At 41.0% G+C, this 223,099-nt stretch overlaps 18 protein-coding genes across 28 annotated transcripts; 5 read left to right on the forward strand and 13 right to left on the reverse strand.

Annotated features, from left to right (window-relative positions):
• Positions 1 to 10,151: 10,151 nt before the first annotated feature.
• On the reverse strand, positions 10,152 to 20,502 carry nrarpa (NOTCH regulated ankyrin repeat protein a). 2 transcript variants are annotated; one of them, XM_086053177.1, is made up of 4 exons: positions 15,823 to 20,502; positions 15,468 to 15,537; positions 13,886 to 14,030; positions 10,152 to 13,746 (listed from the first exon to the last, which is right to left on the reverse strand). In XM_086053177.1, the coding sequence occupies exon 4, from the start codon at positions 13,455 to 13,457 to the stop codon at positions 13,119 to 13,121; it is 339 nt and encodes a 112-aa protein (XP_085909303.1). In that variant the 5' UTR covers positions 13,458 to 13,746; positions 13,886 to 14,030; positions 15,468 to 15,537; positions 15,823 to 20,502; the 3' UTR covers positions 10,152 to 13,118. The 2 variants fall into 2 exon arrangements, with proteins under 2 accessions (XP_085909303.1, XP_085909304.1); XM_086053178.1 differs by lacking the exon at positions 15,468 to 15,537.
• A 79-nt stretch (positions 20,503 to 20,581) lies between these two features.
• exd3 (exonuclease 3'-5' domain containing 3) lies at positions 20,582 to 61,175 on the reverse strand. Of its 5 annotated transcripts, none has more exons than XM_086053170.1 (21): positions 61,081 to 61,175; positions 58,841 to 58,900; positions 56,269 to 56,333; positions 55,245 to 55,406; positions 54,792 to 54,977; positions 54,632 to 54,685; positions 53,424 to 53,566; positions 53,246 to 53,352; positions 53,088 to 53,161; positions 52,084 to 52,122; positions 51,822 to 51,988; positions 50,832 to 50,979; positions 50,561 to 50,759; positions 50,369 to 50,478; positions 49,487 to 49,670; positions 49,200 to 49,372; positions 47,916 to 48,140; positions 47,670 to 47,723; positions 47,458 to 47,589; positions 21,498 to 21,564; positions 20,582 to 21,374 (listed from the first exon to the last, which is right to left on the reverse strand). In XM_086053170.1, exons 2-21 carry the CDS (start codon positions 58,866 to 58,868, stop codon positions 21,070 to 21,072), a joined length of 2,622 nt encoding a protein of 873 aa, XP_085909296.1. In that variant the 5' UTR covers positions 58,869 to 58,900; positions 61,081 to 61,175; the 3' UTR covers positions 20,582 to 21,069. The 5 variants fall into 5 exon arrangements, with proteins under 5 accessions (XP_085909296.1, XP_085909298.1, XP_085909295.1 ...); XM_086053172.1 differs by having other exon boundaries at positions 56,269 to 56,390; positions 61,081 to 61,164; XM_086053169.1 differs by lacking the exon at positions 61,081 to 61,175 and adding an exon at positions 60,849 to 61,016.
• A 421-nt stretch (positions 61,176 to 61,596) lies between these two features.
• Positions 61,597 to 70,893, forward strand: cdc37l1 (cell division cycle 37-like 1). 2 transcript variants are annotated; one of them, XM_086053176.1, is made up of 7 exons: positions 61,597 to 61,938; positions 63,422 to 63,721; positions 64,214 to 64,301; positions 65,054 to 65,169; positions 65,790 to 65,912; positions 66,112 to 66,288; positions 67,705 to 69,238. In XM_086053176.1, exons 1-7 carry the CDS (start codon positions 61,861 to 61,863, stop codon positions 67,783 to 67,785), a joined length of 963 nt encoding a protein of 320 aa, XP_085909302.1. In that variant the 5' UTR covers positions 61,597 to 61,860; the 3' UTR covers positions 67,786 to 69,238. The 2 variants fall into 2 exon arrangements, with proteins under 2 accessions (XP_085909302.1, XP_085909300.1); XM_086053174.1 differs by lacking the exon at positions 67,705 to 69,238 and adding an exon at positions 69,250 to 70,893 and having other exon boundaries at positions 61,599 to 61,938.
• A 559-nt stretch (positions 70,894 to 71,452) lies between these two features.
• Positions 71,453 to 81,309, reverse strand: ak3 (adenylate kinase 3). Its single transcript, XM_086053016.1, has 5 exons — positions 81,063 to 81,309; positions 78,707 to 78,826; positions 76,832 to 77,004; positions 76,021 to 76,139; positions 71,453 to 72,433 (listed from the first exon to the last, which is right to left on the reverse strand). Exons 1-5 carry the CDS (start codon positions 81,208 to 81,210, stop codon positions 72,322 to 72,324), a joined length of 672 nt encoding a protein of 223 aa, XP_085909142.1. The 5' UTR covers positions 81,211 to 81,309; the 3' UTR covers positions 71,453 to 72,321.
• A 435-nt stretch (positions 81,310 to 81,744) lies between these two features.
• rcl1 (RNA terminal phosphate cyclase-like 1) lies at positions 81,745 to 94,798 on the forward strand. The gene is made up of 9 exons (XM_086053017.1): positions 81,745 to 81,951; positions 82,336 to 82,407; positions 83,350 to 83,525; positions 84,895 to 84,969; positions 85,049 to 85,173; positions 85,923 to 86,048; positions 86,925 to 87,081; positions 91,798 to 91,901; positions 94,628 to 94,798. The coding sequence occupies exons 1-9, from the start codon at positions 81,822 to 81,824 to the stop codon at positions 94,779 to 94,781; spliced, it is 1,119 nt and encodes a 372-aa protein (XP_085909143.1). The 5' UTR covers positions 81,745 to 81,821; the 3' UTR covers positions 94,782 to 94,798.
• Positions 94,799 to 102,169, reverse strand: anxa3b (annexin A3b). Its single transcript, XM_086053015.1, has 14 exons — positions 102,061 to 102,169; positions 101,758 to 101,804; positions 101,634 to 101,681; positions 100,861 to 100,948; positions 100,668 to 100,762; positions 100,490 to 100,603; positions 99,123 to 99,213; positions 98,955 to 99,034; positions 98,790 to 98,846; positions 97,091 to 97,184; positions 96,664 to 96,759; positions 95,572 to 95,630; positions 95,181 to 95,303; positions 94,799 to 95,088 (listed from the first exon to the last, which is right to left on the reverse strand). The coding sequence occupies exons 2-14, from the start codon at positions 101,767 to 101,769 to the stop codon at positions 95,032 to 95,034; spliced, it is 1,014 nt and encodes a 337-aa protein (XP_085909141.1). The 5' UTR covers positions 101,770 to 101,804; positions 102,061 to 102,169; the 3' UTR covers positions 94,799 to 95,031.
• Positions 102,170 to 105,217: 3,048 nt separating this feature from the next.
• Positions 105,218 to 125,453, forward strand: LOC147135423 (AF4/FMR2 family member 1-like). Its single transcript, XM_086054147.1, has 19 exons — positions 105,218 to 105,445; positions 109,676 to 109,796; positions 111,142 to 111,906; positions 112,746 to 112,787; positions 112,924 to 112,995; positions 113,215 to 113,251; positions 114,511 to 114,571; positions 115,753 to 115,888; positions 116,637 to 117,416; positions 117,986 to 118,077; positions 119,230 to 119,416; positions 120,188 to 120,258; positions 120,332 to 120,395; positions 121,577 to 121,713; positions 122,112 to 122,183; positions 122,509 to 122,602; positions 122,677 to 122,711; positions 122,782 to 122,963; positions 123,424 to 125,453. The coding sequence occupies exons 1-19, from the start codon at positions 105,429 to 105,431 to the stop codon at positions 123,558 to 123,560; spliced, it is 3,102 nt and encodes a 1,033-aa protein (XP_085910273.1). The 5' UTR covers positions 105,218 to 105,428; the 3' UTR covers positions 123,561 to 125,453.
• A 1,909-nt stretch (positions 125,454 to 127,362) lies between these two features.
• klhl8 (kelch-like family member 8) lies at positions 127,363 to 135,703 on the reverse strand. Of its 2 annotated transcripts, XM_086054197.1 has the most exons (12): positions 135,594 to 135,701; positions 134,349 to 134,581; positions 133,181 to 133,242; positions 132,929 to 133,094; positions 131,574 to 131,894; positions 131,256 to 131,442; positions 131,036 to 131,179; positions 130,218 to 130,329; positions 129,375 to 129,543; positions 129,139 to 129,298; positions 128,717 to 128,918; positions 127,363 to 128,638 (listed from the first exon to the last, which is right to left on the reverse strand). In XM_086054197.1, exons 1-12 carry the CDS (start codon positions 135,661 to 135,663, stop codon positions 128,515 to 128,517), a joined length of 1,950 nt encoding a protein of 649 aa, XP_085910323.1. In that variant the 5' UTR covers positions 135,664 to 135,701; the 3' UTR covers positions 127,363 to 128,514. The 2 variants fall into 2 exon arrangements, with proteins under 2 accessions (XP_085910323.1, XP_085910324.1); XM_086054198.1 differs by lacking the exon at positions 133,181 to 133,242 and having other exon boundaries at positions 135,594 to 135,703.
• A 1,695-nt stretch (positions 135,704 to 137,398) lies between these two features.
• sdad1 (SDA1 domain containing 1) lies at positions 137,399 to 146,318 on the reverse strand. The gene is made up of 22 exons (XM_086053950.1): positions 146,084 to 146,318; positions 145,878 to 145,982; positions 145,696 to 145,794; positions 144,878 to 144,988; positions 144,713 to 144,784; positions 144,526 to 144,626; positions 144,192 to 144,249; positions 144,040 to 144,111; positions 143,340 to 143,441; positions 143,061 to 143,130; positions 142,893 to 142,996; positions 142,758 to 142,815; positions 142,115 to 142,173; positions 141,969 to 142,045; positions 141,791 to 141,888; positions 141,646 to 141,722; positions 140,402 to 140,525; positions 139,202 to 139,293; positions 138,942 to 139,126; positions 138,717 to 138,801; positions 138,479 to 138,640; positions 137,399 to 138,394 (listed from the first exon to the last, which is right to left on the reverse strand). Exons 1-22 carry the CDS (start codon positions 146,171 to 146,173, stop codon positions 138,347 to 138,349), a joined length of 2,049 nt encoding a protein of 682 aa, XP_085910076.1. The 5' UTR covers positions 146,174 to 146,318; the 3' UTR covers positions 137,399 to 138,346.
• Positions 146,319 to 148,008: 1,690 nt separating this feature from the next.
• Positions 148,009 to 149,786, forward strand: LOC147135426 (histone H2A-like). Its single transcript, XM_086053409.1, has one exon. It carries the CDS (start codon positions 148,022 to 148,024, stop codon positions 148,406 to 148,408), a length of 387 nt encoding a protein of 128 aa, XP_085909535.1. The 5' UTR covers positions 148,009 to 148,021; the 3' UTR covers positions 148,409 to 149,786.
• A 666-nt stretch (positions 149,787 to 150,452) lies between these two features.
• On the reverse strand, positions 150,453 to 151,460 carry LOC147135427 (histone H2B-like). Its single transcript, XM_086053410.1, has one exon. The coding sequence runs from the start codon at positions 151,392 to 151,394 to the stop codon at positions 151,017 to 151,019; it is 378 nt and encodes a 125-aa protein (XP_085909536.1). The 5' UTR covers positions 151,395 to 151,460; the 3' UTR covers positions 150,453 to 151,016.
• Positions 151,461 to 153,313: 1,853 nt separating this feature from the next.
• LOC147135428 (histone H2A-like) lies at positions 153,314 to 155,948 on the reverse strand. Its single transcript, XM_086054361.1, has 2 exons — positions 154,732 to 155,948; positions 153,314 to 153,419 (listed from the first exon to the last, which is right to left on the reverse strand). The coding sequence occupies exon 1, from the start codon at positions 155,843 to 155,845 to the stop codon at positions 155,462 to 155,464; it is 384 nt and encodes a 127-aa protein (XP_085910487.1). The 5' UTR covers positions 155,846 to 155,948; the 3' UTR covers positions 153,314 to 153,419; positions 154,732 to 155,461.
• A 490-nt stretch (positions 155,949 to 156,438) lies between these two features.
• On the reverse strand, positions 156,439 to 157,440 carry LOC147135429 (histone H3-like). Its single transcript, XM_086054360.1, has one exon. It carries the CDS (start codon positions 157,433 to 157,435, stop codon positions 157,025 to 157,027), a length of 411 nt encoding a protein of 136 aa, XP_085910486.1. The 5' UTR covers positions 157,436 to 157,440; the 3' UTR covers positions 156,439 to 157,024.
• Positions 157,441 to 158,687: 1,247 nt separating this feature from the next.
• On the reverse strand, positions 158,688 to 160,175 carry LOC147135430 (histone H1-like). Its single transcript, XM_086054359.1, has one exon. It carries the CDS (start codon positions 159,871 to 159,873, stop codon positions 159,265 to 159,267), a length of 609 nt encoding a protein of 202 aa, XP_085910485.1. The 5' UTR covers positions 159,874 to 160,175; the 3' UTR covers positions 158,688 to 159,264.
• A 102-nt stretch (positions 160,176 to 160,277) lies between these two features.
• Positions 160,278 to 161,263, reverse strand: LOC147135431 (histone H2B-like). Its single transcript, XM_086054362.1, has one exon. The coding sequence runs from the start codon at positions 161,246 to 161,248 to the stop codon at positions 160,871 to 160,873; it is 378 nt and encodes a 125-aa protein (XP_085910488.1). The 5' UTR covers positions 161,249 to 161,263; the 3' UTR covers positions 160,278 to 160,870.
• A 937-nt stretch (positions 161,264 to 162,200) lies between these two features.
• Positions 162,201 to 165,941, reverse strand: LOC147135432 (uncharacterized). 2 transcript variants are annotated; one of them, XR_015089921.1, is made up of 4 exons: positions 165,846 to 165,941; positions 165,154 to 165,236; positions 163,345 to 164,371; positions 162,201 to 162,706 (listed from the first exon to the last, which is right to left on the reverse strand). XR_015089921.1 is itself a non-coding variant. In XM_086054358.1 (3 exons), exons 2-3 carry the CDS (start codon positions 165,206 to 165,208, stop codon positions 163,638 to 163,640), a joined length of 789 nt encoding a protein of 262 aa, XP_085910484.1. In that variant the 5' UTR covers positions 165,209 to 165,236; positions 165,846 to 165,941; the 3' UTR covers positions 162,204 to 163,637. The 2 variants fall into 2 exon arrangements, 1 of the variants encoding a protein (XP_085910484.1); XM_086054358.1 differs by having other exon boundaries at positions 162,204 to 164,371.
• Positions 165,107 to 177,179, forward strand: LOC147135433 (3-hydroxy-3-methylglutaryl-coenzyme A reductase-like). Of its 3 annotated transcripts, XM_086054356.1 has the most exons (21): positions 165,107 to 165,121; positions 166,060 to 166,271; positions 167,361 to 167,530; positions 167,604 to 167,715; positions 167,800 to 167,887; positions 168,547 to 168,631; positions 168,730 to 168,835; positions 168,913 to 169,019; positions 170,657 to 170,776; positions 170,848 to 170,981; positions 171,346 to 171,578; positions 172,560 to 172,657; positions 172,735 to 172,929; positions 173,015 to 173,173; positions 173,421 to 173,578; positions 173,662 to 173,767; positions 174,117 to 174,287; positions 175,172 to 175,312; positions 175,891 to 176,049; positions 176,324 to 176,478; positions 176,814 to 177,179. In XM_086054356.1, exons 3-21 carry the CDS (start codon positions 167,366 to 167,368, stop codon positions 176,863 to 176,865), a joined length of 2,544 nt encoding a protein of 847 aa, XP_085910482.1. In that variant the 5' UTR covers positions 165,107 to 165,121; positions 166,060 to 166,271; positions 167,361 to 167,365; the 3' UTR covers positions 176,866 to 177,179. The 3 variants fall into 3 exon arrangements, with proteins under 3 accessions (XP_085910482.1, XP_085910483.1, XP_085910481.1); XM_086054357.1 differs by lacking the exon at positions 165,107 to 165,121 and having other exon boundaries at positions 165,707 to 166,271; positions 172,563 to 172,657; XM_086054355.1 differs by lacking the exon at positions 165,107 to 165,121 and having other exon boundaries at positions 165,710 to 166,271.
• A 6,042-nt stretch (positions 177,180 to 183,221) lies between these two features.
• lhx5 (LIM homeobox 5) lies at positions 183,222 to 198,495 on the reverse strand. The gene is made up of 5 exons (XM_086054301.1): positions 197,713 to 198,495; positions 194,924 to 195,147; positions 193,751 to 194,031; positions 189,414 to 189,579; positions 183,222 to 186,588 (listed from the first exon to the last, which is right to left on the reverse strand). Exons 1-5 carry the CDS (start codon positions 197,883 to 197,885, stop codon positions 186,248 to 186,250), a joined length of 1,185 nt encoding a protein of 394 aa, XP_085910427.1. The 5' UTR covers positions 197,886 to 198,495; the 3' UTR covers positions 183,222 to 186,247.
• Positions 198,496 to 223,099: the final 24,604 nt, after the last annotated feature.

Consider the following 223,099-nt stretch of genomic DNA (forward strand, 5'->3'; position numbering starts at 1 on the left):
CTTTCATTCTAGCTTGTAAATTTTCCATTGGCTTATTGTGAAGTGTCCAGTTTGACTATTTTTTGTTTCCTATGTGCAGTAGTGCTATAAAAGCACACTTTTTAAGCAATGTCATGAAAATTGTCGATTTTCTCCCTTTTTTTTCATTTAAAGTTTGCAAAAATGAAATTACACAAATGTATTCTTTCATTAACTTTAATTTAACCTTTAATTTAAGCAAACAAACAAACAAACAAACAAACAAAGGCCTGTAAAGTGATGTCCTCTGTTATAGTCTTTCAGCGTTTAATGACAGTGTGAAGTTTCACTTTTAGTTTCATTATAAAGTGGCTATGAAGGTTAAATTGTGACTTAATAGGTGTAGAGACAATAAAGGTTTGATGATGGTGACAGTTTGAGCCAATGACGAATGCGAGCACTTCAATACAAAGCCCCGTGGGCCACGTTGTCTTCGCCACCCACCAATGGGCGCAACAGATGTGCATCAATGTGTTAACAACCTAATTCACGGTAAGCCCCTTTGGACAGGAGGTATTATGGTAAGCAGGTTACCAGACGATGGCTGCGTGGGACGCGCCATCACCGGCAGGTTTGTCACTATCACATCGGGCCATGTAAAGTCGTTAGCCTACATCCTGCTCCATTGTACTTACTCAAACACTGAATCATTGTGTCATGGCGTAATCCATACGGGGGTCATTGGTGCAGCCCATCATGCTACATGTCAGGACGTTAAGGTGTGCAGCAGCAGGACGATTAACAAATTAATTGTATAAAAAAAAAAAAATCCTTAATTCAAAATAATGCGCAAACCAAAACATCCATCCATCCATCCATTATCTATACCGCTTGTCCTCACAAGGGTCGCGGGAGTGCTGGAGCCTATCCTAGCTGTCTTTGGGCAGTAGGTGGGGGACACCCTGAATTGGTTGCCAGCCAATCGCAGGGCACACAGAAACAAACAAACATCTGCACTCACAATCACACCTAGGGGCAATTTACAGTGTCCAATTAACCTAACAAGCATGTTTTTTGGAATGTGGGAGGAAACCGGAGTACCCGGAGAAAACCCACGCAAGCAAGGGGAGAACATGCAAATTCCATACAGGGAGGCCGGAGCCGGGATCGAACCCACGACCTCTGAACTGTGAGGCGGACGTGCTAACCAGCATTGTGTTGTATCATTTTCTTTCCAGACACTTATTGCCTGGTATTTAACTGTTAAAAGAGGAAAATACTCCGTTTTAACGTGTTTCCAGTGAGACCTTTGTGATGTGTACTCAGTCATCCAAGCACTGAATTCGGTCTTTCACGATCAATAACATTCCGTCATTACTCCTCATAACCCTGCCATGGGAATGATACTTGCTAGAAGTGTATCTTATTAAAGCGTAATGGAGACTGTGATTAATGACGTAGGAGCGAAATTGCAACGCGGTTACGAGTTGTAATAGCCAACCGAAGTTCATTGCTAGCTGCTGCTGCCTAAGTAGTCAAGTAGCTCCGATCTCGCCGACCTACAGAGTAGACTACCCACACGCCCGTCTCCGCCGTTCAATTATCGGAAAATTAAAAACATGTGATTCTCAGTTATGCTATATTTTTGTGTTTTGATGTAGCACAAAATGCTAACCTAGACTGCTATGCGAAACGGTTTATTTCAGGCCTTGTGCAATTTGAATTAGTACCCAGCATGCCTTGCCTGCTATCGTTCTCACTATTTGTAATTATATAAGTAAGTACTGTTAGTGACAATGCAGGTGAAAAATGACCATAGGCACAACAGTACAAAAGTGACATGACAGACACTTTCCGATTGTCTTTGCGATATGCTACGCATAACGTCATATCGCCCAGCTCTACATATGGCTGCGTATTAGTTCGTACATGTGGAGGTAAACAGTCATGGCGAAACTTAGACGCAATTCAGTTTTGCAGCGAGGAGGAAACTGGCAGTGTTATTACTGTGTTCCGTGACATGGATATAATTTGACAGTTTTATTGGCAGTCGAAAGTAACAAGCGGAAAATACATGTATTTGCATCACGGCGCCCGTGCATTTCCGTTTAAATCGGGTTATTCAAATGCTGTTGATCAAGGGTTATACCGAATGTTTCAGAAATCGGAATTTTGACCTTAACCGGAATATTGACTGCATGTAACGTGTGTAATCAATGTCTCCAAATCTATACCCCTGCCCAATTCGAGCGACCCCCCCCCCCCCCCCCGGCTTGCTTGCGGTAGTCCTGTGTGCTGGAATGGCATGACATGCAAAGACAAAGGGAGCAAGCAGCAGGAGATGTGCACGTGTGTGTTTGCGTGTGCGCGTGTGTGTGTGTGTTTGTGTGTGTGTGTACATGTCAGTGTTGGGGGTGAGAGGGGTTTAAGTTCCATATGGGCAACCCCACCCTCCCTCCCCTAACAAACAGGCAGATGTCAAATGGGACATGGCTCCCCCGATGGGGCACAGGGTCACACTGCACAGGCTAAATAACAGAAGAGGAGAAGAGTGAGAGAGGGATGCTTTCCTGCCAACAGACCCTCCTCTAACTGCCCCCTCGCCCATTTAAAGCCCTCTAAAAGAGATGTACAAACATGGCTGACACAACACAACATGCTAACACACGCTGTGACATGATCCACGTTCATTGATTTAAAAATCTCATACAATACAGTCACATTTCATTTCATTGTATTCGATTATTTTTCCGCTTAATAGCACCGCACTAATACGCTAAGAATTAATATGTGTACAGTAGTTGTTGATATTGTTGACTTCCAGTGTTTGCATGGGGTAATCAGTGTTTAGATATCATATGTAGACATAGACACTGGCGAACCAAATTTTTGTTGAGTTAGGTATGACTGCTGTTTATAACAAATTTTGTCACGGAGATAAGTCTCCATTTTATTTTGATATCTACTTAATAGACCTGGTTTGTTGTCGTATTGTTTTATTTATTGCATCACTCATGGCTTTAGACTTTTAAGAAGGCCTTTTGTGAAGATGCTGTAGGGGCGGACGTTGGTTGTTGTGACATTTTCAATGGCTTTTTGCACGATGGGTGTTTACATGTTGACAGACTTTGATGTACACTACTGCCGCCGGCTTCGTGTTTGTACCATCTTAATGAATGCCAGCATTAAATTAGCTATTGAATGTAGTTTTTGAGGTAACAGTATTATGTTGACGTGAATATGGAATAGCAATATAAGGTATAACACAACTTGAACAAAGCAATACCAAGGAACTAAATAAGTTTGCGTCTTTTTTTACCTCTGTAAGGTTACAATATTGACACTACGAGGATTATATGACGGAAGTTCCGTCACCAGTGACGAAAGTTCCCGAAGTTCCGTCACTCCCGTCACCGGTGACGGAACTTCCGCCACTTCCGTCACTGGCGACGGAAGTTCGGGGACTTCCGTCACCGGTGACGGAACTTCCGCCACTTCCGTCACCGGTGACGGAACTCCCGCCACTTCCGTCATCGGTGACGGAACTTCCGCCACTCCCGTCACCGGTGACGGAACTTCCGCCACTTCCGTCACCAGTGACCACTCGCGGGGTTTCCAACAGTCCATACATGTAACGAAAGTAGCTGCTTTGATTGGACATGAATGACGTTGGCCATGACCACTCCCAAAGCAGTGCAGCCGTCCTTTTCCCGGAACTGCTGGGATCAGGTCTAACCCGCCTCAGCACAGAGATACAACACTTGCCACACAGGATTCATTCATGCCGGTCATAAAAAAGAGCCCTAGGACTTTTTTTTTTTTATCACATGACAACTTTATTGTCAGAACATACTGTAGCAAGTTTTGTCTTATAATAGTCCGACTATTAAGTCTAGTCTGACGTAATTGTATTTATGTCTTGATTCTTTTAACACTAAAACTTTGTCACTCATAATCCTAAGACTTTATTGTCACAATAATAAAACATTATTCTAGCACTGACTTTTTTTTCTCATCCAAATCTGACTTTATTCTCATGATATAACTTTGGTCTTGCAATAATGAAACATTTTCATCTAACTTTACAATGTCTTGCTTGTGACATTATGACTATTCTAGTAATTGTATTTATGACTTTACTCTTTTAACTATTTCGTATTATCAGATTATTATTATCGAACTTTGTTCTCATGACTGGAATTTTCAACGGCATTCAAATCGGCTCTAATACTGATTTGCATGTTGTATCTGAATACCTGCACATGTAAGCACGTTGCACTATAAGCGGGCAGATGCAAGTGAACTCAAGGACAGGTGTGTGCGTGTGTAGGTATGGGGCACAGTCCAAAACAAAGAAAGGGAATGGTTGCGCAAACACACACCGTTGAATGGCTGCGCCTGCGGGGCAGGAGTAGGGTTACTTTACATACTGCACTTACAGCTGCCTTTACCACTGGGGTATAAAATGGATTTGAATGAGAAAGAGGGGGAACAGAGGGGGCGGAGGGTTGAATGGGAGATGTTGTGGGGGGGGCTCCCTTTGTGTAACAGGAGGTCTACTGCTGTTCTGGCATGGCTATGGAGATGGAGGGAGCGGGGTCACTCTCTCTGCCCCCCATCTCCCCCGCTTTACTATAGGCTGGCTACTCGGACACCCGCCCCATCTGCCCCCCCCCCCCCCACTCCCCACACCCATTGCACACCCCACCCTCCTCATCGTCCCTCCAGCCGGGGCCTTCCTCCCTATTAGCATAGCAGCTGCCTGATGCAAGCTTGCAGGGTGGGGACTGGCCAGGTTGCTGTGTGCATATGTGTGTGAGGGGATGGGGGCAGAGGGGGTCTGGGGAGAAGGGGGTGGGGAGGTGTCCAGTCAATGGCAGTCCGTCTGGCTGGTGAATAGCAGCGAAAGCAGGCCCCCACGAACGAGACAATGGAGCTACCAGGGAGGGGAACGGGGTCGGGGTGCACAGGGAGGGGAGAAGGGGTACTGGGGGTGTAAGAATGAGGCCGTGAATGGAGCGCCTTGTCACCAGCGCCGTGGAGAGGAGCACAGAATGAAGTGCGAGAATGAAAGAAGAGTTCAAAAAGGAGCGTAGGGGCGAGGGAGAGACCGTCCTGACCACCTGTCTCTCTCTCTTTATGTTTTTTACTCCCAGTCTTACACCCGAGCAGACCGTGGCCGGGATGCTGGTAGTTGGGGTCGGGGACCACAGACGTTTTTGCACCATCGGCAAGTTCATAGCGATGGCCGCCATCATCTGTGTGCTAAATAAAACCGCTGATGTTGAAACAGTTGAGTTTCAATTGTGATGTATTTGAGCGTATTACAAAGGTGATTCACTTTGTGCTTCTGGCTAAACATTATGATTGACGGACAAGTAAAAAGAAACTAACCACTATAAACCGTTAACCAAAACAATGACTACGTTTACATGCATTCCCCCCCCCCCCCCCCCAACTTACCATGCATGTTTTTGGAATGTGGGAGGAAACCGGAGTACCCGGAGAAAACCCACGCAGGCACGGGGAGAACATGCAAAACCCACACAGGGAGGCCGGAGCCGGGATCAAACCCACGACCTCTGAACTGTGAGGCGGACGTGCTAACCAGTCACCCACCGTGCCGCGCGAGCAGGAATGGCTGAACTTCCACCGCACTGATACGTAACAATGGGAATTTATATAACAACCATCCCCACACTGAGTTTTCCTTGACATGATCAACGATTAGAGCTTTGCTACATCATCTGAAACATCCACACATCTCGCGGGTCCCCTGCTTTCATTTCAAAACCAAAAGGTAAGCAGAGCTACATTGAGTTTTGTTGGACGCGCAAATTAGCATTAGCTAACAGCATTAGTTTATGATTAGAGACACAAACTGCACTTGGTTGCTCATTAAGTAGTTGATACAGTGATTGTTATTTGGATGTTTGTGTTTGGTGTGAGTGAAAATACTTTTATTGAATTTCTGGGAACTCACTCTGCTCCCATAAATCAACGTCATTCTATTCCAATGCCAGGCTCCCATCTCCATGGCAGGTCTCGCCATTGGCTCAACAGTACAGTCCATCCGGAAATAATTCACTGTGTTTGCTTTACCCAAATTTAGCTTTTTTACAGCCTTATTCTTCAAAAAAAAAAAAAAAACAATAAAAAAAAATAAAATTCCCCCTCAAAATTCTACACACAACACCCCATTATACGCCATTATGACAATGCAAAAAAAAAAATCTTGATCCTTGGGGTATTTTGGTAAACGCATGTCACATATATGTTACTGGGAAGTGTGTGAAAACATGTGCAATGTGCTTCAATTAAATCAAAACCACGCATTATTATCTTTGTAAAAGCAGAATTGTTGGCGCAGCTCTCATTAGATTGCGCAGTGGCACCAAATGACCTGGTGATGTGTAACTGAAACTATGAGAAAGACATTCTTAGAGTTCCTCTTTGCGGCTTTTCGCCAAACTCTCACACTACTTCACAAACCACACATACGCGCTGTCGTACAAACCGTCGGTGACTTTGAGGAAGTGGCGTGAAGGATCGCGCAATCAGAGCCGGGACTGAGGTTGAACAAAGTTGAACAGGCGCCGTTAGAAAATGAGGAATTGAGTGTTCATTTGCATGTTACACTTATCATGTGAGACGCTTCGAGCACGGCTATGAATATTTTATGAGGGGGCCCAACAATGACACTGAAGATTATCACACACTTGTTTGCAGCTGCTGCAGCATCATCCCTCTCCCGAGTGGCGGGACGCCAGGGCCGGCAAGGAATTGTATTTGTTTATTCCCAACAGTCCATTCTCTTTATTTCGTTACGTTTCTCTTGGCTCTAGTACTTCCAGTGGTGTAGGTGGGTGTCCATTTTTTTTTTTTTCCGTCCAATCAGATTTTAGCCTTTCTGCGGTGCCACGTGAATCTAATCTGCCCAGGGCCTTCATAATCAGTCACGTGCTCAATGGGACTGTTTCTCTAGCCCATCACATTTCAAATTTGCCTCACCAGCTATCTGCATGGTCCGCAACAGCGTCAGCATTTTTCATCCTCTGACTGGCTGGTTAGCCAGTGACTACCAAAGCACATTTAAATATCAGCATCTCTGGTGAGGATGATGTATTTTATTTACACGGTTAATATTTGTAATCACGTCATTAGATACAGCAAATGTTGAATCTTTACTGCTCCAGATTATGTACCGGGCCTTATATTGTGTTTTTGTATACTAACTGATGGTTTCTACGATTGTCACGTGATAGTGATGGTATGAAGAGGTGGATTAAATTGGGCAAAGCCCATGTCCCAAAACAGAGCCCACCACGTAACTTCATCTAAGACGGTACAAGCATTTTTCACCGCCGATCTGTTTTACTTTCAGCTGGTTCTTCTCTCCGAAGATGCTTTGCATTGTCTGTCCGGCTCATGCAGCAGGGGGGGCCTATCGGAACCAGCAGCCAGCAGCAGCAACAAGCAGCCGTGGGAGGCCAGCCAGCCAAGTCTCTGTTTAAACAATGGGAGCCCAGCTCAACAAAAACATCCTGCACAAGTGAGAGGAAGAGAGAGAGAGAGAGAGAGAGAGAGAGAGAGAGAGAGAGAGGGAGAGAGAACAGCAGGCTGCCATGTCAAGACACATCAACTTTCCTGCATTTGTGTACCTGTAGCACAGCGAGATGTAGGAGAGATGCAGGGTGCAGGTTTAAGGTTCAACTGCAGGTCAAGCAGGTTTAAAATAACTCAGGATGTCCTGCGATGCCCATGTAACACTTTTTTTTTTAGCCATTTCATGTATTTTTAAGTCATCTGGTGGGGGCGGCTCGTGAATTTCAGATGATTATTAAGGGAGTAGCACAATTACAAATGCAAGCTCTGGCCTTCCCGGTTGGATTTTTTCATTTTCTTGCCGCGCTTATATTCTGGCTTCCTCCCACATTGCACAAACTTGCATGTTAGGGTCGTTGATAACTCGGAATTGTCCTCAGGTGTGAATGTGAGTGTGAATGGTGTGTGAATGAATTTGTTTTAATGTTCCCTGCGTTTGGCGGGCATCCTGCCTTACCCACAAGCTTAATGAGGACAAGCACTATGGAAAACAAATGTTTTCAACATTTTCTAATGCAGTTTCTCTGTGGTTTTATTCATTTTTAGTATTGCCCGGCGGCCCAGATAAAACTCCGACTGTAAATTAATTTACTGTAAACGATGTCAAACAAAAAGTTGTCAGGCCACAAAGTCGCTTTGGAGAGGCTCTAGACGTAACGTTTGTATTTAACCGTCAGTCAACGCCCACTCCATTTTACACCACTAACAGGTTCGACGTGTAGATGGAAGCTTTGTCATATTGTCTTTTTTTTTTTCCCATGGCCCTCCCCTTGTCACATGATTTTCAACACTGGGGTTTCATAGGAAATAGATTAGCGCTACACTTCACACCCTCGGCTAAGTAGTTTATATTTTCACGTCTTAAAGGGAAAGTCAATCCCAAAAAATTCTTTACAATAATATGTTCTATACAGCCCCACAAAAGTCTAAACACAGCATTCTGATTGATATTGTGTTTGTTGAATATGAGTTAAATAATGAGTTGGTAAAATCCACCCATTTTTTTTTTTTTTTTTTTGCTTAACTCATATTCCACAATATTCATCAGAATGGCTTGTTTCAACTAGTGAGCCTGAAATACAATACATATATTCTAGAAAAAAATATATTTGGGTTGACCTCATCTTTAACGAATACAATAGATTCGGAGAAGCAAGATAGTATTTGCAGAGCTGGGCATTCCGCCTATGTGACAGTCCGGTCCGTCTATCCGTCACTGAGGGATGCCCGTGTTCCTGACGATTGACGAATGATGGAAACAAATTGTAAAACAGACTGACTAAGCATAGACGGAAGCCATTTTATTTGGTCTGTCATGTCATTGCGTCTGTGGGACAGCAAGATACACAACATTTGTTTTATTGTTTTTCCTTACTCGGCCGCGGGTCAGGATTGATTACGACACCTGCGTGTGACGTGGTACAGGTAAAGTCTGTTCTCGACGTCGTTTGGCTGACTCGGACCGAGTGGGACCACGTGCGTCTACTAAATATTCAGACGGGAAATAGGCGATGCCTTGATCTGATATTGACTAACTCTGGTGCTGTGCGTTAGCCCTGGACACTGCAGTGATATATTGCTATTCTTCTCAGTTTTCCATTTCAAAGTGGTACAACGGATATCTGCGAAAACCACTCCGCACGAGTTGAAGTCGGCCGAATTTTTGCGCTGAAAAATGTGTTTAAAACAACAAAGCTGGTTGGAGCCCAAGACCTTCGCACAAGACTATATATGATACACATTCGCACAAAGATTTTTCACAAATCTTGCTGAATCTATTCAGGAGCACTTCTCCTTAGGCGAGATGTTAAGTTAGCGATTAGTTAATGTAATTATTGCACCGACGTGCCTAAGGCTGCCCACAATAAAAGGCCATTGTAAAATGTGAAGTTTTACTGTGATGGACGGACGTTGTCAATGGAGTCAGAGAAACAATCAGCATCTGGTGTGACCGGCATTTGCCTCCAGCAGTGCAACACATCCCCTTCAATAGAGTTGATCAGGTTGTTGATTGTGGCCTTTGGAATGTTGGTCCATTCCACATCACTGGCTTATGGCCACGCCTCAGTGATAAATTGTATCTCTCTGACCACCACACTGAAAGATTTCTGGCTACGCCCCTGCTCCAAATCAATTATTTCATAACAAGCAGCAAATCCTAATAATTCAATCACTGGAAGGCTTAGTTCCGAACACAACTTTGATGGAGAGCAAAAGGGATATACGTGTGCGGTAACATAAAACCAACTCTCCGAAAACACACACAAATGAGGGGAAGTCTACTTTAAGCGGAGCCTACCCACAATGCATCGGGCCCTTTTATGCTGGCAGTGAAAGGATGAGGCCAGATGAATGACAAAAGAGAGAGAATGGTGATCTGGGCTGGACCGGCTTGGTTGGAAGACAAGGAGTGAGAAGAGCGAAAGATGTGTGTGTGTGTAGGGGTGTGTGTGTGCGTGTGTAGGGGTGTGCATGCGTGTGTGTGTGTGTGTGCGTACGTGTGTGTCAAGGGGAGGTTCGGCAATTTTCTATGGGAAATGTAGACTGTATATATACATTTGTACATGCATGACAATAGGAAAATTGCATACTCTGAAAGTTTGGAGTTTAATGTTTTCTTTACTGGCTTGTACACAAATGTACAAAAATAATACAGCACTCATCTCCACGTGACATCATGTCATCATCACAGTGTTACAAACATTCAAAATAAAATTGAGAAAGAGGTAAATCAGCTGTTTCCTCTTGCTTGAAATTAAGCAAAAAATCAGAAACACAACTTGCTCTCCCCTGCAAAAAAACAAACTCAGCACTTTTTTTCTTCACAAAAAAGAACACACTCATCTCATGTACACTCCGACGGCTAGCTCGTTACGTCATAAATGTTATGACTTTGAGAAGCCTGATAACCACACAACCGTGCAATTTTTAATCATGTTACAATGATCTTACCATCAAATGTATTATTCCCCTTTCATAAAAAAACAGGAAGACTGCACTTCAGAAAAGAAAGTGCCCCATGTTTTATCATCATCACCAGCATTTATACATATATACATATATATATATATATACATATGCATACATATATACATACACACACATATATACATACATATATAACTATGTATACATATACACATATATACATATATATACATACATACATATACACATATATACATACATATACACATATATACATACACATATGTACATACATATATATACATATATATATACATACACATATATATACATACATATATACACATACATATACATATATACACATACATATATATATATATATATATACATATACATACATATATATACATATATATACACACACACACATACATATATATATACATATATACATACATATATATATATACATATACATATATATATACATATACATATATATATATACATATAAATATATATATACATATACATATACATATATACATATACATATACATATACACATATACATATACATATACATATACATATATATATATATATATATATATATATATATATATATATATGCATGCACACACAAACACACACACAGGCATATATTTGCTGGAAAAACAGGTTTCCACAAAGTAACATGCACATTTATCACCTGGAGCATATACTTATACAATAGTATTTTGCTGTTTGATTTTTTTTTTTCTATCCAGAAAAAAAAGCTAAATGTTGGCAACATAAAAAGCCAACCTCAACAGCAGTCATCAGTGCAATATTGGAACAAAAAAATAAAAACAAAAGAAACATCAAGTTTAAGACAAGTGATGCATATTTCATGTGTTGCCTGATACCAATCAAATCGCTTCAGTTTACAGGTGCTTGTGTATTTTGTGTGTGCATGTGTGTGTGTTTTTGGGCCTCATGAGAAACATACACTTTCAAAGAGCACACACTCTTTCCACGAAGCTGCTGTGAAGCCTTTGAAAAGAAAAAAAAAATAATTATGACAAAATACAAGCAGCATTGATTCAAATGTTAGGGTGCGATGACTTTTTTTGTGTTCTTTTTTTTAATGCAGCAGGCAACTTTAAGGATTTTCTTTGTGAGTCCCGCAATTGCCACATGTTGCGATTTTTAACGTGTGTGTGTTTGCTCAAAAAGTCAGTAGTAGTAACTCTTCCATCCAAAGCCAAGAGGCGCTCAAGGCTCTGTGCATTTGTGCAATTCAAACTCCCTGCATTTAGAAGCCATTCCACTTGTTGCCTTGACTGAAAAAAAAAACACCCCCCAGGACCCCCAAAAGGAGAGATTGCAGAAAGGCACACTGATGCTTAGCTTGTCTGAACTGGTTTGGTTGTAGTGTGAAACAAACTGTCCCAAATGAGGATGCTGGATCTTTTTTGGGGAGTGGAAGGGGGCAAAAACACACAACATACTGGCATAAGCACAACATGAGAATACTTTAAAAGTCGAGGTAGCTGGCAAAAGGCAACCAATCCTGATGGGAGGAATGGGAGGGGAGGGGGGCACACACAGAGGAGATACCTCCACATGGGACATTTTTTTTTTTTTTAACTGAAGCAGCTTGAGTCACCCTCTAACATTTAAAGATCATTTGTTCTCTTATTTTTCAATCAAAATGTACCTTCATAAATACAACAAAAACAAAAAAAAACAGCCTGCTTTCACAGTAAGGATGTTAATAGAATACTGAAATGAGTTTATAAAGTGATTCCAATTTTTCATTTTCATTTTTATTTTTTTTTTTAAAAAGCAGCTGTTTTTCCTTTCTTTTTTTTCTTCTTCTTTAAAGTAACATCACAATGACCATTGGCAGACTGGCTTGAAAAGGTTGGACGCCAGCATGGATGATGGCGAGTTGAAAGTTTTGTATCTCTCTTCAAACAATGACAGAAACAAAGTAAAGCTATGGTGTACAGTACTTCACAACGACAATGAAGCCATTTGTTGTTATAGCATGACGGTTAAACAAACAAAAAAAAGCATATCAGATAGCCATAATGCCGCTCTTTGAGTTCAAAACAATACAATAGATCTGCCTTCTCTTGCTTTGCGTGTCTTCCCTTTCCAATATTCCAGCATCAAGTGCCCTAATTCACTTTAATAAGTTAATATGGTTGTTTTACTGGACAATGATGAGCATTATTGAAGATGGGGTGATATAAACAATAGGTGGAACGCACCATCTATAGTAAGACACATTCAAGAGGAAAGCTTTTAGGACAGGGGTGGGCAACCGACAGCTTGCGGACCCTTTAGCGGCTAGCCAAGAGCATTTGAAGAATATCTAATAATCATGAATTTCTCATGGCGCCATGAGGACTGATAAGAAAAATGTCCCCCACCCCTGCTTCAGTACCAACAAACCAAGTGTGTGTTATTGAAAGATTCCAATGCTGCCCAATTGATGTTTGGCACATGTACGAGAGAATTATAGAGTGGACATTTTTGTTGTTGCCATTACATTTTTTTTTTCTTTTTCTTTTTTTTTTTTTTACCTGACACACAGCAGAGAGAGAGGAGGAAGGGAGGTTGGGAGTGAGCGATCACCGGGCCCCAGAGGAGTACTTGGCCTTGGTGATGAGGTATAGCACAATGTCCTGGTGACCCCCGAAAGCGGCGATGTGCAGGGCGCTCCAGCCCTCCCGGTTGGCGAGCCGGATGTCCGCGCCGAATTTGACCAGCAGTTTGACCAGCTCCAGGTTGCCGTCGATGACAGACTGGTGCAGCGCCGTCTGGCCCTCGGGTCCGAACGAGTTGACGTTGAACTCGCAGTTCGTCATGTTCTGCAACAGCGAGTGCAGCTCCTTGGTGTTGCCTTTCTTCACCGCCTCCTGGAAGACCCTCTGCGGGGCCGAGCATGTGGAAACGTCCGCCTGGCTCATGGCTGCGTCGGAGGACAAGGGAGGGGATAGGGGAGGGGGGGCACCCAGTAATCCCGTCTAAAAAAAGCTCTCGCGCTTGGCCGCACTTGTTTGTATATCCCCAAAATGGAGTGAAAACACACAGATCCTCAAGGAAGTTGCTCCCGTGTGTTGCGTGGAGTGGCGGTGATGGTGTGGGGGTCTGTACAGTTTCCTAGCTGTGGCAGATGATGTTATACAGGGACACCTCGGACCTCTCTCCCTCTTTGGTTGCCCCAAGTCCACGTCCGCCGTGCATGCGAGATTCTGCCTGTAAAAGCGGCACACACACGCGCGCACAAAGTCCAAACTAGATCAGACACGGGACGGCATTCCAACACATCCAAACGCGTGCGCAATCATCTTTTACGCACTGACACTTTGGGATCCGAATGGTTCTTTCGGCTTACCTGTGAGACGGACGGGTCTGGAACGCTGAATAAAAGAAAAAAACAAACAAAAACAAACAAACAAACAAAAAAATATACAAATCCACCAGCGTGTGGTCCGCTCGGCTGGGTCCTCCGTGCGCTCTGGCTGGCTGGTGGCTGCGCTCTGGGGGAATATTTTACGCGTCCTTTATTTGCATGACAATACAAGGGAGGGGGTGGCGGTGTGTGGGGGGGGGGGAAATAAATGTGGAGGAATGGGTGGAAACCCGGCGAGGTTATAGGCTGATGCCGGCTCACGAAGTGGTGAGGCGGGAGGGAGAGGCGTGGTCTCTCCCCCCCTCTCCCATACACACATAGGCACTCATGTTTATCTATCTATCTATCTATCTATCTATCTATCTATCTATCTATCTATCTATCTATCTATCTATCTATCTATCACGGTAGTTGTAAGTGCTTTAAAAATGTCTAATGCACTTCACTACTGGGAATATAGAATATCTACATCATCTACATCTACCAAGCAACAGCCACAATAATAATAATAATAGTAACAATAATGATAATAATAATAAATAATAATAATGACAACAAATAGTCACTATGATTACTTTTCACAACACCCTATGTCAAAAAGAGAGAAAATACTACATTTAAAATGAAACATCTACCGTTAATCTAGTCACCCTGATTTTCCCCCCCATAAAACCCAATGTCAAAAATCCTGATAAAATAATCTTACTGGATATTAATAAAAACATCTAACCAGGTGTAATAATTATAATAATGCCAGTCAACACTAATGATTACTTTGCATGAAACACTGTTTCAATACAAATTAACAGACAATAAGAATTCCAAATAAAAATTAGGCATTTAATGAGATGGGAGTCTAAATGTGAATAAGTATGACTCGAATCGTTAAACAGGGTGCTGATATGCAAGCATTTTCCCACGACAGATGAGGCGTTTAGGTGCCGTTGTATTCCGGTAATTTTGTCATTTTGTAATTAAGTTCTAAGAAAACATAGAATTCTTTAGCTATTTACTTACTTATTTTTACTATAATATCGAGGTCTTTAAATATGAAGGGGGTATGGTCCAGTGTACACGAAACCGTGTGTCGCGAGAAAAAAGGGAAGCAAATGGCACCACAAATGCCCCCCAAACGCAACCCGGAAGTCTGTCCCCTCATTTAGAACAACTGCCGAGCAGGAGATTAGAGTCGGCTTCTTAAATCATAAACTGCGGATATATTGCAGTTGTTTTGAAATGACTAGACTGTGTGGGACTTGACATAACAAAAGGGGCCGCTCTACTTCCTCCTTTTTTTTTTGAGTGAAAAGAGGTGACGCTGTGCGCAGATTGACACGCCGCTCGGCCGCCCCCACCACCGTGGGAACCGGGTGCTTTCGTGTGTGTGCATGTGTGTGTGCGCGTGAGTGCGTGTGTGTGTGCGTGTGACTGACGCCTAGAGTAAGAGGTGGTGAGAGAATACTGTTGAAGTGTAACAAACGTATGGATGGCGGAAATGACTGCAAACCGCACAAGGTGTATGTGGGCCGTTTGCTCCGTTTGTTTTGTGTTTCCCACACTCAACTGTACGTTTGGTGCACATTTGCGGCTGCAGGTTTCAACCTCATCTGCTTGCTTAAAAAAAAAAAAGGAACCTGCAAAACATACGGAAATCGAATTTAATTACTTAGCACCATTGATGAGAGAAAAACAGTGTTGAACATTTTAATGGTCTGTGCTCACTTGTTAAAATGAGTACCTTACTCACGCCACACTGAAAAGAAAACGAGACTAAAAATCGTAGTCTAACAAGATTATCCATTGATCCCATTTACATTTCCTGCTATATATTTTCTAGATTTAAAATGGTATCTTTTCAAGATGAATTCCTATTATTATGAGAACAGAGTCATATTTTTGAGAAAAAAAAAAGTTGGTACCTTGCTTTGCTGAGTTCTGCCTTAAGTTGCGAGCAATGACCTAAGTTGTGTATTTCGGGCTTCCCACAGCTCAGTGATGTGAAAAAAATGGAACAATTAAGGTGGAACCTTATTTCAGCGACAAATCAATTTCTCACAAATTTTGATAATATTGCAGGGTAGGTTCACAAAATTGCTTCCTGATATTCACACTCACTTTTGCTTGGCATGTCACATACTTCAGGTACATTTGTTTTTTGAGTGACCCTCCAACATGAAACCAATCACATGGCTGTGTTTTGAGCTAGAGCCCAAAAAGCTTTGACAGTAAATATACATTTTTGATTTGCGAGTGAAACACCAGAAAAATAAGCAAAGACCACAACCCAGTTGTAATTTACGGAAATTTCTGACCTTAATGCTTTGAAAAAAAAATGTTTTTCTTGAGAGGGTGCAGAGACAAATATATTACCAAATTTCCACAATGTATACATGTATGAAATGTAAATGTAATGTCCTTTGAGAAAATGTAATGTTTTTTTGACAAAGGGAATAAAGTGTGGTCATGTTGAAAGGAAGAGGTTCCAATGCTACGAGAAGTCATGGACTGTAGAGGAAAAGTCCCTTTGACCAGAATTAGGTCTTATTGTGTATGTATGGTAACATGATGGCTTTTATCTGTAATATTACAATTGAAGCTATCCTGATACTTTTTTAAGGGGGCGGGGGGCGGCGGGGCTTTTAGAGCTCGCACTCTCTTAGGAAGACTTTGTACAAGACGCATGTCTGTGGGATTTTTGTGTCAATCCATCCAAAAGAATATTTGTGAATTTTCTGTTCCAGTTCATCCCAAAGGTATTCTGATGGGGCTGAAGTCAGTCAGAACTTATCCAAGCATGCCTTTAAGGCATGGCCTCTGCGCTAAAATTGGCATTCCAATTTTCGTAGGTATGAAACCTGGATGTGATTCATCAGTGCATTTTTGTAGGTGCGTCTGCAGGTGTTGGTGAGCTTCCTAATTGTTTGTTCCCATAGCTGCAAATGTTCAAAAGCAAAGCTCTAACTCACTCCAATCAATGTGGTGAGAATTTTACTCAGATCTTTTTATGTCGTACTCAGAAACAGATGTGTATTCTTTTCTGCCGCCGTCGATGACCTGCAAGAGTACGCGCGTATTGGTCTTCAAAAGTGGAATGCCGCTTATGGTTTTTCTGTGTCAATGGGATTTGGATCTACATGTGTTTTGCTTGTTTATGTGAGTGTTTTTCTCCCTCTCTCCTTGACTTGGTGAATGAAGGAGAACTTGCGGAAAATCAGGAACATCTGTCCACCATCAGAACTTTGGCTTCAGTGCGTCTGGACACTTGGAAAACATTTGCGCAGACCGCAGCAGCAGAATGTTTCAGCGTTTCTTCCGTTTAATTCTTAGGAATAATTCTCTGGGAAGCGGCCAAAACCAGATAAACAATACTTTGGGAAGTAACAAAAGAATGATTGGATTCAAACAGTTATGATCACATTATTGGGACTACTAAATCATCCATGATGGATTAAACTTTTAGAATGATCACAGAGGTCAGTTGCGGTTCTATTATTGGAGCCCTATCTCCATTCCATCTCAATGTGTTGATAAACAAGGCGTGCATTTTCCAGCGTGAAGACAAAAGAGCCCTGGAGCCGAGGTGGCACGTTGTAAACGCACGGGCCGGACGGAGCGGGGCAACTCGCCGCGCAAGGCCGAGGTTTGGCGCCGAGACGCGCGGAGAAAGACAGGAGGGGGGTCCCGGGAGAGGGTGGAGACGGTATGCATGCATGCCGCCGAAAATGAGGAGACAGGAAAAGTCGGAGAGGAAATGCATGTAAAAGTGTCACGTAAAAATGTCAGTTTAAAAAAAAAAAAAAAAAAATCACATTGGTAACTGTGACATTCTTGCTGAAAAGCTTGATGAACCCGCTAAGTGTGTGTGTGTGTAGAGCGAGAGCGAGCGAGAGAGAGAAAGAGGTGACGTGGTAGTGTGGAGGGAGGGCCTTCTGCATCCAATTCATTCCGGACACCACGTGTCCTCGGAGCGTGGGAAAGAGGCGAGCTTTTCTTCCCAGCAAAGAAAGAGCAAGGATCAAATAACATGGCGCTGCAGCCGAGATGGTGCTCAGCGGACAGGCAGGAGTTCACTATAAAGGCAGAGCTTCTGTCGAGAGAAAGTGGCAAGTTCTGCTGAGAGTCGAGGCTAAATGAGAGAGGCTGTGTGGTTTAGTTTAAAGGCAGAAGAGCTGAGCACAAAGACATATGGAGCTGCGACCACCTGGACTAGGCACAGAGGGCGTCATTTTGGAGTTATACAGTGTCCACTCTATGCATTATAATCATTTCAGATTAGCTTGATCATTGTTTTACACAGTTTGAAAAGGGTGGAGGTGAATGCAAAAAGACAGCAGGTGTCTTTGTTCAGTCATATTTATTTGAAAAAAATAACACTGCCGACAGTTATGTCAAGCCCCCTATTATTTGCAGAGATGGGAAAAGTACTGACATTCAATACTTGAGTAAAAGTACAATTACTTGTAGAAAAAAATGACTGGTAAAAGTAAAAGTACTCATGCAATTAATTACTCTAGTAAAAGTAAAAAATAAGTAGAGGCTCTGAAATGTACTTAGTGAGTAGAAGAAAAAAGTACTTTTATCGGATGTTTCCTCCTCATGTCATATCATGTGAAGGCTATTAAATTTGAAAGGTTGTCACTTAACACCCTTTAAACTGACAGGATTGGTTTTTTTTTTTTTAGTTCTCAAATTTCAAAATTTCAAGGTCTTCTTGAGAGCCAACAAATGGAACCAAATAGCGGAGCTGGGCATTCCGTCTAGGACCGGTCTGTCTATCAGTCACTGACGGACGCCCGTTTTGCTGACGGTTGCCGAATGACGGGAATTAAAAAAAAAATAAAATAGACGGATTAAGCATAGAAGGAAACCCCTTTATTTAGTCCGCCATTCGTCTGCAGTCAGTCATTTGTCTATTTTTCGAGGCGAGGTTTCGATGGCCGCGGTGAGGAAAATAGTGAGTCGTTATTGCTTGGGAGACAGATTTGAGTGAGGGACCAAGCTGTGAACAGGCATTCAAAGCGCAGTGAGTCACTATTTCGGTTCAAATATAGACAAGCGCAGAGAGGGGCGCGAGTGAAAGTTTAGTTGGACTCGCCGACGTACGGCCGTTTAAAATTAGAGGCAGACTGGCTTACAGACGGGTACTATTTTTTCCCCCTGGAAAAAAAGACGAATGACGGAAGGATACACGCTGCAGACGGATGATGAATTTTTAGTCAAATGCCCAGCTCTGCCAAATGGTCTCATGGTCTTGAGGTTTAAGTGTCCCAAGACATTTGTTCAACTTCTGAAACAACTTCAGTTTTTGGTCCACGTTTTAATGAACCCACCCCCAAACAATTAACCAATGAATCAATCAATCCAGACTCAAGAATGTGTCAACCAAGTTCCAAAACTACTGCCCAAAAAGAGACCAAAGTTAGTTGTCAAAATCGAGCAAATCCAAGGTTCTTCGTTCCAGAAAAAGAAAGAATGAAAAATAAAAAAGGGAAAAAAAGTTTCAAGTCATTTGATCCAAGTCTCAAGGACCCAAAAAATTCTAAAAAAGAAAAAGAAAATAATCTGCCCCTAAACTCTGAAATTATCCAAAATTAATTGGTGAAGACTCAGGGCAAGTTGTAATTGTGTCATTGCTGCAAACTACTCATGAATTATGACTACCGGTAGAATTTTTTAGGTCCCAGAAACTTGGCATCAATTACAATCAGTCAAGTCATTTGGACAAAGCCTTAGACAAATGTTTTGCTTTGTGTAAGTACTTGGTCCAGTCCAGTTTTAAAGTAATCCTTGTGTTCAGTTATCCAAAGTATATATTTTAGCAGTCTTTATTTTAGCATCCCTCCAGACAGACCAGTAGCACCTAACAAGATATCAAGATAACAAGATATCAAGTCTAGAAAACCAAACCCACAATAAAGCATTTCAAGAACAGTTCTTGAGTATAATCGTGTAAAAACAATCCAGGATATTATTGTTATCATAATGGTAATAATAGCATGCCAGATTTAGAAATCGTCTCTTTTGTCCTCAGCAGTTTCTTGTTAAATTCAATGTACAATTCCCCACACAGAAGAAGCGGGTCTAATTCCACAACACCCACAATGAACAGATCCCCTCTATTATCCTTCAAAAGACACAATACTTTACAAAGCCCCTACAGATAACTGTATTGTACATGGTGTAATATTACTATCACTGACAAAGGCTCAATCTGCGGTAGCGAATCCCTTCAAGTTCTGTAATTAGCAGCATGGCATTCGGTGACATTCAAGAGGAGTTCCTAAACTGTCAGTCCCACAAACTGAATGGAAAGTATGGGGACTGACATGAGCCAAGGATGTGTGATTGAACAAAAAAAAAACATATTTACCTCAATGAGTCCCAACACAGCATGCCTTGGGAATTCACTGAGGATTTTTTTTTTTTTTTTTTTAATGCGAGCTAACAATAAAGTAAAGTGGACATCTGCCAAGTGTTAAGGATAGTTGGATTTTACGAGTGAACGAAACGCATGTGGATCCCTTAAAACATTCAAGGGCAAACACATAAAGTCAATGAAGGATTTAGGAAGAGAAGAAAAGAAGTTAAGAGATTAAATGTGAAGAAATTCTCACCGCATGTGTTGGCTCTCTCAGGGCAGAATACACCCAGCCTGCCCCATCCCCCAAGCTGTTCATGTTACACCTGTGCAGCGTCAACATTTTTTTTTTTTTTAAAGGAAACATCAGCAGCATCTACATACTCACAATGCTGCAAAATTCTCTTTCAAAGAAACACAACATTTTATTAACAAATATGTCATGTACAGTTATACGATTCTTCAAACAAGAGGACCTACATTTTAAAAAGCACAAAAAAAGTCCTGCTTTTGCACAGTTTCTTAAATAAATACAATTTAAAAAAATAATCATTACAAAAAAAACGTTTGAATTAAAAGATACACAGAAACAAGCTATTGTTTTCAAGGTTTAGATTTAAATTACATCACGGCAGATATGATAAATGTCTTTACATTTTAATCCAGGTAAGATAAAAAAACAATCCTTAGCAATTTAAAAAAAAGAAATTAGAAATCAGTTGCTTTTTTTGTGTCTTGCTTTAGACAACTTCCTATTAGACTATCCCTTGCAATAACGTTTGGTGTTTCTGCGGTGCCGTTAAACAGTTTATTCTGTACCTTCATCTGTGATGTTCATGACCTCCTTAAACATGGTGAGAACACGTCCAAAGTGAGATCCCTCCCAGAACACCTTTCCACACTGGGTACAGACAAAGTAGTGCGCTACCCTGGGCACCAGGGTCGGCGGTACTGTGTGCAGCTGTATGGGTGCCCCCCCAGGAAAGCTCAAGGTCACGGGGTCCAGATCTGACAGGGAGGCCCAGTTACACTGGGGACCATACCTGGGGAGTTCAAGATAAAGAGGCTCCTGTGCTGGTGGCGTCAGTGACGTATGGGTCGCTTGCAGAAATCCTGCAGACACCCAAGAAGCAAAAGCTGAAAACAAGCTCTATGTGCTCTAGTGATACATAAACACACATACATTCTCATAATATTATGATTAATTTGCATGGGATTTTGTGGTGCTCGACGAACCTTTTTGTTTTAGCATCCTGATCATGTCTTGTCTGGACAGTGCCACATACTGGTCACTGTTACATGCCTGCATAAAGAATACAAAAAGGAAAGAAGAACCCTCAATAAGGACAGTCAAGAGAAGAAAATGTGAGAAGTAGAAAAAATATACACCAGAGAGAGAGAATTCATTTTGTTATATAAAAGAAAAAACAACATGTACCAATGTTTGTAATTAACTTTTGACTGCTGCCATTTGTCTCTGTGTCATTCATGACATGAAAGGTGTTGCTACTGTTGCAGTCAAGTTTAATGGACTTGTGGTGAAGTTTAATGGGACTGTATCATGTGGGACAATGCTTTCAATACACATACCCAAAGATCATCTCCGCTTTTGTTTTGAATAAATTTGCAATGGAACAGTCTAACAACTTGCATTGTCAAAGTGTCCAAGAAGCAGACATTTTTTCCCCATCTTGTTGCTTTGGTGCGAAAGGAGCAACACACAGATCAGATCTATGGGAGCGTGTGCGCAGGAGAGCGTTTACGCCTCTGTAACATTCACACGTCCGTGCCGTGCGATCCTCGACGGTGGAGGACACCCATCCTCCCCAGCAGGACATTATTGAGCACGTTTGCCGGCCCCCGACGTTGGCGAGCACACACACACACACACACACACACAAGTATTCACACACACACACAGTCACACACTTGTCTGTGAGCCATCCTGACAGCATGTGAGTGCTAAAAGCCTTGTCAACACACCTGAGCTCCACCCAGCAAACAACATTCCACTTAAAGGGACACTTGGGTGAGCTTAACATTGGCACTTATATAATAGGTTTGCATGTAAAAATGACATCAGTACTAAAGTGCCCCCCCGAAAAAGACTCTGTCGTGATTTAAGGGCTTTTTTCGTGATTAGATTTACGACAAATTGTGTGCCCCTTATGTTATGTTTTCGGTATACCTCGGAATACCTCAACAGGGAGGCATCGAGGAGGCGTTCTAAACAGATGCCCGGGACACCTCATCTGGCTCCTGTCAACGTGGAGGAGCAGTGGCTCGACTCCAAGTCCCTCCCGAATGACCGAGCTTTTCAATCCATCTCCAAGTAAGAACCCAGATACCCCTGCGGAGGAAACTTATTTCGGCTGCTTCTTCTTGTTCTTTCGGGACTTTCACGACCCACAGCTGGAGACCATACGTGAGGGTAGAAACGAAGATCAACCGGTAAATTGAGAGCTTCACCTTTTGGCTCAGCTCCTTCCTCACTACGACAGACTGATACAAAGTCTGCATCCTTGCATCGATCCACCTCCGTTCTCTCCTCACTCATGAACAAGCCCCAAAGATAAGTGAACTCCACTTGGGGCGGGATCTCATCACCGACCCAAGAGGGCACCCCGCCCTTTTCCGATTGAGGAACATAATCTCAGATTTGGAGGTGCTGATTTTCACCCAACCAGTTTCACACTTGGCTGCGATCCGCTCCAGTGAGAGTTGAAGACTGCATTTGGAAGAAGCCAACAGTACCACATCATCCGCAAAAAAGCAGAGATGCAATTCTCATCGTTCGGACCTGGGTCAGAACATTATAATTTCCTGATCACTTTCCAACGCCCACTCAAACCCCAATTCCATTCATAGATTCATGCGCGGCCCTACTAAATTCAGGTAAAAATAGGATGAACAATAGAATACATGTATATGATGAGCATTTGCGGGTGGCAGGCCAGATGAAATACTCTCACTTGCCCTCAGGTGCCGTAGCTTCCCCCGTCACTGGCCTAAAGGCGAGCTGTGTTTACCTATGTGGTGACTGAGGTCAAGACATGGGGAGAGTGGCTAGACGGTGAAGGTGTGGGAAGAGGCTGAGGTGTCAGCTCCTGTCTTGTCTGTGGGAATGAGACTCATCCCTCCCGTTATTCCGCCTTCACACTCACACACGCACACACACACAGAAAACATGCATTTGCGCACACACCAGAAAAATTCCACCGGCACAGACAAAACACTCGCAGTGCGTGCAAAACCGCATGCATCCAAACGGCCGCGCACATGGCTCACACATACGAGCTAGAAGGCAGCCAGAAAAACAGAGGGCTATTTGCTCAGCTCAAAAGTTTCCCAGAGCGGAGCAAGCCAGAACCTGCAATGAACTCTCAAGGCTAAGCCACGCACAGGCAGGCACACACGCAACCTGCATGGAAATCATTCCGTGATTCATCGGAACACAGCGACAAGTGCAGGTATGCTGTGAAAGCGGACGAGAGGGCGCACATAGTGGTATGAACCAATTTGTGGAGTGCTTTAAATGTATTCATGGATGGAAATAAAGCACAAAATGAATTCAGTCAAAGTGGGTGGTTTGTGTTTAAATAAATACAGATGGCAAAGCTTACATCTCTCTGCCTAAGACCGGATAATTTTTCTAAAACCTTTTTTTTTTTTTTTGGCTGCTTTTGGCTAGCCAAAGCACACGAAGAACTAGACTTTCCACATCAATATATTTAACTGCTGGACTTTTTTATGTTTTTCATAAAGGGCAGAAGTAATGCCAATAATGTGCAGCGGTGACAGCACAAAGATCATTACATTCATGTTTTACTGATACAAATCTGTCACGTCTACACAGGTAAAAAAAACAAAACAAAACGAAACAAAAAACTCAAAACATTTCCTTAGATCACCCGAAAGTAATGTAGCTGTTTTCACACCCATTCATGACTGTGATTCATTTTAAAATGTTTCTTCATTGTTTGTCCTATTGGGTCTAATTTGAGGCGGTCTTTTGAATTCTGTCGTTGACGTGTGGGATCATGACTTTTGGAAGTAATGCAACTCAGTAAATATGCACATGAAGCATAAAAGCAACAACAGCAATGTGGTTGTTTATTGCCATACAGTGAACACTTAACACACTGGTACAGGTTTTCTGTCTAAATTTCGAGCTAGAGTCCTGAGTCAGACGACTCACTTTTTGGGGCTTTCAAGTGTGATTGAGCGTTGTACTGTGTCGAGAAGAAGCAATGAAAAATTGGCAAGAAAAATTGACTGATAAAAGTTTGGTGTCAGAAATCTGGTTTTCTCTTTCCGAGGTGGAGTTATGGCTGCATTTCCAAATATCCAAACTTTTCCCCCCTTTATTGCAACTACACAAAGCAGATTAACAATATATACAAATGATTATGTTATGAATGTTGCAACAACAGAGATTTGTTGGTAGGAGTGTATTTAAAATTAAACGTCCAAGTCCACAAAAAAGCGGGAACACATTCCTCTTCTTGTTTTCAGAGGTTGGCAAAAATTTGGAATAAGGTGCAGGACAGAAGTGAGAGAGCAACAACACTAAGGGGGAAATCAACCCAAATACATTTTTTTCAAGAATATGTTCCCAGCAGGCCCACTAGTTGAAACGCGGCATTCTGATTAATATTGCGTTTGTGAAATATGAGTTAAGCAGCAAAATCCACCCCTTTTTAGTCATCTCAGGTGACGGCCATTTTGTCACTTCTGTCGACTGAAAATGACGTCACAACTGCTGAGGGCTCAGGTAGCTTTAAAAACCAGGTCAGCCCCCAGAGATGGTTAAAAACAGGTGGCTTAACTCTTATTCCACAAACGCAAAATTAATTAGAATGCCGTGTTTCCACTAGTGGGCTTACATAGAACATATTTTTGATAAAAATATGTTTGGGTTGACTTCCCCTTTAAGTGTGAGAAATCAAGTCGTGACTTTCAGTCGCTGCGTACCGTGTGAGCACTTCAATCGTTAGCTTTGACTTTCTGTCGCTACTTATTTATTCCTTATTTAAAAACCAACACTTCTGAAATGGTACACTGAATGCCCAGCTTGAGCCACATGGGGTGATGTTTTGGTTTGAGCCACAATGCTTTAGCTCATTTTAAATAGGAGGCATAAAAATGACAGACTTGACAAGATCAAAAAGACGGCAAACATTCAAACAGAACTTTTCTTTTAATTGAACTTTTCTAATTTTGGACACTTGCGACACATCGGCTCCTTCTTTTGTTCCTTCAGTGTTTTCCAGGGAACCTTCGGGCATTCTCACACTCTGTGTGGCCATGCCAGAGAAAGAATGCTCCTTGCTGTGACAACAAAGGCCATCTAAAGTGTGATACTGTGTTTCAAAGGATGGGACGTGGTGGTTAAAAAAAAAAAAAAAAAAAAAAAAAAGGGCCAGAAAGGGGGATATTGGGGAGGCGGTGGGGGGTATTAGCTCCCCCCCGCCCCATCCCCGGACGCGCTCACACACCCGGCGCTGACTCCGTAGGCAGCTCCCATGGGAAAATCCTACACCAATCTAAAAAGGCGGCGCTTTAAAGGGCCGATGTAGGTCACATGGTCTGGGCAGCCAATTGCGTGCCGATGATTTGATTCAAACTGTGGCACGTCAGGTAAGGGGCAGCGTGGGAACCGGGAGAGAAGACGGGTAAGTGGGAAGCAAGACATGCACCATCGTTTCCCTTTGAAAATGTTGTTTTTTCATTCTTATTGTGACTTTGGAGTCCAGGGAAAGGTTAAGAATACTTAACTCCACCGTCCAAGATTGCTGCGGTCTGACGCTTATGTACAATATTTACAAAAAGCACATCCTTTCTCGAAAAAAAGAAAAAAAAAAATTCACAGACTCATTGTTTCTTTTCCATTGTCCCATGTCGACAGAATTTTGACGTCTTTGGTTCCCTGTCATTCTGGTCGGCAGTTTTAATGCCACATGGAAATGGTGTGTGACATGTTCTGCATTTATACACTCTCCCTGGGTTACGCAAAGTGCATTATAAAAGATCTAGCATAAGACATAAGCTATTCAAGAAAATTTGCAAAGTAGTCTTTTACATCCATAAATCAAAAACAAAACATTCATACTCTCCTTCTACATGTGAATATATGGTGCACTACATAAAAGACTTATAGCTTTCATATTTTCATACTTCAAAACCCACACCCGTGGTAAACCCGAACTAATTTTAGCATTTATCATTAAATACCTTCATAAATCAGTCAGCACACGCTGCGTACAATATGAGGTGTTTTGCAGCCAGAGAGTTCTAGGAACTCGCGAGGGTTCGTTTAAGAGGAACTACCCGCTGTGGCGGAGGTTCCTCAAGAAAAACACAAGCCTTCGAGGGCTTATTTCTATTTGCCTTCACACCGCCAGGAATGTTCAACTGACATAAGCCAGCGGTTGGCATAAAAGGGATTCAATGATGTCACTTTCCCACCGGGATAAGCCACCCTGGGGGACTGAGGAGGAAACGGACACAAGCAGAAGTCAAGGAAATTGCTTGAATAAAAGGTAACTAACTGAACAAACCAGTGTTCCAAGGCATGGGTACTGACGTGTGGTCAATTATGGATGAGTGCATGAAATCAATTTCAAAGATAATGTATGAAGAAAAGACTATTTCCCTCCCCGTTGAGCGGTGAATTAATGGCCTATCTTCTGAAGACCATAATAAATTATGTTTCCATTAAGAGTGGGCCAGAAGAAATTTATATTCAATATCATGGAACCTATTAGGAAGACCACAATCTGTTCCAGAATGCTATAATTTGATCATAATTCAAAACAAAATTTCCAACTGGAAATAGTGGAATCGGCAACGTCTGGGACCATCCAAAACAAGAGTAATTTGCAGCGCACATTAAGTCTTTCGTCTTTTATTGTTATTGTCGTCTTAGCCTTCTTGTACTGAGCAGCATGGACAGAGATGCCTTTGCGGCTGCAATAAGTTCTTTAACTGTCATCACATTTTCTGTTTTTGCCCACCATTGGCAACCTTCTTTCGTGGCATCACAAAAAGAACAAACATAAAAGTTCATACCTCACCATCACAGAGCAGATGTCTCAAGATTTTATGCCGAGCTCAAACTACTTGACTTTTTGTGTTGTTGTTCATGACGGTCACTAAGTCAGATTAGTAGAAGCATTTGTTTCATGTTTTGGACTGGGCGAGTGGTCACGCTACAAGTCTGACACTGACCAGATCCTGCCCGATCATCGCGTGCTGTCTCCAAGAGCACGGTTTGATGGCGCAGGTCTTCTGGGAGGCGGGACGAAAAGAAAAGAGTCTAGGCAGGAGGGAAGCAGTTTGTGGGCATGCAGGACCGTGGGACACAAGTGCGGGTCCGTGCCGGAGCTTGTCTCCACAGGAACAACGAGCGAGTGCCAATGCCAGGAGTGAGTGCCTGATATTTCAGGCAGAAACGAGAGCTGGAGCGCGCTGGTCAGAGAATAACGGGCGTATCACTCCATCACATTGTTGGTCAGGAACAAATCGTGGGGCCACGTAGGACGTGTCATGCAAACAAACAAAAATATATCTGCTGTGCCAGACCTTCTGTGTTGTGGTTGTGAGGAGTTTTAGACGCCAGATCGTCAGTCTTTGATGATGTCACACAAAACGGGGTACGACGCTTCAAGACAACTTATAATCGGCCACGAAAGGGACCGTTTGTCTGCGTCGTCTCTATCGGGTCCAAATCGAGCTACAATTGTGTAGTCTGAGCTCAGCATTAGGTTTTTCACAAGATATTACTGCAGAAATATAAAATGGTTGACCTTCAAATTGTACGACTTCAGGGAGACTCAACATTCGAGGTCCGTCTGTTTTGTTTGTTTACTTTACTACGAAAAGAACATTTAACTGAATATTGGATTGCAAGCCAGTGAATTCTTCACACATTAAGAAAAGTACTCAACAAGCAAGCATAAAACTTCATTTAACCTCTTTGACTAGAAGTCTGTTGGCCCTTTTTAAAGTCAGGTCGCATCTCTTTACAAATGACACTTGTCTTCAGAGGCATTTAAGAGCTTCATGACCACATGTTGAAGTGACCCACATCCGATCTGGAAAAGATCAGATTCAGTGTGGTTTGTGCTTCTGACATTGCCAAGAAAAAGTCACATCTGAAAGGGGGGTTGGGATGTAAAGACCTGGGACTGATTTTTACTTCAGTGTGAAGGTAGCGCCAAAAACATGATGGAGGGTGCCAGGATCTTAGCCTGTGTTCCTGAAAAATTGAGGCGCTTTAAAGTTGTTTGAACTAAGAAAAAAATACTCTGTGGCTTGGAAGTGGCCATAATCAACACCAGACTTCAACTGGAACCAAACATGTCTGTAAAGCAGTAAACAGAAATATATTTCTTTTATTGGATCCCATCAGGAAAACCAAACACACACACTCACTTCATAGTCTTTTTTTTGGCGTGCTGTAACAGTTTTTTGTTCTAATAAATCATGCTAACATTTGGTTTCTCTCTTCCTTCAACGTTAATGAAGTTAGGGTCACTTTTACCTATAACATTTAATGTCATTCAAGTCATTGTAACCGTTATTGAACACATTGACAAAGACACATACAGTATAATCTTGGACGATGCCTGAAGCGAAACACTGTAGTCATCTGCGGTTTGTGCACTGTATGGTGTAGATAAAAGCACTATATAAATGGACAGAACTAACCACTTACCATAAGAAGAAATACTACTTTTACTCCATTAAACTGAGCCAAATTCCACACACTACTTTAATTGTTATCTATGGATAATGGATGGATGGATCCTATTGCTTGCACAACATATTTTTTTTGGTTCGTCAGCCAGACCTCTTCAAGTGCTGTCACGTGACTGTTTCACCAAACCAATGTATACACTATGACCTTTGACTCAATTTCACCAATCAAATAGAGCCAGTCAGTCACATGACCCAACAAAACATCTCCGTGGCCTCAAAAAGAAGTTTTCAAAGTGAATCATTCATGTGAAGGATTGTAGAAATAACGGTGTTGACTCACAGTAAGAAGAGATACGACACCCGGGGTCTCATTCAAGATATCCATCCAGCCAGCCATCCATTTTCCAGAACCACTAATCCTCACTAGGATTGATGTTGATCATAATTAAAGATTATGAAAAAAACAGTAAACAGTTAAAAAAGTTATGCATCGTCATCTCTGTGTGCCTGAAAATGTAGATATTTCAACTTACAAGAGCTCCACTTTGAATTTGTGCTCTTTTGTGAGTGTAAATGCAGAAAGTTGACTTAATTTAAGACCATTGTGATTAACTTGCCTTAGTTAAAGTCAAAGTCATATTGTTGGGCAATAGATACATTTGATAATTCTTAATATTTTTGCCTATTTGACTTTCATGAAGTGATTAACAAAAATAATTCAGAAGTTACACCAATTACTCAACGCAGACATTTGGCAGTTTAGGATAAGCACAGACTGTAAATTCTCTGGGTTGAAATATCGGGAAAAAAACACTCCAGTAAAACTAGAGGGAAGCTGAGGGAAGACATACTGTGGTCACGTTTCCCACAGGATCCTGAGGGGATCTGGGCAGTGTCTCAGAACCCCGAGTCTGACGTAATTAGCAGCTCTGCTAACTAACCACTACCACCTGACGGCACCCTGAACTTGGACCACAGCAGAGCTTGTCTGGACTTGACATCACACACTCCTCCTTCTGACTCAATTCACTTGCACACAAAACCCCCAGACAGGTCGCTGCATACACTGCACAGATGTAACAATAAACATAACAACCTTCCCCAGCACACACTGACTCCATAAAAGTCTACCAGAATTGCATGCATACTATACATAGTAATTTATATTTTTAAAGGTCTTAGTGAACATTTTTCTGTGAAAACTTTCTAATGAAAACAAGTCGGTTTATACCTGGCTGCCATCTGGTTAACACAGCCTCTTTCACTCTTACCAAACTTGTTTCACATTTTCAATGGTTTTCTCATAGAAGAGACGATTTCTTCCTGGTCTTCCTTCTCCCTGGGCCCTTTTTATTGGAGCTCAAGGTGTACTTAAGAAGATAACAGTCCGTCGTAGAGAAGATAATCTACCCGTCACACAAATAGCACTAATGCTTTCCCTCAGCTTGGCATAGTCAGTTAATTCTGTTTTCTCCCCACTCAACCTTCAACCCCAACCTCTTTCTCTCTCTCTCTCCAATTGGACCTATGTTGTCTCTCTTGCTCTATGTCTTTGCTTAGAGCTTCATCTACCCCCTTCCAGGGTTCCCTTCAATCTCCCTCGCCACTTCTCTCTGGTTGTCTCTCACCTCTAACCTCCTTCTTTCTCTGCTTCTCTGAGCACTCTTTCTTCCCTCTTCAGACGCCAGATAGCTGAGGCCAGTCCTAAGACAAGCAGCTCAGGAAAAACAGTGCGCTGAAAAGGTCCATTGACAATGCTGTTCGCTCAGCAATGTGTTTTGAGGAGGGATAAAAAATGCATAAAAAGCTGGATTAGACAACCACCCAGCCTCTATTGATGGGTAGGCTTTTGGCATTATGGGTGAAAATGAAAAACAACTAGATCAAACTTAAGGCTGGCACTGCAATGCGTAGCCGATGACATGCAACACTTGGCACGTTGGTGTTTTACAAGCGGAGTAAACTCATTCCCGTGCTAACATAAGGTTGTTGATGGTGCTCTGGTGGCTGGCTTATAAACAGCTTGTTAATGCCTTTTTAAATCACGCTAATTTAAAGATACACACGATAGACAAGCTATAATTAAACTGTTTGTTGTTCAGCTCACTATAGCAAAAGCTAAAAAGCCATTTAAACTCCGCTTGTACCCTGGGATGGAATAGTTCACCAACTGCTTTGGTGAGAAGACAAATGTGTTTCGTGTTTCTCTGTCGGGCATGCAATGAAGACAAATGGAGAGGGACTGGGTGCATAAATTTCAGCATTGGGATGACAATGCGCAAATTGAAGCAGGTGTTGTTACGACATCCACTGCTTCCCATGACATGCGCCAACAGCTCTAAAACTGTCATTACAACCACACTCTAAACTGTCAACCTGAAGCAAGCAACGTGAACTTAATTTGCATACACGTATACAGAAACACGAGGCTCGTCATGGGAGAGCCACTGGTAGAATCCTTTGCTCAGCCTGTAGCGCGCCTCACTTTTGCTTTGTTCTCATCTGTTCCTGATGCAGAGGCACGCAGGGAATGTTATTGTAATGTAGAGTGACTCATCCAACACTGTAAATATTGACAATAGTGGCGGCCGCACGCAGGGCCGCTCTGTCTTGAGGACATGGAAGGTCACCATAAAACGAGACCGGAGACATGCCGTTTGGCGATTGCCCACTATTTGTAAGTGTGAATGCAACAGTAAAAGCAGTCAAGGTAGGCAGTACAAAGCTTTGGAATACAAGGGTTATTTTGTTATTCAAAACCCTTCAGGCTATGTTCACTCTTGCAGTGGTAATACTCTGATCCAAACCGTAACGTTCATAGTGGCTTAAAAATACATAAATTCTGTGACAACAGACTCAAACTTCACCATGTTTGAAACCTCAACGTTCACCATTCTAAAATGTACCAAACTGTACTGTTTGGTACATGTGACTTAGAACTTGAGTTATTAGCTATATTAACACAAAACATTAATAGAGCAGTCTCAATACTGTTCTTGTAGAAAATTTCTCGACCCCAACACACATTAATAACAATGTGAGGGACTATGGTCTATGGTTCATTGTCTCAAATCAGGGATGGTTGTGAAGTTAATGAAAGGAAAGCTGATGAATATTACCTACTATTTGTAATTAGTTAAAACTGAACTTGAAATGTGAAAACTACTAAGAAATGCATTTCTGTAGGATTATAAAATATTTATCAAAGCAGACCAATCTTGATATACTCTTATTCCAGATGATAAACAGTTAACTTTTTATATACAGTACTGCTAAACTGTATATTCTAGGCTGTATTCTAGGCTGCCTTATTTTTTATTATTATTCATAATACCTTGATTCACGCAAGGGGGGGGGGGGCAAAACTGATAGGGATTGCTTTCAAGGTCCGACCCCCCTCACATGCCGATTGTCTTGTTGACATCAAATATGTTATCAGGATGAAAGCAAAGGTGCACTGGCTATGGAAAGGCGAGATAAAGGCACATAAAAGAGGGAGGGACACGGGGTTAAGTGGCAATAATGGTGCGGGATTAGACATCAGTGGGTCTGTGTGTGCATGTGAGTTAAAACTCACATCAAAGTGTCTCAGGGAGCCTTGCCCATGTCAACAAGAGACACAGGAGTGGGACACGGTATTAGGCGGGAGGCAAAGAGGAGGTTAAAAAGGGAGTACATATGGGGTTGAAGACGGGTGGCAGTACACGATCATGAACAAAGACTGCAGGGTGACGACAGAACTGGAGGAGTGAAAGGAGGGTTATGGAGAACTGGGTCGGAGGTGAGAGATTGGGCTAAGCGGGTAAAATCAGAGCGATTGGGGCTTCCAATGAAATAAATCAGCTCGAGGGTGAGTGCAGAGAGGTAAAACCAAGACAGCGAGGATGGAGAGAGTTTGTGTGTTATGCTCACACTAGTATTCCTTCCTTCCCTCCGACGCTTCTCCCTCTTCGCAACCGGCCCCGGCGAATTCCCTAGGGCCAGGGGCAGTCCCCTTTCAGTCTCCAGTGACACAGTAATTAGAAGTGTGGGAACTGAATCCAACCCTCTTTCTGAGCCTCACACCCCTCCCCTCGCCTCTCCTCGCTCCCAATGCGGGCTTGCTCCCATCCTTTCACTCTTCCCTGCCCTGCAAGGAGCTTCAGGCAGCTTACCCTTTCTCTCAACTTCCTGTGCCACCTTTGTCACCTCACCTTCGTTCTTAAGCCCAAGAGACTAACATGTAGCCGGGGAAACTTTCATGTTTTTACATCAGGGTTAAGTATCATCTGAAGCTCCCCACTTCCTCAAATGTTTTGTGTATTGCCATAACGGCGGCATGTGAAGTGACTGTAAACAAACCAATGATAAAGAATATGGAGTACATTCATTCGATGATCAACAAGATACACATTTGCCGACGCGATGAAAAATAACCAGAGACCCAATTTTCCCTTCCGACCATAAATTGTTATTTTGAAAATAGCAAGTGGTCAAATTAATATTTTTATTTCTGAAAAAATATATACTTACCATTGCATGTCAAGTTTATTTATCAAACAAGAGTCTCAAAGGGCTGCACAAGCCCAAAGTTTACAGAGATTGACAACATCCCCTGGTCTAAACCCCCCCATCCGGGCAAGGGAAAACTCCCAGGAAATCCATTTGGGAAAACGGAAGAAACCTTAAGAAGGGATCACAGATGGAGGAATCCTTCTTTCAGGCTGACAGGGCCGCAATGGATGGCAAGTTGGGAAGCATGAAGTGGTGGAAAGAATTCCCCAAAATGTTTTGAGAGTGCAAGTTTGCTTTTTATCATCACTGCCAGGTGGAAGCATCATATTTCGAAACTTGTTTAATTTCAGGTTTTTACAAATGTATTTTTTTACAACTTATTAACCAGTCCGTTATTAATTATTCGTCATTATGAATCAGTCTAACTGTGTGCTCTGTTCAGTGATACAGTGTTTGTTCAATGATACAGTGTTTGTTCAATGATACAGTGTTTGTTACTTTTTAAGTTGCTCAAAAAAAAAATCATTTTGGGGAGCCAAAGGTTTCTTCTCAACATTAACATTATGTAATGTACTTCAAGTGTATTGTGAGTAGGTTAGTATGATGAAATGCAGAATTGAGAGTTAAGGGTAAGGACACCTAAATCAATACATGTGATAATCTGCCTATGTTTTAAGTTTTTCAATGACACCAAGTTGAATGTCAATATTTCATATGTCAATGTTAATATCTTCTTGGGAAGAATGCTCATGACAGAGTTGTGTAAACCCAGTCAGTCTGAATAACAGCCATTCGTGAAAATTTCAGAATTTGTTCAACCAGACTCCAAAATGTTCAACTAAATGGCTTCAAAAAGTCTGTAACCTGAACAGTGTGAATAAATGGTAAGATTAATTTTGACCATATATGGTAATTTAATGATGAAGTGTACTATCATCCATATCTAATATGATTGATGCCAATTTCATGGATGGTACTGAAAAGCACATCCACCACCAACTGGTAATTCAATTAAAAACATTGTATCGCAGGGATCCAGAATCCCCGTGGGCCACCTGTGATGTTCATGGGAGCTACATATCACACACACTCACACACACACACTGAACCCCTGAGCCTCCATTCACCCCCACCGTAGTGCCCCCCCCACCCCAACTCCCCACTCCAAGCCACAGAGTCCCCGATCCCTTGGAACAGAGCAACGCTGTCTCTACCGCTCTCCATCAAGCCCAGCGCCGCCGCCCCAACCCCCCCATTCGCTATCTCCGCGGCGATAACCATGGGAACAGCAGCACTGTGGGAACGGGCCACCAGTTGACCAAAATAGACAGCAGGAAAATGGAGGGAAAGAAAGAACGAAAGATAGAAAAGCCTCCCAGGATCCGGGGAGACTGCATGTAACAAGTCCATGGGATCATCGTGACAGACAGGTACTCAGGCACTGCAGCCACCTCTGGTTTACGCCGGCAACAGAAGGGGATACCGAGTTGCTTGAAGTCCAGCATTAATTCTCATCTCAACAGCGGTGGGATGTGCCGCAGGATCTGGCTCTCACACACATTTCTTTCGGTTAACAAGATAGTAGCAACGTGCCACTCTAGACCACAAAGACCCCCACCCGAAGCACACACTGATGCAACCGAAACACACACCCAGAAACACCCGCAACCACACGAGCGAACTTGAGGCAAGTCTGAAAGGTGACCTAAGTTCAGAGTAGACATGACTGGAATAGTTGGCATTGGCAATGCGAAACTTGTGTCCTAATAGCGATATCTTTTTGTGGAAATCAAGCCATATTGGTGTTTATTTGTGTTTGGTCCATAGGCAATGCTACTGGTCTCCAGAGAGCAGACACAAAAATACTCGCATGCAAACACACTTTAATGACGCAAGATAAAATACCGGAATTAAGTTCCTATGAGAAACATAGACACTAGGCTTCCTTGGTCTGAAAGGGGAGGAGGAGGAAATGGGAAAAGATGCAAATGCATCGTCATAGTTTCTTTCCGTTTTTTTAACTGCTGCAAATCTAATTTTCCATTCCATTTACAGTACAGTATATCCTCCCTATTACAACATGGAAGCTCAAGAAATCTACTCTTGCAAAGGTCTCTGCATCGGAATAATCCACATTGCGATCTTCCCTATGCATGCAGTTAATCTGTATTATTGTTTTCTGTTTGGCTTTAATAACCTTTTTGTTTTATCACGCTAAAGGATGGCACAGCATCCCAAATGTAATTGAGCGTCACATCCCATCTTTACCCATGATTTATCTTTCATTTAACTCATTTCTATCTCCATATCAGTTCTTTTTAATTCAGCATACTTATCCTCTCCATCTATCCCACAAAGCCACCCCACCCTCTTGTGCTCGTCTAGGCCTTTCCCAGGCCAAGGAAGCCTGACCTCCCTAGACTTCTACCTCTCAGATCCCTGGGGGTGAGGGGTATCCGCCTGTGGCTATTCCCACCCGACAAGCGCACTCACTTTAATCCGACTATATGTAACAGAGGAGGAAACGAGAAGGAAACTAAGAGGTACCCACGAAGGCCATGCAGAAGTCTTTGTAAACCTTGTCACCCTGATTTCAAGGTTATATTTTAAGACCCTTCCTCATCTGTCTTCGCTATTTTCACAATAGGTCAAGAATGCTAATCCTAATGGTCATTTGAGCCCATCGCTTTTCTAGTCAAACAAAACTGATCTGATCACAAGTTAAGCCCTGAAACTGAATCAATTCTTCAAAAGTCGACACATTTTCATCACCAAAAATATTGAATAATCATAATTCACCGCAACACGTAGGCAAGCAGTAGCTGACCTGTTTCATCAAATGAACCATTAAATAAACCACAAAATTAGCAAAAATCTGAGAAAAAAAAAGTCATGCTCAGTAACTTTACAGCATGCTGCTGTCTTGACATGCAGATTTATTTATTGTATTGTTTGTAAAGTGCTTTGTTAGAGCTCCAGCTGTTATGAAACTGTTATGAAAATTTGCAAAAATCTGCAGACAAACAGTGTCACTAGAGTCTTGAGAATGAAAAAAAAAAGAGTTTTGAAAGATGGAGAAAAGGTGTATTTGGACGAGACAACTGCGTCTGTCGTGAACACATGATTGGTATGGTAAGCGTATCACAACCTATGGGATTATTGCTTTTCATCTTGCTGCCATATGGCTAGTAGCAAACAAAGAACATTTTAGGGACTGTTGAGAAGCCTAACCTTCTGACCTCTGCAACATGTAATTCAAAATGCTAATTGACTATAATATCTTAAAATTGTATGCAACCCTGTTGACCATAGATAGTCATTAATGAAGTTGAAGGACGATAAAAGTGGACAAAAACTCTGAGAATGAAAAAAAGAATAAGTGAAGTACCAGAAAATAAGCAGTAGTTTGGAAACCATCACTACAGAATACCGACTTCAGGCAAGCTTGTAATGTTGTTTGCCTCCACCGAAATTGATGTATCCCTCAATTCTCTTAAACTTCAAACCTATAATCTGGGTATTCTCTCCTAGAAGTCACATCAAAAACACAACAAACCACCTCAAAAAATGGGTTCCTGACAACTTTTTGTCAAGTCAAAAGCATGAGCAAACAAGACATGAAACGCATGATTACATGTAGGGAAGACACGCCAAGGTATAAAAGCAAACCAGTGTGCCACAGAGTCAAGATAATAATAAACTAAACAACCAAGTTCCCTGCTGAGAAGGGCGGGAAGAGTTCCTCATCATGCAAGCTGTGTGCGGCACAGGCAGAATGAGCTGCGAAAGAGCTTTGCTATGCTGCACTGCCACTTGAGTGTGGGAGAATGCGCCATGCTTCACTAAGCTGCAAAGGCCCAGGATCACATTTCACTATCGCAAGGGAAACCATTATACCATGACCACAGACACAGCAGCAGTATTTGAAGAGGCAAATACATGGCTGCTGGGACTCGTCCTCACAACAGTTTTTTTTTCACTTACATTTTAGCCAGAGAATTTGTGACAAAATTTAAAATTTGGAAAATTTAACTAGCATCATATTTTTGCAATCACAACTTTTGCAATCGAGACTAATAAATTGCATAAAGTTTCTAAAAGGACGCCATTGGCGGAGGGGCCCCGACAACAGCATTTTGGAGACTAACCGTATCCTCGTGTTTCAGTGACTTTCATGAAAACTAGGAACGATGATTGGACAAATTTAGACTGTAGAAAAATCAACAATCAATTGATTGATTAATACCGTATTTTCTGGACTATAAGCCGCTACTTTTTTCCTAGGTTTTGAACCATTCTCCTTATATAAAGGTGCAGCTATTCTGTGGATTGTTCTTCTACCGCTAGCGGCGCTCTAACTGGAATAAGAATCAAAACTAAGGAAAAAAAATCGATCAAATCCTAGCACTTACACCATGAAACCCACACGAAGAAATTCGTATGATGCAAGTTTTAAGTTGAAGGCCATCGATCTTGCTATCCAGAAAGGAAACCACGCTGCTGCACGCAAGCTTAGTGTCAATGTATCCATGGTGAGACATTGGAGGCGGCAGCGGGAAGTGAAATGAAGATGAGATGAAAATGAAGTATTGCTTATTTTCTTTTGTTCTGTTCCGTTTTAACCAGCTAAGTTGCGGCCGTGTTAAAAGCCACTGCTAGGAAAGAACTTGTTCAGGTACATACATGTCCATTTACAGTTCAAAATCGTTCTGTGAATGCACTAAATATCTAATTTTTCAACATAGGTGTGGCTTATCACCCGGTGCGGCTTATATATCGTTTTTTCATTATTATTATTTTAAATAGAGTGGATGCGGCTTATATAAATGTGCGGTTTATGGTCCAGAAAATACGGTCTATCTCTAATGGGATGGGAGAATCATCTTCTGGATGTTCTGAACTCGGGATCTGATACTAGTGTTGCATTGCGAAGAATAATGCTGCAGAGCAGTGACTATATTTTCGCAGGCTGTAGATCATTTCGACATTATTGTCTGTGCATGAAACTTTTTTATTATTATTATTATTATTTTTTTTTTTAATCAAAAGAAAACATGTTGTCTGTTTTCTGTGTGGTATTGTTGGCATTACTTGAGCCCAGCTTTGTTATTATGCAGCATAGAAGTGTCCCTCCCTTAGGAGACTAGGAGGGCAATCACTCACAGCAGCAGTCAGGCCATGCAGCTACTGTGCTCTGCAAAACATGAGAAACTTCCTCTTTCTGTGAGGACGTTCGAGGGGAAAGCATCAGTAAGTGGTTCCCTTTCCCCAAGCTGCGGGGGAAAGTAGACCCTCTCGAGTGCCTCCCGGCTTCCCCTACCTCCCCCGTGAGCCAACAGCATCGTCGGACAGAGACACACACACACATATGCACAGTGTGGTTTCTCCTCAGGAGGGGAACATAAACAGGGCTGTCTGTCTGCGAGCGCACAGCTAGTTCTCATGACATCACCGCCCGTCAGGAATGCACCACTCTGCCCTGTCAAAACCCCTCCACCGGCCAGGAACTCGCACGCACCAACACACACATGCACAAAAGCACATGTCGAATGATTAATGCACCGCCACCATTTTTTTTCAGGGAAATGTATAGTGTACACAGCACGCACGCAAAAGGCATTTGAGTTATTTTCTGCCCTTGCATTCCTTTTCCTCAACGATCGTTTTTAATTCATCACGTTCTCCCCCCCCCCTGCATCTTCGTCCCTTATCATTTAGCCCCATCATTCCTCACCACTTACATGTGTGTCGCAAGACCACCCACACACACGGACTCATCAAGAATGGCAAAGGCGTAGACCTCCACCTATATCTTAAACATGTCTTTGGGTGTTGACTGCCACACACAGCAAGCTTTTTTCAAAGAAGCGCCCATCTGAGTCATCGCTTAAGGGGCTAAATTTGAACTGAAAGACACACAACACATTGTGACAGCCAATTGGCGTCGAGAGTGTACTTACTGTACTACGTCAAAAATATGTCACAGACAAAGCACGCGCACACGGAGCCCTGTGCAGGTAACAATGTTGAACAAAATAATCATTGCAGTCTGTGGGCATCAGAAGCTATATAACACACCCAGTTTCCAATACCGAGACGGAGCCGAATAGGTGCAGGTTTGGAGAATGGTGAGCAAGGAAGCTGGCATATCTTCTAAGTGTACTTCAAGTCCTTGTTAACAGCGGATGAACTTGTGACCCAGTAGCATTTAGCATTAGCCAAAGTTTTAGCAAAGTTTTAGCACAACTAGTGATTGACCAGCAATGTTCATAAATGTCTTTTTCTGTCAGAGGTGAACGGTGAGCCCCGCCTCTTCTCTGTTGTCGCATGGCACGAGTGAAGCAGCTATGGTTCGTTGTATCTCGCGACGAAATGTGAGGCGAAGCGTCGTTTCACCTTTGGTGTTGACGTAACATAAAAGTAAAAAGTTCGTCTATCCTTGTACTTATCCAGGCCTGCATCAAATTGTAATGGCTCCTCCCTTTGCACATGGTGTTGTGGAATTCCAGTATTTTTTTCCTGCCTAATCACCTGTTAACTGAAGCCATGTTATTACCAAGTGCTACTGTTCAGGTGGTTTGCCAGGTAAACGCTTATGTTTCTGTGGTTGTGTAGGCGGGATAACAATAGCGCCGTAAGCAATGTGAGAAGCATTACAACAGACCACACCAGCAAGACGGTCTCATTGATTAATTCGGAAATAAGACACGGCGTGGTGCAGTGTGCTTAAAGAACTTGTAAAAAAAAACAACGACAGCTTTAAACGTAACCTTTGGTCATAATCCACTTTTTTTTTGTTTTTTAGTGGCGGTGAGTGTTTTCTTTTCATTAAATTTTCACACAAAAGTGGACAATTCTCTGTCAGCTTTCACAGTACTAATGTCTAGCACCGTTTTGACTTTCATTTGGTGGTTGCCGAATACTTGTGGTGCAACACCGCCAGTGGCCCGAAGGTGGTGGTAATGCACCAAAAGCACCTGCCAACCGCCTAGAAGAAGAACAAGAAATGGAAGAGGAAGTAGAAAAATAAGAAGAGGAAGAGGAAGAAGAAATGGAACAAGAAGCACAAATGAAAGAAGAAGAAAAAGCAGGGGAAGAAAAAGAAGTCATGAATTACTGCCAGTGGCCAACTTTTTTATAACATGCTAAAGAAGGTGGCGGTATTGCACCAAAAGTATTTGCCAACCGCCAAACGTAAAAAGAAGAAATGGAAGCAGAAGAAGCAGCAGTAGTCATGGCAATGGATGGCTAAATAACCGAACGGCACATTTGAACAACACTCTGAGTTTTCCAATGGTCGGAATGAACCAGTGTGTGCTTGGAGAATATTTCCAAACGCACCCAAGAGCAGAGAATGGGGACCAGCGGAGAAAGTCTGATCTTCACTCGATTTTTGTAAAATGAATTTCCCTCAAAAATACGACTCTGGAGCGACATATATGTTTTTTGTCTTCTTCATGATGCATTTTTCGACTGGTGCGTCTTTTACTCCAGAGCGACTTATAGTCCGAAAAACAGGGTAAGTAACTAACCAAACAACAAACATTCAAAAGTTAGCCTCTATGTTTTCAACCTTGATAAAGCGAACTCTGAGTTGCAAAACCCAGCATAGATCGCGACTGAATCCGAATGGATTTATGTAAATGGCTGAGCAGCTAACTAAATATGCAGTTACGATGGACAAACCACTATGGAACACTGGAAGGTTGCATTAAAAAATAGAGTGTATCCACGCGCACTGAACAATCTGCTTTGTTATACCATTTATGCTGGAATAATTTCTATTGCATTCTTCGCCTGGCTCTAGGTGCAGTTTTTTTTTTTTTTTTTTTTAACAGAAAATTGAGGCACAACAGTGGCTGCGCAAAAGGTACTTTTGTGTGCATCAGTATGTGTGTGTGGAAAACAAGGGAAATTACGCATTACTTCCTTGTATTGGCGCTTAGAGGAAAAGCCTTCTGTTGAGGCTCTCTCCTCCATTCTCACCTCTCTTCCTCCCTTTCCAACTCCCTCCTCCCTTTTATGTCTCTTCCATCACCATCCTCCTTCATCTTTCTCCTCTTACTCAGCTCCAATTATCTCCCAGTGGTAATTCCCCCTTCATATTCCGTCTTGCATCCCAACCTCCAGCTCACCTTGTCATTGCCATGGACACTTGCTTCCTTCTCCCTCCCTGCCTCCTTAAGCCCACTCTGATTCTCTCAGGCTCGGTGACAGGAAGCAGCTTGGCTCTCAGACAATGGAACACATCAAAACCCGCCACCAGCCTCGCCAACTTCACGCACGCACACACACACACACACATGTACACAAACAGAGCAAGACAAACAGGACATTCCAGCTGCCGGCTGCACCGGATTCCTCGCCTTTGCTAAACTGAAACGGAGAGTGAGACTGAGGGTGGGAGTGGAGAAGTGAGGCAGGGGCAAGGAGCAGATGGGGAGACGGTGTCAGACAGCGAGAAATAAAGTTAATCTCAGGCACTCGAAGGGAAAAGTAGATTGAATGTCAGGGAGCAAATGATATGGTCTAATTTTGTACAATGAGCCATTAACAGAAAGGCTTTCACATCAGTCCACATCAGTGAAGCGGAAGACAACATGCAACCTGAATTTGTATGTAGCATAGTGCCGGAGCCTATCAGGAACTTAAACTTATAATCACAGTAGCTATTTGTATGAAAAAAATCAAACATAAAATGAAAAGAAATAAGTAAATCGGTAAATGAAACACTTCACCATCAGAAAAATTATTGCACGCATGAATTTTCATGTATGTAAAAGACATAATTGATATCGAAAAATGCTGTTCATAACCAAAATTGGTACCTCAATATTAAGAGTAGGAAAGATACTATCAGAATACCAGCATTCCGCTCATCTTTCAGACAAATTATTACTGAATGTTTCAGCTCTTGTTCTACTTAATAAATGATTTCCACATCACATGATAGTTCCTGAACAGCAACGTGAAAGCTACATATTAGTAGTCCACTCATGTTTGCACAGTGGGATTTTGTCCTGGTTTGGCTCCAGTCAGACATACAGACGCAGCAGGTTTCCCTCCACACACACACACACACACACACACACACACACACACACAAATACAAAAAGACAAATATTTAGGCTCTCCATCTTAATGACAGCATCTACCTGAAATAATGTACAGTATCTGTCAGATGTAGAATTGGACCACCCTTGTGTGTGCACACTTTAGCACTTTCTCAAGCTCTCTGAGAGTACGTGTGTGTGCGTGTGTGTATAACCGGAGACGTGAAGCGCTCGCCACACACAGTGGGAAATATTTGGGATGGTTTCCCTCGGAATGTTTTGGCATGCCTATGGAATGTAACCCCCCCCCCCTCACCTCCTCCCCTTTTAACCGTCTCTAACTCCCTTTTCTTGCTGTTGCTCCCTGTCACCTCCTGAGAGCAGTCGCAGTGGGAAACCGGTAAAACGCATTTAAGTAACCTTGCATATCGCTGTCATCGGGAAGAATCCTTGTACCTCCAAATTCAGTAGTTTTCAGGAGACCCCAAAAATGACAAGTTTGTTCAAGAAGTGGGACCCGAGGTGAAAATTCATCTACTCGAAAAACTATTAAAGACCCCTTTCGCCAGCATAACTCCTTATGATAAGAAGTCCAAACAGCACCGACAAATCACGGATGCAATGTGTTTTACAGACCGTTTTAGTTATTGTTATATTTTTGTAAACAACTCAGGCGCTAGTACACCTGCTTTTTAATTTTCTTTATATTTTATAGTTTAGTTTAAAGGTGTTTATAACTCTGCTGCTGCTTTAGAGGTTTTTTATTTTCTTCTATTTTTTCTAAATAACTCAAGCGTCTAGTGCACATGCTCTTTTTATTTTTTGGTTTAAAATATGTTTAATATTTTGCTGCTGTTTACATTGAAGTGTGAAATGCAATGTTAAATAATCTATTATGTTACAGAGACATGACCTATGTGATCCCTTTTATGTACAGCAATCATCATTCACAGATGAACCCCCTTAGTAATGATATTATATGAATACAATGATGTCATGGTGAGTTAACCAAATTATTCCCAAACAAATCTATTCAAGTCATCTGGTGAAAATTCTATTTTTAACATCGCAGTATTTATCGCAACCCCCCCCAAAAATCGCAATGTCATTTTTTTCCAACATCGTGCAGCCCTAATTGCACGTTTGATAAAAAATTTGTGTAGAAAAAAAAAAAAAGTTGCCCAGTGTTCTCGGTTTCTGATGTAGCGGTGTCAGAAGGTCAACGTTCATCTGTATTCACTGTTCGTTCTCAGGCTTGTGCTTCACATGAGATTTATATGGACCTTTTAAACAATACTGTGGTTTGCAGATGGTGAAATCCTTGAATTCTTTGCAATGCCTAATTGTTTGAAATTACAGTTGCGTGAGCATATTTGTGGTGGTTTGGGGGAAAAAAAAAACAACTGACGAGCATGAGTAAGAGCTGGCCAATTCACATGAGCTCTCATATATCAGCGCGACACAGAGTATCTTACAACATGTCGAAACCTTTCACATTCCTTCCGATTGTCTGCCCACGGCGCTTTGCAGATCAAAGCACAGTAAGGTTGCCTCATTGTCATCCAGCCTCCTCTTCCTTGAGTGGCATCTCCCTCATGCACCCTCTAATAGCCTCCAAACAGTCTTTGTCATAGCTAATCAGGGCTATTTTGGTCTTTCTTTATCTCTTAATTCTTATTTACTTTCACTGGTTCTCTTTTGCTTTTTCCCCTCCCTGTCATCACCTCTGTTCTCACTTCTCACCCTGCCCTCCCCTTTTCCTCTCGCTAACCCCACCGTAGGTCTGACCCCTCCTTCGCGTGGTGTGGCGGTTCCTGTTGCTCTTGTTTTCACTTCCCCAGCAGTCTGGTGCGTGGGAACCAACATCGCTGCAGCAGCAGCAGCAGCAGCAGCAGCAATGTCTATGACTGACTCTCAATTCCTGTGTGCGTGTGTGCGTGCGTGTATAATAGGTACTGAGGTGTGTGTGCGTGATACTGCCAGGAAGTGTTTGTGAGTTTGGGATTTTGTGTGTGAATCTCACGCTATTAGCAATATGTGTTTGCTAGCTCAACGTCTATCTCACAAGCAATCTGTGCAATCTCAACATGTCTATAAAAGGCAAGCGCGGGACATCTGATGGCACTGAGCATCTGAACGGAAGTTTTTGTGTGTGCGTGTGCGGCAGGAAAGTATATTTGTGCACATGTGGCACATTAGTGGTAAGGATAGGATGTACAGTAGCTGAATAAGTGGAGTGTAATGATGCATAATGCACTGCCAACTCCACCCAGGGACCAAACCCTTTGCAAAAAGTTGAAAAGGATGAAATTCATGGACAAAGGACAACACCATGGTCTGATCTTTGTGGAAATTACAAACAGTGTTTTCACGACAATGGCTACGCACATGGACGTTTATTTGGATTAAATGCCTGATCGGCATAAAAATGCTTCATGTACACACCCCGTTTGGAATATTTTAACCCGATCAAGCCCATTACGATCAAGATTTTATGACGAACGAGAAAGGTGGTTTATGTCAATTGTCAATCCGATCGGCGCATCCAATCATAATTTTAATCCGAACTCTGATCGGATTAAAGCAATGTTGTCCATGTACTGTAAATGACATCTCATGCTTACAAATTGACAATCTGTTGATCATACGAACTTATTTCACTTGATAATATTTCACTAACTTCAAGTTAGGACCCAAAATTTGTCAAGGGTCAGTTTTATAATATTAACATTTTATTGATCATCAAGCAAGATAATAACTGTACCGTATATGTCAATTTTACGGCAATGCTGGCAATTTTACAATTATAACTTCCAGTTAGGATGTTAATAATGTTTGAAAAAACCTGGTCAATGATGATGAGGATACTCTGAGGTTGTTGGGGTATACTGCATGTAATTAAGGGTGAATTTCCCCCATGTCTTAGAAAATGAAACTAGATTGCAATTCATTGGCAATCCAATGCATAAAAAGTCCAGTATTCCATAGCCTTTGTGATGATAAAGAAATAACACACCTTTATGTGTGCAGAGGCACTGAGATTCTTTTTTTGCTGTATCGTTCACACATTTTATGTGTCGCAAAATAAAATTAGTGTGACAATGTGATGGGAGCGCACGTTTCGTCCAGTGCGCACAGAAATGACCGTTGTTGCTACAGTATGTGCGTTTTAAATGACACAAAGAGAGAGATATTTCCATATTCATTTGGTGATAGTGGGAGAGCCCTCCACACTCGCCACCTAATCTCAAATAAAAGGGACATTGATAGTCGGCGCAGTTGTATGCATTGTATCGTCTTTGTAACTACTTCTTTGTATACAGGGTCCTTGTACCGCTCTCGCTCCCTCTTGGGGATCTCTACGGTTCCTATGCCTTCAAAATCTGTGTGGCCTATTGATGCACACAAACAAACAATAACCCTTTCCTAGGCACAAACTCTCAAAACTCCTTTTCTGTCTTTTCTTGCTTCTCCTTCCACATGACATTCAAGCAGTGATGTGTGTTCATGACTGGAGAAGCCCAGAGAAACAAAAGGCTAAGGAATAAACCGATCCAGTGCTTTTCAATCAGATAACAAGGGAGCTAACTTTGCCTGGGTGGGCTGTAGCGAAGCCCCAGAGGCCTGGTCTCTCTATTAAACTTTGATTATTTTAGCATCATATTTACTATTCCCAATTGTGCTTTAACACACTTATCAAACTGCTGTTGGTAGGTTTTTACATTTAGAATAAAGAGAGGGAATTTCTGATGCTATTGCTGATGTTATTTTCATACATCTTTAATTACACGGCCTGGTGGGACACACCATGACAGTTTGTACTATATAAACTGGGGTTGTGTAAAATGCTAAATTATTATACAAGTTACATTTGGCTCCCCTGTGGCCATAATATATCAAAGTGACTTCCCTTTGACCAATAAACACTTGAGCAAGAGACCATTTGGTCGGTTGTTGAGCTAATTTTTGCTTGGAGTGTTTCGTGGCATCCTCCAAACCTCCAGACAGGGGGTGGTCCAGATTGGTCTTCATATTGGGGGCCTGACAAAACAGCACCAAGTGGTGTATCTTGACACTTTTTTGAGGGGGGGGGGGAGCAAGGTAGCAGACTAGAACACCCAAGTTTAGGAACAGCTCTGGAAAGATACGCGCTCCCAGTCATCAGCACACATGGCAAAAACAGCAAACACAGTTCTCAAAACAGCCACCCACAAAGATATCGACAGGTCATAGCCATACATCAACTCGAAACGCACGGTGCCCAACGACCACACAGTATCTTCCCCGGTAATTGTTCAATTGTTTAACTTCAGACAATTTCTGTATCACAAAAGTTGATCAACCAAATAATTCTAATCAAATTGCTGACATGAATGGGAAAATGAGTTAAAAATAATTTTTAGACTATTAGACAGGCTCAGTGTTTCCTCTTAATCTATTTACCTGTGGCAGGCCATCACAAATCATTTTGGCCGCTACAAAAAGATTTCGGCGCTAGCCGTCATTATGTAACTGATGTAATAACTTTCATTTGTACAGAAAGCCGCTCTGCTGCTTGTGTGTGTGTGTGTGTGTGTGTCTGCTAGTCAATACCAGTACCGACTTCCTTTGTGGTATGACAGTGCTTCAAATGCCTGACGCATCAAACACATCGATTTTTAAAATTTGGGAATCAATCTTACTGTTCAAACAGTATCGATCCCCCTCGTCACTCCAGCAAACTTAATGGCCGTCTCGTCACTGTCACGGCATAGTGAGTTCTGATTTTGTCTTTGTATTTCTTTTCACTAGGAAACACCAATACATGTCGGGCAAAGCCTATGCATAGTCGTCAGGGTCTTCTCAATGTTGGACTATACTGCAAAAAGACGTTTACCGGAAGCGAACCGAGCATGAGAACAGTGTGTTACAAACACTTAAAGGAACACCTTCAAGAGTCTTCCTACCTGGCAGCGACTGAATATATCACAAGGAGTTGGCCGTACATTGAAGTGTCTAAGCACTCGGACAGCTTGGTCTCTGGCCTTTTCCGAGCAGTCCAGGGACAGACAGCGGCCCTCGCCCACCTGAGACCTCAACTATGATGATACAAACACAGATACGAATGAATCCAAATCAACTGAACATTTGCAAATAGAATTTAGAATGTGTTCCTTACAGTCTGGTATGGTTGTCCACATGTGAGTATAACACGGTATTCAGCTTGTGCTAACTGGAGAAAAAAAAAAAGAACACGTGATCAGAAAAAGCTTTTCCGAACAATTATATTTACAAATTATTTGGCTGCATTTTTTTATTTGTTTATTTGCCTCAAGAACACTAATCCAGCCGAGCATAATTATTTCATTATTCAATCTTAATCTTTTAGATACATGTGCAATTGCTACATTTTTAACTAACGTACCTTTGCCGCTAGTCTGTGGTCATCATTATTCTCCAAAATGACCACATCAACTCCCAAACAGCGCAAGTACCTCCCGAGGCCTTGCAGCATGTTGTCACACACCACCCGCAACTGCTGGGGGGCCAGAGGAGCAGAAGGGGAGTCTTCAGGGGGCTCCTTGCCACACAGGAGGCCTTTCTCAGTGTCAGAGCAAGGGGGACTGACCCATTGAGCCCCCTGACATTCCTAAATGGACAGAGACAATAATGCGATACTTAAGTGATCCCCACAGGGGGATTTTCTTTTCACTTGCAGAAGAGAGCTGGGAGGTCAAAGCACAGGGTGAGCTATACAACCACCACCCCCGGCGCTGCTGGAGTGTCTTGGTCAAACACACATTGTTCCCACCCGCAGGTTTGATGCCCCAACCCAGATTCTTTACTTGGGATCTTTCCATTTTGTGTCACTCACTAGCTCAAAGAAGTAGTAGTAGTACAAGTACTGGGACATTATTTATTACCCCTGCAAAGGAGATCGTCTTCATCTATGTAGCTCTGTGTACTGGTACTGTTTATTTGTTTGTGTCCAAATTCCTGGGCACATTTTTACAATAGAAACCTGGATTGAATATTAGTGTCAATCGAAACAAGACCATTAAGGCATTACTTTGAAAATTGGGGCAAGATTTTAGGTGAAAACATCACATCCATCCTTTGGTTGTCCTCATTAGGGTCACGAAGGAAGTGCAACTCATTCCAGTTGACTTTGGGTGTGATGTGGGGTACACTCTAAACTGGTTGCTAGTCAAGCTAATTGTGCTGGGGGTCACAATGTTGTAGCTGGTCTGTGTGTGCGTGTGCGTGTGCGGGAGCCGCAGAAGAGACCAGTTGAGAAACCAGTCATTGGCGTCTTTTGAATGTTCTCATACACTAATAATGAGTGAATGAATGCAGTAAGATTTACATTAAGAAGGAGTTGCTCTACTTATTGTTGGGGAGGTGTTAAAGAAATTGTCATGTGTCATCTTCCAAACCGCTTATCCTGTACAGGGTCGCGGGGAGGTGCTGGAGCCTATCCCGGCTGACAATGGGCGAAAGGCAGACAACACCCTAAACTGGTCGCCAGCCAATCGCAGGGCACACACAGACACCGTCACTGAGCGGGAACCGATCCCACGCTGCCCGCACACAACTCAGGCCTGTGTACCACTACACCATCAGTGACTTTTTAAAGAAATTGTACTTGTGAGAAAAAAAAAAAAAAAAAGAAGAAATTGTAAGAAACATATTTCAGTCGAGCCCTAACCTCTTTGTTACTGGGGTGATTCGCCTTCTTGTTTTTTTTATCCTTCTGCTTTGCATCTCCATTCTTCTCTTGTTGTGTTGAAGAGATGGAGCGCAAATCACTTGGAAGTCCAAAGTTGGTGGGGTTAACGGAGAGCACAGAATACACATCCAACAAACAGTAAGCATCCGTCACTGAAATGGAGTGAGAGAAGAGGTGACTCCAACAGCAAGCCCTTATTTCGGGAATACGCTGATAATCGGTCATAATCGAGTGTGAGAATTGGGTGTTATTATTGAGTGACTCACCTGCATATCTGATTTGGCTGATGCGCAGCGGCCGCCTTTCCCAGTTGGACATTTGCTCAGTCTTGTCGAGGGCCTTTCCCAGGACCTGTTGCACTAGCAGACTGAGGCCTTTCTCAGCAGAGTCCTCTCCCACCAGCACCTCCTTAGGGCCACACTGAGCGCTGTTCACCTTGCCACACTGGATCTAAACAAGGCATTGTTAAAATGCAGTGACTATGACATTATTGTACTACATTTTGAATTTGCAAAGTGCAACTGCACCCTCAGTTTTTAGCGGGATGACAAAATCATGGGAAAGTGCAGACAACCCTAAGCCGCGTTTCCCCCGAGCTAACCCCATCATTTTAAATAGTTATGCATCTTATTTGCACACGTTGCCAATCATCACATTCTTGTTCTTCGCACCAGCGAATCATATTTACTGGAGATTATTTTTTTGTTGAAATGTTTATGCTTCACTTTATATAAAAAATAAATAAATAAATAAAAATCAAATTTATACATACATTTAAGCATTCAGTCCAGTATTCAGACGTCCTTTGTTGAAGTCTCATCATGCTATAAACGCAGCATAAAATATAGGGCACTATCCTAGGATTATGTACATTATTTTTGTTGTGCATATTTTGCTGTGGCACTATCAGTATTTTTGCTTCTTTCCCACAAGACAGACTGGCATTTTTTTGTCTTTGCATTTGTAATTTGTGCAACAATGCTATTTCATATTCTGAGGGTGAATTTTAATTTTAACTCGTTTATTTTGCAGCCATCAAATGTATAAACCTTGTTGGAGGTGTCTGCACGCTTTGAGCTTGCTTGCTCCACTTGAAATTGATTTCAATTGTACTGTAAGAAATAATTTAAACACCACGATAACACTACCTTTCGGTGTACGTGAAGAAGATCGAGTAGCCCCTCTATTTTCAATGGCTCCTCCACAAATTGAGGCCAAGTGGACTTAAGACACTTGAGATCTCCGGCCATGCCATAAGCTGAAGACGACACATAGTTTTAGGAATATCTGCATAAACGCCTCAAATGAAACCATTTCCATTGTCCAAGTCTGTTGCTTACCCACTTTAAGGACATTTTGTTCAGAGAAAAGACTTCTAATGAATACAATGGTCTCAGGATGCCGACAAAATCCATTTGCACAGAGGTCCAATAGGAAAACGGTGTCAAAAGTAGCAAGTTGTATCAGGGCTACTTGCTCAGGTGAACTGCAGCCAAACGTAGGCTGCCACTCCATATCTACTCCTACTACACTGCCCTTCTGAAAAAAGAAAAGGTAAATCATTTCATGACAATTATTCTATATTTTCACTCCATGTTTTTCTGTCTTCACCTTGAGTAGAGTGTCGCTACAACTTTGAAGGGCTTTCAAGTTGTCCACGTGCTGAACCTTCTCTTTGGAGAGTGGTACCTGGTAGAACCTCTGACAATGAGCTTCAGATGGCGTCCAATCCTCACTGTGAGCTGAATCGCTTGCATGTCTGAACAGATGTGATAGATGTGCATCTTTATGAGTGTGTTAATTAGAAATAACATATATTCATATTGCCATTGCAGTTTGTTCCACACTGTTCACGTGCTAAAAAACATACTTCAATTCCCTAACATGGTTTGTAGAGAATCAAAAAAAGACCCATTGTAAATCCTCGAAGATGGGTGTGTCGATACATTTCTCCATGTTGTGTAACTCATCTAAAAGAAAGTTGAATCATTCGGATTGTGAGAAAATGGGGATGTGGTCAACCAAACTCCGAGTGAAACTATTCATCTTTTTACAAAATTGGTTCCGTATGTGCTCACCACAATTTGCATAACAGATACAGTGAAACCTCCCAAAACAAACGTTCCCATCGAGATTGATCACATTTGGAAGTATTTGTTCCAAACATCATCAAATCTTAACTAACAGTACCGGCAATGTTTCATACAAAGTCATACAAAGCATCGTTTTTAACAGTAACTGTCACGTCACAGGTATAAAATGAAATCAATCACCAATAGAATTTAAAGTGTAGCACACATAGAACACTACCTCGTGATCACAAGTGACAAGTATACAATACACGTGAGTCTACATGATCTCTCAGTGCTCCTTCTCATGAAACAGCGCCAACAGATGGATGCAAACGCACAACCGCAGCCACATAAGATCCAATTCAAAGTTGTTGGTTCACAAAAGACGGTCAGCACCGGCTCGAGGTGTAATTCATATCTAGGGCTTGACGGATGCAACACTTGACTACAGGCGACCATCATTTTTCTCAGTTTTAGGCAGTTGACTTTGGAGGTTCCGCTGCAATTACAGACATTTTGGCTGACTCACTGTGGCTCGGGTGATAAACTTTGCTGCGTGTTCCAAACCACAAAGGGTAGTCTGTGCCTGGGAAGGTTATATCTCAGCGACCACTGAGCAGCTTTTTGAAGTTCACAGTACTTGAGCAACATCTCCACCAACTGGATCTGGAGCTCAAGGTCGTCTGCCACTACGGTCTGTATGACACACACAAAACAGTCTGTTGCGGAAAGAATACCGATACACATTGTTTCTTTCCGCATAGAATCAGAATTTTAAAGATGGCATCTACCTGCACATGGTCACTCCAATTCTCCTCCGTCATGCTTTTCTAAACAAGAGAACAGCAGGGAAAGCAGTTTTTGATTGACAGGTTGCAGAAATGAAATGAATCCCATCAAAATGACAGCCAAACTAAATGTGTCCTTTGTTTTCCCAACAGAAATTTACAGCAAATTGAAATTAACCCATAAAGGACGGGAGGGCATTACCCGCGTTTCTACCACTAGAGCCCGGAGCTCTGTTGTGTCTTACCCTTACAGCCGGGAGAGCGTAGAAGTCATTTTCTATTTATTATTTAATTCTCAGTCTCTTAACTAATGCATCAGAATAGACATGTGATGGTGTCGCGAGTGGTCGGAGGATGTTCCGGAATTCTTTCGAGTGATAACGGCGGACGCCGTGGTCGCGGGAGCTCTTAAATGAGTAACGGCAGTGATATAGATGGCGCGATTGCGGACTTGAACCAGTAGAACCTGTCGAACGTGATATACGGTTAAGATATATGTTCGTAGACAATGATAATATCGGTGTCTTTGTAACAGAAAAGAGGATGGTAATTACAACTCGATTTTTTGGAAATTAAAGTAGTGCTTCTCTTGCACTGACACTTTATTTTTACCTCTTCGATTGAAACAGTAGATTAGTAAGAATAATAAACTCGGGTCTGTGCGAAAGCCACATGTCTAAGCTCTGAAATTCTTTTGGAATTCTGTTTCTGTCTGCTACAGGGGCTGAGATATTAATTATTTTGTAGGTGTTGAATTTCTGGGAAAACTTCAGGTTTTCAAGGGTAATTCCAAAGACGACCTTAGGTTTTGGGTGGGTGTTGAACCAGGCGCTTTAGTTCTTAATGGGTTAAAGTCTCTTTACTAAAACCTGTTATGGTAAAGAAAGAAAGTGGGCGGGGGGGAAAGGTTTTGTGACTGAGCTGCTACCACCATCCTCCTATGGTGATAAGTGAATTCAAAATATGTTTATGTAAACAGCGCTACAAGTGATTACAATTTCACTTACATTTACAAATCTCTTGGACATGAGGAACCGAAGTGTATCCTGTCTCCTCTTGTGCAGGGCATTAGGACACAGCCCTGCGTCATTGAGAACAATATTGTCTGGTGAGTACATAGAGAACAGTCTGGGCCAGACTGACCGACACGAGCACAGTCACTCACCATGATCAACGTTAAATTTATCCGCAAGTCGAAAGACATGCTTTGTAAGCATTTTGGGCTGGATCTGAGCGCGGCTGTGTTTGGACGAGGAGAGGTGAGGAAACCGCCTGAGCAAAAACACAAATGGTGAACTTTTGTCCAGATTTGGTCCTTTTGGACTTTCAAATGTGCACCGTACTTGCTCATCATTTCTTTCACTGAGAAGTTGGGGTGGCACCAGGAGTCAAGCAGAGAGACCAGTTGCTGTTCCAGATGAACATGTCCTGTAACGAAGGTCGCTGCTAAGGACAACTTGTCCTGAAAGATGAGTGGTATGCATACCTGCAGAGGACATTTGGACAACACTCAGTAAGTTAAACATCAAATATAAAGGGAACGTATAGAAATGTTGGCCCTTTATATTTTTTTAAATATGTCAGAGAGAGAGCGACACTAATTAATTGGCACTTGTTTACAATATACATAATAACTGCCCTAGCACACCAAGTTTCTTTGCCCTTGAAACAACCAATTGGGGTGTGTGTGTGTGTGTGTGTGTGTGTGTGTGTGTGTGGGTGGGTGGGGGTGTGTGGGTGTGTGTGTCCAAGCGACACAGAACAGGAGAAGGCCAAACACTGGCTGGAAACTTCAAACACACTTAGCGTCAAGATCCAGCCTTACACATACACTAGCCGCCGAGATCATGAGAAGCTACATGAATAAGCCTCACTTTGTCTCAAAGCTCAGGCTCCGCCCTAAGTCATCATGGCAATGAAAGCCTGACTTGTCATTGGTCCAGCAGCATACGGTGCGGGAAGAGGACCTGTATTTGCTTGAGACAGAGCCAGCCAGCCATGAAAAGCAGGCTGATTTCAGGCAAGACCTAAAAGTGGACTGTGTTACGTAGGGATAGACTGATTATCGGCCGGGCCGATTATCGGCGCCGATATTCTGCATCTTGAATATTGGCATCGGCCTTTTTAAAATGTCTAATGGCTGATAATCAATCAATTTAAAACTGTGTTGGAATCAAAACAAAGATATATGAAAGTTGAATTTTCTGTCATTTTGAAATTTCTGAGAACTTCATTTATTGTCCAAAACTGTGTTTTCATTTCACTTTTTAAGACATGCTGACGACCCTGGGTGCTCCCTGAACTTTCTTTTACAATTTGGTAACAAAGATGTATATTGTCAAAAATTTTGAGTAATAATACTCCAAATATCGGTTATCAGTATTAATAATCGGTATCGTCCCTAAAAAAACATATCGGTCTATCTCTAGTGTTAAGTTATGATAAGTGATCCTTGAGGTATTTTAACAAAAGCCTGTCACAGAAATGCAGTTTTTATAGGATCTTTTCAAGACCACCTCAGTCAAATATAATAATACAATGTGCAACTCACCTCTTCCATATTTAGTTCATCCTGCAAATTCAGCTTTATGCCGAGCACCGCTGCCTGAAAGGAGACAGAAGAGCTCATTTGGTTTATCGTTGAACACGCTTATTTTGAATTAGTATTGCTTAAAACCGTCAGACAAACGTTGGCATGCTGCAACACTCGCCTCTTTGTAGCATTTGAGGGCCAGCAGCTTCATGACGTGCAGCCGCAAGCTAGCTCGATCCAAAGTGGTTAGCTGGTAGATATTTATGAGACCTTCAACAAAGCTGGTCTGCGCGTCAGTGAGAAGGACAAGAGCCCGATGCTTGAGGACTGTCGCTTGTTGCTCTGGAAGTGAGGTCAATGAAACCTGTGACGATAATGCACAAAAAAATTCAAGAAACATATTCAATGAGGTTAATTTGGAAGTAAATGTATGTTGCAGGGCAAGTTGTCAGTAGAAACAGGCTTGCTACCTATTACTTTAATGAGAAAAAAAAAATAAAATGAAGAGAAATTTACTGACTGGAGGTTTCAAAGTGTGCTAATGCATTTTATTTAAAAAAAAAAAAAAAAAAAAAAAGGAAGAAGAAGATCAATTATTTAAGAGGCACAATGTAATTAGAATCCTTTTGACCTGGGGATGTTCCTTTAGCCAGCTCTGGAATTCCTTGAAGATGTGGGCTCCCAAGGTGTGGCCCCGAGCCTTCTCTTTGGACGGAGTGCACTCTAAGATTGTTAGGAAGGCCTCCAGGGGATCGTTCAGCTCTGAAAATCCCTCCTGGGCTGCCAAATGGAGCTGTGTGAGGAAAACACCAAGGCAAGGAAGGGGGAGATCAGATGCCAGATACGAGAGAAGCGAAAATGAAGGAGACATTTCAGATTTAAAGACTGGAGCGTAATTTTACTTCGGCTGTTATTTTGTTGTTTCCTATGATGCCACAACAAAAGGGTACTCAGTGATATCAAAGACAAGAAAATGTCTGTTGATTCAAGAATGTATTTTGTTTTATTTTTCAATATACTGTTGCATCTGTCTGACAGGTACACAAATTAACATGCTACGTAAAACATTGTCTGGACAGTAATAGAAGTTTTATGATGGGTTATATACAAAGTTAAGTTGCGATTCATTCAATTTGCATTATTATAAAATAACTGTTCGACTTCAGCTACCACTGTACTTTTCAGCAATTATTCACCATAATGGAACTTCCACTTAAATGGCAAGCCATGGTTCAAGAACAAGTATATACACGCACAAGCCAGGGGACATACATATATGGGGTCCCTACTTAAGCATGCAAACTTTGGCTTTAGAAATTTCCTTCAGGAGAAAATAATATCTGTGTGAGAATGTCTGGCGCTGCCTCCTAATTTGCCCAACAGATGTCATTCACTCAATATCCTCCTCACACAGATCTCAAGTTCATTCAGTGCAAATTCCTTCCTTCCTACTGATAGCCACTCTGGTTTCCTCATTAACACGCACACACACATACATACACACACTGGTGAGTTTCATTTAGGCCCAAGTTCTTCATCACTCTATTGACTGTGCCTTCCTCTTCAATGGCTCCTTGTAGACAACAAAAAAGGCCTCCATATTTTCACCCCTGTTAATGTTTCACGTGTGGAGCTAATACGCAGTGACCTCTCACCATCTGCTGATTGTTGCTGTGCCATAGTTGGAAGAGCTGCTCTCTCAGCACGGCTGGGTCAAGACCTGCGGGGATAACACACGTGAGGTGGGGTCTCACTCTGACCCTTGACCTCCTTCAACCTGTCAAGGAGCGAAAACAAAATGGAGCTAGAGTTGATATTCCTGCCTTCCATTTCAACCGGAAATGTTTTAGAAAAAAATATGCCTTGAATGTCAAACAAAACGTGGAGTTCAAATCATCATTGGTTGTAACATCATGTCATCATTTCAGATCTGCATTTTAAAACAATTTGGAAGTCAAACAGCATGACCGAATAAAAAATATTGTATCACACCTTCTTACTTTTTACTGTGGCCACGATCCAGCTTGTAATGTGATATATGTTTTTTTTGGCAAAACAGGCATAGCAAAGAAGCTGTAAGATCAAATATTACTTGTCACAGGCAAATCACCATAACACTGGAATAACAGCTGAGGTAGTTGGGCAGTAAAGGAACTCCACATCAACTCTGCCTTCCAAACGTACAGTATGTGCGGCTTGATAGGACATTTTTTAGGAATCCGCAAAAGAAATATAAACGAGGGAAGATTTGTCTGCGCTATTACATACTGAGTGATTTCTGTCTTTCAGTTGCCGCTCTTTTTCTGTCACTTCACCACCATACCTGCTCCCCCTACCTCCCTTCCTCCTTCCCAGGGCTCGATTTCCTCTCCTCCGCGCCCTCCCCACAGCAGCCTCTCTCGATTTTGTCTCGGATTTCCCCAGGAAAGGGCTATGCGCTAGTCATGGTGTAAAAAATAAAAGCCTTCCTGATGCACAGCCTGGGAACGTAGACTCTAGAAGACCTCTCCCTCCTATCCATTCTTGCCTCTTTCTTTCACCGCATGTGCCTGCCTTGCGCAGCCCTCAAATTGTTATTAAACTTGATGGCTTATTCAGCTGTATTTTCTATTTTGAGATCGCATCCAATTAATCATCATCGATGTGCAGCCTCTGTTTGAGAGCCCTTGTCAGAGGAAGTGCTGCTACTAATATTTAATCAACTGCGCAATTAAAGCAGCCGACAAGATTAAACTCAAAAGAAAGCTACACTCAAAATGGATCGTTTTTATATGGTCCAAAGTTATCATGACACGACATTTGTTTCGTCAAGGGAAATGCTGTCAAATTTCCCTCAGAGATCTGTTATGACTGAAAACCATATATATACCGGTAACTGTATAATCCTTGGATAGTGCGCAATTTAAGAGGTTCACTACATTTCCAAGAGACTTCTAAGGAGTCGGTCATTTAAAAAGAATTACTCATGGACATGAACATAGATTTCAACGTGCTAAATGCACAATATCCACCACGATGGTATCTGGAGGAGAATAATGTGATGTGTGTAGATATGTTGAAATATTAACTGGTGGATTATGATCAGGAGATGGAGGCTCCCTGTGCACAACGTATTGAACGGGTCAATGCACTTTGGTCAACTCTGGTGCTATAAAATGTGCTCTATGAATAAAGTTGGGTTGGGTTGGATTAGATTGCATACAAATACAACAAATGTAAGGGAAGGACATTACCTATATACACTCACTTGTTTAAAACCTTTAGAGCAGGGATGGGAAACATGGTTCACGGCATGAAGAAAGTCATAAAACCATACAAAAGATATTCAATAATCTGAAGCAATGATCAAACAGTGGTGTATTATAAGCATTTGGAAGTTAAATGTTTTACAGGCTATTTATAAAAGTTCCTCTGAGGTTTTTTGTTTTAGAATTCCAAAATGCCCTCATAGACCGGATAGAGCCCACGGGCATTGCTCAATGTTAGACGGTGTTTTTGTCATCTAGAACAACACAAAAACAGCTAAACAATCAACACATCCGTAATTCCGATGGCTTTGACCAAAATGACTCACAAACAATAAAAGTCACACTTCCATCTCTATGAAATTCAATGCACGAGCTGCTCTGCCTGCCTGTTGCCAAGGAGCTGCCAAAATAAAGGCAACACAAAGATCAAGTGTGTAAATGGGGCGTTTGGTGTCACTTCAGCCACCAGAACAGCTTCAGTGTGACTTGGCAGAGAGCTTTCGCGAGTGGTTGAGCCCCACTGGAAAGATGCCATGACATTCCTTAACGAGCACTTTTGTATTTGGTGGATGTGCTGGATAAACCTTTCAACAGGTGCCATTGTAAAGCATCAAGGAGAAGATTAAGAGTACTTGCTGAATCCGAACCTTTAAACAACAACGTTTGCATATGAATCACTCTGGTTTTGAGCTTCAAGAGCATGATTTTTGAGCCTATGCATAAATAACTCATGTACATATGTACTTCAATGATTAGCGACACATCTCACATTACAATACTTCAACAGGGAGCCTGACAAATTCAGCTGACACAAAAAGCAACATTTTTTTTTTCATAATTACAGTTCTGTTAAGAATTGGATGAAAAGGCACTCTTCTAGCTTGATAAATTTAAAATAATCAAACGTAAACCAGCAAGTAGAGAGTCGTGCACTATTCATAACCTCCAAATGTCTTATTTACAAAACTGTGATACAAACCCTTTGAAACTGGAGTTGAATGGTTCATTTCTGTCCACCAACTGGTGAGTTAATGTCAATCTGGGGAGAAGTGAAAAGAAAATGCGCTCATTAGACAGCAATGTCTCTATTAATAGTTCTCACATTTACGGAGGAGGTGGCTCTGACTCAAAAACCTGCAATTAACACTTAAATATTTGTTAAGAAAGGGTTGACATATGTTTGAGGGTGTTTTGAGGCCTTTTCTGCATTGCCCTGACTCAAGGAAGAAGATTGAGGAATGAATCGTCAAAGTCAGAGACGTATTGGATGTGGCAAATAGCTATGAGTCAAGATGTTTCATTCATTGGCTGTTCGAAGATGTAGCAACCGTTTAAGACTCACAGCCAGATCTCATGGACTGAACAATTACTTTAGATTCTGTCTGGACAATTTGCTAATATAATGTGTTGACTTTGTACCGTATAGGCATAAATCATCTTCCATTCTTGCTATGAAAGCAGCCTCAAAACAAAAGAAGTATTACCAATTAAACATAATTGCCCCAAAGTAACTACTCCCATTGTTAGTTGCTTAGCTACCTCATACTATAGGCTTTCCAAAGACAAAGGGCTGGGAAAGCAGTGTGACACAGCCGTCAGAAGGAAAAGATTGTCTGACAGTTTATCGCCCGTGATTGATATATATCATCGAATAACAAACTAATTAATCAAAATCCGGTAAATATCAGCATTAGTACTTTTATTCATGTCACATCGACATTGCAGGATCTCGTTGCCGGTATAATACATACCGATTAAATTTTTGATATGTCTCATCATAGTAACAGTTTACATACTATGTACCTACATACATTGGTAGCTATAAACAGAGCTGGGCATTTTACTACAAATTGAGCGTCCGTCATTCGTCATCCGTCAGCAGCGTGGGTGCCCTTCCGTCGTCCACATTCACCTTTTATTCAGGGGGAAAAAATAGTACCCGTCTATAGGCCGGTCCACCTCTAATTTTAAATGGGGTTCTGGCAATGATTCTAACGAAACTTTCTAGATTATCGCTGCTGTCAGGCCAAAACCTTGTACCTCCAATACATTATAGGGTTTCAGGAAACCCCCAAAATGGCCAGTTTGTTCAACAATTAGCATTGCATCATGAAAGAGAGTAAGCCATTTTCAACACTTAAGATTGGTTAATAGTGTGTAAAAATAAGACCCACATGCGCGAACTGGCCAATAGTATAGATTTTTGAAAAAAAAAAAAAATTAAAATTCACCAAAATGTGACTAATGAGGTTTTGGCCCGACGCCAGCGACATAGTAGTGGGTGTATAATATGTTTAAGATTAGGCATGGGCCGGTTACTGGTTTGAGAGTGGTTTCAAGTGAGTTTAGAAAGAGACAATTAAAAATTGGGGGTCATCAAAGTAGCAGTGTGCAGCTGACGTTATTATGAATCCCACCTGAGTTCACCTTGCTGCAATTATTGGCTGCTAAATCCACACTAAAGCGATATGCACTTAATATGTTGGCACATTAGTGAAGTTTAGTCCAATTACTAGCCTGAGTACACCGGCAGATCTACCACATAAAATATGGCGGATTCGCTTACGGAACACAGCAAGGGCCCAACCAGTTATTGGGGGAGGTCTATATATGCCTATGGGTTGGCACATCACCTGCAATTTTAATTTATCCTCTACCGCCACCTACTGTTTAAACTACTGTACCCATTTCCATGACGGAATCCTATTCACGAAAACGTTTTTGTTTTGTTTTTCAAAAAAAAAACATCATATGAAACATTGACTCCGAGGACAGTCGTAACACTCAGTAAATTTCGTGTTAATTCAACTATTAGCATTGTAAAACAAATATTATATCAATGGTTTTGTCACGTCTGCCATGCCAAATTTTAGCCAGCTCAAACCTAGTGCTAATTCGTGATAACACTCTCTCTGGAACCCTTGAGTACATCTGTCGTCCAAAACTAACATTTATCCGTTTTGTTGTTATACGAACGTAAAACTCACCACATGGGAAATTTTCTCGCTGCTAGATGAAGCTATTTCTACTTTGCTTGCAGTATAAAAAGACAATAATTTAGCCCTCAATTTTTTTTAAGGCAACTCGTCATCGCAAAATTGATACCACTCTTTCATCGGATTGTGAAGCATATACAACAAATAAGGCACATTATTTCGTAAACAGTATATACATTCAGGAAAAATCGAGAAATGCGATGCTTTAGTCGGAGTTCTTTACCTGCAATCCAAGTCCGGGGTAAAATTTTAAATGTTTTGTACTTCCTGGTTTTGAAACCATAGTCCAAGCGTTCACCATCGCTGTCTGATTGGGTCACGTGAAAAAGGTTTAAAAATAGATTAATCACCAGAGAAATGTGAATTGTATTTTATATAAAGTTGATTATTATTTATTTATTTATTTATTATTCCAACAGAACCCACACTATAGCTAATATTCACTGTAAATGAATAACGTCCGTTATCCTGAATATTTTTGTTTTGTTGACACTTATTCCGTGCAAATTAATTGAAGAATCAATTTGATATAATGTATTTTAATCCCAGTAGTTCAACACCTCACGAAAGACTGCGACATGCTTTTGAAGCATATTTTCTGAAGGTAGAACTACGATGTGCATTTGTTTTTAACGACGTATTTTAATTACATTTTAATAATAAAAGTTTTATCGTCCTGACAAATTACAAAACATTCTTTTATCATATTTTATATTTTATCTAAAATAAGACTACTAAAAGTTCCTCCTGTATCACGTGGTTGTTGCGTCGTTGTTCAGTTTAATTGCAGTAGCTCGGAGTAGCAGTGCCAGTGAGTTTGGGTTGTTGACCCTGATGTGGTTGTTTACTGCAGCAGTTGCTTTATCCAATTTCCACTGACAACTCCGCCGTGGGGATGTAGTGTGTCAAATTGCCGATTAGATTAACCTCCCTCTTAGTTGATTGATATTAATCCCACGGCGGCACACTGTTTGCTAGCTGGCTAGCTACTAGTTTAGCAGCGATGGAGTGGCGATGCAACAACGACGGGCTGTCCGACAGCGAGTCCCCTGAAACGGTCACATGCTGTCCCCACCAGAAGGTAAGTAGCTCCAGCAAGCAGCCCGAAAACACCAACCACTTTTAACTCAAGGGAGCTATTAGTTCTTTTAGCCCGACATCTGACAGTCAAAAGAAAGTTAAAAGTGGGTGGCATGACAACTAGCCACATACTCGTGTTTTGGATTGGCGTTTGCTAACCCTCGCTATAAAGTGACATAAACGGATCGTTATTAGATAACTAATCCATGTATGTATCTAATATACCCATCTATGTAGCGTAACTTGGAAAATTTGTATTGTGCTGTCTGTGTCTGAGATGATCCATTTTCCACTTGCAATCCTCTTTAATTCCCTCAGGGCCCCCCACATTTCCCGACACTAACATCAGACTGTTAAATAAGATTAAGTATTTTTAGTCCTCCCCTTCCAAATAAAGCATGGATGGGAGTGATCATGAAAAGACCAAAAGCTTTTATGTCCCGAAATATTTTTGTGATGAGGCAGAGCACTTGTGTCAAACTGAAAACCTGCGGGCGAAATCTGGTCCTCCACATCAGTTTATGTGGCCTGCTGATACGTACTGTTTACATTGAAGACGTGGCGCTGAATAGAAAGGAGCTAAGGAGACACCAGCATTTCTCAAAATGAAGAACGCAGAGTACGGTCTTCCTAAGGACATACGCGAGACGTTCTTCCTGAGAACGTGAGTCTCTTTGTAAATTGGGATGGCTTTGTGCTTGTTATTCGATTAGATTGAATTCACAGTTTTCTTCAAATGAAACTTCACTGCAGTATTCACGATGCACTGTACATTTACAAACATGACAGAACATTACATCATACCATCAAAATATTAAAAGCTGTTACTAATATTGCAAAGACACTAATGTGACCGTGTGAGGGAATCCGTCCTTTTTCAAGGTTTTTGAAATGGTTCAATAAAGCAAGACCTACTATTTGCCGTCATGTATAAATATGCAATTATGTGTAATGGTGAATGTAAAATATTTTTTAACCATAAATGTTTTACATTTTCTACTAGTGTACATGTTCTTTGTACATAAATCTAAGATTAGATGTACATATTTTTCACAAAACCTTGACCTCTTTATAAGCACCTCATCATGGCTGATGTCAACCATAACCGATGTCCAGTTTTCAAGCATGTCTATGTATGTCTACTGTGAACTCTAGTGTGATCTGTCCACGATTAGCAAGCGCTTTCTGATTGGTGAGCTTGGGGGATAAGAGCGCTTTAAAAGAAATGAAAAACACAGCTTTGACAATCATGAAACCGTGTTGCCTGAGATCACGATTTCAATCCCAAAACGATAGATCATTCAGCCCTATTCACTGTTACAATAATAGTACTTAAAAATAACCACCATGTGGACCTCAGTGAAATGAAGTTTGACACTCCTGATTCAGAGGGTCAGCTGTTCTCTCCTAGCAGAGAGAAGTGCATGTTTAGTAACTATGTTCGCTCAACCAGTCAATAATTATGTTTCTTTTGCTTTCATCAGACATCAACGCAGCTCTGTAGTTGTGCCGGGGCATCTCTGTGCCAGGACCAGCAACAGGGTTGCTCGACGACATCTATGGTGTCCAGCTGGATGTTGGCGGAAGCCCAGGACCGCCTGTGTGCGTTAAGGTTCCACGGCTCCGAGTCCCTGGAGCAGGAACACGCTCGGACTCAGACGAGCCCCACGGAGCTCACGCACACCGAGGAGGAGTGGCTCCGCAAGGAGCGCATGCTCGGAGGTCAGGAGCCAAGTCGAGGACCTGTGCTTGGTGCTGACGGAAGTTGGGATGTTTTTGATAAAGTGAGTGTGGAGAAAGAATGAACAATAACCTTGCTCCCCTCGTATTGTGCTTGTTCATTTATTGTACAAGAGTACAAAATCAGCATGGACAGTCTTCATCGCACCCGTGACCCTAATGGGGGTAAGCGCTATAGAAAATGGGTGCATATGTTTATATATATATATAATTGTAAAGCATTTTTCCCCTTTTGGACAAGGTTATGGCCTGATTAAATGAAACTCATTTCCTTACCTGGTGCCAAAGCAATATTTTTTATATTCAACAGAGCTGTAGTCTTAATCCCAAAACAGGAAATAGGGGAGTTTTTCAGCGAATAAAGGTGAGTCGGATGCCCCCAACCCCTAAACCTCCCCCCCAAAAAATAAGCCAATGTGTGTATGCCGAACCACAACTATGCAGGGGTGCACAGTAGTTGCATTTTGTCATCTGGTTTCTTTTCAATGTTATCTTGGCTGCCTGTCAACAGCATCAACGTCTTCTGTCCCCACCAGAGTATCATCAACATCCAAAATGAACCAATAGAAGCAGAGCAGTCCAAAGCATCTCTCCAGAAGTCTGAGCAAGACCTCAGGCACTTTGGTAAGCAACACACAGAATCAGGAATGAAAATGAAGAACCTTTTCAACCTCATTTTCATGTTAATGTTGCATTGTTGATGCCATGTCAGTATATTAGAAAGTTCTGTATTTTTTAAAAATGACAGTTTCCTCAACATTAGGTATCTGTCTGTCTGTTTCTGTCTATTCTACAGTAGATTAAAACAGCCCTTTTCAAATGTTACATGTATGTATATGTATATATGTGTATATGTATATGTATGTATATATGTATATGTATATATATATGTATATGTAAAATAAACAACTGAGCTAATGTGGTTGCACACTTATGCACACCTTCTTATAACTGGGGATGCAGTCATGTTTGGATTCAACAAATCACATTCAAGGTCATGTTAAAGTTCAGATGTTCTAGTGGGCTTTTGTTGATTATTTTATAGTCAAATCTCACAGCAAAGGCCATGGTCTGCAGGGAGTGTCCACACTATTAGAGGGATTTCATTGTTAAAAGGTATGTCAGGAAAAGGGTACCAAAAATTTTCAAGGCATTCAATATGCAATGGAACACAGAGAACACAATGGAGAAAATACGGCATAACAATTGTGCAAAGACAGAAGAAAACTGGTCAGGGAGGCTGCTGAGACATCAACAGCAACATTGAACGATCTGCAGAAAATTTCTGTCTGTTTAATACATGTGACAAAAGTTTTCTTCCCATGTCTGTTTATCTCTCAATCTAGCCAGTCTATTGCTTTGTGTGCTTTGCTCAGGTATGTTGCGGCGATGGGATGACAGTCAGCGATTCCTCGCAGAGAAGCCTCAGCTCATCTGCGACGAAACGGCCAACTATTTGTATTTGTGGTGCATCACACTCCAGCAAGAAGGGGTAATTTTTAAATGATGAGCTGGATGCATGTTTTACGTTTTTATTTTGAACGATCTGTCAAGAACACTGCTAGAGAGCCGAATACCATGATCAACCGTCCACCATCCTACTCACCTTTCCAAATTACAAATATGAATTTCCTTTGTTGTTGTCATGTCGATGAAGTCTATTTCAGTTGTTGTCTTGTATGGTTTATGCGCATGACTTTTTTTTCCCCAAGAAGTGTGGCTTTTGTTTGAGTCAATTTCTGGTTAGACTACACTGTTCTTCTTTGCTCTCACTGGTCCGCATTTGTGATGGTATAGCTAAAAACACCAAAGAAACAAAAAAAAAAAGTGAGGGCCACTGTCCTGCATGTTTTAGATGTTTCCTTCCTCCAACACACCTGATTCAAATGATCAGCTCGTCAGCGAGCCCTGCAAAAGCCTGATCATGAACCTTGGTCATTTGAATCAGGTGTGTTGAAGGAGGGAAACCTCTACATGCAGGATAGCATCCCTCGAGGACCGGTGTTGCTCATACATCAACTAATGAGATGATGAAATACTGAAATTCCAGCTGCCAGTTTGTGGGAGCAGCAGTGAATCATGATGTCCCCCTTTTTTTTTTGTTTACTGCAGAAGGAAGCGCTAATGGAACAGGTAGCTCACCAAGCTGTAGCCATGCAGTTCATCCTGGAGATGGCATCAAACTCACGGCAGGACCCCAGAGGCTGCTTTAGGCACTTCTTCCAAAAAGCCAAAGTAAGGCACCCCCATTTCATGACCCACCACCCTTTCTATAAAATATATATGTAAAAAATGTAAAATACATTTCAAATTGTCTCCAGATCTTGTTTGTTGAAACGTTTGCCTACAGTTTCAAGTTATTTTGCAGCCCCTTTATGCAGCACACTAGTCGAACTATTGTTCAAATTTAGTGATTCCTTCTGTTGCGGTGCAGGAAGGACAAGACGTCTATTTGGAAGTCTTCCACGCCGAGCTCGAGGCCTTCAAATACCAAGTGAGAGAACATGTGGTCAGGTGTAAAACCATCACGTCCAACAACTCAACCCAACGGCCGAGTAACGGCACAAACTGCAGACTCGATCCGAAAGAATCTCAGAGCTCTTTAACACAAGTGAGTGGTTTTTTTTTTTTGTCTTTTTTTTTTTTTTTTCAGTGTGGTATGAGTTTCACTTTGTGGTTATGTCTTGCTTATAGAAACGCCACCCAAATATTTCGCTGTGAGCGTTTCCCAAACTGGGGGTCGGGGTCCAAAATGTGTTGTGTGTTAAGCGTTCTGATGGTTTTCCACAAAGGATCAATCCTGAAATGTTTAATGTCCACTTCAAATCATGCCGTTTTGCGTTGAGGTTCCATTCCAGGCAAATGCTGAGTGTTGCTTTTGTTCCCATGACGACTTTGGCAGAGCGAGGGCATGAAATGAAGCGAGCAGTTACTCTGTGTTGCCAATTTGTCAATGTTGTCGCTATATTTAGCGACTTTTACAACCCCCTGCTGACTATTACTGGTTGTTTAATATGACTCTTGATTGCTGTTTAATATGACTCTTGATTGCCCTGTATAGACCAGGCACTATACAGGGACCAAACTGTTCCTTTTCAGGACAAGTAACGGTAATTTAAAAAGTAATTTGTGTGCGTGTGTGTGTTTGTATTCATTCACTTTAAACTCTTTACATGTCATTTAGCAAAGGCGTTGTTAATTGTCATTGGTTTGTTAAAGTTTAACATTTCAATGTTCTTTATCATTAGTTTATATACATGAATGTAATTTTGTAAGCTTGCACCCCAGCCGCATTTCAGATGTGAGAACCTAACATGGTTTGGGAAACCTGCACACAGAAATAGACAGATAAGTGCTGTACCCGGCCTTAAAAGTAAGGTGGCGCCATTGTATCATAGTAAGAAAAGGAGTTGTCATTCCGTTTGGCAATACTATAAAATTTAAATTGTACAATAGGCATGTCGTTTTTGATAACATTCTACATTTGGAGGCATCCTCATTTGGTAGTTGTAAGAAATACAAATACACGCTCGACTATATAAGAAACTGTATACAGTAAATAATCACTATTATCTAAATTATCACTATTATTATTTTGTATTTGTATTTTTGTCTCCTCGATCCACTGGGAAACATAGTATAGGTCAAGCATTGCGCATATGAAACATGTTCAGTAGTTACTGTTGCAAGTCCTTATGAGTGGTCAACACAGCAGTCAGGAAATCCACAGATTGTATTTGGAACGTGAAAAGCGACAAATAGAGGAGCAACCATTTGTGTATTACGACAGACATCTGGTTTATGGGTGGAGACCCTTGATTGTCGGTGGAGAATATGCATGACTATTGTTTGTTTCATGTCGTGTGTGGCTTCGGTCACATTTTCAAAATCTGTTAAAAATCAGTACGTGTAGACTTGTCTGGAGTTACTTGTTTTGGAAACTTCTAATTAGAAGTGGTTTCCTATTGTCAGCCAAACTCCAAACTCCAAACTCCGGCTGCTTTGTAGCACAAGCCTGTGTAAAAAGCTTCCTCCTCCCCCTTTGTTGGCCCCTCGGCTTGGAAGAAAACTTGCTGCGGAGGAATGCAACCCAGCCTGTTGGAACTGAAGCTGGAATCTCCTGGCCCTGTCTCCTTGTCCTAGTGTCATTCTCTGTTTTCACATCCCTCTCAGCATCAGAGGAGTGCTTGTCGAAATCCCATTGGTAGGCACATGAACTTTAAAGAGGCAGAGGGCAGTTACATAAACATTGGTAATAATCCTCTAACAAGGCAACTGCTGCTTAATCTACCCACGGCCTTTCCTCTCCCTTGTCTATCTATTTGATATTCATCTGCATGGTGCTGGCCCAGCGGAAGGTGTACTGGGGCCACACAGACAAATAACAGCACACTTAAAGAATAAAGTGGTCATCTTATGTCAGTAAGTTTGGAATTTTGTTGTTAACCTTTCGGCTTATCCCCTCAGGGGTCGCCACAGAATATTATGAGGAAATGGCTATCTTCTCTTTTTCTTGAACTTGATAACTAACAGTTATTCTCGAGTGACCCAGCATATATAAGTAAAGCGTAATGCAAAATATTTGTTTAAAAGTGCTTGTCAATGATGATTGATTGCACAACAAAAGAGGTGACCTCCGTGCATGTTGTTTGCATGTTTATGCTCATGATGATGTATCAACTAAAATTACAAGTTACAGATTTCTTGCAATATTACGACTTTATTTTCATTAAATAGTCAATTTTCTGTGTCATATTTTGACTTTATTTTTCTTAATTGTCTCGTTTTCATCATAATTCTATAACTTTATTTTTATACATAATCTAGCAACTTTTCCTGTAAAATTACAACTTGTTCTTATATATTTGGACATTTCCTTTAAAGTGATGGATTTTTTTTCTGGTAAAATCTTGCATTTTTTTCCCCCTAGTAAAATTGAAACAGATTTTCTGGTAAAATCATGACTCCTCAGTAGTTGTAGTTGTAATGTTTTCTCATAAAATTATGACTTTACTGCAACTTTTTCCCCCTCGCTATGTAATGACTTAATTCTGATGAAATTACAAATATTTTTTTAATTTTTTGGGCACATTTTTTGGGATAATTTAATAGTGTATTTTGACTTATGTATATTGCCTTTTTTCTTAATTCTTTAATATTATAACTATTTGTTGCATTGTTATGACTGTAAAATTACATGTTCTTCTTTAAATCACGACTCAACTATTTTCTCATAAGTTACAACTCTTTATTCTCATGAAAGTGTGATTATTTTACCAATTGCAACTTAAGTCTTGTAATTCTGACTATAGTTGTATAACTTTCTCTTAATTTGACTTATTCTTGTCAAATTACAACATTATTCTCATATTTTCTATTTCAGTGAAATTCTGACAATCATGAGAAATATATATTTTGGCATATTTCACCTTTCATAATTACCACCTTATTTTCGTATTGCAATGATTTTATTCTTGTAATTGTGCTTCATTTTATTTGTTTTGGGTGTGGCTCCAAAACCAACCAAGAGCCACTGATGTCACTAAAGTCCCCATGTTTTAATCTCCACCAGGGGGCGGAGCACCCCTCCAAGCGCTGCTTAGAAGCTGGACTGTTGATAAACACAGGGAGATGGACAAAGGACGATGCCACGGAAAGTGACGATATACGCATGATGGAGACCTCATAGGAAACATGGTTGCCTTTCTTCCATCTTCACCTTCTCCCCATTTCGGAACACCTTGACTTTTTAAGCCCTTCTTAATGACACCCGAGCACAACAGGAATAAAGACCAGCATGATTAGCCATTAGTCAGGTCTCGAATGGCCTCTATGCCACCATTCATTGTCAGAAAAATAAGAGGTGAATGTTGTGCTGCAGTAGTTACCTTGGTCCGCTTTAAAGCCTTTTTAGTCTTCTCAAAGTGACAGTCCTTCCAAAAGTCAGCTGGAGACAACACGCAGAACTAAACTGCTGTTCGTGTTTACGTGGTACAAGTGGTCAGCTGTTCCTAACGTGCTCCATCCGATTTCATAGACGCGGCACATTGAGTCGAGCAACGAAGATTTTCCTCTTCTGTTTGAATGTGTAGCGGCGCCGGTAGATGCCAAGACATGCCAATGAATGTATGTGTTGAACACAGACAGAACTCGTCTGGCTCATTTTGGTGTGCAGCAAAGTTTGCAGATAATGTTAGTGCGGATGCTAACGCAACATGAAAAGTGTCCATGTTGGAAGTCCCATGTTGTAGAGTAGACCATTGTTTCAAACCCGTTCATTGGCCAATGTGGACATATTTTCCATCACACAAATATCCCGGCATAGCACCAGATTGAAATGTCACAAGAAGTACTGTATATTTATGGATAACGATGATCTTGTCTCAATTTATTCACAAATGTACTTGGTGTGAAATGTAGGTCTGTTTAATTGGACACAAAGCCATTATTCTGTTGCATGATTTGGAACAGATGGATAATGGTTAATTATAACTACTGCCGCCTAATGAAAGAGCATTTACTTGTTCTGCCTGTGGATGAATGTCACTGTCATAAAGAGACGCACAAATATACATTATTTGTAGTAAATAAATAACCGCTTTTGGAATAATGAAAGGAAAGTTTATCAATTTCCACAGCACACTGGTTGGGAATCACTGGAGTAGACGATACAAAATCCATTGTAACATTGCCAAGTTTGACACCATTATTGTAATGCTGCTTTAATTCTCTCAAGTTTTTAGCAATGTAAGATTTTAGTTAACAATTTTATTTCTACATCTCCAGTTGACTTTTGACATCATTATGGGAAAAGGTGCAGAGATCTAAAGGGGTCAGGTTTTCTACGAGTGTATGTTTTTCTGTAGAAGGGAGCTCATTGCATCCGAATGTGTACTGCACTTTAGATTTGACTCTTTTTTTTTTCCAAAATCACCCTTTTGTTGAAGCCCCAATCATTTCGTATTCTGCACTTTGTTTTTACAAACAAGGTTGTGATAAGCTTTGCATTTGAACTGTGCGAAGGTTTTTTTTTATTGTTTTTGGGTTGCCGTTTTCACATTTGAATGACTAATTTTGGTCACTGTGAGAGTTTTCTCAGGCTTCCAGCTACCTATCTGCTCAATGTAATAAATACAAGAATATAAATATCAAGTGTTTTCTGCAGAGTGGAATGAAATAGACCAGATGGTGCATTAAATTATATTATAATGAAAAAGCCCTGCATTGTGGATTTTTATCCTTATACCTTTGAGAAAGGATGGTGATGTAAAAAAAAAAAAAAAAAAATTTTTTTCTTCGAGCGCTTGTTCACATTAGAGCCTTTCCCTGCTCACAGAGAGTGAGATGGCAGGTTACACCCTGATCTGGTTGCTTGTCAATTTCAGGACACTAAGACAAACAAAACCAGTCATTCACGTCTACCGACAATTTAGCATCTTCAATGAACCATACATCAAGCATACTATGCTTTTGAAACATATAAGAAATCTGGGGTACCCAGAGAGAACCCCTACAAACACGCACACACTTTACAAAGGAGGACTGGAGCAGAGATACAAACCCAGATCCTCAGACCTGTGTGACAGATGTGTTTTACAAAAGTATGCATCTCCATCTATAGCTACACATGTGTAATTAGACATAACTTTCCAGTGAAAAGCAAGTATTTCCAGTTCATAAAAAAAAAAAAAAAAAGTTTTTTCATTGGACATTTTAGATACTGTACAGTACACATAGTGTTTGTGTGGTGGGTAAACATTTATTTTTTTAGGGCATACCAAATGTAAAAAATATTTTATTATAAAACAAATTTTTCCCCCTGTTAGGTTTGAAATATGAAGAATTTGACATTTTTAATTGTGTTTGATAGCGCAACATGAACCCCAAATCTCCTTATGTTAACAAACTTACATTAAAAAAATGTACGGTAATGTTCCATTCATCCACAAGTTATAGTATCTTCACTCTTAGTTATATTTTGTATCGTAGTTATATCACACTTTTATGGGAGTGGGGTGAAAAAAAATGTCTGGTAGCCACACTACGCTTGTTGCACTCACTCGTTAACTAGGCTTAGCATCACACATTTTTTGTTCATATTTTATTCATTCACATTATTACACGAGGCACATTTTCCATTGGAAGGCAGCGCTTAACAAAACGGCACACTGGTCACAGCACAAGACAATGGCCCTATATTGTGCTTGTCTAAACAATGTACAATTTAAGAAAAAAAAAAATGTTCTCACGCTGATTTTAAATAATCAAGGGCTCATAAAGTTAACTAAAGTTAACTACAGTCAAAGGCACTGGAGTGAAAATGTGAATTTACTGGATCACTAAGGTAGGCCATTGCACTTTCCCTTTTTAACTTCATACTGCATGAGAAACGGTCCTCATGCTAAAGTTTTAGTTTAGGAAGCTTTATTTGTACTCTATGGTACTATAATCTAGGAGTGTTGGCTGAATCAGATTAATTTTAGAAAACAAAAAATCTCTATTGTGTCTATTGGTCGAAGGCACAATGTGGAATGACGAGAGCAAATTTCAACCATTTAAAAATGTCCCATGATTGACATGGTCCTGAATGGTCTGAGTATTAATCAATACAATTGTGCTGGTAAATGTACAGTCTTCTCTTCTACTATGCAACTCTTTGATTGAGCAAAGAGAGTTTTTTGTGAAGGAAGTTCTCAACGTGGGGCCAGATCTTGTTTGTTTCTGTGCCAGCGAATGTCTCAAGCACACCTTTACTCCTGCAACATAAACAGAAGAAATATGTCAAACATTTTTTTAAAATTTTATTTAACCAGGAAAAATACCATTGAGATCCGCAGATTTCTTTCTCACGAGAGTCCGAGCCAAGAGGCAACACCACAACTCCAAATTTTCAATACAAATTTACAATAAAACACAAACAGAACAATAAAAGTCAAAAATAGAAATTTTGAAACAGCAGCGGATGGATTTATCCAATTCCAGGTCCTTCGGAATGGAGTCAAACTGAGATAAAGTTACAAGATTTGACAGTTTTATTGTGCTTTCTAAAGAGTCCCAGTCTGTAGGCGCACGATACTGAAAAGCCATATTTCCTTTCTCTGTCCTGACACTAGGGGACTTTGTGTGTACACATTCTGGGAATGTAGAGCATAATTGACTTTTGAAAAGGACAGATGGACCAGATCATTTGTAGATAAGAGAAACATGAAAGTAGTTTAAATGTATATGGATTATTATTTATTATTTATTTATTATTTCATCTAATTATAGTCAACTAATTTAATACAAAATTTAAATTGATTTGAAATGGTTTATTTTACTAATATTTTTTATTACAGTAATTCAATTAACTATTGAAAATTAAAAGTTCAATCTACGGTACATGTTTCAGGGAAAAAAACTGCTGAATTAATGGCAACAGACTCTTAATAATGTACATGGGCCAGATTCAAGAATGGAGACAGCTGTATATAGCGCACGTACCTAATCTTTTTTTTTTTTTTTGTGATGCCACCCCAGAAGGGTACCAGTGTGATGATAACCGTAGAACCAAGAATGGACTTCACTTTGACAAAGGAATGGCACGGCGGCACAGTGCACTATGGCTAAAGTGACAATTCCATCCGTGCATCCATCTTCTATACCGCTTATCCTCACTGGGGTCGACTCGTGGCTGTTCTGGAGCCTATCCCGGGTGAATTTTTCGTGAAATAAATGGGGGGCACACCCTGGACTGGTTGCCAGCCAATTGCAGGGCACATACAAACAGCCATTCTCAATTATATTCACACCAAAGGACAATTTAGAGTCTTAGTGAACATATCATACTAATTTGGGGAATTATTTTTACACTTGTATGACAAATATTTGCAACTCACAAAGTTGCACGCCTTAAGTAAGCCTTCCTCACCATGTTAACTTTATTCTATCTTATCATTTTATTCTAGAAATAGAGCCGTCAAATAAAATCTTTTTGTTTTCCTCTAGTAGAAAAAACAAATGAGAATGACATTTTTCAGAACAAGTTTTTCTTCCTGTTTTGGTTTTCCCTTCTTGGATTTGCTATATTTCACCATATACTAAACAACTTCTGAAACTTTTCTTTGACAGCATCAACACAAATAACAGAAGTACATGTTTTTTTTCTTAACAGATAATAGATAATAGATAGATATAAGTGCTTCCTGTTGGTGAAAATGTCCCTTTGTCAAAACATATCTAAATACCATCCTTAGTACATTAACATTTGAAATAGTCAACAATTTGACGTAAAAATCAGTCATCAAACTGCACTTATTGGCTATATTCCATATTTTTTTGTAATAGATTTTAAAAGGAAATTTAAATCCTCCTCCCAAATAAACTTCAATTAATGGATAAAATCGATTAATTGCCCAGCCCTAAAACATCACTTCAAAACATTTTCTTTATAGTTAGGAAAGGTTTTATGATGGCCGCAGTTTTACCTTCAAAACATTTTCTTTATAGTTAGCAAAGGTTTTATGATGGCCGCAGTTTTACCCTAGAACAGATTGATGTTACCAATATTTCCTGAGAGAGGTTATTATTAAAAATCTGAACAAAATAAAATAAGGATTGTGTTGAACCACTGAGTTGCAAGTCTATTACATTCAATAAATGTAATGGGACATATGGGGATTTGTAGAAGAAAATACATATATGTCAGGGTTCAAGGTTCATGCATGCCACTTGGTTTGACTGAGACCAATGATTTACTTTCTTCACAGTCCATAAGTGATGATGCATATATTCTAAAAATGATTCCCACCACTTCAGTTTTTGTCTTTTAAAATTGTTTTTAAAAAACACTGTGCCATTTTGGGGCCTTGGTAACGGGCAAATCTGCTTCCAACAGCCTTGAGGAATGTGGCTCTGAAGCAATCCTTTGGTAAAACAAACACTTGTGAGGAATGTGCATGAAGGAAGAAAAATGTGCTCTTTCACTCACATTGCGGTGTTTAAAAGGAGCAAACTGTAGTGAGAGGCTTTATGTAGTAATACAGGCAACCATCTGCCCATTTTGACTCATGCTGCAGAGATGTAAACTGACACTAGTGATGTAATAGCTGGACTGACATGCAACACCTAAAAAATAAAATTAGAAATAAAAAGCATCCCGACATCTACCAAGGAGGTTGTGTTTTCATCTTTGCGTGGGTCTTTTTCTCTGCCGTTTCTTAAATACTGTATCTACCAGGATCTTGTATTAAATGACAATTACTGTATTTTATATTTTTAGCTTCAATACTTCCATCCATCCATCCATTATCTGTACCGCTTCTCCTCACAAGGGTCGCGGGGCGTGCTGGAGCCTATCCCAGCTGTCTTTGGGCAGTAGGCGGGGACACCCTGAACTGGTTGCCAGCCAATCGCAGGGCACACAGAGACAAACATCACAATCACAACTCACAATCACACCTAGGGCCAATTTAGAGTATCCAATCAACTTACCATGCATGTTTTTGGAATGTGGGAGGAAACCGGAGTGCCCGGAGAAAACCCACGCAGGCACGGGGAGAACATGCAAACTCCACACAGGGAGGCCGGAGCCGGGATCGAACCCACGACCTCTGAACTGTGAGGCGGACGTGCTAACCAGTCGACCACCGTGCCGCCAGCTTCAATACTTGATATTTCTAAATTATATACAATACTATTTTTCTTTTACTTTGTATAACTTCAGTTCTTTGGGGGGAAAAAAATTCAAATGATACATCTGTATACTTAACGTGATTCCTTAACTTTTTCTTTTACTGCCTTACAATGAGGTGTGTGGCAACCAAGGAGCTTTATGCTGGCAAGAAAGCAGCTACTGATGTGATAACAACTTTTCCCCCAAAATTGATTTGTTACGCTAATGTAGGACATTATTGCTCGTTTGGATATAGAAATTAAAACGTAAAGTATTAAGATGCCAAATTGTGATTGATAAAGCTGCACTTATGGGATTTTGCCCCCATATATCTTTAAAATAGCCTTTTCATTTGAACATTTATGACTCACACATCATATAAAAAGCAGATTAACACGAGCTATTCACAATGGGTATTCTTGCAAGCCTCTGGAAATAATTTTCAGACTGGAACCGGGTTTGAATTTCCCGCGCTCTTTCTACAGATGTGATATGCGCGTTCTCGTCGTCGTCGTCATCTCACAATGGTGCGACCAGAAATGTGAGAGGTGGAGAGTACTGAGATTTGACTTGGGCTTGAAAAGTGATTTCATTTTTCGGCCGCAGGTGGCAGTAGCAGTTAGAAACTCAAAATCCTAGAACTCATAACATTTTGTAGACAGTTCTTAAATGTGAGGTATACGGATGTACCTGTAGTATTCTAAGACGGGCTCCGTCTGGGTTTCATAGGCTTTCAGTCTCCTCGTGACCGTATCTGGTGTATCATCGTCCCTCTGGACCAGAAGCTCCCCTGTGACATCATCACGACCCTGAACAGCATGTGATTAAATACAATGCAATACAATACAATACAATTTTATTTATATCGCGCATTTCATAACAGGGTTGAAGCTGTTGGTTGGTTGGTCAGATGATAAAGTTAGTTAAAGCAATCCAACTCAATACGGCTCATTAGAGCTAAGTGGATTTATACCTCATTGCAAAGTACCAGCAAATAATTGCATCATCATTTAAGACAATATGATTGAGTTCTTTTAACCTTTGCACCATTGAATATATGGACAAAACTGAGTTTAAGCACTGAGCACATCATAATAGAGGTCAGTTGAGTCTCTACAGGGGTGAGCAACTCCGGTCCTGAAGGACCCCCTCTCCTGCGTGTTTTAGATGTTTTCCTCCTCCAACACACCTGATTCAAATGATCATGATCATTATCAGGCTTCTGCAGAGCTTGCTGATTATTTGAATCGGGTGTGTTGGAGGAGCGAAACGTAAAAATATGCAGGATAGGGGCCCTCAAGGACCAGAGTTGCCCACCTCTGATCTACAAAGTTGAGGATCCAAATAAGAATATTCAGCCTTGGTGGAGGTCTGTCATTCCGTTTTAAAGTTCCCCAATCGAGGCCTAATTTAAGGTCGAGCTACATTATTGATAACCGTTTGCCAGCTCCAAAACAATTGTAAAATTTGTGATAATCGTAATAATAAAACATGTATTTACCGGCACTTTAGGCGGGTTGAAGTCAATGTTGTATATTCTGCCGCTGGGAAGGTGAGTCCAGCGAGAGGACAGTCTCTGTTTAATGGTTTGAAAAGGAACATTGAGGTTGATGACTGTGTCCACACTGTAGATTTCATCCAGCGAGTCGGCTTGGGTGACGGTTCGAGGGAAACCTGAGGTGAGACGAATAAAACAAACACAATTTTTTTTTTATCAAATGTCTGAAAATTATTATTATTAATGATAGTAACTCTCTCTTTTCTCTCCCTCAAAAACCCTTCCATAAACTTAAACTGGTCCAGAATTCCCGCATCATAATCCAAACTCCTCCCTCCAGCCAACATATCACTCCTATCCTCCGCAGCCGTCTGTGTCAATTGATCACTCTGATTGACTGTTAGTCTTACATCTCATACACTGATGTGCTAGCTATCAGACACAAAAGAAAAGTAACCTAATGAAATGGCATTATGCAGTAAATTAAGCTGAGCAAAACATTTGCTTTTTACTTAGACTTGATCCTGCTTGTATTGTGAGTGTGTTGATCAGGTTTCTGGATATGTGTGCATTTTATTTAATGTAACCTTGACAGTGGATGGTATGATAAACTTCTCGGTTACAGAGGGGTTTACAAGGATGCGAATGTACACGTGCGCGCACTTATGGCAACCCCTCAGTTCAAAGTGGTGTCACTCTGGCCAAACCACTGAAAATGTTCTGGCTACGCCCCTGCTCTGTTAGCAGGCAACTCCCTGGTTGATTGAGGATAAGACAAGACAGCAGGACTGTACCATTTTTTTTTTAATTCTGGTACGGAAGGAATGGTTTCATCATGACTCAAAAAAATGCTGAGTGACTTTTTCCACTTGACAGTAGTAAGCAGGCTATTTCCTGGTTCATGTAGAAAGACGTTAGACGCAAGGAAGGCATCTTCTCTTTGCATTCTGGGTAATGGGTTTCATCATAACTCAAACTACAAAATCTTAATGACATCCTTTTGCTGCCTTTTTATCCAGCGGCTAGCAAAAATGAGCATGTCCGGCATTTCCATGTCCAGAGAATAAAATGACCTGGATGAATGAGAATATCCACATGCATCCGTATGTTAAGAGAGGACTTCCTGGTTTGAGCTAGATGACATAAGAGAGCAAGACCAAACCATTGTTTTCAATTCTGGAATGGTAGCAATGTTTGCTTCATGGCTAAAAAAATAAAGAAGTACTAAATTTGTCACTTTGAATGGCTACTTTCTGGTTCATGGAGAAGGGTGTAAAACGTTATGAATAGACAGACAGGCCTCTCCAATTGTTATTCTGGGTTGGGGGAACGGTTTCATTATGACACAAATGACAAAAAGTCCAAATAAAGTCCTTCACCGCATTTTTATCCAGAACGACTGACAAAAACGACCAAATATATCTCCATTTGCGTTTGTCCTTTCTAATGTTAGCATGTAGCTTCTTGGTTCATTGAGATATTATGTTAATAAGATAGCAGGAGAGTACCATTTGTTTAGATTCTGGGGTAGGAAAAAATGGTTCCATCATGAAACAAAAAAAATGCTGAATTTGAGTTTCTTTCCATTTGTCAGTTTGTGGCCTACATCCTTTTTAATATTAGCATATATATCAGCAATTCATTTGTATTCTGAGTCGGAGGGTTTCATCGTGACTCAAATGGTGTACCGTTAAATGAGTTGACATAACTATTTAAATTGGCAATAAACTTTTGGTTCTTCCACAGAATATCTAATCGCTAAACGTCAATCAAAAATAATACCACCAAACGTATGTATGCCATTCATGTAATGCTAGGATGACAGCGTAAATGTAAAAGGATTTGCTAGAAATGCAAGAGAGTGTAAAGCTACCTTACCATCGAGGAGCCAGCTGCTCTGCTCCATCGCTCGCAGGTCCGTGAGGATGAGGCGAGACATGACGTGATCGGGCACCAGCTGACCTCGATCAATACTCGACTTGAGCAGCAGTCCCAACTCTGACACAATGAAACAGAAAGATGAAGAAAAAAGCTGTCAAAATGTCTTTTTCCTATTTCATTATAGTATATTCAAAATGTAATTTGTCAAGTCATGCTAAATAACAAAGCATGAATTGTGAATAGTCTGTATTCACAGTACTGTATACACCCCAATGCTATCTGCATCTGCAAAAACAGATTATACTGTCACGCAGTACACTAACACACATTCATCAGCTGCTTTGTGTAAGGTCACAACACAATAGAATTCTTTATCCACTATATTTTTCTCATGGATTGGAAAGAGTATACCAGAAGAAGATGTGAATTTCTTTGAATGACCTTGGCCCACTGCTGACAAAGAGCAATCAGCTTTACACTGTAATTACCACATGCCTGGCAGCACAGTAGACTAGCAATTAGCGCATCTGCCTCACGCTTGTAAAGTTTGGCGTGAAAATTTTGACTCTGTTCCAGCTTTGTCCCACATTCCAAAAACATGCAGGTTAGGTAGGTTCATTGAAGACTCAAAATCAACTATAAGTGTGAATGTAACTGTGAATAGTTGTTTGCCTATAGCAGGGGTCACCAATGTGGTGCTCGCAGGCACCAGGCGACCCTCAAGCACCACATAAGTAGCCCACTCGCCTGTTCTAAAATAGCTCACCAGTGATGGGACATTGGGATTTTCTAGGAATGTTGTAGAACTGATTATTTGAAAATGTAAACACTTGTAGAGTGCTATAGAAATAAAGTGTTGTGTATTGATATTCATCTGTTTTCTAATCATTGTGAGGAATCATGAAGAGGATTGTCTTCACATAAATGAATATTAAAGGCAATTTGAGCAAATTTGTCATTTCAGAAGTGTGTATCAAAAAGGTAGCCCCATCAGTATCCAAGAAGTAGCTCTCAGTCTCGAAAAGGTTGGTGACCCCTGGTCAATTGTATATGTGCAAAACGATTGGCTAACAAACAGTCCAGGGTGTACCCCGCTTTTCTCACCAAAAATCAGGTATGATAAGCTCCAGCTCACTCGTGAACATAAGGATAAGAACTAGACAAAATGAATGGATGGCTAACATAAGCCTAAATAACTCAAATAATCACTTAATGAGTTACTGTACGAGTGATAGCCTCAATTATCCATCCATTTTCCTCAATTAAACATGCAAGCATGTGGAAGAACATACAAATGTCATACAGGAAGGCCGGAGCCCAAATTCAAACCCCGGACATCAGATCTGTGAAGAAGTGCTAACAACTTGCCCAATGAGTTTCCTCTATTGAATATCATTCTTCCATCAATTTCCAAGACTCTTTTAAGGTCACGGATAAACTGGAGCCTCTCCCAAATGACCTTGGGAGCACGGTACACGCTGGACCGGTCGCCAGTCAATAGCAGTGCACATAGCCTATAGACAATTCCATTCACGCTCCCAATCACAGCTATGGACAATTTAGTATTCAATGAACCTAACGTGCTTGTTTTAGAAGGTGGGACGAGACCGGCACATGCCTGGCAGCACATTAGACTAGCATTTATTTATTAATTCATAATCCATTCAAAATTGTTGCCAGACCCTTGAAAGGTATAAAACATTCACCATCCTTCTCCACCTACGTGGAAATTATTTGCTAAAAATGTGATTCATTATTATACAATTTAACTGCATGTTTTTATTGGTTTTTTTTCTTTGTTGGAAAAAATGCAGGATAATAATAATAATAATAATAATAATAATATGATCAGAGTCATCCCTAAAGAGATAACCGTTCAAATCCAAGGCAAACTGGAGCAAGGACAAGGATTATAACATGTGAATGTTTTGACTGCTACATGCTCCACGTGAAAAGGTCTTCAGTGGTTTACCGTTTACAATTGTGCAGAAAGCAGCAGACTCAACGTTGTACCACCACACACATCTTGTTCGCTCAGTGCAAAATCAATACGTGCACTGTCTTTCTTATCTTTACAGCTTTTAATCATTCCGTCAAGGTGATACTGAGGAGGCCTTCTTCCAAAGTTCGGTCAAGCCAGTTAGGCCAAGTGTTTCCAGTGCAAACATTAAACTACTCCTAGCACAATAAGAGGCTGCAAACCAGTTTGATCACCACTACCTGTGTATCTACCAGATAAGCAAGGAGTGGTGGTCTTATCAACACAGTCCAACAAACACACCCTAATTATATGTGCACAAATTAATAGTGTTAACTAAGGTTTCCCATTCCATTCGTGCACCAATAATCTTACCAGTTTTAGCGTTGATGTTGGCCCTCAGAATATCCCCGCTGGAGATGTGTTTGAGTCCAAAACTTTTGCTTATCCGCCCAGACACCGTCCCTTTTCCGGAACCCGGGGGTCCCATGATGACTGCACGGAAAATCCTCTGGAGAACCATATCAGGATGCCGCCTTCACAGTTTTTACTTGCACAAGTCGGATTCAACTCCTCCTGGATGCTCGGCGAAGCGAAGAGTGGCCCTGATGACAACGCAAGTGCGTGACGTCAACTACAGTGGGCGTGGCTCGGGACAAGGAAGAAAGAGGAGGATCATTTCCATCTATCATTCATTATCCAAACCGCTTTGAAGAAAATGATTAATGCAGCGATTATGTAATTTGTTCATAGGTGGGTACGATTTTTGCATAACATTTGCATATGACCAGTTACTTCACATTCTTGGGTGATGTAAAACATTTTGGAATGATACAGTTGTCATGTAACAAACAGGAAGCAATTTGAAATTAAATTACCTCGCACAATATACCATTATACATGTTACTTTATCTTAGTTTATCGTTCGCAAGGTTTAAGGGATATTAGTTGTTGTTATATAACGCTCCCTGCAGGGCGGAAGTAGTACCGCAAAAATACAGCAGGTTTTTGTCCTGCCTATATTTCCGTAGCCTCCTGCCGTCAGCGTCTTCCTGGAAAAACACACGTGGATTTCCACTGGCTCGAGCCAAGCAAGAGAAGCGAGCCAGCCACAACAACACCACCACCATCATCATGGCAAGTCACGGGCTCTCCTACGACGGCTGTAACTTCTTCAGGCAGCGCCTCGTTTTGTCCACGTTGAGCGGGAAGAGGCTTAAAATCAGGAATATAAGGTCCAAAGACGACAACCCGGGGGTTCGCGGTAAGTGAGTTGGTTCAGCCAAAATTCATGTGGCGTCGTAGTTAGCTTCCATGCTAACAAGCTAGCTTCTACGCAGTTGGGAGTGAGTTTGGTGACGGCGACCGAGTGGGAGCTCATAAGGAGTTGGGACTCTTATTGAAATGGAATAAACATGGATATTGGCTACTATCTAATTGATTTTTGAATATTTTAATTCCAAGCAGCTAAATACAAATAATGTTAATTTCAAACGCCGTTTACTTACGTCATGATTGTTCCACGCTCATGTCCTGTTATGGTATGCGAAAACTTCACAGTCACGGCTTTTTCAAATGTTTGTTGTATTTCTAAAATAAGTTGAATATTTCTGTTTTGTTGAATTGTTCCTTTTTGAATGTTGTCCAGATTTTGAAGCCAGCTTCATCAGACTTTTGGACAAAGTGACCAATGGCTCCAGAATAGAAATAAATCAAACAGGTGAACGCTTGTTTTGTGTTTTAAATATATGAATGTGTTCTTACAGCGTATGCCAGTTCCCAGGTTTTTAATGAAATGCCTCAAGCGCTTGGTGATAAATCGTTGTTATTTAGTATTTAATATTTATTTGTCAAGTTAATTATTGTTTTTTAAGAAGATGTCATAGTCTCTTGGCTGATTTGGACTGCATACATGAACAAAATGGCTGCAAACAAAAATTAATTAATTTACAAATCAGAATCAGTCTCTCAACATTATTGACCTTTAATCTCTGTTTGGCAACTTTTCAAACGTTTTAGCAACTGATTTTCAAATAAGACAAGCAAGCAATCATAATTCCACGTAAGAAATGGACAACATGATTACAAAGAGTTTCACATTATCTGATGGACGGTAATCACATAATTTAAATTTTGCGCTCATTTTTGTCAGTAATGTGGTTGTCGCATTTATGTCGCAAATTTTTTTATTAAGGCATTAGTCATGTTGGAAACTTTTGACCTGAGGCATGTGCCTCTAAGCCGCAAATATTTTGTCATGGTCGCTTTGACTCACCCATACAACTGTAACTGAGAGTGCAATAGAGAGCTGCATGTGTACTGAATTACTCTCACATGTGGACCAACCAAGCCATTTAGTTTGGGGTATTTTGGGGTCCAAGTTCTATGTCGCCTCTGGCCCTAAGTCTGCTGTAAAACCCTACTGCTCACATGATCCTGATGAAGAAAATCCATTTTGAAAAGATGGATGGATGGATGCGTGGATGGATGGATACAGTTTACCTGCAAGTCAAACATAATCCAAAATTATACAGTATAGATTTCAAATGTTTTAAAAATTATGAATTTTAGAAATAATTAATTTGTTCAATGTGTGTGTGTTTTTTTGGGGGGGGGTTTTTAACTCGTACTCATTGATGTTACCCATGTCTTTCTCTTCAAGGCACCGTCTTATTCTACCAGCCTGGCTTACTTTACGGGGGATCAATAGAACATGACTGTAATCTGCAGCGCTCCATAGGTTACTACCTGGAGGCCCTGCTCATGCTGGCTCCCTTCATGAAGACTCCACTGAAGGCAACGCTACGTGGTGTCACCAATGACCCTACGGACCCGACAGTGAGATAACACACATTACTTTTATACTCACACTTTAATTTGATTTTTAAAACATCTAGTAATATTTTGCTCAGGGCATGTGTGTTATTTGAGGTGAGATGTTCATCTATGCAAGTGGCACACCTGGGAAAATGTTCTTGGGGGGGGGGGGCAAAGCAGAGGCATCGTCATTAATGCTAAAGTGTTTCTCTAAAGCTCTGAACATTGGCGCTTATCTTATAGTTTTGGACTTAAAAGTTACTTCCACAGAAAAAAAAAAGCTCCGTTAATCAGTCTTTGTAGTATTATTATTGTGCTTTCTGATTATTTTCAGCAGATCTTGGCCTGCCCACATTTAGTTGAAACCTATGTGAATCTGCTGACGTCAGTAGTAGAAGACAAGCTAATTTCCTTGTATTAGTAAATTTTTTGGTGGGTTCACAAGCAAGCCTCCAGCATAATTGTCGCCTACATTGAAAGTCTTTTTTTTTTTTTTTTAATTTAAACAATAAGTGGAAAATAGTGAGGTTAAATACATTTGAGTAGGCTTGTTTCGTTAAAAGACTATCGCTGCAATGCTTGCAGAGGCAAGGAATGTGAAAGTGTGGTAAGTGTGCATATTTATTTCCGCCTATAAAGATAGAAGAGTTTAGTCTGCTCGTTTTATTCAGTGTATCACTCATGGCTTTGAAAAAGAGTTTGGGAAGATGGCTTAACAGGCGTTTGTTTTTGTGAAGTTAAAAGGAGGTGGTGTCATGTGACTGTGGCATGTATGTTAACTCATTCAGTACCAGACATTTTCAGACCCTCTTTTACTCAAACGTTTGAAAAAAAAAAATCCTGGGATTGAAAGGCCGAACTGTGAAAAGACAAATATGTCTTTGGTATTGAATGAGTGAAACACCCCATTTTAGCTTAGGTGCTCTATTTGAGTGAATATTACACCTGGTTATTTATTTCCGAGGGGAGATAAATTGGCCTTCTGATTTGAGGTAAGGTGTTTATTCATGCAAGTGCATGACGCACTTGGAAATATTCTCCTGGGGTGCAGAAAGAAGACGATGTCTTTTTGAAGCTATGCATTTTATTTTATTCAAGTGGATGACACACCCATCATTTTTTTCCTGAGTGGATGGGGAGAATGTTTTGAGTATTGAACCGGATGTGTTGGCGACATGCCGTTGTTCCCATGGTGAAAACAGAAGCACAATAGCAAGCCATTTTACATACGCTGGTTACTTTGGTTTTTGTTTTTTGCTTTTCAATGTCCAAAAAGCGTGTTCACTCCCTACAGGCAAAAAGGGAGTTTGCGGGGATGAATGTTGTCATGGCAACAGTGGAGCACATTTATTGGGTTTTGCTGCTGTTTTAACACAAACAGTTTCTGTAGGTCGATCTACTGAAGTCTACGGCTCTTCCTCTGATGAAGAGGTTTGGCATTGAGGGCGAAGGCTTTGACCTTAAGGTGATGTGTAAAACTTTATTAGCAGTCAAATTCAGAAACTGAAGACCAAGGCTGAATCTTTCTGTTTGTGCGCCCTCAGGTGATGAAGAGGGGAATGGCACCCGGTGGAGGAGGTGAGGTTGTTTTCACGTGTCCCATCCGCAAGACCATCAGGCCAGTGCAGCTTACAGACTCGGGAAAAATTAAGAGAATCCGAGGAGTAGCGTATCCTTCAAATCATCTTCTCAGACTCATTTGTACATTATGAGCACCGTGGACACTCTGCGTCAGGTGTCATGTTTTTTTTATGTTTGCAGAAAACATAGACAAACAACTACAGTATTCACAATCACATTCATGCCTGTGGACAATTTAGAGGCATTCATTGAACCGAACACGAATGTTTTATAAATCCGGGAAGATGCCGAAGTATCGGGTGAAAAGTCACACAAGCACAAAATGAACTCCACAGAGGAAGTTCAGATTTGAAACCCGAACATCAGAATTGTGAGGCAGATGTTTTAACCATTAGATCGGTGATTCCCAACCACTGTTCCTTGTCACTTTAGTGTGTTCTGGAAAATTATACCACTTTATTGGTCCAAAAATAATTACATATCTGTGTTCATCTTTTTATGCCAGTGGCGCATAGTAACAGACAGAACAATTAAATGCTCTTTCACTAAAATAACAACTGAACGTAGGTCATCTGTGTAGTGTGTATCCACCCGATACATACAACTGAGTAAGTCATAGCATGCACTCACTAAGTAAATTGAAATCATTTGAGACAAGATCATAATTTCAGGATGTATATAAGTGATATTTTCATTGGGTTTGCTGTGAAGATTTCTAATGTAAAATATGTGCCGTGGCTCATGGAAAACACGGCGCGAGATCACCATGCTGCCCTAGCTCGCACATATAGTAACATCATCACCGTTTATTTCTATGAGCCTTGACTACCTATTCAGATATTCAGTGAGAGTTTCCCCTCAGATGGGCAACAGGATTGTGGAGTCGGCGCGGGGCGTCCTAAACCAGTTCATTCCAGACATCTACATCCACACGGACCACATGAAGGGAGTCAGCTCTGGCAAGTGAGTATCCCCTACAAGTGCTTTGCTCTTTTGCGACGAGCCTTACATACCCCGTCACGGACAATGCTCAATGAAACAGTTTGTACAGCAGCGCAAGAAAAAGTTATCACGTGGCACAAGATGTGTTTAGCTATTACAGTAATTGGTTTTCATTTGATTATTTTTGTTCATGGCTTTAGAGGTATTTTGTCATACAAATATTTACTGTACTCTGACTTATCTACTACCTTAACGTAGATTTGTGACATACTGTGGTGCCTTCCAACTACATACAAATTCAGGTTACATTGCTGCTGCAGGAACAGAACTCCGTCATAAACAGAGGACCCCTTGTACTTTGGCCAAATTCGGGCTAAATGACATGCTTCCAAGAGGTTTAGGACAAACTGTAATGTACCTACTCCACCACTCGGTAGTGCTACAACACATTCAAATCTGCCAATTTATTGACAGGCACACACAGTTTGTGGAGCAGTGACATTTGAGTACCCAAAGGTTGCCAAGTCGATATTTTGATCATTCTTTGAAGCATTTATGCTAATTTGTATAATTGCAATGACTTGACTTAAGTGAGATTGGTACACAGTCATGGCCATGAATGCAATTACGTAATTGTACAGTATAAATAAAATGAATTCATGAAATAATCACTCAAATGTATGTGTTATTTATATGGGGATTTTAACAATGTATTTATTTGTTAGTTTCGCTTGACGCCCTACCTGTTTTCATAGCAGCCCAATGGGGAAAAAAGGCAAGATATCGTACACCAAGCATTGTATTTCCTAATTTGGCAAGTCTTGTAGAGGTGGTGCTGTGGAGTACATTGAGTTTATTATTACTATTGTCTCAAACTGTTGTACCGTGTCGTTGCAGGTCACCGGGTTTCGGGCTGACACTGGTGGCGGAGACTCTCGAAGGCTGTTTCCTCAGTGCTGAGATGTCTTCCACGCCACAGGGTCAAGGAGACCCCATTTTGCCCGAGGACATTGGCCGCAATTGCGCTAAGCTGCTGCTGGAGGAAGTGTATAGGGTAAGTGTTGTAAAATTTTGTTTTGTTAAAAAAAAAAAAAAATTCCTGTATGGCGTATTGTTTTGGCTTTTCTTTTAATCGTAAAGTAAAATAACTCCCAATTTGTGTTTTCAGACCATTGTCTGCTAAACATTTGTTTTATTTGTTAATCAAATCGAATGTTCTAAGCAAGTGTTATGCAAACTAACAAGCCCTTTTATTTGCATAGCGCAACCACACCGGATGGCTGTACAGTCATATGATCTCTTGGGTTTGGGTTGGAATTATTTCTCTACGGCATAGTGAAGTAGTCATATGCAACAATTATGAAGCCAATGAAGCGCCGCTGTATTGTACAAAACCTGATGTTTATAAATGCCCAGGCCTCGGACACACACTGCAAGTAGACATCAGCGCAGCTCTTGGAAATGCCGTTTTCAGTCTGTCCTCAGACAATATTGTATTCTTGGGCTGAATACCTGTCGTCCATTTGAGGACATGAGTCAGATGTGGTGCAGTGGTCACACACACACACTGCCCTTGTTCGCTGACATTCCCCAGTAATGACCATCAATGCCAGTCTGGACTGCAGCTATGAATTTGTTTATATACACGCCAAGCACAAAAGCTCAAACTGTATCCGTGGACATACTTGACTCACACATTCAAAATCAAGGTTGTCAATGCGTTGTTCAATTCATTTAGTTTTCCCAGCTACAAGCTGCCTCCTTCATCACTGCACGAGCTTCTAATCACACTGTTGGTATGTCTTGGTACCAATGACTTGGTAGCTAGTGATTTGGGGCCCAAGGTAAACACAACCAGAGGGGTGGGATTGCGTTATTGCTGCTTTTGGTGGCACCCGTAGTAACAAAGGTAGCGCAGTCAATGTTATATATCACGTACTTGCTTACAATGTTGGAGTGTAGTTGTAATAAGAAGGTTTTAAAGTTGAAGTCAGCCTCAAGATTTTCTTTCCAATATTATGTTCTATGTAGCCCCATTACTCTAAACACGGCATCCTGATTAATATTGTGTTTGTGGAATATGAGTTAAGCTGTAAAATCCACCTGTTTTTGTCCATCTCAGTGGGCGGCCATTTTGCCACTTTCTGTCGACTGAAAACGATAGCAGTTTTTCAGGTAACAACCAATCACGGCTCACTTGTTTTCTGAAGCCGAGCCATGATAGGTCGTTGTCTGAGCCCTGAGCAACGGTGATGTCATCTTCAGTTGACAGAAAGTGACAAAATGGCCGCCCCCTAAGGTGGATAAAAAACGGTAGATTTCGCTGCTTAACTCATATTTCCACAAACAAAATATTAATCAGAACGCCTTGTTTCAAGTAGTGGGCCTGCATAGAACATATTCTTAAAAAATGTTTGGGTTGACTTTCCCTTTAATTCTCATGGGGGCACCACATACATTTTATTTTCTGGTGCCCTGATCTGAAAAATGATCTGTCCCTCCCAACTTGGATCTGCTGTGGTGAAGAATCTGGAAAACGCAGACCATAACACAACTTTGGTACTACCGGTACCTAACAGCCTTGACAAATGGTGTCAGAAAAGGGGGAGGATGGTTAAAATGACCCTCGAGAAAGGCGACCCCTGTGCATTAGACTTGAAGATTGTAACTGGGCATGTGTTTGTGCTAATTATCAGTGTGTGTGCGTGTGTGTGTCCCCTGCTTAACGCATTTGAAAGTTTAAGCTCCACCGTAGAAGAGAAATGTCGCTTTATTTACATTTATCGTTCGAGTTGGGTTTTTTTTTTGAATGACAAATACTGTCCTAGTATTGTATCCATTTAATGTCCATGCAGGGCAAGCCTCAAAACTGCTGTGCTTGGGATGTAGCTTTTCGGGTGACACATCATCTGGGCTTTTTGTTTTCGCCCTGTTGCAGTGACTAAGGTGATCATCACTGTGTGTAAACAAAAACAAAGAATGTCTCACAGGGAGGAAAATAATAGTGTGAACATGTCGATTTGGTTTCAGGGTTAGGAAGTGTGTGTTGAGCGTGAGTCTGCCTTGGCTTCTTATTGGAGCCATGTGAGCCCAGTTAACTGGTCAGGGTATTGCTGATTAACTCTGAAAGAGCAAGATTGTCAAATGCATCCTCCTCAGTCGCAGCAGCACACGGCCTGGAGGTGATATGTCTGCCCCAGAGTTTTTATGGTTTTGTTTTATACATTTGTTTTTTCTTTTTTTAAGTCAGAAGCATCCGGTAGATCAGGTCCTTTCAGAAGTGTTTATTTGAATAACTGCTTATTTTAATAACCCGACTGCAGTTGTGGAGCTGGTCACAGTTTAGAAGAAGAAAACAGGAACAAGAATATTGATTCTCCAGCAGGAATCGTTGTTATTTTGTTTTTCTTTTTTCAAAAAAAAAAAAAAGGAAAAAAAAACACACAAACGGGTGCTCTGCATGTTTGCTCTCTGGTTAATAAGTACAGTCCGCTTGTAGTAAACCAACCTCTCTCCATGGACATTTTGTTTTTGGACACAACATCAACAATGGACAGGAGCTGATGTAAGTGATCCTCGACAGATATTGATTGATTTTGGATGCGTGCTTGTTTTTTTCTCTAGCAATTTACTGAGGGGTTTTAAAACTTTTACGTTTAAAGCCGTTTTTGCTTTCACCTCCGAGAAGAACAAATTATTAAACATTTTGTATAGAAATGTACTAATACCACTAATGCCTTTTGGGAACTGGAATTGGCATTTACTGTAAGGATTCAAGGGACCTTTCCAAATGGATTTGTTGTTTCTCTTGGGAGGCCAACATTTTTTTTTTTTCATTCACTGAAACAGACGTTCTCTTTGTATTACTAAAAGAAAGAGAGTGAAAACAAGATGGTTGATAAGAACAAATGTTGAGTTGAGTACAGCTGTAGCCGAAATAACCAGCACTTGAAGGTAAGACGCTTATCGTATATACAATGGTTAAAACTACTAGTAATAGTAGGGTCATTGCATTATCCAGATTGGAAATGAGACTTCTTGTAAATTTGCCTTTTTTACTCTCAAAAATTCTGACTTTATTCTTGTAAAATTGACTTTTCTCCATGTGAGATTGTAACTTTTTCCTCAATTAAAAAGAAAAAAAAAATCCTGTAGTCTTGTACTTGGATAAAAAATAATTTCCAGTATTGTCAAAATGTAACTTTATTGTACAATTAAATTAAATGTAAGACTATTTTTCTCTCACCAGTAAGACTTGGTTATTTTGATAGGTTTAGATGCACAACGAATAATCAACAACTAATTGATCATCAAATTAATCAATAATTTTTGATAATCAATTGATCGTTTGGACCTAAAATTTTTCAAATCCTCAGCCAGCCTCGACAATACATACAGTATTCTCAGATTTCTTTAGTCTAAAGAAGGGTGATTATCATTGCGTTGAATCAAAATATGAAATTTCCACATCTGCGTTTACTTTGGAAAACACTGATCGACATTTTTGATATGTCGTGGAGCCAACCAGTAGAGTATTTTCTGTACTGTCAATTTGAAAAATATGTCCTGTTTTTGAATAAAGTCATGGAAATGATTTTTTTTTTACGTCAAAATAATAGATTATTAAAATAATCATTACTTGCAGCCCTCGATGGATAGATACTAACCAAAAATTCACAAATACTAGTGTAATTCTCCTTGTGGAGAAATTATAGGAGAATTGCTTCATTGGCAGAATTGCTTACATTTGTTTCATTTGAATATGAAATATAATTCTGGCAGACTGCTTTTAAAATAGGCTATGACCAAAGAGTTAAAAATGGATGACAAAATCGCTTAGTACAGGAATACTGAATTTCTGCAAGAATCTGTTTGCAATATATAACCCTAGAAATCGTCTTGAACGGGACAAGTCTTGTGACAAATGGGACAACTAGTCAAGTTTTAAAAATGTGTGCCATCCACTACCAATTTGCGGTGCAATCATCAGGAGAGGGCCTGAATCAAATAGCTTTGACTTCAGTCTGACATCCATTGCTAAATAGTGAATGTGAGCCTTTGCCATTTTAACTAAGACACATATAGGTAAATTATCTGTCCAACTGTTGCCATTATGAAATCATCATCTGTGCAATGTTTTGATATTTTTACATGCATCGTAAAAGTGTAAGAACAGCTACCTGGTTGGTTGGAAATTACAAAAAAAGTGTGTTAAGATATAATAAATAGACTCACCTTTTGACAACTACCCCAATGCAGATTAAATGACAATCGATTATCAAATTAATCGAGAATTATTTCTGTAGTCCACCCTGAAAGCAAACTGAATAAAAATAAAACATTTGCGTATACTTTGGAAAACAATGATCAACATTTTTCCCTTTTTCCAAACAATTTACAGATCAAATCAATAATTGAATCATAATTTGTTCATGCAATTTCTACATGGAAATTAAAACCTACTTTTTTTATCCAATTAATTGACAAAATAATCAGCAGATTAATCAATTATTGAATCGTTAGTTTCAGCCCTAGATTACTGCTTGTTCCTAGGAGGTGAATTGCTTTACACCAGGGGTCACCGTGGTGGCCGCCAAAGGCCTGAGTAGCAAAAAAAATATATATATATATCACTGATACTTTTTTGTGAAAGGGTGAGAAGACTTGCTGTGTCGGAGTTGCCCCTCCGTCACGGGTCCCAACATGTCTGTCTTTGTGACATACATTACGGAGTTGATAAACACACGGTGGTCCCTCTTTGTGTTTGCAGGGCGGTTGTGTGGATTCGTCCAATCAGAGCCTGGCGCTGCTCCTGATGACCCTTGGCCAACAGGACGTGTCGAAGCTTTTGCTTGGACCCCTTTCGCCGTACACGTAAGCCATTCGAACACACACAGTGAAGGCTAGAATTTGGTTTAGTCATAAACACTTGGCTGGCTGCAGAAGACTTGCCATTCAGTTATTATTCAACCACAAGACACGAGAATAATCCAAAGTTCTCATCATGTTCCCCACATTAATGAACAAAGAGGTGGTGTATGTAATGCTGTCAATAGCCATCAGCGCGGTATACACAAACTATATATGCGCCATGAGTAGGGTTGCAAAGTTGGAAACTTTGCATAGAAATGAATGAGAATAAACCAGGATTCCAATTCCAAGCAGACATTCCAAAAGCTTCTTAAGCATTTACACTAGGCATGTCCAGTCTCCCTACGTCAGCACACCTGATTCAAATGATCAGCTCATCAGCAAGACACACTCAGGTGTGTTGGACTAGGGAGACGTCTAGAACAGGCAGGACAGAAGCCCTTGAGGACCGGTTTTGGACACCCTTGTTTTAGACACTCGACTCATAATTTAATCTTGACACATTTCCAATCGTTCGTTTGAGATCTGACACACACACACGCACACGTCTTAACATACTTAGCCATTATAAGTGTGTCTGATTGAAGGTTGGCTGTTACTAGGGAATTTATAGTTGAGGAAAATAGAATGTTGCATAGTCCTGCTAAGCAACCAGACTTTATGATAATTACAAATTTCAAGTTAGGTGACATTACTTTGTTGGTGCCCCACAAAAAAATACCTCATTTGCATGGCTGTATTTGAGTATGAAACCTTTCCATTTAATTAAAACAAAACGTTTGGGATATTACTAAAGTCCCCTACCTTATCTTCTCATGGTAATTTTCAAGAAACCTCTTGGAAATTTTCAGCCGAAACTATGATTAACAGTAAATGTCTTTTGTTGTATTTTCAATGTATGAGATAAGAGTATGTTCCTTTTTCACTGCATGGCGCCCACTTGGTTTGGTTTGACATGTTTCTACGACACTGTTGACGCTTTTTCATTTCTAGTCAGTCACTTGGGGTTCCAATATGTCATTGTTATTTTGACAATCCTCGAGGTTGAAATTGAAATAGTGAAACCGCTGCATTCAAAGCAACTTGTTTTTTTTGCATTTTCCGCGGTACTAACCTGGAAGTGGAAAACCAACTAAAGTCGAGCCAAACCGTTTCTGTGCAGTGAAAACGCCACAATGCTGGAAGAATTTCAGGGCTGAACCATGAACTGTCCATTTTCAGTTATCATGGTACCGGTGCTGTGTTGCTCTCAAGTACAGTACTATGATAACTGAAGATTGGCAGTGCCATCGCTATACACGCCTCTTCGCCCAAGATGCACAACATCAAGCTTCCTTTTTTTTTTTTTTTTTTTGTTCTTTACAGGAATGTTATTAAAGAATTACGTGTTCCCGAGAGCGGTATACTTCTTACAACAGTGGTTGTTTGCCTACTTGAAAACAATATTGCTGTCTTTACCACACCACACTGCATCAGTAAAGCTCAAGTTTAAGGTTCAAGAGACAGAATTATGATTGGATATAGTGTAATATTTATGTGAATTAGGGTTGCATGGAACATTTTTTGAAAACAGTCAAAACCGATTGGTCCAACCATTTTGGTTCAATTTCTTTTTTCTCTCATGAGTGCTAATCCAAGATGGCAGCGTGCATGGTGACGGCGATAAAGTGCGTCAGATCCTTCCAGCGACACGGCAGCCAATCATATTGCAGTGCGGCGGATTCAGCCTCGTTTGAATTCGCTAGCGTCATCCTCGGAAACCATTGCTACAGAGTCTTTATATAACCAACGCAAAATCTCGGGTTAAGAAAACGGACGTTGGAATTAGAAACTGGCTGGAAATAGCTGTGTTCATGACTGAGGTGTTTTGTTTCTCATGGAAACTCTGTTTAATCAGAGGATAATCGATGCTTGCCAGTAGCTAGACCACGCCAGTCATAAAAAAATCTAAGAGATGTACAAATATAGACCCGACTGTTTTAATTCCTACAGCAATAGTTGTTCCTTTACTCAAAAGACCCAACATTCCTTGCGACCAAGGCTACCTGACATAGTTCCAGCTCAACCGTGACCCTCATGAGGACAATCACAAAAGAAAATGAATAAAAGTTGTAATATTGAGGCAGTATCACCCACTGTTATTGGTCACATTCAGTCAATAGTGTTCAACATGGCCTTAAAGCGAAAGTCAATCCAGATATGTTTTTTTCAAGAATATGTTCCCAGCAGGCCCACTAGTTGAAACACGGCATTCTGATTAATATTGCGTTGGTGGAATAAGTGTTAATCCACCCGTTTTTGGCCATCTCTGGGGGTGGCCATTTTGTCTTCTGTCAACTGAAAATGGCATCACAACTGCTCACAACAACCAATCATGGCTCAGATTCAGAAAACAGGTCAGCCGTGATTGGTCGTTGTGAGCAGTTGTGATGTCATTTTCCGTCAACAGAAGACAAAATGGCCGCCCCCAGAGATGGCTAAAAACGAGTGCATTTTGCTGCTTGATTTATATCCCTCAAACGCTAAATTAATCAGAATGCCGTGTTTCAACTAGTGGGCCTGCTGGGAACACATTCTTGAAAAAAATATGTTTGGGTTGACTTCCGCTTTAAAATGTCAAACCTCTGAAATAGCAATGAGGACGCATGGTCTTTTGTGATGTCAACCTCAATGTTGGACTCCTTTCCTTCGTAAATTAATAATCTCTTTTGTTTGTTCTCTCTCAACAGGATTGAGTTTCTAAGACACATCCGAGATTTTTTCCAGATTATGTTCAAAATTGAAGTTCGCAAGCCTTTAGAAGAAGAACGCAAAGGGGGAGATAAAGTCCTGATGACGTGCGTCGGAGTCGGTTACAGCAACTTGAACAAAACCCTTAAATAAAACATTTTGTACATAAATGTCTTTGGTGGTGTTTTATTGAACTCGCGAACTACAATGGTTTAAGAAAATACTATTGAGTACCAGTTATCAGTCAATGGAATGTGAAATGCTTTTTAAGTTCTTGTGGTTTGTAAGGCTTGATAACAATTCCTTTTAAGTTGTTTTCTGTGTTCGACTATTCCACTATTGGAAAAGTCCCTTTTCGTTTCACAGCTGACTGCCATTGGTCATTGCAGGAATTTCGAGGAATTTAGTCTTGGCCACACAGATGTTTCAGGGCGTCACCATAGCTGCCTGACACTTCAGACTGAGAAAGAAAAGTAGGAAAAGTTGACTATTAGTCATAATGTTGAGTTTTTTATCAAGTTTATGCTGCCGAATGCGTTTGTGTATATTGACCTCCAGCTTAGAGTAGAGTGAATATCCAAACAGCTTCTTGTATTCCGCTCTAATGTCCAGCAAGTCAATTTCGGAGCGGCTGACCAGTATCCGGGTCAGGGTGGACTCTGTGGTCCCTAAACCCTAAAAACACATCAAAATGTTAAGTGATGGCATGGCACCCTTCAAAGTAAATCCCTTAAATGTTCTTTTGTGCTTGTCTCTTTTGTGGCACTTAGCACCCACTATTACATTTCAACCAACATTGCACATTCCCCCCCCCCCAAGCGACAAGCTTAACATTCCTCTCGATGCTTCTGATGACAACGTGATCGTCCACTGTAGCAAAACTGAACATAAAAGGCACTAAACAATGTTTTTTTGGAGGTCCCATGGAGGGGATGCTGCTCACCTTCATGCTCTCGAAAAGCCTCTCTGCGAGGTAAGCAGGGACGTTCTTTACGCATTTGACTAGAGGGAACAAATCAAATATACAAATTTACAAAAGGACAACAGACGTATCTATGATCTTTCTAAACTTAAAGGACAAAATGGGGCATTTTACATTCAGGGACGGCCCCTGCCAATGTGCCGCCCTGGGCAAGCTTGTTCTATGGCGCCACCCTCTGTCGGTAATTATAAATGCACTTAAACTAAACTGATAAATATTGACCATTAAGCATGCGCAATATTCAATAGCATTTTTTATGTGGATATTTGAATGTCAATATAATGTTGATTAGCAATTTACTGGCGTTTAAAATGGCATGTTGTAATAATACTCAAGTTTAGAGTATCCTACAAATGCCAATAATGATCAAACTAATTCCTGTGTGATTCAAAGTTTAAAGCAATTAACACGCTTTTGACAATTTGAACACGACATCCAACTAGGATTTAAAAACCTGACCAAGTGAAAAGGGAAATACCATTAGATTATTGTAAGAATAATAATGTATATCATGATTCATACTAGCAGGGGAAAATATCGTTAGCCCGTCACATGTGAATACAAACAAATAAATGTGTACATTAAGCCAATATAAAGTAGACAGCATAATGAGTACTGTTAATCTCTACAAATAATTTTAAGGCCCCATGTGTGGTCCAGCTACATAAAAATAAAAACTGATTGATTGATTTACAGATTGGCCATCACCATCAAGTGTGTCATAGATAGCAATCAACCAAAATAGGGCGGCAGAAGGGGAAGTAGTTGGGAGGTTGGGTTAGGTGAGTTGTCAGGGCTTGGATTTATTTATTTATTTATTTACTTACTTCTATATTACAGAAATTACGCATTGCTTTGCACCTGAATCTATAGGCCTACTATCTGTTCCATTGTAGGAGTTAATAGAGACTAATTTAATGTTCAAGGTGGGGTTTTTTTGTTCCTCGCTATACCTGTTTTGGTGCCCCCTGGTCCCCTTAGCATCGGCCTACATGGCCTAATAGGCCCGTTCGTTAGGATCCACAGTTCAACAAATGTCAGTGCCATTCTCACCTACAGCCACCAGAAGCTCTTCAAGGGTTCCCGACATTTCACTTTCGATGCTTTCTTGCAGAGTCTTCTTGCTTATGTTCTTGTACTCCACCAGAGCTGCGCAAACGCAATACAGATGTTATGTTCTTGACGTTATCATGTAACCGTGGTTCCCAACCAGTGTGCCATATCTGTCAGTGACAAGCAGAACAATTATAGCTATGTACTTCCACTAGATGGAATTAAGTACATAAACTGTCCACCTTTTGTGATATTTTTGCATGGTGGTGTGCGTGAGATTAGTTTAAAAGCTAAGAGATTTCAGGTACTTAAACTTAAAATGCAGTACAATTTGGTCACGTCCTAGGTCAAATACCCGTTGTGAATTTTGCCATTCACTTCCTTGTCACAGAATAGAAAGTTCTGGAAGTGAAGATAAATGACTCACTCTGTCTTAGCTGATGAACACTCCTGTGGCTTAAGATGTCGATGAACCTGCCCTCGTCAGTTCCCCACTTCTTCTCTCCTGCCTCATACAAAGCCTGGGGAGATTCATAAAAATAGGAACCAGCCCTTTTACATACAACATACTAATCACATAGTTATATCGGTAACATTTTTGAAAGTAATAAATTACCCTAGCCCTCCATGAGTCATCATCTTACTGTGGTGGAGGGGTTTGCCTGGCCCAGTGATCCTAGGAGCTAAGTTGTCTGGGGCTTTATGCCCCTGGCAGGGTCACCCATGGCAAACAGGTCAGAGGTGAGGAACCAAGACCCCTTATGATGATAAAATAAATGGATTCCGTTTTCCCTTGCCCGGACAGGGGTCACCAGCCAGGCCCAGAGGTGGGGCTCATTGGGTAGCGCCTGCACTCGTGGGGCTCGGCCGGGCTTAGCCCGAAAAGGCACGAAGCTGCTGCCTCCGTTACGTGAACCCGGATAAGCCGCGGATAATGGATGGATGACCATTACCCTAATATATCCATGTCTTTACAGTCACGTCTATTCTAACACGTTTCTATTATCAGTTTAATAATCTGACTACAGTTACTTTCTAAAGTCACAATATGTTACAGTATAGCAGTTAATGATGACAATCATCTAACAGAAAGCTAACTGTCACTTCCCAGTCATTAAGTGATCGTGTCATTAATTGCCTCGTGAGTATAAAAGTGACATTTGACAACACATGAATAGGAAGCTTTTCCCTCATGCATGTATGTGAAACAAAGCTAATAATTAAGTCAAATACAGGAGGAGACCCCATTCCAAGATGAGGATACACAGCAAACGACTGTACATTATCGAACACATAAGAAAGGGGAACTAAAGTGTTTACAGCTTGAAGTGAAGCATTCTGGAACTTCACAGCTTGCATTCCCGTCTGGGGGGATGACGTCACGTATGTGCCACCATGTCGCGTTTTGACCGCACGAAAAATAACAATGGCGGTTGCAGAGATATTTGAGTTTTGAAGATGTCAGTATTTTGACATGCTGCATATTCTGTGCTGTTGACAAAGTGTCATCTAGCTCCAAAATCACTAGGTCTTTGTCAAAATAAATACAATGTGTGGATTGCAGCACATTCAAGACGAAAGAAAAAGACCCACATGGTCCCCAAATTTTATGATTATATTTACAAACAATGTATATTATAAATGTTGTTTGCCATGGCAATATGAACAGTTGGATGGAGGCCAAAACAGACTGCCATAAGAAACATTTATACTAAGTGAAGTCAAGAGATTTGTTTTAAGTGTAAAAACACGTAGCCATTTGTTATGTGAACTCCATGAAGACTCATTATTTTAAAATAAAAATATTTATGTCAAAAAAGTTGTTTTATTTTTTGTTTAATTAAAAAAATAACTTGAGTCTTCAACGCCACTGTTAAAAACGTAATTCCAATTAAGTCTTGGCAAAACCGGTTGTCAATTTTATGTTGAGTATAACTAATAAAGTAACTTATATATAAAGTAACATAATTTAGTTACTTTGAAAATGAAGTAATCAGTAACCTAGTTATTTTTTCAAGGTAACGAGCAACGTTTCTCACAAATCTATAACCTCAGGATACGTGAGCTCACGATGTCTGTTTTGGGGGAAAACAATGAGTGACTGTTTTGGATATACTGTACAGTACTTTGGCATCTGCTTTGGCTTTGGCCGCATCCACACTTGAGCTCTCGTCTCTCTTCCCCTGTGAGGATGAAACCAATAACACAGTTAATATCATCACTTCAAATATGATCTTGTTTTATAGCCCCGACTACTAACGAAATAACGATTCAGTTCAATCCAAGTTTACCTCTGCCAAGATAAGCAGTGCTTTGCCGTAATCTCCAGACACCTCCGACTTGAGGTCGTGAACAAGAAGTTTTCCCGTTTCTGTGACAAACATGTTGCGTCATGAACGGCTGTTAGCAATTGCTAGGTGGTGGAATCCAAAGCTCTGAGGTGTGGGACGCTCACTCACCTGCCAGGTACACCTCAGACATGGCTTTGATCTGCCTGTTGGATCTCGATGCGAAGATTTCAGTCAACGTGCTCTCGGTGGTCCCTGCACCCTGCAAAGGACATGCAGTAGTCAGTGTTCCAAAGTGGTGATTCAAACTGTTCCGCAATACTAGGTCTAATCTACATAATAAGACCAAGTTTGACACCAAGTGTTTTTTTTGTTTTTTTACAAGCTAGGCTAGGCGAAGATTCAGAGAAAGTTTCAAGTGCCAGACCACACTGTATGAAACGCAATCATGTAGAGGCACTGTCATGATTGCAGAACATACTCCACGGGTGTGATGCTACTGCTTTTATATATATATATATATATAAAAAAAAAAAAAAAAGGTTAGCAGTGTACTGAGTTTAGTTGGATGCACGGATAAGCATTAGTGTACAAGTATGATAATGCGACTACCAGTAGGAATATCACTGTAGTTCAGGGATGGGCAACTAAATACTGGATACTACTAATACTGTATTTTTTTTTCCAGTGCAAAGGGCTCCCTTGCCTAAAAAATAACATTCAAGGATGGCACAAAACTGCTAAACAATAAATGATAAAACTGCTCACTATTTCAAAACAGTAAATCTTTAATTATATTGTTGCGTCTCACAAATCATTCACCACAATAAGAGAAGAGATTGCAACTGCAATGTAGATGCCAGGTAAGCTAACAGTTAGCCTAGCTGCTTCGTTTTCTTCCTCTACTAGAGTGAACGCCTGCATATTCGCGGTTCAGCATTTTCACATTCACATACGAATCTTTTTTAACCTCCTCTGATAACCACTGTTGAAGTAAATTTGTGAGCTTCATGTGGAAAAATGTTGTGGTCTGCTTCCATTTTGTGGCGTCTTGGTACTAATCAACTATTTTGAAGTGATTGACGAGCTTCATTTAGACAATGTAATGCTTTTCCGCCATCTGTTGGCAATTGTAAAACTATTTGGGGATGTGTCAACTACTCAGATTTTAGAGATTTACAACACTGCTTAACCTGGGTCCCTTGCGAATATCGGGGTTACTGTATTATTATTATTTTTTTTTGTATCTGCCATGAGTTTTCCTGCAGTCTGGATGTCCTGTGGCACCTTAATTCCTTTCACGGGTCAGGCATGCTACTATGCCACACATTTATTTGGCTTGGCAGAGGGGCCTCGTGATTGTCATTGGATGTATGGTTATGATGAGTGTGTTGGTCATATCAAGTGCATCACACACTGTAAGAGCAGTAAACACACAAGGTTTTCCTTGTCACGTGTAAGGTAGCTTACTTAAAAAAAGAAAAAATAGTTTAAGATACTGTCAGTACTTTGCCTTAGGAATGAGCGCTTCACCTCACCTTGATGGCTTTGATGACCTCATGGCAGTCGTAGACGGCAGGAGGTTTTACCAAGGCCACCAACAAATCCTCAAAGTCTCCATGGGTGTCACCCTCCAGGTCGGCTATTAATGCCTGGTGCGGACCACTTGGCATTACCTCACCATGCGTAATCTTTGTTGCAATATTTCACACTTACCCTTCCTGTGGATTTCTCGTAGGCCTGAGCAATGAGCTGCCTCTGAGCGTTACTTCTTTGAGTCAGCACCTCAATCAGGGTCTTTTCTGTTGTACCTGCAAGTGAAGACAAGACAAATACACCATACACCAAAGAATTATATAATATTTACAATATGTTAAAAAAGTGGATATAATAATGGTGCTAATCTTACCAATGCCCTCTATTGCCTTCCTTATAGCAACCACATCCTCTTCCACTTTAAAATTGGGCTTGTCCTTCACAGTCCCCCGTGTGTTGGACTAATAATAACAATAAACACACAATGCCGACCATTAAACAAGGGGTAGGCCACATAAAGTACTTAATCTGGCCCGCTAAGCATGTAAATCACCAACACTCCTGTACTATATTTTGCATTCATTTTGTTTCTAAAATTGGCTAAAATATGTTTTTTTTTTATCAATTTATGTAAATAATTGGTCATTTGATTTAGTATGATAAAAATATTAGTAAAAGAACAATTACATCTACTTTGTATGTTATATAATTTTGTCTTATTGAATAATTGTTTGATTATTGTTAAATACGGATAATTATTTATTATTTTAAACTATTGTGCATATTTGAACATTAAAAAATAAATTAAAGTGTGGTACGAATGCACACTTAGCCCACCGCTGCATTTAATTTGAAATTTAGATCTAAAATTAAAATTTGCTTTTATAAGACAGAATTGTTGATACGCATCTATTTGATCTCCTTCGATTGTAACGATACCTCAAGCTGTAAACATTCAGTACTGTATGTTGAACTTCATTCTAAAGTAAAAGTAAGACAAAATGATACAGCGCTTTCTGTTGGAACCCTCAAACATGTATGGAGAGTGTTTAAAACCCTGTTTTATATGTTTTTAAAGTGCCTTTTGATGTTAACTTTTGAAATTTGCTGTTATAAATAAATACAAATGAATTGAAGTGATCTTACTGTCACGCTCAGTGAGGAAGGAGAATCCAAAAGCAAATCCAAATCATCCTGCAGTGATTAAAAAATATTCACACTTAATTTAGTCCACCAAACATTGCACACAGAATTTCCCCCAAGCACTCACCCATACGGACATGTTTGCGCTGATGAATTTACGCTGGTGAATTTGCGCTGGTGAAAGAGTAGAATGCAAGATATCACATTTCAACTCAACTTTATCACCCTTGCCACCGAATCTACTTCCGCAAACTTGCAACGGAATATTCCTACAACCGCACGTAAAACAATGTGTCAGTCCTAAAGCCAAAAAGGTAACTACATTGTTCCTGAACATATACTAAACGTAAATGCTTTAAATTATTACAATCGAAACCCAACGGCGTCAAAATACGTTTTATTGAGGTACAGAAGTGCGCTTTTACTTTACCTTAATCCGATGACAGGTTTGATGATATCAGTGGTGAAATTCCAGATTGTCACACTCACTCACGCACTTTTCACGGATGTGGAAAAGGCAACGCCCCTCGGAGCGAGAGTTGAGTCACCTTTTTCTTTTTTCTCGTTTGTGGCAGCCAGCCAAAATATTTTTCGACGACTAACGGTAATGAAGTTCTAAAATGGAATTAAAAAAACATTAAAAAGGAAATAACTTGAAGAAAACAAATTAATCCACGAAAAGGATAAATGAGGGACGCTCTTAAATCCAAATGTTTCTAATTGTTTAAAACGCTCAAAGGGCTGACATTTTTGGGACAATAATAGTATATAAAAAAAATATATTTATAATAATAATAATAATACAAAAAGATACTGTATTAGCTACGCGGAAGCGAGAAGAGTTTAAACTAATTCAAGTGGACATACAATGCAACTTGCGACATCTAATGGTCAATTTGTAACACAACAATCGTATGGCATTTATTTTGCATCAGTTCAGCGAGTTTTCATGGGTACAAAATATATTTTTTCCAATTGTGTTGTCGTTAAATAAATTTGCTAAATTACATGTGTAACACGTATACCTTAATGAAGGTCATTTCGTTTTCTTTCTTTTTTTAAATGAAGGTCAACTATCGTCATGGACGTTTTGACGTCACCAACCCAAAAAATGCTTTCCCGAACATATGATTCCAACTTTTAAAAGGCTTTATGTGAGCACTTGTACAAACATGATAATATATATATAAAATAATAGTATAAAATTACAAGATTTTCTGGGTTATTTAGAAGGAGGTAGAAAGAGTTTGAAGTCATCAATTCTTCTAATTGAAAAGTGGACGTGTACCCTGTGATGAAAATTGCGACGTAATTGTGTAACACTGCCGTCGCATGGCATTAATCACGATCCCGGTTTTGATGTAGTCTGAAAATAATAGTCTTGTTCATGTGCTAATCCCCATGTTTCTGATATAACAAGTTTAAAAATACTAGCAATATATGAGTTAGGGCTTCACCTAATGATTGTTTTAATAATTGTATGTAAAATAATCTATTGATTATCTGAATCTGATTATTTCTAATTACTCAGAAAATGCACAAACAATTAAATTTCAGTTACTGATTTTGGTGTGCAACATGTCAGTAAAATAGGGGGAGGAATTATTGGTTTTCAAAGTTAAAGCAGAAGTTTAATTGAGTACTTTTCTTACAACGTTTTACTTACACTCCACATACATCAGATCTGTGTTTGTCTTTGCCAAAGAGGCTCATTCCTTTTTTAACCACAGATAATGACACAATGCAATGTAAAAAAAAAAAAAAAAAAAAAAAGATTTAGCGGTACAGTCAACTGCACTTCCGAATGTCGGATTTACAACAGACATGGAGGAACATGAACAAGAAATCACATTCAGAGAAGAAAGATATTCCTCACCAAATCATTGTTAAGAGAAAATACCAAGAATGACCAATTACATCAAACAATTAATTGTTGGAATGATTATAATAATCCTCGATTACTATAGCAATTTCAGGTTAATTATCACTTGTGGTTCAGAAACAACAGGCTGGTATTGTCTCTGGGAAGGAATAATGAGAGGCTGCACCATCTCCATTATTCTTTTCTCTCTTGCCATGGACATGGTGGTCAAGTCATCTGAGGTGGAATGATGATGGCCCTTGACCAAGTCAGGTGTGTGATAGCCATTGATATATAGATGACCTCGGTGAGGTCACCTAATTATCACCGCATCATTCGCCCCAGGCAGATAAAAGCAAGTGGCTTGTAGTGTTGTGTGGAATAATTCTCAACAGGTGCGGACTGCGACTGCCTTGAGCTGAAAACATACTCGTTGACGATGATGTGGGCGTCCTTCCAATTTGGATGCTAATGTGCTTATCAAATACACCAAACAGATGTAAAGCAATTTAAGTGAGGTACAGTAAATAGGCACGAATGACAATATGAGCTAGGTCAATTTAGCGCCAACTAATGCTATTGTACACCCATTGGGAGCAGCAGCAGGAATGAATCTTACCAATAAACCACCATACCAATAAATGAACACTACTCATTAAATGCCACTCACCTCATAGACGCACACTGGAAAATGCACAAAACAAACTCTTCAAACACCAACACCTTCGATGGGTTGTAAATCTCTTAACAGTGCCCCACTCTTTAATTGTTTAACAACCTGCTTGTCGTGCAGGTCACTCTCTCTCTCCCCTCTCGCTCGACTGCGATGCCAGGAGCCCGCCTCCCCTGAACATTTCTTAAAATATTTGCGCTTATCTCGAGAATAGTCATTTTGGTCCGAAAAAGTCGGAACTCTGCCGATCGACGGAAAATTCTCATCCATGATAAAGTGGAATGTCCTGCCTATGAGTGTTTTGAGTACATTTTGAGAAGGCTATAATATATTCAAATAGCACAAATACATATTATTTGCTGATTTCAAAACGGAGGAAGCCGGAGGAAACGTGCGGGCTGGAATAGTGGTAGAGCAGCGTATAGCAGCCTGGCCCACCGGGAAATAAACAAAACGGCCAGATTGCCACTCCGGGCCTGCCTGTGGAAAAAGCTAAGTGTCTGTCACCAAATTCAAGTAAGTTTTCAAAACAAAACAAAAAAATCAGTTAAGACTGCATGCATAGGCTGATCCACAACAGTTGCTGGATTAATTTCAAATCATTTTGGAACCTGATTTGAGGTCATCACAACGATAAGTACGAACTCTCTCTCCAAAATGTGATTAATACACGCACACACTGGAGCTTTTCCAAAAGCTCGACTGTCAGGATTCACATAATAAAGATTTTTATGTCACATCTGTAAAATACCAGCTCTCAGCATTCATTTAGGCATACTCTAACATTGTTTTAAAAAATATGAACCTCAAGGGCCCAAAACAAATTCGGATGTACCATGTCACTCATACAGGGGCAAGGAGTAAAGTTTGTAAATGTAAATGACGAGGAAAAACAACGACAACAATTAAAACAACATTTGGTGATTATATTGCTTTATTGTCAGTTTCATTCGTGCGTAATACAAAAATATGACATTGTTATGCATATTTAGTGTCAACTTTGAGTGTATAAAAACGAGGGGACCCCTTCTAATAGAAAAGTCCACTGGGCAGCGAATGGACGAGCCAAACATTCGCAGCAAGGGGGCAGTGACTAGCGAACGAGAGCTAAAGGTGGCGTGACATCTCAGTTTATTGGAGCCTTTTCTCTCCGGTAAACGATGTGACAATGCGGGCCGAGAAGTCGAAGTCGGCGGCGAAAGTCAGCAGTACACGACGGCCAACTTTGGTTGTTTGACAAGCGGAGGAAAGAGCGGCGCACGCCATGGCAACTCAGCCGAGGTAGGCGTACTATAGGCGGCTAGCCTGCTAGCAGATTGACAGGGAGGGGGCTGGTAGTGCCTCATTTGACAAGAGTTCGTTCTTCGAGGCTGTCAAAGTGTCAAGAAAAGCTGCTCGCGTTGGGTTTATGACAAATAAACTTTTTAAAAGTCTTATTTCAACCCATGTTAATTAAAAATCAACTCGGGGAAGTGGAATGACGTTTTAATTTACCAGATCCTGCACAGATTGTTGACGCATTTTTTTCACAAAATAAGTTAATTTTGTGTGTGTATGTGTTTTTTTTTTTAATGCATGAGACGTAAAGTCTTGGGCGGTAGTTTTATACATCGGGAAACCTTAATTAAAAAAAATCAACTGTTGTTATTATAATCCTTAACGTTTAGTGACACCACCTGACAAAGTTTGTAGCGAGGGTGTATTTAAAGTACACTCAAAGTCACTTTCGGTCCTCAACTTCAAATTTAGTTGAAAGTGTGGGCAACATGAACCCCTAACTATTACGTTTAAGGCGACATGAGTGGAAATTACACTTGCTTGAGAACACGAAGCCCTCCTCTCCTTGGTACAGTCTGACTGAAGCAATGAAATCTAAGATGAGCATATTAATGTCAAAATCATATTTCTGCTTGAGAATGATGATGAAAATTGATTGTTTTATCATATAGTATGGTATATATTACATCTGTGTTCAACATTGATTGTAATTTTATTTTTCATTTACTTGGTTTTAAGTCTTGCCCCAGACATGACATGGGAGATTTATTAATTTTTTTTAATTAATGTCATTTCTTAAATTATGGCCACAATATAGACTTATTGTGTGAACAAAATACTAATTTGTTGCCACAAAGTAGTCAGAAGAATCGTCGCATTAAAATACAAATGAATAAATATTATTATCGGTTCTGACATGTCACGAGGAAGCAGTGACAGCTCTGACGAAGGCTGAAGCGACAGCCGAAACTGTCAGCAAGGTAAGAGAGTTTCCCTTCACTAGAAAAAAAAGATCACTGTCTGGAAAAATAGAAGAAACCTTAAACCTAATTTAACTAATAAGAAGACAAGATGAACATCATAGTGCGGTCCTGGACAGTTGAGAAAGTGCACCTTCTCAAGAAATGGTAAGGTGTGCTATATTTGTTAACCCAGATGGTCAAGTTGTTCACAGTAATGATAATAACCAGAGCTCGGCATTCCGTCCCAGGGACGGAACGGTCCGTCTGTCCGTCCCGGACGGAAGCCCATTTTGTGGATGGACCGACGGAGGACAAGAAGTCTTTTAAAAAGGACAGACTAAGCAAGGATGGAAGTGGGTTTTCGTCCATCCCTCTATTCTTACCCGGTCATCTATACCGACTGAACGTGTTGTGTTGGATTCTTTTAAAAAGCAAGACCACTGCATGTTCTCTTCTATGATGCTGCCTTCATTAATTTCCTGCACAACACTTTTTATATACTTCCCAGTAGTCACATTGCGCATGCATATTCTGCCCTTTAGTGGTTCAACACATGTAATATGGATAATGCCATATATATTTATTTTAACAGCACAGTGGCCCCAAACCTTACATTTTAGGAGCGCAAGTATAAGCTTTAGGGGCACACACTGTAAATTGACTTGCAATGTAAATTTTAAAATTTCCACTTATTTTCACTATATTATTGATAAATGGATAAAAATTGTAGTTCCACTGTCTCAAATTTGGGGGGCAAAATGACACCATTCAGGGTCAGTCTGTAACCCTGAGACACCTTTAAAAAATAGGACACTCTTGAAAAAATACAGTAAACCTTCAGTTCTAAATGCACAAGACTTTAGCCCTGTAATGTTAGGCCTTTGGTTCTAAAGAAAAAAAAAACTACTTTATACATGCAAATATGTCAGATTTGTGCTATTGTATGTCATATCACATATCTTAATTGGCCCAGATCTTAGAGGGGAGTTTATTATGGTTTTTTTTTTTTTATTGGCATATTATTTTGCTGGCCCCCAAGTTGCATCTTGTGGAACCTTGGTGGTTACCGAACCCAAATTTGAGAAGCACTGCTCTAAAGAGTTAACGTATGCTTTTACCATCACTGGATATATGGAATTACCACAACCCCATTCCCCCGTGTGTTTGTCCAACAGAGCTAGCTGGGGAAGATGGATAATTGAGCTGAGGCTTTAAACTCTGCAGATTCCCGGAGGCTCAGATGCTCCGGACGCTGTTGTCTTTGGCCAGAAGCCGCACACCATCCCTCTTACGCTGTCAAGCATGTGGCAATGGGCCTCCTGTATGCTACGGTCCTGACTGTAGGGTCTTATGTTTGAATTCTGTTTTGGCCAATGTCACTACTGCCCGTCCTCATGCACCACTGCCATCCTGATTGGAAACAGATGAAAGAGGGCGCAGCCACCCGCCTTCGCTGATGATGAAACCTGTTTGTTGTTCCTTACGAGTAGACGGTGACTAGTGATGAGAGAGCACAGCCTTGGTGTGATTTACAGTCAACCCCTGTTTATTATCTGACGAAGGCTGAAGCGACAGTTTATTATAAATCCAGCCACAATAGGTGAAAATATACCAATATAAAAAAAAAAAAACCCAATAAAAAAAATAGTTTCCCCACTCGCTTTAAACGAAACCTAGTAAACACTGTGAGAGTATAGGGGAATTTTCATTTACAATTTTATTTCAATCTGTGACCACAATTGTAATTCAGAACAGTCATATCTCAAATCGTTAAACCTAGTGACTTTTTTTATTTTGTGTTATTCTGGAGCACTCTGAGACTCCCTCCAGAACAGGACATGGTCACTCCTCTGTGTCCAGACTGCAAATGAATGGCACTTCCACAAAGCCACCACTGGGCAAGTTAACCAGTTCCACCCCATGAATTGAGCGTCCATAAATATTTCATTGTATTTTCACTGGTGGAGGCAGCACTCCATCGCCAGGCCAGTGACTTAATTACTGTATGTCATGATGTGGTGCATGCAACACAGGGCCAAACAAAAATACCCTTCTGTCCCAAAGTTACAATATACTGATGATAAAATTTGCGTCAGTGTCTGATCTGACCTAAATAATACTAGTCCTGCTGCGAATAGTGGAAAACAACAAGTAATTGAGGTTCCACAGAAAAAAGGTAAGCGTTCACTGTATTCAGATACTCAATGAGCAGCGACCTGGAAAGACAAGTCATGTATTTATATGGCCCTTAATCACAGAAACATCTGTAAGGGTTTCACATGCCCACAGTTGACAAATATTAACAGAAAAAAATGATGTTGACAGGCAGTGAGTGATGTGACAGAGGTTTTTGTTTCAACACTTTTCAACATAAGTTAAAGTCTCCAGTGAGAAACTTCAGTTAGACACAGATGCCATCCCATCATAACTCCTCTGATACTACAGTATGTACCTTGGTAGCTGGGTAGTTTGTGTATCAACCTCAATCACCAAGTTTGTCAATACCTTTTCACACAGAACAGCAAAGTGGAGGAAGAAGTCATGAAAATGACTGTGTAGATAGACATGCAGTGTGAAAGGCGGCTTGTATTTCATGACTTTCAACACAAAGGAGTAGGAAAATCGAATTTTTGGATGGGTGTAAAACATTGCATGGCGATATGGGCTTATTAGTATTCATTGTCACACAGCCTCCATCCAGCCTCTGATTACACCTCTGGAGCTGTTAGTCGACTTCAGCCCTCCCCGTTACACGTTGGTATCTTTCGCACAGAGCAAGCCTGGAAAAAGCCTGTTTTTTTTTTGTTTGTTTTTTTTCATTATTTTTGAAGATTGTGATTTGACTGCAGGCTCCCTCGGGAGTGATTCTAGCAGGTCGCTCCATCATTCTCTTGGCCTTTTACCAAAACTGTGCTGCAGTTGCCATGGAATTAAGGCCATTGGGGTTGAACATCAGCAACACTCCCCTCGAAGAAGGGAATCCCCATCCCAAAATGTTGACATACAGTATGTTCATGACACTTGCAGTTGTGCAGCTTTATAATAAACGGCAGTAAACAACATCTGTAAAAGTGTTAGCTCCCAACCTTACCTCTTGCTTTACGCCAGTCCCTCGGGTGCACTCCCAAGACCTTCTGGCCGTCTTCCCAAACAGATATTTTATTCTGGTGAATGCGTCTCTGTGTGGCTTTAGTGTATTTCCATCCATTCGTTATCTGAACGGCTGACCCTCAGTGCTCTAATATCTGTATCTCCTGGTGATGCTCCACAGCGTATATGACGAAGAAAGGAATCGTCTCCGCCGCCGAGCCTGGGAACAGAGGAACCAAGAAACCAGCCAAGCCAAAGAACTCGGGACTGAGAATGTGCCGCTTTTTGGGCAACCGTACAAAGTATGTGATACATTTTACTTAACTGTGTTTTGGGGATTTTGTCTCAGTCATTACGGAGAGTTAACCTTTGCGTTGTTTACTAATAATGTTCGTTGGGAGTTTAGAACACCTTCGTTGCTTTTGTCAAAGATTGTCACAATAATTGGTTTCAGGTCGACTAAGTTTTCAATGTACAGTACTTTAAATCTTTTTAAAAATGTAATTATGGTGAGGTAACTAATAGAGTGACACTCATTGTCCAAATGAACCTGGATCAGTACAGTCACTGGCCACATAGCCTGTTGAATCCCTCAAAAATCAATGATTTCCATCTAGTTTGATTTTGTTGTTTGTTTTTTGGGATGTTTGATGAAGATAACATTGCCAACGACTGGCCTGACATGCCGACTGCAGCGTTTTTCATCGATGTTGCCGACCTAACCCGTTTCAATGCGAAACTTATTCCAAAATTCACAGATAATACTGGGGTATTAATATTACCGTATTTTCCGGACTATAAGCCGCTACTTTTTTCCTAGTTTTTGAACCATGCGGCTCGTATAAAGGTGCGGCTATTCTGTGGATTTTTCTTCCACCGCTAGGGGCGGTCTAACCGGAATTACAATACAATACAACCCAATTGCCATTAACAGGATGTGACTGCAGGTGGAGGAGTTCAACAGGCAAGGGTGCTATGCACTAGGTTATGAATTAGGTGGTATACAAAATTATAGCAATGAAAGGTGGACATCAACTGACAAACTGGAGTGGCAGCATGCAGTGAAATGAAAATAGGTACTGTATAATTTCTCTTGGTTCTGTTCTGTTTCAATCAGCAAAGTTTCTGCCATGTTAAAAGGCGCTGTTGGGAAAGAATCTGTTGAGGTACATAATGTACATTTACAGTTCAAATTTGTTCTGTAAATGCAGTAAATATCAATTTTGTCAACATAAATAGGGTGCGGCTTATACATATTTTTTCATTATTTTATTTTTTCAAATAGAGTGGGTGCGGCTTATATAAAGGTGCGGCTTATACTTCGGAAACTACAGTAGTATTTGTCAATTGTGGGCATGTGAAGTGCTTTGAAACTTTTCTGTCATTAAGGGCAATATTAATGAATTTGACTTGACTTGATATACGGTAGTTGGGTTTGCAGTATTTCCGCGCGATAAATCCTTGTTCACCGTACTTCCATTCGTCTTGGAATGTTTCACACCACCTTACTCCCTTAGTTGAGAAATATCAAATTAGTTGGTCCTTTTGAGTAAGAATGCTAAACCACACTGCTACAACTCAGATTGGACAGTCACAGAGTATTACATAGGTGATCTAAAATGAAATGTTTTCCCTCTTACTTCTTAGACAAACAAGGGTGATGAGCTTTCCAACAGGATCCAGAGAATGCTGGGCAGCTACGAAGATGTGAATAATCCTACAGAGCCTTCAGCTGCCCCTACAAACTTCACACAGTCTGACCGAGGGCAGCCAAACTCCAGTAGGCCCGGCACACTTCTCGTCCAAGACCCGGCCCATCACGCATCCGGGCAAAACCACCTGCCTAATAGTTACGCCTTTCAGACGATGAGGGACACCCACACTTCTTCCCCAAACCATAATGGAAGCTCACTCACCATGCCAAAGGCTACAATGGATCATCAGAAGAAGGTTGAAGCTTTGTCGGATCTTGAGGAGAATGCTACCAGTCCTCAGGAAAGATCCGCTCAGTCTCTGGACGTCAAGCCGATACCTTTCCTACATTCCAGTGAGGCCAAAAGTGGTAAAGGCACCTTTGATTCATGTCAGGATTCCAGGGAACCCCCCTCTGCCAATATGGCGGACGTTTCGGGGTTTAACCTCAGGCAGTCACCAGCGGACGCTTCCCTGCATCAGGCCGGCAAAAGCGCCAACCCCCTGCTCTTGCAGAGTTTGCCACCGTTGCCCTCGTCCAAGCAAGCCATTGTTGCCATGATGCAGAAGCCCACGGCTTACGTGAGGCCTATGGATGGTCAGGACCAGCTGATCAGCGGCTCGCCTGAGTTGAAGCCTTCGCCTGAGCCACATGTACCTCTGCAGGAGATCCACAAGGCCGAGCCTGCAACGGTTAAAATGTTGCCGCAGTACATGGAGGTGAGAACAACATACTGGGGGCCGTGGCTACTGCGTTAGTGTTGCATTTTACATGACTGACAACATTTCCAGCAATGAAAAACCAATCAAACAATGAACTGCTTTCACGTTCTGATGAACAACAGCGAAGCTTTGGCCCCAATTGACATAAATGAAGTGTATCTCAAAGGTGATGCAGGCACAACACCCAGAGAGAGGTCTTTACAACAATCAGGACTGCTGTGTGTTGATTCGCTCACAGTTTATCTTAGCACTGTTAGGTCTGTTGCGTCACACATACCGGGAGTGACCTTGCTCAACATACTCATAATACTGTACAAGAATGATCCAGTCGAAGTGAAAAGTGACATTTTGCCGAGCGACACCCCTCGCTACCACAAAGCTCTGTCACTGATGTTGATTGGTTCAGTTTGCTGTTTGTTTTGTACAGTAAATGGGTTAAGTGGATGCTTCCTCTAAATTGTGGGCCGGTATGAGTAAAATGATCATTAAATAGCACCGCATCGGCCCCAAAAGACACCGGCCCACTGGGCATCTGCCCTCTATGCCAGATGGCCAGTCTAGCCCCGCAGACACCACACGAATCATTTCACGAGAGAGGCATGCATTTCTCTGCAAAATTTCACGGTATGCTTTGAATGGGAAAAATGAATGGCAGCTGATGGTCAAATATAAAAATGAACGCCTCACGGCCACTGCGCAAGTTGGAGATATGATGCACGTTTTGGCCCATGTTGACATCGCAAGCAACACTGTTCTAACCTACTGTATGTTGTTGTGTTTGGTCTACATGTTGAAATCATAAAAAATTCAAAATAAGCTTTCCCGACTTTTTCTAGACAAAGACAAATGAAGCAGTGTGTGTGGAAGACATCTTGAAGGTATATTTTACATTGTTGGTACGGTAAGATCTTCTTTAAACATGGTTGTGATTTTTTTTAAACCCCCCATTGTTTGCTAAAGGCACAACATTATATCTGCTATTTTTAAAAAAAACAACATTTTATGTGTCTGTAGGAGATGACTCACTCATGGCCGCCCCTCTTGACAGCCATGCACATCCCCAACTCTGATGCAGCCCCAACAAAGGTAAAACTGAACATCTGGTAGTTTTGTCTGCTGTCACGGGTGCCAACCTGATGTTTTGTACCGCTTTAGAGGCATGTTTTCCCTACCCCTGAAATCCCAAATTGTATGACCTTAAGTGTTTCAACACTCTGGTTCCACAATATTGTGTATCATGTGTAGTAATGAACTAGTTTAACAATTAGATATGTTGCATTTTTTTGTGTGTATGTTTCCTCACAGGAAGCAGAGCAAGCCTCTTCATGTCCAGGACGACAACGTGAGTCAATAAAGCGCCCGTAGTACAGTACAAAGCCGTAGAATAACAGGTCATATTTCAGCGCATTGTGTACCTTGCAAAGTAGAAACTGCCATCTGTAACTGACACAAATAAGCAGATCACTCCAGTCTCTCGTCATAAGTAGGAGGGCACTGTCTTCCTATTGGTCAATGCCGAAGAACCGATCAAAAGTTGACGTAGGACATGTCACACTATGCGGCAAGACAAAGAAAAAGTCGGGCATGCCAGACTATCTGCGTCGTGGTCGTGGAGCATCCCAGATGCCAGACGACCAATCGCTGAGTACTGTATGTCCACTACACGGGTTACGATGCGTCAAGACAACTCAAAATCATGTATGAGACACTATGTTTGTTTGCAACACTTCTGTCAGCTCAATATCAGGCTGCGTTTGTGTAGTCTAATGTCGGCATTAGTGGATTTAGCGGTCTGTGCATATGAATGTGTATACGTGTACGTGTGTGTGTGTGTGTATATGTATACGTTGTAGTCATTATTTAATTAATTAACAGCGGCTGAATTTGACTGCCCGCAATGCACTCCGCCGTTTTTTTCTTTATAGAATAAAAAAAAGGCTTAAACAGACGAAAAAACTCTGAAAATCAGTCATTAGGTAGAAAGGCGGCTACAGTTGAAAGTTTCAAGTTCGGTTTTGAATCTAAGAGGTTCGTAGCTTTTATTTAAGCACACACAGCACATAATGCAGTTTTATGAGGTGAATATTTATTTTCATAAATCTGCATTGTTATTGGGAGGAATATGTTATAAGAAAACTAGCCATGGGGGTTGGGGGTATGGAGCAAAGAATATATAGAATATAATAGGATTGAATACAATAAAAGCTCTTAAAAATGGATGATCTCGGCACGAGATAGTGTTAACTTTCTGAAAAGTGCTGAAAAATGCTGCTCCATGACTAACTTAACCCCTTTTTAAACGCAAAATACTCTTGTCTAAGGTCTCTTTAGCTGTGTTTACTTTTTTATACATGGTAAATGTGCTCTTAAATAAGATTAACACTTGTGCAAAACGATCTGAAATATTTGTGCAACTGGTGTGGAATTTCATTGTTGGGTGCAATATAAGCAAACGCTGCAGGTGCACATTCTGAAATACTGTGAGCGAATGATAATGGTAAGACAAATTGGCTTCTCAGGTTGCTTTATTACACTTGAATTCATGCAAATATTTTGGTAATGTAGTTATTGGAGAAATATTTGCTTTTGTTTCTTTTCCAGTAAGCCACAACCGTTCTCCCGGAGCTCCTCGCCATCTCAACGTGCAAAGCTCCAAACTATTGTGAGTCCTAAATTCCTCTTTATACAAGTATGACCAAAGATGGCGTTGAATATGTGCAAGGGTTTGATTGAACTCACGTGAACCCACTGACTAATCCTTCATTTTCAAAATAATGTTAGGCTGTGATCAGATCAAACTCTCCACTTGGTGACTATTATGAGTGGAATGTGGAAAAACAACCCATCTTTGAAGGACATGAAATTGTCATAGCATCAATGTGCACACATAAACAGTGCAACTAATAAAGTAGAACAAAAATGCAGGATTAATGAGGAATTTAATATAACGTAATCTGAACAAGAAAATACAGACGATTAAAATGTCGGTATATGTTAAGTAATACATCTACAGTAAGACAGTTTAATTTTGCTAATGTAATATTTGTGCAATTAAGGTAAAGTGGGAAGTTTAATATTGTCAGGGATATGTCTTGACATTATTATAATATACCTGTGTGAAACAGCTGTTGATTAGCATATGTATCACATAATTGATAGACATTAAAATAGTGAAGTTGTAAATGTGTTCACAATAGTCACATTTGAGCAGTCAGCTGTTAAGTTAAATGTTGTTCATGTTCACAATCATGAAAATAGTCCATGTGTTAGCTGCTCCCATAGGACATAATAGAGGACAAAAAAAGAATTAATCTATTCCATGATCAAACTGCCATCTTTATTAAACGTGCATATGTATGTTGCCTGTACAACTTGTAAAAAATTCTCCAGCTACAGAAAGACTTTTGGCCACTGTTACCTTGAGCTTTTTTAATAACCATTCAGTAGAGCAAAACGTTCACGTGTCCAAGACACTTTGTAATTTCAGCTCACAACCTGGACTAAAATTAGCTCCTCCCGACATAGTATGCAAAGATCTTAGTCTCTCAGTTCAGATGTATGACTCCAACATTCTGCGTTGACACCACTTACTACCAGTTAGCTTGGGCTTTGGTGGCATCTTAGGGCATTCCAGAAACTGTGTAAAACTGCTTAAAGGACAACAAACAAACCACAACAACAACAAAAAAATAACACCACAAATAGGTGAACGTGAATAGCAAACTAAAGAGGTAATGGTTCACTGTACACTCATTGTACTGAGCAGCCAGACCTTTCTTTCCAATTTCGCAATAATTTACGTTTTTGGTTCCATAGTTATCATCACTTCATGCTTTGTTTTAGTGCGCACAAAGATGCTCATTCCAGTGGCGTGGAGTCGGCAAGCTCCAGCGACTCTGACAGCAGCTCCAGATCTGAATCGGATGGCGACAGCGTCACCGATGAGCCTTGTGGACCGACAGCGAGCTGCAAAACCGAGGCAAGCATTTTTTAAAATTAAAGCTAATGGACTTCATACCTTGATTACCGTATTTTCTATATTATATATGTAAAATTTGATTGATGTGCACACTATATTGTAAAAAAGACAAATATATGTGCAGTAGGAGCTATGTGTTTAACGTCATTTGATGCCAACCTCATGTTAACTCGGTTTTTTATGATCCAATAATATAGCGCCATCCACGGGTTAACTCGAGAAATGCTGATGAGATGAGTCATAATCCTCGAGAACTCAGGGGCTTAGCTGCGCTACGAATGGCTGGCATTTAATGAGTTCATTTAAAATTAAAATAGCACATAATTCAAATAAAATGTTCTGTTGAATTTAAATTGGAATGCATATTTTGAAAAAAACAAAACAAAATTTGAATAAAATGTGATCTAGAATTTGAAATACAAAATTTGAATATGTTAATTAAAACATGATTTTGAACTTGATTTTACGCAGTGTATTGAATCAACTGAATTTTTTATACTTTATATAATGTACAATTTCATCAAAGTGCATGTTTTATTATAAATTATTTTATTCATGGAAACAAAATATTGTTTAATGTTATTTAATAATAATATATATACACGAGTGTAATGTTGCCTGTGTGTAATCTGTGTGAAGCCAGACTTTTTGAAACAGCTCACACACATTCTGGTAGTGTAGCTAATAAAGTGTCTGATGAGTGTATATTTTGCTGAAATGCACTTTTTAAATTGCCATCTTTCACCAGCCTGATGCCGCGGCAGCACGTGGCGACTGGCAGTTGGGCAACTGGATCCGGTCCAGTCAACAGAACTCCGGCAACGAGAGCCAAGGAGGCGCCAACGTCGTCTGCGAGAACCCTACTCGCAAACTGCAACGCGGCTCCAAACACCTTACCGTGGAGGCGACCCAATCAACTCAGCACGGTGGAAACCCTCCAAAACTGCAACCTTGCAATGAAAGTTCTCATAAAAGCTCTTTGAACGACAGTTCTTCGAAACACCCGGGTAGCGTGCGCAAACCGCCCAAGGTCTGTGTGAAAACTGAGGACACTTTAGCTGATAAAGCACCCCCTTTCTCGGACAGACCCAAGGTCAAAACGAAAGCGGAACGCTCGAAGAACACTAGCAGTTACTCTAAGAGGACTTTTAAATCAGCGGGTGTTCAAAAGACTGAATCAAAGCTTGTGGCGGTCCAACGGGATGCTAGGTGTCCATCGTGTCCTCACCGCTGCTCTTGCCATATTCCTACCCACACCGCACCAATCAAAATCAATAGTAGCAAAGTAGAAGTTGAAGTCGTCCGAGAGGCCAAAACCATTCCCAAAGCAGAGTCCTCCACAACCCACAAATCCTGCAGCAAGTCAGGCCGTGCTCCTAAGTCTTCTCAGGATCTCCACCTCAGGCCTGCTGGATGCCTTCTGGTGAAGATCGACCTCAGTCTGCTCTCAAGAGTCCCTCAGGCGACACCCGGGAATACAGAGACCCCAAAACACCTCAAGGCCAGCAGGAAGAGTCTACCTCAAACTGTGAGCTCTAGTAAACACACCCCACTCAAAATAAGTTTGAGATATTGGACTTTTGAATGAAATTTCAGGATGAACCTATAATTTTCGACCTGTTTACCTTTCCAGTTGAACTTAATTTGACCTTCTAAAAACCTGTCCAACTGTTCAGTGTTTCAATGCTTTTTGCACAACTTGCTGTTCTCAAATAAGGAGCCGAAGAGCGAAATTCACTATTTGACCTTTGAATTCATCCATACATTTGCTGGTTCGATTTGAACCGTTTTTTTCAAACAGTTCTCTTCATCATGCTGCTCACATGTCAACGTTATGAGACCAAGACGACAGCTCACAATTGATCAACATACTTTGTACTTTTTACAACTTTGAACAGTTGCATTCAAAAGTTAAGAGAAGGTCAAATTCAATAAAGCAGTAAGGGTTATAGTGTGTTTTAGGTTCATCCGGAAATTTCACCCAAAATCCCATTATGCCTATTTTCCGTTTTTATTTTTATTTTTTTGGGGTAAGTAACGTACTTAGACCTGTAAAATGTTCTATTTGTGTTTAAACTTGTGCTATGCAATTTCCAGGTGGAGCTGGATGACAAGACTCATCCCAGAAAGAAGCGGAAGATGGAGAAAAAGATGACATCATCCAATAAGGATTCTTCTGTCAAAGTGGAGTAGGTTCCATGAAATTCCCACCAAGCGATGCAGTATAGTTTACTTCATGGTTGCCATGGTGACGAGACAGTTTGGAACAGTAAACGCTGGTCTGGAGGGATGGCAAAAGCTGAATCGGTTTCATTAATATGTGTGACCCAGTAGCCCGTTTTGTACCGTCCAACCAAAGGTGGCTTTTTCCTGCCTCGCTGTTGTTTGTGGTACCTGTCGGCACCGTGATGCCGCTGAGTGGTTGCACTTAACCTGCAAATTTGCTTTCGACGTAATATCAGATGCGTAATGGTAGGGCTAGAGTGTGACGTTTAACACCAGAGAGTCTCCCTGCCACAGACGCATCTAATTATCTGAATACGGGAGCAGCAACGGCTGTGTGAATGTACATTTCAGACAGGGCAATGGATCTGGTTCTATTTACTTACCTCGGTGCTGTTGTTTTGGTTAGCAACTTCAAATGGACTCAGCAGTTACTTCTATAATGCAGTGTGTGAGTGTGCACAAAGAATAGCGTCTATGAACTGTGATTGGATAGATTGTAGTTTTTACCTTTTTTTTTCATGGCAGGAAAAGGGAGGCATTTATTTTTCTCAAGTGGCTGAATCACAACAATACCGTCTAGGAAGTCAGAATGTTCCCATCTATTTTTTTTATTTATATGTGGGGGGGAAAGAGAGGCTTCTGTTTGAGGGAGGTGCTCTTTTTTCTTGAGTGGCAGATGCCCTTGGTGACTGTGGACAATAATGTAGTAATAACAATTTCTATCCTGTTTCCTAAAAAACAGGCATCTATTGAGGGAGGCGTTTATTTTTGTGAAGTGTTTGATTCACCTCGTGACTGTGGATGACAGCATATGTGAACAGAAAATTACAGTGTTTTTTTTTTTGTTTTGGAGATTTTTTTTTTTTTTCATCATTGGTGACTAATTAGTGCACAACTTCTTTTGTATTCAGTGCCCTATGCTTGGCAAAAGGACCGAGCTCAACAGAAAGTTAGGTTTGTTTGGTTTAGTGTTTCTCAGTAAAAATGCTGCACAAACAAAAATTGCTGTGGTGGAAACAGGACTTTTAGTTGAACCTGTCTGTGTTATTTAAAAGAGCATATGTGTGGTCCTGCGTATGGTAACCACTCAACTCTTTCATCTTCTCCCCTTTCAGGGTTTGCACAACCCAACCAGGTGAGCAGCGGCAAAAGAAGGCCAAGAAAAAGCACGTACACTTGGAGAAGCCCCCCAAAGACTCAGGTAAAGACCTGAAGGTGCACAAAGGATCTCGTGAGAATCCTCACAAGGATGCACCCAAGAGCAAAGACTCCTCCAAGCATAAGAGCAGCCATGCAGAGAAGGTAACGTTCCATTAGCGCAGTGGTTCTCAAACTGGGGTCTGGGAGTCATAACTACGTGGGTCCACAAAAATAATTTGAAATAAATGATGTCGGGTCACTTAAGAGAGTGCATATGGGGACTGGTGCACCGATAAGGAAAAAAAAAAAACCCTCCTGAAATAAACTTACTCCTGCGTACCTTGACTTTACGTCCCTGCAAGAATAAAACATTTTTTGTTTGTTTTTAAGAACAAAATTACTGAAAAAAAACCAGTGCCCAAATAAAATCCCACTATTTGAGATTAAGGGTGTACTTTTCCGAATAAAATGTGTAATATTACAAGAATAAAGTTTATAAACGTCAATTCACTTGTTAAAATGCTTTTCTTCCCTTGTTCAACTTTGACTTTAAAATAATGTAGCAGCTCGCATAAGATTATGACGTTTTATCAAAAGATGCGTTCCGGTAGTAGTTGTTGTTAAGTGACTTTTTTTCTTGAAAAAAAGAAAACTTTATTCTCATAACTTTAAAACTATTTTTGTCTAAAAAAGAATATTTTAATTTATTGCCACTGATTTTTTTGTTTTGATTTTTGCTCCAATATCATTTAGGAGTACACATGGTAATTTACATGTTTACAGTTTAATTGCGGTTAGTGTTTAAGAGGGCGCCCTTGGAAAAAATGACCCTGTAAAGTGGCCTTGGACCCCAAAAATTTGAGAACCCCTCAACTTGAGGAAACAATGAGTAACCTAGCATTCTACATGACCTCTATTTTGGGATACCAACAGAAGCAGTCGTCATCCTTGCGACCCCTCAAAGAAGTCAAGACCTCCAGACCCTTGCTCAGGACTGAGGACAGGTGGGATAAAACATACAAAGAGTGTGTTTGTCACACTGTCAGTGAGGTTTAGTAACCCGGCGACTTCCTGCAGGCAGTATCCAGTGAAGCACTACATCAAGGAGGCCAAACGACTGAAGCACAAAGCAGATACCGAGGTCTGACATTAAATTCTTTCCAAATCTCCAAATCTCTTGGTTTTTACCGGAATGCCCAGTAGGAGGAAAAAACAAAATTTCAACAGACTATGCGGGATGACCACATACTGTATCTTTATCCAGAGGCTGCATTTGTTTGCGTTAGTTTAGGAAGAAAAAAAGTTATTCTAACTTTGTTAGCTAAGCCGCCACAGATAGTAACTAGGCCTCATTTTGGTTGCATCGTGTTAGCATTGTTGCTAACGAGCTAAAAACATCTTAGCATTATTTTACACATGACAGGTGGATGACCATTCAGCTTTAGAGGTGTCAAAATTGAATCGGCAACTAATCGAGTAATCGTTTAAAGCCATTGTTTAACTTAAAATTGTCCAAATCCTCCATTTCATTATGTCAAAGGTTGTTCATCCATAGTCCTTTTCCATGTAGTCTTTCATTAACGTAGACCGACTACCCTTTGTATTTAATCAAAATAAGACATTTGCAAACATCTGCTTTTACTTGGGAAAATAATAACCAAAACCAGTAACTGAATCGGTTTCAAAAAGTTTGGTGAGTACATCAATGCCTCTCATGTGATATTGCTTGTTTAGTTGTTTTTTTTAATCACTAACCAATACCAAATAAACATAAAAAATCATTTAATAAAGAGTAATAAGGGGAAAAAAAGCTATTTTGGAATAAACTTCATTCCAAAATTAAAGTTAATCAGATTAATCACTTAAGATTTTAGACAGTGGCAGCCCTTTTCAGCTTTGAGTCTTCCTCTAACTGGGTTAGTTTAGGACATGGGAAAAAAATTGGATAGCCTATGTGGTAGAAACTAGGCTTCATGTTGGTAGCGTAGCGTTAGCATTTTACTTAAGAAGCTAACAGCAAGCATTATTTTACAGATAATACATTTAACGATGACTATGTGGACATCCACTAACCTTTTCCCAGTGTCTGCATTTATCTGGCTTAGTTTTGGCAAAGGAAAAATAAACGTACACATTTGTAGCCTCATTAGCGTGGCCAGCACCATGGATAGTAACTAGGTTTCACGTTATTATACAACAGCATGATATGTAGTAAGTACTTTTTGAAGTGATCCAACTGACTATGCAGATGACCCCTTGGCTTTATCCGGAGTCGTGGATCTATTTTAGCTTTGACCTAGTCTTTGGTGCGCTTCCTCTTAGTCGGACAAGCTCAGCAAAGCCTTCAACTACCTGGACGCCGCCATGTTTTTCGTGGAAAGCGGCATCGCCATGGAGAAGGACGCCCAGATTTCCATGTCTTCCTACACCATGTTTGCAGAGACGGTGGAGCTCCTCAAGTGAGAGCACGAGTATCGTTGCAATACACTGCACTCCTTTTTATCACCGGAATATGTTCCAGATCCACACAAAAAAAAACGTCTTTTTGTTTTTGCTCTTCCCCCGCGCTTTGAACACACTTAAACCTATTAAACGCACTTTTTAAAGTATTCCTTAGCGCCTGTTCTCACTCTCTCGCTCAGTTCTCATGCACGTCTTTTGTCTCTCCCAGTTTAAGTTTACTGTAATGGTGGCAAAAACAAAAGAATTTAAACATTATGTATTTCCATTCCCCTGTCTTCTATATCGCTTAGGTGTGTTGACGGACAGCGCTATAGCCGGGTTTCACTGCACTCCTTTGTGTCTTTTTTTTCCCCCCCCGTCTCCTTTCTCATATAAATGAACGCTCTTTTTTCAGGTTTGTGCTGAAGCTCAAAAACTTGGCGGATGCGTCTGCCCAGCCCTCAGAGAAGGACTTTGTAGCATTATGGTAATGGTCAATATCTCATCAGAAAGCTGGCCTTGTTTCCACCAAGCAGCATACTCATAGCTTTTAACCAGGTACTGTTTCTAGTACCTGCTGCCATATTGGTCAGACAGATTCATCAACACCACGTCTTTGTAACATTTGAGTATATGCAACGAAAAGGCTCCTCTCAGATTAAATTACTCTCTACTGAGAATTACGTAAATACAGGAGACTAGTCAATTGCATTGCTTGGTGTTAACGTGCTTAGATATGCACATTTCCAGTAATTCTACTTTGAGCTTTTGTCGCGATGAAGGATAAAGCTCTCCCTCATGGTGTGTTGCAGTCTGAAGTGCCAGTCTCTCCTGCAGATGGCGATGTTTCGCCAAAAGCACAAAACCGCGCTCAAGTACTCGAAGACGCTCACCGACCACTTCAACGTCAGTATTTGTCATCTCATTGTGATTGCCTTAACTTTTTGCCAGTCTTAAGATATATTCGGACTATCTTCCAGAATCCTGCACTTGAGTCTTCCGTCTGCGCCGCAAAGTAAGTCGGCATCATTTCGCGCACCACGGGCGCCGTCACGCTTTCCCTTCCTGTCGCGTCTTCGTTGCAGGGGTCCGAGCACGCCGTCCCCCATGGCCAGCATCCCGTCCCCAGCCTGCGGAGGTGGCAGCACTGTGGCTGTTCCCATCGCTGTGGAGCAGGTGGCGCTCTCCTATGTCAACATCACTACGTTGTTCCTGAGTGCTCACGAACTGTGGGAGCAAGCGGACCAGGTGGCTGGCAAAGGCAGCGGTAGGGCGGTGCTAATTTTCAAAGTTGTATCTATTTATTTATTCTTTTAAACATATTGACTATGTGTTTGTCTGGTTCTCAAACTTTGTGGGTCCATCCTTACTGGAGGAGAATGTTTTTTCCCAAGTACAATTAAACCTAAATATTCATGACTGGTTTACAGAAGCAGTTTAACCAAATGCAATAGAATTAAATATTCGTAGTAATTCATAGCAAACAGAGAGGAGCTAGTTTATAAAAGCAGTCAGTGTTGCCAGTGTAGCAATTTGTTAGCTATATTTCGTGACTTGTCCGACGACTCTGACCACAAAAAAAACAAAAAAAAAAAACAAATTCCCGCTAAGACTACATAAATAGAACCATTCTCCATGTGATCCGGTAAACAGTCAATTGTGCTGAGCATTGGCAAAGACATGGTGCTCATTTCTCTTCTATTAAGCATCTACATTTTTCTTTGAAGGTCTCGTGGCAGAGCTGGATGCCGTGGTCGGACCGCTCAGCCTGACTTCTAGCATTCGCTCCATGGTGCGCTACACCCAACAGGGCGTAGCGTGGCTGCGACTGGACAACTCAAAAACACAAGTGAATGTCCGCTGAAGGTACCCCAAGCCTATGATCCGATCCCGGTTATGTGGGTCACATGCTGAAGACGGACTCTAGAAATGTGGCTTATGTGGATTCGCCACTGACTTTGAACAAAAATTGCACTTATAAGAAAAGACAGATGGAATGCCCAGGCCGAGTCATACAATTGATTTTTAAATCAGGAGCATGGTTTTGGATTGATAATTATCTCAACTTTTGTTCATACCGCTATTTCGGTTCTCTTATACAGTGTCCCCTTGCCTAGTCGTGATATACTATTCGTAAATTCACCAGATCTTCACTCAAATCTTTTTTTGGGGGGGGGGCAACCTATCTTGTGTTAGTCAGTGAAAAACTTTTGTGGTCTTTCTGAGACACTTGTGCACGCAATGGCGGCAAAACTCTATATAATAGAAAAGTGGTGCTTTGGCACCATCTTGCGGCCGCTGAACTATTTTGAAGTGAGAGGAGGATCTTCTCAGTCCAAAGTAATGTCTGATAAAAAAGTTCTTGTGCTTTGGTGCCATATTGTTGCATCTGTAGGCAATTATAAACCACAAACATGTCAACTTCAAATCCCACATCGATACTTTACACACATGGCAGAGAGCCAGGAAAAGGTGCACGAAAGGCTCACTTCGATGGTCAGTGTGTAAGTGGCTACAGACGCCTCTGATACTCTGTGTGAAAATCTGCAAAGTTTTTGTGGTCACCTTCAATTTCCCAACCCACTATTGGAGCCATGCCCCAAATAGTAAAAATCTGTGAGTACTTTCCTGTAGATGCCACCAGAGGACTACTTTTCTATTATATTGTAACAAGGCTCTTGGTGTGTCTAATCCAAACTCTTCTGCTCACTTCAATATAATTTTTTGACAGATTTATGCCGCAAAAGCATTTCCTATTAGGCAGTATTTTTGACATCATCTTGCGACATTTTAGGGCACTTCAGAAGGAGCACAAAAACGGGTAGGTTTAAAAAAAAAAAAAAAAAAAATCCACAAATAGGCGGAGGAGACTGCAATGACATCACCATTGGCTTAGCGAGACCTCTAGTTGGTAGTTTGTTTTTTCACTGTTGTTCATCTCAAATTAATGGCATCATTGTGAAGAGCAAGGACAAGCTAAAGTGCCTTTATACACTCTGCGTTCTCTTAGTGATGAGGACTATTTCCCTAGCCAATCATGTAGGTCAACACACTTTATTTTTTAATTTATTGTTGTTATATTTTTTGTACAAGATGTGCACTTTTCCTTAGATCGGTTTGCATGAGGAAACCGTCTCGGCTCCAGGGGCCGGTTTGTCGCTTTCGGTTTTTTAGGTATGCTAGCTGGCACAAGTGGGGAGTTGGAATAATTGTAAGATTGAGTCACGTTTACTGTTTTCTCTTGTTTCAGTTAACGGGGGAGTATGACAAACAAAGAACTTTTTTTTTACACAGAACCAAGTGAACAGAACCTTCACTTGATGAAAATTGTGAAGTTTTTGTTGGTTTATTACAAGCAAGGAGTTTGTTTGGACCTCTGCATTAAAACATCACGCATTTCATTTCATCTACCCTACTTGGTTTTGATCGTGAACTCAGTTGTTGTGTGTTGTAAAACAACGAAAACAAAGAAGAATATTTGAAAATCTTTAAGCCCACAAAAAGTTAAGGAAAAACTGTGAGTGTCGGTATAGCCTTCGGATGTAATCTCACCTGCCATCGATTTAGTTTTTTCTTGGCCTCGTCCGACTTGTAGCGGACGTTAACGACTGAGCCGGCAATGGTTTTACACTTCCTGGTCCACTGATAATCATGACTATGAGGATGTACTGGAACGTTGGAATGTTTTTTTTTTTCATTTTGTGGAATGTATGTTTTCTGTTTCAGTGTTCAGAGAAAAATAAACACTGGTAATCGATTTGTTGTTTACATTTTATTTTTCCCCAACACAATCTAACTGGCAGGGCATCGGACCAGTCCATGTGTACGTTTCCCTCTTCAAGCTGACACGAGATCTTATTGCATTTCTGCGGAGATCAATCCTGGTTCTCAATCCAGTACCTCGTAAAGTTGTCACGGTTCCGAGCATTTTTGTCTTACTAGATTGGAGAGTCCGATCCAGAGGTATTGCAGCCTTTTGCCAAAATCAAAAAAGTTTGTTTTATTTCTCATTAATGTACACTCACCACCCCATCTTGACATAAAAAAAATCAGAAATGTAGAAATTTTTACAAATGTATAAAAGAAGAAAAACTGAAATATATTATCATAAGTATCAAACTCTTTGCAAAAAAAACTCCATATTTAACTCATTTCTTCTTATCCTCCTTGAGATGGTTCTGCTCCCTTATTGGAGTCCAGCTGTGTTTAATTAAACTGATTGGACTCGATCAGGAAAGGTCTATATAAGACCTGACAGCTTACAGTGCATGTCTGAGAGAATGAGAATCATGAGGTTGAAGGAACTGCCCAAGGTGATCAGAGACAGAATTGTGGCAAGGCACAGATCTGGCCATGGTTACAAAAGAATTTCTGCAGCACTCAAGGTTCCTAAGAGCACAATAGCCTCCATAACCCTCAAATGGAAGAAGTTTGGGAAGACCACAACTCTTCCTCGACCTGGACGTCCGAGAAATTTTAAGTAATTTTCGCACTTTGCAAAACCAAATTCAAATGCCATATTAGTTGTATGTCTCTGTCGTATAACCTGAGAGCAAAATATTTTATATTTTACATTAATTTCAAGATTTTAGTTTATCTGTTTCAAGCATCGTTGGAAATAGTAATTTAAAAAATGTGATTAATTGTGCTTAATTGTGCCATGTCATCAGCAGCTAGGTCAGTAGAGGGCACTAGAGCATGGTGGTCACAATACTTTTCTTGATGACAAAATATTTAATGAAAGCATTGATAGTAAAATAGAAGTATTCAAAAATACTGTATGTCTGTCTAGTTTCTGATGATCGGGCTAAAGTGTTCATCTTTGTTGTCTGCTTTACTTTCGCTTTGGGGGGCACAGATTCTTTAACCATTGACTCATTAGATGTTTGATTTGCAAAGTGCCTCCTCTTCAGTACAATAGATAGGACCATTCGAGCCCCCGAGCTGGCTGACGTCACGTTCGACTGTCGCGGCTCAGTCACGGTGCAAGCAGCACTCATTTTTTGTGCTGGTATGTCAATCTCAGGTTGAGTCAAGATCAATGTTCACTCGCTGTCTGCTGGAATTGCAATTGCTGTTTATTTCGAGTTTTAAATCATCTCATTTTAGGCTAACAAAAGTTTTACAATAGCCCAATTTCTCGTTTCTTATTGAAAGTCAAGTTCGAGTTCAATAGATAGCTTGAAATGTCTGAATTGTGTGGTCAAACTACAACACACGCGACCCTATTTTATTTGTTCCACTTCACAAAGTCCAACCGAGATTTTATAACAAGCACATGTCTTTGGATCAATAAACTTAGTGACTTTTTAACTTTATCTCACCATGCCTTCAACAAAACAAAGCAATGCTGCATTTTGAATAAAACTATCTATTTTTGCTCTGCAGACAGATGAGAACTTATAATACAATTAATGCGTGAGCTGGAGCCTGCCCCAGCTGACTAAGTGAGGGGACTGGACTGGTCACCAGTAGATCGCTGGCCACACAGCGATATACATGCATTCACATATGAAAATAAAAAATTCTTAGGGAAAAAAATGATTATTTCAAAATACATATATATTTTTTAAATTCACTCAATATTACAACTTTCTTAAAAAAAATTCTAACAAAAAATACTTGTATATTTTTCAGCCACATAACAGGACAAATTACAAACAGAATTCTGTAAATTCCCCAAATTTATTGAACCAATTACAACAAAAGTACATTGGAAAAGAACGACACAAACTCACAAACGCGCATATTCAGGCTCAACTGTTTGTACCAGTGCCTTTCGAGTGTCCAGTTTTACCAAATATAAACACAAAGAAGTAAATATTTGTTGCCATAAATGCTGCTCTAAGTGGCAACAAAATGTCAAATATTCAACTATTTTATTTCTCTTGGAAAATTGAAGCACAACAAAAGATTAGCATACTAATAACAGCAAAGATACAGCTACATTTGTATATTACAAAAGTGTCCATAATATATTAAAAAAATATATGTATTATGTATCTTTATATATAGGGACTGTCTGCAAAGGAATATTGTATGTGATTTAGCATCTGACAGTCCAGCTATCATAAATTCCCTGACACCTTTGAATGCATATATGTACAACACAGCAATCAATTCCAATTCAAAAACTTTCATCAGCCATGATTGTTCAAGCATGATTGAGATTGATGCAGTAGAAATTCTGTTGCACAAAATGATTGAATTTGAACCATGTGAAGACGACATTTGATACTGGCCTACTTTTTTTTGTTTCTAGCTAGTTTCCCTTCAAAAATAGCAAATAGATTTTTTAAAATAAATATTACACTTGAAAAATGATGACGCAAAGAAATTATGATAAACTATTGTGACCATTAAATGGCTGAAATGTTTTTTGGACTTTTTAATCAACATCCTCTGAGGTTTAACACGTTAGAACTGATTTTTCACTAAGCCACACCCCAGTAAACACAGACTGGACAATCACAGCGGTTCAATAGTTCTGGGCTCTGGATAAAGCTATATGGTCGTCCTCAAAAGAAAAGTTGGATCACTCAAAAATAGGTAAATCTTTGTCTGCTTCATGTTAAGCAAAGCACTGGTATTATTTGTTAAATAATGCTATGCTGCTGCTAGCTGCTTACCCAAACTTCTAATGCTACGCCACCAACGTGAGGCCTTGTAACTTAGTAGACAGTCAATTGTGCTGCGGCCTGGATCAAATGCGCTCATGTGACATATATGGCGCTTGTTGTAGAATGAACAAAACGGACAACGTGGTAGGAGGACGACGGGAAAGAGCACCACGAGACAAGTCCGCTTCCGGCCCGCCGTCACATGCAGTTGACGACGTTGCTGGATCCCTGGTCGATATCTCTGATCTGGCTCACGTGTGACGAACAAACGGCCACGCCCGCTCCGGCACGGCAGTGCGAAACGGAGCCCACCAGCTCCCACCTGGAAGGGGGCGGGCGTTAAGCATGGTTGCACTGTCAAACAAACACTGATGAAACGCTTCCACCGTGTACCTCTCACCTGTTCATGCGAGGCTCGAAGGCCTCCACCGTGTTCAAGTAGATGTTGCCGTTGTGCCCGCCCACTGCGAACACGCGGCTCATCACTGTGGCGACGCCCACGCCGCCGCGTGGGGTGGTCATCTCTGACACGTACTCCCAGCGGTTTGTTCGCGGGTCGAAGCGCTCCACGGAGCTCAGCGGCGAGTTGTCGTCGAATCCACCTAGACCACGCGCGCAATTTGAAAACGTCATACGAGGATGTTCCACGATGAGCTGGCCTTCTCGCCCAAAGTTAGCAAGGTAGCGACTCCAGCTCAACTGCTACGTTCACCCTTTCATATTTCACAGTTTATAGAACCATGACAGTGTTACGAAATGCAACTTCCAACTGTCACACTGTCCATTGCACAAGTGGATGAAAGTGTATTAGTCGCCGATTACCGACAACGTAGAGGCATCCGTTCAGCTTGCTGACCCCGTTCCCAGCGCGCCGCTGGCCCATCTCGTTGACCTCGGCCCATTTATTGAGGTGCGGGTCGAAGCGCTCCACGGTCGACAGCGACGCCCTGCCGTCGTTGCCACCCACCGCGTACACAAAAGTCTGGCGGTGGGAAGACACAAAGTGGTGAAGAGGAGATTGGCCGGAATGCGCGCGGATCCGCATTTTGGCGTCTTACCCCCAACGCCACAGAGCCCACGCCTCCTCTTGGCGTGTTCATGTGGGCCACGGCACTCCAGCAGTCGCTCTCGATGTCGTAGCGCTCCACGTCGTTGAAGCACGAGTTGTCGTCCAGACCGCCGATGGCGTAGATGGGACCGCCCAGCGCGGCCAGGGCGATACCCCTCCTGTACAAATACAGGTGCACCTCAGCAAATTAGGATACAACAAATTTAGGGCTGACTGATTTAAAAAAAAATTTTTTTTACCCCTCCATACTACGACGGCGATTAATATGCGATTTTTTTTTCAAGAACCACCTTCCCATGTATTTTTTTAACAAAGACAAACAATAAATTCATATATAAGACAATAAACAATATCAGACTTATGATACATAAATGTTTTGGCCTTATAGTTCAGGCTTTGGCTAAAATAAAGACAAATCATCCATGAATTAATATAAAAGAGCTTATCAAGTTCCATTTGTTGATAACTTACTACACGCACACTAAGACTGAGCTAACCAGGAGCAGAGGAAAAGGTTTGGCAGCATTGTTTTGTGAAACAGTTTAAGATATAATAAAAGTGTTTTTTCTCAGTTATTCTAGAGTATTTTAGAGAAAATCTGACAATTAAGTAGTGAATTTACAGACATTTATAACTGTGTAAAATTTTTTTTAAAAAAAGGTAGATTTTTTTTTCTTCACTCTGTACTTTTTCTTAGCCTGACAAGTAAAGCAAGAGATCGAACATATGCATGAGACACTCAATGCGTGTGTGTTGACAGCTCTGTCGTCTATATAAGACAAGCAAATGTAGCATTTCGCATGAAAACAAATAATAGATGGCAGGCAAGTACCTCTTGGTGTTCATGGAGGCTTTCATCATCCACTTGTTGGTGAGCGGGTCAAACACCTCCATGTTGCCCAGGTGCTCATTACCATCATGTCCACCCACAGCATAAACCTTCCCTGTGCAAACACCAAAAACTTGAAATTAAGATATGAAACATGTTTTATACACATATTATATTGAACATATGGTCAAAAAGGTTGATTTACTATATCTTACTTAGAAGAGTATTTAATGCTAGCATTAAAAACAATTCAGTTTCATAAACTTCTTTCAGATTATTAATTGTGCAATTTCAAGCACTTCATCCAACATTTTCACACTAACGTTAAGATAGAAATTAGAGTAATAGGAAAATGATGGTCAAATAAAAGTTGGTGGTCAGATAAAAATAAAACACCTTCCAGAGGTGTTTTTTCTTTGACTTTGAAGGCACACTAGCTTTTCTTTTAAGTGTGAAACGATCCCAAACATTGGACATCTTGAAAGCACTTTCTTACTGGCTCGTGCTTTTTGCTATATGAGTCAGCATTAACAGTCCATGTGGAAAAATAAACACCACACGATATATAGTGAATAATCCGAACGCAAAAAAAAAAAACCGAATGCACATAAAACGTGACCTCTGATACAGTGAAGGACTGCTGCACCATATTTTTATAGTTTTTTTTAAAATTACATTAGTAACATTGTTGGCTTCTTGTTACATGTGCATTCTCAAATTGTTTTCTTCCCCCTATTACATTGCTTGTACAGTTTACAAAAGTTGTATACTAGAAAGAATATGACCCTTGTAAATGTAATATTCACTTGTAGAACTTTTACCTCCTACTGAAATGACGCCGACATGCCGCCGTCTGCTGTTCATCTCGGGGCCCTGAAACCAGCTGTTCTTACTAATGGAGTAGCACTCGATGCTCCGAAACGGGTCACCGGAACCCCCGCGGCCGCCTACGCAGAACAGAACGCCTAAGGAGATAACGGTGTTACTCTTGACAACGGATCCAAAAAAGCTAAATGACACACAAAAGAGCGCAGCGACCACCTGCGGTGTGTTTTCGGGGCACGGTGCGGACCGAGTACTCAAAGTCGGGCACGACCTTGTTGCTGAGATGCAGGTGGTAGTTCCGGGCCTCGTCCATCAGGTCGCGGCAGCTGAGGTTGCCTTTGATCATCTCATCCTTGGCCACTGTGCCGGTCAGGAAGTCCACAGGGAGCAGCGGCAGGCGCACCTTGGAGACCAAACATGTTTAATGTACACAAAAGTCTTGCATTTGGACAGAGGCGTGTCAACTTTAAAAAAGAAAATAAATAAATAAATAAAAAAAATCACAGAAAGTCAAGTGATAAAAACGAAGCTAACCTGAGAGAAGATGTGGTCCAGCCAGGCGTGGTGATGCTGCGGGTTGGCTTTGAGCCACTTGACGGCCGCCTTGTACACCTGTGTCTCCGATTGGATGTTGAGCTCGCCGGAGGCCAGCAGCGTGCGCAGGTGCTGCGGCGACACGCACGTGAAGTCCTCACACTCCACCACCTCGCTGAAGTGCTCGCAGGCGTAGCGGTCGGCCATGTCCATCAGGTCCACGCGGTTGTGGCTCTCGGCAAAGGTGCGCACCGCCAGGCAGTTGGTCGGGTGGAAGTGGGCCTTCATGTACTCGCAGCACGCCCGCGCCACCAGCTCCACCTGCGCCATCCGTCAGGTGTTACGCACTTTATGCCTTCAGTGCAGCGATTCCCAACTACCGTGAAACATCCAACCGGTGTGCTCGGAAACGCTCGCTAATTTCATTTTAATTGCTACAAAAATGATTTATCCACCACAAATAATATATTTTTGTTCAACGATTAATGCCGGCAACGTAGCTATCTAATAACAGGCTCAACAATTAAATGTTCTTCCACTAGATGGACAGAAGGTAAGATTCACCTGTATATCCTCCTGTTGCCGTTGATAAAACAGATTATTCAGTCTTCCTGTGAGTATGTCAGCTTTGCGTTCAACTCATCAAACACCGATGCCGATTATTAGTGACCGAGGGAGCCGATAACCGATATTTGAAGCCGATATTCCTTTGTAGAAAAAAGGGCTAAAATGGTGACTTCACTGCTCTCCGGAGCCATGTTCGTAAAGCATTCACCTCTGCATTGTGACAATGGCGGAGCGGTTAGCTTAGCTTAGGCAAGCCCCTTGTGTTTATAAGACATAGAAGGGCTCATAGTAATGTTACAAGTGGTTGTCAGTTATAGTAGACTGACATTTATTAACATTTCCTCGAAAGTCTGTTTAATAGCTTGAATTTCTCCTGTGCCGTTCTGCTCAAGTAGCGAGTGCTGTGCCGCTTTAGTAGCGAGAGAGACACAGGCAGCTTTACGCTGATTGGCTGTTACCCACTGCACAAGGAACCAATCAGATGGTGCCGTGGGCGGGCCAATCTGCCTGTGCAAGGCCAGTCGTGCAGCACAAAGAGAGAGAGAGAGAGAGAGAGAGAGAGAGAGAGAGAGCGAGAGAGCAAGGGCGATAGAGAGAGAGAATCATGCAGCAGCAAGCTGCAATAAACCAGCTTTTCATTTATCGGCCTTAAAATGAAAAAAAAAAAAAGAAAAAGCCGATGCCGATAATCGCGAAAATGCCAAATATGGGCCCATCCCTAAAACAAACCAGTGAGATTTTCCTCATGTAATACATAAAGGTTAACATAAACACCTGCGTTAACTTGCCTGAAGGATGCAGGCAGCATAAAGCAGAGGCTGGACATTGTCTACGGTGAGCGTCAGTTTGGAGGAGTAGGCGAAGTGGACCAGATCCTGGATGGCATCTCCGTCAAAGTCTTTGATTTCGATCAGTTTCTGCTTGGCCTCTGTCATTTCAGACAGAAACATGGCCCTGAGGGACAAACAGAATGCTTAACTAGCATTTTTTTTTTTTTTTAATACACATCTGTAAATATGTCCATAAACAAGTGTTCACACCTGAAGTAGGGGATAACACAGGCCAGCACAAGCTTGTGACATGGTATCAGCCTGCTGCCGACCTATATATAAAACAAGTTGATTTGAAGACATCACCAGGAAAATTACTGAGTGGTGACCAATGGCGTAACACAATGTTACACTCATTTAAATCAACGGAAAGAGAGAGAAGAATAAGACAAAGCAAACTAAACACATTATCATGTTCACGTCAGTAGCTAATTATTTATGCCTTGTTGTTGATTGCGTTGTTACTGCATAGTGTTGGTGCTTGTTGAGACATTAAAATGCAAGAGACCACGCATGCACGCTTCATTTCCACATTTGGGGTACGGGGGTGTGCTACCTTCCGGTTGCTAGTCTAACGCACAGCAACAGTATCCACCTCTTTCAAATAAATGACACGCTTAACTAAACTTTGTTCATAGAGCACAAAAACAAACACAAAATAGAATAGAAAGCTTTTACTGTCACGTTTTATGGTGCAGATGCAACAAAACGGAGTTTATGAAAACAGAAAAGACAATCAATAATAAAATAATGGCAAGCTACTATTAACTGCGGGATGAGGATCAATAATCCCACGAAGTATTGTGACAGAGCGGCCGACATCATCATCGCGAATGAACAAGGGCAGCTTCGGGACTGGCCGGGGAGCCGAGCATTGTGAAACAAAGAGAAAGACGGACAGACGACCTTTGTCGATTCGATGATGCATGTAAACAGTCACACGAGATGTCTGTTACTTGAAATGCAATGGAAATAGACTTAAAAAAATATTTTTTTTTTAAACGTGATATAGGCTTTGAAGCTGCTGGTAAGTCAAAAATTTTCTTTGCAATAATATGTTCCATGCGCCCCCAGTGGTCTAAACATGGTATTCTGTTTAATATTGTGTTTGTGTAAAATCCACTTGTTTTAATCCATCTGAGGGGGCTGCCATTTTGTCTTGTACTGCCACGTGTTGCCGATTGAAACTGCTGTGATAGTGCCCACAGGCTCGGTTTGCAAACGCAGTATTAATCAGAATACATGCTTTGATGAGAGGGGAGGAAGCAAAACATATTGCAAAGAACATTTTTGTTACTTTATTTCCCCTTTAAATTGGTATCTGGCACCTGATCCGCCAAGTGTAAATCCCCCATGAAATCCTTCGACGACGTCTGACCTTCAGCGTGACGTCGCAGAGCTCTCCCACTTCGTAGAAATGTCTCAGCGAGTTGTGGAAGTCCTTCCAGGCCTCGTGGGCCTCGAACACGAAGGAGCCGTCTGGATCACAGTTGACTTTGGACGGCTTGGCGGGGGTGGTGGCAGCGGGGCGCTTCTCCTTGGGCTTGGGCTGCTTGGCATGCTCCGGCACCACGTCCCCCGGTGCCATGGCGGCCTTACAGGACACAACACCTGGACAGGGAGGACACGAGTTCAACGACAAAGAGTCGTAGCTCAAAATAAATTCTCCCTATTTTCATTTCAGCCTCACCCTTAAAAAAAAAAAAAAATCAACTATTAATTTAATTTAAAAATACAAATACATATGTTCACTTACCAAATTGCATTTTGAGAAAATAACTACCATCAAAATCATCAAATATTGCTGAAGTAATCGCGACAAGGCAGAGTTTGTGGCATTGTTTTTGTGAGCAATGCAGACTTTACTTTTGAGCAAATATCCTCCTGCAAGCATCAACAATAGCAGAATATTTGGTTGGGGATCTTCCTTGCCAGCGGAGCAAGTTTGGTCAGCAGCACCTCCCCCCACTGCTACCCCTCTTGTTTTCACTTCCCTTTTACCCACGATACACTGACTACAAGCTAAAGTTGAAAGAAAACGTGTATTTCCAAAGACACAATTCTTCCAAAAGAGCATAAAAATCCATCATAAATAAAGGCTAAAGAAAAGTATTTAAAAATATAACCTACCAATGAGGATGGGAGGCACAAATCAGACCAGTCAACCAACTAGATAACGTGAGCATGTATGAGCAAAAAATAAATTAAAAAAAGTCTACTGCCACGGCTCCGCCCACACACTTTATAGACAGATGATGCACTGTCTTCCCTTCTGAGCTGAATAGACCCAAGTATCACTGCATCCTCTTCATCAGTCTGCTCAGGCTTGGATGGATTAAAAAAAAAAAGAAAAAAAAGAAAACAAGGCTTGGTTTCACTTGATTTGAATAAACTTTAGCGGGAAAAGAAGAGTGGAAATCAGTCAGGGTTTAAAGACGAAAACAGCCTCAGACTATGTTATATTATTTATTACTGTGAAAAAAAGGTGATGGTGAATTATTCAACAGCACAAGAACTCTGCCTTAAAATATTGCACACAAACAGCCAACTTTCTTTCAATCATCAATCTTACATTTTTAAGTCAAGGGCACACAATTCAAACCCGGAATATCTGAGCAGTCACCTTCAGTTGGAATCTGTAATTCCTTTTTGCCCAAGAACAGTTTTTCATGCATAACCTTGGAATCTGTCATTTCCTTTGACTAAGAAAAACTTTGCACGCATAACCTTCCTCACGACCTAAATTCATGTAAAGATAAAGACAAAAAGAAAATACAAAGCACACATAGTAGTCTTTACTTATTTTCCCCATCATAGACGCAACTATCTAAGAGGTGGTCTCGGTTTGCGTTTGCAAAATGTACCTGTAATGCCCTTTGGAATAAAACGAGCAGCACATTTTCTGTTCTCGTTGTAGAAATGAAGAAGGGGGTTAGGGGAGGGGTTGTGCGCATTTAAAAGGAGCAGGGAGAAAAATGATGCAATGTATGCACATCACTGAAGAGCAAAGATAAAAAATATAAAAGTTGGTATACTTCAAATAGCTTTTGAGTAAACGATGATAAATTTGGGTGAGCACACCAGCCAATAAAATCAAATTATATCTTCATATGTGCAATCTGTTTCACATATGAACAAAAAGTAAATTGAAGTCCAATTATTGTGGTTGATTTTTTTTAAGCTTATGCGAATTTAAACTTCAATTCAATTAAAAAATACTAAATAACAAATAAAGCAATTTTATTTACACCATAACAGATGTTCATCAAATTGGATTATCATGTTGTCTGGAGAAACGAATGTTTAAGTTAACTAACTTTATATAGGAAGAACATCGTGTAAACTCTACTAGAATTTTTACACTGTAGAACCCCAAAAAAAACCTCACCGCAAAGTGTATAATATTTTGTTCAGTGGGTGTTCATTTAGGGTTTGACACTAGTTAACTACACCATACAAGATTTGATTGACACGCGTGAGTGACAAATTGCAATAAAACCGTACTAGCACCATGAGAGCAACTACAGACAGATATCATATTTGGTAAAGTGAACAGTTAGTAAAGCAGCTAGCAAACTATCTGATATGATTGCTGGACTATTTAAATATTGTTTGGGTTTTTTTCTCTCAATGCATTTTACTAAAATAAGATTAGACTCTGTGCGGAAGGCCATCCAATTACATCTTTGAATAGGCACACAGCACGTCAACACTCAACGAGACATTTTCACCCTACCTAAAATGTCAGTCAAGTTACAACATAAAATGTTTTAACGTGACTAACAGACACGAAATTTCATCAAATAAAAGAATATAAGCAGCACACAATGACTGACAGCCATTAAGCCATCTTGTTAGCAACAGGAACCGTTAGCTTTTTTTTTTTTTTTAAGCTAGCATCGGCACAAGAGCTAATCGTGTCTGACAACTAAAGAGGACACAAAATGGTAAAATGTCATTACTAACTTGACAGAAAGAACACAAAAGATCACCAAAGGACGGTTAACTAGCTCACAAATGCAAAACAAGTCGATTTGACTTACCTCATATCGAAGGAAGGGTTGAAATACCGGGGTTTTTTTCAGGCGAATTTGCACATTTGTTGTGATTTCACCCAGTGCATCTTGGGTATTGAAGTTTTCCACTCGTCAAAGAGGGCATTCGCGTCATCGCACTTTCGTCAATTTGAGCTTTGATGGAAAAGCCTTTTTTAATTTGCTTAGAAACACATGTAGTTCCACCATTGGCAGTCGCACCTGCCTTAGCATAGTAGTTTTATCTCTATCACTCGCCCGCATTAATGTATATATTTAAAGGGTATAGAAGTGGGGTGCAAAAGTATTCATACCCATGAGCAACACTCAATTTCTCGGCACAGGACAAAGCAAAAGTGCGTTTCAAGTGCGTGAAAGGAGAATGCAACAAACACAACAATCCATCAGTTTTTAATCATAAGCACTCTTTACTATAGATTGCATATGTCTGTATTTCATTGTTGCAAAATTCACACCATTGCACCAAATTTGTTATTTTGAGTCCAAAATGATTTGCACAGCATCAACTATTGCATCAGTCTCTCAAGTTGTCCATGTACAAGTGACTATGGATAGTGTGAAATACATTTACATCCTGAAGAAGAACCCCTTCAAGTCTGTAAAAAGCCTTAACCTTGGGAGGAGGTTCACCTTTCATCAGGATGATCAAAAACATACAGAAGTGAAGGTTCTCGACTGGCCAAGTCAAATCCCGGAACTCAATCCAATAGAAGACCTGTGGCGGGATTTTAAGGTTGCCGTCCACTGATGATCACCAAGGAACTTGATTCAGCTGGAGCAGTATTGCAAAGAGGAGTGGGTGAAACTGCAAACATTGCGCAAAACTCATTGCTGGCTATCCAAAGCAATTGGAAGCTGTTATTGCTGCCAAAGGAGCTGCAACCAAGTACTGACTATGATTGACTATGAATTCAGGTAAACTTGTTCTAAGACAAACTTTTAACAAATACTTTGAACATTTTATTTGCTGATTTTTGTCTCCTTGCTGATCAAGTCATCTCTTTGAAACAACACGTCTTTCCACCATATGGCTGAAAAAAATACAGCCATCGGCAGCCATATTGCGATATTTTTTGAAAACCCACAATGCATTGAGGCTGCGAAACTCGAACCGTGAAGTGGCGAGGGGTTACTGTATACAAAAACATACATTTCCTCATGTACCGTAATAAAAACACATTTAGTGGACATTAATAAGACAGTCATTTTACTACCAAATACGTATTATGTCATAATGTTGGAATTGATACAATAATAACAGTACATTTATAGGAGACAGCCATGATTTGATGCAGTTCTGAGGTGACGATCTGAACATTCACTACTTATGCTGCTTCTTCCTTTTTAGGAGTGCATCTCGAAGGGCAATCTGCATTAAAAGAAAAAAATATGAACATATATGGAGGAATGTACATAACACACTCTTGCAGTTGTTTCTCCATGGTCCACTCACCTGTTTCTCCCTGAAGGAGCGTTTGCCTTTGGTTCGGACATTCTGGCTGTGTCTCATCATCATGAAGTTCTTTGTGCGTCTCTTCTCTTTGTTGCTGGTACTGGCGTGAGGATTTAACTTGGTCTTTTTCTTCACAAAGTCCTTACGGTCCGTTCGGCCCGCCTACAGGCCAAATGCAAAAGACACGGTCAAACATGGAGTGAAGAATTGGGAATAAAAGTGTGTTTGTTTTTCAAACCAATGCTGTTGCCAAGCGTGACTCCTTGTCAGCTTTTGGTTTTTTATGGAGCTTCTCAATGTCCCTCAGAGTGAGCAGCTCCCCTCTGGAAAATGAAATGAAATATAAGGCTCAGTCGGCAGAGCAGGTCGCGCTGCAACCAAAAGTTGGCCGTTCGAATACTGGCGCTGAACAGACACTGAACACTTATTTGCTCCCAGTTGGTCCACTTCTCCGTGTCCTAACCTGCTGTGGTCTTCGTCGTCGTTGTCCACTGCTTTCCTCTTCTTCCCTGGTACGGCGTTGACCTCCTTAGCCATCTGGGCCAGTCTGATCTTCTTGAAGTCCTCCTGCGTGAGGAGCCGACTGCCGCTTACTGCCGCCGCCTTGGCTTCCCGTTCTTCAGCTGGTAAACTCTTCAGCTTTTCTGCCTTTCTCAGACAATACCAGAGGGGCGTTGAGTCACAACTTTATACATTCTTTTTATATAGTGATCTTAAACCCACCACTTCTGTCGTGTCTTCGTCGGACGAGTGGTGGACGTCCACCCACTCCCCTTCCTCGTCCTCGTCGCTCACACTAGCGCTCTCCCAGCCGTCTGTAACAACAGATGTCATTCATTAGCCTGATCAATCTATTACGCTGTTCAACAGCAAATTATAATCAGATATGGCTTTAAATGTATTTTTGACACTGATTTCAGAAATGTATTTCCCTTTTTCCTAGCACATCAGGCTTTTGGAGACATTTTCATTTTTGGTTCTTTAGTTTGAGCTATAAAATCTAGCGCAAAACAGATTTGACCATGTGTTGTAATTTATTGCTATGATGTCATTTTTCCAAAAAAAAAAAAAAAAAAATCCACCTGTTGCTGAACCTAATCCTTAAACCGTTTAGGCCGAGAGCGCAAAACCTTGTTTCTACCACTAACGCCGGGAGCGCTGTTGCATCTTTCTACCTTGACAGCCAGGAGAGCATATACGTTTTTTTTTTTTTTAAACAGTTCTTGTTCTCTTAGCCAATGAACTGCATCAGAATATACACATGACGCTGTCTTGAGCCCCGTAGGATGTCCCGGATTTTTTTCAAGCAGTAATGGCGGACGCAGACGATCGCGGGAGCTCGGAAAAAAGTAATGGCAGTGATATAGACGACGCGCTTGTGAACCAGTGAAACCAGTCGATCGTTATAGTTAAGACACATGTTTGTAGACAATGACGATATCGACTGCTTTGTAACAAAATAGACGATAGTTAATTACCCCTCGATTTTTTTGGACACTTATTTTTACATCTTTGATTGAAACAGTAAATAATAATAAATTCAGGCCTGTGTGAAAGCCACGTCTAAGCTCTCAAATTCTTTTGGAATTGTGTTTCTATCTGCCACACGGTCTGAGGCATCAATTATTTTGTTGGTGTTGAATTTCTGGGAAAAATGCTTTTAGAGGATGATTCTAAAGTTGCACTTAGGTTTTAGAGATGATTCGCCAGGTTAATAAATACGACTAAATATGCATATATTACATTATACTATTGTTATATTATTATTATTGTTATGAAACCCCAATGTGCTAGAAAAAAAACTGATTCGGAATGTGCACCAAAAAATGAAATCTAGAAAAGCTTACTTGCATCTGTGATTAAAAAACACTGTAAAAATGTGTTGACCAGTGTTACTGATTAATGATTAATGGTCTGTTTCACCTTCTTCGCCCTCTTTGACTTCCTCCTCCACCTCCAGGACCTCGGCTCCAGGGATGTAGTCTTTAGCTCCCAGCTCACCATAATCCTTAACCCTGGCCTCTAATGACGCCTCCGTGGGCCTTCCCTGTACACAAATGCTTGCATTGAAGAGGCTTCTACAAACAAAGTATTGATACACAGAATTTAATCAATTAATGGATGACCAGTAATTAACATGTTGGACTAGATCCCTCAGGTCCCACTGAAGTTTAATGCGCAAGACATTTTAAGTCATTGTTTGCTTCCAATTTGACATCCTAGTGCACAAAAGCATGGTTGGATAAGCTTGGTGTGGATGAACTGACCTTTAACCTCATCTCAGACCTTTGGAATGAATTAGAAGAAGCTCTGAAGTCCTCTGACTCGACAAATGCTCACAAATTCCAACAGGCACAATACAAAATCGAGTAGAAGGTCTTCCCTGTCCTATTTGCATGGTACCAACCCGGAATTTAAGGACACAATTCAACAGGTCAATTTGAAGACTTTGGAGAGTATCAGGGTCACGCCACACCTGTGTGTAAAGCCCCTTTGACACAGTCTGTAAAAGCTGTTGTCCAACCTTTGTTACATGTTGTTCTGTATAAAAGGCACAGACGTGGAATGGGCGTACAAAGTCAACCCATCAATTTTCCAGCTTGTGAGGTAGGATCAGAGCCATGACAACGCCTATGTGTCAAACCTCCTTTACACCATTTGTAAAAGCTGATGTCTCGCCTTACGTGTTGTTGTTCTTAAAAACAAAAACATGAAAAAAAAAATGTCCTTGGCATTGATTAACAGCTTTTTATGTTAATACAAATACTGATTTTGAAAATCTAAATACTGGTTAAAATGCCATAATGTGAGTATGAACAGTATACGATATAATTAACATTCAAGCAGTTTCACTGGATTTTCATTCTGTTGGACTCTGATTATTTTAGACAAACATTCTCAGACAGAATACTTAGTTTTGTTTTCAGTGCCACAATGGCCCCCAAGCACTCTGTATCTTAAATGGCTTTTAGTAAGTGATCGTTCCTGACCACTAAAGATTTATGTAATATAGTATATTTTAATTGGATAATTCAAGTATTTTTTTTTCCTCCCTGTTCAGATTGTGCATGTTATAGTATCTTACAATACTGGGAATATATATTTTTTTCCTAATTGGCTTAGGTTTAACAGCCAACAGATAATGCTTTGACTCATGTTGTGCTTACCCTGTCTTTCTTCCGCAGCATTTGTGGGTTGAGATTCCTAAAAAGTTGGATGAGACTTCTGGAAGACATCATCACATCTGCAAAACAAAACACATACGGTGTCAATATTTGGGAGAACAACAATGATAACTGCAAAAAGTCTCACTCTTGTCTTTGTGGGTCTTGTACTGGGCCAGGTCCTGCAGCAGGTCCTCACTGATGCCAAGTGGACAACGGGCAGCCACCTCTTTGATGGCGTTGATCCTGAAATGACATCCTGGTCTATTAAATTATCTTTCCCTTTGCCGTTTCACCCTGTAAATTGAATGTCGCCGGCCGCTCACCCTACAGTCATGACCTCGCCAGAGTTTCGATCCGTAACAAAGTTGTTGGCGATGGTGCGGATCAACGATTCGATGATCTGCGTGTGTTAGCAGGGATGTTAGCATGACGGTGAGCTACTTTCTTACAGTTGAGTTCCGGATCGTACCTCAGGTGGGACGAGTTGGTGGGAAGATTGCGCGGCGCAGAGGAGGATCTTTGTCACCTCTGCGAGACGTAACATTGTAATTAGAGGTGATTTGGGGAAAATTCTAATTCGGCAAGGCAAATTAGGTCATATAGTGAGCAGGAATATTTGGTTTTGGGGGGCCTAAAGACCCATCAATCTGATGCAGTTCTACTAGCTGTGGTTCAGCACCTGCGGATTCACCTATTTGTGTTTTTTTTTTTTCAATATTCTTTTTAAATATTTTTAAATATTTGAATTTTGCGTGGGGAGGGCATCTCCCATTATTCATGGAAACGCTTATTGGTGATATAAAGTATCCCTGATTATTCTAGAATTTTGGGCATTAAAATCAAAAGTTTTCTCCAGGCAATTGCATTGGGTGTCAATTATTCACAGATTTTCGCTATTCTTGGGTTGCCCCGATCTCTGTCACTCATTGACAGCGATGGTCAGGTCCGCTGTACACCAAATATTTGAGAAAAAAAAATGCTCAATGGTTATTCATAAATATGGACAATGTGATTTTTTGGGGGGGATAACTCAAAAAAACAGTAAGTAATTTTTTTTCAACTTCCCTACCTGACAGGAAAAAAACAACTATGCAACAAAATAAAATGCTTACCTCTCTGATGCGGCTGAAGGAACCTCTGGATGAACGGATAATAATTGAAGAGGAAGAGCTGAAGAAAAAAACAAAGACGTTCATTTGGTGATTCTTTGTGAAGAATGAGTGATTCTTGAGTTCACAATGTCATACCTCGTGGATCCCGACCAGTCTGGAAATGAGCTCCATCATCATGATCTTGACCTCGAAGCGTTCTTTGGAGTTTTCCAGCTGCTTCAGGAGCTTCTCTGAGAAGTCTGCCAAATGTTCTCGGTTAGCAATGACAAGCCGGACGCCAGGCTTTTTGACGAGCGAGCCTACCTTGAGGATCGTGAATGAGGTGAATGGCGGAAAAGTTGAACACCTCAGCTTTCTTCTTCTTCTTGTGTTTCTGCACGTAAGAGTAAAGTAGACTTTACGTGGCGCATACATACATATATATATATACACACACACACATATATATACACACACATATACACATATATATACATAAATATATACACATATACATATATACATATACACACATGTGGAAAGCAACAAAGATATAGGACAAACATAACAGGAAATTCAAGTTGAAGATCACATGGGGATTACCTTGAGGACTTTCATTGCTTTTTCCAGCTTCTTCTTGTTTTTGGAGGTTTTTCTCCCCGTGTTGAATCTTACCATCAGGTCACGTGCTGTTGGTCCCTCCGCCTGAAAGATAACGAGAAAAAACATGATACACTCCGGTAAAGTCGCAAACCCAATTTATCAAGGATGCTGCAAATATCTGCTGATTAAACTGTTCCAAATTGTGGTCATTTGACATTGATTCAATGTAATATTGAATTTTGGTCTTTTACAATCCGACAGCGTCCGCCATTACCGACATCCTCCGAGGAGTCACGACACCGTCACGTGTATATTTCGATGCATTTTATTGGCTAGAAGACTGAGAATTGGATCCAAAAAAAGAAAATTACATATACGCTCTCCCGGCTTTAAAGGTAAAAACACGCAATAGTGCTCCCGGCTTTAGTGGTAGAAACGCAGATATGCGCTCCCAGCCTTAATGAGCCTTAAACTACCGCTTTGATGCTCCCTGAATTGCGATTTCATTAATCAGTTAATTGGAAATTATTTCACTGGCAGTGAATAAGTTAACTCATTCACTGCCATTGACAGATATAAAAGTCAAAAATTCATTTTAAAAGGGCTTGGCAGTGAGTGAGGTACTGTGAGGTTTATATAAATGCTTGGGTCAAATTCCGAACTAAAAATCTAAATCAATACGATTGTTGTCAGTACTTGCCTCTGATTCTGAGTCGCTACCCTCGTCCTCTTCATCTGTCCCCAAGAAAAACTTGAGTCCAGCCACCATGATCTGCCCGGTAACAAAGAAACGTGAGGCATTGTTTTTCACAACTGAATAAGAAATAAAAATCAAGGTTGGGGGAAACACACCTTTGTCACGTTGGAGAAACATGCTGTGGTGATGACGTTGACCGTTTTGGTGTCGTTCCTGCAAGCATATCGGCTTGAATGATGACAATATCGTGGTGCCTTGAGGTTGGAGTTTAACTAGTTCTGTAGCCAAGCTTGTAACTCAAAACACTCATATCCTCCCACTGAAGTCAATTCAAATGCTCTTAATCTTTTACTAAAGAACAGGGAAAAGGTAGAATCATACTTTTTTTTTTAGTTCACTGCTACCAAATAGCGATTTTTTTTTTAACTTTAACTCTCTCAAGGTACAACTGTAGCCAACTTTTAATAACTATTTCAAGGAAAAACACACCAAATGTTCCTCTTGTACAGTTCCACCATCACATCTAAGGATATCTTTGCTGCAATGGGGTTGCGGTCTCTCAGCATGGTGTACATGAAGTTCTGCAATGACTACGACATGCAAGAAAACTGGAGTACATTAAAGATATTGATGACAAAAAGTGTGGTGAATGGTACAAGCGAGTCCAGCCCCTTACCGAGTTCACCTTGTTGTTTTTGTGCTTGGCGTTGATGTTTTTAATGTCAGCCACGATGTGTGTGTATAACGTCTGTAAAGACAAAAGGCACATTTTAAAATCAGTTGTCCTCTGTGTGGCTGCCTTTGTTTTTCTTCTCTGTAAATGTTTTTCTTCTCTGCAAACCTTCCGGAGCAGCTTGTCGTGACATCGCAACAATTCAAAGAAAAGCTCGAGCAGGCCGGTGGGGTCGATCAGCTCCTTGTTGCGCAAGAGAATCAAAGCCTTGCAGAAGGTCTGAACACAACACCAAAGAATAGTTTAATTTTACAGTGCATTAATAGAATATAGCTACAGTGTTCCCCCACTATACTCTGTTCATTGTTTGTTCCACATTGCAGATTTTTAATTAAGCTATTTGTTGTTGTTTTTTTTTTTTTTTTTTTTTACAGTTTACAGGCAAGCATGAAGAAGAGGACGCCCCTTCACACTTTGCCATGTTTGTTGTTCCCACAGAGCAAATATGCCTCTGAGTAATTGTAGTATGAACTGTATGAGTTGCTGCTCTGTGTGTTGAAGTAACTTTACTTGAGTGAAACATTATAATTACCAAAACCCTGATGGTAATTTCTGTTAGCCTGTCTATGACATTTCACAATATGTGTTAGACCAACATACTTAGGGTAAGTAGTAAATTGTATTTTTTACAAGTGGAGACTCACTTATATAGTTTTAGAGTATCGATAGATCAATAGATATTTTAATTTTTAGGGGGTTCCCGTCTTTGCAATTTTTTTCTGTTGGCAACAGGTCTTGTTCTTTCAAACATTTATCGGTATGTATTTTAATCTATCTTCCATTTTCATTTGCATGTGTGTTCTTCTTTTAGTCCATTTATATGTCTTGGTTTCTCTTTATCTTATTGTTAACTGATTTTTCTATGCTCATCAGCTTGTATTGTAAAATTAAAGCAGAGACAGGTGTTCCAAAAATGAGATGCTCACCATTCTTAAATCTGCCTCCACGACTGTATGGTGACTCAGTAACAACTCAGTCAGCTCTTGAGGAAAAGTAGACAAATGCTGCGGATAACAGTGGCCCACCTGATTGACGAGTCAACAACCATTTTTAAAAGACAACTTACAAGACAAAAACAATGCTCATTTCGACGTAAGTATGACGTTACCTGAGCAAGGAACATGACAAGTTCCGCGAGCTCCTTGTTGGGTTTGTCGGGCTGCAGTTTAAAGATCTGCACATTGGACTGGTAATGTCTGTACTGCTGCAAAAACTATCCAAACCACATTGACAGCGGTTCGTGTTAACATTTTGAATGTTTACAACAACAAAATGCATGTTAGCCTTTCGCATTGGTAGATTCTAGAGACTCACCTCTGCTACATAAGACTGCGGGTCTCTCTTGATTAGATTTTGCAGTTGTGGCAAATTGTTCGGCAACTTGTTGTTTTGTCGTCCCGACATGGCGAAGATGTATTATCTATAATCACACAAACACAGCTATTCGCGACAATTTTCACAAGGCAAGCGTGGCAACTGTGCACGCCGCCATTACTATGTTGTCATTTGCGTGGGGAGTGACGACACATCCGCTACAGTGTACAACGCAAGCATGAAACAAAAACAAAAAAAGCATGAAACTAGAAAATAACAAGGCAACTGTGCCAATACTACCTGAATTCGATATATATGGGTGGATCTCGAAAGAATGAACCTCACAAGATCTAATTACGGTGTTTTTATTTTCGTGATTATTCCCGTCCGGACATCAATGCAAAAAGACAATGCCGAGAGCTCAACAAAATACTGGGCGGCCTAGTAAAGCGTAGATACGGTCCGTGTCTCTTTTGGTCATTGGGAGTTATGTTTGAAAGCAGATATTAAAAATGGAAAAACGATCGTTATTTGATTTTCATTTTAAAATAGAACAACAAGATTGAAATACAGCAATCAGCTGAAAAGTCTAAAAACAGTATAATTTCATTCCATAGTTCCATTTTTAATTCTAAAACGAAAATACAGTACGTGACGTGTCGTGACACAAATCCGAAATATGGCTCGTATGGATTTAATGCACGGAGTGGGTGTGACGTATTTCTGGTAAAATCTCATATGGCAACGCACTTCCGTTCATGCCGAGCCCCATTGTTTTGAAGCAGTTTTACTTCAGAGAATTTCTATCAATTTTGAACGTTTTGGGGTATTTTTCGGGATTATTTTTATGCGTGTTGTTGTGCATATTCGTGAAGGAGGGGTGTGATGCTAAATCGACCAGAAGTCCACCGAGCTGCTCATCCGCAAACTCCCCTTCCAGCGTCTGGTGAGGGAAATCGCCTAAGACTTCAAGACTGACTTGCACTTCCAGAGCTCGATCGTCATGGCCTTGCAGGAGTCAAGCGAGGCTTATTTGGCGGGTCTGTTAGAGGACACCAATCTGTGCGCTATCCACGCTAAACGGGTCACCGTCATGCCCAAAGACATCTAGTTGGCTCGCAGGATCCGCGGAGAAAGAGTTTAAACTCTCTCTAGGCATTAAAAACGGCTCTTTTAAGAGCCACCACATGAAACATTCCAATACGTTGTTACGTATATTTTATCATTGTTTTAAATATTTTCTCAATTAAAAAGACAACTTCTAGAAAAAAAAATGCCTGAATTTATATTAATTTGATTGTCGCACAGTAACTGAATTTGCAGATTATTCTAGAATATCTCTAGTTGATGTTTAGATTACTCAACAGTTTCTTAGTAATTGAAGTTTTGTTTCTGAATACATTAGGCATTATTTGGAAGGACTACTCTTATAAGAAGTTTTGTTTCTGAATACATTAGGCATTATTTGGAAGGACTACTCTTAGTTGACGAGATTAAATTGAATAAAACAAATAAAAGTTCCCCGAGATGGACCAATAGATATTTTAGCGTTGGCCAATATGTGTACGATCAGATTCACAGTTGGAAAAAATACACAAATTTATTTTGAGAACATTACAACAAGCAAATTACATCCATTTGGTGGGATGGCCATTACAATACACATGAGCAGGGGAGTGGCTGTTGTACTGATCAATAATTTAAACACTATTTTTTCAGGAATGCATTATATTATTTCTACTTTGAAGCTGATAATGTAAGGTAATCTTGGAGACGGGCTCAAATGAAAAGAGAGTGGCTGCAATTGCAGCTGTTTACTGATTGGATAACTGTTTCCCCGCAGCAGGCTGGCCAATCAGTGAGCAGCAGCTGTGTGTATAAATACCCCTGCTACGTGAAATTTGGATTACTTACAAAAATATCAGTCGTAATAGAGAAATGTCCGGACGCGGGAAGACCGGTGGAAAGGCCAGAGCGAAGGCTAAGACTCGCTCATCTCGTGCGGGACTTCAGTTTCCAGTGGGTCGCGTCCACAGGCTGCTCCGGAGAGGCAACTATGCTCAGCGTGTCGGTGCCGGCGCACCGGTCTACTTGGCGGCTGTACTGGAGTATTTGACTGCTGAGATCCTCGAGCTGGCTGGCAACGCTGCTCGTGACAACAAGAAGACGAGAATTATTCCCCGTCATTTGCAGCTGGCTGTCCGCAACGACGAGGAGCTCAACAAATTGCTGGGCGGAGTGACTATCGCTCAGGGTGGTGTGTTGCCCAACATTCAGGCTGTGCTTCTGCCCAAGAAGACCGAAAAGGCCAGCAAAGGCAAATAAATTACGTCGTCCATCATCCAAAACGGCTCTTTTAAGAGCCAATTATATGTTCTGCAAAGAGTACAATTTCTCAATACTTTTTGACCCTGATTATGAGACGTTCATTGTAGCGTACTGAAATCGCAAACTACTTAGCTTAAAGTTTCACAGTACAATATAAACTAATTAAGATGTGTTAAGTATCGGGGACAAACTGCATGCGAGAAGCCATATCAACACAGTGGGACAAAAGCAGGATGACTGTTCAACTCACACTTTGTTACCATCGCAACTGTTTTTTTTGTAAGAACGTTTTACAAAACTCAAGTGATTGACCCAAAAACGAAGTAGCATAGTATGCCAAGGTGTACTTGTAAAATTAAATGCAACAGAACTACTTGGGCCAGTGGTTCTTTCGTGTACCAAGTGCAGATCCATAAAGTCATTGGCAATTGATGCAACACCGATAATGGCTGCTGCTTGAGTAAACTACTGTGTGATCAAATGTTTCACGTGTATATGCTGGACATGACACATTTGTTAAATTAGTTATGCCATTCTGTGTATTCATACAGAACCACTTCATGTGATGTATTCATTAATTTTCCGAACCGCTTGTCATGTGTTCAAAGAGTATCAACTTTGTTCAGGGTTAAAGCCTTGCATTAAAGTGAAACCAGAAACGTAAATGTATGACACGGGATCCAACTTTTTTTTTTTTTTTAATGAAATCCCTGGGGGATTCATTGACAATCGCGTTAAATTCAATATAGTGTTACTATTGCCCAAATAAAGGTTGAATGTTTAACTAAGGGCTGCTGAGTGTGCCGTCGCTCGTGGCAAAATGGGTCATGTCCTCTTTCAGGTCCGCGGTCGTGTAGTAATATTGCCGGAAACGTTTTTTTTTCGCGTATGGTTTGGAGGGAAACAGGAGAAGTTACGAAGCTTGAGCTCTTATATAATGGGAGTTTGGACTTGGCTCAAAATTAACTATGGTATTTGTAAAATATATCTACACAGCTATTTCCACTAAAGCTCATTGGATTGGTCATCTGGCTCTCTATGGAAAAAAAGCAGAACACCTATGTAAACTCCTTTTTGGAGACTTTGTAGCTCAATATGAGCATTTAAATCTGGATTGGGATGGTTTAACGAGTAATTGTCATTTTTACTGCATGTCCATTAATATGCACTGGCCCCTTTTCAATATGTAATTAAATAAAATCAAGTTCACTATTGACAGTGATTGTAAATCAACATTTCATCTAATATATATTCCAAGTACTTTTTATAAATATGTGAACAAGTGTTGAGAATTAGCACTCATGATAAAACACTCAAAGCAATGCATGTAGTTAGGTCCTTTTTTCACCTCTATACCAGTAAGTGAATGATTGAAATTGACTTTGGGGAAACATTGTGGTGAGATGAAAACGTGTAGCTTAATGTGATTTATTAAGTACAGGTCTTCAAACGTCTCTCTCCATCACGTGGTTGTCATTACAGTTTGTGTGCCTGGTGGATCAAATGTTACTAGCTGGAACCTGGTACGCTATCTTGCAAGGACACACAACTTCACCTTTACTGGCAGACAGATTCCCTATCTTGATTAAATCAGGGTTTCAAACTAGGTTATTTGTTTTAACTGCAGTTAGGGTATCAACGTAGGATTTTATAATAGGGTTCTGGTTTCAAAGTAAGGTTTAAATTAAAGTTGGGGGGGTTTCTAATTATAAACGAAAACGGCATTTTTGTTTTTAAAGAAAAAAAGCATAAGAGTCCATAAATGGGAAAACACTGCTACCTAGTGGCTAAACAGAGACAGTACAAGGATTGGATTTTCTAAAATGAAGGCCCCAAATACCTTTAACGAAAACATTTCTAATATCCTCTCTGCACCTCTGCTCTTAAACATGCATTATACTGTATTTAGATTTACAATAGGAAACGGCAGATCACTAGAAATTATAAAATGACATTAAAAAAAAATACCAGTTCATGATTAATGAACTTTAAAAACAAATAGAGCAAAAATAAAGTATCCCACATTCTTAAACCTCTACAATTACATTGTGCCTTTTCCGTTTATTGTTTGAATTGCAGTTTTCGTTTGAAATACTGTTCAATCAATACATCTGAATTTCAAACTGATGGCCTTTGAATCCATAACATTTCAAAACGCCACATTTTTACCAGGGAAAAGATTTATTAAAAAAAAAAACACCATGAATTCAGTCAGTAAGCATACAGTCCACCGTACCTGTTCCGAATTATTTTGACGTCTGTCACTTAAAACTGGTTCAGAAGCGGTAGAATTATATAAAGTTATATTACCCGTTCACCGACGATTCAGTGTTTTAAAGTACTGCCATTCTCGTTAATTCATCACAGCTGCGACGGTTTTGATAGAAACATTAAGTACATACGTACATCAGGACGAGCGCAATAATTTACTTTTTTTATTCAATCCGTGCCCGTGGGGAGACTTGAGTGTTCGTGGGAGCCTTGTATCATCTGAACTTTTTCTCGACATGCACAGTATAAAGCGAGGGTGAAAACGTGACCTCTTTGAGAGAAAATTGAGTGGTTCTTAAAAGAACCGTTGGATGGCTTGTCGTGCTGAAGGTCTTCACTTGGAGCTAGTGTACTTGGTGACAGCCTTGGTACCCTCCGACACGGCGTGTTTGGCCAGCTCACCGGGTAGCAGGAGACGAACGGCAGTCTGAATCTCCCGGGACGAGATGGTGGAGCGCTTGTTATAGTGCGCCAGACGAGATGCCTCCGAAGCGATGCGCTCGAAGATATCGTTGACGAACGAGTTCATGATGCTCATGGCCTTGGACGAAATGCCGGTATCAGGGTGGACCTGTTTGAGCACCTTGTAGACGTAGATGGCGTAGCTCTCCTTCCTTCCCTTCTTGCGCCTCTTGTTGCCGGGTTTGCCGGCACCCTTAGTAACGGCTTTCTTGGAGCCCTTTTTGGGGGCGGACTTCGCTGGATCGGGCATGGCGGTTTAGGCTACAAGGTCAGATGAATCCGAATATAGCCTGGAAGGCAGAGCCAGACACTTTATAGAGCCTCTGATGCAAAGTACACTGTGCGAGCGCGACCCTTTGATTGGCTAAAAGCACATCCGCCCCATTTCCTTTGTGACGCTTTCAATAGTACATTAGAGACGTTAAGTAGAAAATATTTTAGGGTTTTATTAACTCCCATGATGTGTTTTATACCTCTTTTTTTTCCCAATTATTCATATTCATATTTCTTGATCCTTTTTTTTAATGAGTACTCTACTTTGAAAAATCCCCAAAGGGAACTAAAAGTTGGATCAACTAACACTTCGTTTTGCATTTGTGAAAAGCTTAGCCAGTCGTGTGTACTCAATGTCTTATCCACTATAAAAAAAAAATGCTATACGGTATAAAGATATTAATCACACTGTACCGGGCATTTATTGCCTTACATTTTATCTCAGTTTTGTTTTACTCATATTTGCGCTCTTTCTTTTGGACTGTGACTGCGTCACAATTACTTTGTGAAGTAATTGACTCAAAATAGTTAATTGGCATATCTTGAATTTGAATTTCAGACCCGTGAATTGTAATTTACATTTTTAAATTACTTGCAGTTGTATGTAAATTATAATAGTAACACTGTCTTATGTTGCTGAAATTACTACAACAACATAGTACTGTAGTTTGTCTGCCAATTAAACATTCTTACTGCCTTTTAAATGTTGCTTAGACTTTCATGCAATGCATTTAAATGTCACATAGAAATGTGTGAAAAATAAGTACATTTCCTGAAACTTAGACAAATGTTCTAATACAGCTGAAATTGAAAAGTTATATCGTATTTTCTATTTATTTATTTAAAAAAAAAATCATGTTTTTTTAAAACTATTTGACAATAAACTATTGACTCAATCTTGACAACGGAGAAGAAAGTACAGATGCGTTCAAATGCAGGGAGTAAAAGTAGTAATTAATCAGAAATACATTACAGTATACTAAACTGATTGTGACCTGGAAAATCTGTTGTATTTGTTATAACCAGAAAATCGTGCCAAACTGTTGCGCAACTAATCCTTTCTCACGTAGAGATCGGAGGAAAATGTGCAACTTACGGTAAACTTAGCTTCTTTTATGGGTTATTGTCTTCCACTCATGACACAGTTCAGCCTTTAATGACCTTTTGGTTAAGTCTTTGCCATTTATAAAATTTGCTCAAATGTTTTAGTGGTTTTAACCAAATAAGAAAAAGGACAAAACACTTCATGAAAATGCTTTTGGATTTGTCAGTTTCATGAGGCAACCTTCAGTACTGAGGTGTAGTAACGAGAGAATTGAAAGATTTAAAATGTTTATTGTCTTAAGGCAAGGTAAAATACAAAACAAACAAAAATATTGCCAAAAGGGGAAAAAAATGTACATAGTGTGCAGCACCCAGTATGTGCAATAGTGATGGTTGTATGTGTGTGAGCAGTGTTTCAGCAGTCTGCTCCATTGGCACATATGCCACTCAGTCTGCTTTCTTCATCTGCCACAAGTGCACTTATAGCAGTCAACACGGTAAAGTTGCGTGATTGTTTTTGCACCGCAAGGTCACCTGACACGTGGCCCTTTTGCCCGGTCCCAGTGTGGCTGGTTGTTCCCGAAGCAGCTGCTCTTCCCTTGCAAAAACGCCATGGCAAGCTCAGTTGCAAGCTGTGCCAGGAAGTCCACCTTCCTTTCCTTGACTCCGTTGCTGGCCCGATAAATCACATGGGCGTTCATGGCCGCCAAGTCTACCAATGTTATAAAACACAGCAACCGGCCATCGCAGTGTCCCCGTGCGCACGGTGTACTCCCGCGCTTTGTGATCCATCACGTTCACGCCAGACTTCATGGTGTTGTAGCCAGTGACTGTGTTGGGCTTTGTGTTTCGGTCATTCCCAATTTGAACTCTGCTGCGCATGGTGCCGAGGACGCAGATGGACTTCTTTCGCTTGGGTGCATAAACCGTTAGTGTAGCACCGTCTGTGGGAAAACACCTGGTATGTAAGATAAGAAAAGAAAATGTCTTTGTACTTTTGTAACACAAAACATTGGATACACGAGGCAAAAACATTTGCAAGCTAACTGGGTGTTGAAGTCATTGCAGTCCAAAGACTGCTTCACTGATGGTGGCACCCAGTCAATCTTGTTTATGGTGCCAAAAAGGGACGTTTTCCGGCCGAGCAATCGTTGAGCAACTGACAATGACGTAAAGTTATTGTTGATGGTAATCGCTCTGCCCTTGCCCATGAACGGTTCCATCAGCTTCAAAACCACATCCTCCCTCTAATGACTGAGGTCCTGGCCAAGATAAGGAATAGCGTTGCACATGTATTTTGATTTCAAGTCACATACAACCCAGAACGTGAGACCAAACGTGTCACGTTTTGAAGCAGTGTACTGCTGGAAAGGACAACGATACTTTGTTGGAAGAATTTGCTCGCCGATTGTGATGTTCCGGCCTGGGTTGTAAGACTTGATGCAGTTAGCAACAAACATCTGCCAAAGATTTGAGATTGCAGCAAATGTGTCGCTTGCTACTCGTTCAGGGCGAGTGTTCTTGTCATCGAAGCGTAGGTGTCTCATGATTTCCTGAAAGCGGTTCTGGACCATGGTGCTTTTGACTTGCGGGAGGCCCAAAGTTGCAGACTAGTGTTGGGACGAGCAACACTGGTGCGTCAGCACTGTGCCGAGATCTTAAGTGTGAAACCCCGTATTGGTGCGTGTATCGCTTTAACAAAAAAATCATGTGACCAATACAGGAAGTGTGTCGTTTGGCTGTGCCGTGTCAAATTGTGTTTATAAGGAAACAAACTGTATCGACATGTTGCGGGTTTGTTGGATGGCGATCGAACACTTTGGTTAACAAAACCCCATACATAAGTTACACGTTATCTCTAAATGGTATTAAATAAATGTGTTATATATTACATGCTCATTTGAGCCTTTACAAGCAGATTTTGAACTCTTCTCATCAACAACTCAGCAAACAAATGGATCAAGTACAATTATACACAGATCACATTTTAAGTACAAAACTAGCAATTGAATAAAGATGTAATATTATTTCACAAGCTAGTGTTGGGTCAGCATCCTTTTTTACATAATGTGACCTGCAATGATTTTTGATGTACAGAAGAGGTCAGTGTTGACTGACCAACACACTATCAATACAGTGTCAACACAATTCGTGTACTTTGTCAATACACTCCATGAGGTATCATCAACCCATCACTATTGCAGACCATGCCGTCAGCCAGCGACGAAATTCCCATCACCCCCTTCCAAAGAAGGATAGAGACGCCCCACCTATTTCACCCACACTGTGCCATCTTTGGTCATTTGACAGTTAGGATTTGTGGGTTTGGACTGTGTCTCAAGACGACCTTTCTTCTTTGAAGGAGTTCTGCTCTCCAATTAAGAACACATCTCAATCCGAAAACAAAGATCTACTCTCCCACCCGGGACACATCTCGTCATCTGACAATACACGTCAGAATCGGAAATCTCTACCAGGTGAATGGACTCTTCCCCTCCATCTGAGTCGCAAGGATCCAAACTTTGAAGCAAAGCTAAAGCCTCAGCAGCAGTGTAGTGTCGAGGCATTTCATGATCACTCGAGTGAGACATTATTACCCACGATTAGTGCAGAAAGTAGTGAAGTGTTCAACTAGCCAGCCAATTGACTAAGATTTGGTAGTGATATGGGATACAGGAGGCGTGACTCGGGGTTTATGCCCTTTTTCTCTATTGCAAAAACAGATGTTCGGCGAGAGTGGGCGGGGCTTAGAACAAGACCGCGGACCTGAAAGAGGAGAGTCGACCCAATTTGGCTTGAGAAATATTACTCTGCAGTACCCCTCCACCCCATCACGTCAATAAACAATTCGAGATGTGGCTCATATTGAACGTGATCAAGTTAAATACGGTGGTAGGTCGACATTACTGATTATTACAAGACATCGTAGCGTAAAGGAAAATGTACCCTTTTCTGACGTGTGTGGCTCTTAAAAGAGCCGTTTTAGTCAGTTGCGGAAGTTTACTTTGCTTTGCCAGGCTTCTCGGTTTTCTTGGGTAAAAGCACAGCCTGGATGTTGGGTAGAACACCGCCCTGAGCGATAGTCACCCCGCCCAGCAATTTGTTGAGCTCCTCGTCATTGCGGACGGCCAGCTGCAAATGACGAGGGATAATTCTGGTCTTCTTGTTGTCGCGGGCGGCGTTTCCAGCCAGCTCCAAAATCTCAGCAGTCAAGTACTCAAGCACGGCCGCCAAATACACAGGTGCGCCTGCCCCGATGCGCTGGGCGTAATTGCCTCTGCGAAGCAATCTGTGGACGCGTCCCACTGGAAACTGAAGCCCCGCACGGGAAGACCGAGTTTTGGCCTTGGCTCTGGCTTTGCCGGATTTTCCGCGACCTGTCATTTCTTTTTTTTTTCGACTAAATGTTTACTTTTGCAATTTCGAGACACTACAACGGTGATTTTGTATCACAGTATTTATACACAGTGCTGCTGACTCACTCATTGGCCGGTTCATGCGGGGAAACGGTTGTCCAATCAGCAGCAACCTATGCTTCCTAGTGTTGCTGCTGTAACGTATAATTTTGGGCTGTTTCAAATGTGACCTGGTAAAACGGTATTCATTATATTAACAAATTAAATATAATCTGATAATACACACCGACCAAAAAGGAATATTGGTCAATTTCAAGACATTTTAAATTTATGTTTTATTTTAGTTAAAGTAGTGAGTTTATAAAGCATACGTTTAAAATGAATGAACACAATCGCCTGGCATTTATGCTAATCGCATGTTGATACTGTAAGCACATTACAGTGATTCAACATTTTTCAGTGAACCAACTACATTAAAAATGGTAATAGGATGACAATATTACCACCCAACGCCACCCACCGTGTCAAAGAAGTATCAAATGTGCAAATGAGTAAACTTGTGTAGTTGGTATTAGGAGTTATTAAAATACTGTGACGATTTAGATTCTGTGTGTTGTTGCTTGCACTATGTTTTCGCTGAACGTAGTTCTTGGACCTGGAGGAATAGCTCAGGGTATACGCTCTTTTTTCTTATTTCAGTTAAGCATTTGTTGAGTTTGTTAATTTCGGAGATATGGAGCTTGAGCAGTAGCTGAACAATGCTATTTCCAAGTGTGTTTTGAATACATCACGTGACGGAATGGGGTAGAGCGAGAACGGATGTTGGTCTTGGTACTCTCTGCCGCAGACTGTTGCTGTATTGGCGTCGGCTACGGCCAATAGTGTAGTCTTTTTGATTTATAATAAAAACCGAAGTAAACTAACGTCTGGCGTAGATTCAAGAGATGGTACAATAAGTTTAGTTTGATTGTAGTTCATACTAAACATCTAATTTTAGGTGGAGACGGGCAACAAGTGCTTTCCCACGTTTCTGCAAAAAATATTTCTTGCCAGTGGAGAGAAATTTCTTGCAGATAACCATACTGGATTCGAATATGTACACATTTAACGTCATATAAGTAATAGACAACGTAAGGAATGCTTCTTTAAACTGACAGTGTGATGGCTCTTAAAAGAGCCGTTGTAGATACCGATGTTGCAAGACAGTTTAAGCCCTCTCGCCGCGAATCCTACGGGCTAGCTGGATGTCTTTGGGCATGATGGTGACACGCTTGGCGTGGATAGCGCACAAGTTGGTGTCCTCGAAAAGGCCCACAAGGTAAGCCTCACTCGACTCCTGCAAGGCCATGACAGCCGAGCTCTGGAAGCGCAAGTCAGTCTTGAAATCCTGGGCAATTTCCCTTACCAAACGCTGGAAGGGAAGCTTGCGAATCAACAGCTCGGTAGACTTCTGGTAGCGACGGATCTCGCGGAGAGCCACGGTGCCGGGCCTGTAGCGGTGAGGTTTCTTGACACCGCCTGTGGCCGGCGCGCTTTTCCGTGCAGCCTTAGTAGCCAACTGCTTCCTGGGTGCTTTGCCACCGGTAGATTTACGGGCAGTCTGCTTTGTTCTTGCCATGTTGTATATACTTTACGGCCCAAACTAAGAGTGTTTCGATACTGGCGAGCAGCGGGTTTTATCCAGGCGAGACACTGCTGATTGGTGCGTTTCAGATGAGCCCGCGCGAAAGCTGCTTGGCCATTGGACAAACAGGAATTTGAATTGAACCAATCATCACCGAGTACAAATGACCAACGGCTCATGCGCGGCTTGAGGCTACCTCGACGTTCACGGGAACCTTGATTAACGGAAGCACCTCTTGGCAGCTTTTATTTTTAAAAATGAATACAGGTTCACGTCATAAGTTCCCGTTTGGACGTCTCTTTATAACAAAATATAAATTATAATATTATCCAAACTGCTTATTCTCACAAGGGTCGCGGTCGTGCTGGAGCCTATCCCAGCTGTCTTTGGGTAGTAGGCGGGGGACACTCTGAACTGGTAGCCAGCCAATCGCGGAGCACACAGAGACGAACAACCATTCACACTCAAAATCATACCTGGGGCTAATTTAGACTAAGTGTTTAGTTAACCTACCATACATGTTTTTGGAATGTGGGAGGAAACCGAGGTACTCGGAGAAAACCCACGCAGGCACAGGGAGAACATGCAAACTCCACACAGGAAGGCTGGGCCTGATGTGATCCCACCACCACCTCTTGCACTGTGAGGTGGACGTGCTAACCAGTAGACCACCTAGCAAAATATAGTAATATATAAATGCATATTTAAAGGTATATAAGGTTTTAAAGTGGAAGTCAACCCAAACATATTTTTTTTCAATAATATGTTCCCAGTAGGCCCACTAGTTGAAACATGGCATTCTGGTTAATTTTGCGTTTGTGGAATATAAATTAAGCATCAAAATGCACTCGTTTTTAGCCACTCGTCGACTGAAAATGACATCACAACTTGTGATTTTCAACAGGACAATGACCCAAAGTACACAGCTAAAATAACAACTTGACTGGTCCAGCCAGAGCCCTGACTTAAACATGATTGAGCATCTCTGGAGAGACCTGAAAATTGCTGGCCACTAAAATTCACCATCCAACCTGAAAGAACTGGAGAGAATCTGCAAGGAAAAATGGCAAGGGATCCCCAAGTGTGGAAAAACTTGTTGCTTCATTCTGAAGAAGACTCATGGTTGTACTAGACCAAAAGGGTGCTTTTACTCAATACTGAGCACAAGTTCCGAATACTTATGACCATATTATATTTGTTTTTCTTTAATAAATATGCAAAAAAAACTTACATTTTCAGTTTTTATTTCTGTCAAGATGGGGTGATGAGTGTACATTAATGAGAAATAAAATGAACTTTTTTTGATTTTGACAAATGGCTGCAATAACACAAAGTGAAACATTTCAAGGTGTCTGAATACTTTCCATAGGTAATGATTATACTGTTATGTTTTAATGCAATACAAATCTCACCTACTAATAAAACGTTGACCAATCAAACTGTTACTCAGAAACAACAGAGATTAAATCCCGTTTTTTGTCTCTGTGTATAGGTACCTGGGTACTCAGAAATATAAATCGGCAACCACGAAATAAGCAACAAGTAAAGAAAAGAACAAGTGGCAGGCGTTTGAATTACAATTAAAATAAGCAGTATAGAAAATTGATTAAAATATGAATATCAATTCGTATCTCAATAATTTAAAGATATTGTTTGTTTTAAGAACCGCCAAAATTCACTTCACAGAAAATTTCCATTTTATAAATACTGCCACCCGCTGGTGTCCCGTTGTATTGCGGGCAACCAAGATGTTGGAAAATGGTAGTTATGAGACTTTCTATAACAAGGAGGAATATCACTCTTCAAAGGAGATGTGATGGCTCTTAAAAGAGCCGTTTGTGTAGACAAGGTTTTAATGATTTCTTCTTGGGTGCAGCCTTCTTGACTGGTTTGGGCTTGGAGGACTTTTTGGCTGGGGCCTTCTGGCTGGCGGAAGTCTTCTTTGCCACAGGGGATTTTTTGGTCGCCACCGCCTTGTTGGTGCTCTTTGCGGGCTTCTTTCTTTTGGTGGGTATCGTGGACTTGGTGGCTTTCTTCGCAGCAACAGGCTTACTTTTGGATGTGATTTTTGGGGCAGCGGGCTTCTTAGCTTTCTTAATCTTAGCAGGAGCCTTCGCCTTTCCCTCGGTCTTCTTACTCATCTTGAAGGAGCCGGAAGCGCCGGTGCCCTTAGTCTGAACAAGAACCCCCTTAGCCACTAGGGTCTTGATGGTGGTCTTCAGACGAGCATTGTTCTTCTCCACATCGTAGCCTTTGCTGGCCAGATACTTCTTGAGGGCGGCCAGGGAGACGCCATTGCGGTCCTGGACGATGAGCTCGCTGGCGCTCAGTCCGGAAGTCTTGGGTATGGACGTCGCCTTTGGTTTGGTAGTCGCCTTCTTCTTGGTGCTGCTTTTAGCCGGGGCGGATGGAGCTGGAGCAACTTCTGCCATTTTCACCAAGATAGTGGATGTCAAGACAATTCTGCAGTAAATTCAAAAGGCGTTACTTAAAAATAACATGAGAACCCTCGAGAGTCAATCCATGAGAACCGTGGAGAGTCAAGCAGTCCACCAGCGGGAATCGTGTGTTCGCGTGTGTTTTCTTAACACACTGTATTGCTCCACGTTGAAGTGGTTTATAGCTCGCTGACCTACTGTTTTTTTTTTCTGCAGAGCCAATTCATTGGTGTGAGCCACGAGGCTGGCTGCTTTTCCGCATTTGTTAAACCTCTAAAATGTCGAAAATCGCTCACAGATCAACAGCAGTTGTTTTACAGATGACAAAACATGTTTCATATGTAACCGGGTGTGTTCAGCGGCGTTGTGTTTCAGAGTAGTGACGACACACAGCAGGATTTCCTGTGTTGATGCGTTTAATAGTCTCAATAACAAACCTGAAGACAATAGCACAAACCAAAATCCTCCCATAAAATGTGGCGATACAACGTGCCCCTAGGTCCCCATGGACATCAACAGAAAATAGGGGAGAGTCAAAGGCGTCAGCACAAGAAGCAGTGTCACAATTATTAAACTATGGAAACACGAAAAATGTTCCACCCTTTGGTTATGGAGGACAATAAAAAAAGCAGGTCAGGTATCAATTCAGATTGTGTGTAATTACAATGTAGTACAATAAATACTTCCAACTTTTTTCCTGGTCCTGTTATACATGTACATGATGGTTAATCAAGAAATTCGGTCAATTATTTTTAAATAACTCCAAGATCCATAATAGGTGAAAGCTCTATACATCACTAATGGTTAAGACACAATTGTCTCATATCTAAACAGGCAAACAAAAATTGCAGTAGTCAATACTGACTAAACCGTGAGGCTTCGTATCGTGTCCCTCCCAATACATACAATAAAGCATAGAGAAGAATGCGTACTCTTGAGTGTAAGTGGGTGGCTCTGAAAAGAGCCGTTGTGTTGAGGCGTTGACAACCGTTTACTTGGAGCTAGTGTACTTGGTGACAGCCTTGGTTCCTTCTGACACGGCATGCTTAGCCAGCTCACCGGGTAACAGAAGACGCACGGCGGTCTGGATCTCTCTGGATGTGATGGTGGAGCGCTTGTTGTAGTGAGCCAGACGAGAAGCCTCGGAAGCGATTCGCTCGAAGATGTCATTGACGAAGGAATTCATGATACTCATGGCTTTGGACGAGATACCAGTGTCCGGGTGGACTTGCTTGAGCACCTTGTACACGTAGATGGCATAGCTCTCTCTCCTTCCCTTCCTCTTTCTCCTGCCAGGTTTGCTGGCGGACTTTGTCACGGCTTTTTTAGAACCCTTCTTGGGCGCGGACTTCGCATTGGGCTCCGGCATGGCTGCGGAAACAAAATCGTATGACTGAATGATACAGGGAAGACAATGCTATTCATAGCCCAGTCATGTAAATAAAACTGTGTCATCGCCGCTCTTTCATTGGCCAACTGTGCCAGCGCCACTTTTTGATTGGCTAACAGTGGCCTGCTTGCGTGAATCGTTTTTTTTGTTTCTTTCCAAAGTTCACGTAATGCAAATATCACTGTGACAGCGCTAAACTCTGATTGGCTGACATTACCAGTCTGACCGCTTTGGTTTTTTTTTGTAATCTATTCATGAATTGCAAATCACACTGCGCCAACGCCACACTCGTATTGGCTGTAACATTTTTTTGTCTAGTTTCTTTAGATCTTTCAAATTAATTAGTCCTCCAGCCATTAATTGGCGCTAACAGCCAAACACATCCCCCACACGTTCAGTACCTGCCCCTTGTATCTTTCTGGCCCTTCACATTTAATTCCCCACTTGATTACGGTTACCGTGTGAAATATAAGAAATACAAAATTAACTAGATGCGATATGTAGAAATGGCATAACATTACTGCCATCTTCTTGAGGCTTTTATTACTTGAAGTTTGATATCATTAGTGTCACCTGTGTCTTCATACTTTAAATAATACAAAAGTAATTGGTGTGATATGTTAATCAGATTAGTTCTATAACCTCAATGTGATCAGTTTTCAGGTACCCTGGTGATGAAATACGCTGTTAAATAACACCATAACAATGCTGCTCTTGAAAAAAAAGACGCTATATGAATTATAGTTTAACAGAATTTAAATATTTATGGGATAGGGACAGTGTTCGACAAAGGGAGAAGAGGACAAAACAAATAAAAATTACAATATCTTCTCATATTTTACCAGTTTACTCAACCCTTTGTCATTAACGTACTACATTTTAAAGTACTACCATGTATGCTATGTATTTGTATACGGTATTCTGTGCATTTCAATTTCTTGAATATTAATATAATATCTTAAAACAGACATACAGACTGACATTTGAAACAAATAAATCCCTTTATTTTTCACATGGCGAACTCAGTTCGTGGACATTTGAGACAGACCACCATTGCAGGATTGACATGCAATGCTCAGCACAAGTAATTGCTTCTCTTGTGGTGTCCAGCAACAGCGCCAGTCTCAACAGGCCTCCTGATTGGCTAGCGTTTCATTTTACATCACAATCAGAGTGCGAGGTGAGCCCTGACTCAGCATTGACCACGCACTAAAGGATTTGCCATCGGAAATATTGAACAGATTTTTAAAGATTTGTATTTTTATAGATTTTTTTAGGTTTATTGCCCAGGGCCATCTTTTCGAGAAATTGATGATTTTGTCTTTGCTGACACTGATTGCAAGCAAGGAAAAATCCAAAAATCCTGCCCGATTATTGGTATGTGTGGACCCTATTTCTTAAGACTGCTTTGCCCCAGCTTGGATTTGAAGTGGACCCCTAAATTTGCCAGAGAAGGGACATCATCAGTATGTAAAGTGAATGTCAATTTTAACACCTGAGACAAACCGGCCACCAGAAGTTGAAAGACTAAAGAGTTTTTCTATTCCACTTGAAATTTGAGTCAAAGTCGATTAATCAATGATGTCATTCGTATTTTTTTAACACAATGCAGAGATGCAAAACACATGTGATTAGTCGACTTCAAGATGTAAACATTGATGGTGAGTAGTGAAGGCACCTAGTCTAGAAACTGGACCAAGCCCTACTGGCCACATCTTTTTGTGTTAAAAGCAATGGTCACTGTCGCTGGCAGCACTGATGAATTTGCTGACACAGTATCAGAGGGGTAACAGAGACAGGGAGTTTTAAAGTTTAACACCCAAGACCCGACCCATTTAATTGTCTGGTACACAAAACCGTGCTGTGAATTTGGTATGTGGACCGTCAGTGGTGATTTACCAGACTTAATCCATCTCTTAATTCCATCGCTATCATATCAATGTAATTATACAAACCATCAATGCTGTACAAAAATGCGACATAACTGCACAAAACTGCCAGGCTCATCATCTGGAGCAGTTCACAATATTTATCTTATGACACGACAAAAATGAAATACAGTACATAATACTCACCAGTGATGCTTAAATTAAATGTATTTGTGACCAGATCGTTAAATGTATTTATGTGACCCGATCGTTTCAGACATGTTTTCCCAATCGAACTTGGCTTGCTCTGACCAACCAATCAGAGGACGGAAAAGTGATGATGTCATTGATGGTTTACTGTCTTTTCAATCTGTTTGGTTAAAGAAACAGTCCCATTGCTAATATAGTCAGTCTGATTATGAAGGTTCTGGGCAGATTACATTGACATGGCAACACAGACTGAAATCTGAAATCCAAGTAGCCTGAATTCCTGACGCTTTTCATTTAGCACTGCTGCTGCTGCGGGCCCCGGCACACTTGTGCTTGCTCACCTGACACTTGAAGGTGAAGCGTTTGTCGCATGCAGCGCAGCTAAATGGTTTCTCGCCAGTGTGCCGGCGCATGTGCGACATCATGGTGCCTTTCCGGGAGAAGCGCTCACTGCACACCGAGCACGGGAAGGGCTTCTCCCCCGTGTGCGTCCGTACGTGGAGCACCAGCGAGATGCGCTGGCTGAAGCTTGTGTCGCACAATGAGCAGGTGAAAGGCTTCACTCCCGTGTGAGTGCGCGAGTGCACCACTAAGTTTGAGCGCTGACGGAAAGTTTTGTTGCACACCGAGCAGCAGAAGGGTTTCTCCCCTGTGTGGCGCCGCATGTGTCTCTTCAGGTTGCGCTTGTGGTCAAAAATGTTGTCGCATTCGGAGCAGTTGAAGCGTTTCTTGTTGTTGTGGCGTCTTGCTTCCCCGCCGGAGCGGTCGCTGCTGGCTAAGAGCCCATTGGTCTCATCTCCATCGTCCGTCTCAGAAGAAACCGACAATGGATCAAACTGAGGGTCCGTTTCTGGTCCTCGGTCACGTTTCGCCTTGCTGGTTGGCAGCGACGAGTGAGGTTCCTCATCTTCACTCTTCACTGGGATGCGAGTCAACGAGATGTCCTCCTCTTGTGCCGTGCTGGAGCTCCACTCCTGCTGCTCCTCTTTGACGACGATCACTTTTAAGACGTCCGGTGGCAACGCTGAAATACAAGGACAATGAAAAATCAACCAGACATATTGAAAAGTATTCAGGTTTTACGCTAAAATAGAGGCAAATGAACTGTGATTTAATAAGGGCAGTTTAAGAGTTGCTAGCTTACGAAATACTCCGAATTCAAAGTCTTTTTAGTGTACACTACAACAACTACACAGAAATCAACCGAAAAAGTGGCGTAAACATAAGTCCGTAAGTCATAAATCAGACTACAACAGTAATGCAAACAAATGTGTGGCTTTATCACTTCAACTTTTCATGTTTCATGACACAATTGCAGCCTTTGCAATTTGAAAATTGCATTCTACTATATTTATGATGTCGATTTGAATTTGATTAATTGTTAGCAATAAACAGCTTGAACCCTCATTTTTAAAGAACTGTTAACCAGCAACGTTTTTTTAAGAGTTATTAACTTGTGAAGGTTATAGTTTCTTCAGAAACATCCTGAAATTCCACCCTAACAAGCCCAATATTCTTGGTTATGTTTACAAATATATATATTTTTTCGTTTTGAACAAGATATTTCTTTGTCATTAAGTTACATAAAAGTAGGTCCACAAAATGAAAAGTCCGAGTCCCAGTCAGGGTGACATTTGAAACCCCACTGAACTACAAACAGAAAGCATCATGACATCACAACACTGGAGCTGCGGCTAGCAGCAGTTAGCAAGCTGCTTGACCGCCGCGACGCAGTTTAGCTTTCGTTCCGACCCTGTTGAGCTCGCAAAACGAAGTACGTATTTTCTGCAAATATACGTCACACACCTTCATTTTGCCGTTTTCGTTCAGAATTGGGAGGCAATTGCAGGTTGTGGTCCATCTCCCTCTGCTCTCCCCATCCGTCATCTCTGGGATAAAGGAAGTCAAACTTTGATACATTTCAAATTAAATTAATGTGGCGTACAAGTATGATTTTTTGTTGTTGTTGCGGACATTAAGACCTACAGACACCGCTATAGTAGCACACTTAACTACACATTTTATGCTTAAGGTTAAGGTTTATTGTATTTATCGTTCTGACAAAAGAATTGATGAAAATAAAAGCAGTAACGTGTTTGAAATACAAACCGGAAGTAGTAGTGTCACTGTTGTTTGTCTCCATAGTGAACGTGAAGTCACCAAGGAAGCCAACTGATTGCATTTGTGCTGTTTTCAGTATAAATGTCATGTGGTTTGGGAGAATAGTTTTATTTTGAGATACAATTTGTATGAAACGGAGTGCATATCATTTTTACATTGCCTATATTTTGCATTTGCCTGGAGCACAGAGGGTCACTGGCTGTCAAACCTTTTGGAAGGGCAATCAATGGTCAACAGCATGGAGTAGTATTTTTTGTTTGTTTTTTGTAATGGTGGGGTGTGGTATTGAGGAAGAATTGTTTTGCACACTTTCAAGACTATAATTCAATATTTTAGTCGTTTTTTGTTTTTGTTTTGTTTTTTGTTCTTTTTGTCACCTTGTCACAATCAGCTGCTATTCTCCATAGTTGCCATAGTACTGTTCTTGCAGAAGTTGGGCAGTACAGTATGGCAACCAATTCAAGGTGTGCCCCGTCTACTGCCCGAAGACAGCTAGGATAGGCTCCAGCACGCCCTCACGATAAGCGGATAATGGATGGATGGATAATAATTGTGTGTACTGTATTTCTCTTAAATTTCTTTGTTTCAAAGATACGACGTTGGCTCCACCCCTTTTCACTCCACACCAAAATGGCGTCAATTCCGCACACTGCAAGTGACGTTTCACCATGTGTCATCACTTCCGGATTACAGTGCTACGGCTACTCATCGTAGCTAAGCTAGTGAACCGACACGTCTGTGGCTGGGGCACAATATTATTATCATGGAAACAACTCCCTGACCACCGGAAAACATTTTTGAAAGTACGTATGTGTCTTATTTCTTAAGAGTGTTGTCTCTGTGAGCGAACAAATAACAGTGTTGTTGTTGTAATTAGTGTAGGCGTGACAGACGGCCAATGCTAACATCGGGGCGCTAGCCCTAGCTTTAACGTTGTTACAGTTCATTTATGTTGCCGCCACAAATGTCAAATGGAACAACTTGTGAATTGTGTGTATGTTTGAGTTTAGGTGTATAAATCTATAGTTAATCGACATGTTTGCTGTCGTTTGAACGTTACCTCGCTGTCTGTTATTGTAATCTCAAAATAGAAGGTAGCTACACTATGCCTTATTATTGTTTTGACTGATGTGTATAATACAAATATGGCACTTAAATCAAAGGGAACGTGTTACTTAGTAAAAACGTACAAATTACTAAATTGTGTAGTGTATATTGTAGTACATGCTGGCTACAAGATATAGACTCCAATTGAAGTCGAAGAAAAAAATGTTTTGTCTAAATGCTCATCAACTTGCTTCAACGTAGTTCCTTGGCACCAAGATGCGGCAATCTTCTGCTTTTATCTAAATGAAGCTCCTCATCTTGCTTCAATGTAGTTCATTGGAACCAAGATGCAGCAAACCACTGCTTTTGTCTAAATTAAGATCCTAATTTCAGCTCATCATAGTTCCTTAGCACCAAGATGCCACTCAAACCAAAACAGTGCTTGTCTGCCACTAAGTTAAGATCCGCAACTCCCTTCAACAAATTCTTTGGCAACCAGATGTGGCAAAACAATGATTTTTCTCAATGTTCTTCAGTTCGCTTTATCATAGTTCCTTCGCAACTATCTGCCACAAGATGGCGCCAAAGCAGTACTTTTATTGCTGGGTCACGAAAAAAAGTGGATAGGAGAGTTTTTAATAAGGGAAGAATAGGATAGGTTCCAGAAAGGTTGTATCTACGCAGGGTAACACTGCTTTACAAACGTTTCTTTCTTCAAAAGTGACTCATACATTTATTATTATTTCTGTTTTTTTGCACCTGAAACAACAACAAAATATACGAGTAATTCACAGTCAAAGAATGATTGCATTTTTGGATTGAGTGCGACACGTTTGTCCTTCCAGAGAGCATGTTGGCGCGACTGTTCCGACTCCACGGCCTGCTGGTGGCCGCCCACCCATGGGAGGTGATCATCAGCACCCTGGCGCTCACCGTCTGCCTCATGTCCATGAACAGCCTGGCAGCCAACAGTCACATGTGCAGCTGGAATGACTGTCCCAAAGTGGAACGTGAGGTGAAGATTTTAGCACCGCTCGCTCTTCAGGCCTTGAGCGCCCGTAACCTGATTGTACGCGTTCCCTTTTTAGCCGACCCACAGCAGCGACGCCATCATCCTGACTGTGACACGATGCGTGGCTCTCATTTACATCTACTTCCAGTTCAAGAACCTCCGACAGCTGGGCTCTAAGTACATTCTGGGTCGGTATCGCAGCATCTCTTCAGACGTTTGTAATGCTATTAAAGCTCACTTTTTTTTTCTTTTTTTTTTTTGGACTCCCGTAGGTATTGCCGGTTCATTTACATTAGTCTCCAGTTTTGTTTTCAGCTCGGTCGTCATCCACTTTTTTGGCAGAGAGCTGACAGGCCTCAAGTAAGTCGTCCACTTTGGTTATAGTCGTTGAAAAATTCACAAATGTATTTTTTTTTTTTCCTTTGTAGCTGGAAAGGCGCAATAATTGCTGTAGTCCTTTTTTAAGACAAAAGTCCTTTTTGCGGGGGTGGGGGTGTTGGAATAGTTGCATGAACTCCGGTTTCCTCTCACATTCCAAAAACATGCATTAATTGAGCACTCCAAATTGTCCCTGGGTATGATTCTGAGTATGAATGTTTGGTTGTCTCTGTGTGCCCTGCGATTGGCTGACAACCAATTCAGGGGGTGCCCGCCTCTGCCCGAAGACAGCTGGGATAGGTTCCAGCACGCCTGCGACCCTCGTGTGGAAAAGCGGTTTGGATGAGGGATGGATGGATGGATGGATGGGTTTATATACATTTCTGTGAAATTGAGACAACAGCAATATTATTTTTTCCATTGATTTTGCTTTTTATACTTAGAGTGGATATAAAAAGTCTACACACACTTGTTCAAATGCAAAAAAAATAACCAGTTCTTGGTAAATACTTTCAAAACTTTATTTAAACATTTACGAGACCTATAATCTCCAAGTCAATTGCAAAAAAAATATTTTCAAGATAATCTTGTTGCAAAAGTGTGCACACCTTCTTACTTAAACCGTCCTCTTCATCCCTCAGTGAAGCACTCCCTTTCTTCCTCCTCCTCATCGACTTGTCCAAAGCCTGCACGCTGGCCAAGTTTGCACTCAGCAGCAACTCCCAGGTGAGCGTGCACTCTGTGATACGTCCTCTTCACACAGAGAGCCTCAACACTGGTTGGCTTATTTGTCTGCGTGCGTATGTGTGCGCGCGCACACTTAGGAGGAGGTGAGGGAGAACATCTCTCAGGGCATGGCCATCTTGGGTCCCACATTCACGCTGGACGCTCTGGTAGAGTGTCTAGTCATCGGGATCGGCACCATGTCAGGTGGGACACACCACCACCAATGATGAAGATGATGATGAAGGTAGTCAAAATCACTGACCTGATTTGATGTTCTCCAGGTGTGCCACAGCTGGAGATCATGTGCTGCTTTGGCTGCATGTCGGTGCTGGCCAACTACTTTGTCTTCATGACCTTCTTCCCCGCTTGCGTCTCGCTAGTTCTTGAGGTAAGATGGCTGAAAATGGCACCCACAATGTTTTAGTTAGAGCAGATCGTTACTTCCACCAAGGAGAAAGGATTCCTGGCTGCAGTTTTTGCATGATTAGGGCATTCTTCCCAGGATGTTCCCATTACAATTTGCACAGTTTTTCTTGGCTCTAATTGAGGCAGAGTGTGCCACCAATCTGATCTTTTTCACACTGTGAAACGTTTTCTTTTTCTTAAATCACACCGTACACTTCAATAAAAATACAGGAACCCTGTTTTACACTAAAATATAATAAATGTGCATGTGAGTACAGTTGAACAGTAAATTTAATCAACATGAACAATGACTTTGTTAAATGATAGTTGAACGTTGTCTTGTGTAACACTTATGAAGGATGATTTATAATTATTTATCATATACCTCAATGGACCAGTAGGTTCGGCTGCAAAAGCTTAATGGAGCGTTCAAATGAGAAACAAAGACTATTTCAACTTTAGTGAACAAATGTAGAAAAATTGTAAACAGTATTACACACATACTTAACAGAACACACAATATCAATTATTGGCCAATGGTAAATTCAATGAGTTCTTTAGAGATTTACCGTGCACTCAGTACAATTAGTTAGAACTTAGTTTTTTTACCAAAGTTTCAATTGTCAATATCAAGTTTGAAATTAATTTATAACACTGGTGTATAAATTTCAGTTACAAATACCATTGTGCGGAAAAATATCCACAACAATCGCCAATACACATTTACAAGGTTTGTCGAATGTCCAGCAAAGTCTAAAGGTATGTACGAGTATAAGTCCAACATTCCCGGGGTGTGAAATATACAGTACCATACCCAATGCATAACCTAGTGCATAACCTAGTGCATAGCGCCCTCGCCTGTTGAACTCCGCCAACTGTAGTAACATCCTGTCAATGGCTATTGTATTGTGTTGTATTGTAATTCCGGTTAGAGCGCCCCTAGCGGTGGAAGAAAAATCCACAGAATAGCCACAGCTTTATATAAGCCGCATGGTTCAAAGTAGCAAGAAAAAAGTAGCAGTTTATTGTCCGGAAAACACGGTAGTTCAACGTCTTTTGTGTGTTTTCTATCAGTTTTTTATTACATCATCTCATACATGACATGAATCAATTCCTGCTTTTAACATTCTCTATACACTAGGGATGTTACGATATCCAGATGTCACAATACAATAATATCACAATATGAACCTCACAATATGATAACTGTCATGATATTGTGGAGAGGTTGGCGATATATAAAGTTCACAATGCTGCTTAAAAGCTCATGATATAAAAAGAGCTCATAAAAAAAAAATCACAATATTCTGTTTTTGTACATAATAGCAGCATTCACAAAGAAATAGGCTTGGCCAGTCATGCTTTCCTGTTGTTGTTAATTTCTGACTGTCATTTGTATTATATGCTTTGTATTATAGTTTATATTTTAGTGTTTTACACTTAAGTTCGCATCTTGTCCTCCCATGTGCTCAGGAAAGTAACAGTTTCAATTGTACAGGGCAATTGTGATTCCCTACTGTTCAAATGCTGATAAACATTTAAATCTTTGAAATCCATTTTTCCTCAAGCCTTGGTAGAGGCCTTTTCTGTCTTATGTTGGTTTTCATTGTGCGTGCGCAGTTGTCGATGGAAAGCCGTGAGGGTCGTCCCATTTGGCAGTTGAGCCACTTTGCCCACGTGCTGGCTGAAGAAGAGCACAACAAGCCCAATCCTGTGACGCAGAGGGTGAAGCTCATCATGGTGAGTTGTGGCAGCAGGAGCACAGTAATCTCAGCACGCTCTAGTTGTAACAAGTATGTGTGTCTTTGAAGTCACTGGGACTCGCTCTAGTCCACGCTCACGCGCGACTGGCGGCCGAACATCCCGGCCACAACCAGACGGCGGCGGGGTCCGCGCACAAGAGGCTGGAGCACGGCGCCTCCATGGGGCCGCTGCAGCTGAATGGGTAAAAAAAAAAAGTCATGCCATCAATAAGATTGCTGTCAAAATTGTCTTATAATTTGTTCTCTCCATTTTGAATTAGCAATCACAAACGAAAAGTTTGCTACGTTTCTAAATCTATTGCAAAAGAAAATGCCAGAGCCCTGTCAAACATAAAATTGGTGCTTTGTCGCATCTATAGGTAACCCTATATGTAAAGGTCAATTACATTTAAAGTATTTATATTAATTGGCTTGATGCCAACACATTTTTTGATTTATTATTATTTTCTTTTTTTTTTTGATTGCCAATTGAAAAATGTAAGAACAAATTATGTATGAATCGTGGTTTTGCGCTGGATTTCTAATCCCGCCGTTGACGTCCCTCAGGGTGGACCTGGAGCAGGTGATCACGCTCGGCCTGGCCCTGCTCCTCGCCGTCAAGTACGTCTTCTTCGAGCAGAGCGAGACAGAGTCGTCGCTGTCCATCAAGAGTACCTCGGGCGGCTCGCCTCCCGCCCACAGGCTGGTGCCGGCCGACGGCTGCTGCAGGATGGACTGCCCCACAGCCAACAACAACGCAGCCGCAGGAGCAGAGTCCAAACTTGTGTGCAAGGAGGAAGGTAAAGGCTCCCGATTGGTTCCATTCAAGACACATCAGCATTGACGTTATTTGTAAGATGCTCGATTGGGTCATATTTGAGAATGAGGTCGTGTTTTTCTAGTCTTATTTTTGTATTAGCCACATCTTTGTCCTGAGCGCAGGGAATAATGAAGGATTTGTTTCAAAAAGGTCCTCAAATAGGCAAACTCACAAATAGCAAATCACAACTATGCACAACTAAAACATTTTTCCTTTAGGGAATTGTGTTTATATTTCTATTATCTACTTACCTTTTTTTCTTTTTTCTTAAAATGCATTAACACACGCAAAGTTGTTTGCTTTCAGCAGGTCATAAGTTTCACAAATTAAATAAGTTATTTTTGGGGGGCAAATGTCAAATTTCACTTGAGAGTTGATTAACTCATTCAATCCCAAAGACATATTTATGTCTTTTCAAAGTCCAGCCATTCAATCCCAGGAATTTATTGATATTTTTTTCAAACGTTTTGGTAAAAGAGGGTCTAAAAATGCAAGGGACTGAATGAGTTAAAATATATATATTTATGATTTAACATAAGTTAAGAAGTTGTATATGTTTTCTACATGTATAGTCATATTTTTACGGAAGAAGTGCTTGTTTTCAGATCATATTTTTGACAAAAATTGTTAGTTCACAAAAGTATCTTTTATTTTTACAAAATATACAGTTATATTTTTTATGGAAAAAGTCATTTTTTTCCAACACTAAATGAATGAAATAAAAAGTATTTTTCAAAAGAAAATGTCATTTGTTTTGAGCTGGTGATGTTTTACGCAAATGTAATTTTTAAGAAATTCTTGTCAAAAATGTCACACTTCACATTTTTTTTCCTTTTTACTCCAAAAAATGTTCCACATGAAGTATTTTTTTCTGAGGGTTCTCAGGAGTAAAGTGGCTGAATAAAATCTTACTTTACTAGGATTTTTTTTTTAAGTCCTATTTTGTTGACTTCATCCACAGCAGAGGCCAGCCCGTCTCCAGCGGCTCACGATGAGTCCAAACCTGAAGCTTGTCCGCGCACGTTGGAGGAATGTCTGGACGTCCTTGCCGATCCGCAGGTGAGCTACCTCCCGTCTCTCGTAACGTGAAATCCACGGCCACTGTGGCAAACTGCGACTGCTTGGTGTCTTCTCAGCGAGGGCCTCGTTGCCTCAGCGACGGCGAGGTGATCAACTTGGTGGCGTCACGTCACATCCTCAACTACAAGCTTGACTCTGTGCTGGAGACCCCCGAGAGGGGCGTGGCCATCAGGAGGGAGATGTTGTCCTCCAAACTTCCCGTTCCCGCCGCCTTGTTGTCGCTTCCTTATGAGAACTATGACTACACCAAGGTGAAGGCAACATGAACCTTCACTTGTGTTCATTTCAAACCGAATCAAGTTAATGCGAACGTCTTCACGCATTCCTGTTCGGCAGGTGATGGGAACATGCTGCGAGAACGTCATCGGCTACATGCCGGTCCCGGTGGGAGTGGCCGGCCCGCTGCCCTTGGACGACAAGCAGTTTTACGTTCCCTTGGCAACCACCGAGGGCTGCCTGGTGGCTAGCACCAACCGGGGCTGCCGGGCTCTCTCTGTAAGTGTTAGAGTATATATAACACATCAAACTTTTACACACCAAATTAAGAAAATGCTAAATGAGAAGTCACATTTTAAATGAATAAAGTTATTTTTTTTTATTTTTTTTTTTGAATTATGTTGTTTGTTGATAAGTGACAATCATGAGAGAAGTTTTTTATGTTTAGTTAATTTTTTTATTCTAAGATTAGTATTTTGTCAGAATGAAGCAACGAACGTTCCTTGATATTCCGATGTTGTCGCAGCTGAGCGGGGGCTGTCATAGCAGGGTGCTCGCCGACAGTATGACTCGGGGTCCCGTGGTGCGCCTCCCCTCTGCCTGCCGCGCCGCCGAGGTCAAAGCGTGGCTGGAGAGTGTTGAGGGCTTTGGCGTTATCAAAGACGCCTTCAACCAGACCAGCAGGTGCGATTATGGGCCGCTCCACCGCATTGATTGACGTGTTGTAAAGCTCGTCGCTGGGCTAACAACATTTTTGTTCTGTCCAGGTTTGCCCGGCTGGAAAAAATGCTGGTGGGCTTAGCGGGCAGGAACCTATACATCCGCTTTGAGGCGCACACAGGAGACGCCATGGGCATGAATATGCTCTCAAAGGTACCTTCTCACTAAGATGTACAAGTAGCAATTCTCTTTGCTTAATGTATAGTTTTAAGCTAAATAATAACTGGGAGTGGCGATAAACAGAAAATGTATAAATTTATTTTATTTGTATCCGTATAGTCTATTACAAGACTTGAACTGCTGTATTACAAATAAGACACCTTGCTTGACTGAAATGTTAAAATAAGATTTCTGCTCTCAACTCATCCATTGCTAGCTATAGATGTCAAAGGTCCATTTTAACTGGGCTGGCAGTGAATGAGTTAAGTTTTAAATAGTTTTCAATGAAGTCGGCAAAAATTAATTTCTTTTGTGGAGTTACGAAATGCGTGTGCATTTGCAGGGCTGTGAGAAGGCTCTGCACAGACTACAGCAGCAACACGCCGACGTGGAGGTTCTCTCCGTCAGTGGCAACTTTTGCACCGACAAGAAGTCTGCTGCCATCAACTGGATCCTGGGGCGCGGCAAGTGTGCCGTGTGCGAGGCCACCGTCCCCGCCAAGGTGGTCCGCGAGGTAACGGGAAAAAAAACACGTCATTAACAAAGTGCTAAAGAAATACTTTAGAATGGAAAAAAAAAATCAATTTTTTCAAGAAAAGAAAAAGTATTCTCACAAGAACTGAGTTAAAAAGTTAGTGGTTCCCAAGAGATTTGGATTTTGTCAAGAACAAGTAGTAGTATTATGAGAATGTAGTCTTTTTCTTTTTTAAAAGTCCATCCAGGATGTCAAGTTGTTTTTTTCCACAAGAAAAGAAATTTTACATGAATGTTGTTTTTTTTTTGTGTGTGTGAAAAATCTATTTTATTGAGGAAAAAGAAATTTGAGAAAATGTTTGAGGTTTTTTTTCAGGGGGGAAAAAATAAGTAATCTCAATTTTCAATATATTTTTAAAGCCTTTTACATTCTAAATTCAAAGAAGCATTTTAATATTCCTTTATTTTAAATTCTAATAAAAAGGTTGTTCTTTTCATATAAAGTAATTTAAATTTAACCATAATGGTCAGATTTTTCTGATCAGCATTTTTTTTCCGGTTATGGTCAAAATTTTTATTTATTTATTTTTTTAACATTTATATGAGAGTTAAGTCATTTCATAATAATAGAAGGACATATTTTTTTAAATCACATCTTGATTCAATTTTTTTTTTTTTTTTTTTTTTAGAAAAAACGTTGCATTTTTTTCCCCCTCAAAGATAAGTCTATATTGAATCTATATTGAGGTCTCCTTTTAACTATAAATGGGCAAAAAGGGTGTTCTTTACCAATGTGGTCTTTGTTTTTCTTAAAAAAAATATATATCACATCAGTTGAAAGTCTAACGTGAGCCTATTGGTGTTCAAAGAGGGATTTTCTTGGGGTTTTTTGTATTATTTTTTTGTTTTCTTTTGTAAAATTAGGTGCTGAAGAGCAGTACAGCGGCACTGGTGGAGCTCAATATCAACAAGAATCTGGTGGGCTCGGCCATGGCGGGCAGCGTCGGTGGCTTCAATGCACACGCCGCCAACATCGTGGCGGCCATCTTCATCGCCTGCGGGCAAGTGAGTCCACATTTAACCCAAGCAGCCACCAAAACAGTTTACTTGTTCACTTCGTGTGAACAAAAAGTTCTTTGGCATTGGCACAGACGATTTGGCAGATAGACCATTTCCTCAGATCTGTTGCTCATCCCACAAATGCATGTTCCATACAAATTTGGCACCGCTTAAAAGGGAAATGAATAGCGCACAAGTTTGCGTTACGAGCGAACTTCTGATACGCTGCTTGGTGCATCTGATGCTCACTCGTGACACAAACGCAATATTAATCAGAATGCTGTATTTCAACTAGTGGGCCTGCATAGAATATATTCTGGAAAAAAAATGTTTGAGTTGACTTCCTCTTTAAATAAAAAATGAAAACACGAGGAGCTAACACACTGACGCACTGACAAAACCAACTCCAGCTCCTGGCATCACTTACGGGGCCAGGTCAATGGGGAATGATCAATGATTCAATGGAATCAAATGGAAAGTGAATTGAATATAAGGTGAATGTAGCGCTCTATTAGTCACGTCAATCTAAAATGAACTGGAAGTCTTCAGGTTGGTTCAAATCGGACGCTGTGCTTTGGTGGTAGGACCCCGCACAGACTGTAAGCAGCGCCAACTGCATCACGCAAATGGAAGCCACCGGTCCGGATGGCGAGGACCTCTACATCAGCTGCACCATGCCCTCCATCGAGCTGGGCACCGTCGGCGGAGGCACTAACCTGCCACCGCAGCAGGCCTGTCTACAGGTAACAAAAAACAAATGTTTTCCTTCAAGAGAAAATTATTTTAAAATGAAAGCATGTTGCACATTTTAAGTAAGAGAAGAAAAAAGTAGAGTTTCCATTTCCAGATGTAAAAAGATTTTTTTGGGGGGACAAATCACCTTTACTGAATAGTCTTTATGTGAATGAAAAGTAGTAACCTTGTGGCAATAGTCAACTACGGTGTTTATTTTCTTTTTTTTTTTTTTTTTTTTAGAGGCAAGGTTTTCCTTTAAAAATTTAATGTGTTTGTGCTTAGATGCTCGGAGTCCAAGGCACCAGGCCGGACCAACCTGGCGAGAATGCCCGGCAGCTGGCCCGCGTGGTCTGCGCCACCGTCCTGGCTGGAGAGCTCTCCCTCATGGCGGCCTTGGAAGCCGGTCACCTCGTCAAGAGTCACATGACCCACAACAGGTGTGATCAAACAGTTGCCTATTTCTTTTGTAGACAAGAAAACAACAGTAGTGTCTTTTTTCTCAAGAAAAAACTTTTTTTTTTCCTAGAAGAAATAAAATGTTAGATGGTGGTGGGTGTCAACCATGAAGGGGGAGGGGGGGGTTATTTTCATTAAAGTAAAAGGCCCCCCCAAACAATGAGGGTTTTTTTTTTCCTGAGAAGAAAAGAAAAATGCACATATTTCCCAAGAAGAAGAAAGAGTTCGGTGCCTTCTGGGAAGAAGATTAAAATTTCAATTTGCGACGATATCTGTCCTGAATGATGACGCCACACCATCGCCTTCTATGTTTCAGGTCCAAATCCAACTTAGCCGCCATGTCGTCACCTGCCGGGGACGCCTTGTGACACTTGCTGACGCTCTTCTCCTGTGGAATACGTACGCCGGCGGCCAAGTTGATGTGTTCACGGGACCGCTGCTGCAGCAGTGCGACATGTCTTCTGAGTCGAGACCATCAAGCGACTTGACACTTGACATGGGATGCCTCAGCAAGAGCTCACTTGTCTTTTCTTTTTGAACGCTTATTTTTTTTGCAATGAGAAGACTCTCTAAAGCTGGATGTGTAAGCCATAAAAACACTACAGGCTTGGAAGAAGAAAGCTCAAAACTGTGAAATGTATTTTGAGTGTAATAGAATATTAAATTATAAAGCTTTATGTCATTCAGTGTTTTTGTCAAGTATATATTTCTCCTTGAAAACGTGGTCACAGATTTTTATGTTTTTGTTTTCTGTCACCCCCCAAAAAGCGCTGCTTTATCCCACACCCACATTCATAAATGTAGCAATTACAAATAAATAATATTTTTACTTAGAAAGTTCTTCCTCGATAAATCTTTTAGCACTTTATTACAGAGACTTAAAAACAATTTCAGAAAGAAAAAAAAAATTCACCTGAACGCTATACTACTGTATTATATGTATACTTTGTTTTTCCAAAGAAAAAAACCCGCACAATTTTTGCGAAGCAGTTATGCTTTTTTTTCCTTAAACAGTAAAACTTTAATTTATAAATACTGGATTTGAAATGACTGGACTAGCAAATGTGAGTTCAGAGCAGCAGCAGCACCGAACATGTCCACGAGATGTTGCTGTTTCTCCACTCTGCTTGTATTTGAAGCGCACAGAAAGGTCATGGAAGCCAACAAAATCTTATAAAACTTGACATACAGCATACGCACGCAGCATACCTAAACCACCAGTAAAGTAAATAATACAAGCAGACTGTTAACATCGTACTAAAATGAAAGCATTGATGATGATCGCAGCACTTTGTATAGATCGCCTAAGAAAAAAAAGGACAGACTGAAAGACGGAAGTAGGTTTTCATCTGTCAGTGTAAGTCACTAACCAGGTCAAATACCGTCGCTGACGGATGCCCGTTTCGCTGACGACTGACAAGGATTTTTATAACTATTTAAAGGTATGTGACCAGTGCTAGAAGTAAGCACAGGATGAGATTTGTGCATACTCATTTAAATAGTATGTTGTTTTTAATGAAGAAACATGCCATGGCTGCTGTGATGAGTGTTACCTCAGACATTAGCGACACTGCAGCATATATTAGAATCGTATTAATTATAGCCAGGCAACGCAACAACTAATCGATGAGCTAAGAAAAAGAAAAGTCGTAAATTAGCTTTGAATACGACAGACATTTTACGGAGAAACTCTTGTGGGTTATGTTTAAAAATTCCATTTGTATTTTGTATGTATGTGAGGCTAACAAAAGCCGTTTAAAATGGTAGTGGGCATTCCACCTAGGTGACGGACCGGTCCGTCTGTCCGCCTATGACGGACGCCCATTTTGTAGGTAATCAACGAAAAATGGGAAACCTAAAAAAACAGACGGTCTAAGCATAGTTAGAAGCCCATTTTTCCCGTCTGTGTATACGTCTGTCGTCTGTTTTCGCGGTGAGGCTTCTGTTTCCCGTTGGCCATGGCCGAGGCTTTTTGACAGCTCCTGGGTCATAAAAGGAGACAAATTTTGTCCCGCCGCGGTGAGGCATCCATGTCACGATGAGTCTTTCGTTTAAAATATCGCTGAGCTAGTGGAAGTAGTCAAAGCTGGTAGACGGAAACGCTAATGGGAGCCCATATAAAATGATAGTCAGACTGGCCTATAGGCGATACTATTTGTTCCGGCCGGACAAAAAAGCGGATAGACGGACGGCGGAAGGGTACCCACGCTGCAGACATAAGGCGATGAATGGACCAGAATTTTTTTGTAAAATGCCCAGTTCTGACTGTAACACACAAACAGCAGAAACACATCCAAACAGAACATGCCAATACTCACAGTCATGTTCTTGGAAATTATTTTGGTGGTTTGACAAACAGTGTCCTAAATGAAGTTTCTTGAAAAGTCAGTCTTCTTATTATCTGACGTGCACACATCCCCATCATCCCTCACTCCAACCTCTCATGGCCTCCATCTTTCTCGTCAACCTTGAAGAGGCGGCCGATAAATGTGAGCGCCTGATCCGCCCGCCTGCCTCGTCCGCACACGCACACACACAGTGATACGGTCAACGCTGATATCTGTGTTGTGCGTTTACGTGCCTCAGATAAACCTTCAGTGATGTCACCTTTACTGATAAGATGCAGAGTGGAAAACATACAAATCCAGTAGAGGAGAAAATATATGCCTGTGAGTAGGTGTGTTAAGGTAGCAGTTGTTTGAAGGTTTATAATTACCGTAACATCGATGCAAATTTCTATTAGCATGTCGATGGCGTCGTTAGCATTGAGCTTGCGAACTTTTTTTCCTTTCCTTCATTTCCTTCTTTTTTTTTTCATAAAAAAAGTCATGGCCATTACCAGGAATGTCAATTGTCAGACTTTTGCTATCTGCAGTCCCTACGCCGTGCAAATTTTACATTAAACATTTTTGTTTTTAACAATTGCTTATTTGTTTATAGTGTAATTAGTTATAACTAACATAATTGAAAAATGAGAATGAATTACTGATTTATTTTTAAGATTAACTACTGTCATAATTTTCTCTAATGCAACAAGATGCCGCAAGATGGCAATGAAGCCATTCCTACGCATGAATTGGTGACAAGGAGGTAATGACATGATTCATCTCACCTGAGAAACGAACCTGGTATGTCAGGGGATGAGTTTAGCCTGGGTCGTCAATGGTTAGTTCATTTATTCAAAATGTAATGTCATAAGATGAGTTTGAAATGATATAAAACGGACAGTTTAAACCATTCATAGGCAATTATAAACATTTTCTATGAGCGCGTCAATTACAAACAGTTTTTTGCTATTCCAGTGAAGAGCTCGTTATTGTATCTTCCTGAGAGCTGTGCCTATTAGTTTTTGGGGGGTTTTGTTCCATGAGATTCGAATACAAACTATTTTATTAAATTAAGTGTAACAAAAAAAAAAGTTATGCAGGTGTTTTCCCAGCTAATAAAAATTGTGTGTGCGCGTGCGTGTGTGTGCGCGTTTTGTATGTGCACAAGCATGAAAGTGTTAATGAATGACGCGTCGCTCATTGGCTAATAGGATTCCCCTCCATTGCTCCCTGCCTCCCCAGGCGGTAAACAGAGTTGGAGGGAGGGAAAACGTGTGTGTGTGTGGGGGGGGAATGTAGGTGTGTGTGTGTGTGTGTGTGTGCGCGTGTGTATGTTGTGGGGGAGGAAGAAGATGGAGGGTGCAGTGATTTATAACATCAACTCTTGCTCGTGCCTTCTCTCCCGTAGCAGGGCCGCAAACACATCCATTACAAAAGTACCGATGTTAATGGCAATTGTGTGTGCGTGCGTGTGTGTGTGTGTGTGTGTCCGCACTAGAGTGAGAGCACACCTTTGTGTGAGAGTGCGCACCGCCGTGATAATCACACGCTGCTGGCTGAATGGGAGGTGAAGGTTACTGAGGGTCTTTCCCATAGAAGTGTGCGAGTGTGGCTGTGAGTGTGTGTGTGTGTGTGTGTGTGTGTGTGTGTGTGTGTGTGATACAAGAGAGTCAGGCGAGGCTCCAAACCCCCCGCATCATCTATCAGTCATTAATGTTTGTTTACACTATGGGTAGGCATCAGTGAGTCAGTTTGGAGCACCAGGATGCAAGCATCGACCATCGACTCACCAAACTTTGCAGCCATGTTCAACCAACACACACACTCAGGAAAAAACAAACAAAACAAAACAATATATATATATATATATATATATATATATATATATATATATATATATATATATATATATATATATATATATATATATATATATATATATATATCAGAAGGTGGCGGTAATACCCCAAAATTACAGCGGTAATATCCGCTATATATAGCGACTTGGATTGACTCGTCAATCTGTCTAGCGTACATGCTTTAAATACGGTAGCAATCGGACAAAATCCATCAGCAGTCAGTCTTTGAAGAAGCCCTGAAAATTGCTAGAATTACCTTAAAATGGCTGCTTCAAACCAAAATGGCTGCCTTCCTGTGTCTAGTAGGCATGGTTTCTTGACATTTGTTTGTGGGCCTACTCTTGGTAGAGATGCCTACCAAATTTCATGTTGCTAAGCAAAACTGTATTCATGGGCTAAAAAAATTTTTTTAATTCAATTTCACTTTTGAAAGGAAATGGTCAAAATGACCTTAAAATGCCCACTTCAATCCAAAATTGCGGTCTACCTGTGCCTTCTCAAATCTCAGCCATGGATAATTGAGACTTTTTTTGTGGGTCTACTTATGAAAGATGCATCTACTACATTTCATGCTTCTGCTTGAAACTGGATTTGGGCGGTGGAGTAAAGAATCAAGAATAAGTTCACTTTTAATGGAAATGGCCAAAAACAACCAAAACATGGCTGCTTCAAACCATAATAGCAACCTTGCTGTGTCTTTTTAAGGAATGGCTTCTAGAAACTCTTTTTGTGGGTCTACTGATAATAGAAATAACTACAAAATTGACCAAAATGGCCCTAAAATGGCCGTTTCAAACCAAAAATGGCAGACTTCATGTCTCCTTTCAGGTATCTGGCTTCTTGAGATTTTTTGGTTGTGAAGGATGTGTCCAATATCAGCATCAGGCTGGTAATTACGGACTCTACAAGGATGGTTCTATATTAGCCAATTTGGTCAGACGGTAAATGCATTACACATTTATGGTCATCGCACACAAACAGCTAAATGTCCTTACACATAGGACGAAAGAAAACTATTTGTGTAACATACTCACCAACAGGCCTTCACATAAGTGCACTCATACAACATGTTTACCAAACTTCATGTTGCTGATTGAAACTGGCTTTGGGGGCTGAATTAATCCCCCCCAAAAAAGTTTGAGGAGAAGTAAACTTTCGTAAGGAAATGGCCAAAAGGACTCGAAAATGTCAGCTTTGAATTAAAATGGCCAACTTCCCATTTAAGGCAAGTCTTCTTGAGAATTGTTTCCAGGGTCCATTCATGACAGTCTCGCCTACCAAATTTCATGTCGCCATGTGAAACTGGTTCGGGGGGATAAATTCCCCCCCCCCCCCTTAAAAAAATCATCAGATGGGATGCAATGTGGTGGTCTACATCCTGACCATGCATTCTTCGTTTATTCTGACATTCTGAGAAGCGGCAGTGATCCAATTTGGTGGGGGGAGGCGGGGGTAGGACCTCTATAAAGAAGCGTCTTGAGAAGGGACGGGTGGATGCTGAAGATTACTTTGGCCTTCTACGTGTGTATGTGTGGGTGCGTGTGTGTGCGCGCGCACGTGTGCGTGTGTGTGTGTGTGCGTAAATCCGGCTGCCTCCTCTCACATTAGCCTTTACATTAAAGTCAGTCAGGTGGAAAATGAGTGTGGACCTGAGCAACCCCGTCCACCCACCTGGCCCACAGCGAGGGGACGAGGAGGGGGCTAAGAGGATGAAGAGTAAGGAGTGGTGGATGTGGGTGAAGAAAGTGTATTGACTTTTTTTTGGATTCCCATCCTTGCAGATGAAAAATCATTAATATGTCTCTGGTATGGCGTACCGAATGAGGTGGACGAATACACGTGATGGAATTAAAATGGGATATTAACAATTAAAATCCTATTATTATTAATATTTCATGAATATGAATTAATATGAAATTCCTCCTGACCAAAAAAAAAATCTTAAAAATCATGTTTGCTTTGTAAGCTCAACATTTAAAAAGTTAAAAAGTTATTTCAATGCAGTTAACCGGAGAAAAAAATGTCTTTGTTGCCAGCACAATACAGATGCTAGTTGTTGTTTTATTAAAATAAGTAAATGCACAGATGTTTCTTTGAAGAGACTTTGAAGACTCAAATTTGTCTCATCTTATCTTCAATGTTGGGTTACTTTAGAAAAACGCATATTTCAATGTAATTAACAAACCTAAATTAGTTAGTTATACATTTCCCTGATGTTTTTAAAACATTGAGAAAGTCAATGATGATGAAAAGTTGTTTTTGATGTTTACAAAAATGTATGGTCAGATCACTGATAAGATTGATAAGATAAGATCAAATTGTCTTTGTTGTCAAATTAGCTTTAGCAAAACACAAGTGTTATCTTAGTTAAAAAGTCATAAATTTAAATGGGTCATCAGAAGTCGTTTGTAAAAAATACATAGGCGAGGGTATCTTTTAAGACAAAAGAATCCTCTTTGTCACACATTCGGCTCAGTTTTGTCGACGTCATTGCTGTTTCAACACATCTTTGATGTCTTAAAAAAAAAGTGCTTCAGGTTGTAAGAGACAGTTTTTATTACCAGTGCTATTTACATTGAAATAATACAACCCTTCAAACATGCACACACACGCACACAAACACACGCACATTCATCCATCCACTCGTGTTTACATCCAAGAAGATTGGAGTCCAACCTTAAAAAAAAAAAAAAAAAAAAAAAAAAAGATGACACTTTCTTTCCGGAAATTATGTTGGGATGAATTAACCCATAAATGCTCATTTTGGCTGAGAGGCGGAAATGGGCGGCGTACACTAGGTGGCGCTTTAGGCCCAACAGTGGTGGTTGTTGGGGGAGGGGGGCATGGGGCGGTTGAGGGAGGGGGTGTGGTGTGTGGCCCGCCACAGATGTTGCATGGCCCCTCTTTTGTTTGCTCCCTTTAAGAGGCAGGAGACCTCAGCTGTTGAAGGAGATTCTCTATTATGGCTTTAGTGTGCTTTTGAAAATCATTTCCATTAAAACATGTCTTGTGAAAAAGGGAGCCGAACAAAAGGAAGGTCGGCCGGAGGCGCGCGCACGGGCACATCAGGGCCGCCCGTGTGTACGTGTGTGTATCCGAATAAAAATGTAGACATCCTTGTTTTAACATATGATCATCATGTTGTGGAGTGGGACCAAGGTAGAAAGGGGGAGGCGCATGTGATCCTTTTCATTCAAATTATCGGTCGCACGTTACACCCCCCCCCCCCCCCCCATCTCATTGTGAGGCAACAATTACCAACCGTTTTACATCATTGGTCCGAAAATTCTCATTTTCACTCTAAAACTGCTGGGTTAAAAGTAACCCAAATTGGGTGAAAAAGCAAACCCAATGCTGGGTCTGAAAGGGAGCAAGCCAATGGTGGGTTATTTATGCCCAGCACATTGGGTCAAGATTTTGATCCAACAAGGAGTAAAATTGACCCATACTGATGGGTTAAAGCTACCAAGAAATGGGCTACCGGGTTATCAGAATCGCTGTTTTTAAAAATAATACTATTTTTTTTACCAACATTTTCTAAGAAAAAGAAGCGACTTCCTCTGTATATATGTTGTATAAATATATATGGAGGTGGGGAATCATCTGCACTGACCAGGATTTGAACCCTGATCCCTGTGTCCAAAACCGCCACCAATGTTTTCAAAGAATGTTTCATCAAATTTACTTCAATTTCAATACGCAACAAAACTGTCCAAATTGGCGAGCAGCTTCAGATCTTCACCCCGCCCAAATCAAATTTCAACCCAAATCTGCTGGGTAAAAATACTTAAACCACCATTAGATAAAACTAACTCAATCTGCTCAAAATTCACAGCTACCCCAGTGAGTTGGGTTTGGAAAACAACCCAGCATTTTTTTTGTGTGTGTATTTACTACAAAATATAATGTCTTTGCGATATATAATGACAGGTAGAACCAGCTGGCAGAAGATATAATTAACTTGAGTATCCGTCATTATGTAAGCACTGCGATGCCCTGCATATTCACTGTTTGATATTCACAAACTCAAGTTTTTTTTTTTTTCAATGGAACCAGTCTTAGCATTTCCGGTGCATTTTTTCCCCCCAAAAATCAAATCATCCATAAGTAATTTATTTTTAAATGTGTTAAATGGGAGATGTGTTTGAAATGATGTAAAAAGTTTTTTGGATCCTAGTTTGTCGTATATTTAATGCTTAAACCACAGGTGTCAAAATCAAGGCCTGGCCTTCTGCATAATATTTTTCGTGGCTCTCATAAGCAAATAAAGTGCATCTACTTCATGTGTGTTGCTAAATGGATTTGGTCTTTTTCATTTTGGCAGAAAATTGGTCTCACCACCAAATCCCCTTTTAATATAGTTAACAATAGCATACTTAAATATTTGGTTGTCACGATCCATAATTTCTGGAAAATGTTATTAAAATATACACAATAGCCATGAAACACGGGTATTTGTGTTCATAATAATATAATTAGCGTAAAAGCATAATTGCCAAAGTCATTTTTAACTTATTATCAAAATCTATGAAAAACTTTTTTTTTTTTTTCATTAAAAAGCTTGCTAAAAATTGTGTTTTTCTTTCGGTCTGTGTCGATTCTCAGTCGTTGAGGTCACGGTGATCCGCGATCCGCAAATGTCGAAGCAAGGCAACTGGACTCTTCTTGTTTGTTGAATTTTGTTATGCTTTTTTTCGTGTTTTCCGACAACATTCAAACAGGATTTGGGCAGCTATGCTATTAGGCTAACAATATAATGAGGTTATTATACATTCATACGATTTTCGCAGACAGAACGGCCTTCTGAGGGAAATCATAAGTATGATGAAAGTGAGTTTGACACCTCTGGTTTAAGCTATTTATATAGGCAATTGATTAAAACAAATAATTAAATTGGAGTTTTCGCTATTTGTTTCAGGGCTCTGTTCCTACCCTCGCAAATAGCTGTGGTTTATTGTATACATCCTTTGTGTGACATTTTATTTGGTGGTGTGCCATGAAATTCTTCCAATATAAAATGTGTGCCTTGGCTCGATAAAGGTTGGGAAACATTGGTGTATGGTATCGATGCGGGAAAGGGGAAGGAGCGGAAGTCAACCGTTGAATTTGCCCTCTTCCAAGGTAGTATCAGTGGCAGGATGTGACGTTAAAACAACCAACGCTCACCACGTGTCGAACGAAATGTTCACATCTAATCATGTCGAAGTGTGGCGCCACAGAGACCGCGTGGACTCCGAGCGAATACATCCCGGCCCTTACTGTTACACTTCCATTGAATCAATTTAGCAGCTATGCGGTGTGAACACAGCTACAAAGGATGACGTTTGGCTTTCAAATGCAAGAAATGAACATAAAGGAAAAAGAAAAAGTCCCTTTTTGTGTTGCTGTGTCTATTGTGATTTTGTTGTACCACGGGCGCAGTCTTTGTTGTAAATAATTGAAGTCCAGTATTCCAACAAAGCTCGTCGGGACGTCTCTACACTTCTAAGCAATAGTCCAGCAGTGAAAAGCCGTCCGTTATTGGTAAAAAGTAACTCCCAGCCTGTCAAGGGTCTCTGGCGGCTTCACCAGGCCGCGGCCTCGCCCATTTCAGGGCCTTGGTGGGACATGGGGGCGCTGTAGCTGGAGTTACTGGCCAGTGAGAAAGGAGGACTGGGCCCGCCCCCATACGCCTCCCCCGGCACGGGCTGCAGGGAGCCCGGCTCGGGGCTGGGCGTCTCGGCGTGGGAGATCATGTCCGTGAACCTTTGGTCATCCGAAGGGAGGTGGCCCGAGCCCTCCATGGCCCCGGGTCCCGAGCCCAGGATGTAGGGGGACTCGGCGGGGGACTGGGCCTGCGAGGATGGGGGGCCGTGCGGGAAAAAGTCGTAGTTGCCTCCTGGTCCGTAGTAGTCCCCTTGGTACTCTGCAGGATAAAACAACACACGTTATGGGGACGTTGCTCGCGAGAACATCAAGGACACTGTCGAGGATGCTTTCGTCACTGATATTCGTGATTATGACAATGTTGTCAAATACGTTGCTTTCAAAGTCAGCGTTGATTATGATGTCATAGATGTTCTCAATGACATCAAAGACATTGTCAATGATGACATGTTTTTAATGACGCTCCGGTCAAGGATATTGCCAATATGTTCTCAGTGACAAATATATAGTCAGTGACATCAAAGACACTCGCACTGATGTTGTCAAAGACACAATTGACTATGATGTGCTCAGTGATTTTACCATAGACATTGGTTCGCAATAACCTCATAGACCAAAGACATTGCTTTCAATTACGTTCTAGTCAAAGGCGCTGTCAAGGACGTTGTAAAATATGTTCTATGTCACAGAAAATCTATTTACAATGACATTAAAGTGTTGTCAATGACGTTGGGTGTGACTTGATTAGTCATGTAGCAAAAAGATGGAAATGACACTGATGTCAATTATCAAAGACGGTCGGCATAACATCAGGCACATCGTCAATGACATCAAAAACACTTAATGTCATTTTAGTCAATGAGATGCTTGATTTTGAAATTGATGTCGAAGATATTTGTCAGTGACATGGTTTAAAATGACTGTCTATTGAAAAATGTTCTCACTGACACTGGCATTGCTGTCAATGATGTTACCGTCGAAGATGAGAGTGACATCAAAGACACTATCAGAGACATTTTTTGACTATGACATTTTTGGCTATGACATCGTTGTCAATGACGTCAACGATTTTATCAAAGATACCCTCAAAGATGTTGTGAATGACGTTTTGTAAACAACGTCGCTGTCAGTGACGTCAAAAGACACTATGACATTGTCGTCAGTGACGTTGTTGACTAAGACATTGTCAATTACATCTTAGTCAATGACGTTTTTTATCAGTGACATTGTGGACTATGGCATTGTTGTCCAAGACGTTGTCTTCTTCCTTACTCAGTCCATCCATCTATCTGTTATCTATCTTCCCACTCATCCACCCATTGTGTAGTCATCCATATCCCATCCATCTGTCCACCTATACCCGACCCTTCCATTCGTCCTTCATCATCGAAGCACAAGCACATCCGTCTACTCTTCTATTATCATCCATCCGTCCAACAATGAGCCCATCCATCCGCTAACTAGCCACCCATCCCTCTGTTATCTATCAACCCATCTGTCCGCTTTCCTGTTTCCTCGGCTTGTGCTGACGTAAACACTTGACGGAAAATATTCATAAGCGCAGATGTCTCAGCGTGAACAGAGCAGTATTCTGTCAAATCACAGACAAACAGCCTCAGGCTCTACCTCTGCTGAACTTTTTTTGTGATTCTTCTTTCTTAATTTTCACACTGCAACAGTTGATTGAAAAGGTGTTTAAATGGAAATAATGTACCCCTGAGCCTGTTGGTTGGAGCGACCTTGAGAGGAGGCAAAAAGCTTGTGTTGCAGGCAGTGTGCAAAGGGGTAGCACACACACACACACACACACACACACACACATGAATAAAGGGCGAGCGAGCCGGCCTAAGCGGCGCCTCAAAGGGGCCTGAAAAGCGGCGGGTGAAGAAAGCGAGGGAGACGAGAGCGGGAGATGAAGGTTTTGTTCTCACTAGGCGTGGAGACTCATTGAAGACTTGAAATTGTCTTCAATGTTTACAACAATTTAAAAAAACGCCTATGTCAGGTTCATTGACATAGGTCAAAAAGTGTCTTTGATGTTTCCAAACACACACCAACATACGCCAGATTGGTTGCAGAAAAAATTGTCTTTGATATTGACAGAAACATGGATGTTAGGGTCACTACGATTCAGTGTTGTAGTATTTACAAAACCACGTATGGTCTTTGATGTGGACAAAAACCTGAATGCTGAGAAACTAAATAGAATTTGATGTTTAACAAAATGCAGGGTAAGGCTCATCGAAGACTGGCGTGTCATTGATGTTTACCAAAACTGAACATTTAGTTCAAGGTCAGTGCTGTCTTTGATGTTTATACAAAACATGTATGTCCAGTTCATTAAAGATGACGCTCCTTTGATGTTGACAAGAACTCATACTTTAGGTTGACTAGGACTAAATAATTTCTGGAATATGTACAAAAACACATATGTGAGGTTTGTCAGACTAAATGTGAAAAACATGAATATTCGGATCATTGATGACTAAATTGCCTTTAATGTTCACAGAAACACAGACATTTGGTTCACAAAGACTATGTTGTTTTTGATATTTGCAAAAACATGTCAGGTTTGTTTTTGTTTGTCTCGTACTGTGAGGATGACATTGTCTTTGAATGTAGCAAAAAAGAAAAAAAAAAAACTGTACTTACGTTCCGTAAAGATCAAATTGTCGTTGACATTTAGGTAAAATTAACATTTAGATCCTGAAGACTCAATACAAAAAAATGTACATTTAGCTCATCAAAGACTGGCTTATCTTTTATGTTACGAAAACCCCCGGCTGCTAAGCCATCAGTCCAGCTCCTGCCCTCAGTCGAAACTCAAACACTTGCGGTAAAAAAAATAGCGCCGTTAAATCTGAGCGAGCTGCGTCGAAAGCGTTTTCTGACGGATTTGTTTACAAAGAGACTGATTGGAATAAACAGGTTAATCCTCTCAACCGTGACAGGTGACAGCGACAAACAGCTAAAGAGTTTTTTTGTGTGGCACGGAGCCTCGAGAGTGGAGGGACCTCCTGGAAATCCGCATCGATGTTGTCAGTCGACAAGTGTTTTTGGTTTTTGACATTAAGTGGAACTGACCTCCATAGTAGCCATAGGCTGCTGGTCCCAAGATGTCCGGGTCCTCCAGCCGGCCCCCCAGGGTCCTCATCCTCCTTGGGCCCCGGAAGAAGGCGTGTCTGCGGGCCCCCAAAGCGCTCAGCTGCTTCATGCGCCGCTCCTTGGATCTTCGGTTCTGGAACCAAACCTGCCACCAGACGGACAGTCACAATTATTAACACGAGGAAGACAAACGTGTCTTTGATGCTTAAAAAAACATGTATGCACGTATGTTTACAGAAACGTTAGGTTTGATCAACAATCTTTGATGTTCACAAAAACATACAATGTTAATGAAAAAAACTGACATCATATTCGTTGATGATTAAAGGGTCTTTGATATTTTACAAAAACATATTCATTAGGTTCAAACCAAATTGTACTTGATGTTTACGAAATGTACATGTCGTTCATTGAGGTTCAAAATTTTCTTCATGAACACCAGTGTCATTAACTACTTAAAATTGTCTCATTGTATTTTGAAAAAAGAATGTGAGGTTTATTAAAGACACAAATTTGTCCTTGATATTTACAAAAACAGACTCCTAAATTATCGGTGACTATTCACCAAAACACATATTCATAAAAACAACAATAAATAAATGAGCTTTTGCTAACTTTCATTTAAAAACGTGCCAATGACAGCGTTGACCCAGGAACTGATATTTCTATTTCTATTTCCGTTATGTCTCCATCAGGAATACTGAAAATCACCTTTTATGTTTCCAAAAACATCTAAATTGTGTTTGATGTTTACGAAATGTGTACATTTGATTCCCTGACGACCAGTTTGGTCAGTTTTGCCTTTCATGTTATAAAAACGTTCCCATTGTAAACCAGGGGGCGATTCTAGATTATTATTAGAATAAGATAGAATCAGAGGTTTAGAGGTGCTATGCTCCTGGCCAGGCAAGATACATTTAACCATTTTGTACATTTTACCGCCATTTCCTTCCAGAGAAGCATAAGACTTTTTGTTTATGGGCATCCAATCAGGTAGCTTCTCAGCAGCACATTGGTTTTAACGTTAACATACACACAGGAAATACAGCTAGTGTCTCCCATTCCAATTCAAACAGGGGACAGTGGTGCTGTCTCTGACCACCTGAAATGTTTAAAAATTAATAAGTCATACCTAGCAACATAAACAATGAGCTAAATTTAAATTCCTCAATCATGAGGACTGGTAAGGCACTGAAGGGTTGAAGGTAAAAAATGTTCTCCATATTTAGGTTAAAGCCAGGTATTTACTCCTTACACCGCGACTGTATTGTCTGTATAGCAGTTGAAGGCAGCGTAGTCATCTGTGCAAATAGGGTGCTCAGAGCCCAGTCGGAGAGAGGTGGGAGAGACTGGGTGGAACAAACCATTTTAGAGGAGAGGGGGCGTTACTGTAATTTAGTTGTTAGAATATTACAGTCCAACAAAATATTGCGTGTTAACACACTTCTCTAGCTTTGGGTTAGGGTTAGTTTAAAAAGGACATACACAAACAAACTAATAATCGCTTACATTTTAGGGGTGCTGAGATTCAATTTAGGGGTGTACCGGCACCCCCAAAAATGGGATAAAAACGCCCATGTTGTAAATCCTAAATCAAAAAAAAAAAAAAATCTTGAAGAAACACCTGCACAGTTGATGAATGCATTTCCATTATTTGCAACGCCTTCGTTGTGTACAACAGAAGCAGCAAACAGTGTCTTGTTTTGGCCTGTGCTGCAGAATCATGCTTGTTCACAGCAGCCAGCCAGTCCCACTGTGATGCACATTAACAAAACACACACACGCACATGCATAGGGCTGCACACGGAGGCAACACCTGCTTATTGAGAACAATCGTCGACGTGTAGGGTACATTTTTATGGAAATGCTCTTGCTCCCCCTCGAGAGACAGAGATTATACACACACGCGCGGGCGCGCGCACGCACGCCGGGGGAGCGTTGCTATTTAACACAAGCAGCGAGGCCCAAACGCAGCCTCTATTTTGGCTCGGATCACTGTACACACGTACACACACGGGGGTGTTGAGGGTGGCTGACGGTGTGAACACACTGATGGATGCAAGCATGGATGGATGGAGATGCACATACGCGCACACGCAAGCGGTGTGCGCGTGTGCGTGTGTGTGTGTGTGTGTGTGCGACACAGAGGTGGGAAAAAAGGAGAGTGGGGGGCATATGTAAATCTGTTAAATCAGCGATAATCACAGCCAGCGCACAAAAAGCCACATCACACTTGGCAGAGATGGCGCTAATCATCCTGACATTGTGCACGCCCAGACACACATCCTCATACGTGTGTGTGTGCGTGTGCGCGCATGAAAACACGCGTATGCACACACAAGAGGGGTTCCCGCATGCGTGCGGTGGCCCCTCAGCTAAAACAAGACCACCACCTATGACTAATTTCACGGCTGTGTGACTGAAACAAACACATTAAAAACACACACATATTGTGTTGTATTTGTGTGTTTTTGTCTAGCCTGGTGTGTAGATGTTAATTGGGAGGGGGAAAGAAGAAATTGAAAGCCTGCGGACATGGAGATGGCGGAAGGAACAATAAAATGTGATTTCGCAAAGGTTAAAATGTAGTTTTCAATGCTGTCACGTGGGGAAAAAAATCACTCTAAAATAGCTTTTGTTTCTTGGCAAAAGTATTGGGACGCTTCTATTGATGACATCATTTAGCAAAGTAAAGTACAGTGACATTATTTGAAAGAAATCTAATTGTCTTTTGTGCAATTTAATGACACAATTAACTCCGAGAGCCTATAGGGACATTTTGCCATACTCATTTCAAATCAATTATTAATTTGAAGCCGTTTTGCTATTTGAAATTAGCGTAAAATGTCAACGTTGCTCAAAAAGCGACACTTTTCACAATGAAAACTGGTGAAAATGCCGTTTATCTTCATTTCAAACCAATACAATGCATGGGGTTCAAAGAGGATTTTTTTTGTACACCAGATGGCGCTACCTTTTTGTGTTCAAAGCATGCAGCAGAATTATTTTGCCAGGAGTATACCGGTAAATATCAATATTAATAATATTTGGGGGATTTTCAATCTTTTGTTATTGAATAGTGTTGAGGTTTTTGTTTGTTTGTTTGTTTGTTTTTTAACGAGAGTGTGACCTTCAAAGAGAAAATGATCTGTTTCTATTCCATTCAAAACATGCAGGAAAATGTCACATTTACCTTTTTCTGCAAGGCATGTTTATATAAAAAAAATTCAAGTGAATAACTACTTAAGACAAAAACATCACCATTAAATATTACATTTTGAGAGATTCAGACCCAATGAGGGGGAAAATGTGAAGAAAAGTATTTGTTCCTATTCAAAGCATGCAGCAAAATTTCCCATTTTCACCCTTCCCTGCAGGGGGTCTCACTTCTCAAATGATCCTGTATGTGCTGTGCGTGATTATAAATATCAATGTTTTAATCATTTTGGGGGTAATTTCACACTTTTGAAGGACTCTATAACACACTGTGGACTTCTTTGAGAGATAAAGCCTTCCCATTTAAAGCATGCAGAAAAATGCAAATGTCAAGTTCAACATTTTCTGGAAGGTCATCTGTGTGCCATGTGTGTGATTAACTACTTCTGCCTGAAATATACAGTCATACTAGGAAATTATATATAAAATATATAAATATATATTAAATTATAGTATACCTATTCAAAATGTTTAAATATAGCTGTAGACGGTCAATGCAGTGACCCTATAAAGTCATACTAAAATCAATTTGAATGCAGTGGAGCGAGAATAAGGACAGGGCCAGCCAGCAAATAGTGAAAATCTGCATATAATTGATGCCCATTATAAATATATTAGAGAAGAAAATAACCCCGAATCATTGAGAAAAATAAAAATAAAAAACATCAATGAGTTAATTCACGGGTGCCAAACCATGAATATGTGGCGGTCTGTGGTATAGTTTTGGGAGTATGCCTCAGTAAACCGTCTAAAAAACCTAAAATACATATATTCTACTTTTAAAAATATTAGAATGTATTTCTTTGTGTATTACTGTATTTCCATAATTGAAGCCTTTATTATTGAATGAGTGCATAAGGCAGATAAGACGGATAACCTGTTAAAAAAAAATCCCCCAAATGCTTAAATATTGTATAAGATTCCAAGCTGATGTAAGAAACCGTCACACACCGACAAGGGTAAAAAGGTCAAGACTGTATAATTATGTAACTTTTTGTGTGCATGTGGATAAGCTATTCAGGGCCAAGTGAGCCCTGCGATGTGGCCATTTGTCACAACGGCACTCGGGTGTTTTTGCTGGTGGTCCTCCGACTCCTCACCTGTATGACTCGCATGTTGAGGCCGGTCTCCTGCGCCAGCTGCTCCCGGATGTGTCGCGTGGGCTTGGGCGTGGCCACGAAGGCGGCCTTGAGGGTCTCCAGCTGCTTGGCCTTGATGGTGGTCCGCGGGCCCCGCCGCTTGGCACCCGAGTTCTGCTCCTCGTTCTCGATGTTGTTGGTCTCCTTGTCTGACGACGTGCAATTGTCCCCCTCCTTCAGCTCGTCGTTCAGGCCGCCGTCCTGCAGGTCTGGCGACAGGCTCCGGTCCGTGCACGACGACACTGCAGCCACGCAGGGTAGTGCACCGTTGGGGAAAAAAGTTGTTGTTGTTAATTATTATACAAAAAGAAGTCACTGACAAAATAATGAGCGTATTAAATGTTCGTTCACTATTAAAAATATTTTTGATCAGAAATAAAGAGCAAATGTAGATCTATTTCATGTAGAGTGTCACGATTTTGTGTGCGTGCGTGTGTGCGTGTTCGTGTGCGTGCGTGCGCGTGTGTTCGTGCGCGCGCGCATGTGTGTTGAGGAAGGGGGGACGTGGCAGTGTCTGTCGATAATAATGACAGTAGGACCCCCAATGGACCCTGACGTGTAATGACAATAACAATAGAGTACTCGGAGGTGAGGGGGGTGGGGGGGTGGGGGGTCGAAGAAACATAGGTTTTTTGTTGACAAAAAATAAAGGTTGTACATTACCAACATTTATATATATATATATATATATATATATATATATATATATATATATATATATATATATATATATATATATATATATATGTATATATATATATATATATATATATATATATATATATATATATATATATATATATATGTGTATATATATATATATATATATATATATATATATATATATATATATATATATATATATATATATATATATATATATATATATATATGTATATATATATATATATATATATATATATATACATATAGTGTTAATTTGGGGGGCTTTTGGGTACAATTTGCTGGTTGATGGTGCGAAACATTGCCCAAAAGTGGTTCCCCTAGTAAGTAACCCGCATTATTTACTTGAGGTACATTTTTTGCTCATTCGTTCGAAAACGTTGCAATTTTTACCATTCCAGAGTGAAGTTACGTGAAAGTGTTGATTTGTGTCAATTTTTTTTTCCGTACCTGAGTTGAGGCTGACCTCCTTGATGGTGGCGGAGCTCAGGTAGTCGTCCTTGCACACGAACTTGTTCTCGTCGATGACGTAGAGCTCCTCGCCGGTGGACAGCTGCTTGTGGCATACCATGCAGGTGAAGCAGTTGAGGTGGAACACTTTGCTGCGCGCCTTCCGCACCAGGTCACTGGGCGAGATGCCCTGCAGGCATCCGGCGCACTTGGTACCGAACCGCCTGTATTCATTCGTGCATTTGCACGCACAAAGGGGGGCAAGGGAAGAAGAAAATAAAACATTTGCAAGAGAGCTAACACAAGAGAGGATTTGTTTTAGTCTTTGTTTGCCTGCCGTTTGTTTGTCAGTGCCGGGATTAAGCAAACGGCGCGAAAGCGGTTGCCGGACCGGACAACTTTGCAGGAGGATGCTGACGAAGGCCAAGCAAGAAACGGCTACGGAGATTTTGTCTTAACACTGCAAAAAAGGGAACGTTGAATTTATCACTGAATTATGCATGCACATTAACGCCAACATTTGTGTGTAAGGGCATGAATGAAGTGGTACAATAAAGTGTGTTTTTCAGTTGTCTGTTTTTTTGTTGTTGTATTTTAGCTGACAAAACGCAAATAAAAATTTAGAGCAATAAAAAACAAATCATGTTGACACTGGATCCTTTCATGTTATTATTTTAAATATGTCTTTGATTTACAATTATTTATTTTGCTCTTTGCATGCACGAGGGTCGCAAGTATGAAGCTACATATGGAAATCGTTCTCTAAAAAGTAGTTGCTTGTATAGGAAAGGTTGATATAAGAATAACGAATGACTACATAATTTAAAAATCACATTTTCAATCAGCCTTATCATACATATGATATATATATATATATATATATATATATATATATATATAGAGAGAGAGAGAGAGAGAGAGAGAGAGAGAGAGAGAGAGATTAGGTAGATATAAACACACACAAAATGTAACATAAGGTATGTGTAATAATAATAATAACAATAATAATAATAATAATAATTATTATTATTATTATTATTTTAGAATGTTTAGAATTATTATTATTGTTGTTATTATTATTATTATTATTATTATTATTATTATTATTATTATTATTATTATACTTTTGGGGAAAAGCCAGAGTGGGCGTGATGATAAACCTTCACGAAACACATTAGTGGCAATCAGCACATTGTAGCCAAGGATATGAGACGGGATTAGGCAGAGTGGGATGTATTTTAGGCGTGGAAATCGTCTCTTAATCCATATAAGACGTGTGTGGGAGGACTGCACCACCCCCCACCAATTTAAAAAAAATTGCCATCACCTGGCATCAAAACAATAAATAACTAAACAAAGCAGCTAATTCAGGGCCACCTGAGTGTGTGCGTGTGTAAAGGGGGGTAACTTGGGGAGACCCCCGCCTTCTCTTTTTCTTATTGTTTTAAAACTAATGTGGGCCCTGGTATCACTCTACGCTGTCGCCTTTCTCATGCACGCCGCTGCGTGGCGTGTCCACTCTGCACAACAATTGGATACATTAGCGTGATTAGTCCGGGCGGCCGCTAATGGCTCGCTCATTTGCATGCGTGCAGGTACACCGGGACGAGCCCCAATCACTCACTCACTCACTCACTCACTCACTCACTCACTCACTCACTCACTCACTCACTATGCCTGACGTTTTTTAAGAGCATTTAAACTGTTAAAAATGAAGCTGCTTATTGGCTTATTTGGATAAATAAAGACCGAATACACATGCGGCTGCACGGGAGTATTAATTTAAAATAGGAAACATTATATCAATTCGAATATTCAATTTTTGCTTTAATTAGGATTATTTTGGAAAGCTGCTTACTGGGTGACTAAAGCGAGAATATGCGTAACTGTACGTACATGATTTTATTTTTAAATCTAACGAGCGAACGATTTAGCTTTGATTATGATTATTTATTTAAAATCTGTTTAATAGCTTGTTTGGCACATACATTTTAAAAATAGCAAAGCAATCATGTGAATTAAAACAGACAGCTAAAATAGATAGCTATGTAACGAGTTGGCTTTATATATTATTATTACGAACTCGTTTGTTAAAGCCCGAATACTCATGGCTGAACTGAATGTGCATTATTTTCTAAACTGGAGATGTAATCATGTGAGTTTAATATGACAGCTTTAATTAGTATTATTTTTAAACGCTGATTGTGGATTCATTTGTGAATGTGCATATTGATCAACACTTGCTGGTGTTTTTGTTTTTTTTTAAAATAGGAAAACCGTCTGATTGTATAAATTCAATTGGTCAGCTATGAAACAAATTCGGCTTGAATTATTTTATCAGTTTTATATTATCAGGTAACTAAAAAATCTACAACTTTAATTTTTTTCCCCCAAAAGCTGCTTTGGACTAGTTTGAATGATTAAAGCCAGAATACACACAGAATGTTACTATCAATATTATTAGTTTTAAATAAACAACAACAACAAAATATCTCCCTGATAATAATAATAATAATAATAATAATAATAATAATAATAATAATAATAATAATAATAATAATAATAATAATAAAGTGACCAAAATAACACAGGCTACCTTTATTTATTTGTATTATATTTTTAAATATTCACTAACTAAAATCAATAGGATGCCATATTTCTTTCATAACAACACAAATTAGAATGACAACTAAAATACAAACTAAAAGCAGTGACAGCGCACCACAATAAGAATCAAATGACAAAATGCTGCTTTTCTTGTTCTGTTTTTCGGTTTCTCTCATCCCTACCGGAAGAAGTCCACCTTGCAGTAGAGCTTTCCGTCCCGCGAGAAGCACTTGTCGGTCAGCTTGCAGCTGCACTCGCAGCACTGCACGCACTTGGCGTGCCAGGCCCGGTCGAGCACGTTGAGAAGAAACCGGTCCAGGATGGGCCGCTCGCAGCCGGCACAGTGGACCATCATGTCTGCGGCCCGCGGCAAGCCCACGGCCGACCTCCCCCTTCTACGGAGTAGCTTGAAAGGCCTCTCCACGCGGAACCACGTCGTGGATCCTCCAACGCCCCCCCCCCCACACCCCACTCGCTGCCTCTCTCCTGCCGCGTGGGCTGTCAAAAAACAACAACAAAAAAAGTCCAGGTACCGGCTCGGTTCTGGTTGTTATATCCACAATCCACACTTGCTTGTTTGGTGTTCTGCCGTGATCAGGCGCGCGCACCTGATTTGTTCAAAATCATAACAAGAAGAATATCCTGCAAAAGTGCGCGTGCTCGTGGCTGTTTTTTTTTTTTTTTTTTTTTTTTTTTTTGGAAGGGGGGGTGTTCCACGCGTGTCCTGCGGGCTCCTCGCCACCTTCGCGTCACTGTGGCCGATTGTCACGCGGTGTGGACAAGCGAGGCACCCCTCCACCTCGACATCGTCGCCATCGCCATCACCCACGAACCATCCCCACGCACACAGATTGGCTGACGCGCGCCTTAATTCCCTCGCAGGGAGAGCCAATCACGGCGAGGCTTTGGTTGTCATGGATACCGAGCTCACGGCTTCTCCAGTGGGCCTGGATGTCAAGCTGGGCAGAACCGAGATGGGCCCAAAAATTGGTCGTGAGCCCCCCCGCCATCCCCCCCTCCCCCCATCCCCAAATATGACATTGTTCCTCATATGTCAATATGATGGTAAAAGGTCAAAATTGCTTGTTGTGAAGTTTCATAGTGGACCACTTGTCATAACCGGACACACTGGTGTGACTACCGCAACTAAAACCACAGTGGACACAAATATGGCATCCTACCCTGTGCTATATATTTTCTACAAAATAGTCCATTTGGTTACAGAATGACACAGTAATCCACTGTAGTGGCTGATGTGCATTTGCCACTACAGTGGATGCCAATATGCCATCACATACACTGCCACACACTGGTCAGCCATTGTAAGTACAGAAAATCAAATTTGTTGGCATATGGGAGGAAACACAGTCCACTGTGGTGACTGATGCGCAATGTTGACATCAAAAACTTGCATCAAACTGTAAAACTGTTTGTAGGAATTACAGTAAGAAACAGTAGCTGCGTCATCAGTAGGTAAATGAGGTACAGTGTGTGAAGCGTTTTGAGTACCGAAGGTAGAAAAGTGCAAAGCTGGGCATTCCGTGTATGTGGTAGACCTATGTGAAATTGCAGTCGGAATCGCCGACGGAATAGTTTCAAATTAGAGGCGGACCGGCCTATAGACGGAAAATGTGTTTCCGTAATTAAATGGTAGCTTTTCGCCAACCACAGCTGCCAGCTTTTTACCGTAAAAACAGCATTTTTTTTTTTTTTTACGTGAGCAGTCACTACAGTGGAAGACCAGTGTGTCATCCTATACAATGCTATACACTGGGATTTCTTTTTTCACTTACAACAGCTGACCAGTGAATGACAATGTTTGGTATGACTGACTTGCATCCACTGATTAAAAATGTTGACATCAAAAACTGCCATCAGTCACTACAGTGGACTAGTGTGTCTTCCATACACAAACAAAAGGGACATCCCAACATTAACAACAGCTAAAAAAATATATATGGCAGCATATAGGGATGACATATTAACGTCCACTGTAGTGACTGATGTAAGTCTGATAGCTAAATTGCATATCAGTGACTACAGGGAATCATCCCATAAAGAAAAAATGGAAATTGAACACATTGTCATCCACTGTAGTGACAGAGGTAATTTGAAAATCCCTTTTTTCATTGTATGGGATGACTTACTTGCTTGTACTGTAGTGACTAATGCACAACATAAAAAATGATGTGAGGGTTGCGCATCAGTTATTACAGTAGACGCAAATAAGCAAAGGTGGGCATTCCATCAGACTGACGGACCGGTTCGTCACTGACGGACGCCCGTTTTGCTGACGTTTTTTGTGGGGGGCGGATTGACGGACCAACGGACTTCTGATGGACTAACGGCTGACGATTACAATTCAGTTCCCCACAAAAAAACGAAGGACTGACAAATGAGGGACGGGTTCCCCCGGCTGCTGACGGATGACAGATGATGGACCAGCAAAATGTTGTAAAATGCTCACCTCTGCAAATAAGTCATCCCATCGACTGCCTATCATAAGCCATTTGGACACACTGCAGTGACTGTTACATATCTCTGATACTACTGACAAAGTGAGGCGGAAGAAGGTTGGCAAAAGCAATACCTGCACTACAGGGCACACATGCATGTGAATGCGAGGGAGGGCGGTGCCAAACAAGGACTAATGCAACAGCGAACGCATGACATTACACAGTTGCTGGTGCGGGTGTTGGGGGTTGAGGTCTTTTCACATTCACAGCGCTATTTACAGGGAAATGCCACGGATTAGTCAGCGGCTTCATCAATAAAAGGGGAAAGGCCAGGGGCCAGTCCAAGAGGCCAATCTCAATATTTACAGAGCGGACGCGTGGGGTTGGTTTGCACTTTTTTTTTTTGCCCACCGCGCTTGCATGCTTTCAGCTTTGGCTCACTTCCATGACAGTCGCGACCAAAAAAGGGCACCCCGTTTTACATGGGGAAAATCGCATAGCACACCAGCAAACAAAAAAACGTCATAACAAAAGTATATCCAGTACATGTAAATAATGATAACTGGCAATAATTCTGTTGGGTGGATGGCGGTTTCACAGGTTATTTGTATCTTAGGAAATTGAATGCATTTCATTGTTCCGCGTGTCACAAAACTTGGCTGCAGTGGTGCAACGGATCATCTTTGATCCGTGATCCTTACGGATCAAGCACCACGGTTCGGGCCGGGCACGATCGGGCATTCAATATAATAGCAGCAGAGGAAGTTGAAAACCCTCATGGATCACATAAGTCGTATGTGTGGGAGCATTTTGGCAATTTGGTGTGAAACGAGTCCTCAGATGATACAGAATATTTTTCCCGCCTCTTGTCCCAACACTGTCATTCAAACAGACATTTCAAGGAAGTTGCAAACATACTCAACAAACACGCCGCCTCCGCAAAGGCTAACTTCAAAATAAAGCTTACAAAATAATACATTGAGTCATTGATGCCAATGCAATAGCCTTAATACACAGTCGCTAATTTAGGATGCTAACAAACCGCTAGTTAATTACGCCATCATTGTATGATACAGCACAGGAATCGGGCGTTAGTGGCTAGCAGCTAGCTGTTAGCATTGGCAACAATTGCCCGACTGGTAGTAGGCTTTTTTTTTTTTTTTTACTTCATTTTCAATATTGGTGGACCTAGCTTACTTTTAATGCACTGTAAATGTTTAAAAAAAAAAAAAAAGGAATGTGCCTTGAATTGCACTTTGAGGTCTTTTTCATTATGGAAAAAAAGATAAATAAAACTTTGTCGTCATTTATTTTATAAAACGCTTTTTCTCATTAAATACATTCAGCTCAAAATGTCTGTCTTGTGTTACAATTTATCGCGGTTCATCTAACATGGTCTTACAATATTGCTGTGCTGAGGATACAGTGGAACGCTGATATTAGAGGGCCAAGCCCGCCCTAGCATAGCAAATCTTTGCAAATAATTGAAAATCCCCTAAATATCATTCAAATTGCCGAGAATAGTAGTTAACATTTTTCAGTTTCACTGTGGAAGTTCGGTTGAGCAGCAGTTTAGCTGAGCGGACAACTAGTTGGATGTTTTTTGGCGTGGTAACGACAGACAGTAACCGTTAGTTATCTCAATTAAATATAATAATTGCAAATACAGCCACAAAATCTCACTTACATCCTGGCACTGAACTTTTCTTGTTAGTAAAGTTCCTTACCTAACATTTTTTTTTGTACTTGTCCACGACCCCAAAACATAATGGATCGGTGATCCTCTTTTGAAAACGATTGCATTATAAGCCGATACAACTCAAATTGGCAATTGAGTGACAATTGGAATGAAAACATCAGAGACCATCATTGTGATACCTGAACCTCCCATACATATTGTACCGTAATACATAGTCAGCTTGCAAATAAGTATAAATAAAATCACTGCTTTGTGGATTTTGTGTATCGCGGGGGTGGTCTGGAACGTGATCTCTGAATTGACTCTACAGGGTCTTCAACAAGCTGTGGTGGCTGATGCGTAACTTAGACATGGAGATTCGGAACATTCATAGTACAGTGGATAGCTATTCGATAATTGTTTCCTTCTATAAGCGTGTGTTTGTCTCCTTTATTCGGAACTCTTGTGTGTTATGAGTGCAGAAAGAGCCAAATGGAAAGAGCGAGGCATAAAGGAGCGAGCCTCTTGTCTGTCACGTTCCGTTGGTCTGAGGTGGGATCTGTCCATGCTGGAACCAAGGACGCCGCTTTTCAACGCCATGAATGGAGGCTCGGTTCCGTTCCTGACTGACAGCTTGGCTTCGACCCGGCGAAAAAAAAAAAAAAAAAAAAAAGGCAAAAGTTCACATCAAGGCATTAGGCGGTCCTGCGAGACAAAAAGATTTTTTTTTTTTCCAGCGACTTCCTCTTTCAAGGACACCGCGCCTGCACTTCTATTTGAAGGGAACCTCGGGGCCCCCGCGACGTCAGTCGGAGAGCCGGACCGATCCACTTCTACGGCGATCGATGGGAGGCCACAGATTCAAACTAATGCCTTGAAAAGTTGCAGCACTTGAAAAAAAAAAAAAGAGGGGAACATGACCGGAGGCGTTTGGAAATAAAAGAGCACTGCCAGGTTGATGATTGTGATGATAGCCACAGACCGGGACCTGCCAGAAAAATGTGGAAAACTGTCACTCGAAACATTTTTCATAGTAGTATAACGCAACAGATAATGTTTTAGTTAACATTTTGCATTTTGTTGCGCAATTATAAGCAGAAGGTTCATTATTGTTTTCATTAATCATAAATTACAATAAAACAGTATGTGCCACCTAGCACAAGCTAATACTTGACATGATTGCAGGGGTGTGAAATTAGCGCTGAGTACAAATTTTGTTTCGATGACAAATGGAGGTGGAGCTAGGGAAATTAGGGTGTAAACAAAGTGCTCGTAGAGACAATAAAAGCATTTTCACTCATGGATGCAGCACTTCATATGCTTCACTGCATGTACGTGGTGCATGGACACATCGCCTAACACAACTGTGCTGCTTATCAGAGGCTAACGCTAATCTGAGAATTCAACAAAACTCAATGCAGCTCTGCTTACCTTTCGGCCTTCACAGAATTGCGGAGACGAAATTAGCCTGAAGTATAGACTTTGTTACCATTGACTAAAGACAATGAAAGCATTTTCACTCATAGAGGCAGCGCTTCAGACCCTACTCTAAAAGTATGCACCAAAAATAAGACATCACCTTCGCATCAGCAACTTCACGGAGCAATCAAGAAAGCTAATCTGTTCATCTAATTGAACTTGACGCAGCTCTACTTACCTTTTGGCTCTGACAAGAGAGCAGGGGCTGGGGATCTGCCACCATACCAGGTATGACATTTCACAGCTCAAATAGCAGTTTTAATTCTCAATATTGACATCTAGTCAAGAGGGTGCAAGCTATTAGGTCCAGGAAAAGGAAAAGCTTGTTGACGATTGTAATAAAATGTCCATTTCTTGCAGCATATTGTTCGCAAAAGAGCATCTTCACAGGGTTGACGCGGTGAAGGATGGCCGCCATTCAGCGCTTCAGATAAATGACAGAAAGACTTCAAAGGAGACTCCCTAAAGTTTGACATTCCACAAGAATCACTTTTGACTCTTCTTCTTCTTGATGTTCACGCATCACAAAGGTGCCAATTCTCCAAGGACCAACACGGGGCCTTGAGTGGTCATTGGAATTTAGGAAGGCACAATGACATTATGAACATTCAAAATTCAAAACCTGAGGCAGGTTTCACTTAGCAACGTGACATTTGGACGGCATGTCTATCATGAGTAGACCCACAAAAAAGGTCTCAAGAAGCCATGTTTGATAAGACAAATGAAGGCAGCCATTTGAGGATAATTTGGGCCATTTTCAGAGGTTCTTCAAAGACAAACGTGTCCTAGTGAGTTTGTCCAATTGCTACCAAATGTTCATTCGCAGTTTAACTTGGCAACATGTAGTTCGTAGACATGTCTATCATGAGCAGACCCACAAAAAAAGCATAAAGAAGCTATTCCTGATAAAAAAGTCAGAATTTTGGTTTGAAACACAAATTTTAGGGTCATTTTGGCAATTTTCAGGGCAATTTAAATGATTAACTTGTTTTAGAGTTTTGGTCCGAGTTTTCATTGTCTGTTTCACTTGACATTATGAAACCGCAAGACATGTCTATCATGAATAGACCCACAAAAAAGTGTCAAGAAACCATGCCGGAAAAGACACAGGAGGGTGGGCGTTTTCTTTTGAAGTGACCATTTTTGAAGGTTACATTTTGATCATTTCTAGGAGTCTTTCAAAGGCTAACTTGTCCTACAGATTTTGTTCGATTGCAATTTAATTTGAAGCATGTATACTAGACAGATGGATGACGCTAAACGGCAAAATAATTGAATTTTTGTCATTCCACGCAGGCAGGACCACAGCAGCGAAGTCTGATGAGTCGCCATAAAACGAAAACATTTTAATAACTCATCCCCGCAAGGCCATTTTAGGTTAATTTTGGCCATTGGCAATGCTCCTTCAAAGACCAACTTGTACTTGAGATTTTGTCCAATTGCTTCCAACTTTGAACCACGTATGCAGCAAAGCTAGACGATGATACATTTCGAGATATTGGAGTTTTTCGTCATGGCATTTTTGCTGTACGGTATTTTGTCGGCGCAAGAAATGTTTGTCCCAGCTATTCGTTGAAAAACGCACCTATTTGTGTATCAGGGCTCAGTCGCTATTTCTATATTATATCCCACTATTACTAACGAGACCGAACCGTCTTCATACCGCACGTCACCCGAGCGACCCGCCGCCGCCGCCATTCCATGCAGGCGCTCGTCGCCGCAACCATAAAGGCGCCGGCGTGCACGGCCGGCGCTCGTGCACGCCGGCGACCACCTTCAGGGCACCTCTTTTGGCAGGGCTGCTCCCAAGGGAGAGGTTAGCGTGATGGATGTCTGATTGGTAGCCCTCCCCCGGGGCCTCCCTCGCCGTCACCTCTCCGCGCTCTGAATTAAAAGGCCGTTTGTCTCCTGCGAGTCCTCAGCTGTAGAGCGCCGGCCGGCAATTTCACAGCACTCAGAGAGGGAGAGGGAGAAGGGTTGTGTGTGTGTGTGTGGGGTGGGGGGTGGGGGGCATTACACGGGAGCTTGTCAGGGGAGCCATCAGAACCCGGACACGCCTGAGGGACTCTCTCTTTCCCGCCTCCTCCTCCTCTCACTCACCTCCATCCCCGCCGGAGGCGGCCGACCTCGCCGAAAAACACATAAATATTCAAGGCCTGCGCATTGCACGCGCGCTGCTGTTGATACCGCCAACACGCGGCGCCACCTCGCTCTCTCGTTAGCACCCAAATCAGGAGCGCATCAAAGGCGGCGGGTCCGACGCTGTTGCCGTTCGCAGCGGGAGATGCCAACGTTGCCTTTAACGGCCTCCCGACTGCACTTGCGCGGCACTTTATTGGAACATTTGTCATGATTGCGGCCCCGTGCGTTGGCTTTCCAGGGATCAGTCATGCATTCATCACTCATTTGAATAGAAATGTGATCATTCGTAAAGGTGCTCAAGGTGTGTGGCCTTACGACATTTGACAAAAGATTTGTTTTGATTTTTATAAAGGTGTGCACGGGGGAGAAGGGGAACTACCAACTCTGTCACGATGTCAAAGGTGGTGTATAGCGGTGTTTTTCAAACTTTTTGGAGTCAAGGCACATTTAATTCATTCATTGAAAAAATCCCGCGGCACACAAGGAGCCGAAGAAGCTTATTTTAACAAGTGTTATATTGTTTATATAAGCATTTTTTAATATTGAAGAATGACGTTATATTATAACGTCTTGAATAGGAATTCAATAAACACAAGAAAAAAGTGTTTTATAATGTTTCATATTGATACTTACTCAGTGTGAAACATTGTCCTGTTTGGATAAACATGCGTCACTAATTCGCTTGTCTCTAAACAATTGGCTACCTTCTGCTGCTGCTGCCACCTGCTGGTATGGAAGAGTACTACAATGTGGTAAAGACATGATTACGCTGCCAGGCGCTAGACCGCACAGGCACACAAATTAGATAATTTCCCACGGCACACCTGACTATCTCGCAGTAACGCGGCACACAGTTTGAAAAACACTGGTGTATAGCTTAAAATGCTTGAGAAAGGATGCGTGTGAGGCAAAGGGGTGTGCCATGCTTTAAAACATTGGAGAAAAGTGAAGTGAAGCTAGGCTACACTCAAATCTTGCTAGCAGTTTGAAAACTGGATACTCCCCCCTTTAAACCTTTCACTACCGGTTAGAACTGTACAATTGAGTAAGTGACAAACTTTGTGCAAAAGGTGTTTTTTTTTCTCAATGATCTAATATTCTAAACCTTACATATTTTGCCATTCCATCCAAGGATATAGGTTATAAATAGGAAAACATACAACGGGAAGATCTAGTCACGATTTCTACGCGCACATTCATTTGCTGTTGCCGTGTGAACAGCTAATTGGAGCTTTATTTAGCTGCAGGTGAGCAAGAGTCACAAGGATCCACAGGTTTCATACCCCTCTAGGAGTGAAAAAAAAAAAAAAAAAAAGCAAGCCCACCTCACCTGCTACACATTCACACGCACACACAAAAATACACACTTCGGGTGACATCAATGACATACAGGTGCGCGTCGTCACTATTGTGACTGAATGGCTCTCACAGCCACGTATAATGAGGAAGCTCACCTTGCACTATGCAGGCCTTCTAATGAGGTAATGAAGGAGGAGTGGGGGCCCACTTGGGCACCTTTGGCCTCACCTACTCTATTAATCAGAGCGGGGTCACACGTCAGGCAGCCTCCTCCATCTGCCAGCGCTAATGGAGAACAGGCAGTGCTAAGGAGTGGTGGAGGAAGACAAAATGGAGCAAGAGGAAGATGGAGAAAGCAGGTATGAAAGTTTTTTTTTTTTTTTAATTGTACTTTTTCTTTCCAAAAACACTATTTACAAAAGAATGTTGCCCAAAAAATAGGGAAGAACAAAATGATCAAGTTCAGTGTGGTGGCAGCGCCACGCGACACCTTCATAGCGTTCAAGTTCGGCCCAGAGCGCAATTTGTCTCTGATTGATATAAAAAGCAAACTTGGCATCCCCAATTAAACATTTCAAATTGGTCTTCCTTCAAAACGCCACCAAAAAGGTTGAAAACATTTGAAATAAGGGTAAGGAAATCAAGCAGAGTAGGGTGGAGGTGACAGGTGGGAGGAAAGCAGACGATGATGGAGGAGGAAGCAAAGGCTGGAGGAGAGAAGGCAACAAATGGAAGAAGGAAAAGAGAAAGATGTGAGGTAAGAAGAAGAGAAGAGGGGAGTAGGATGGAGAGAAAGGAGGGGGGGGGGGAAAGCAGAGGAAGGCAAAGGGAATAGGGAAGAGCATGATGGGAAACATGACAGGAAGGAGAAACCAGCAGGGGAGGAGAGGAAGACAGGAGGTAAGATAAGAGAAGTGAAGAAAAGAGAAGATAACATCATCCTTTCATGAGCCACGACTGGAAAAGTCTTAGAGGGTGCAACAAATAAGATCACCATAAATAACTTTATTATTTTGGTTGTAATAGATTTTTGAAAACAAATAAAGCAAAATAAAACAAACCTGATGAGGTGTATTTGAAGTACGTGCTCTGCCAAAAAAACAAAACAAACAAAAAAAAGGTTTGTTTGATTTAAAAAAAAAAAAATTTTTCCCCTCCCAATGTCTCTGTGCGGCTCGGTCCCAAATGGCCATTGGAGCAATGGTTGGGGACCACTGCTTTATTGCACTCTGCACTTTACCCGAGTCATCAGAGCAACAATGGGTTAGCTTCCGTTTCCAAAATGAAACCAGGCTTCACCCTCTACAAAAACCTTCCAGAAAGTGAGATTCAAAGATTGATAGAAGACTCCAAAAGTAAGTATTAAATTGGCAGATTTTTGGATTTAGACCACCTAATTCCAGTCTGTTTGCTTTTTTTTTCTTCAGGCAACCTAGATGATAGCGACCGAGATCTAGCCTATGAAACTGAAGATAATGTTGTGAAAAAATGTGTGACTACCTAACATGATCCCATTCCAAAATCATTATAATTGACAAAATGCCCCAAACTGAAGAAAACCACAATTTCCGTAAAAATAAGTATCCAGATTAAGTAATCATTGCCATATAACCCCCCCCCCCCCCCAAATTAAAATCACTCCCCTGCAAAATGACAAAAATGGATTTCACCCACTTGATCTCTCAGTGTCTCAATTGTGAAAACGTTTTTTCCAAACCCTTCGGCCATCTTGTCTTCCCGACGGCTCGTTCGCATGAGCAGGAGCTCGTCGGGGTGCGACGCAGGGGTGAGGCAAAGAAAAAATAATAATCTGAGGCGCGTATGTGTTGTCAGCGTCGCGGCAACGGCGGCCACTTGAATTAGCAGCGGAGGATTATGGGCAGAGAGCCTCATTAATCTGGCCAACAAACAGGGACCGCTGAGGATATTTGCACCCCGAAATTGAAAAGATTAAGTCCTATTTGGCCGTGACTGGCAGGCACCCGCGCGCACGCCACCGTTCGATATTCATGGATGCACAAATGGGCACAGGCAGGTGAGGTTACTAAATGTTGTCTGCAACACACACACACACACACACGCATATATACATATATTCTTTATCCTCTGCAAAAAAAATATCATAATTGCAGTTTACTGAGTCACTTATAGGTAGTTGTGAAACTCTTCTTAGTTCTTAGCATCGGACTGCCCCCTGGTGGCCACACCACTGGTGCCCACACCAGAAGGAGCCACAATGAATTAATCATGATGATGCATTAACTGTTTATTCTTACCATAATTATGTTTCATGTTTTTATAAAGTACACTATTATACAATACTATTATTCTGATTAAAAACGTTTAATTGATTGATTTCATCCCTATATCAAAGCAACACAGTAATGAAATGAGCAATACAATACTTAACTGACGCGAAATGACCTGCCAATATAAGAGGAAACTTTGATTTAGTAAGATTAATTAAAACAAGTTAACATAGGTAGCCTCAAAAACCAACAGTGACATCTTAAAAGTTGAGTAGTTATACTTCTTACGACTGTACAATTAAGATATTTATTATCTTAAGACAACTTACTCATAACCAGTAATAACCACTCAAGAAGTCACGACACCTTGAGATTTTTCAGGGGATGAAAATGCTGAAAGCAAATGGAATGCACTTACACAAAAACTTGCAACAACAAAAAAAGAAAAAGCACGTTTTGCCTTGATTTGTGATATTGAATCCTAGTTAGATTTTCAATTTTGCAGTGCAGCTTTCATGTTTTAATTGTCTTACTTTACACAATTCAAATACTGTCTTTCCACAAACCTCAGTAGCATGGACACATTTTGACATTTATGGTGCGGATTTGGATAAAGGTGCAGATGCAGGAATTTATTTTAACCGCATATGAATGGTACACTTCACCTCCATAAAAATAATGCCAACACTCTTCTGTTCGTCGTCCTCCACAAACCAGGAAGTAGCCCGCGAACAAATCAACAGAAACCACAACATACATACATATATACATACATACACACACACATATATATATATATATATATATATATATATATATGTGTATGTATATATGTATAAATATATATATATATATATATATATATATATATATATATATATATATATATATATAATGTATATGTGTGTGTATGTATGTATTTTACTTTATTTTCCCAGCTAAAGACTTTATCACCTAAATACACATTAAAAGGGCCTTAATTAAAAAGTTAAATTTCACAAATGAAATGACTTTGACTTTGTAAGCACACCACGGTAAAGTACAATTCTATTCATGGCGCCACTGGAGGACGCTTTTCAAAGACAAACGTGCAATGTCTGCTTTTCTTAGTGGAAAGGAAAAAAAAATGTTAATGGTGCACTTTTGAAATGAGCTGCTATTCTGCATTTATGACAATTAACATCCAGCGTCCATGTGCACAAAAGCAAACAAACCAGCAATTCATCACTGGTGAGAATACTTCATAAACTGCACTGATGTCAATTTTTCAGGTATTATTTTTTTCGGATGACATTTGTTATAATCTTACCTTCTCCTCCTTACTTTGCCTAAATAAACGTGTCACTTTTTTCTTTTAAAAAGCCCTCGCCTGTTGATCTCCTCCACCTGCAGTCACATCCTGTTAATGGCAATTTTATTGTATCGTAAATCCAGTTGGCGCGCCCCTAGCGGTGGAAGAAAAATCCACAGAATAGCCGCACCAGTCTAAGCCGCATGGTTGAAAACCTAGGAAACCGGCTTATAGTCCGGAAAATACGGTAAATACAGAATACAAGAACTTTAGCCTCCTCTGCTATCCATACAGCATCAGTCTTACCAGACACGACAAAGCTTATTTAACTGCTTCTCGTTGGCCTGTGCAGGCGCTATCGCTAATGTTTCCCCCTTCTGCAGGGGATCAATATGTTTGGAAGCAGACAAACAGCCAGGCAGCCTCCATCCAACAACCACACCTCTACCCCCTTCTCCTCACCCACCATCACACCAGCCCACTGCTGGAGGCCTTGACAGCACACAAGCAGCCAAGCAAACAAGCCACGATGCCTCTCCAGAGTCAACAGCGCACACTATCAAGTGCGCCATCTACTGTATTGACAATAAGCCCGCCATATGTGCCTTAGCAGCGTGGGGGGTGGCAGGGGGAGTGTTGCTAACATTGCACAGTTCGCTCGCAAGCCCAGTTGGGTCAGCTCCGCACGAGCGGCATTGATCCGAGCAGGGAGGGCCAGGACAAAAATGACGCTGCCTGACCGAGCGCGATGAGAAAACGCAGTGCGACGCCAAGACGGCGTTTACGGCTGACATAAGCCTGGGTAAACAGCCGTATACAGTGCAGACAGCGCAAACATGCAAGAGACAGACTAAACCAACAAGCGGGACCCCTGGGGGGGACCCCTGACTCCCTTCCTCAATTCATCATCTATTCCAAACCTTATTTGAAGTCTTCTTTTTTTTTTTTCCTTATGGAAAAGCTGGGGGGGCTGCAAATAATGTTAGCTTTTCCTGTTGGCGCTATTAATTTTTTTTAAATGTTTGTTTTGGAAAACAATATGAGATGAAAACTATACATACTGTATGGCAGCAGGGGGGGGGGCAATGACAAAGGACAAAAATATTTGGAAAAATGCTAATATGGAGACTTATTAGATGAAAAAATACAAACGCATTACAAAAACAGGTTACCGTAATCATTTTTAGCCAAAAATAAACTGAAAAAACAGCAGAAAAAAATGTTGAACAAAAAAACAAACAGAAAATGAGAATATGTTAGATGAAAAAAATACAAACATGTTAGAACACTAGGTAAGAAAAGTTAGAAAAAAAAACTAAATTGTTGGACTAAAACCAAAAATATAGTCTGAATTTCGGGAAAAAACTACCAAAATATAGGACAGAAAAATGTCATACATTGGAAAAAAATACACACTGGCAGAACTCTCCGTTTCGCACATTTTGAACATATTAGCAGAAGTAGCCTATTTAAATACACTCTAGGAATGTTTTTATAGCATTTATGACAATTGAATTTTTTCAGGTCTTGAAACACACTTTCAAATAATACAAACACATACAGTGAATAAATTATTTTCCCCAAACAAACAAACTGAACTTATCATCTGAGAATATACACAAATAATCATGCCCATTATTATAAAATAAACCTAAAGACGCCGCTTTCTGTTAACATAAGACACACAATTGAATGGGACTGGTCTTCAACAATCCTCAGCAAACCAGGCAGAACTGAAAAACGGCACTCCCGGTCTCTGTGCTTCTTCTGTGGTCAAATTTAAACAGGGTCAAACTAAATAGTGTGCTGACATCTAGTGGTTGACAGAGGAATTACACCAAAAATAAACGGGAGATAAGCCAAAATAGAGTTATAAACTGTAAAAAAAATATATATGTAAACAAATAAATATATAATGGAGGGGGGTTTACCGAATACTAAATTTCAATAAGTGCAATCTTGACGCTGCAGTTCTTTGTCAAATCCATACACATATACAGTATGCCTCCATTGTTTCCGCACGAATGTACACAATTATATCAGGCCACACATGGTACAATAACACCGGGTGGCCAAATATATCCAACGCGGCAACCCAAAAGGTCAGCGAGACCACCGTGTGCATCGTATGTAAACATCACAGCACATTAGCTCTCGAGTGATCAGCTGACCTGAAGGCTTAAATGAGGATAAATGAGAAAGGGGGTTCTAACAATCGAGTGATCGAACGTCTGCTCCTCCCGCTATCGTAAAAAAAAAAAAAAAAAAAGGAAAAAAACGCCTCGTGAGGGATTGCATGTGTGTGTGTGTGTGTATCGTAAAGCAGCTGTGTGCAAAATGTGCTAATGGTATATATGTGTGTGTGTATGTGTGGACATTTCTGTGTGGCAAAGATAAGGGATCCCTATCAGCCGCATCAGGGAGGGGGCTTAAGATCCCGATGGGCGTGAGGAGAGAATGAGTTTTCCTCGCCACTCTGCATATTCCAGGATTACACCTCACCTTTAGATACGCTCCAGCTCAGCCTAGCTGCGCCTTCGGGCGACACGTGTGTAGATTATTGAAAGACGCTGTCGCGCACACCAAGGCGAAGGAATGGAAAGCGACACCACCGGCGCGGTGAATGAAACACAGTGCGCTCGGATAACCGTGATAGGATTTCTTTGTGACATTGTTGGGGAAGAACGGCACCCTTTAAAAAATAAGAAGAGAACACGAATGACACCACCAATGTCGAAAGTGTACTTTTGAGAAAATATGTAAACGTCTCTGACCAAATGGAATGCATCGTGGGTATTTTGTGGATGCTAGGTCAGAGATGCTAATTCACGATACAGATGAATGTGCAGTGGAACCTCGATTTATGGACGAATTGGCGGAAGAACTCGTCTGATCAAGCCGATTGTCCGTTATATCAAAGTACTTTTTTTGTGACCTAAAAACACCCAACGCAGTGCAAAATGATTGTTTTGTAACCTTTTCATAGCCTAAAAATGACAAGTACAGTACGAAATTGTTAAGTCCACCCCAACTATATACTATATATATATATATATATATATATATATATTTTTTTTTTTTTTTTTTGTTTTGTTTTTTCAAACTCTGAAATATTCTTGAAAAAATACTGAGAGACCTTAGAAGAAAAAATGAATTCACCGGCTTTCCAATAAACAACAACTGTGTACTGTAACAAAAATAGCAAGCTGGAGAGAGACATGTACATGATTAGAAATATAAATGGGTAGATACAACCTGGCCCTGGAGCTACGTGCTTTCGGCGATGTTAAGCTAATGTCCATGGCTTCCATGACCTTAGATGGGACAGTCGCCCATGCTAGCATGGCCGCCAAATTGATGCACATCTTATACTGTTCTAGTCTTCTGTAGGTCTGTTTACCTACGACGAGAGCAGCGCAACCCAAAAATGTGACCAGTCCGTCTGTTGATGAAACAACAGAGACATTTATTAAATATATATTACATATTAAATCATTGTTATTGCATTATTGTTATTATGAAAACCTAATGTGCAACAGAGAAAAATGAGGCCGGATTGGGAATCAGCGATTGGGAAAAAAAATCATCTAGAAAAGTTTACTTGCATCTAGCCAACCAGTGTAATCGAGTAAAAGCTTCTTTATGCACGTCACTGCGGCAATGGCGCGCGCGACCCACACGGGTTGTTTTGAAAATGTTTTGCGGTTTCACTTCAAATCGGGGGGCGTGGCTACGGCCGACAGTGACGAGGACACCGCAGGGCGGAATTTCCTCTGCCTTTTAATGTCAATTCCGATCTGCGTTTTTACTGCCGGGCAACGATCAAAAGGACAGCGCCAACAATGGATATCGTGCCCTCTACAACAAAGGGACCTAGATGACTAGAGGATGCATTTAATTATATTGCGAAAACGATCTGGAACGTGGCAGCGAAAGTGGCGTGTGTAGGCTTCTTTACACACACATACGTGACAAAACACCCACGCCGCTGCCAAACTAGTTTGATTCACAGCAGCAACAAGGTGCATGGTGGATCTCCTCCTTCGTGGTAACAAATAAATTGTCCTCAAATTAGTCGGGGAAAAGTGTACACATCGCAACATGTTACAAAACGGACCAATGACGAGAGAGAATGCGCACGGCGTCGTATACGCGGCAACGATTTGTGAATTGTGCACGGCATGTGTTGCAGACCTGTCGCCAACATGTCGGCCGTATAAAGAAGCCTAAGCGTTTGAAGCCATTGTTTGAACTTAAAATTGTCCAAATCCTCTGACTTCAGCCATTAAGTGGCAGATTAACTCAGGTAAGTCCCCGAAGAAGGCCCAGGCACCAAACGTACGGCACACCGCCATGGAAGTTAAAACTCAGCGAGCAGGTAGCAGGCGCGGGCAGGTGCTAGCTCAGCCCTCTCGCGTCGTACAAGAAAGGAAAGTCCAGCTCGAAGGTCGCTTGGCCTCGCCCCCACCCGCTCACCGCACGCAGCCTCTGGCTAATTACGTCCTTTTTCAAATGCAAAGCAGCGGCGGAAAGTGAGATGATTTCTGGGCCGCCGCTTTGGGGAAAGAGGCGAGGAGCGCCGAGCGAGGGGAGGCTGAATGGAAGAAAGAGGTGACTTTCTTTGCGCGGTTGGCGGGGACCTTTGAAGTCGGGCACATTGGCGGGAGGGTGGAGGGGAGAGTTGGGGGATTTTGGTTGGTGGGGGGGGGGGGGGGGGGGGGGCCTCGGATTCTTCTTTACTGCCAGAGAAGATCGTGTTAACGAGATGGCCTCTAAAGACGAATTAAATGGTGGGAGAAAAGAAACACGATCGGGCCGGGCCCTACTTAGAGACTCCCTCCTTTCAACGCCGCCTGAATTCCTCAGCTCAGCTCTTTGGAGGGCCTGGAGTGTGGGGGTCCCAATGTGTGCACGGAGGGGTCACCCGTCCTTTAGTCACACATCCCAGCGCCTGAATGGGGAGGTCGGGGACTTACACGGCGATGGCGGGTCAGAAGTGGCGAGGATTACACGTCGGCTCTAAGCCGCCCGCACGCCAGTGTTTTCGTGTTTGTTGTTTGGCGGCCAAGAAAAGGAGACGACCGGGGGAATTAGTGGAACGCTCGGGAGATGAATGGCCATCTTATTCGCACCTCTTGTTGGCTGTTTTTCAGGACGCACACTACCTCCCCCTAAAAAACAGAGCTCTCATTTGTTGTGGCGGTGAAAGCGCGTTAGGGTCGCCTTTGTGCGCGCAAAAGCCGACTCCCCTCGTGGCTTTCACGCCCTCGCTGGAGCAACAAGGGGATTTACGTCGACCCCCCCGCCTTTGATTGGAGAGTTGTGCTTCTCTTTCTTGATTAATCAACTGAGTCCAGCAACTTCTATGGCTGTATAATCGCCCCCACCCAAAAAAAACCCCATAAACACCAGTTAACGTCTTCGGACAGACAGCTAGCTTGTGTGTTTCGATACCGCTAACACGCAAAAATTAGAAACCTTATTCAAATCCCAGGGACTGGCAAGGGATACAAAAATCATGTCTTTTTGTCCCTTGAGAGCCACCATACCTTCCTCTTGTGTTGCTTATGTTCAACTATTGGCACACGCCAAACATGAAAAATTCACGTTTTCAGGGCTTGGAGAGCTTGTGGCATCAGGAGATTGTAGGCACGCGTTGGCCGTGTCCAAAACGTGACAACACTCTTTTATTCTTCAAAAAAGCATCTTGGTGGGACGAGAAACACCCAAGTTAGCTAAATTTAGAAAAAAAAAGTCTACCTAAACCAATGCGGAAAAATGTTTCAGATTAGCGTTTTCAGATGGTGGATACCTTGTAGCCGGAGAGATTTCTGGCAAGTACTGGGTGCATCCTACACGTCCCATAATCTTAAAAAAGTACATCACAACCCATGACATGTTACAAACATATACAAAGTCTCATAAAAGCATGCAAGGAAATGTTTATGTCAACAGGCCTCAGTGACCTCTGCACTGCGTAATTAATGGAGAGTACTGGCCGTGTCCTCCATGTGACAACAATCTTCTATTATGCAAAAAAAAAACAAAAAAAACAGCAGCATTTACTTACGAAGTCTCCTAGAATCATGTGAACATTTTCATTTGTTTCAGACTAGCAAAGATTTCTGGCAAGCACGGACTGTGTCCGAGTCATGACAATAATCGTATTACTATCCGAGAGAACGTGTTTTTCAACATATGTGGGATGTTTATGGTCTTTTGTGCTGCTGTTTTGGTGAACAAAAGTTAAAAAAAAAAAAAAAACATATATAAACTGCATCTATTTGAAAATGATTGTCTTCAGGCTTTTTTCCCCCAGTTCTTCGTGAATGGCGATCATTTTAACATGGAAGTTCTGAAATGGTAAAATGGTATTGTTTTTAATTTTCAGTTAAAAGCGGTCCGGTGTAAACGACACCCCCAAGACTCCGAGTTTCTCAACCTTATCAGCTTGCCGGCTTTTGATGGGTCCCATGTGGGTTTTTCATTGAGCGTTCTATAGAGGCTCCACTGACAAGTGCCTTGGGTGGGTGTTGGGGGGTAGTGATAAACTGGTAGATGGGGGTGCGCCAAGCGGCGGCGATAAATCAAGTTCCGGGGCTAATCTATTTAGCACGCTCTCGCCATTATCCCGTGGCAGAAACAGCTAATTAATGAAGTCATTCCACAATGAAGAGGTTTGGAACGAGCCCATTTAAGATGATTACGGCAGGGAAAGTGAGCGGGACAACAAATGGTCCCTTCAGAATGAGTCAAAACGCAGTTCACGAAAACAAGTGAAGACACCCGAGATCTGTGTTGGAACAGTTGAGGGAACACGGCTAGAAACGACCTATATAAACGCACATGCTAACGTTAGCTTAGTCCACTGCCCTGTGTCATCTCCATCTTTTGTTTACATGCTAGAATCCAGCAGATGGTGTTGTAGTTGTTGCTATTTTTTGTCATTGATGTTTGCTCTCCTTTCTTTGCTTGTCTAGCCACAGGTTCCAATGAGAGGGTTCAACAGGAATTGTTCAGATTTCTAGCTCTCCCTTCCTTGTCATTCCACGTTACCAACTATTATCCAACAAGTGTTGTTGTTGCTGTCTGATGTCGCTGCTGTCTTTGCTGTCTCTTCTCTCCTTGGGTAGTCGCAGGTTCCCCAACAGATGTTGTTGCTGTTAATTTTGCTGTAGCCCTCTGCTCTTGCTTTTCTCCTCACTTGTCCCCAGGTTCCCCAACCAAGTCCCACCAAGTATTATTGTAGCTGTTGTTCTGCTCGCTTTGTCTTCTCCTTCTCTTCTCGCACTGACACATTCAATACGCCGCTAAACGTTTTATTTTTTGGGAAAAAAGAGATCCCGCAAACCAAGGCGAACTGAGCTGAGCTGGTAATGCTGACATTCTGCTCCCATTTCTAAAAATAAAAATAAAACTCCCAATCGGCAAAAAGTACTAAATGATGTGCGAGAGGCTACACGCTAAAAAAAGAACAGCACGGCTCCTCTCACCCACGAGGGATGAAGCAGTGGTGAGGAATTAAAGAAGAAGGGGGAAAAAAAAAAAATGTCACCACAGAAGGAGGTTAATTAGCTTGGCAGCCGTGGATAGTGGAGATACCTTGGCATAAACAATTATTCCATCACTTGTATTTGATTAAAACAACACACCAAGTTTTTTTTCCAGACTGCCTTTGACCTACTCTTTAGTGTGTTTTATAAAGACAATTAGAACAAGACTGACACATGCAACTTGACGAGTAAAAGTGAAGGACAGAACTGCGAATTTTGAGATTCTTAGTTTTTTACCAAATCCAAAATGACGCTAAATCAATTGAATGCATGTGCCGACATTTAACGCAATTCTAAGGTGCAAGCGGCTAAAATATTCATAGTTTACAGAACTGCCAGTTCTCTGTTTTCAAACACTACCTTTTTCCCAACCGACATGGAAACGGTAATGGTGTTGTATAAAAAAGAAAATCAAATTTTCGACTTGTTTTCAACTACAAAAGCTTATTCAGATGACTGCATGTGTCAACATTTAGAAATTAGACAAAGAAATTAGCTGCTAACGTTAGCATAGTTGAATTAACGCGCAGTTCTTTGTTTTTAGAGTTCATGCAAAAATGGTAACACTGCTGTTTCCAAAATCACCAATTATTGAGACCCATTTAAAAATGCATCAGGATGATAAATTCAGATAATGGTATGTGCTGGCATTTAGACGTTAGCCAAAAGGGGCTAATGGCTAACATTTGCATAGTTTAGTTCTTTGCTTTCAAGAGTTGACGCTAGAACAGGAACTGTAACAGTAACTACCCAGTTCTGCAAATTTCAGAGTTGATGCGGTAAAGCAGTTTTCAGAGTTGATGTGGAAATGGAAACTGTGTCATTTACAAAAACGTCCTATTTGAGACCTATTTTCAAATATATATGGAAGCTAATTCAGTTCAGTGTATGCTATGATATTATGATCTTAGTCAAAAGGGGTTAGCAGCAAACAGTGTAGTTTACTTAACTACCAGTTCTTCAGCGTTGATGCGGTAAACAGTGTTGCTTCCAAAAACATCACAGTTTGAGACCCATTTAATAAATATACCATATTAGAATGCTAATTTAGTTGACTGCATTTTTCAAAATGTAGACTTCATCTTAAAGGCTGTAGCAGCTAACATTGGCGTCATTTAATAAAATCTCAGTTGTACCGTATTGAGAGTTAATGTGGAAACTGTAACAGTGTCATTTCCCAAAACGTCTGATTTTAAAACCCGTTTTCAAGTAAATAAGGAGTTTCCTGTGAGCGTCTTTAAGAAGTTAGCTGAAAAGGCTAGTGGCAAACAATAGCGTAGCTTCCTTAACTGCTAGTTTTCCAAATTCAGAGTTGACGCGGCAATGGTGTGGTTTTCGAAAAATGTGTAAGGATGTCGATTCAACTGAATGCATGTGTTGACAGCCCAAATGGTGTAGCTGCCAACATAAGTGTCGTGTAGTAAAATGGCAGTATCCTCCTTTCAAGCACGAGTTTTCACTATCAATGTCACTTCCAAGAATGTCAATTTTTGAGACACGTTTTTAAGCGTAGGGACATTAAGACGACAGTCAAAGCATGTAGCAGCTAACATAAGCATAGTTTAATGAATGCTAGCTGTCCTTTTTTAAAGACCGCAGATTTAATTATCTTATGGAGTGCCCAAATTTTGACGCTGCAGGTGTACCCAAAGACGTGTCTGTCGAGTGCACTGAAAGACATGCTATTGCTTTAATAATCTTTCTGTGAGTGACTAAATGAAGCACAATGCCACACCAAGAAGAGCTGATGATCATCACCCACTTGGGTCAGCCATCACAGTGTGGGAATGACCTGGCTGAAGAAAGAAAGGGGAAAAAAAAAAGTCATCAAGACCGAGACACTGATCGGGTTTTTGTCTCCTCAACCTTATTTTCTCCTCAGTGGACGCGGCTCAGACGACTCAATCCACTCCATCAGATCACAGCTCATCCCCGCAAATCCTCCCCTTTGCCTCCCTTTCTTCCCCCTTTCTCCACGTAATGCTCAATCCCGCGTCGGTACACAAGGCCTCCTTTTCAGCCTCTGTGTTCCTGGAGGTGGCCTCATTAGCCCCAGATGTTTTGTTTGTTTGTTCCTCTCTTAAAGAAGCTCAATTGAGCAGCAGGCAGCAAACCTCAAAAAGATGAGGGGGGAGGGGGGCAGCGAGTGAGGGGGGTGCCAGCTAGCGTTATGGGCTGGGGCGACACGGAGCTGAGGACCCTGGGGGTCTCTGGGGCCCTATATGCTCCCTTCCAGAAAATTGAAGTTGGGAAATAATGTCACTGCAAACATACAGTATGCACAACACTATAACTACTGAAATAAGGAAGTTGTTTACAAAGTTGGTAAGACTCAACCAGGGTGTACTAGAATGTACAGCAGCTCCTTGAAAGTGTTTTCATTTTCTATTTGTGTGTTGACTGTCTCATTCAATAATTGGCTGAAAGCGCATCAGCAACTGCGGCTCCCCTTGCCCAAATGCAAGGGCATTACAGTACCTTAATGCCGTGGTTGGCACTACAAAGACTTTTTGATTGTGCTTGAGTAGAATTTTCAAGACTTTCACTTTTACTCCCTACAACTGAAAACAGATATATGTACTTTATACTCCTTTGTCAAAATAGGCACCATACTTTCTTCAATCTAAGCGGATGAAGACACGACAAAAAAAAAAAAAAAGGTGTAAATAGAGTGCGGACAAATTCACCACAGTTGTGATCTTGACTGACTGGTTGTTTAAAATAAGGCAGAAATGACATTCCCCATCCATGACGGTACTTAACAATTTAAAAAAATACTTTTTTACTTTTTCAATTGTCATTAAGTACAATCAGTACTTCCAACAAGTATTTGTACAGAGTGTGAGTACTTTGGTGACTGCTGACAAAATTTAAAAAAACAAGTCTCTCTTTGAAACTTATGAAAATGTCCAAAATGAGCCTAAAATGGCTGCTTGAAAACAAAATGACAGACTTCCTGTGTCTTTTCAGGCATGACTTCTTGAGAATTTTGTGGGTCTATTCATGATATGTCTACCAAATTCATATTGCTAAGTAAAACTGGATCCGGGGTCTGAATTTTTTTAAAAAAAGGGACAATTTGGCTTTTGAAGGGAAATGTCCAAAATGAGCCGAAAAAGGCCACAACATAGCAAAATGACAGACTTCTCAGACATGGCTTCTTGAGACTCTTTGTAGATTTACCCATGATAGAAATATCCATCACATTTCATATTGCTTAGTGAAGGTGTCTTCGAGGATTTAATATTACAAAAAACAAAGCAATCACATCACACCTTCTCAGGCCTTAATGATAAACACATTGTCAAATGAATACTCTCTGACAGTTACTCACGGCGTTGTATTCCCCAGGGGGAGATATTTCTGGCTGTGATATTTATTTACAAGTGGTAAATGTCATCTTGTTATTTCCTCTTGCAAAGTCGAACGAGCCTGGGCAATAAAATAAACACAAAATAGTTTGTATTTGTCATTAGATATTTTTTTTAAAAAAGAAGAAGAAAGAAACACTCCCCCCCCCCCCCCCCCCCCCCCGTTGGAATATTTAGCGGCTTTCACGCAAGCAACTGAAAATTTTCCAACTATTCCACACACACAGATGCACACTGGAAGGACACGGAGACCGATTAATTATTGGGCTGGTTTTAAATCTGGCGGAAGGACAGCCTGTTGTTGCTGCAGAATGGCTTTGTAATTAAAAGGAGCTGAGCTACGGCGACGGCGGCAAAGGCCACACATCAGACGCCGGACGACACCCCCCTTCCACGCACGAAAACCACCCCACCACTTCCATGCACCAGGCCTCGGCGAGGAGCATCAGGCACCCCGCGCCATTAAGTTGATTGCGCAGATGCGTTTATTCGCTCAGAGTTGTAAAGATTACTCGACTATTCTCTGGCAGAAGTACCGCTACTGCCTTTTAATGTGCACTTAGCTGGCTGATTTAATGACGCGCTGTCGCTTCACGTTTCGCCTGCTGTGCCGAAAGGACAAGCGCGCACTACAAGTTAGCGGGACAGCTACCAGACAGAATATTAGGTACACCTGGACTCTGATAAAATATCATATCATCTCATATCATATAATGTATGGCACTAATTGTCAACCACTGCAGGAACGTATCCAATTCCATTTCATTAGTTCAGAAATGATTATTTATTAACAAAAAACTGGGCTTAAACGACCAGAGTTTTTTGAGGCTGATGCCGGTTCTGATATTTGGAGTAAAATTCCAATAACCGAATAATTGGCATATTAACTCATTCACTGACAGACATTTCCAGACCCTCTTTTATGCCCTAACATTTGAAAAAATATATAAATGAATTCCTGGGATTGAATGGCTGGACTGTGAAAAGATTCGTCAATGGCAGTGAATGAGTTAATTGAAAATATACATAATGAATAAATGTACTTGTTTTTTGTCCCTTAACACTTACAGAATTACAGGCAGAACATTTGACAGTTTTACAATATTTTGTCCTTTAGTGTTTGTTTATAGCAGAGAAAAAAACACCCCAAAAATATAAAATGGGATAAATGCCGATTTTAAAAGAGCCAATATCGGCTGATTGAATGGGACAGTCAATGATTCATTCAGACCTTATTTAATAAGAAGAAAAATATCGCTCCACAGTATGGTACTTTATAAATGCAGAACAAAATGGAACAGTCCTAAAATGATTCAGTTCCTACTTGGAGGAAAGGGATTATTTTGTGACCGTTACACATTTTGCATCTGATCGAAAGGCACTGATGTGGGGTCCCTAAAGGGTCAGCCCTTGGACCCCTTTTGTTTGATGCTAGTCCCATTAGCCAGTTTATACCGTTTCCCATTATGCGTTAGCATTAAGCTAGTAGACTTTCTTCAAAGTTATGTTGTTTGGTTAGATAAACAACATGCAATTCTCTGTTTAGTGTGAAAGTAAAAATGCATTTGGAATGTGATCAAAGTAAACTAAAATGAAAAATGCATTTGGAATGTGATTAAACTAAACTAAAATGGAGCCATCAAGCAATTGTATATTGTTTATGTATTTGAGTTATACAGTATTGGAAAAACTGCTACATCTTAGATTTTTGTTCAAGGTGATATGGGAACTAGTTTATAATGTTTCAGGATTTTGAGGTCACCCGTGGCCCTGTATCCCACGAGATTCCACCAAGGTTCCGCCCCTGCGCTGAGCATATTCAGAACTAAAACACAAGCAGAAAGAGGATCATTTTTAAAGCAGTTTACTTGAGGATCCTTAATGTGACGCGTTCACAAAACGGACTCAAAGCAAAATATGTTTTCTTCCTAATTGGAATGGTCTTCAGTCACCGTTATAGGAGTTATCATACGAGTAGTAAGAGTAGTTACTAGCCATCGTTTATTTTGGTGTTTAAATACACAATGTTTAATTCTCTTAATCCGTTTACT

Source organism: Filicampus tigris, chromosome 15 (genome assembly GCF_054856515.1).
Source record: "Filicampus tigris isolate MCC_2025a chromosome 15, RoL_Ftig_1.0, whole genome shotgun sequence".
NCBI classification, from domain to species: domain Eukaryota; kingdom Metazoa; phylum Chordata; class Actinopteri; order Syngnathiformes; family Syngnathidae; genus Filicampus; species Filicampus tigris.

Coding starts and splice junctions, on each gene's coding strand:
- lhx5 (XM_086054301.1), bottom strand. CDS start 197,885: ATGATGGTCCACTGTGCCGGCTGCGAGCGGCCCATCCTGGACCGGTTT. Junction 195,148..197,712: donor TGCAAGGTGGACTTCTTCCG/GTAGGGATGAGA, acceptor GAATGAATACAG/GCGGTTCGGTACCAAGTGCG. Junction 194,032..194,923: donor GGAGGTCAGCCTCAACTCAG/GTACGGAAAAAA, acceptor GCGTGGCTGCAG/TGTCGTCGTGCACGGACCGG.
- rcl1 (XM_086053017.1), top strand. CDS start 81,822: ATGGCAAGTCACGGGCTCTCCTACGACGGCTGTAACTTCTTCAGGCAG. Junction 85,174..85,922: donor AAGAGAATCCGAGGAGTAGC/GTATCCTTCAAA, acceptor CTACCTATTCAG/ATATTCAGTGAGAGTTTCCC. Junction 86,049..86,924: donor AAGGGAGTCAGCTCTGGCAA/GTGAGTATCCCC, acceptor GTGTCGTTGCAG/GTCACCGGGTTTCGGGCTGA.
- anxa3b (XM_086053015.1), bottom strand. Junction 99,214..100,489: donor AGGTCATCAAAGCCATCAAG/GTGAGGTGAAGC, acceptor TGTCCTTTGCAG/GGTGCAGGGACCACCGAGAG. Junction 97,185..98,789: donor AAGCCAAAGCAGATGCCAAA/GTACTGTACAGT, acceptor GAATCTCCCCAG/GCTTTGTATGAGGCAGGAGA.
- LOC147135428 (XM_086054361.1), bottom strand. CDS start 155,845: ATGACAGGTCGCGGAAAATCCGGCAAAGCCAGAGCCAAGGCCAAAACT.
- LOC147135431 (XM_086054362.1), bottom strand. CDS start 161,248: ATGCCGGAGCCCAATGCGAAGTCCGCGCCCAAGAAGGGTTCTAAAAAA.
- LOC147135423 (XM_086054147.1), top strand. Junction 115,889..116,636: donor CAGCGAGCTGCAAAACCGAG/GCAAGCATTTTT, acceptor ATCTTTCACCAG/CCTGATGCCGCGGCAGCACG. Junction 122,184..122,508: donor AAGGACTTTGTAGCATTATG/GTAATGGTCAAT, acceptor GGTGTGTTGCAG/TCTGAAGTGCCAGTCTCTCC.
- LOC147135427 (XM_086053410.1), bottom strand. CDS start 151,394: ATGCCCGATCCAGCGAAGTCCGCCCCCAAAAAGGGCTCCAAGAAAGCC.
- LOC147135433 (XM_086054356.1), top strand. CDS start 167,366: ATGTTGGCGCGACTGTTCCGACTCCACGGCCTGCTGGTGGCCGCCCAC. Junction 167,716..167,799: donor GGGCTCTAAGTACATTCTGG/GTCGGTATCGCA, acceptor GGACTCCCGTAG/GTATTGCCGGTTCATTTACA. Junction 170,777..170,847: donor AGAGGGTGAAGCTCATCATG/GTGAGTTGTGGC, acceptor GTGTCTTTGAAG/TCACTGGGACTCGCTCTAGT.
- LOC147135426 (XM_086053409.1), top strand. CDS start 148,022: ATGTCCGGACGCGGGAAGACCGGTGGAAAGGCCAGAGCGAAGGCTAAG.
- ak3 (XM_086053016.1), bottom strand. CDS start 81,210: ATGGTTCTCCAGAGGATTTTCCGTGCAGTCATCATGGGACCCCCGGGT. Junction 76,140..76,831: donor TCAACCCGCCTAAAGTGCCG/GTAAATACATGT, acceptor CATGCTGTTCAG/GGTCGTGATGATGTCACAGG. Junction 72,434..76,020: donor CCCGTCTTAGAATACTACAG/GTACATCCGTAT, acceptor TTTATGTTGCAG/GAGTAAAGGTGTGCTTGAGA.
- nrarpa (XM_086053178.1), bottom strand. CDS start 13,457: ATGAGCCAGGCGGACGTTTCCACATGCTCGGCCCCGCAGAGGGTCTTC.
- LOC147135429 (XM_086054360.1), bottom strand. CDS start 157,435: ATGGCAAGAACAAAGCAGACTGCCCGTAAATCTACCGGTGGCAAAGCA.
- exd3 (XM_086053170.1), bottom strand. CDS start 58,868: ATGAACCATTCAACTCCAGTTTCAAAGG. Junction 53,353..53,423: donor GTGAAAGAAATGATGAGCAA/GTACGGTGCACA, acceptor GTTTTTGCTCAG/GCGGTTTCCTCACCTCTCCT. Junction 49,671..50,368: donor TTCTTCACGTACACCGAAAG/GTAGTGTTATCG, acceptor TGCCTTGTTTAG/ATCCAGTGTGGCAAGGTGAA.
- sdad1 (XM_086053950.1), bottom strand. CDS start 146,173: ATGTCGGGACGACAAAACAACAAGTTGCCGAACAATTTGCCACAACTG. Junction 144,785..144,877: donor ACGACAAGCTGCTCCGGAAG/GTTTGCAGAGAA, acceptor TTGTCTTTACAG/ACGTTATACACACACATCGT. Junction 141,723..141,790: donor CAAGACCCACAAAGACAAGA/GTGAGACTTTTT, acceptor TTTGTTTTGCAG/ATGTGATGATGTCTTCCAGA.
- klhl8 (XM_086054197.1), bottom strand. CDS start 135,663: ATGACAGATTCCAAGGTTATGCATGAAAAACTGTTCTTGGGCAAAAAG. Junction 131,443..131,573: donor TGGACCACATCTTCTCTCAG/GTTAGCTTCGTT, acceptor TTGGTCTCCAAG/GTGCGCCTGCCGCTGCTCCC. Junction 129,544..130,217: donor GCCTCCATGAACACCAAGAG/GTACTTGCCTGC, acceptor GTATTTGTACAG/GAGGGGTATCGCCCTGGCCG.
- LOC147135432 (XM_086054358.1), bottom strand. CDS start 165,208: ATGGACCACAACCTGCAATTGCCTCCCAATTCTGAACGAAAACGGCAA. Junction 164,372..165,153: donor ACGAAAACGGCAAAATGAAG/GTGTGTGACGTA, acceptor CTTGTATTTCAG/CGTTGCCACCGGACGTCTTA.
- LOC147135430 (XM_086054359.1), bottom strand. CDS start 159,873: ATGGCAGAAGTTGCTCCAGCTCCATCCGCCCCGGCTAAAAGCAGCACC.
- cdc37l1 (XM_086053174.1), top strand. CDS start 61,861: ATGGAGTGGCGATGCAACAACGACGGGCTGTCCGACAGCGAGTCCCCT. Junction 65,170..65,789: donor TCACACTCCAGCAAGAAGGG/GTAATTTTTAAA, acceptor TGTTTACTGCAG/AAGGAAGCGCTAATGGAACA. Junction 65,913..66,111: donor ACTTCTTCCAAAAAGCCAAA/GTAAGGCACCCC, acceptor GTTGCGGTGCAG/GAAGGACAAGACGTCTATTT.